At 46.9% G+C, this 210,644-nt stretch overlaps 7 protein-coding genes and 1 long non-coding RNA gene across 9 annotated transcripts; 2 read left to right on the top strand and 6 right to left on the bottom strand.

The window, feature by feature from the left end:
* Nucleotides 1-1,449: 1,449 nt before the first annotated feature.
* Nucleotides 1,450-11,365, bottom strand: LOC137663664 (killer cell lectin-like receptor subfamily G member 1). The gene is made up of 5 exons (XM_068401114.1): nt 11,248-11,365; nt 5,500-5,592; nt 4,593-4,744; nt 2,540-2,643; nt 1,450-1,561 (listed from the first exon to the last, which is right to left on the bottom strand). The coding sequence occupies exons 1-5, from the start codon at nt 11,363-11,365 to the stop codon at nt 1,450-1,452; spliced, it is 579 nt and encodes a 192-aa protein (XP_068257215.1).
* Nucleotides 11,366-18,196: 6,831 nt separating this feature from the next.
* LOC137663665 (uncharacterized) lies at nt 18,197-19,175 on the bottom strand. The gene is made up of 2 exons (XR_011048210.1): nt 19,038-19,175; nt 18,197-18,599 (listed from the first exon to the last, which is right to left on the bottom strand). It is a non-coding gene; the product is annotated as an uncharacterized lncRNA (long non-coding RNA).
* Nucleotides 19,176-19,723: 548 nt separating this feature from the next.
* Nucleotides 19,724-25,576, top strand: M6PR (mannose-6-phosphate receptor, cation dependent). Its single transcript, XM_068401113.1, has 7 exons — nt 19,724-19,804; nt 21,141-21,314; nt 21,520-21,692; nt 21,779-21,888; nt 22,096-22,226; nt 22,768-22,894; nt 23,535-25,576. Exons 2-7 carry the CDS (start codon nt 21,142-21,144, stop codon nt 23,655-23,657), a joined length of 837 nt encoding a protein of 278 aa, XP_068257214.1. The 5' UTR covers nt 19,724-19,804; nt 21,141; the 3' UTR covers nt 23,658-25,576.
* A 141-nt stretch (nt 25,577-25,717) lies between these two features.
* On the bottom strand, nt 25,718-50,457 carry PHC1 (polyhomeotic homolog 1). 2 transcript variants are annotated; one of them, XM_068401111.1, is made up of 15 exons: nt 50,401-50,457; nt 45,531-45,687; nt 44,801-44,911; nt 43,354-43,431; nt 42,417-42,566; nt 41,285-41,440; nt 39,696-40,194; nt 38,615-39,375; nt 36,256-36,403; nt 35,938-36,146; nt 35,226-35,340; nt 34,540-34,648; nt 29,030-29,180; nt 28,194-28,425; nt 25,718-27,861 (listed from the first exon to the last, which is right to left on the bottom strand). In XM_068401111.1, the coding sequence occupies exons 2-15, from the start codon at nt 45,642-45,644 to the stop codon at nt 27,707-27,709; spliced, it is 2,988 nt and encodes a 995-aa protein (XP_068257212.1). In that variant the 5' UTR covers nt 45,645-45,687; nt 50,401-50,457; the 3' UTR covers nt 25,718-27,706. The 2 variants fall into 2 exon arrangements, with proteins under 2 accessions (XP_068257212.1, XP_068257213.1); XM_068401112.1 differs by having other exon boundaries at nt 41,285-41,416.
* Nucleotides 49,859-91,164, bottom strand: LOC137664063 (alpha-2-macroglobulin-like protein 1). Its single transcript, XM_068401788.1, has 38 exons — nt 91,097-91,164; nt 90,280-90,463; nt 88,974-89,018; nt 88,493-88,637; nt 87,776-87,828; nt 87,435-87,455; nt 86,738-86,897; nt 86,028-86,112; nt 85,567-85,681; nt 84,153-84,261; nt 83,205-83,314; nt 82,243-82,407; nt 80,796-81,029; nt 78,768-78,831; nt 78,104-78,249; nt 77,387-77,533; nt 76,023-76,196; nt 74,494-74,593; nt 73,826-73,934; nt 73,506-73,731; nt 73,174-73,300; nt 72,912-73,033; nt 72,684-72,735; nt 72,284-72,367; nt 71,538-71,714; nt 70,205-70,286; nt 69,951-70,107; nt 68,469-68,543; nt 67,539-67,692; nt 65,058-65,242; nt 64,433-64,648; nt 63,043-63,164; nt 62,180-62,270; nt 61,421-61,489; nt 61,065-61,167; nt 59,840-59,881; nt 51,041-51,098; nt 49,859-50,543 (listed from the first exon to the last, which is right to left on the bottom strand). The coding sequence occupies exons 1-38, from the start codon at nt 91,162-91,164 to the stop codon at nt 49,859-49,861; spliced, it is 5,061 nt and encodes a 1,686-aa protein (XP_068257889.1).
* A 1,951-nt stretch (nt 91,165-93,115) lies between these two features.
* On the top strand, nt 93,116-119,698 carry LOC137663659 (alpha-2-macroglobulin-like protein 1). Its single transcript, XM_068401108.1, has 35 exons — nt 93,116-93,186; nt 95,359-95,545; nt 95,884-96,046; nt 96,807-96,859; nt 97,172-97,192; nt 98,472-98,625; nt 99,059-99,143; nt 99,687-99,807; nt 100,631-100,748; nt 101,840-101,949; nt 102,303-102,473; nt 103,798-104,022; nt 104,153-104,216; nt 104,747-104,892; nt 105,048-105,197; nt 106,065-106,262; nt 106,924-107,011; nt 107,644-107,797; nt 109,654-109,882; nt 110,222-110,345; nt 110,526-110,647; nt 111,059-111,110; nt 111,515-111,598; nt 111,967-112,143; nt 112,496-112,577; nt 113,206-113,362; nt 114,370-114,444; nt 114,652-114,823; nt 115,273-115,487; nt 115,794-116,009; nt 116,411-116,526; nt 117,161-117,251; nt 117,540-117,608; nt 118,847-118,949; nt 119,658-119,698. The coding sequence occupies exons 1-35, from the start codon at nt 93,116-93,118 to the stop codon at nt 119,696-119,698; spliced, it is 4,404 nt and encodes a 1,467-aa protein (XP_068257209.1).
* A 2,701-nt stretch (nt 119,699-122,399) lies between these two features.
* LOC137663661 (alpha-2-macroglobulin-like protein 1) lies at nt 122,400-145,771 on the bottom strand. The gene is made up of 35 exons (XM_068401110.1): nt 145,713-145,771; nt 144,756-144,939; nt 143,627-143,789; nt 142,807-142,859; nt 140,724-140,744; nt 140,057-140,216; nt 139,535-139,619; nt 138,051-138,162; nt 137,205-137,319; nt 136,675-136,784; nt 136,009-136,176; nt 135,541-135,771; nt 134,802-134,865; nt 134,280-134,425; nt 133,836-133,985; nt 133,442-133,594; nt 132,373-132,457; nt 131,450-131,564; nt 130,527-130,752; nt 130,271-130,397; nt 129,558-129,679; nt 129,006-129,060; nt 128,301-128,384; nt 127,468-127,644; nt 127,246-127,327; nt 126,293-126,449; nt 125,979-126,053; nt 125,431-125,593; nt 124,804-125,018; nt 124,450-124,665; nt 124,215-124,339; nt 123,812-123,902; nt 122,994-123,062; nt 122,569-122,671; nt 122,400-122,440 (listed from the first exon to the last, which is right to left on the bottom strand). Exons 1-35 carry the CDS (start codon nt 145,769-145,771, stop codon nt 122,400-122,402), a joined length of 4,302 nt encoding a protein of 1,433 aa, XP_068257211.1.
* Nucleotides 145,772-151,911: 6,140 nt separating this feature from the next.
* Nucleotides 151,912-173,695, bottom strand: LOC137664062 (alpha-2-macroglobulin-like protein 1). The gene is made up of 35 exons (XM_068401786.1): nt 173,637-173,695; nt 172,869-173,052; nt 171,670-171,832; nt 171,319-171,371; nt 170,396-170,413; nt 169,727-169,886; nt 169,022-169,106; nt 168,081-168,195; nt 167,649-167,763; nt 167,118-167,227; nt 166,471-166,638; nt 165,908-166,138; nt 165,433-165,496; nt 164,528-164,673; nt 163,567-163,716; nt 163,015-163,131; nt 162,301-162,448; nt 161,726-161,843; nt 160,205-160,430; nt 159,958-160,084; nt 159,548-159,669; nt 159,006-159,060; nt 158,232-158,315; nt 157,648-157,824; nt 157,384-157,465; nt 156,794-156,950; nt 156,526-156,600; nt 155,215-155,377; nt 154,356-154,573; nt 153,958-154,173; nt 153,340-153,464; nt 152,861-152,951; nt 152,368-152,436; nt 152,045-152,147; nt 151,912-151,973 (listed from the first exon to the last, which is right to left on the bottom strand). Exons 1-35 carry the CDS (start codon nt 173,693-173,695, stop codon nt 151,912-151,914), a joined length of 4,356 nt encoding a protein of 1,451 aa, XP_068257887.1.
* Nucleotides 173,696-210,644: the final 36,949 nt, after the last annotated feature.

Raw genomic sequence — 210,644 nt, 5'->3', positions numbered from 1 at the left:
CCTTCATTGGACTCCCCAGTATGTCCATGTCTCTTTTGTACTGAGGAGCCCAGAACTGGACGCAGCACTCCAGGTGTGGCCTCACCAGCACTGAGGAGAGGGGGAGGATCGCCTCCCTCGACCTGCTGGCACTACACTGTCTAATGCAGCCCAGGGTACCATTTGCCTCCTTTGCAATGAGGGCACATTTCTGGCTCATGTTCAACTTGGTGTTCACCAGGACCCTCAGGTCCTTTTCAGCAAAGATTCTTTTCAGCTGGGTGAACCCCAGCATGTGCTGGTACATGGTGGTTGTTTCTCCCAGGTGCAGGACTTTGACCTTCTCCTTGTTGAACTTCATGAGATTCCTGTCAGCCCGTTTCTCCAGCCTGTCTCTCCCAAACAAACACACACCCTCAGAACATCTACCACTAACCTGCTGATAATAATAAATTGGAATATGATATAAATATATTTAGGATAAATAGGATAATTGGGAATTAATAAAAATTTATCTTCCTTTATTGGAACAAAATCTCTGGGTGGAAAGAAGAGTTTTCCAGGTGTGTGGAAATGCAACCTACTGTCCCACCCTTAACGTTCACTGTGGCTTTATGCTGTTCACACTCTTAGCCTGTCTCTGCTGTATTTGAACTTAAAGATCCTTGTAATAGGGATTTGTCCACTGCTTCCTCTGTCTGCAGTATGAAGCTGCAGAGATAGAAAGGGAAACACATTCTTGGTTGATTCAATAATAACACACAATTAACTGTATTCCTTTGACCCCAGAAGTCCAGCCTCTTGACTAGTTTCGTTGAAGCTGGCCTATAAAACATGGTGTGCAGCTGGTTCCTTCCAACAGAGAAAAGCAATGACATGGGTACACACTTTTGTTCCAGCACAGTACTGGATGTTTATTTTCACTGCTGGATTTACAGAAGTTGTAGTCTCATTTCACCTTCTTTTCTCTCACTCATAGCACTGGGATGAAAAAGGAGAGGCTGCCACTGTGAGAACTCCGTTTATATATTAGTGGTAGTGAACAGCAGGCTCCATTTTCCCCAGTCCTGCTGGCACCAGACAATGGAGATGCAGGGAATGGAAATGAAATCTGATGCTCAGGAATGGAGGAAAATGACCAGCTCACCCTCAGAGATCTGAAGACCTAGCATCTGTTGCGACAAAACTTTTGTTTGCCATTATAGAACAAACAAGGCAAAGACTAGGGCAGAGAATGTGTCCCGGGTCTCATCTGGTCACAAATATCAGTAATGCAACACATGTGGACTGGGAATGGATCTACCACTGAGGATAACTCACCCTTATAGGCAACAAGCCTGTCCCTGCAAAGCACCTTTGTGAGGGTGCAGAAAGGGCAGGTCCTTGGTCTTGTGTAAAGCTTTGGTTTGCAGGGCAATGATCCACTTTACCACTGATGAGATGGTTACGAGATGAAAACGCACATGGGATTTATCTAAGAGATTTCTCACAGATCCATGGAGCTGAAAATTCACAGCTGGAGGCCTGAAAGTGATTTTTCATCAGGACAACACAGTGTTGCACAGGGCTGTTAGAGAGGATCCTGCAAGAGACATGGAACAAAAGTAAGACTGAGAGAAAATGCTGAGATTGTCTCCTGGAGGCAAGGAAGAAAAAACATCTGATTTTGAAGGGTGGAGCCTAGAGGAAGTGAAAGAATCCAACCTCCAAAGGGCAGCTGTTAGAAAACAAAACGTACACCAAAAAACCTGTCTACCTGAAGATTACACATCTAGGTAATTTTGCCATTGTGGAACCCAAATCAGAACCAAACATAGACGCAATGCCCTGCAGTGACAGTGATATTCACCAGCATGAGAATGGCAGTGCTGAGAATTTCATGGAAAGATGATCACCTCTAAGGAATTTGTAAGAACAGAAAGCAGGATTTAAGAAGGGAACTAAGTCAAGTGCTTAGAGTACTGACCTACCAACAGTGAGATCTTGGGCAAATTTCCTTGCTGGAGAAGTGTTAGAGACTAACTCATTGTAACTGCTGTAAAAAGGAAAGGGACAGGCAAAGTCACTGGACCAAATCATAATGTTTTCCCTCATGCAGAATGCTGAGCTTTGTCCAAGCAAATATTGAGAAAAATTAAAGTTCTGAGTTGGGTTGGCACCAGCAAAAGAGCAAAGGGCTGGGTCCTCGCACCCAGTGACACCAGCACTTGGCAAAATGGGTGCAAGGTGGCTGAACCCAGTAAAGCCAAGATGGATCGTATGCTTTTCTGACTGAGCAACTGTGTGGGCAGTGCAGGCAAGTAATTCTTGATGTGAGCAGCTGGAAGGAAGTAGAGAGTGAGATACTAACATTAGCCCTGCTTTTCACAGGTACATGCCTTTACAAGGTGCAGGGCAGTAAGAAGTAGACCCTTTTGAGTTCAGTGCCATACAGGTGACAGTAAGAAGGAAATTTGTCCAGGAAGAAAGCTTCTGAGATCTGGTGCAGGAACTCTGGGTGTTGTGGAACAACAGGCAATCTGAATTAGCACTCTTGTTTTTAAAACAGAATTAAACTCACTCGGTGCCATTGAATATAGAGCCATCTTCCCAAATCCAGCCGGAGCCTTTGCTGTTCCTCAGTCCAATCCAGAAACATCCTATTTGAATACTCTTGAACAGGTCCTAGAAATGGTGACAAATTACAAAGTGACTAGTGACAGCCAGCTTAAAAACCGAGGTAAGAATGAGTGAAGAGAACAGAGAGCAAGATACATCCCCTTGCCTGACTGTTCCTTAAGTGGCTGACAATGTTGCTTCTCTGCACCTTCTAACCAGGAAGATCAGCCCTGCAGATCATGCCTGGAATAACAGCTATGTGTACACTCACAAAGAAGTAAGCATGCTTTCAAGGGTCCTGGGCAGATCCTTCAAAGGACATTTCTCAGGACAATATATGTGAACCAACTGCACCCCAGGTTCCTGGAGCCTCCTACACAGAGCTTTATATAGGAACATATGCTATTAGTATTAATATTAACGCTCTACCATACAACTAGCTAGCGAGCTAATACAAAGTATTAACAATTAAAGGTAAAATCAGATCATGGCAGGAAGCGCAGGCACCGACAGATCTGTGTAAAGAGCCCAGGACCAAAGCTCATTAAATTTTATACAAACTTTCCTCCTACGTGTTTTCAATGTTCATTTCCTTTTGCCTAACCTTTAACTCCTGTTTACTGTTAAAAGGTGAAGCCTGCAACAGAAACTCAGCCCTGAAGTAAATTCCATCCCCCCTCCCCAGAAAAAAATAAAAGACAAAGACAAGAGAGAGGAGTTTGTCTTGTCCACATTTGCAATGAAACCCAACAACAGCAACCTTTCAGTGGTATGGCTGGGCCCCATCCTTATCTCCTGCTGCCATAAACAAAGCTTCAGAACAGACATCTTCACACAGAAGCATTAACAAAACTGGCTTGGTAAAATGGTGGGAATAGGAGTAGCTTGAGGAATGCTTGAGTGTTGCTCGTGGTTTGGAGGTGACTGTGCTTCCCTGGCAAAGCGAGGCTGAACAGCCACAGCCTTTGCAGTCTAAGGCATGTATAACTGGATAGCTAGAAAACCTTGCTTATGTGGGGAAGTCTGAGCAGGGATAATGGGTAGCACTCTAGTAGCAGAGACAGTAGTAAGAAAGCAGCAGGACCAGGGAGGCTGTCTTTGTGCAGAGAAATGGGTAATCTGGGGAAGATGAGTATTTCCCAAGGAACCAGGATTTGTCTAAGAAAGTGTGAGTGCCTGGTACGTACTGCCAGTCATAAATCCCCACAGAACATCATACAATGCAACTTCTGTCCAGGGACTGGAAGCTGTGCATGTTCATTGGACCTGAGCTAATACGCCCTGGCTTGTGCAAAACCAGATCAAGCACTTCCACTCTACTTAGGCAGACGTGCCTCACCTCCCTAGTGATCAGCTCTACCCGTTTCTTTAGTGGTCATACATGCCTCTGCCCCCGGTGAGCATCTGCTGGAAAATGAGCAGAGGAACAGATGGTTTCTGATTTCACCAGCACAACTGAGGTTTTTGGGCAGAGAGAGTAAGTAAACTTGAAAACAGACTGAGAAATAAATATCTGCGCGTGAACACAGGGAGTGGCAAGGGTCACTGAGCAGGAGGAGCTGGAGCAGTTGCAGGGAGGAGAGGCATCGCTTTTGCAAAGGAAGTATTTCTGAAGAGTGGGGACGTATTGGTTTGTAGGCAATGAGTACAGAGACTGCACAGTGCCACAGTCTTTTCCTGTAATCATTTATATCAGCCTTGTTGGGGCTAGGAGGGGAGGTGGAAAGGGGCAGTAGAGAAGGCTGTCTCCTAACATCCTTCCTAGGACGATTCTGACTAGCTGTCAGTGACCCTCACCTCTCCTTTCTCTCCTTTGCTTCTTTGCCTGCTGGGAACTCTGAAGGTGCATACTGAAACTGTAAGTGCACTACAGCTATAACTATAGTCACAGTCATAAATCCTTCCTCTCCTTTAAAGTCAAAATATCACTAGAGTGACAGCACTGCTTGGATGTCAGTCACTGAGATTGACCTGCAAGGAAATGGAAGATCCTCAAAGAATAAGAAAACCATTACCATTTCACGGGTGTCGCTGATCACCAGGAGATGAGCTCCCTGTGCCCGGCAGGATTCCTGGCTGGAATTCCAGTCCTTCTCCTCCTTGGAGAAGGAGTAGCAGCTCCCTCTGTAGGCTATCCACTGCTCAGGGCAGCGTGGGTGGGAGTCACCTGTAAAGGAATCAAAATATCAGCTGTTCTCTACTATTAACCAACAGAAAGACACTCGTCAGCAAGGACCTGCTGAAAAGCAACTCTTCTGGATAGTTGCAATGCAGAAAACTTAAGTCAGAATAAGCATCTAAAAGTAAGAACGCATGAACACTGAACTTCAGATCCTCTATGCAATTTCCAAATCTTCGTACAACAGTCACATGCACGCTGATGCTGGTGCAACCGCCTCTGCCCAGGTTTCCTCTGAACTACTCAGATACGTGAGAATCAAAGTTGGCTATCGGAAAGCAGATGACACTCTGGGTGTGCAAAAAGTAAGGGAAAAAATTATGTCATTCTGTGGGTACAGTATGATCATGTCACACATCAGGTGAGCGGATTTTAAGCAGCAAACAGTAGGCTCTCCCACGTGGTCTAGCACCTTCTGCATGCATGCAAAAGTGTTACAGACGTTGCATATTTGTTCTACAGTTTACCACTATAATTACAGCAGATAAGTCTACAAAAACCTTTCAATATGTTTCACTGCTCTTTGCCACAGGATTTGAAATGGGTTGCCTGTGGTCTGCACAAGGAATATATTCTTCAAAATATTCTGGATAGGCAGTGGGGACTTAAGACTGGTAGAAACCTAGAATAGCTTTTAATTTAACCCCGTATAAGGGAGTCCAGTGTCTGAACACCTGTGCTTAGAAGAGTCTCCAGTCCTTTGCTGTTGGTTGCTCACCCTCAGTACTTCTTTGTGCACTTACTCATCTTCCAAATCAAAGCAACTGCTAGGATGACGCTCAGTATCCCAAAGCCTATAGCCAAGACTGGCACAACTGCTGGCCACAGACAGGGAGCTGTAAAAGAGAAAAGAAACCACAGTGAACAGGAGCCACATGGAAACTGACACTGGTTTTAGGCCGTTTGCTTGTGTCCTGGGCATTTCCATAAGGAACTGAGCTACTTAGAGCATCCCTGTCTGTCTATACTCTGCACATTGCTGCCATCACTGTCCCTGCTCAGCCTCCTCGGGCCCTCCCCACGCTCCTGCCCACCGGCCCAGGGCCCCATTTCAGCTGGGCCCAGGTCCGTCAGTTCCTGCCTGAGCTTCCCCAGAGGAGTACCTGTCTCCAGGTCAGCCACAGCTCTGCCCCTGCGGGGCCACAGAGCCGGCTGGTCCAGCCCCTGCGGTGGCTGACCCCAGGAGAGGAAGCACCAGCCCCAAGTCAGCCAGAGCCCTCCAGGCACCATGTGGCACCTCGCACTGGCAGGAGCCTCCCAGAAAGCCTGCTCCTGCCTCAGCATTGAAGCTCAGGGTGCAAACCCAGAGCTGCACTGCCACCACCACCATGTTCCAGCTCAAATGCAAAAAAACCCACCAAGGTCTTTCCTCCAGCTTTTTCAGCAACAGTGACAGGTTTAACCTCAGCATCCTATTCACAGGCTTAGACACACAGTAGCGTTACATCTTCCAGGGACACTCCCAAGTCAGTCCTACGCTCTCATCTGCGTCTCCCGTGGTGGGATGGCAGGATGGAAAGGCCAGCCTTGAAGACCTTGGGATGCCCCTCCACACTTTCACCACCACCATCCGCTGTTCAATTGCTGCCAGCGTCAGAAGGTGGCTCTTTGGGGTGGCCTCCACCATAGCGCAGCACAGCTTCCTTTCAAAGGGTGGGGCAGGACTGCCATGTAGAGATCTGCTCATGTACAGCACAACATATTAACCTCCAGGCTACACCTTGCTTTCCTGTTGTCATCTCCTGGAGCTGAGAGGCACTCACTTTACATAAGCTGTTTGAAATCTCAGCACTAAAATTTCCTCTCTCCTAGGTTGAGGAAAGTATGACACTTACTGCCATGGATGAGCTCCAGGGGGGTTTGGTTTGCTTGTTTTATTAATCTCAGTGTGACAGCTGCATAGACAATAGGACTTTATAAGAAGCACTAAACGTGCAGCTAATGGTTACTGATGTTGAGGAACCCAGGATTTCCCTGTGCTTCTCCCTTAAGCTTATGTACCACATCCTGCTACTGTGGTGCTCCAGAGACTTCTACCCAAATCCAGTGGCAAAGTCCCTGGTGGAGCTCATGAAATCTGAGATGATTCTCTCTCGGTCATGCCACAAGACCCAAAGAAACATATTTGTACTCCCTAAAAAGGCTAGGAGTCTAAGGGCTAAGATGGAGGGAGGGGAAGGCTAGCTTTAACCAAAGACCACAGCAAATACATCGGAAACTTGGTAGAAGGGCTGTGAGCAGGATGTCATAGCAGTAGGATACAAAATACACAGGGAAGACAGAGAGGACTGTTCTCTGCTCAAGTATAATGACAGTCAAATTAGGTTATATAACTAACTGCATCAAAAAGTAACAGTAACAGCATCCCCACAGACCAGGCAAATACTACTAAATGCATAGGGTTGGAATTATATTATGGACTGCCAGACAAGGATGGTGACAGAACTCATGAACCGTCAAAAAAAAACCCAGAGCAACTGTGAGGGAAGCACAGTGATGACAAGTGTCAATTAATCACATTAAATTACGCAAATGCCATGTCAGGGCATGATGCTGAGGCTGAATGCTTAGATACAGCCTTAGAATAGGCACCTTGCGGAGCAGCGAACTGAGAAACACAGAAAGCAAAGCAGCTGGTGGCTGCCCTGCGCCGTGCTGAGGCCACCCGGCCCACCGTGGCTCCATCCAGCAGCTTCTCTGCCGCAGTGAATACAAATGCACTGAGATTCAACAGAGCCAAAAAACAACGACGACAACAAAAAGGCACTGTGGTATAATAATTTCAAAATGGGAAACTACAGGAAAATGAAGAAGTTTGACACAGAGAAATTAAAAGGGATGGCTAAAAGAATAAAATATTTGTAAGCAGTAGGGGAGACTTTTTTTAGGATCTCTCAGTGGAGGCTGAAAACAAATGCACATCATGTATCAAGAATATTGTGGGAAGGACAAAGAAAGCCAGCGCTGAAACAGAAGGGGAAGGGACTTCACTTAAAAACACGAATGCATCATTTAAGCATTGGAAACTTTGTCCAGATACAGAAAGCAGACCAGATCAATAAATCAATAAAAATTAATTTGTTTTTATCTTAGAGTAGTTTGCAGGCTCACCAGTTTTCAGACCAGTTTCTGGTTTATAGCAATGTATTTATAGCAATGTATTTAGATCTGAAGTTTTGGCTAAAAAAAGTTTCTAAGGTAACGAGGGAGAGTAAGCTGTAAGCATCATTCTTCTGGTAGAAAGATCTTTCCTAAGGTAATGGTTTTGTCACGTCTCCTGAAGCTTGCAGGATCTTCTAGCTGCCCCAATTGCAGTTAAAAAAAAAAGCAACATTTATTTATTTTTTTAATCATTATTAAAGAACAAAACCCCATATCTTTTCAGTTACAAAATACAGAAAGACTTTTCAGTTACAACCTACTCCTCAGCTTCACACAAGAGGACAATGGGAGAACTGAAGGACTTGAACTACCCAGCTGTTCTCTCTGCCTGCTTTCTATTCCTCTTGTAAGGTCACCTTTGTATCTCTGGTGACATGGGTTTTGCCATCAGATTAAGCCTCAAGAGAATGGAGTCGGCCGAGGTTAAGGGGTAGGGTGGAGCTTCTTCTCTACAGATTACAAGTGAAAACTAAGTAAAAGGGGATAAATACCTGTCGAAACATAATTCTTTGTTCTTAGACCACATTTCTGAGGATTTGCACTTCTGTTTTCCTTCCTCTCTTGCCTCTCAAACAAGCTATCTCCTGCATCCTCCAGATAACTGTTCTGGATTTTAGGGAAAGCTACGTCCAGGACAAGGCGACTGGGATGACAGTCAGTGAAACAGTTAAGCCTTAAATGTCAGCACCGGGCATCCGAGCTGGTGCCTCCTGGCAATGAATAGAGCAGTTCACCCTCTATTGTTTCAAACCAACAGCAGAAAAAAGGAACTGACTCGACTCAGCATCAAAACAAAACCCCAGGGCACCTCCACAACCAGAGCAGTGGGAGAGTTCACTTCAGTTCCTAAAAATGAAAAAATATGCCATTAGATAATTTTGGGAGGAAAAAAGAGAGCGAAGAGGGCAAGTCATATTGAAGCCTTCAAGGTGAATTTGAGCCTCACTTGAACTGCAGTGATCAACCCAGGGAAGTGGAATAAAAAATCTCATAAATCAGGATTTTTACCCCTTGCAAAAGGAAGTCCCTCTAGTTAACCCTTTCTAAAACAGGTTCAGGGGTTTGTGCTTGATCCTCGGCCCCTGGAGTACATGTGAAGCTCTTGTAGAAGAGGAAGGGAGAGTACCTGGGATGAGTTTGAAACCAAGAGGGAAATCTGAATGGAGCATCGAGAAGTATTTCCAAGTAGTTGTCTGAGGAACTGTGGAAGAGTGTCCCCAAGGGAAAGAATCACACAGAATCACAGAATCACAGAATCAGTCAGGTTGGAAGAGACCTCTGGGATCATCGAGTCCAACCATTGCCAAGAAGAATTGGACCGGTGGACATTTGTCATAAGTATCCAATGTTATAACTTTCTAGTATATCAAACACCCACTTAGGTCTGTCAGTGCTCTGGAGAAATGACTGTCATACGCTGCATTCATCTGCAAGCAATGTGACCCAATATTTTTAGGTTTGGGAGTCCAGATTCAGTTCAAAAACTGAAAGCTGTTAGCATTTTATAAATCAAGTCTTCTAGGACAATCTGAAGAATGTCATTGTGCTGTCCCGTATAGTTCCCCTCAGCTCCTGCCTACATCAGTATGGGAGCAGCATGACTACCTAGCGTCAGGGAGGATTTGAGAAACGAGGATCCTGTCCTTGGCGATGGCACAGACCTGGTTATTGCTGTTACTACGAGCATGCCACACAGGCTAACACTGTCTTAAGTGACTGCTGGACTGACATTTTGGTAGTGTGGCATATCTAAGGCTCTCTGGAAGCCAAACAGAAGACAGACAGGGCAACACTTCATTTTCGAGGAGTCCATGAGACCCAAAACCAGTTGGTTTGACCAAAGGACTGATGTAGACACCTGTGATATACCTGTGATACTGCATCACAGGGATGACTTGGTAGCAAGGGTGTGCATTAGAAAACAGATTAAATACCTGAGAGCACATCTCTCAAAAGTGATGGAGGCGGGGACAGAGTTGAAAATAAAGATCTTCTAAAGAAAGGTACTTAAACTGCACTCCTTAGGGACTCCTTGCATGCAGAAGAGAGACGGGAAATAATCAAATAATATGCACAGAAAGTGTGTTCAAAGATCAGCTTCCTTATTTTAGGCCCTCTGACTTCAGCTCAAAAAGATGAGGTTACATAAAGGAATTTGGAGAGGAGGAATATTAAAAAGAAAACTGCAAACATCTCAAGCGGGCATCGGGTAATTTCCACCTCCAACAGGCTGAGAGTGAACACTAAGGGAATCAAGGGATGTCCCTGTGTTTTCTGATGCAACAGAAAACATCATTTCTGATGAAAACACATGCAAAAGCAAGACTGCCTTCCAAGCAGGTGGAGTGTGATTACCAGATAGGAACTTGGGGTTTCTGGGCTTTGTTTCCATAGCGCAGCAAGTGACCAGGCAGCAGTAACAACCACAGATGTATGGAGTTATTCTGATCAAGGCACAGAAATCTCGCATCCCAGAGCAAGAGCCCCCTTTGCTGTAACAGCTCAGAAAAAAGCTAATGTCAACCATTAGCATTGCACCCCATGCAACACAATTAATCTAAAGCACACAGGCATTTAGAGGAAAAGCAATCATCTCATGGGAAGGAGATGCTTATAAAGATTGATCATCAATGCAAAATCTCACTCTTCTAAGGCAGTATTTCTGAAATAAGCAGCCAGAGAAATTGCTCAGTGTGACATTTGCAAGGCCTGAACGGGGGGAATTGAGCAGAAATAAGGGAAAAGAAAATTTAAGGAAAGCACTAAGAAAATCTTCCTGGTAGTAAAATGCCCTGCAGAACTGTCTCAAGGCAAAAGCTGAAAATTTGCTCACTGGGAGGTATATAAAACTAGAACAGAGAAAACACACGAAAAAATGTATCACAAAAGAATCCTGCAGAGCCCCATGGGAGAGAGAGTGGATGATCTCATATGCCTCCTCTGTCTCTGATCTCTGATTAGCATACGCTTCTGATTTATCTGTACTTGCATCTCGCCTGCCCTTCAAAGAACTATTGCAGACAATGTCTTATTGCTGACAAGCAGACAACTTTAAAACTGCAGACCTCTTTTGGAGAAAAGGATGCTTGGGTTGAAAGCCCAGGAGTAAACACCGAAAGGGGTCTCACGGAGAGAGGGAGGGGAAAAATGCTGGGACTCTGACCCATCGGCTTTTATCACAGTAAAATACTTGTGGTAATTTTAGAACAAAAGCAACAGTACCATGAGCTGGTACGCAAAGTCAGTGGCCAGCTCAGAGTGTTTTTGTTAGAACTTGCTTTTGCTTGAAATAAAATCTTTTGTTGACCTACCTCATCCAGCTTCCTTACCTCTCCTTTCCCGTCCAGCTTTGGCCCTCAGTGGAGGAGTCTGAGAGAATTTGACAGAAGTATAAATTATTTCCTCACTTGCTTCAGCTGCAGAAGTTTCTGATCTGCTTCCCTCCATGCCAAAGCAAAGAGTACGTATGACAAGATGTTTCGATCCGACTGTTGAGCGACAGGGCTCAACGCCTGTGAAACAGGAAACCTGAGGCTACATTCAGAACACAAGAAATGTGAAGTTGCAACCTCTGTCTCTAGCTGCTCAAAATAACCAAATTTATAACAGAATGGAGAGCAGTGGAAGTGCAACAACTTCCATTTCCAAACCTGATGAGGGATGTCTTTAGAACAGCCATTAGTGGAAGACGTGATTAATCACAAAGTTCGTGGGTATTCTAATTGTTGCCAATGCAAGAGGCTGTGATTACACTGACATAGTAATTGTGAGAATGTGTGTCACTCTGAAGAGCTCCCTCTCAGGACAGAAGCAGGTGGATAGCAAAAGCACAAGCTGAAAAAGGTGAATAGTGAGAGTACAAGTAACTTGGTGAGGTGGGCTTTAACCTGAAGTACGTGCAGGGTGGGGTCCAGTGTGGCAATGCTCATGCCGTAGCTTCCAACAGAGCAATAAGCCAGGCCAATCAGAACAGCAAGAAATGTTCCTTAGCTGTCTCCCAAGATAGGAACAAGAAGGCCAACCGCCTCAAGGGTATGTCTAGATATGGTGGATCCTCTTGCACCTCTCCTGGGAAACCTGCGTGCTCAACTACCTCTCTGGAATGCCTGTACACCAACACCTGCAGCATGGGGAATAAGTAGGAAGAACTGGAGTTCTATGTGCAGTTGCAGGGCCATGATCTCATTGCAATTACAGAGACATGGTGGGATAGCTCACATGACTGGAATGCTGTCATGGATGGGTACGTACTTTTTAGGAAGGACAGGCCAGCAAGGTGAGGAGGTGGAGTGGCCCTTTATGTCAGAGAGCAACTGGAATGTATCGAGCTCTGCCTAGGGGTGGATGAAGAATGAGTTGAGAGCTTATGGGTAAGAATTAAGGGGCAGGCTAATACAGGTGACACTGTTGTAGGGGTTTACTGCAGGCCATCTGACCAGGAAGAGGAAGTAGATGAGGCCTTCTACAGGCAGCTGGAAGTAGCCTCATGATCACAGTCCCTGGTTCGCATGGGGGGCTTCAATCACCCTGATACCTGCTGGAAAGACAACACTGCTAGGCACCCACAGTCCAGGAGGTTCCTGCAGAGCGTTGACGATAACATTTTGACACAGGTAGTGGAGAAGCCAACATGGAGAGGTGTGCTGCTGGACCTTGTGCTAACAAATAAAGAAGGTCTGGTTGGGGACGTGAAGGCTGGGGGTAGCCTTGGCTGCAGAGATGGTGGAGCTCGTGGTCCTGCATGGCAGAAGCAGGGCAATAAGTAGGGTTACAACCCTGGACTTCAGGAGAGCAAACTTTGGCCTCTTCAAGAATGTACTTGGGGGTATCCTGTGGGTTAGGGCTCTAGAAGGTAGGGTGGTCCAAGAAAGCTGGTTAATATTCAAGCATCACTTCCTCCAGGCTCAAGATCAGTGCATTCCTATGAGTAAGAAATCAAGCAAAGGGGGCAGGACACCTGCATGGATGAGCAAGGAGCTTCTGGCAAAAATCAAATTGAAGAAGGAAATCTATAGAATGTGGAAAAAGGGACAGGCCACTTGGGAGGAATATAGGAAGGCTGTCAGACTATGCAGGGATGTGACAAGGAAGGCTAAGGACCACTTGGAATCAAATCTGACAAGGGGCATCAAAAAGGCCTTCTTCAAGCACATCAGCAGCAAAAGGAAGACTAGGGAAAATGTGGGCCTGCTGCTGAATGAGAAGTGTGCCCTGGTGACAGAGGATGCAGAGAAGGCGGAGCTACTGAATGCTGCCTTTACTTCAGTCTTTACTACTAAGGCAAGCGCTCAAGAATCCCAGGCCCTGGAGGTACGAGAGAAAGTCTGGAGAATGGAAGACTTTCCCTTGGTTGAGGAGGATCAGGTCAGAGATCATTTAGGCAAACTGGACACCCATAAATCTATGGGTCCTGATGGGATGCACCCACGAGTGCTGAGGGAGCTGGCAGATGTTATTGCCAAGCCACTCTCCATCATCTTTGAAAGGTCATGGAGAACAGGAGAGGTGCCTGAGGACTGGAGGAAAGCTAATGTCACCCCAGTCTTCAAAAAGGGCAAGAAGGAGGACCCAGGAAACTACAGGCTGGTCAGCCTCACCTCCATCCCTGGAAAGGTGGTGGAACAGCTCGTTCTGGATGCCATCTCTAAGCATGCGGAGGAAAAGAAGGTTATCAGGAGTAGTCAACTTGAGGAAATCATGCTTGACCAATCTGATGGCCTTCTATGATGGCATGACTGGCTGGGTAGATGAGGGGAGAGCAGTGGATGTTGTCTACCTTGACTTCAGCAAGGCTTTTGATACTGTCTCCCATAACATCCTCATAGGAAAGCTTAGGAAGTGTGGGTTAGATGAGTGGACAGTGAGGTGGATTGAGAACTGGCTGAATGGCAGAGCTCAGAGGGTTGTGATCAGTGGCACAGAAGCTGGAGGCCTGTAGCTAGTGGTGTTCCCCAGCGGTCAGTACTGGCTCCAGTCTTGTTTAATTTATTCATCAATGAACTGGATGAAGGGACAGAGTGTATACTCAGCAAGTTTGGTGATGACACAATGCTGGGAGGAGTGGCCAATACATCAGAAGGCTGTGCTGCCATTCAGTGAGACCTGGACAGGCTAGAGAGCTGGGTGGAGAGGAACCTAATGAAGTTCAACCAAGGCAAGTGTAGGGTCTTGCACCTAGGGAGGAATAACCCCATGCACCAGTACAGGTTGGGGGTTGACCTGCTGGAAAGCAGCTCTGCAGAGAAGGACCTGGGAGTCCTGGTGGACAACAAGTTCACCATGAGCCAGCAATGTGCCCTTGTGGCCAGGAAGTCCAATGGTATCCTGGGGTGCATTAGGAAGAGTGTGGACAGCAGGCCAAGGGAGGTTATCCTGCCCCTCTACACTGCCCTAGTGAGGCCACATCTGGAGTACTGTGTCCAGTTCTGGGCTCCCCCGTTCAAGAAAGACAAGGAACTACTGGAGAGAGTCCAGCACAGGGCTACAAAGATGATTAGAGGACTGGAGCACCCCTCTTATGAGGAGAGGCTGAGAGAGTTGTGTCTGTTTATCCTGGAGGAGACTGAGGGCGGATCTTATAAATTCTTACAAAAACCTTAAGGGCAGATGTCAAGAGGAGGGGGCCAGACTCTTCTCAGTGGTCCCCAGCGACAGGACAAGGGGCAATGGGCACAAACCGAAACATGGGATGTTCCATCTGAGTATGAGGAAAAACTTTACTTTGATGGTGACAGAGCACTGGAACAGGCTGCCCAGGAACGTTGTGAAGTCTCCTTCTCTGTAGATATTTAAAACCCGCCTTGACACGACCCTGTGCAACATGGTCTAGATGAACCTACTTTAGCAAGGGTTTGGACTAGATGATCTCCAGAGGTCCCATCCAACCCTAACCATTCTGTGATTCTGTGATTCTGTGATTCTGTGATTCTGTGAAAGTGAAAAGTGGGATATGCAATGGCTATGGCAAATTGGCAGCCCGACAGTTGTCAAAAGTGAAGTAGAGGTGGACAGCATGGGTTTGAGAAGGAAGCCGTGTGAGCTTTGGACACTTCTACTGGGAAGTCTTTCTACACCCAACACCCAGTGTGAATGTGCTTGAGACACCAGCAGGCACTAAGAGCTGGCATCCCCCAAGACCCTCTGAGTCAAAATCTCAACAGCATCAGTACAAGAGAGACATGGACATACTGGAGAGAGTCTAGCAAAGGGCCACAAAGATGATGACAGGACTGGAGTATCTCTCCTACGAGGAAAGGCTGAGAGAGCTGGGACTGTTTAGCTTGGAAAAGAGACGTCTTGGGGAGGATGTATATAAATACCTGAAGGAAGGGTACAGGAAGAGCCAGGCTCTTTTCAGTGGTGCCCAGTGACAGGACCAGAGCAATGGGCACAAACTGAAACACAGGAGGTTCCCTCTGAACATGAGGAAACACTTCTTTACTGTGAGGGTGACTGAACGCTGGCACAGGTTGGCCGGAGAAGTTGTGGGGTCTCCCTCCATGGGAATCGTGTGGACACGGTCATGGGCAACTGGCTGTAGGTGGCCCTGCTTGAGCAAGGGCTTGGACCAGATGACCTTGAGAGGTCCCTTCCGACCTCAACCATTCTGTGACTCCATGGTCAGCAATAGCAGGGAAGGATAGTTTTCTTCTGAAGTAGTGAAAATTGACCACTGCTGAGAATGGTGGGGAGTACTGATGCTTCTAGCATCCTGTGAAACCTCTTAGCTGCATGAATGGTTGATTTTTGTTTTGAACCAGATTCTGATCCCTTCCAGTTCATGCTCAGATTGGAGATGTTTGTGGAGACCAGTGACGAGTGGAATTCCTCAGGGGTCGCTATTGGGACTGGTGCTGTTTAACATCTTTGTTGGTGACACGGACAGTGCGATTGAGTGCTCCCTCAGCAAATTTGCCGACAACACCAAGCTGTGCGGTGTGGTCGACACGATGGAGGGAAGGGATGCCATCCAGAGGGACCTTGACAGGCTTGAGAGCTGGGCCTGCGAGAACCGCATGAAGTTCAACAAGGCCAAGTGCAAGGTCCTACATGTGGGTTGGGGCAATCCCAAGCACAAATACAGGCTGGGCAGAGAATGGATTGAGAGCAGCCCTGAGGAGAAGGACCTGGGGTGATGGTTGATGAGAAGCTCAACATGAGCCAGCAACATGCGCTTGCAGCCCAGAAAACCAGCCGTATCCTGGGCTGCATCAAAAGCAGTGTGGCCAGCAGGTTGAGGGAGGTGATTCTGCGCCTCTACTCCACTCTTGTGAGACCCCACCTGGAGTACTGCATCCAGCTCTGGGGCCCCCAACATAAGAAGGACATGGAACTGTTGGAGCGAGTCCAGAGGAGGGCCACGAAGATGATCAGAGGGCTGGAGCACCTCTCCTGAGAGAGTTGGGCTTGTTCAGCCTGGCGAAGAGAAGGTTCCGGGGAGACCTTATAGCAGCCTTCCAATACCTGAAGGGGGCCTGCAGGAAAGCTGGAGAGGGACTTTTTACAAGGGTGTGTAGTGATAGGACGAGGGGTAACGGTTTTAAACTGAAAGAGGGTAGATTTAGATTAAATATTAGGAAGAAATTCTGTACTGTGAGGGTGGTGAGACACTGGAACAGGTTGCCCAGAGAAGTTGTGGATGTCCCTTCCCTGTCAGTGTTTAAGGACAGGTTGGATGAGGCTTTGAGCAACCTGGTCTAGAAGAAGGTGTCCCTGCCTGTGGCAGGGGGGGTGGAACTAGATGATCTTTAAGGTCTGTTCCAACCCAAACCATTCTATGATTCTATCATTCTATGTTTGCCAGGCTCAGGCTGTACATCTTCCTCACTGATACAGTTCATTTACAAGAATTGCCTGGCAAACAAAGGAGTTTGCCATGGTTTTCAGTTCTAGGACAGGAATGATTCCTCCCCATCCTGATGACATGCTGTAAATTTGAGAAGTGATGCCCAGGAGGATGCTTAGCTTGATATAGAGTGTTGTAACCAATTTTTACAATGCACATGTCTAGGAAGGCATGGATTGGATATTTATGCAAATTCCTCCATCACACACTCGCCTCTGAGGATGGCACATTGCACTCACAAGATTCCTTCCAAACCTGTGTAGGGCCTGTAGACAGCAAGCCAGGGAGTCTGTACGTGGAAGGAAGGGGAAAGCAGAAAAGAGCAGAGCAACACAACAGGAAGAAAGTCTCTCCTGAATCCTTTGAACAGATATTAGAGAAGCCTAAAGAGAGCTGTCAAGCCCAGAGAAGGGGAATTTGCTATAGTCATGATAAGAGCTTTGCTGGGAATGTAATCAGTGTGGCTCGAAAGAAACCAACAAGATTCAGACACTGCTTAAGTGCCCAGACCAAGGGGAAAACACCGTGGCCAAAGGCACTGCAGGCTGCCTGCAGCGCCAGTGTGATCACGAAGGTGGTGTTATTTGTGAACAAGTGGAGAAGTGAACGTTGGCAGGGAAGAATTAAGAGCTCTGTTTTGATGTGTTTTACCATTTTCTCTTGAACATCAGTGTTGAGTTCTTAGTTTGGACAGGAAATAGAGAGGAAGCAATTGCACCGTAGGAGGGCATGCAGGCAACACGCTGTTAATAGCTAAGTGTGCATATAAATAAATCTGACCTCTGCAGCTGTCTGTGACACGAATCACAGCAGGACCAAATCGATCATTTTTCCAGAAGCCAACAATGCTCCTTCCCAGTTCCTCACTACTGAAGCAGCATACCACAGGGAAGCCTCCCAAATCCCTCTCAAACAAGTGGCCTCTCTACCATGTTCACAAGTTCACTAAATCCAGCATTTCTTTCTTAACTAAAAGATGCAAAAGTGTCAGAGCTCTGGCAAAGAATATCCACCCCTTCCAATAACAAAGCCCTGGAAAATGGACTCTCTTACCATCACAGTGGGGGCCTGACTTAAGAAATGCTCTTTAAATATGCCAGTGTCAAATCATTTATAGCTTTATTAATTATACTCATGATGCTCAAGTCCACCAACCTTGTGCATGATCAGCTGAACCTGGAATTCCTCTGCAGGGGCAAAACTTGCAGGAAGTGGAGGAGACACCTTTATTCCAAAGAATAACAAAACAGCATGTCAGGCGGGGACGAAATCAGATGGATCAAGGCCACAAAGCAGTTTGACAAACAATGGCCTCCCGTTGATACAATAATCGGAAATCTCCAAACCCCCTTGCTTTCTAACTTTCCTCACCGAAGTGGGAAGCTAGGTGCGGCTGGGTAAGGAGTCCGAAAGAAAACTCTGTAACACTGGAGTGTTATTAAGCAGGCATTCTTTATTGCAGTGCTGGGCAGCACTGGGGATTATCCACCATGAGTGCTCCACCGGTTTTGCAAATTTTCAGAGAATATATACCATAAAGTCATACCTAGTCATAAGATTCCCAAGAACTCATTTGCAGAATCATAAGATTTCTCAGAACTTATTAATATATGTAAATGTCCGTTCCGCATGCGCAGTTGTTTTCTCTGGTGGTCGTCAGGGGTCTTCAGATGAAGGCTTGTAGTCTTCCTCACTGTGTTCGATGACTGACCTGTGCTTCTGCGCAAACTCGGTCCATGGATGACGTAGGTCATGTAGATTATGTCCTTCAAGGCAGCTGTTGCAACTCCCTTATCTTTAGGTTTCTGTGCCTCTGTTTTCCCAAGGCCAAGTTGTCTGAAGTGAAATACAGCCATCCTAATTAGAAACTATCTTTTCAAGGCCCAGTTGCCTGAAGTGAGATATACCCCTCTAAATTAAAATAAAAGGCTCCTCTTTGTTTATTTATATAACTAGGTTAGTTGAATGCCTAAGGTATTTACAGCATCCTCCTTGTTCTTGGGGCCCCCAACCGTTTCACCGTGCTTGTTTAACACGAAGTCACTCTGGAGGTGCACGGCGCGGGGTGGGAAAGGACAGTGCTGGCCTACTGCCTGTGACCGAGGCAGTGAGGGGAAAGGCCAGCAATGGCTTCGTGGTGCTGGGGATACTGGCATGCTCACCTGCCTGCAGGTGACCCGAACCCCCCCCTCCCGAAGGCCTGAGGTGAGAGTTCGGCCTAGGTGGAACAGTTACAAAGCGCTGGGACCGGGTGACTGCCAGCCGGGCACTTACTGGGCGCCGGCCCCGCGCTGAGGCCCAGCACCTCGCCGAGGGCCGGCACCCCGACGAGGGCCAGCCCCATACCGAGGGCCGGCACCCCGACGATGGCCAGACCCCTCCGCCGCCGCACCAACTCCGACCGCCTCACGGCCTCTGGCGCCTGCGGGGTGGGGCGGGGCGCGGGGCGGGGCGCGGGGCGGGGCGCGGGGCGCGGGGCGGGGCGTGCTTCCCCACCATTGGGCGAGCTGCTCCCGCCTCGAGACGGCGCTCCGCGGTGGCTCTCGGATGGGAGGGGTTAGTCGGCGGGCGCCACGGGACTCCTTTCTGCTGCCCTCATCGTTCACTGGAGGAGAAGCGAGGGGAGGTGGGATCTTCACGCCTTTTTTCACCGCCCATTGGAGGGAGAAGAGGAAGAAGGCGGGCTCAGGAGCCGCCCCCGTTATAGGCTGGGGAGGGCTTTAGAAGCCGCCCCTTTCCACCACCGCTCCTCATTCGCTGAGGAATCACTAGTGGGCGTTGCGATCCCGGCGGCTCCCGGGCTCCTATTGGCGAAGAGCGCCAGTTCCGCTACGCTCTTCCTGCTTCCGGTTCACGGGGTGGGCGAGGGGAGCCGTCCGCGCCTGCGGTACCCGGGCCGCCCCGTCACCGCCGGGCGCGCAGCATGGGCTGCCCGTGAGCGGCGGATCGCTCTTCCGTACGGGCGGCCGTGGCTGTGCCCGTGCCCGTGCGCGGCGGGGGGAGGCCGGGCGGCGCGGCGGCCGGGGCCGGTGCGGCAGCAGGTAGGTGCGGCGGGGCGGGCTGCGGCCGGCGGGGCGGGGGCCGCGGGGAGGTGGCGCTCCGGCGGCGGGCGGGCGGGAGGTGGAGAGCGGCGGGGGTGAGGCCGCGCCCTGCCCCGGGCGGGCGGCTCCGTCCCCAGCGCTGGGCAGCGGCAGCAGCCTCCGAGGCTATGTGCCGGAGCGTAACCGGCCAAGGGGAAGATTACCGCGTCGCCCCGCCGCTGTTCACTCCAGCCGGTGTGCAAGTGAAGCGTTTGCCGGTCAGCAGCCCGGAGAAGCCGTGGCGGCTGCTGCGAGCAGGGTTCTGCCTTCTGTTTTTGAGGGACACGGGTCACGAGTTCTTGTGTCACGGGCTTCCTCGTTTGAGCGTGTCTGACCTCGTCACGTTTGCATCTGACCTCCGTGGCGAGCAGAGTGCTGGCTTGGCAGTTGTAAGCTGTCACGATGGGCTCCATCCACACAGGTTGGGGGTAGTTGTGAAGTCCAGGTTGTCCCTCTGGAAGGCTCTGTCTAGCCGCAGCCAGGAGCTCGTTTATTGCAGGTCTGTGGGCTGCCTTCCGCCAGCATCCGGAGCTTTGCTGAAATCTGCGGTGGGAGAAGCAGAGGGGAATCTGTTGCACCACTGTGGGTGGCTGGTGCAATCACTGAATGTTTCGTAGGTGATTTTAGCATGAACCTAAAAGCCAAATCTTCTAGATTTCATTATTATCTTAATTACTGCCTGTTCGGTTGGATCTTACGTAGGACACCTCTGTTTCCTCCTTCCCTTCTTTCCCATGTAAACAGAAGAAAACTGTTCCATGAAGTTGCAGCTTAGCATCATTAAACACTTTCAGTTTCTCAGCTAAAGTAGCACTAGAAAGATAACATAATTGTAATTATTAAGGCGCTTGAACAAACAGAGCCTGACTAATCACAGTGGCTCTTCACACAAGAGCTGCAAAGAGGATTGATTAGAGGCCTGGTAAATCATTTTCTGCTGACTGGCTTCTCAGTGCGATGCAATAAGGAACAATGGCTTATGCCTGAAACTCACTCCAGCGTTCAGCCTGCTGGGCTTTGCTCTGGCTGAATCAATGCTAATTAAAGTGCTCAGCAGCATAACTTTTTGTGGTCCCAAGGCAAAAGAATCCAAAATCAGCCCAGTGAATTCTCTTCGACTATGCAAGAGATTCAGATTTAGTGTCTTTTGAGAACTGGGAGATGTTTCTAGATTTTGACTTCTCCTTTTTGCAGTCAGGACTGAGGAAGTGGCCAATCATTGACTCCATGACCCTGAAGTTAGTCTGCAGGGAGCTGAAACAGTTAATCCTCTGTGTTCTCTGTGGTGTGTGTTCAGGATGTCATCACCTTGCTGTACCTCTGCTGTGCTGGTAGTCTTTATGGCCCTTGCTGTCAGTGTGGGGGCTGAACAGTCGAAAGAGAAGAGCTGCGATGTGCTTGGCAACGAGAGCAGTGAGTCACAAATGGAAAGAGCCCTGCTGGAGAAACTAGAGCCCCTGAGCCAACTGAGGTACAGTACAACACCCTGCAGGCCTCGGGGCTGTGCAGTGCCTACCCTTAGGCCAAGGGGAGGGGAAAATTTGGGGCCACACTGCATAATGGGCTTTTCTGTTAATATGGGCTGTGACTGGCTTCCAGGTCTTGAGTGTCCACTGCTCTGAGCCCTGTTCTTTGTAATCTTATGGGCTGTCTGTTCTGTCCTCTTCCTGCTGCAGGTTTAACGTGACTGTGGAGGAAGGCAAAACAGAAAACTACATCTACCACTTCAGGGTGTGCAGGGAGGTCAACAGCACCTTGCATGATTTTGGTGGCCTGGTGCAAACAAATAGACAGAATGGAAAGACCACAGTGATAGGAAGAATCAATGAAACCCAGGTCTTCAATGGAAGTGAGATTCCACTCAATACTTTTCTTAGTATCTGCCTTTCACCTCCTGATCTGGATTTGCAGCCTATATTGTTTCTCTCTTGGCAGGTGACTGGATCATGCTGATTTATAAAGGAGGTGATTCATATGGCACGCACTGCAGTGGTGAGAAGAGAAGAGCTGTGATAATGATTTCTTGCAAGCGGGGAGTTACAGCGGTGAGTGACATACGAGGGGGAGAGGAGCGGGAGGCTGCCAGACAAACAGTTGTTTATAAGCAGAAGGGCTTTGAAGAGGCAGCAAGGTTTTCTTCTGTCCTTCAGTGTCTGTTGTCTAGCTGTACCAACGCTGATAAAGCTGTCTTCTGGTGAAGTTCAGCATGCCTGGGCATATTTTCACATGACTTAACTTTTCCCAAATTGCAGAGTTCATTCAGCATTATTTCGGAAGAGCGGGAAAAGGAGCAGGAGTGTTTCTACCTCTTTGAGATGGACAGCAGTGTTGCTTGTCCAGCTGAGGATTCCCACCTCAGCGTTGGCTCCATTCTACTGATCACGTGAGTCATGGGAAGAGCTGTTCGTGGCTGGGCCATGATCTCCAGTGTCATTTAGAAATGTAGCAAATGCTGTACTAGACTAGACGATTGTAGTATACCTAGCCACAGCCACCATTAGATGTTACTGTGCCTATGAGCTTTTTGGACTAAAGCTCTTGGTCAAGGCATGATGCTTCAGAGCTGCTCTGTTCCCTGTAGACATCCTCCTTCATAGTTTACAGTCAAGTGCACCAAAACATGGAAGATGTGGCTTCCTAAAACTGTACAACAGCTCTTTGCCAGAGCTGGGAATTCAGACCAGGAGCCTTGACTGATTTTCTGCATTTGTGCTTAGAGGAACTACTTCATGGAATGCTGCTGAAAGATTTATACTAGCAGATCAATATTTTTGGGACCTTTTCTGGTCTGTTCTCTTGTTTATAGCTCTGTTCTTGAGTGGTGCTCAGCTACTGGCTCCAGTACCAACCTGAGGCAGGCAGCTGGCTCAGAAAAGGTTGCCTATAGGATTTCATCAGCACTGATTTTTAATTCTGCGCTCCAGGTTTGCTTCACTGATTGCAGTCTACATCATTGGTGGGTTCCTCTACCAGCGCCTTGTAGTGGGAGCAAAGGGCATGGAGCAGTTTCCTCACTTTGCCTTCTGGCAAGATCTGGGCAATTTGGTGGCGGTGAGTGAAAATCCCTGTATATTCCCAGCCTGGCCCATATGTTAGGACAGGAGAAAACAGCATCTGCCTTGGTTTTGTGGACTATGTCTCTTGGGTAGACCTACCACCAGGGTAGTGTACCTTAAGTCAGAAGAGGAGGATGTCTGTAGGTTTTTGTTTTTTTTTTTTAGTGTGGTGGGGTGGGGTGTTTTTGTGTGTGTGTGAGTACTCTGTTTTTGAATTCTTGCTGAGACTGATTCCCTGCTGATGTCCTGTGATTGCTACATGACAAACTAGAACACATGCTCATTAGTAGTTAATGTTTTCCAGTTAGGAATGTTAAGCTGGGGACTATGAAATGTTCATGTCCGACTCCCTGACACCCTTCCTTGGTCACCGTTGGCAGTGCCATTTGTCCTCCATTCTCATCTCAGCCTCATGTTGCTGCATACTGTTAATCAGTACGCCCAGAGCTTTCAAGACTGAGTAGGATGTTTGTGTGTGTGCTTCTCTTGTCAAGACAGGTTTTGGGGACCTGTCCCAGATAGCACAGGGATAGGCATAATCCCTTAGCAAAAGAGAAATCAGAGAGGCTGCTTTGCTTTGGATGCTGAGTCAATTGTATACAGTCTGATTCTGGTGCAATATCCTGTGCTTGTAGGATGGCTGTGACTTTGTCTGCCGATCCAAGCCTCGAAATGCACCAGCTGCATACCGTGGTGTGGGTGATGACCAGCTGGGTGAGGAGTCAGAAGAACGGGATGACCACTTGCTACCAATGTGACAGGCTTTCAACACTGAGTTCTTTTCTCCCCATCTCCCCCCAGTGCTTGTTTAGCCAGGTGCCTCCCAGCCAGTTCTCTCACTTTTGATTTTCTTTACGCTATTTGCTTTTGCTGTCTCTGGTGTGCCAAGTCCCATGGATGCCTCTGGGTGTGAACAGCACTGGTCCCTGGTGGCATGTCTTATGAATATAATGCTAGTTTAGGTTTTTATGCAGCAGAGCTGGAGGGGGAAAAAGTGCTGAGAATTGAGTAGAAGACAACAAGAAAGCAATATGAGCATTCAGCACTGAGCAGGAATGCGACATGAATCACTAAGAGGAAAAAATGGCCATGGATGGATGCAGAAAGGGGAAGGAAAAGGAGGTAGTGGGTTAAGACAGCTGAGGCTGTAGGAGGGATCTTTGGTGTCTTTTTTTCCCTGGGGTTTACAGGATCTGTAAGACACTGGAATTATTTTTCTTTGAATTAATTTTCAGCTTTTCTAACTTCTGCACTGTTGTGCACTGTTTTGAGCAGCATAACCTGCACAGAGTGCTCTATGCTGGACTCTGGGTGGGTGGAAGAGGTATTAGCACCTCTGCAGTCTTTTCTTTTCCTAATGGCAATATGTTGAAGAGTACACACCAGTTTCCTTCAACAGATGTAAAGGGATGCATGCCATCCTCTCAGACTGGAGAGGGGCAATGCTAAAAAACTGTAGGAGTTAAATATGGTTTCATGACTTTCCAGTTCAGTCAAAATATTGTCTCAATCATTGAGAAGCAAAAGGAAATGACACGCTGCTAAGTAAAGGGAACATTTGCTGAAACAAACTGACATCAAGGCATAATGAGACAGGTAGCTGCCACAAGTTCTGTTACAAGCTTCCCAAGGTGACTGCCCACACAGCTCTGTCACTGTCAGCACTGTGATTTCATGTTCTCCAAAAGTTCCTTGTTTGGCAGAGGGTTTTCCTGTGAAGCTACCAGAATTTATTTTTATAAAAAAGGAATCATAGAAGCCAAGGATAAGAATGCTAACACATTAAAAACCGCATAAGGGACTCTTGCGCTTACAGGTCAGCTTTCATAAATCACTGTCCCGTTAAGCATGGCATAGACCAGTCTTAAGACAGTTGCCCTGTGCAGATGGTACTCACATACTGCTACTGGCTGGGAGTGAGAGACTTTCTGGGGCCCTGGTGAAAAGCAGGTACAGCTGAGTTGTAAGACTTAATGGCAACCTTCAGGAACTTGGCACCTTGATTCCTAATTGCTTTTTATGTGAGGGGCTAGACTAAGCAATCCCATTCTGCCCTATTGTAGACTGGCAGAGAACTGTCCTCAGTCTTGAGGGCAGAGACTGTGAATAAGCAAGCCAGTACTGTTAACAGCAGAGTACAGACAAGGTTCACGTATTTTTAATACTGCCAAAGCAGTCTGAACAGTGACATAGAGGGAAAAGGGGGGGCCCTGCTTTCTTGCTGGGTTTAGAGTGGGCAAACAATTCCTGCTTTCTTTGACTTGTTACAGTCCCAATCTTTCTCATAACATGGGAAAAATAGGAAGTCACTAAGTCTGTTGGTACTGTTTTTCATGGTGGTGTTTAAGGTAATTTTTTTGTACAAAACACAACTTTCAAAAATAAAATGACCAAAAAAACGTGTGAAGTGTTGTGCTGATGTAACAGGAGCTTTCTTGGGTGCCAGAGCATCTTACTCAAAGGTGAAGAGTCCTTAGTGTGTATGGTGCCTTGCGCCTGAACTGCTCTTGCCAGGAATGGATCTCTTCTTCTTAGTACCTGTTTTTTTTCCTGCCACCCTCTATCACTCCAGTTCCCTTAGGGCTTAAGAGGGAGGGACACACACATCTTTCAAAACAAACTTTAAAAGCCCAGGTAGTTATGGATGGAAAGATTTTCCTATGCTCTGTATTTTTCTGCAACAATAAAAATCAAAAGTAACTTTTTGATGAAGGTTGTACTTCTCAAACACTAGGTTAATGTTCAGGTTGGGGAGGGGGGTTAAAAAGCAGACAGACCTACAAAACCTGAACAAGCATTTTTTTATTAAGAACACTGAACATGAAGTGAAGAAGTGAATCCTTCCCATTTGACTGAAATAAAATCCGGTCCTCAGAAGTAGCTAGTAACGTAGGCAGGCTAGCTGCCTGCCTACCCTGCCAAGGGTCAAACTAAGGAGTTTCATCACACCCAGCCTGCTAAGGATAAAACAGTTTAAGAGCAGCCTTCCTCTGCTGGTTGCTGTTAAGAGATTCTAACCTCCCCCTTCCCTGCCCCCAAAATTACATCAGACCAAATAGTGTTATTAGGGGGCAAGCATGGGCAGCTTCCTTTGGGCCTGTTTTCATTCAAGAAGCCCCACAAGGCTTCTCTCACAGGAACAAGGATGTCATTAAAGTGAGTTTCAACAGTACAGTTAAGACTAGAAAGCTGCTGCCACATTTTATCCATGCTCTAAGCACTCTCCCTCCTCTCTTTTTCTAACATGGGTCAATAAAGAGCCCATTCCAAAGATCTCTAATGTTTTCCTACCTATGCTGTTAGGCCTCCTCCCATGCCCCTACAGCTTTCCTGCAAGAGTAGGTGCTGTCCACACATAACAGTCTTACGGATTCAACTATTCCTGTTAAACTTCTGAAAACAGAAAATCTGAGACACATGGTTTATCAAATCATCTTGCTTTCATGTATTTGGCTCTAGGGGGCACTTACCTCTTCATGCTTTGTGTCATTTCTTCAAGTTTTTTGCCTGTTTGTTCGAAGCAGAAGTGCTTCTGGAAGAGAATAACTAACTCTCCCCAGGTTTTCACCTTTGGCAATCTGGTTACAAAACTTCAGAATACCACATTTGGTCCTTAAAAAAAAACCCAATTCTACCCCTTAGAAAGGAGAAGTAGCATTAAAGGATTAGTATTCAGTTGTTGAAGGGTGTGGTTTTGTGGGTTTTTTTTAACTGAGGAAAACAAATATTTGTTTCACAACATCAACAAACAAACAAACAAAAAAATAGGCTGAGGCAAGCAATACAATCCTGCCAGCTTAAACTTTGCCCCGTAAGCTCTCCTGAGGATAATGAAGACAGAGACAAAAATAATACAACCTGGTAAGAGGACACAAAAAAACCCAAACAAACAAACAAAAAAAAAAAAAACCAAAACCCCAGCCCATTTTATGAAGAGCCTTGGCGCTTCTGGAGACTGCTTTGGATCTGTAAATTATGCCCTAGCACAATGGGGAGACAAACCTAGTGCTGCAGTGTTCCCTAATGTAAGACAATTGCCCTCCCCTTCGATTTTCCCATCACCTTGTCATAAGTACTCAGGATAAATCCTCCTGACTGGTTCAGAGAGGAGCATCTGGAGCGAATAGCTGCTGCAACACTTTGTCTTCACTCTGCATGTCTACAGAGGTCAGTAAAGCTAAGGCAGCTCCTATTGCCACAGGCCTTTTAAGTTTGGTATGTGTGCTGGAATGGCTATTAAACCCAGTTCATGAACAGCCTAGGTATGTTTTTTAAGAGTGGAACAGCAGCAGCCACTTTTGCTCAAATGCTTGTTTGTCCACCTCTATCACTTGGAATTTACTACTTCCCCTTCCTAAACGCTCCAAGCACAGCTGCTCCCAATGTCCACGCGGGGCCGGCTCTTCTATGCCTCAAGTTCTGGCACAGTGAGATTCAAAACTAAGACCTAGCAGACCTGCTGTAGCAAAAAGGGGTGAGGGCAGTTCCCGTTCACAAGTCTGCTAAGACAGAAAGAGGTCCCCTTCCCGTCTTTATGTGGTATATAGGAGAGGCATATTCAAAATAAGGAAGAAGGAAAGATGTTTCAAGGCCCCAGGTGGGAGTTTTTCCTCCCCCTTGTAGCACCATTAAAAGACCAAGACATGGGCTTGTGCATGGCAGTTTCAATCTGTTAAATTCCTTCTCATTCTTCTTGAATGCAAGACCACAGGGGACTGTCCCATTCTCCCCAGCCCCAGCAGGATGCTCCAAAGCTGGCAGCTGCTCTGGGGTCAGAGCAAAAGTGAGACCTCTGGCTTCAGAGCTATTAGGTCTCCTTGAGGATATTGATCTTGGCACAGATCTTGAGAGCTGGTCCCAGCTTGATGTTCATGGCACTCATGAGGTGTTCCTCCTTCAGAAGCAACAGGGCCTGGCCATCAATTTCCTGTGACCGAAACTCCTCAGCAATCTCCTGGCAACCTGTGAAACCAAAAAAAACCAGCACTGAAAAAACAGATGTGCCCTGGGCACTCCCCTCGTTCACACTCTTTGGGCCTCTGGCAGGTACAGAAAGCAAGCTAGGAATCTAACCAACCCCCCTCCCCACCCTACTCCACAGGCTGCCTGAGGACAGAGGCTACTTGAGAAGTACAAGTGATCCATCTGTATGACCTACTCCAATTCAGAAACATGTACAAAAGTACAATAAAAGTGCCAGGCACCATTGGCAACACTTTCTTTCCAGAAAGAGAACCAACAAATTTCCCCATGCTACTGGATCACAGGACTGCAGGAGAGGATCTTAACTTCACCTTGCAGTGATGCAATGAACTCGTACACTTCCTCCACACTCCAACGACTGGGATTGCTGGACAGGAAGACTGGGTTGATGCCATGTAGATCTGGGGTAGGTGGGGCCATGCTAGAGTTTGCCAGGTCCCTCTCTCCATGACTGGCCCTTACTGACAGGGGTCCTGGAGATGTAGGGGACAAAGCTTCATCATAGCTGGAGTTATCAGAGCCTCGACTTGAGTCTTCCTGGCCCTACAAGCCCACAGGAAAGAAAAAAAAGGTGCTTTGTAAGAAATTCACAATTACTAGGTGCAAAACAAGACACTGGGAACAGCAGAAGTTGTCCCAACAGTCTGGGAAACTGTCTCAAGCTGTTGGTCTGGGGGCAGCTGACAGGAGAGGTCCCTGATGCCAGAAAGGGGAGACTTTATTCTCGCCTCCCTTCCTCTTCCTTCTCCCCATCCTCCGCCAGTCCATTTATCTTCCTCACATCAGCTCTGAAGCTCATTTGATCCTTCTATAATCTGATTCAAATAATTCATGTGGAAGAATGAAAATCAAATGGGAAAAATGGATTGTTTTCTACCAAGGCTGTCAGCTGATCCCACTCACTGAGACCTCCAAGACACAGGCGGGAGTGAACACAGAGTGAATAGAACAAGTACAAATGTGAATCCACTTTTTGCAGTTGATGAGCAATTAGAACAGCTCACTGTGCCTTGTGTAACAACTGTGTCACTGTGCACTTGGCACATCCTGTGCGACTGCATCCACTGCGAGAAAGTGGTACATCCAGCAGTGACAACTTTTACACTGAGATCTGCCTCGACAGAGGCAAACAAGACCATGTCCTTACCCTGTGGCGCTTGCCCTGGATCTTTGTTCGAGCGATTTCAGAGCTGCTGCGCCGTGGTCCCCGTCGGCGCACACGAGCGTAGTTAGCTTCCTGGAATTCCTTCATCTTCTTTCTCTGCAGCCGAAACTGATGGCTGCAGCTGACATTGTACCTCAAGTAAGTAGAAGCAGAGCAGCAGTTAGGGAACAGCAACTACCTAAACCTACTGCTTCTCCTTGCTCTAGATGGGGATAAAACTCCTCCTTACCATCAAGTTCTGTTCCTCCTCCTTCTAACACTCCCCCTTGGAAGGAACCAGTCCAGACTTCTGACACAAGTAATATTTGGACACCAGAGTCTCGATCTAACATCTGAAGGGTCAATTAAGTCATTCCCCTAAGGGAAAAAAGACCCATAACAAGCACTCTGCTATCAATAGGAGGCAGCAATGACTAGTCGTAACTTCTCCCCATGTTTTTTCCCCAATGCTCTCTTGTGTCTTTGTTTAGTACCAAGGCAACAGACAGCTACCAGTATGCATTCATTTAGTCAGTGAAATGTACATTTGAGTTCCTCCAGTGCATTGATGATAACTTTCTGATGCAAATGGTGGATGAGCCAACTAGGAGAGGAGCACTGCTGACAGCGGCGGCAGCAGCGAAAGCGGCGGCAGCGACTTGAGGTTAGTGCGGGGGCGAGGGCGACATCGGGCTTAACCGGGCGGTTTTTCGTACTCCGGGCCCCCCCTGAGTCCCCCGCGAGCATCAGCCCCAAGCTGCTTCCCCCTGACCCCGGACCCGGACCCGGAGGTTCCCAGCAACGAATCAGGAGAGGAGGGGGCGTAGCCGGAGGCACCGCAGAGGCACCGCGGGCGATTTAAGCGATTTAAATGCTCCACCCCCTGTTATCGGGTGATAAAAAGTCTCCTGGAGGACAGGGACTAGTCCCTGCCCAGAGGGAAGAGGGAGACTCAGCAGTGCCTGTGTGAGTCAGCAGTGACTGGGTGTGTCCCAGGGCAGGAGAGGCTCCTCCAGGGCAGGAGAGGCTGCAGTCGTTTGCAGCTCGTTGGGGAGGGCGCTGACTCCCTCCCAGTGCACAAGGCGAGGAAGGTGCCAAGGAGCTGTGAACCAGGGGTGGCACCAACAGGTATTTCCCAGTTCAGTGAAAGAACAATGGTATCTACCCGGTGGAAGAAGACCAAAATAGATGTGGGAACCCAGGCAGAGCTCCCACGGAAGGAGGCGATGGTGCAGGTTGCAGGCTGCAGGGAATGCTACACCGTCTCTGTGGTGTCAGGGGGCTGTGTGCACTGTGAGCAAGTAGATGATCTGCTCGGCCGAGCAGCACAGCTGCAAAGCCAGGTTGAAAGGCTTCAACCCGAAGTAGAAAGGCTTAGGAGCATTCGGGAGGCTGAAATGGAGATAGACTGGTGGAGCCAGGCTCTACCCTCCCTGCAACAAAAATGGGAGCACCTGCCGGAGAGCTCCCAGGATCGAGGGACCCCTGTACTCTGCCCCTCTCAGGTGGAAAACGATAACCTAGAGGAGAGGAGTGAGTGGAGGCAAAGTCTATGGCCGTGGCAAAAGGCGAGTGCCCTCCTTGCCTACCTTCCCTCCACAGGTGCCTCTGAGCAATAGATATGAAGCCCTAATGGAATACAGCTGGTCCAATGGGGATGTGGTGGAGAGGCAACCTATATCAGAGGTCCCACCACAGTCAGAAAAACCTGACAGGCATATAGCTACCTCCTCCACAAGGAAGAAGAGAAGAGTTTTAGTGGTTGGAGACTCCTTCCTAAAGGGATCTGAGGGCCCAATATGCAGAGCTGACCCCCATCACAGGGAGGTCTGCAGCCTGCCTGGAGCCCGAATCAGGGATATCACCAGGCAACTCCCCAATCTGGTGAAGGCCACAGACTACTACCCCCTGCTGATCTTGCAGACAGGTGGGGAAGAAGCTGCATCCCGTAGTCTGAGGGGGATGAAAAAAGACTACAAGGCCCTAGGACGGTTGGTGAAAGAGTCTGGGGCACAAGTTGTTTTCTCCTCCCTCCTTCCATTTTCAGGTGATGACGTGGGATGGAATAGTAGGATTCTCTCTATTAACGCCTGGCTACGAGACTGGTGCTACAGGCAGGGCTTTGGGTTCTTTGATAATGGCTGGTTTTATAAGACAACAGGTGTGACAGTGATACATGGGAAAGGTTTATGTCCTAGGGGCAAAAGGGTTCTGGGACAGGAATTAGCAGGGCTCATTCGGAGAGCTTTAAACTAGATTCGAAGGGGGATGGGGTAGTAGCTGGGCTTGCACCACTGGGGCAACGCTCTAGTGTTGAGGTAGACCAGGAGGCCTCCCATCCCCCTGGGGTGAAATCAGTGTGCTCAGCTTGCTCCCTGAAATGCCTGTACACCAATGCACGCAGCATGGGGAATAAACAGGAGGAGTTAGAAATCCGTGTTCGGTCGGGGGGCTATGATCTAGTGGCAATTACAGAGACTTGGTGGGACAAATCGCATGACTGGAATGTGGTCATGGATGGCTATGTCTTGTTCAGGAAAGACAGGCCGCTAAGGAGAGGTGGTGGAGTTGCTCTTTATGTGAGTGAGCAGCTAGAATGTATTGAGTTCTGTCCAGGGGCGGATCAGGAGCGAGTTGAGAGTTTGTGGGTGCGAATTAAGGGGCAGGCTGGCAGGGGTGATACTGTTGTGGGTGTCTATTACAGGCCACCGGATCAGGATGAGGAGGGTGATGAGGCCTTCTACAGGCAGCTGAGAGCAGTCTCGCAATTACAGGGCCTGGTTGTTGTGGGGGATTTCAACTACCCTGATATTTGCTGGGAGGCCTACTCAGCCAGCCATCCCCAGTCCAGGAGGTTCCTCCAGTGCATTGATGATAACTTTCTGATGCAAATGGTGGATGAGCCAACTAGGAGAGGAGCGCTGCTGGATCTTATCCTCACTAACAAGGAGGGTCTGGTTGAAGAGGTGAAGGTTGAGGGCAGCCTTGGTTGTAGTGACCATGAGATGGTAGAGTTCAGGATCTCATGTGGCAGGAACAGAATAGCTAGCAGAATCGCAACGCTGGACTTCAGGAGGGCCAACTTTGGCCTTTTCAAGCAATTGCTAGGGGAAATCCCATGGGACAAGGTACTAGAAGGTAAGGGGGCTCAAGATAGTTGGTTAGCATTCAAGGACTGCTTCTTCCGAGCTCAAGATCAGAGCATCCCAACAGGTAGGAAGTCAAGGAAGGGTACCAGGAGACCTGCATGGTTAAACAGGGAACTGCTGGGCAAACTCAAGTGGAAGAAGAGGGTGTACAGATCATGGAAGGAGGGGCTGGCCACTTGGGAGGAATATAAGTCTGTTGTCAGAGGATGTAGGGAGGCAACTAGGAAAGCTAAGGCCTCCTTGGAATTAAACCTTGCAAGAGAGGTCAAGGACAACAGAAAGGGCTTCTTCAAATACATTGCAGGTAAAGCCAACACTAGAGGCAATGTAGGCCCACTGATGAATGAGGTGGGGGTCCTGGAGACAGAGGATGAAAAGAAGGCGGAGTTACTGAATGCCTTCTTTGCCTCTGTCTATACTGCTGGAGGCTGTCCTGAGGAGCACCGGACACCTGAGGCCTCAGAAGAAGTCAAGATAGAGGAGGAATCTGTCTTGGTAGATGAGGGCTGGGTCAGGGACCAATTAAGCAATCTGGACGTCCATAAATCCATGGGCCCTGATGGGATGCACCCACGGGTGCTGAGGGAGCTGGCGGAAGTCATTGCTAGGCCACTCTCCATCATCTTTGCTAAGTCGTGGGCAACGGGAGAGGTGCCTGAGGACTGGAGGAAAGCGAATGTCACTCCAGTCTTCAAAAAGGGCAAGAAGGAGGACCCGGGTAACTATAGACCGGTCAGCCTCACCTCCATCCCCGGAAAGGTGATGGAACAACTTGTCCTTGGTTCTGTCTCTAGGCACATCAAGGATAGGGGGATCATTAGGGGCGCTCAGCATGGCTTCACCAAGGGGAAGTCATGCTCAACCAACTTGATAGCCTTTTATGAGGATGTTACCCGGTGGATAGATGATGGTAAAGCTGTGGATGTGGTCTATCTCGATTTCAGTAAAGCGTTTGACACGGTCTCCCACAGCATCCTCGCAGCTAAACTGGGGAAGTGTGGTCTGGATGATCGGGTAGTGAGGTGGATTGTGAACTGGCTGAAGGAAAGAAGCCAGAGAGTGGTGGTCAATGGGACAGAGTCCAGTTGGAGGTCTGTGTCTAGCGGAGTCCCTCAAGGGTCGGTTCTGGGACCAGTTCTATTCAATATATTCATTAATGACTTGGATGAGGGATTAGAGTGCACTGTCAGCAAGTTCGCTGATGACACAAAACTGGGAGGAGTGGCTGACGCACCGGAAGGCTGCGCAGCCATTCAGAGGGACCTAGACAGGCTGGAGAGTTGGGCGGGGAGAAATTTAATGAAATATAACAAGGGCAAGTGTAGAGTCCTGCATCTGGGCAAGAACAACCCCATGTACCAGTACAAGTTGGGGGCAGACCTGTTGGAGACCAGCGTAGGGGAAAGGGACCTGGGGGTCCTAGTGGACAACAGGATGACCATGAGCCAGCAGTGTGGCCTTGTGGCCAAGAAGGCCAATGGCATCCTGGGGTGTATTAGAAGGGGTGTGGTCAGCAGGTCAAGAGAGGTTCTCCTCCCCCTCTACTCTGCCCTGGTGAGGCCGCATCTGGAGTATTGTGTCCAGTTCTGGGCCCCTCAGTTCAAGAAGGACAGGGAACTGCTAGAGAGAGTCCAGCGCAGAGCCACGAAGATGATTAAGGGAGTGGAACATCTCCCTTATGAGGAGAGGCTGAGGGAGCTGGGTCTCTTTAGCTTAGAGAAGAGGAGACTGAGGGGTGACCTCATTAATGTTTATAAATATGTAAAGGGCAAGTGTCATGAGGATAGAGCCAGGCTCTTCTCAGTGACATCCCTTGACAGGACAAGGGGCAATGGGTGCAAGCTGGAACACAGGAGGTTCCACTTAAATATGAGGAAAAACTTCTTTACGGTGAGGGTGACTGAACACTGGAACAGGCTGCCCAGAGAGGTTGTGGAGTCTCCTTCTCTGGAGACATTCAAAACCCGCCTGGACGCGTTCCTGTGTGATATGGTCTAGGCAATCCTGCCCCGGCAGGGGGATTGGACTAGATGATCTTTCGAGGTCCCTTCCAATCCCTAACATTCTGTGATTCTGTGATTCTGTGAGTGAAGAGAGGTTCTTTGGAGCCCAAGAACTTCCCCCTTCCCATTTCATTTTCTGAGCAAGTCAGAAATCCTCTTTACACTCAACACCACACTCACCTCTCCAGATCCAGAAGCACTGACAAATCATTTAGAGTCCTAAAGGATCTCTGTGGCCAGTTTATCCCATGGAAGGAGGATTAAATGTACTGAAGTGCTGGACACTACTTAGAGAAGGGGCACATGCCCAGTTCCATAGAATGTATAGTCAGAGAAAAGGAAGATTATGTCTTACGATTACCTTTTAGCACAGGTCATGGAACAAAACCTCTTGGAGCCACGGAACTGGGTTGCTGGGGCATACTTCCCACAGTATTCGCACTTCAGCAAGTTTGCCTTCTTATCAAGCTCTAGTGAAATGAAGAGATACACACCAGCTGATGACCTGAACTGAAGCAGATCACACACAATTCTGCCACCCTTCTTCTGAGCAGACAGATTCCAAGCACTATTCTCTACTGAATCTACTAAGCAGTTAACTTGGGGAAGAAGCTGGGGAAAGAGAGGCAGAAGCTCCACTAATTAGGCCCCCAGGATATTGAACAGAGCAGTTTTTTTCCCCTTGTCAGTAGCGTTTCACTGAAATAGCACATCTCTCATATCCTACAAGGCTGTGCGGGAAATTCTCCATCACTGCACTCTCTGCTGTGTCCATACATCCTTCACAGCCTTCAGAGTCATTACAGACAGGCACAGTTCAGATTCTCCTGCTTACTACTGACACAGGGTGTGTCAAATCATATTAACAACAACAACAAAGTATTGTCTTCTTGCACTCTAGAAAAGGAGATCCAAGGTCCACAGCTTGAGTCTCTAAGGAGTTAGCAGGAAGAGATACAAGTCCATAATGTATAAAGTTAGTAATACAGTATCAGAGAGCAGAAACTTTCAGTAACACTAGCTAGGCATCCTGGTGCTGAAACTCACCCATAGAAGCACTGTCCCCTCCCGGAGAATTGCTGGACAAGTTTTCACTCTGGCCAGAAGGTGCCTCTCTCTGCAGCAGTTTCTCAGATTCTTTCAGCAGTTGAGAACAACCCACCTGGACAGGAAGAGAAAGAGTTGGGCCCATCGGTAAAGGATGCTCCATGTCCACTGCCCTCTGCAAGGTATATGCCACTCACACCTTATTACAGCTCAGAAGAATCCCTCTGCCTACTAGGGAACGAGAGATGCTGAACGAAATTATTACTCCTTCCTGACTCACAGGCTTGGTGGTTCATTCAAAGATCACCAAGTACCTTGAATATCCTGCAATTCCATGTAACTGCATTTCCCTGTATTTGCTTTAACTTCACTTGCTGCTTGTTCAAACTGCAGTGCATCTTTCCCTCACTAAAAATCAGAGAGAAGAACCGTCTTACCATTCCTGCATAAATTATTGCTTTGGGGACTACTGGACAAAACAGTTTCCATCACACCTGTTTTACTCCTTCCAACCCATCCTCTTTAATGCCACCACTTAATGCCTTGCTTCATGCATGACACATCCATCCTTTCCCTTACTCTTCACTGTCTGTGAATCAGGCTAAAAACACTGAGTTGGAATATGGGGAAAGAAACTCCCGTCCAAAGATGGAAGCCCACCACCCTCCCAAGAGGGCACCACACCTCCTTCCCCACAGCAGAAAATCCCTACCGGAAAGGGCTCTGCTCCTTCCTGGATGACAAAGCCTTCAATGATGTGTGTGAGGATCTGGGGCTTGACGATGGCTTGTGGGGGTTTGGAGTCTCCCATCTGACGTGACACCATTGCCAGGTTTGGGGTGGGAGCAGAGGTGGGGGTGACTGATGCTCCTTCACTTGAGGTGGTCTTTGGGGTTGCAATGGCAGCAGGATCAGATTTATCTGGGAAGTTAACAGCACAAGAGTCAGTTACCTTTGCTCCATCTACGTCAAATGGAATACAAGATCAGATCATTATTACACACAAGCAGAGCTTTCCTTTGTACCTCACCTCCAAGGCCACTCTTCTCCTCCATGTTTTTGGGGCTGTCTGTCACAGGAGAGGACCTGGCAGGCAGCAATGCAGTGACACTAGGTGACTCCTCCTTCTCCTCCTCTGACTCCGCCTTGCGCTTTACTGCTAAGGTCTGAGACTTACCCTGCGTGAATAAAGAGGAACACGTAAGCAGAGTAGAGGAGCTCCAAAGCAAAGAACAAGACAGATCGAGGGCAAAAGGAAGATGCATCCTGCTCCATCATACTTCGTTTCCAGCCTGATTTCTTCTCCTGGAGATGCCTCTAGCTCCCTCACAGTTCATACCTCTACTTAGAAGCATTTGCCTAGCAGGAAGCAAAACTTCAGAAGACTCACTACCATACCACTGTGACTAGGATCTGGTGTCTCAATTCATGTTGATACATTGAGAAAATACCAAGACACTGTGTGAACCTCAAAGGATTACTCCAGGAAGAAGGAAATGGAATGGCAGTCACCCAGCAGTTTCCAAACAGGCTTTTGGCTAAATCAGATCAGCTTCAATGAAGGAGAGTCAAAAGAGTAGGTGACACATGTTTGTTGAGAGCAGAATTGTCCCACCACTCTAAAAATCAGACAAATCCTGTGATACCTTCCTGAAGAAGCAGCCAGAGTTTAGAAAAAGTCTCAGCAACTGGCTAAGGATTTCTGAGCTGGAAAAGTGCTGTTGTTCCAGGGAGTTAGGCAGGCCCTAGCTGGACAATTCACAGCAGCATGGACAAGGCCTGTGGAACATGAGCCATCTTTATTTTCCTCTGCACGGCCTGTTGCTGGGGGATTCTCTAAGCCCTAGACTCAGTGTCTGGTACCACACACCAAGGGGTCTCTGACCCAGAGGTATCCACACCTAGTGAGGAGCGGGGAGTTCAGTCTTCATGGCCCACTCAGCTTTCGTCTCTCTCCTCAGAGAGACAACAAAGAGGCCAGTTATTGTTTGGATTCGGTTTATGTGGCAGGGGTTTGGTAGCAGGGGGGGCTGCAGGGGTGACTTCTATTAGAAGACACCAGAAGCTTTCCCCATGTCCAACAGAGACAGTTCCCACTGGCTCCAAGACAGACCCACTGCTGGCAAAAGCTGAGCCCATCAGCGACACTGGCAGCACCTCTGTGATAACATTTAAGAAAGGGTGAAAAATACTGCACAACAGCAGACGGGAGAGAGGAGTGAGAGTATGCGAGAGAAACAACCCTGCAGACACCAAGGTCAGTGAAGAAGGAAGGGAAGTTGGCTCCAGGCACCAGAGCAGAGATTCCCCTGCATGGTGAGGCAGGCTGTCCCCCTGCAGCCCATGGTGGTTAACAGTGGAGCAGACATGCATCTGCAGCCCATGGAGGACCCCACGCCGGAGCAGGTGGATGTACCCTGAAGGAAGCTGTGACTCCATGAGGAGCTAGCCCGCACTGGAGCAGGCTCCTGGCAGGACCTGTGGACCCACGGAAAGAGAAGCCCCCACTGGAGCCAGTTTGCCAGCAGGACTTGTGACCCCATGGGGGATCCATGCTGGAGCAGTCTGTTCCTGAAGGACTGCACCCCGTGGAAAGGACCCATGCTGGAGCAGTTCATGAAGAACTGCAGCCTGTGGGAAGGACCTGCGTTGGAGAAGTTTGTGAAGGACTGTATCCCATGGGAGGGACCCCACGCTGCAGCAAGGGAAAAGCATGAGGAGGGAGTGGCAGAGAAAAAACGTCGTGAACTGACCACAACCCCCATTCCCTGTCCTCCTGCACCACTCAGGGGAAAGAGGTAGAAGAGCTGGGAGTGAAGTTGAGCCCAGAAGAAGGGTGGGGGGGGGATATATTTTTTAGATTTGTTTTTATTTCTCATTATCCTACTCTGATTAATTGGCAATAAATTAAATTAATTTCCCTAAACTGAGTTTGTTTTGCCCGTCACAGTAATTGGTGAGTGATCTCCCTGTCCTTATCTCGACCTACAAGCTTTTCATTGTATTTTTCTCCCCCTGTCCTGTTGTGAAGGGGGAGTGATAGAGCAGCTTGGTGGTGACCCAGCAGCCAGCCAAGGTCAACGCACATTGTTAAATGTGATATTTGGTATGTGATGTGGACACTTACCCCATTTGGGGCAGGGTCTGAGTCTCACCTATTTACTTCATGCAAGCCTTTGAATGATAATGCAGAAGAGAAATGCTTGTAGTCAGTAACCCCAAGGGTTGGATTAGAGTTAGTGTTTTTGAGAGGAAAAAGTCTCCACATCCCTTTACCCAAACCCCTTACCCATCTCATCCCACTGACCTGGGCCTGGACTGCGATTGGTGTCCTAGGAATGAATAAAGAGAATCCATATGCTATTCTCCTTCTCAATGGTATCACTTACTGGCAACTGGACAGACTGCATGTAGAATGCTGCTGGCATCTGAGCCACAACTGGAGAGGAGGCTGGGCTCTTCACCATGTGGGCCGTGGCTTGAACTTGTGCCAAATTCATCCCTGTGGTGAGAGGAGGAGCTTCCTGTGAGGATGCTGGAGCTGAAGATGATGATGGGGAAGCAGCATGGGCTTGGGAAACAGGCTGGACCACGGCTGGCATTCCCCGGGATGTCGGCACTGCTGCAGCAATCTGAGCCAAACCCAGTGCTTGGGCTTGGCCTGAGCCCTGCTGCCGAGTACCCACCACCTGTACTGGGATGTGTGGTGGAGGCTGCTGTGTTGCTGACATTTTGGCAGGCCCAAGATGAGGTGGTTTGATGGGGGTGACTAGAGATTTTGACTGAATTGGAACAGGTGACTTGGTGGCTGGCTGGCAAGGACTGTCCTGCTGGAGCTGCACAGGCTGCGCCTGGGACTGCAACATAGGTTGCACCACAAGGGTCTGAGCCTGCTGCTGGTTTTGAGGTGGAGCCTGCTGCTGTGGAGGCTGAGCTTGCTGCTGCTGTTGGGTCAGAGATGGTGCTTGCTGCTGTTGCTGCTGTTGGGCCAGCTGAAGATGGGTGGCCGTGTGGAGGAGCTGGGACTGGCGGTGCTGGAACTGCTGCTGATGATGAATGGCGATCTGCTGCTGGATCACCACCTGCTTCTGCAGGTGGATCTGCTGCTGCTGCTGGATCAGCGAGTGTGGCTGGATCTGCGTATATGTGGCTATACAAACACAGAGTGGGAAACGAGGAAAGCACAAAAGTTAGCAACAGTGCAGCTGGAAACAACAGCAGAAAAAAGGCAGGCAGCCACTGCACTGGTTTGAGCCATTAAGCTCCAAAATGACTGACAGCTTACTGGCAGAGGACATGATGGACTAAATCAACTTCTTTTGCTAATAGAGAGGGAAAACCTCTAGAGACAAGCCTCCGGGAGCCCAGAGGCTAGGAAGCATGTTGGGAAACCTCTCACCACTGGGCTTTCAAATGACACTCTTGCAAAAGCCCAATGGGCTTGAAGAGAAGGTACAGGTCTGCACTTACCTGAGCTGATCAACGTCTGGCTGGGTGCTGGTGTAGCAGTCCTGGTCAGGTTCATGCCCACCGTTTGCTGTCCACCGCTCTCTGTTTCGCCCTTCTTTGTGGCTGCATTCTCTGTCTCCGTCTGGCTTCCCTGGCTGACAGTCACAGCCTGGGCAGCTGCTACTGGTAACGGCTGAACCACCCCTGTGCCTTTCCTTTGGCAACTGCCAGCGGCACCTGCCGAGGAGGTCTGGCTCAATCCCGTTGAGGTCTGGCTCCCACCACTTGCCACCACACACCCAGAGACACCACTGCTGCCTGCTGCCCCCTGGCTCAAGTTGAGGGACTGGCCTGCGCTGCCAGAGGAGGCCTGAGCCACTGCCAAGGTCTGGCCCGTGCTGGTGGCCTGCGGTAAGCCCGAAGCCTGGGAGCTTCCTGGCAGAGCTGCCTTCTGAGCAGAGCCTTGGAGCTGGGCGTTAGCAGCTGAGGTCTGCTGGCTCCTCACTGCCAAGTTCTGCACCTAGAAACACATGTACAAAACAGAATCAGTTTGCTTTACGTATGTTATTTGCTGGAATTTTGGCAGAGTACACATAAGCAACACACTCTACTGGGATGCAGTCTAAGTTGATGCTTCAAGTCTCCTGTGGGAGCTGGCTAACACTGCAGGGCAAAGCTCAGGCGCAGCCCTCCCTAGGAAACACTGAACTCCCTCCTGCCCCTTCTCTGATGGAAGTTAAAGATCTTGTGGCACTTTCTGAACAGCACATGAGGACACCGCCATTCTCCGAGGCATGGGACAGCCTTCGGACCTGCCTGCCATGCCTTTGCATTGGTAGGACCCAGTTTAGCATGGCTCTAAAAGCATTGAGATACTCTTTTCAAGACCAGTCATTCCTTTCCAATTTTTGTGCCGCCTGCCTCCTCTCCCTGTGCAGGGCTTTCCACTCAGCAGGCCCACAGATCTACTTATGGCCTGCAGCCCTTCTGATTTCACCAGTTTCTCTGCATTTTGGTGTTGCCATCCTCTGTATTTACTCCTCCTCCAAATGCAACATTATCTTCAAGTTTGATCATGGCTGGCTTCCGTTCAAAGAAAGTGCTCCAGACAAGAAAAATATGAAGCAACTGGAAATTCCAAGAATGACTGGGATAGGACAAGGAAAATGGGAAGCCATGGCAGCTCCCTGACCTGGAGAATTACTTATAGATGAATGCAGGAGCTATGACCTTGTGGCCTGTTCAGTCTTCGGCATCTTTACAACAACAAACCAACTGGGTGAAGGAATACTACCACTGGCAAACACTCTTATTGCAGAGTGACTGAAAACTGGACATAGAAGTCAGCAATTCTTTTCACACAAGGACAATTGAGAAACTGTGAGGACAGGATTGATCCAGCCTGTGGCTCACCCCAGAAATTTTAAGCAGAAATGAATCCCATCTCTGGAGGCAAAAAAGTAAACATGAAAAAACAGTGGCAAGAGAGAACAGAATCTCCTGCCTGCATAGGGACACAGGTTGGGGCTGATCTGCTGGAGACAAAGACCAGAGTGTGGGGTGACAGAAAGCAGGGGAAGGGGAGGACTCTGGGAGGGAGTGTCACTGACCTGGTCTGTGTCTGCATGGACCCCAGGAGACTGAGTGGGTGGTACCTCCTGCTGGACAGCGGCCACGGCCCCATTGGGCATCAGGATGAGTTGGGAGGCAAGAGGCACATTGCGGCCCAAGGTCCGGTTTACCTGCAACAGGTTCCCCAGCTGTGGCTGTTGAGGGAGGGTCAGGTGATATGGAATGAAAGGAAGAGAGGGGAAGAGAGAAAGAAAGACACCGAACCACAAGCAAACAGATTACAAAGCAACACTGGTCTGCAATGTCACACATTGCAAAACCCCCAACCTTCCCTGCACTGTAACACTGAACATAATCCTCAGGAGCAGGAACATGGGAACAGTTTCCTTATGGAAACAAGCACTCTTCTATCAAACACGGGCCTGGGCTAACTCCCACAGACTGCCCAAGGCTGGCTAAAAGACTGGAGTATCATTGAATTTTCAGATGTATATCTGGGACTGGTTGAGAACCAGTGATAAAAGACATACATCCAAGATCAGGGCTGCTTGAAAAGAAGGGGATTACATTCTGTATCTGAAGTCAACTGAGACACAGAAAATATTTTTCAAGTAGGTAACCAAACCCCAGACTGACTATATAGTCAAGCCTAATGTTTTCTATTTAGCAGCACTTCAAAGCGATTAAAAGGATGACCTATTTGTTCATGTTGATTTATATTTCTAGACTGACTTGACTTCTGACTTACGACCCTGAGCTCAGCAGTGATAGAAGAGAGTAATTTACCATATATCTGTTCTAGCATTGAACCAGAACAGTAGCTTTATTTCTGTGAGCTATATTAAGGCCTAGGACATATATGTCACATTTACACTCTAGTGAGAAGTGCCGTGGGATCTTTTAACATCTATGCAGAGCAGAGATAAACATGGTTCTTAACAATCTCACCTAAGCCACACAATACAAAGCTCATCTACCCTCAAAAGCTGAGCCCAGAGTCAAACTTGTGGTTTCAGGGACAAGAGCTTTCCCATCTGAGTTTAAATATAGTGCATCACCCTTCAAGCTAGAGTTAGTCCAAAGGTGTTGGTAATCCCAAGCAGTAAAACACTGAAGTGGCTAGGAAGTGGGGTTCAGGCTCAGGACACATTTTGCGTACACATCTCTTACCCGGAGATACATCTGGGCCTGTGACTGGTTGAGAGGTGGTGAGGTGGTATTCCCAAGGAGCACAGACTGCGTCAGGGTTGTGGCGCTGGGGGAACTCACACTCTGTGATCGACTGAGCAGCTGAGCAGCTGATGTGGTGGCTAAATTGATCTTAAAACAGAGAAAAGCCCCAAATCATATATGAAGAGATGGAGGCAAAGTAGTTAAGTACAAATTCACTTACTGGGGTAGAGCCAGAACAGACATTTTACAGTATTTTCCTGTATCCCACAGCAGACCAAGAAGAAAAAAGTTCTTGTCTTAGAGGGCTTATCTTAGAGACTATGCAGTCTAAACTAGCCAAAGCCCTGGATGCTAACCTCATTTGTGTGCAGAGCCTGAGTATCACTGTTACCATGCAACTGCAATAAGAGATCCAAAAGAAATAGATCATTTTGTCCAGCCTCTCAAGTAAAGGAAAAAAAACTCACAAAGTAATCTCTACCCTACCAACTCATCTACTCTCTGAACAAATCCCAGTTCCTCAATACTCTCTACAAAACCAGACTTCCTCTCATTCAACAAACTACTGCTCTTCCCAAGGAAAAAAAAAAAAAAGCATTCCCTTTCAAGCTGCTCATGACTCCTTCTCCTTCTTACAACTCCTGATCCTCTCCTAATCCATGACAAAGTATCCCCAAAGCCTCAAAGACAGATCAGTCTCTACCTTTCCAGCTAAGAGGCCTCTCCCACTGAGAAACCTTCTCTTGTCTCCCCAGCCCCCACCAATAATATAGCACCCCAAATCCTCAAAGTTGTCTGCATCTTGTGGATTCCCAGCATTCTTAGAAGCTATGTTTCCCTGGCTGACTGCCTTCCTAAAAGACAAAGAGGAGAAAGAACAAGGCAGGGGTAGGGAGGGAGGCTTTGATATATGTGTGAGGTAGCAGGTACTTACAGAGGCCTGGGTGGTGGTGGTCTGTTGCGGGGTGCTGGTGTTGGGGGAGCTGGCCTGTCTACTGGCTGCAATTGTAGCCTGCAAGAGAGATTGACAAAGAAATGAGTACCTGGAACAAACTTTTCAATATAGCCCAAATATTTGGCTTTGTCAGAACACCTAGTCCCATCATCATCTTCTCCCATTCCTGAGAACAGGAGCACAATCTAACCACTACAGATGTCTGCCGTGGCCTACAAATCAGGTGCAGCAACTCAGCAAGGTACCTCCTCTTCCCCAACCAGTTCAGTCCTACACACTACCCAAGGCAGAGGACAGCTGACCCTTACAGTGCATGACCTCCAGTCCTTCCACCCATGGGTACACACCCTGCTGTTGCTCCAGCTTGTCATGCTACACACTGCAACCCTCATCCTGATGCTGCAATCCACTGTTAACACCCAGATTTTCCCCGCAATATTAGCAATTTGCTGGGCTAAATTTGTTAGGCAGTTTAGTAACAATGCAGTGATAGCACTCCAAGTAACAAATTTCAGATTACAGCACACACGGTTCGTGGAGGAATGTAAATAATTAGATTTTTTTTTTTCCTCCCTCTATGATCCCATGGGAATTCCACTGTACGAGTTTAATAAGTTTTATAACTAAGATTTGTGCGAAGCTAGTGAGAGGATTCTGTTCCCTCTATGCTATAGAACTGCAGGTAGGGATTTTGAGAACAACTGAATCCTGGACTAACAGCCAAGGAGCACAGCTACGGATGGAGATATTGTTACACAGACAGAACTGTATCCATGTCATGCATAATCCATCTTCAACTGATGATAAAGTCTGGCAGGTGAGCAAAGTTGCTAAAGAAAAGAAAAATCACTCAACAATTACGCATCATAAAATATCTCGATTTCTACAAACATACCTCAATGAAAGAAATACCTTCCTGGCTGGACAAGATCTACCCCAGATCCCCTTGCCCCTTGCTAGTAACTGGTAAAAAAACATGGGCTGCTAAGTTTCAAGACACAAAATTCAGAGGATATCGTCTGAAATTTCACACACACAAGACCATGTTTATTCTCAGAGAAGTAACAAACCATGGTTAACTTTATTACGGTTTTTAAACACTACTGCATCACTGCTGATTTAACCACCCATCTTTTATTTAAAGAAGAGGCAGGGGCATAGTCACAGGCCTCTGAAGTGCAAGTTTCCTGATGGGGATGCCAAATTTTATCTTCCCCTTCTCTGTACCTGAAAACCAAATGAATCTTTGCATCAGGCTTCCAGTTTACTAGCTGTTTGTATTAGCTTTAAACAATGTGTTTAGGGACTCATTGTCTCAGCTGTATCAGGACGACCTAGGTGCACAAGCCACAGTATAAAGAGAGAACCTATGGGTCTTTCCCAGAGAACGATCCCATTCCTCTCCTTCCGCCCCTTGGCAACTCACCTGCTGGACAGCAGCCAGGCTGTGAAGCTGGGCACTGTTAAGCTGCTGCTGGAGCATAAACTGATGAAAGTACTGGGCTGCATTGGGCTGTCTCTGGAGTGCCTGCAGGGCCTAGAGAAAGAGGAAAACACAATTGTCAAGAATAGCGTGCCCTTGAAATGTGATTAGAGAGAGCAATGAAGAAATAAATATCAGCCATGAGACCATCCTAGACCCCATGAAAAAAGCAAAGTCACTAGATTAGCACATCAAAATACATAGTACAGCTACAAATCTGGTAACAGACTGAATCACAGGTGTATTCCAGGATAGCAGGAAGCACACTTGCAAGTAATTAAATGCCAGGAATTTGGGGATGTGCATGCTCAAGCAGGCAGACAAGTGTTCCAGTGTAGCATGTATATGGAGGATACATACTATATAGAGGAACTGGGATGATAAACTGAATTACTTGCTCTAGAACAGCAGGCTAAAATCAATCTATTGGATCACAGCATGGATTAAATCTAAGAGGCTGGACACTGGAGGAGTAACCTATAAAACATGAAACACAGTATCAGGCCACAGGAACTAAAGATCAGGCCTAGCACAAGAATTTCTAAATCTGAAAACATGACAGTCCTTCGAGCACGCTCCCACCTTGACACACGACAACTCAGAGGAACACAAAAGGGCTCACCACCACCTTCCACTGATGCACATCCCATGCCAGAATATAACCACATCTCACCTGTACTGCCTGTCGCTCATAGAGAGACATCTGCGATATCTGAGGACGGGTGCTTCCTCCAGAACTGGAGCTCCCACTGGTAGTGCTGGAGTTCTGCTCACTTTCTGTCTCCATGGTGACAGGATCCCAGAAGCTCAGCCTGAGACGGACTCCAGATCTACATCGAGAGAATTGGAGACTAAGTTAGGCTAGAGAAAGAACCAAACTGTATTTCACTGCATTACACAGCTTTTTTACTGGAATATCCCAGTACCAGGCTTCTTGTGCGGCTTTGCTACGTCACAGGGGACCAGGGATGCTGGGGGTCCGAAATCACCCAGAAATTATACTCATGGTTTAAATCTTTTATTACCACAGTCAGAAATGTAATGCACGCATTCTCATATTTTTATTGCCATGCTACAGTTGGAAGCTACAGCAGCCTGAACTCTTAAAAAGGCATCAGAGTGAAGGAGCAGCTGCAGCTCATTCAGACGATCATTTGGTTACAGACCTGATCACCTCTCCTTCAAGGCTAGTGAACTGAGGCAAGCTGCACTGTGCTCTGCGTCTCCCACTGCACTTTGGCAACTTCTGATCCTCTCTTCCTCCAGTTCCACAAGAGGTATAATTATCCCATAACTCTGCTGCCTACCCTAATTGCAGATACACCAACTCAGTCCCTTCTTCTCCCAGTTTAGCCACCAGCCCTCAGCTGTTTCTCTGATCACATGGACTTTTCAGCTACTTGCTGTTCCTGACAGATCATAACTTGAATATTAGACTGGAAGCTGGGACCTGTGGTGGCGAGCTGCTTTCAGGAGGAACAGTCAGAAGCAGAGTGGATGAAGGGTCCACTAGCAACACTTGTGTGGGAAAAGCTGTTGAAGAGGTCATGAGAGATCTTCCAGCAGCAGAAAGATGAATTGTGGTGAACCAGAGGACTGAGAAAGGACTGGAGAAAGCTTTCATCAGCCAAGAGGAAGAGAAGGGAGACTGAAGAGAGTGCTTAGCAGAAGAGTAACACACTGGGATGATCAGGGAGTCTCCTGCAGCAAGAAACATGGGCTATGCAGGGTATAACGGTAGGAGGGGTTAGAGTCAGAAAAGGGAAAGCACAAAAATGATTAGATTTGTTCAACAGAATTCCACTGGAAAAAAGTCTTTTTAGAGGGATATAATTCCATGTAACATTAAAAAAAAAAGCTTCCAATAGTCTCAATATGACTGACAGCCTGTTTCTTTCCAAAACACCACCTTGCTCATCTGCAACCTACCCGAGAGACCTCTAAATGAGACCCCTAGGCTTCCAGGATCCCATAGCACAGGCACAGCCCCTGTATCTAGACCTTTTCAAATCCAGATTTCGAGTTTCACAGCCTTCTCCAAACACAACTTTTTCCAGGTGTGTAAACAAAAAGACCAGCGCAGCAGAAAAGGAGGTGCAACAATAGTCTCTACCAGACAACGTTTTTCACTCTGGAACAGTGTTAAGGGCAGCAGGTGACTTTAAAGTAGGGCAACAGCATTAACACTGCAGAGGAGGGCTGGCTAAATCAGGGAACTGCTGCTCTGAACCTGCTCCTCAAAATCTGGAAAATTCTGTAATTGACAAGCAGATAGCTGCTGCTCAAGTCCTGGCTTCCCCACGCATCTTTACCTCTGCCCTCAAGTCCTGCCCAGGCATCTCCTGCTCATCCAACACTGGCTTCCTGCACTGCTCCAGCAGTGGCCGTGGTAGTTCTGCCCTGCCGTCATCTTTTCCTCAACTGAGACACACAAACCCTTCTAACTGACCACTACTGTCTTCAGGCACAACGCTATTACAGCTAGAAACAGTTGGTCGATACACCTATCTGGGACATAAAAGCTCTGGAGAAGACAATTGCCTTAAAGATTCTCCCCAGGAGACAGCACCACAGAGAGTCCTGCATCTGGGCAAGAACAACCCCATGTACCAGTACAAGTTGGGGACAGACCTGTTGGAGACCAGCGTAGGGGAAAGGGACCTGGGGGTCCTAGTGGACAGCAGGATGACCATGAGCCAGCAGTGTGACCTTGTGGCCAAGAAGGCCAATGGCATCCTGGGGTGTACTAGAAGGGGTGTGGTCAGCAGGTCAAGAGAGGTTCTCCTCCCCCTCTACTCTGCCCTGGTGAGGCCGCATCTGGAATATTGTGTCCAGTTCTGGGCCCCTCAGTTCAAGAAGGACAGGGAACTGCTAGAGAGAGTCCAGCGCAGAGCCACGAAGATGATTAAGGGGGTGGAACATCTCCCTTATGAGGAGAGGCTGAGGGAGCTGGGTCTCTTTAGCTTAGAGAAGAGGAGACTGAGGGGTGACCTCATTAATGTTTATAAATAAGTAAAGGGCAAGTGTCAAGAGGATGGAGCCAGGCTCTTCTCAGTGACATCCCTTGACAGGACAAGGGGCAATGGGTGCAAACTGGAACACAGGAGGTTCCACTTAAATATGAGGAAAAACTTCTTTACGGTGAGGGTGACCGAACACTGGAACAGGCTGCCCAGAGAGGTTGTGGAGTCTCCTTCTCTGGAGACATTCAAAACCCGCCTGGACGCGTTCCTGTGTGATATGGTCCAGGTAATCCTGCTCCGGCAGGGGGATTGGGCTATATGATCTTTCGAGGTCCCTTCCAATCCCTAACATTCTGTCATTCTGTGATTCTGTGAAAAGTAAATGAAGCCTGAAAATAAATTGAGAAGGGAAAGAATACAGACTTTTTGAAAGAAAGAAATGGTGGTAGATAAATGAGGTACTTCAAATGGGGTTAAAATGCAAGTCAGAGTGAAGCTACACACATTACACCAAGTTATCTAGTAGCTCGGCTACCATTATTAGGAGACAATTCCTGTTCTCTCACCCACCCTCAATCTCCCTGTGCCAGTTTCTGCCAGCACTTCCCTTACTTCTGGTGCTCACTAGATCAATTTGTTAACTTTTCAGAAAAACTACCTAAACATCATTTTCTGCCAGATCAGTGAGTTGAATTAGCTCATTTGTGATGGCACAAGTGACAGTGAGAGAGAAAAGAAGGTAACTAAGATTCACTTTAGCTGTAGCACGTACCCGTACCCGCAAGATCTGCACCAGAAGGAGAAACCTGGCTTCTGACTTAGTGCTCTGCTCCACCAATCTGTGTTTCCTCAGTAAAGAGCAGCATTGCTTCTTACGATTTCTAGCATTTTTGAGAGTTCCACATTGATCTAGATCTTAAAATCAAGTCCTAACACAAACAGAATACTACTGAAAGACCTCTGGGATGAGAGGCATCAAAAAAATTTGGTCTCTGTGTAGGTAAAAGGCCTTTTGAAGGCCTGGATAGAGAAGCATACTTCCCTTTGCAGAAGGGCGGTAAGAATTTTAAGTCCCTCATAGCAAGCAGGGTTATCCAGCAACTCTTTCCAAACACAGAAGTGAAAAGGCACAGTATTTCCCCAGGCAAGTTCATCTAAGGATGCAGCTCCATGTTAGTGTAATCCAATCCAAACACAGGCTATTCCCACACAAAATAGGATGGACTTCACCCTCTCTCCTCCTCCAAGCGCATCTTCCAGCACCCTCCTCTTACAAAAATCTAGTTATCGCTGGGCTGTCAGATCACTTGACCCAGCCAGCTGCTCCATAAGATGGATAACCTACCAAAACTAAGTTTTTCAAAAGATTGAGTTAACCAGCTCACCTTGCAAACATAATCAGCAGTGGGGAAAAACCCCCCAGAGTAACAATGTGGCCCTTACTGGAAATTAACCTTTGAACAACAGCTAAATTGGATTAAGCCTAACACAGAACTGCACCCTAAGAGGCAGGGACAGAGGAATAAAAAGCCTGTCAACACCGTGGCAGGGAATGACAGCACAGCAGAAAGGAAGGGACCAAGGGAGAAAACTAGCTCACAGAGCAATACAAGCATGACAACACACGGGCCAGTGCAGAGCCTGACCTGCGCTGCTTATCTCAGCGCACACCAAGAACACCACAGGTGGCCCCATCTACAAGCCCCCGACCTTTCTCAGGTGCAAAAGCAGAAGAGTCAGGCCAAACATCTACTCTAGTCACTGAACACTAGATAGGAGGTAGAAAAGTTTTACTCACTCACACCATCGATTCCCCCTGGCACGTGACTGCTGCCTGCAGAACATTTTCTAACCTTATAACTGGTTTTGTCACTTCATCCTTGAGAAACTAAGTTAGCGAACAAGTAAGATTTGCACAGGTTTTGGGGAGAAAAATTAGCAACCAGGACTGCGGCGCATTCCTCTCTCTGCTGCTGCGGTTCCCTATAAGACAAGTCTCCAAGCGGCACAGGCAGAGGCGTGGAACTGCCGGGACACCTTAACTCCGCGCTGGGATGCTCCGGGAGCAGCAGTAGGCGCGACCTTCGAGCACCGCAGGACCCCCGCACCACCTGCTCCCCGCCCCGCCGTGCCCGCCCCGACACCCGCCTTTCCCCGCCAAGCGCCTCGCCCGGCCAGCGGGGCCGCAGGCACCCGGTAGCGGGGCGGGGGAGGCGGGGGCGGGCGGCGCGGCGGCACCCCCCAGGCCGCCGGCAACTCCGGCAGCGAAGTTAAAGCCGCCGGAGAGAGTGCGGGCGCCCGTATGCGCCCTGCCCGCCCGCCTGCAACACGTATGTACCGTGCACGCAGCTCCGCCGTGGCGGGAGGCGGGGACCCGCCGCACGATGCCCGCCGCCAGGAGCTGAAGAAAGGCGCGTGTTTCACGCCCGGCCACCGGCGGGGGGGAGCGGTAGCTGCCCGGGAGGCGGGAGCGGGCCGGGCAGACAATGGCTGCTCCGCCGCCGCTGTCAACTTCCAGCCCGCCCCGGTCCCGGGGAACTCTCCCCGCCGCGGCCGCCCGCGCCCCGGGCCCGTCCTCACCTGCAGCCGCCGCGGCACTGCCCCGCTCCACGCCCGCAGCGGCAGCGGCGCCGCCCCCCGCCCTGCCCCGCCGGGAGCCCCCGCGCCCGCCCGAGGGTCCCGCGCTGCCGGCGCTACCGGAGCCTCGGGGCCGCCACCGCCGCCTGACACGCCCCCCCGCGCGCGGGCAGCCAGGCCGGGCCCCGGCCGGGCGGGGCGGGGCGGTGCCCGGGGGCCCCGTTGTTGGGGGAGGGCGGGGCCGGGGGCGTTACCTCGCGGCGGCTCCCGTCGGGCCTGGCGCGGCCGCGGCCTGGCAGGGCAGGGCAGGGCAGGGCAGCCCCGGGGGGGCCCGGCGCGGCGGGGCGGGGCCCACACGCGCGCCGGCCGGTTCCGCCCCCTTTTTTCCTTTTTTTTTTCTTTTTTTTTTTTTTTTTTTTTAAATTTTAAATCTCGGCCTCTGGGGCTCCCGCCCGCCGTCACTTCCTCCCTCGAGGCGCTTCCGGGCACGTGACCGCCTTCCCCGGGCGCCGCTTGCCGTTGCCCTGGTGACGGTAGCCGCGGCCTGGCGGGGCCTGGGTTCAGGCCCGGCGGGAACTCCGGGGCCGGGGCCGGGGCCTGGGCCTCGCCCGGAGCCGGGGCTGCCGCGGCCCGCCCCGCTCACCCGCCCGGCCCTGACGCGAAGGGGGGCTTGGTACCTCGGTCGCGGCCTCCTGCCGGGCCTGCAGGGGAAGGGGACCGAGGCATGAGGATGTTGACAGCATCACAGCCTGGCTGCATGGCAGCGCAGCGTGCTCCTCGCCGTGCGGAGCGGGTGCCCTCTGTGCTGGGACGCACTTTGCAATTGGCCCTTCTGGAGGCTGGTTAGCCTTGTTAAACGTTAGTAGTTTTGTGTAGGTTGTAAAATGTTTGTCTGAGTAGCTGGAACAAGCTTTGATGAGCAAACAGGACACAGCGGGCAGTAATAATGGTGCTGGGGAAGTTTTCTGTCCAGGTCACATAGAGCACATATAGAGGTGCACAGTGGAAACCTGCATAAACAGGGTAAAGAAACCCCAGTGCCAGAGCTTGCTGGCAACTTTCAGAAGAGAAGCTGCACTGTGCAGACACTTGGGCCTTGCTTCCCTTGATTATTCTCGAAGGATGTCAGTTCTGTCAGTTGCCTGGCTTAGGGTGAGAGTGGTCGATTAGGGTAAACTTAGTTGTGACAATCGTGTTGCAGTCAGCATGACTGATTCTAAGAACAGGAGAAATGCCCTACGAGGTCAGACCAGTGGCTCATCTTTATGAGAGCTAGTGAGTTTCCTTTAAGGATGACAGCTCATGCACCAAGGATGGGGTGGGGGGAGAAGCAAAAGACAAGCAGAAATTAATCATACTCTATCTACATATACAAGGTGCAGAAGCTCAAGCACTGCTGAGGCTATAAGCATCATAAATTCTCCTACAAATGACATGTTTGAGCTTTGTGTTGCAAGAACATTGCATGTGGCTCAGTAATGAAAGTGCTGGACTACCAGTTCACAGGAGATCCAGTCCCATTGACTTAGAATCAAAGAATAGCACTTGCTGCTACCTGAAAAGCAACAAACACACCTTACAGGAGAGTGTTTGGGTTGTTACCAACACACCTGCTCTGAATGCTGGGGGTTCTTTTTTAATTCAGATGGAAAAGTGTCTGGCTGATTCTCTTAAAAAAAAAAAAAAAAAGAAAAAGCTATAGGAGATATTTAAGGCTATTCAAAATAAAAGTCAGATAGTGATCAAAGGAACAATGACAAGGCAGGGAACCCAGCCAACGTAATCCCTGTGAATCAACCACTCCAAAACCCTCAACAAGTGGATGAACAACTCGGCCATTTGTCCCTGTTGCAAAACCCACTGAGGCCGATTCAAGGGAGGAAACTCACTCTGGCAACTATGCAAATGAATGAGAACTACTGCAATAATGAGGCTTTAGGACTTACTGGGGATGCTTCAGGGGGAGGGATGTTGGAATAGACAAAGAATTTGAGGATGTACAAGGTTATGCTTTTATGTTTGGGGTAAGAATCACAGCAGGGAAATGGAGGGATCAAGGAGGATCAGAGATGAACAAGTGTGGGGAAAATGGAGAGAAGAGAGGGATTAACTGAGCTGGTCCAATGCAATCAGTATATTTGTCTGGACAAGTTTTGCACCTGATCACCACAGTCTGTACTATATTTGTAATAAATTATTTGAATTGTTTCCTGTGTGATTGTGCTCTCTGTTGTCTGCATGTGTGTGTGCTCCAGTAACAAACTTGGGTCTGTCTGGCCAGCAAGTAAGGTGAAAGGTTTGGGGGACCAGAAACCCAAGAGACCTGTGAAGGGGTGTTTCTCTGAGCACTGGTCCTTAGAAACAGGATTAGGCTACTGATGCTGTCTGTGTTTATGTGGGTGTCTTCGAAATACTGTCTCCCATCAGTGTTAACCTTGTCTATGAGCTTTGTGAGCCTGCTGATATTGTAGGCTCCCATAACTCTTGTAGCAGTAGGTTCTTATAGTGTGAAGTACCTTCTTTGTTTGTTTTAAATTGATTACCAACTAGTTTTATCACATGCCCCCAGTCTGCCATGGAAAGATTTGCTAAGAACAGTTTTCCATTCACTTTATCCACCACCTTCATTATTTTTGTAAATCTCAATCCCTCATCTGCTCACCAAATTCTGCTCCTTCTGCTCACCAAATGGTGGAATCACGGCCTTTTTAGTGTCTCATGATAAAGCACTTGTTCCATCCCATAATTGTCACTGAGGCTGATGCTACCATTTGTGAGACTGGCTTATAGGGTCTGGCTGAAAGCCTGTCAAGAGCTATGCCTAAATATGAGCCAGGATTTGTTTCATAGGTAGCATCGCTTGCTCACATTTTAGGTGCAGACCTGCCTAGCTGTGGGCTGCTCAGCAAGAAGGAGTCCGTTTTCATTCCAGTGACATTTTTTTCCATTCCAGTGACATTTTTTTCCATTCCAATGACCTTTTTATCCATTCCAAGCCATTTTAGCAAAGGAATTTTGCTGGAGAAGAGGCATCTTGCAAGGCAAGCCACGGAGCGATGGTGACACTCAGTGGCCCCGCAGGAAAAGTGCACCTTCTGAGTTCACGGTTTTTTTCCAATTTATCAGGAAGACAGTGGTAGCAAATGAACCTCATACACAAGAGAGTAAACAGCACTGCTTAGCATAAGGGTGAGTCTACATACTGTGCCGTACAGATTCGTATTAGTACAAGCATCTAAATGGACATCCAGGCTACATATCTGCATTTGCCTTCTTCCCTTTCCCGCACTCATTTACTCATTTCAGTCAGGAAGTGAGACCATCGCCTTCAGGCACCTCAGAAGGAAAATCCTTTCTCTTGTGGTGGGGAAGACTGGAGTTTTCATACACACTGTCAGGGAACATGTCAGCTTGTAGTGTATTCAGTCCCAGCCACAAAGAGCTAATCCTTAGATCTATACCATGGAAGTGCAAGAGGAGCCAGAAATCTGTTTCAGACTGACCTCAGAGCCTGGGATGTCTTCCTGCTCAGAGAAGAGGTTGATATGACATGTCCCAGAAAACTGGGAATAAGTGGGATAAGTCTACATTGCAGTCACTGTAATGTACTTCTCACAGGCTGCCCAGATCTCTGCTTTTGGTATCCACACCTTCCCACACATAGACACCAGCCCATCCACAGCCTCACCACATCACTGGATCTGCTCAACAATCTCCTGCTAGCCCTGGCCAGTCTGGCCAATCACCATCTGCAGAAGGAAGAAGCTGGACAGGAGACGATCACAGCAGCCCCAGGGTCTAATTGCCATTCTTCCCTGTCTCTCAGCAAAAGCTCACCTGACCGTGCTAGTTTCTAAGTCCTCTTCTGACCTCTCCAGCCCCACATTTCAGACAAGTCTTTATATGCCACCACCTCTCCCATATCCCTGCGCTACACATTATTTACTGCGTGACTGATCCTAGTGTGAATCTGCACTTCCTACCACTACCAGGCTCTCCAAGTTTGCAAGCTGAGAAAATAGAGAGGCTGCAACCACGTCTCCTCATCTTGTTTCCCATCTCTCAAAAAAACAGGTCAATGCATGCCAAACCACCTTTCTGCTCCCTGCAGGGAGTGAGAAGTTGGAACACATAAAGGGAAGGTCAGAATACTTTGTGTGTGTGTGAGGAGCCAGCACCAGGATTCAGCTACCTGCAGTACCCTGAAGGCACCCTTGCCCTCATCACCACCTTTAAGATGTGAACTGCATATGAAAGGAAAACCAGCTCAACAAGTCAAAGCTGATACATATCAGTCTACTTCCAAATGTTACTGGGCCTGACCATCAAGACAGTATCAACTACATTGCTTATCAACTTGAGAGTGTGGGAATAAGCCTACTGTGTGGCAAACTGTACAACACAAGAAGTCACAAGTTTTAGACTTTTCTCATGAAAGAAGCCTCTTTGAATGTCAAAGGTAAGCCATGTTCCAGGGCCCTACCCTTAAATTGAAACAAACCATGATAACAAAAGAAATCCAAGCATACTTTAAAAATTACTTATTCATCTATTGCGTATCTTGGATTTAATTCTGGGTTGATACAAACAACTCGATGCAGCTGTTTGAGCTTGGTAGAAAACTAACGTATAGGATAAGATTAAAAACTAGCAAGCCATCACATGTGGAATAAACCTTAGACTCTGTATATTGTCAAAAGTCCCCAGTAACAAGCCTTACAATTCTGCACTACAGCTCTTCTCTTTGGTATTTCTTTCCTGTTTTGGGGCCAAAAAGTCGGAGAAGTAAGGAAGGCAGATTCACAAACCATTGCTCTGTCTCCAAACTGGAGCATGTTAGTTGAGCATACACTAATACGCATGAGTCAGGAAAGAAGGCATGTGTCCAAGCTTCCAGGAGAGTTTGCAGCTGAGTGACAACAGACGACTCATTTGTCTTGTGTCCTAACTTCTCTCTGGATGAGGGCTCCTTTCAGTTTTCCATATGACCATTGCAGAGGCTCTGTGAAAGCCTAGGAAACTGATCTCTTATGCACCCACTAGAAGCAGTGTAGTCTTTCAGCCTTATTTGCACAGTACTGGCAGATAACCACAAAGGCTCAAATAAGCCATACACATAAACCCTTTATGATTTATCAATGCTTCAGCAGAACCCTACCTGTTCATTGTACAAGCTGTATTCTTCATGTATAGATTTTAAGTATGCTATTTATTTCTTATAATAGCACCCTAACAAGGTCAAAATCCATTTGGGGCCATCTTGTCTGCTCACAGTCCTCCTCCTTTTAAGGGGCCTATGTCCTACTCCTTTTAAAAGCTTTTCTTTGCAGAAAAATTCATTGCTATCTGAGATGCTAGTTACCAGATTGCCTGTTAGCTGCCTCCTGTACTATGCTCTTCAGGACCTTCTGTTTTTGCAGGCTGAAGCTGCAAAACTTTGCAGGAAATTTCTCAGTTGTCTCCAGGCCATCTGGGCAACCAAGACTCACTCAGTGGCTGTGGTTAGGTGATGGGAGGAAGTCCCCTTGGCCATCTGCCAGCTACTCATACCCCACCGTTGCTTACACATAGCAAAAGTTCCTTTCTTGCACTGGAAGATGTTTCCTATGGATGCCACCAAGGACAGGGAGCACCTTTCTACAGTCAGCAGAACTGAGCAAGCGTCAGATTGCCCACCCAGCACAGACTAGCCACTTATTGCATTCCTTAACGTTTGCTCCAAGAGGCGAAGACCTCACTGACTTCTACTGTACCTCCTATCTTAAGGAAGCTTGCCACACAGCAGCTCTTTTTCAATCCTTTGCCAGCTTCCTCCGCCCCCCTCATATGCCGCTGAACAACATCGATCTGATTGGAAACCACAGCCTGGAAACATCTGTTTGTATTCACATTTCAGACAATTTCTTTACTTACCTACCCCATGCAGGTACAAGGTGGCAAGACTTCCTGTCATCAGAAGGAGAAGAATCTTGGTGGACTTGTTTCTATTTAGATCTAATTTCATGGTCATCTGATGATGTAAACTGTAAAATACACCCTTGACACTCCATTTAGAGGCAAGGAGAGCCTGGCTCATGGGCACACTGAGCACACTGGGTTACAGCCTTCAGTTTTTATTTTTAACCTCCTTATCTGAAGCACAACCACACTAGAGGTCCCTTCCTACATCCCCACACAGCCCACCTAACCCAAGTCTCTGACCTTCCCCTCTCCTTCTCTCTCCTCATTTACCCCTCTGCTGCAGGATCCCCACTTCCAAGAGGGAGGCAGAGAGGGAGAGGAGTGGTTAGAGGAGGTTTGTTCCTGGGTTAGGGCTGGTTAGTTTTAGCCAGGTAAGGGGAATTTCCACTGTCAGTTTTTTTTTGTTTGGTTTGGTTTATATGGCACTGTTCAGAGCCCTAAAAGTATTATCAAGGTATGTCCTATTTTTTCTCAGCCTCTGATGCTGCCATCACCCTCTTTCACAGTGTCATGGTTTAAAGCTGGGCCAGCTATTAAATGGAGGGCAGATGCTCTCTGTTAACCCTCCTCCCCCTGTCAGAAGGGGAAGGAAAAGAGAAAAGGGAGAGAGACTTATGGGTTGGAAAGTTAAAACAGTTTTAATGAACTACAATAATGAAAAAGAGTATAATAGTAATGGAAATAATTAAACATATATAAATATATACAAAACCAAGATCGAGCTCCCCCGATGTCAGTCACGTCACCACCTGCACTGCAGGGCAGGCTCTGGGAAAGTCCAGGCTGGGCCCAGCGACGGATGGGAACTAGATTCAGGGATGCACGGATCGGGATCGGGGGCAGCAGGAAAACGGACAGAGTCATATTCCGACTCCGGCCATAGCAGAAGGGAAAGGGGACCCTTGTGATCCCCCCACTTTATACTGAGAATGACGTGTATGGAATGGAATACCTTCGTCGGTCAATTTTGGGTCACCTGTCCTGTCCGCTCCTCCCTGCAGGTGCGACCCCCCTGCGGCTCTTCACTCATAATCAGTGAGGAATTTAGCAGTGACCTTGGTTTCTCTAAGAATAAGTACAGCAAAAGCCTTTCTGCATAACATCCCTACTGGTACCTCAGTGATAACTACAAACTTCGAGCGTTATGAGTCCTAGAAGCAGACACTGTCTGCAAAACAGGCAGGTAGTTTCAGAAAGTGCAGTTACTTAGAAGAAGCTTAGATGGAAGTAAAAATCTCTGAAAGGAAAATTGGTTCTGTTTTAGGCCAAACCAGGACACACAGCCAGGGTACATAATGAGTTTTCATCCTTTTTCAATTCCAAGGCTATTTTCCCAGTAAATCAGGAGTGGTGTGTGCAGAGGCAATTCACCCACACTGTGATTTTCAGGCACCAGCAGTAAAGGTGGTGCGCTAGCCCCCTACAAGGCAGAAGAGGTGAATTTGCAAGTACAGTCAACCATGTACAGGATTGCAATATCTTTTTTTCTGCTGTTTCCAGCTGAGTTCAGGTCCACAGCTGGAGCAACCCTACAGGTGGGATGTGAATTGAAAGGTCTCTGCCTGCCTCTGACACTCCTCCTAGTTATACTGTGTCAGCCTCAAGGGCTCTTCTGCAATTCCTGGTCTCTTTCAGATATGTAGGCCCTTTTTTCATCTTCCAGGCTCATATCTCCTGGGCATCATTTGTTGCTCAATCTGTATCTTGAGGGAAGAGCATCCTTGTCTAGCCTCAGCTCCAGGAGCATGCCCGCAGTGCAGGACCTATGACTCTATTCAGGTACTACCCCAGTCCTGGTGCTACAGGATGGTGACATGCAGCAGTCATTTACACAAGTGTTAGTCTACCCTATATCCATAGTATATGCAAATAATCTTCATCTGCTAGCTTTCTGAGGTTGTCTTAGATAGCTGTGTGGTCCCCTTCTGCAAGACAGCTATACAGAGGAAGCTGTAAGGACATGAATACCCATTTGCCATGTCATCAGGAAGTTGAAACTGCCGTAACCTCAGGAAGATCATGAACAGTTCACTACATGGTAACATCTCTGTTTGTATTAAACTTCTACAGCAGCTTTAGCTTTGCATGTCCTGCATGCACACAGAGTCCATCACTGCCTCATATTGCTATTTATTTTTATTAAAGGTAACTGAATCACTAAAAGGAAATGAATCACTAAAATGTTTGCTTCTGAAAAAGGAAGCACAGTCTGTGAAAAAACAGCCCCACAAACACATCCGTATCTAACCCTTCTTTTGTATGGCTTGGCAGGCTTGCTTTTAAACCAGTAGGCATCAAAAGAAAATCCTGGAGCCCTTGATCTAATAGAACCAGGATCTGAAAGTGAGATCTGCAGGATCATGCCCTTTTTGAGTTTCTAAAATACTCCCACTAAGAAATGGAAACAAACAAGAGGCCAACACAACATGTGAATTTGGAGGGGATGTTATTTTGGTCTCATGGCCTCCTTTCAAAAGGCACTGTTATACTGTCCTTTTCTGTCTAGAAGAACTGGTAAAGTAATTCTCCCTTAGCCTCCCCTTACCTGTTCTTACTCTTCAGTTGTGACAGAAAGATGATTCACGGGGCCATGTAGTGAACCAGATCAGGGTTAAAAATGCCTTTTTTTGTTTGGAGTTTGGTTGCAGACAAACAGCTGCATTAACTCAATTGAAAAGGTAGCCCAGAGATGGTACTCGGGGAGGAGAGGAAGACTTAAGCCACTATGGTGACCAAAAGCAAAGTATGTAACCATGACCTAAGTAATGTTTTTCTCTTTTTCAGGCATTAAAATCTGTGCAGACTTCATCAACTGTCAAAGCACTGGCTTCTTTCCAGGTTCCACATACTTTATTTCACTTGATCTCAAACTACTGTGTATCAAGCCAGGTTTCACAGAGAAACTTAGGGCACAGATCAAAGGAAATAGGGTGCCTCCAACACAGCAGGGAAGAGGAGAGCCAGAGCAATGACGTTTGCCTTATGGAAGCAGAAAACTCAGATTATTGGTTGCAGACCCAGGGCATTTTAGTAGGCACCCTTCTTCGAGACATCTGTGGAAAGAAAGAGCAAGAAAAGGCAAAGTGTCTGATGAATTTTTAGGAAGCTATATAAGGACCAAGAGATCTTAGGGGATGAGTTGCAACATCTTTTTGTCATTGACATAGGCATTTCCAGTTGCATTCAGATTTGGGATGCTGTGAGGACTGCACATGTGAGGAGTGTATAGGAATGGGATAGAAATAGATCCTTTTAACCTTCCGTGGTATGCTCAAGCCTTGGTCTGCATTGAGATTATACCGGGACTAGAAACTGTGCCCACAACTAGTACAGTAGATCCCAATTCAACCTGCAGTCCAAGAAGGTTCTACAGCACATGATGGAATTAAATACAGAGCAGAGGTGGGCTGCTTTGCTTGCTTACCACCAGTCCTCTGCTCTGTTTCAGCTGTTCCCTCCTTCCCTCCCTGTTAACACTAACCTGAACCGCAAGGGAAAACGTATTCTCTTGCTGCATGGTCATCTGTAAAAACAAAAGAGAAAGGGTGGTGAGCTGCAGAACTGCATGGTAGGGTAATGCCAAGCTTCTTTCTCTTTAACACAACCATCCCACTACATTAATTTTTTACTCTTCAGTGAATGCAGGAACAGAAAAACGTCTACAGTGGGTCAGACCAATGGTCTGTCTTCCCAACACATCTCCTGTACGTCTGTGAAAGACTTTCTTATGCATTGTGATAACTTCTAATGCAAGGACATTTAGAGGTAAATAGAGAACCTTTCAGTGATGTGTCCTGATAGCCTTGCTTGTTTACTGATAATTAGTATTTTCATGTCAGGTAACAATTTTAAAATTATATGCACTAAGCACAAAAATTCTTGTTTAAGATGGAATAGCAAATGGAGCATATTAGGTGACAACATTTAGCTCTGTAAAGGCTTGATGAAGAAGTCTCCTCCTCTTCTTGACATGGTGTGGAAGGGGGAACAAGAATGGAATTCAGTATACAACATGTAGGCCTGTGGTGCTGCTTTCTAAATCTCCAGTGGTAGTTTTTTCCATTTTGTTCTCAAATTCTTTTTTTAAAATAATTCTTAATGTTCCATCTGCTGTTTTGGTTCATACTGAGCACGGAATAATCAGAGAGACTCAAAATTACTCCAAGATCTCTCTTCTGTGTGCTGATAGCTCATTTAGAGCTTTAAAGGGTAAGAAATTATTTTCTTATTATCCTCTGAGACATGGCAGCACCCAATGGATGGCAGAATTATTACACTGTACATGAAAAGCATAGAACTAAATTCTGCCTTCTGGTGGATCAGGGTGGCAGTGTAACACTGATTTTAAATAAAAGTCTAAGTATTGTCAAGAGAGCTAAGGAGCTGGAGAAATGGTAAATTGACAGACAAGCTTTCTTTCCACAGAGACGTATCTTGAAGCTAGAGGAAGACAAAAAACACAGTCATTTGGAACACATAAACACCACAACATAATCATAGTGCCAGGCAGCCTCATCTCAAGAACAGAAAAGCAAGTGATTCTGCTACTCAAATGTAGAAGTTTTGTACAGAGGAAACCCAAGCTTGGAGTTGCAGGAGGAAGTGCACTGGAATAAGGGAGATAAGGGAATAAGGGGCATAGACAGAACTGTGTCTGAGTAGGGGCATATAATAGTTACTCTTTACCTATGTCAGTGAAATCTCACCTGGCTTATAGTAGTCATAGACATGCACTGTTGCCGCTTTCAGGTTCTGCACTTCAACATCTTGTTCCACTGAGATGTTAAGCTTCAAAGAAATCTCACCCAGCTGGAGAGAAGGAGAGAAGCGAGCAGAAATGCACTGGCCATGTCAAAGTCACCTATGTACCAACTTTATTCCCTCTGCATCAGACATTTATTTCTCTGTCTTTCCAGGTTCTTCTACCCTCTTCCTCTTTTGCCAAAATTTTAGCCAGCTAGACCAGCTTAGAGATTTGTATTTCTAATCTCTGACAGTCCCAATGCAAAGTATTGCAGTTGCTACTACTTGAATGGGCAGCTCCCTGTGGTCTTCCTCTTACCTCTTCCAAATAGATTGTGACTTTGTCTGGTATTATCTCTGTCTTTTTCACCAGGGGTATCTTCTCCAGCTGTACAGGAAGACAAGAGATGAGCTTGGTTAGTATCAGCTCATTGGGCTTCCATGTGGTCTCACACCAAGTTTGGTATTTGTCAGTGAACCGCTGCTGACTAAAGCACTTAACCCAGTCAAGGGAAAGCCTGCCTTCCCCAGCTATAATGGCATTGAGATTGTTGGGAGCGCAGAAAGCCTTAGAAAAGATTTTTTTCAGATTTGGAACAAGTGTCCTTGAGCTGCGTTCCTACTTTCAGCACTTGTAGCAAATGGAAAGATGGTTAGTAGAAGGCTATGATGGGTCTTCCTGGCCATCTCCTGGAACACTGGCACATGCCATTGAACAACTCTATGGGATTCAACACTGCTTTATGGAGCATCCCTACAAATGGCACTGGCAACAGCGAAGGGTCTCAGCACACCCCAGATGATTCTAACTAGGTGCTTTTCAGCTCCTCTCTAACCTCTTACTGCATATGTGATCCTCACTACTGAACATGAAAAACTGCATAGTAAGTTCTGCAAGTGGAAAGTTGTCTTGTGAAATAGCCCACTATATCTGCACTTGCTTAGTTTAGTCAATTTGTAGCAAGATAAGTAGCTACCATTCTCCAGCAGTTCTTAGATGTTTGGATATTTCTGGCTGAGCTACATCTGCAAAATAGATTTTTGTATCTTCAGGGAAGGCCAGAGGAAAAAGTCTTACCGCTTTCACAGAGCTCTTCACAGGAATGAACCCTGAAAGCATCTCCACCTCCACCAGGGCCATGTTAGTGGTCTCACGATCCCCTACGTAACTGAAAAAAGGCAGGGGAGAAGCACATTAAATGTGGAAGGCATCACAGCATCTCTAGGAGATACTAATGAACACTTCCAAACTCTGGCCTGCTCTACAGTGATATGAAAGCTCAGCAGCATGTCTAACTGATGGGAGAAAAGGACAAAAAATCGCCCCCATCTACTTGCTCAGTATGGAGACAGATTGTGCAGCAAATATGTTGTGGTTAACCTTCATGCTGCTCTCTCCAACAGGTGGGAGTGATCTTTGATGTTACAGGTTGGTATTGTTCTCTTTCAGGGCAGTAGGGCATGGAGAATATGGACCAAGACACTCATCCTAGACAGACGCAGGCAAGTGAAATATGCATAGGGACTGGAGTTCCTGCTGTATGGTTCCAGCAGGAGAATGCACCTCAGGGCTGGTTCAGCCCAGGCTGCCAAGCGTCCCCCAAGGGGGGATCTCTGGCTCTTGGGAACACTGCCATCTCAGCTGCTAGTGCTCTGGGGGCTGCTGAGCTGCTCCATGCTGAGATAGTTGCTGTGGTTCTGCAAGCCACTGCCAGTGCATTCCCATGCTTCTCCAGGCCTTAATTGTGAATTAAGGCCTGAGAATTCACGATCTTGCTTCTCCAGGCCTTAATTCTCAGTTCACGATCTCTTTGGGATCTATGGAGAAGTAGAGAGTCTTCCCCTCCCCTCTGTCTTTGTCTCCACAGACAGGAAGTTTTTAGGGGATTCTGGTCATATTACTTCTTTCCACTGAAGAAAGAGCCTCAAGGGATCTCATACCTGACAGACACATGGATGTCAAACTCTTTCCTGACACCATCACATTCTCTTCGTACTGTTTCCACATCCAGGACAAAGACCTCTTCTGTTTTTGGTGGCGGGGTGTTATAGTACAAAGTGGTCTAATGGGGGAGAAAACATCTCTGTGAAGTGCCCCGGAGCTTCCCTGTATGAGCTACAGGACTACCTGTGCCTCCAGCTTTTAACAAATTGGTAACCAATGGCTAACACAGTTGTCCCCAGCTGTGCTTTCTGTTCAGATATTTGCTGTTTAGCACATAGCATCAGATACATCTGCCAAATGTAACCCTCAGCATGGAGGCTCAACTATCTGCGATCCAAGGCCTCATTCAGTACAACATTGTCTCAGTCTTACTGAAAAAAAATATTGTTAGGGTGTGAGAAAGTGCATTAGCTAAAAACCTGCCCATAAGGAGAAAGAAGTGTAACTATTAACTGTTAACATGATAATAGTTAGTAGTTCTAGGTCTCAAGAGGAAAAATACTGACAAAACAAGTATAAAACCCTTAAGAGAGAAAGAAAGAGCAAAGAATCAGAAGATGACAACTCAGCAAGAGGGATGATCACACTCCTCCAAAGAACAGCATGGGCCAATCTTCCTCCACCTGCCTGGTGACTGACTGCTGGCCAGCAGATACTCATCAGATGTCTTATGCTTCTTGACTATATTCAAGTGTAGCCAAGTAGTATGAGTCCTAGTTACCTCCTACATGCATTAACAATAAATAACGGTTGTGTCGTCTTGTCTATACACTGCTTGCAGATTCTCTGTGAGCATCACAAGAGATGGCTGAACAGAAGTAACCCAGTGAGGGAGGTTTTCACAGGGAGTGACTTGAGTTCTTTGCTGCATGAATGGCTCATAAGCAGACCACTATCAAAACTGCCAGAAAAATAAGATGTATTTTCCTGGTGGACCAGTTGTGTTGGTGTACTGGGATAAGAAGACCTTGGTCCTACATCACTCCTTAGCTCCTCATGTGATAACAACCAAAAGAATATTATGTCAAAAGATATACAGTGCTCAGTTCCTGAAGCAGTGACGTCAGCAACATACGTTCGATATAGAAGCAGGTACTGTTCTGTACCTCATCCCTCCTGACTTCAGATCTACTGATCTCTTAACAATGACATGGCTCTGTAGTATCGGACAGCAAAGCTGAGACATTTCTGAGAAGAAGATACCATAGACAGTTGCAATAAAACTATGTCAGCAGAGTATACTTGAGCTCCTCCAAGCTTGACATGATTCTGCCTAGAAAGCCAAATCCTACTCAGAATTTGAGGCTATAGAACCTGCTTAGAGCCAAACCTCGCTTGAATAGTCAGTGGCAAAACCTGACAGCTCTGTTGCTTATACATACTCACCTGTACATAAACGCAGCCACTGCCAGTTGCCTGCACTGTGTACATCCCCGGGACTGCAAGGAGAGATGCCTGATGCAGGACCAACTTGTTGTTCCTGTGCACATGGAACTCCAATGGAGAAGCCTCCTTGCTTTTCACTGTCACCTTTACATCTCTGATCTCCTGAGGAATCAGGGCTGCATACTGAGCGAGGGCCTGCAGGCTAACAACTGTGTCCTGAAGGTAGAGAGAGAGTCACTTTGCTGTGGAGCCATGCAGTACAAGATCCAGCACACTAAGTCAGGCACTGCAGGGAGAACCACACTCCACATGGTCTTGATTCACACCCTGGCACAAGTGGGGGTCTATGCCAATAAATGAATAGGTAGGGTCTATGCCACAGGCAGCAGGATGACTTCTGTTACCTGGAAAGAGTGGCTTCTGAGCCCTGGGGTTAGCAGTTCCAGGCCCTGGGTAATCCCAATTACACAACACAGAAAAAGAGTTTCCCCATGGCATTCCCCAAGCAGGGCTCATGTATGCCCTGCAAAGGATGGATCTAGAGTGACATGCACATGAGAGATGTGCGCATCACTCCAGGCACAGTATCTCTCTCGTTCCACCATGACTTTCCCTGGCTTGTTACCTGTGTGGAAGCAAATCCGCCAAAGGCATTTCTTTGTCCACTGAGCCAGTGCACAAGCTTGCTCACTGAGGCTTCACTGAATGCCAAGTCTGGTTTGGACACGTGAGCCAGGAGGATATAGGCTACTGTCTCAATCATAGAAGAAGAAGATCCTTCCCTACTGGAATGTGATGTCAGGAACTCTGCTGATGGGGAGAGAAACATGTGGAAGAGAAGAACAGTAGATCCCTGTGAACATCAGCTTCTCCTGCCCTGGTACCTTTCAAGGACTGGCAGTTTCCTGTACACCATCAGAAGTGCATGTGCCTTTCTAAGACACTTCAGAGTGCAGAAGCCAATCCCTCTTGTTGTTTTTGTACTCTGAAGGGCCAGCCATCTATGATAGGCTCCATTTCTTTCTTTGAAAACACAGAGATATACAGCCCCAAATCCTCAACCAGTTCCTCTAGGAAACAGTTCCCCTAGAAACTGATTGAACAGAGGCTTTTTGCTTAAAGTACAGTCCTAGTCTTATTCAGCTCTGTGTATTGTCAAAGCTATGTCCCCAAGCTACCGCATTTTTGCTGTTTCTACATTTACCTAGGACAGTCTAACAGGGCTCCCTGTGCTGAAAAGCTCTAGAACTCATTTCCAGTTAGTTGTATCTATTGTACAAGAATTGATCACTCTCTGAGGGAGAACTGCTGGCAGACTACCCAACTTAGCTTGTTGACATCCTCACTATGCAGTGCATAGTCTAGGACAATTTAAGCTAGAGCTGGGCTCCCACCTATGGTCCAAGCTTACAGGCACTGAATGAATCTGAGTCTGGCTGAATGTTTTGCTGTAGTGATAGTAAGAGGCTAACCAAAATTTAGCTAAGAATTTAGCTTAATTTTGGCAGTGTATACATCTTCTGCAATGGTACAAATGTGAAAAACTGAAATTCTCTTAAATTCAAAGTCAGTTTTCAGAACAAACTTTCACTTTTGAAATAAGAATCACAAAATCACTTGTTTGCATAAAACCAGCATAAAGACTTCAGACTTTAGCCCAGGGACTCTATGGGCGGGTATTACTTCATTATGTTTATCACGATGGAAAGTTTTTGCATGAGGGATTTGTGATTTGTTACTTCCAACATGACATAAGCAGAACAATCTTTTTCATGAAGTGGTAGAAGGTGTCTTTCTTGGAGATGCAGATACAGATGACCTACAGATTAACCTTGATTCTTTAAAAAGCACCAAACTCCTGTTTGAGATCCAACTGTAATCCTGTTAGTGAGGCTAACAGAATCCCAGCCACCGGGCCACAGAATGTGTCTCCAGCCAGCAGAAGATAATCCTTTCGGGCAGAGATTCTCCAGCAGGCAAACTGGCTGCAGCTGATGGCTGCAGTCACGTCCTCAGGCTCAGTAGGCAGAACACAGACACACTTGAACATGTAGAACAACACCTTTCCCTCACTTACAACTCCATTGCTCCTGCCAAGTCATTACTAACTATTATCAGGGGAAGCAAAAGCCAAAGGAAACTATCACTTGACCCATAGGCAGTTGGTAGTGCTCCATGCTCTAGGGCCTTAAGGGGACATTTTCCAAAGTGCTTGGTAAGTTAGAAGGATCAGACTCACTGGAAGTCAGTGAGAATGTGCTCCAGTCACTTGTTCTGTATGTACTTTCTCAGAGGCCACTTTTTAAAAGTATTGCACTCACTGTGTGCAATTCTACTCCTTCCAGTTTGCCCACCAGCCGCCCCGTGAAGCCAGCTGGGCAGCTTGAGTAGCTATGCAGTAAACTGCAGTGGTAGCTGGTCAGGCTGAAATATCCTCTCTCCCTTTATTCTTTGGTGGTATATTTCAGTCTCCAATGTAATTCACCATACTGCTAGATGAACAGATGTGGGGAAGAACTTACTTAAGCCAGATCAGGTAATATTGTTACCAACTACTTAACCTTAGGCTTAGGTGCTTTGAAACCCCCGCCTGGCATCCTCATTCAGGACAGAAACCCAGTTTTTTCCAAGTTAAAGAGACAAAAGGAAAAACTAAGCTCAGAAGCACAGCAATAAAGATGCATCCACCCAAGGGCCCTGAGCTGAGTAGAGCAGCAATGGCGAAGCATTCAAAAGGTTTGAATTCTGCAAGTAAATGCCCTGACCAGCAGCTGAATACACATGGTGAGGCAAATTGTCTCTGCAAGATCTCTTATACTATCTATGAATTGCTGAAGAATGACAGGAGCACCACAACTCAAGTGAGTACTTTGACCACAAAAATTAACCATGGATCACCTCTGCTGCTCTTCATTAGAAATTGTTTCCTGGGTCTGAGAAAACTAGAGACTTTCACAGCTTCAAGAAATTACCATTTTCTGACATAAAAGCCAACTGGAGAATAGTTAAATTTCCCAAACCACTGCAATTAAATCCTACAGATATCAGACCTTAAACACAGTCATCATCTCTAGAACCCGAAATCTTCTAAACAGCAACAACCTACCAGTTTCCTTCTCTAGCATATCCAGGAGCTGCTCTCTCATCTCCACGTCCTTGCTCAGTGTGAAGACGTAAGCCATCAGAGCTTTGACATAAAGGCTTGTCTTATCAAGTGTTACATTTTTGAGGCAATGTAAGGCATTATCCAGCATGGTGTCCTGAGAAAGGAATCCAAACCCAGTGAATTTCCTCTGACAACTTTTTGTTGTGAAAAATCTATTCCCGACCCTCAAGCATCCCAGCTGCATCCTTGGTGTATTTTAGTGCTAGCACCTCTCTCAGGGCTGTGGAACATGAAGTAGAGTGGACAAAGCATCACTCACTGTAGGTTTAAAACAAAGATGTCACTGGACATACAACTGGGTCAGGGGACTGTTAATACACTGGAGAATCCAGCTGCAGGAAGTGTGTGGTAACACGCTGGCTCAGAACTGTCAGACCTGCACGCTGTGGGTCTCGGCTCCCAAGGGGGTATGACGTTGTTTTCAGAACTGTACCACTAAGGCTGGAATATCAGCTCATTGTGGCTAGAACAGTCTACACTTGGCTTGAAGATCACTGCTTGTATTTCAGGTCTGAAGGAGGGGGGGTTGCATACCTGAACAGTGGTCTTTTTTTCTCCTTTAGCTATATTAATCAGTTTAATGAAAAGTATTGCCTCTGCCAGGAAGCCCTGAGCCATTTTCAGAGACAATTGGTTCCCCTGAGATCAGTTGGGAATGGCAGATGCTCTGTTTTGCTGCAAATCAGGCCATTTATATTAAGAACTCCTTACCAAGTTAAAAATTTCCTATTGAGCTTATTGTGTACAAAGGTGGGACATGACAGAACCTTTCACCAACTCAAGCAGGGTACTTCCTGAAACCACAGACCTGGGGAGGAATGAAGGGTGGAGCATGATCCCAAGCCCTACAAGAGTTCAGATGTGACTTACATTCTTCTCCAGATGGAGCTCCACCAGTGCAGCAGTGATATAGGCTGTTAATGAGATTGTATCGTCCACACCACCCTGCGAGTCACACAGACAAACAAACATCAGAAAGGGACAAAACCAATCATCATTGCTTTCCTGTTATTGTATAGTCACTGAAACTGCGTATGGATGGCATATCTGAGAGAGTACAGTAGCATGCCTCTGGGCATTCTTGGAAAGCAATCCAGGCTCACTTACTCAAAACCATGAAAGTCTGGTGTTGAGGGCAGCCTAAGAGCCATATTGTGCATACAACATAGATGTGCCTTCTCATAGAAGGGCATGAAGCAAACTGTTAAGCTATTTATTTTATTAAATATGTTACAACTGGACACTTGAACAAAGTTTTTATGATGCAGGATTTGCATACAAGCAGCAATGCAAGTTTACATACAATTTAGCTGACTGTGAGAAACTACAGGCTAATATGGGTAAACAGGCTCACAGAAGCCTCTTTTCCCATCAGAGGACATTCATTCTTGGGGAAGTTCTGCTTACATCCTCAGACATGAGACAAGACTACGTCTAAAATGAGGGGGTAAATTTGGGCTGAGATGCTGAGAAGCATCATTCACACTGAATAGCAGAAACTTTGTCGTGTAAGGGGGGTGGGGGGACAAAACTTATTCCAAAAAGTCTTGTTCAAATAGAAAGCCCAAGGTTGAGAAATTAGTGAAAGTCAGACAAGGATGAACAGTCTACACATACACTCTGGTTTTATTTTGTACTGCATCCAAATTTTAAGGAAAAAAAGTGTAACCCTTCACTTTCCTAGAATAGCAGCCTGTTTTCTTTCATAAACCCGCCTTGTGTTTAATATGGGTGATTTTGCAATCTGACCAGTCTGGATTATTTTTGCCTTTACAAAGACAATGAACCCAAGTATTGCCATACTGCATGCACACTGTTCGGTACCTGAGCACTAGGGCACGTTCACCAAGAGTTTGGTGCATTTCCAGCTATGCTGCAAGGATCATTTTTGGGATGCCAGGCTCCAGAAGAAATCATACTTTTGGGGTGGTGGAGGGACAACTGTGTCTTCAGATAATCCCATATTAGAGCACATAGTCAGGCCTATCTGGAGAGCATTGTACGTCATAAGGCATGAGAAGAGGGAGAATCCAGCCAGGGTATTCTAGACAACCACTAAAATATAAAAATATTTCTCCCTGTGCCCTTGAAGTGCCTTGGCACAATTAGCCATGATGCCTTTTAGCTAGAGTAAAAACGAAGAAAGCCTAGCAGAGATTAAAACCTCTCTTAGAGGAATGCCTGCTGGTTTAGGCCATGCTTTTTCATTCTGCTCTGGGAAGCTGCCTTGGTTGTGCTAGGCCATGAGGACATTGCTTTGTGCTACTATGCACAGTGGAAGAGCCTGGGGAAGCAACACTGTGCCCCACATTGTTTTCCTTCCGCTCCCACTCCCATGTCTGTCAGCCATACCTTCAAGTCATTGTTGAAGAGCTTCCCCACACTCTGGAAGCAGCCACTGGGCAGCTGGTGCTTCTGCAGCCAGAGCAGAGCATTGTGCACATGATCGTTATTGATGTAAATGTGAGAGCTGGCTTGTCCAAAGGACCTGGCTACAAAGGCTGTCAGCCTGTGGGCAGAGCACAAAGGAATCCCATGTCACAGCCAGGAGCTGAATCAGAAAGGATAATAGGTTTGGGATGACAGTACCAACTCTGGTCACTCACCATGTGTTGCCCTGGTCGTCACCTTTCCCAAAGGCACTGTAGGAGCCATCATCATGTTTGTAGAGCAGCTGACGCTGGTAACCTACGAAGACAAGTGGCGGGACACAACTCAGTGTGAGGGCCTGTACCATGTCAAACTGTACCCTTGCTGTGGGAAGAAGGCTTCACAGCAAGAGACTTCACCAGGTCCTACCATCAGAGACACTGAGGCCAACCTAAGACCCCACAATTCCACATGCATCCCACATCATCAGCGTGACCAGAAGCAGTTGCACAGCATCACTGAAGTGCGCCATGTGGCTGCTCTACATTACTAGAGCTGCTATGTGCAAGTGCTGTGGGTATCTGCCCTGCTGGTTTGCAGAACGGTGATATGATGACCCACCTCATGTCTCCCTGTGCCCCAGGGAACCCTCACAGGCACCTTGCTGTAAATAAAAAGAGCTGTAGGAGTAAGGACAAAGGCTTTTCCTAGAGGGGACCAATATGAAACCCTGTTTGTTTTTCAGCACTTCTGCTAGCCCTGTTGAGACTCAAGAAAGTACTTTTTATGGAATGTCCAGAAAGCAACAAGGCCATGCCTTTAAGCTCTGAGGGCAGAATGCTGTCTGCATCTGTTTGCTCTTCCTCCACACAGCCTCGCTGTTTACCCTTCACCTCGCCCCTCTGCTGCTGCCATTCTCTTGGGCATACCCCCCTCTCCCAGTTATCTGTCATAACTCATGGTACAGGAGAGAAAAGAGGAAGGAGAAGGAGTAAAATCCTATCCATGGGAGGCTGATAAGCTTGCAGCATAGCAGGATAAGGAGACCAACAAGCTGGAATGTGAGGCACATTGCAAAATGAGACACAGACACTGGCATAGTATTAAATTCAGACTATACTGGACAGAGCTGACATGCCCTCACAGTACGTGTCCTAAAACACATGGAAATGCTAAGCTGCCAAACTCCTGTCTATCCCCAAAGTCCACTCTTTATTCCAATTAATAGGAGCTGATGCCCTGTTTCCACAGGGGACTTCGGTCTGCCTTGGACTGATAAGGGAACAAACCACAGGCATCACATAATGATGGAGATCATTAATTACCCACACCCTTCTCAGAAAAGCAGGCCTAGTAGCTCAATAACAGGCAGAGACAAAAGTTCTGCTTCTTCAGAAACATGCTTTCCCTTCCATGAGGCATTTCCCTTATTCTCTGTGATATCTTCCTTTGTCACAGCTCTGGCAGTGCTCCCCCTCCTGCCCTGCATCTCCCCACCAGACCAGTGCCCCATACTCTTGATTTATAGCACCTTCATTTTGCACCAGAAGGAATAAGGACAATGTTTACCTGTTCTCAGGAATTTCAGTGCTTTTTCTTCAATTTCTGGGTCCAGTTGTTTAGTCTTATTCAAGTACTGGAGTATGAAGATGTTTGGTGCAAACTGAACCATGTTCTGTTCACCACAGCCAAAGGGCAGCTCTAGCAGCTGGTCTAGATTTTGAAGTGCTGGGCCCATGATGTCCCCTTAAGTTTGAGGTGGAGGGGCAGGAGAAAGGAAAAGCACATTCAGCAGTATGAAACCAAGGGACTGCTGCCTACTGTAAACTCTACTGGGATCCTGGAAAAGAGCCAGCCCCTCACCGAACAGAGATGATTAAGATTTCTGCTGAACCCTCCTAGATTATGCCAGCACAGAAAGGGAAGACATCATGGTTCTGGGAGGAGAGAGGGAATGCAAAGATGAGGGTATCCGAAGAAAGGTGAAGAGAGCTGTTATTCCTGAGTGGGTATCAAGGAGCAAAAATAATTATAGAGGCAAACTAGGTGGAAATCTGCAGGGATGGTTTTGGTTCACTTAATTGGATGGCAGTGACAGACATCAGAGGAGATACCCCTCCACTTAGGGATCACACAGATCATTCCTTATGGGAGGAATAAATATTGAAACAGATTATTTGATCCTCATTTCTGAGGCCAACATCACACCCCTTACAGTTTATCTCATGAGGAACTGGGTCAATGCATCGTTAAGGCCAAAGCATTGTTCAGACTCTTCCTACTGGGAACCCAAGAGCAGGGGAAGCCTTTCTCACCAATCACAGAAAAAGTGGCTCGGCCAGATCCTTCCAGCACTTCTGCAGGCAGCGTCAGGGAGAACTCTTCAGAGACAGTGTTGTCTGAGGAAGACAGAACCCAGAAATTTGTCCCGTGGAGGAAGTATCACACGCAAGTATAACATCCCAAGGAGACCCAGGTGAGGGTCAGTGTGACACTGAGTCACAGCAGCCAAGACTTGCAAACAAATGCCTCAATACAGGAAACATTGTCGGGTAGAAGACAGATATGGACAAACTATAGTGGTTGTTCTCCCAGGCAGGGATGGTGCCACCAGCGCTTGTTCTCTGGCAAATTCCCCCCACCTCTATTTGTGTTAGCCCTGTCCCTTCCATCCTATTCTCATGATCAATAGCAGTCAGGGATTTTGTCCCATACCTTCAGCACAGAGAAAGGCATTTTGGGTCTTCTCTTGTAGGACACCTCCTGGCTGCAGATGGAGAAAGAGTAGTTCAGATAGGGAAGGCAGGAAAAGAAGTCACCATGCCTCAGCAGACCTGTCTGCTTCCAAGAAGAAGGGTCTAAACTTCCTTTTAGCATCTTGCTAACTGCCTCAGGGGACGACCCACTGTTCCCAGGTGTTCTCCACCCTGAGGTCTGACTAACCTTCACAAGCAGAGGTTTTATCACTGTGTCTCTCTCCCCTTGCAAAGGTGTCACAGCAATCCTGTTATCACAGAGATCCTGTGAATCTTCTGCCACGCTGCTCACAGTGACATTCACTTTGCCTGCAAAAAGTACAGGGGCACATCACTGAGCACTTGCAGCACACAGCTGTATGTACGAGCATCAGGACCAGATATGCAGAGGCAGGCAAATCCCACCCTTCCTCCCACTAGCTGCCACACATCCCTCTGCTCAGCCTCACCCAGCCTGGTGGCTGTCATGTTCCACTTAAAGGTTTTTGCTTCATCAGCACAGAGGCAGCTGGTGAACCGACAGTCTGGACAGGCATCCACCTTTAGTTCTGGGGTCTCTGTGAGAGTGGTGCGCACCTGAGTGTGGTGGGATGTACAAGCACACATCGGCATAGTGTTAGTACCAGGCACTGCACAAAGGAGCAAACACCACGCATCATGAAATGCAAGGCTGTGCTTTGTGGCCCAGACACCAGTATCTGGGGCTCCTGAGAAGCTCATAGCTTGCCTTTGGGCTCAAGTTTTTGTTCTGACAGAGGTGTGTAATTGGAGGAATACTTACCTGGATACAGTCCTTGAGGTAGTTGAAGACAGTGGCTTTTACCCTGAAAGTCTCTCCTTGGATCACAGAGTATGGTAGTGACAGATCTACAAAGAAAGGCTTGAAGACCCTAAGAGTGGTCAGAGGTGAGAGCCCAAAGCCAGTATTGGCAACACAGAAGGCATTGGCATTCCATTCTGTGATGGTGTCAGGTACAGCAACTTGGACAGACGCTTGCCCATCGTCCCTACAGCACAGAGAGAGAGACAAGAACTTGCTCAGAAGCAGTCAGAAGTCTCCAGGGGTCTCTCTGGGGAAGGCAGGTAGAGACTGTTACCAACCCGACAGAGACCAAATCCCAAATCCAGGTCTCCGGGAAAAGTATCCGTGGTTCTGGTTTCCTCGTGTTATCAGACTGAGGTGCAGAATCACTATGGCCAGCAAGATTTTCTGCAGAAAAGCAAGTGATATCTCAGAAAACAGTATATGTAGCTCCAGGTGAAATTAGTTCTTCATTCACAGGCAATCTAACACAAAGCATAAATGCTTTGTGACACAGAACAAGAGTAGACAGGGTTGACTTCTCAGTGAGAATCTGACACAGTGTCTGTATCTTTGAGGAACACAGCTTTAGGGAGACAGAGTTGGATGGAATTTAGCCTGAGGCTCAGTCTAACAGATCCAGCAAGTTTGGTCTGGATCCAAGGGGAGACAGCATGCTCAAATGTAGTTGTACTCTTTTAAATAACCTGTGAAAGAGCTGGTGGAGAGCATGCTACATTTTCTGTGAAGAGCGCAGAACACAGGGACAGCCAATAAAGCACAGAGATTTGAGCTTTTATCTGTGATTTATAAATCAGGTCCATTGAACCGGACACAAGCTTCGTTCTTCTCATACACAAACAAGAAACACAGTAGGATGGAAGTCAGCCATCTCAGTTGCAGGCTGGCCAGAACTGGGAGAAGAGAGCCCCTTCAAGTCAAGGAGATGGACAAGTCTGTTCCTTACCGACAACATTGTCTTTTCCAATCTTTTTCTCAAAGCCTGGTAGGATACAGGACACTGGTTTCTTGATTCTAGTGTTGGTTAATATTTTCATGCGCAATTTCTGGGAAAACAGCGAAGAGAGAAAATCAATGATAAATGAAAGGGAACAAGGAATGCTGAAAATATCTCATGATAGCAGGTATCATAAGGAGGCTGGTGGTAGCTGAAACGTTTAAAACTGCTACTTGTTTATATACATATGCATAGACTTACAGGCTCAGACTCTGGCCAATGCATGAGGAATGGAAACCAGCTTCTGAGGAATACTGGGGCCAATTATTACTTCTCATAAAAGTAAATTTCAACTTCATATGCCTAACCCTAGCAATGAGCCAGAGTCAAACGCCATATATCCCATGAAAAACTCAAGAGAAAAAAATTCCAAGCTTTACATCTCTGCACAATTTTAGATCTGAATGGCTGTTCACACAAAACTGTTATTACACAAGTTAGTATCAGTCCTGGCTTAGAAAACTGATAGGGAACTCGGCCACAACTTAGTATGGATTCTGCTTTTGTCTGAATGAGACTCAGACTCTCAGGACCTGTGCTTCACAAGGTGGAAATATTGGATTGAATACACCCTCATGTACACAAACTGAGAAGACATCACCACACCAAAAGAACGCATTTGATCCTGTGAGCAATCCTTGCTTTGATTTAATGGACTCCAAGTCACTGAAAACTCTTCTACTTCCTTGAAGTGCCAAAACCCTTCATGGAGAGTGTGGGTCTTCACCCTTTCTGTGGAGCCTGTACATGACTGTGGACTTAGTCATATGTCCTATTTTGAGGTGCTTTTCCCTGCATATATTTCTTTAAAGAGCATTCTGTCAGAAGCAGCACTGCTTGGGTTCCAGTTAGCAGATATGTTGTTAATCTTTTTCTGGCTATTGTGCTTGTTAGTCAATTAGCTTATTTTGTCATTTGTCTTGACAGTTATCTATAAAGCCAAATTGTGAAGGACTTCTTTTTATTAAAACTGCTTTGAGGAGAAGCAACAAGAGACTCAATGAAACACAGAGTAAAGGAGTTTGCAAATAAAATAATAACCAAACAACAATTGCTCAAAATATGGTGAGGTGCTCAGGTCTCACTCCCCCTTTGTAGATATGGTAGCCTAAACTAAGTTTATTCAGTTTCACACTGACTTTCTCCAATCGAGTGGTTTGCACTATGCTTACTCATAAGTTTCATTTTTCCCCATAGTACTCAAATGAGTGTGGCTAGACAGATGAACAAGGCACAGATGACTTTTAGCTTGAGCTTTGGGCAACCTGGTCTAGTGGAAATGTGTCCCTGCCCATGGAAAGGGGGTTGGAACTACATGTTCGTCCTTTCCAACCCAAACCATTCTATGATTCTACGACTCGTAGCAATGAAAATCAGGGCAGCTGAAGTTTGCTAAGAGTAAATTCTTGTAGGCATTCAGAATGGCATACTGGCAACCACTGGCTCAGGAAAAGTTTGATACAAGTGTAGAGACTCACCTTAAACAGATTAAAGACATCAGCATCACTTTGGTACCATGGTGCTCCCATCTGAGTCTTTTTGTGGAGACTGGACTGCTGGGGCAGACAAGGGTATGCCTCGAAGTCTTCCAAGTGATAAGGGAACCCTCGTCCTCCGATTGTAAAGCTGTCATCAAAGACCTTCTCATACAGCTGCAGTGGAAAAACAGAGGTCATCATAAGGAACTGGGCAATGAGCATGAGTATGGGTCAAATATTTGGATTGTAGCCCTCTATTATACTTCATAAAGCTTTGCAGTTGAGGAACTTGTCACTGGCTCAGCCTGTACTAAAGGTTATAAAGCCCAAGGAGTGGGTGTAGACAAGTAGCTCTTAGTCTGCAGACTTTCACCTCTGACAGCTCAAGCCTTTTAACTCTAGGGTGCAGGATTAGGACACATGATTCTGTTTGAGCACAAGGCAGTGGTACATCTGACATATATTTAATGATTACTACTTTATATTCCTGTTAGTAGACGACGCAAGTGCTCTACCCTAGAACAGAATTCCTGTAAAATGGAACACCAGATCACACCGTGGGTCCTATCTGCAGGTGCAGCAAGTCCCCCTGGATTTGGTGAAGCTTCTTTGTAACAGGCTGGCCTGCTATAACTTAACTTACAACTTTGCATGAGGCATATACATGTTTGTTATCTCTGATATACATTGTGGAATTATGTTAGGATTTTCAATTCTTGCAGTATTTTTGTTCTAAGTCTTAAATTCATTCCTCCAAAACACACAGGTGCTTTAAGGTAAGTTCCTTCAACCTTCTAGATTCTCAGAACGCACCTGGGTGCCAACAAAATCCTGACCACTTTTCCCCAGCCACTGTCTGCACTGGGTGCTGTCCCCTAGCTACTGTTTTCTAAAGAACTGTTCAGGTGCTCAGCCTAATCTGTCATATGGTTATAATTCAGCAGTGTTTGGGGCAGAGGGATAGAACAATCCTACTGCAGCAAAATTCTGTTTCAAAGGTTTAGCTTCACTGCCTGGTGGAAGATGGAAGAGCAGAGAGATAGCTGGGTGTGAGAAAAGCTGCTAAGCACTCTCCCTGCAAGCAGAAAGCACCGTCATCTCTTTGAAGCTGCTCTCCCTGCCTGCTCCTGCAGTGCCGTGCAGCATCCACCACTCTGCAGGCAGAAGCCCACAGGCCAGGGCTGATGCATGAAGAACATGATCACCACATAACTGCTCAGAAGAGGCTGAGGAGGGGGAATGCCAGGGCAGCCATCTAACACTGCAGCCGTGTCCTGGGACAGACTATGGGCTTCCTCCCACCAACACATGGAGACAAAAGGCAGGCAGACACTAGAGCTCTGGTCACCATAGGCTGCACTCACTTTGTCTGCTGTTAGGGTATTGTTCTTCCTCAGGAGAACACTCTTGTCAACAGCTTGGACAGAGCACAAGGACCCTGAAGCAGCCTTGAGGTCCAGATTGACTTTCGATCCCGGGACTGTCTCCTTGTGTGAGAAGTCCAGTGCCACCTGCAAATGAAGACAGGGGCAGGGGGCTTAACACAGGGGAGTGGCACCTTGTGACTCTTAGATGTCTGGACAGCAGAGGGAAAGACAGAGAATAAGGTAGGGAAGGGGGATGAGATGCTGAGACAGGCCCTCCAGGAAACCCATTGGGAAGGTTACAGGGGCTGCAGTGCACACAGCCCACCCAGAATTCCCCTACCACCACACATCCTCCACCCTCTGATCCAGAGCTACCACAGGGAGCTAAGCAGGCAGGCTTCTCTTCTGTGTTAGGGACAACATGGGGGATAGTGTGTTCCCAAGTCAATCATGGGGAATAGGGGGAGAAAACAGAGTTCAAGGTGGCCTGGTTTACTCCATGGGAAAGGCTTCCCAGTCAGTATTGGGGAAGGTAGGACTAAGAATTCAGAGAAGGAAGAGGTTACCTGTTTTGTTTCCCAGCCAAAAATACTGGGCATCTAGTTTGACATGTATGCAGCTTACACCACTTGGCTGAGGATAAAACAGGACCAGGAACCATGGCAGGCCAGAGCACATCAATGATGCTGTCACACTGCTTGTGTTCCTACTCACCTTGTGTCTAAAGCACTTTTCTACTTGAAACTCTTCCACATCAGCCACCACATCTCCATCCAAGAAGACTGCATACACTAGAAGCTTGATGTCGGGCAGGAAGTCATTGCCAACAGTCAGAGTCAACGAGAAGGAGCCCTGCAGATCTGCACAAGATAGAAGCAAGGAAGAGAGTGAAAGCATTCAATTGAACCAGCTCATTGGGGTAGGACACACAATAAGAATCAAAAGAGAAAATTTAATTATTTCTACCTGCAGATAAGAACATCCCACACAGAGACTGTCACAGATTAACAATAAACCCAAGATACTGGACACTTCTCTGGCTCCAGTTTGGCAAAAATATTCCTCTTCCCTACTGCACCTTAGATAAACAGGCAAGCTACACAAATTTTATATCTTCTCCAAAGGTACAAGCTAACAGCAAAGTCATGAGGTTGGATATTAGATCAATTAGACAAGGCAGCAGCAGGACATTCGCCTAGAAGGACACTAAACTGATATGAAAGGAGATTTTGTTGGTCTAATGAGGTAGACCATCACTAAGAAGTCTGTTCGGTAGCTCCCACCTGTGGATAAAAATAACACCTGCAGGGATTGTCACTGGAGAGCAGTCACAGTTTTCTGGGGTGTGTTATGAGGCACTTTATGCATTTCTACTCACTCTCATGCTGGATAATTGTCACCTGCTTCTCTCCACTGAAAAGGATCTTGCCTTTTGCTATCATCTGAAAAGCAAAGGGAAGAACCATTCAAGGGCCTGAATTCTGACAGCATGAGGAGAGTGGGAAAAGAGCAAGAGAAGAGAAAAGGACATCTGTCAGATGTCACAGAAGCTGCTCTGGCAGGACATGACCTAAAGGTCTCTGCAGCAGAGATGGTGATAGTATAGCTGGAAAGGGACTTGAGAGGTGTTGGTTAGGCAATGAGAAGACATGGCTGCTTGCAAAGCTAGAGGTACATGTGAAGCTAAGAGCAGCTGCTCTTAAGCCTCAGTGAACTCCGATCTTCACATTACTAGGATACAGTACTTTTTGACCATACGAATGAGCCCAGTTCAGTAACCAAGACACTCATAACCTCTCAGCTAGTCTGTAGTCACACTCTTGCTTTGGACCCACTTTCTTGAAAGTGGACTTCACCAAAACATGATTACATGCCTCTAGAGTGCATCAAGGCCCTGTGCAATTTCAAGCCTTTTCCTGTAAATATACAGGCCAGGGGAGGTCAGCTGCCCCAGAGGTTGCCTCTTGGTTCACAGATAGATTGCCCCAGACACAAATGGAAGTCTGGGGCATACCTGCTGGGCAGAAACCAGGCTAGCCCTCCAATGCCACCCATGTGAACATAATAGAAAGTAGTGTGAATGGCAGGCATCTATCACCCAAGCTTAGGCCAGGGCACTCCTAAAAAATCGAAGAAAAGCAGCTGGGGGCTAGGAGCAGGTCCAGGAACTTGAAAACAGGAGGAGGTTTGGCCAGAACAGAACTCACAGAATCACAGAATCAACCAGGTTGGAAGAGACCTCAGGGATCATTGAGTCCAACCGTTGCCCTGACACCACCCTGTCAACTAGACCATGGCACTAAGTGCCATGTCCAGTCTTTTCTTAAACACATCCAGAGATGGTGACTCCACCACCTCCCTGGGCAGCCCATTCCAATGTCTAATAACCCTTTCTGTAAAGAAATTCTTCCTAATGTCCAACCTAAACCTCCCCTGGCGAAGCTTGAGGCTGTGCCCTCTTGTCCTATCACTAGTTGCCCGGGAGAAGAGGCCAACTCCCACTTCACTACAACCTCCCTTCAGGTAGTTGTAGACTGCAATAAGGTCACCTCGGAGCCTCCTCTTCTCCAGGCTAAACAACCCCAGCTCCCTCAGCCATTCCTCGTAGGACAGACCCTCCAGACCCTTCACCAGCTTGGTCGCCCTCCTCTGGACTCGCTCCAACACCTCAACATCTTTCTTGAAGTGTGGGGCCCAGAACTGAACACAGTACTCAAGATGCAGCCTCACCAGTGCCAAGTACAGAGGGACGATCAGTTCCATAGACCAGCCGGCTACACTATTCCTAATAGAGGCCAGGATGCCATTGGCCTTCTTGGCCACCTGGGCACACTGCTGGCTCATGTTTAGCCGGCTGTCGATCAGCACCCCCAGGTCTCTTTCCACCGGGCCGCTTTCTAACCACTCTTCCCCCAGCCTGTAGAGCTGCATGGGGTTGTTGTGGCCGAAGTGTAAGACCCAGCACTTGTTCTTGTTGAACCTCATGCCGTTGGTCTCAGCCCATCTATCTAACCTGTCCAGATCCCTCTGTAGGGCCTTCCTACCCTCCAGCAGATCGACACTCCCACCCAGCTTGGTGTCATCTGCAAATTTCCTGAGGGTGCACTCAATCCCTATGTCTAGATCATCTATAAAGATATTGAACAGCACCGGCCCCAGAACTGAGCCCTGGGGAACACCACTAGTGACCGGCCGCCAGTTGGACTTTGCCTCATTCACCACCGCTCTCTGGGCTCGGCCATCCAGCCAGTTTTTAACCCATTTAAGAGTCCACCCATCACAAACTGACTTATACTGGCCTGGGAGTAGCTTACCCTTTTCTGTGAGTATCTGTGTGCTGTGTGAAAAGGATAAAATGCCAGAGGGCAAGATTATGCTTAGAGACTTATCTGTCTTCTGTGCTCACCAAGTAGTAGAATTCAATGTGGTCTGCTTCAGAGCTGAGTTTGTTCCAGTCAAGGATATAATCCACTTGCACTTCCTGCTCTTGATCACAGGGCATCACATCATCCCTGGCCTTGATCTCAAGGAAGCTGTTGCTCTCAGAGTAGAAAGGTTTCAGCCAGTGGAAGCTATCCTCGACTCCTGGGTGACTTTCAGAAGAATCTTCCTTATCGTCATTTCCAAGGTTGTAGGTACCCTTCAGAGCACGAAAACATGAGTTGGCAATCAGTATCAAGTGATACAAGGGAACTTGTACACCTGCTGAAAACACTAAGTTATTACCTGAGCTGATGTTGGACCACACATCTGTGTAATTAAAATATTCCTCTGTTTAAATGTAATTTTAAAGTCTCTCATGAGACTTTCTCTTACAAAGTTTTAGCAAAAATCTAAGTCTAGTAGATTTGCACACAATCTCATTTTTCCTTCTTTATCCTTCCATGGGGACACACCCCACACCAGACTTTAACCCCAGAACAGCACCCCCGTTTTCAGTTTGTGTTTCTGGTCAAATGCCCTGAAGCATAAAAGGCACCAAAACAGCTTTTTTATGGTGAAGCTCTACTTCTGTGCAGACAATTTAGGGCTCTGTGGACAATAGCTGTGGGCCCAGGAACAAGAACTAGAGCCTGTCCCCGGGCTCCCTAATGACACAAATCTACCTCCTAGATTACAGAACCTCTGATCACCAAATCCTGCCCAATCAAAATTAGGGAACCTCACCTGGGATAGACTGAGGTCTCGAGGAAAAACATCTGGAACAATAGTTCCAGTCTCTGAGAAATTAATGGCAATAAGAGATTGTACCGCTTGGGCATGAATCGCACATCAGCTGCAGGAATGCAGGTAGTGGGAAGATGGGTGTGCTGCCAGGGTGATAACAATGAGCTCCAGGTGTAGGATCAGAAGTTGTGAGGAGAAACAGCCAAGTGCTTCAAGGTCTGGTATTGAAAGGGAGGTCAAGAGCAGCTACCTGCCAAGCTGAGCCTGGACAAGCTATGTGCTGCTGCAGGGCAAGGGCAGCCACTAGAAGTGGAGCTCAACAGAGACGGGTGTCAACTGCCAGTTCTGCCAAGCCACCTCCAACGTGTCCCAGAGTGGAGAAAGGGGAGATTTCCTCTGAGGAAGTATACAAATTAACAGATGTTTTTAGTGGAGTCAAAGGAAGGTGAGCAGGGATACAAATGATTAGGATCATGCTCCAGCTCAGGAAAACAGAGGACCTCAGTTTCCCTGAGGAGATGGCACTGGAGAGTAATTAAAGATGCTTCTACAGATATAGTCAAATGAGAACAGAAGCCAGAGGACTGTGCTCCAAAACCTCAGACTTCTTCCACTTTCTACCCCTTTCCACCCCTTTCCTCAGTCTACCTTCACTTTATCCTCCTCTTTCTGTGGCTGATGCTCACCTTCAGAGAAACCAGCGTGCTGTTCCAGCTGGTGGTATCCAGTGAGAAGTGGACTTCCCCGTTCTCATCTGTGAGGAATGGCAGGTGTGTCTCCTCTTCATTGATGTCAACTGTTAGGTAGACCGTTTCATTTTTGAGGGGAGAGTTCTGACTGTGGCAGAACATCTGCAGAGAAGGGAAGGAAGTTAATACCCATTGTACCACACTCCAAGGCACTGCCAGTGCTTAATATTAATTGTTTCTATCATTGGGCTTCCTCAGCCCTTCTAGCTTTCAGACAGGTTGGAAAGATCCAAATAAAAGTGTGATAAATACATAAAATCAACAATGTGCAGCTGTTCAGGACTAGAAATAAATGACAGTGCAGCCAAACGAGACACCTGTGTTAGGGGAAAAAAAGGTGATTTCCTCAGATCCTGAGCTTTTTCTCAGCAATGATGCAGGATCCTTGATGATCAGAAACAATCTTGCCTCCAGCAACTTAACTCTTGCTTTTCCTTGCCCTCCTTCATGCTGGGGTTACTACTGGCCCAGGTGAAAGTGTTTCTAGCCCAAATGGGACAGCAGTCATAGCATCACTCAGGGGACTTGAGTCAGAAATGACTGCCAGTGAACTGATACACACAGCGTTAGTGATTTCTGCCGAGTTACCATGAGCTTTTGTCTGATGGGTATGTTATTTACCTGCCAATGCCACCCCCATCCCATATGCCTTTTATTGCACAGACTAGTTTCAGGAGCTACTCCTGGAGAAGCCTCCAGAGACTGCAGCTGGCCCCAAAATTCCTGTCCAGTGAATATACTACATTAGGATGGGGAGAAGAAATTGCTTCTACAGGAGGCTTCACTCATAGTTGCTGGGTACCAGCGGGGCAGCACTTTCCTGGAGATTGTTGCTTTCTGCCTACAGATGATTAGACCTATGATGTATTCTCAGCAGAGAAGGAATAAATGGGTGTTACCTTCCCTGTGTATGGTAGTCCACGTTTGTAGAATGAATGGAGGTTGATAAACTCTATAGACTTCATTCTTGTCGCAATAGCAATTTCAACCGCTTCCATAGCCTTTGCTCCTGGGTGGAGAGATGAGAAATCTGTTAAACCCTAGCAGTGCTCTTAGGAAAGCAGAAGACAAGAAGATGCTTCAACATTACCTACAATATCTACAATCTCTAAATTTAGGAGAGAAAATATATTCTTCCAGGATATGATTCCTTCAACCCTTCTGGGCTCTCTGCTTCATGACATGATGCATCGTACCCTATAAGTAGTTATTTTTCTTTATTGAAGATAAAGAGGAACTAGATGAGTGTAGACAGCTACACTGTAGATGCCTAAAAGTGGCCTGAAGGACCACACCCACAGTGTAACAGTTTGAACAATGGTCACCTCCAGTTGCCAGAGCTAGGTGCACATTAACACTGATACTGAAACCTACCTCCTTATAGTCAATATTGTGTCAGACTAAAAGGGAGTAGAATGGCATTCCTCACAGCAGGAATGTGCATAAGCAGCCCTGCCTCAGGCTTAGGAAAAGAGAGGACAAGAGACTATGGGTAGGGACTACCTGTCAGGATGGGGCACTACAATTAGCAAGGACTGCAAGGCCTTGTTGCAGACTTTTCCACAGCTAGCCAGGGCTTTGCAACTAGCTGAGGAACACCTTGGTGTCCAGGCAATCGCTAAAAAATTATTCTTCATCTCACTCCTATTAGTGGAGATGAAGGGTGGGGAGGATTAGGAAATCTGGTAATAACAGATAGAAGAGGTACTAGAATAGAGACCATCATCATGCTAGAAGACTTGGGAACCCTCAAGTTACATTTTCAAAAGGAATTCAGCTGCTGCAGAAAGGCCAAAACTAAAGAAGTTGCCTGCAAGGAAGAGAATGCTTCACATATTTTCCAGTACCTGTTCCATTTTCCACCATTCTTCCTATTGCAACTATGTAGCTTGTAGTTTCGTCTAATTCCAGACTCTCTGTCTTCACTGTAAAAGTAGTGCAGCCATTCTTGTCTGTCTGCAGAAAGAGATATGAACAGAGAGAAAGAGCATGGTGTGGAGGAAGAGGAACTATTCCATAGATGCTGGGCAATCCTAAAGAAGTATTTCCAAATACTTTTGGAACAGATGGAAACTCAAAAACCTAGAACTGCAGAAACCCATCATGGATACCTTATCCAGAGAAGAAAATCAACATGCTTGGATTAAAAAGTCACCAAAAAAGTGGCAGAAAAAAGGCAAATCACATAAGAGTTAATTATGTTACAGACAAACTCAGGAAACTGGATTAATCCCAGATCCTGCAGCTGAAAGAACATGAGTGTCTTCATCTGAGCTAAAGGGAACCTCCTCCCTGAAACTATATGGTCCTGATGAATAAAGCTTGACAGTGTGGCTTTCTAGTCATGACCGTCTCTGTGACATGGCCATGTTAAACAAGGGCATCCAGCCAGTTACAGATTGCAAGAGCTTTGCCAAGCATTAGGGCAGAGACTGGGTGCAGCCAGTCTGCCAGAAAGGGGAGGTGGACAAAGTGCTTCTAGTCATGCCTGTTAAGTTCTCCACAGAACCTTGCAGGGCCTCTTACATGCTTACAGGCCATGTGAGAGGGAGGTGGCATTCAGCTGGTGTTTTGCACAGCTAAGACTGTACAGCATTCCAGCTGGAGATATTTTGCTACTGGGTACATTTTAAAAGATGCAGAGATCCAGCTGGGTTTTTATGTTCTGGCTTGTTGCTGGCTGGTCTGACATTTAGAAATATTTTCTTGTGGCTTTCAGGCTGAAAGATCTGCATCTGAAAGCCATGGGAAAAACCAAGTGTGGAGCTTAACCACAAACGTATAATCAACACAAATGTGCAGAAAGTGTAACCAGCACTGGACATAATCTCAGATGGGACACTAGCAATTTTAAGATGATCCATTAACTGCATGGATACAGCAAGAAACAGGGCATTAAGGCACAGACCATCTGATGCTCTGATAGCCTGTTTATTGGTGGGAGTGGTCACAGGACTGACTAGACCAGTGATCTGATTGCATACAATATGATACAGACCCTTGGGAAAGGCCCTAGGCATCATTACTTGCACAGAGCTTATACCTTCTCCTGAAACACTGAATCAGCTATGGGCAACTAGAGCAGTAATTCAAGCAACAGAATCACAGGAAGAGGAATCAATGGTCTGATTAGGTCTAGCAAGTGGGAAGATACCAGACTAAACAGGTTGGTGCACATCAGGGGTGCATCCAGGCAGGTTAAGGGGACAGACATACATTTCCATCAGGTTATACTTTCCACTCTTCTATTTGTTCACCTACCCTGCTCTTTCGCGCTGTCACCTCAGGAAAACTTGATATATTGCCTTCCAAGAACTGGAATGATGTGACAAAATAAATACTTATTTTCCCTTGAACGGGCTTCCCATAGGTATACCTGTGTCAAAGGGGAGAAACATTCACCTGAAGACTGGCTGCTTCAGCAGAAATATTGATCCAGACCACCCCCCACTCTCATCGGGGGGAAGTGGAGCCAGGGAGAGCTTTGTACCTTGTTTGCTCAGGAACTTCGGCTTGTCCCTTAAGATCAGTTTGCATCCCTTTCCACCCACTATACCCAGCATCCTTAGTGTCCTTCAGCCTCACAGTGAATGACCAGGTGCAAGAACGAGCCACAGGGTAATGCAAGAACATCGTACCAGAAGGCCACTTCTTGGCTATGGGCAATCTGGAGGTCATTGTGGAGTGAAAGGCCAGAGATCACAATGGTATCATGTACTTACTTGCCACAGACCTTCAGCTGAAATTCCTCATCTGCTGTAGTGATAAATGGAGGGTGCTCAATCTCTATTTCAAATTTTTTCAGCACTGCATATAAGAGAGGAAGATAAGGATGGAGGGAAAAAAGCAATACTGAGTACGGACACTGACTGCAAGTTCTGTTATAGCTGCAGTCCAGATGGGGGAAAAGAGAGTAATGTCCCCAGTTATTCATCACCATGCTGCAATAGGGGTTACTCTCTTCAGCCACACCGCCCTCTATTTGCTGCTACAATTGCACATGATACTGATTTCTAGTCCAGCTCAGTCAAGCATAAACATTTTAAATGGCACAGGGTTTTGTCCCTACCTACATCACTGCAACTGAGTGGGACTAAGACATGATGCCGCTTCCTATTATAGCAGCTGACTGGAGTGGATAGTAAACCTAGCTTAGAAGAGGGTGACAATGAGCAGCAGAAAGTGCTCATCACAGGGCCCAGCCACAGCTAGAATGAAGATGTCAGACCACAGCCTCTCTTTTGTACCCTGTGTGGTTCTGTGGCTGCAGAACCTCCAGCCCAGCATGAGATGTACGCAGAGACCCATCTGTCCCTGTCCCCAGCCTGCTGTTCTTCAGGGCAAAAGGTGTGATGAACATGGCTGCATTGCCCTGCTCTCTTCTCCAGCTACCCACACTGCTTTTCCCTCCCCTCTGTTGTCCAAGTCTCACCATATTCATGAACCCTGAAGGTTTTTTGAGCCATGTCTTGTTGCACTGAGATGGTATACTTCCCAAGGGGTGCTTCAGAGGCCAGGGGGAAGGATAGATCCACAATGCCATGTCTTGACTTTACATTCAGCCACTCAGCAATGCGATTATGTTCAGGATCCTATTTGGGAAAGGACATGCAGAGCCACCAAGTCACACTGGGAGCATGGGTGCCTGGCAGGTCCAGCCATACTCAGACACAAGATGGCACTACAAGGGCTTACCTTTGCCCCAGCAGAGAGGATGCCAGATCCAGGAGATACTTCTCCTCCCTCCAGTATCCTTTTACTGAACATTTGAATTGCAAAAGTTGCCAAGAACAGTAAAGCTACTGGGAAGTGGTAACACCATAACACCATGGGAAGGAGAAGCAGTTGTGCTGCATCTACTGAGCGTTTAACATTGTGCTTTGTGCTCTATGCAAACAAGGTATTGGGCACAGGTTGATTATTGCCCTGCCCCTAGCTGAGCTATGTACATCACAGAGGTGCTGGTTTGAATGAAGAACCCAGGCTGACCAGGTAGAAAAGACTTCAGCTGAACCTGAACCATAACTGTGACCTTATGAGGTTACATTTGTGGCACAACTCTGTCCAGGAGTGAAAGGGTGCAGTAGAAGAGACAGACGTCTCCCTTTGGTCAGTTCTTTGTCACTTACCTGCAGCCATATGTGGGAATACTGTAAAAACAAGAGAAACACAAGCTCAGTTTTGTACAGAGCAAAACAGTGTCCATGTGAACCAGTATTAATCACACTGCCTGATGTGGGCCCCTGATCAGAAAGCTCTGCCCCATCCAGATCCCACACGAGGTCTCCTCCCTCTGTGCTAGCTTACACTGTAATCTTTCTCCAAGGGACAGGTGGATGAGCAGTTTCCCTTCAAAGATCATTTGTTCTTATGGTTTAACAGGCATGAAGGGAGATGTTTCTTTCATGAGCCTCTCAATGTGTCTCAAGCTGAGGCTCCTACTTCCAGAAAAGTGCAAGGTGATACTCACCTCATTTTTAATGACCTTAAGGTCCTCGTCGAGGTTCACAATTCGAAATTTCACTGGAGATACAAAGAAAAGGATAGTAAAGCATTCTGACTGCAACATGTCCTTGCACAAATCTGCTTCTCCTTTTCTGTGCTCCAATATTCATGTGTCTCTGTTTACCTCAGAGATATTCAGGTCCTTCCCCAAACAGCTCTCCCCAGCATCTCCCACCCCAGAGGACTTTGTCTGGGAGGTTTATATGCAGCTGTGAGCTGTAGAAACTCACTGCCTTTACCTGGAAAGATTACAATGATGTGTTAAACAGTGGGGTTGGTCTGTCTGCAGTCTGTCCATATTGCAAAGACTGTGGAGTAACTCTCCATATTTCTGCATCTTGGAACTGTCACTCTAGGCTTTACTCCAATATTAACAATGGTCTTCTAAAAACAACAAGAGATTATCCAGTGTCCTGGGGAGTCCTGGCTTTCCTTTTAGGTCTCACTACAGATACTTCACTAAAACATCACCCAGGAGCAGCGGGCTGGGCACTTGGTGCAGCACAGCTCAGAGGGGAAAATCCTGACTCATACTGTTCCTGGAAACATCTGACAACAGAGATCTGCTTTCTTCCATCTCCAATAAGCTTAGCTTGCTGCACTCGGTGAAATCTTACCCCCAGATGTGGCTGCTCCCTTGACCCTTCCCTCCCCATTTCCACAGACCACCTTCTTGCCTTACCTGTTTCTCCAGGTTTGTATAAGCCCTTGTCTGTCTCTACCAGAATTACATTCTTCTGGGGCTCAACCAGAACCTTCTTGTGACCCTCAAAGTGCACATTGTCCCCGCTGTGGATCAGGACATGCAGAAAAACTACATTCTCTGGCTGTCAAGTTAAAAAAAAACAAACTGCCTGAGACTACAAGTAGCTTGAAGGAGAAACAGAGGCACCTGTCCTACCAAAATCTCCAACTTCCCCCTCTTCCCTTCCCCTCCTTTGATTTACCTCTCTCCTTTCCCTAGTCATAGTCTTCTCTGTGCTCCCCAGCTTCCTCATTCTCTTTTCTCTGCCTTTCTCCTTGTTGTGTTTGCCTCTTTCCACATTTCTTTCTCCCCTTTGCTATCTTTCCCACCCTGCACCTCTAACAACATGGCTTAGACACAAGAGAGGCTGAAGCCCTCTAGTTTGTAAAAGCAGAGGCAGTCAAGAGAGGTGTCTTACGTGTGACGTGGAATCATCTCTTTTCCTGGGAATGAATTCTGGCACCTAGGTTGATTGATACAAGGAAATGGAAAACAAATTTGTCAGAGACTTTGCATCTTATCCCAGATGTGCAACATCATCTCACTGTTAAAAAATCCCTGAACTTCAGAGTCCAAATTCCACTGTATGCCTCTGTCTCTAACCCACTTGTCATTATAGGGAGAAGCAGTCACTTCCTGTCTCTTGTTCATGAACCTAAGAGTGAACCAACTGAGATGTCATTGTCCCACTTCACGTAAATGTGAGATTTTTATGACACATAAGGAAAAACATAGGGAAGTGAGATCTGGACTGGACCAAGACAGTAACAGGAGATGAGATGCTGATCAGGCAAAAACAGGATATCGCAGTATCAGAAAGACTGAGTTCACCAGGAGAAAGGTTCTTTTTGCTAACGACAGACTTCCTTGGCTTTCCAGAGCCAGGACGTTCTCTCTCCTAAGGGCTAGTACCAAACACTTAGTTAATCATTGTCTTGTTGATGCAAGAACCAGAAATGACTACAGCCCCTCCCTTGAGTTCTGCTGAATCTGCAGGACAATCAGGGCATAGGCACAGTGACTTTGTGTGGTGTCGAGGAAGACAGGGGCAGTTTGTAGAGTCTGAGCACAAGACACATATCTATGGCTGTCCAGAAATGTAACTGAAGTCGTGCCTCAGCCTCGGTGTGTGTAGTTAAGCTAACTAGAGCAGCAAAATTGCAATGACAGGAACTCAAGCCACCCAAGAAACATCCAGACTGCCTAAGTGAAATTCAGTTCATTGTGGGTTCAGTGCCGTCACCACCCATCACAGCTAAATTAAAGCAAGCTCAATGTCTATGCAGGCTGTAACTACACCTTACAATATAGATACAGCTTTAGAGCAAAATGGTCCTCTTGGAGCTGGAGGGGCAGGCTTCTGAGGAAGCGAGGATAAAAAGAATATATTCCCAATGCACTGACTTGCACTGTGATATACAAGCATTTTTAGGGACTAAACACTGAGTAAACTGAAAGTCAATGTTTTCTAACAGGCATTAAGTAGGATTAAATGGGCTGATACAGATCACAAGAACAGGTTTTTATCTACGCATGAAAGATTTCCTACTTTGCTAGGCTCCAGGACGCTGCTGTATTTTGCCTGGCACTGGTAGGTAAATACACTTAACCTGCTTGCAATCCATGGCAAGCAAAGGACAGTGTACCCAGAGAAGTGCTGGACTCCTGTCTGAAGTGAAGGTGAGAGCATCCACTGACAGATAAGCAGCCACAGCTACACTCACCTGGAAGGTGATGCACTGAAAAGTACCCGGCTTTTCCACATCCTTTTCCACCAGTGTGTGATTCTGGGTTGCCACCTCCAAAGTGACAGCCAGGTGAACGGCCTCAGTCAGGGAGCTGAGATGAATGCAGAGCTTCTCCTCTTGGGAATGGTGAATGACAGCAGGGAACACCACCATATAGTGACTAGAAGAGAGCAGGAGATATTCAAAAACAATTGGGAGGCTGAGATGGATGGGCCAGAATCCATCTCTGCTGCTTTCATGAAGAGGTAGACCAGGGGCCAGAAATGTCTGGAGGCCTGCAGTGAAGGAACCATACTGCAGCTCCCTTTCCACCAGAAAGAAGCAATATGCCCAGTGCGGAACTAGGGAGCTCCTGATATCTGTCTGTCACCACCTTTCCACCAGCCAGGACACAGCTGCCTAGTGTACGATACTCCAACTGCAAGTACACAGAGCAAGGCTGTGAGGAGTGAACCTGAAGACTCAGTGGATGAGGCATAAGGCTTCAGTCCTCACACCAAATTTCACCCCAACCAGCACAGGATGAAGAAGGGCAAAACTTGTGACTTCTGTAGCTTTGTGGTGTGTGCAGTGCAGTGCCTGCACAAGCCAACACCAGGGGCTTCACTTGCAGTGGTGCTCGACACCCAGCACTCCAAGAGGACTCGGTAGGAGCTGCTTCTGCTCAGCGTCCCTGAGAACAAGGCCCCCACCGTTCAGCTCTGTGATGATAAACAGTGCAGCACCTCAGCACCACCCTTCAAGGACAGTCCCTTCCACCAAGCCCCCCAAAATCAAAAGGAGATAATCTCACGGTTCCAGGCTTGCTGCAGCTGCGACTGGGAATAGGGTCAGGGCTAAGAGGAGCACTGGTGCTCCCATTGCTTGGGCTGGGACAGAGAGCTGACAAGATCCACACAGGAGGAGAGAACTGCCTGTACTGATGGGCTGGAGCAATCCTAAATACCCCTCTCAGATGCTCCTAAGTCCAAAGAGTGGGGGAGTTGATATATGGAGATAGTATCTCTTCCAGGCTAATGACATTGGCTAATATTTACTTGCTTCCACCAGCAGCAGAGTGAAGGCCACACAGCACAGTTCTCCACCCACATCTACATTCACATGGTATTCCAGGCCATGGGGTGCCAGACCACTGGGAGGGAGATGTGGGGTGAGCGACCTCTAAGACTCATCTCAGTTGTGGCTGGTCTGGATCCTTGCTGTAGCATTCAATGAGACCCCAAGCTGCACAGCAGCTACTGTCCTCAGCTTGTAAAAAGCATCCTCAGTACTCTGTGTGCATCGTTAGTGATCTTCCCCTCATCCAGTATTTAATCAGAGCTTGGAGTAAAAACCTTTCAATTCACCTCCATTCCCTGCATTCCTACCTCTGTCCACCCATCCATCCCAGCCATGTCTGATCCTCCTGGGTACAGAACCTTCTCCAAGGCTACTCCTGCCATCCACTGCCAACTCTCCTCATAGGTCCACTGTAAGACCTTTCCAAATAAAGCAAGACGTTTTAAGTACCTACATATTTTAGCAAATCTCTACTTCACATCCCCCCAAGCCAGATGTCCGGTCTTCTGCCAGCTTCCTCCAGCCATATGGTAGTTCTACACTGACACCACCACCCATCTCCTCCAGACTCCTTTCAGGCACTGTAACCTTGCATTTCCTTTTCCTGGGTGGCAGCAATGAAGTGAACAGGGCTTGCATGTATTTGCCCTCTAGTCACAACCTCAATTGCAGGTGGATGTCCTCATCCTGCCCTGGCCTCAGCTATGTTTTTGCAGAGCATAACCAAAGGTACACAATACAGAGTGAATTTGCCATCCACCCACTCTTTGCTCCCAGCTGAAGCAATCTTCTGGATTTACTTTGGCACAGTCCCTGTATGTGTGCTTAGCATCCACCCTCTTAGTGCACAGACTGATGTAACAGGAACACACTAGCCTTTAACCTAGCACAGACATTCAGATAATCTGCAGGTTTAAAGCACTGTATGTCACTGATCTGGGAGCATATTTGGTTCTCCGAAATCAACAGGGTTTTGAGTTCAAGCCTAAACTAGTGGGACAAAAAGCAATAAGAGTTCTGTCTGATTTCAGAAACACTCCCCGTGGCTCTGCGTCTCTGAATGGTCATCAAGTTGGCTGCCTCTGAAGTTAAATGGGAACAGATAGACAACAAAAAGATAATAACATGCTAAAGTTCTTCTCTTCTTCCAGGGAGGTGTGAGGACACTGGCAGAGCTGTGTGTAGAGCCCTTGGCTGGGCTGGCTGGAGGCTGCAGGGCAGCAGTAAAATTTCAGTAAGAAGTAAATAATACATTAAAAAGAAGCTCTACAGAAGAACCCTGAAACAAAATCCACTGACATCACAAAGAATGAATTTGCTCCAGGATGTTTCTGATGAAATCCCGTTAAAGACACCTTTATAAAAATTGGGCCCCTGTGCTAAATAGAGTAACTGAGCACTCCTGCTGCCATCAGCTGTGCTGCATAAGAAGGCAGAGCAAGACATCTCCCAGAGAAATATCAACAAGCCTTACAAAGCCTTGAGGCAAGTGTTTTTGGTGTGTAGGCAATAAACACTGTCTCCACCCCTTGCACCCGCCCACATCCCAGCCCCAGCCATGCACAGCATGATTTTCCACCTTCTTGGTTTCAAAGCCAAGAGAGAGACGGGCACCCTGTCAGGGCAGGAGTTACATAGTCCTTCAGCTCTGGATGAGGGGGAGACGGGAGAAGGAAAGGAGCAGAAGCAGGGGCGAAGGGAAAACAGAGGAGAAGCTCACCTTTCCGTGGAGGGATTCGACCTACAATCAGCTATGTGGAGCATCGCCTTCCTGTGGGGCAGCATCCTTCTCCTGCCTAGCATTGCCGGAATGCCTGCAATGGTGTAAGAACTTCAGCTGCTTTGTATACACGCTCTGGTCTGTGGGGAAACCTGGGCGGGCGGTGTGACAGAAACAGGACAGAAGTCCTAAGACCAGGAGTGTTTTTCCAGAGAGGCGTAATTTGTCGAAATCCCAAGGTTTCACTTGGTTCTCATGCGCCCTCTCCCCCACGCTCTCCTTTAGTGCCTTTGACGTAGACCATGTATTAACTGCAAGGACTCGGGCAGAGCGACTCTTGCCAGCTTTCTGCATGCACTTAATTCTGACCTGCCAACTTCTCACGTCTCTTACTGTGCTCCAGAATATATTTCCTTTTGGGATATGCTTTTCTCTCCAGAGTCATAGGTCACCATTTAAATCTTTAGTGGACAAAGCTGGGTGCCTTTATAAACCGTGCACACATGAGCCCAAGGTATCTAATAGGGATGTTCTTTGTAAAGCAGTTTGTTCCTTCTGGCCTGGCTGGCCGTCTGCTCTCTCCATGCCTTTTCTCAGACCTCTGGCAAGGACAATTCCCAGCACTGCTTCTCTTCATACATTTTATCAGGAATGCAACTCCTGTTCCAGTAGGCACTGCTGTGATATACTGGCTTGTGAAGTTGCTCTTGCTTTTTGAAGGCCTTTGCTTTTGCAGCCATGACATAAGTGCAAACAGAAACATGGCTGTGCTTGAACAGTAGATGTTACAGTGGGAAATACGTCACTGGGTCATAGCTGGGTTCCCTTCTTCCGTATGTGGTGTGGCATGCACGAGTCTAGTTTTAAAAATCTTTTCCAGCAGGAGTACAGTCTCTTCCTGTAGGACATGTTCCATAGGCTGACACAGCTCCCGCTCAAATGATGCTTTACTGCTACCTGTTTCCCACTGTTACCTTCAGCATGAAGCTTTGCTTTATGGAAATACTGCTTGCTTCAACAGACTGCCTGCTGTCCCGCCTGTATGCCAATATTTTTTGTAGATTCATGAGAAAGTAATCCAGCCTGTCTCTTAGGATCCTTGAGTCACAACCTCAGAGATACTTTTTCGTAATTCTATAGCTCAGAAGGGCAAGAGATGAATTGGCAAAGAGGTGTAAGAAAATGTTCCAGAGTAAAGGGTCATAAGGAGCAAGGGAGGTATGGGAGGTTCAAGCAGTGAGTCTCTAGTGCTCATCCCATCCTCTGGCCCAGTGGCAGGGGGGAGATGTCATGAGCCGGCTTAAGTAGGAAAACCAAAATGCCTTTGGCATCTGTTATCAGCTCCCCTAATATTAGCAGCAGACAAGCTGCTCAAGACAGCTTGACAGCACTCAAGTGTAACAGCACTCAAGTGTGAAAGCACTCAAGGCTCCTGGCCAGCGGGACTTCAACTCCCCCTTGCCAGGGTGCTGAGCTCCAGCTAAGAACTGCCAGCAGGTCATGTCCCTGTCGCCTGCTGTTCTGATCTTTCCAGGCCCTGCCCTCTTGCCGCTGGCTGAATCTGTCCAGAGGCAGTAAGCAGGAGGAGTCAGTGATAAGAGTTTTCAAACCTGCTTGAATGTTGGCTTTTCTTTGGTCCTTGTTGCTGCAGTGTAGTATAAGATGGAAAAAAAAAGAATATGATCAGCTTCTGGGTGTTATCCATGCTCACAGCTATGAGGGTAGCCACAGAGGTGTGAGATCTCCAATGAGAAAGCAAGGAGGACAGGAGGGCCAGGAAATTAAAAGAAGGTGCTTATGAGCATCTGTGTCCAAGAGATGAAGTCAGGACACTGGGTCCCATACACATGGCATTGGTTCTGAGCTCAAGAATAGCTGATAGGATAGAAAGCAGATAACCAACCAAGCAAGATGATGGTGATGATACACAGTGTAGTTCAATGAAAAGGCTGAAGTCTCAGGAAACCTGCAATATAGCCAAGCTCTGCTGATGATCCCTTGGGTGATCTGAGGAGGTCTCTTCACCTTATTTTGACTTTCAGTTTTGGAAGCAGTGACTTTAACTTTTTAAATGTGCAGGCAGCATGTAGTGCAGACTCAGTGTTAATGGCTGCAGTGCCAGTAGATGAGAACGGTGTGATCTTGTCCCACTGGCATCATGACAGTGGAATGAAGAGACCAGAAGTCTTATTAGGAAGTACCTAAATCCTACAGTCAAAATTTGTTCTCTTAGAAAATCAGTTTCACCTGACTTCTTTTTTTTCCTTTCTAAATAGAAATTATGCTGTGGCAATACCATCTCAGCTCTACTACCCCTTCTCAGAGACAGTGTGCCTCCAGCTTAGCAGAACAGAAGCAGTTGCGATCCATGTGACAGTAACCCTGCAAAGCAGAGCTGGCAATGAGACTCTGATCACTCAGTCCATCTCTCAACTCACCTTCTTTCGTTGCACAAGTTTCCAGGTGAGGAAGATATTTTCAAGGGTTGTCAGTAGGGTAGAGAGCGCATGAGTTCTGCTCTTGCTAGGCAGAAACGCAAAGAATTGTGTATTGCCATGGAGATATCTTAAGCAGGCACTGAATCTTCTGCTTCAGCCTGTATAGGTTTGCTAGTGTCCTTCCTACTGTGTAGCCCTACTGATATTTTACTCTTGTAGAAAACATTCTGAAAAGTACTGTGAGGTCTTTCAGGGCAAGAAGAACTGGAGCAATATAAAAGCTGTATCATAATCATTATTCCAAAAGCCTGGGGATCCATGAATGGGATCAATGCTGAATGATAATTACAACTATGCCTGCAGGTCCCTCCTCCTGTTGGAAACCCTGATGAAATGGCTTTTGTTGGGATCACAGTCCTAGGAGCCAACTCAGAGTATCAGAAGAAACAGAAAGTCCTAATCAAGCATGCAGACAAGAAGACTTTTATCCAGACAGACAAACCTGTGTACAAACCTGGACAGACTGGTATGGACAAAATGCCATGTCTTGTGAGAGAAAGAGCAGTCCTCAGGCCACAAAATAGGGGGTAGCCTCTAGTGCTTGGAGTGGGGCCTGCTCTACAAGGGAGATGGGTCACAAGCTTCATCTTGCTTCTCAGCTTTGAGGGATTTGGGGACGCCTCTCTCCTACGTCAGCACAGCGCATGTTTTCTCCAATACTAACCATACTCAGACAGCATGCCAGTGCGAACAGAGCTTGTTTTGGCTGATGCATGCGAAAAGGTTCAGACACCACCATGTTATATTCATGATTTCTCCAGTCAAAGACACAACAGTCTGTCAGTGCCCTAAACCCCTCTTTCTGCCACAGAGTCCCTCAGACAAGGATCACGGTCCTGCAGGCCCCATCAGTGCCCTAGCACAGCTCAGATCACCACAGGGTACAGCTCTTTGCCCCATGCCTCTCCATCCTCTCCACTGGCATGACCTTCACTGCAGGCAAGACTGCCCCACTGCGCAGGTCCAATGTCCAGAAAAATGCCATTTCTCAACAGTGCAGCCAGCCTTCCCAGAAACCCCACACTGCTTCTCCTACCACTTTATTTCTAGCAGGCTGCCAGCTCGTAGCAGGGCTCTGGGCATAGGCCCAGGAGTGGACAGTGCTAGCTGCTGCCCACACCCTCTCAGTGAAGCGCTTTGGCACGTCATTCTTAGCCATCCATTCTTATTATTATTAACAGACTTGATTTCATTTCAGCCAGTCCTGTTTTTCTTTTGCTCTATAGTCAACTTGCGAATTGTAACCTTGGATCAGAACTTTATTGCCAGCAATGAAACGGTAAGTCAAGAAGGGAGAAACCTTAATAAGTCTGAAAATGCTATGGGTTGTCTCCATGACTTCTGGATCAGTGCTTGACCCAGTTAGATGACCCATCTGTGGACAGCTAGTCTCAGTGTTGCTTTTGGTGCTTACAAACAGCGTAGGGCACCACCTGCAATGCAGGATGCTGCTCATGATGTTGGGTCATGGGCAGTCCCTGGGAATTGCTTAGGGAAGACTCATGGATGGTTGGGGGATAAAAAATGCCAGGGAGTGGATGGTAACTTACCTTAAAGCAACCCACCAGTAACTGTTATTTCCTTCCCACAGCACCGCCTGGTGGAACTGAAGGTAAAACACCTACTTTATTGAAAGTGGTGACCTCTTCTCACCTTGGGGAAGACACAGGTTTGGAGATGATGGTGGGGAGATATGGAAGCAGAAAACCAGTTATCTCAGAATGAATGGGAAGAGTCCTTGACTTCCTGTCCTTCCTTCCTTTAGGATCCACAAAAGTTTGGCAGTGCAGTGTCATGATGCCAATCACACAGGGGTCCCTGCAGTAAGTGATGGGTGCCACTGAAAAGCAGTCAGCTGTCCAGCAAACTTTTCTTGAGTGGTCACAGGACTTTTAGTCCCTCTAGCCTGTGCATTGCAGATATGTGAAAATCATGAAGTTTTTTTAAGGAGACTTTTATATTTAATATACAGAAATTAAAAGTTTGACCAGTTAGTGTTGTGGCTACACAACTAGAGCAACTTCCTAAAGCAGCTTTCTTGATATCGCCCTTAAAATCTGTTAGTTTAGTTTCAATATTACAGATAAAATATGGACTGCAATCACCTGAGCTGAGGAAAGATACCTGAAAGCAGTGGGGAGTTTGTAATAACCCATGCAGAGAGGTCATAGTTCCAACTGGCAGTTGGCAGTAGCTAATGCAAATTTGCATACCATACCCATCAAGCAATCAATACAATCAATACATAAACACATGGTTTTTGAGGCACCTGTGCAAAGCTTTATGCCAGTCTACACAAATGTAGTATTCTGATCCAGCTTCACTCTTTCAAACAACTGTTCTCACTTGCTCCATATGTTTATAAAGCACCCATCAACTCATTGCTAAGTCTTTACTGGCTGGGCAGCATGACCATAGGCAGAGTTCTGCATCTTGCCCTCCCAAGAAGCAGCAGTGGGAGAACTCTGTCCATCATGGACTGACTGTGACAGTCAACAAAGCCTCCAAATGCCCTTGCATCCCAGGTCTTTATATCCTTCTTTCTATACTGGACAGCATGTGCTGTCAGGATCAACCAGGGGCTATGCCAGCTCAGATCACCACAGTGGTCTCTGAGAGCGACCACCTCTATCTTTTAGTGTGACAGGCAGGTAGTAAACCATAGTTTAGCAGCAGTCAGTGAGATGGTGGTGCCACCAGAGAGCCATAACATGATAGATTGCTATACCCTTCGAGCTCGGACTCACCTGAGCACTGTAGCTGTGTCAGAGGCCTGGGCTCTCAGGACATGAGGATATGTGCTCAGACCACGCTGTGACAGCTTGGACATTCTGCAAAAGAGTCTCTTTTGGCACTGGGAAATAACTACCTATCTACTACTGCCTACACAGGACCCCAAAGGGAACCGAATTGCACAGTGGCTGAATGTCACACCTGTAGGAGGCATTGTGGATCTGTCCTTCTCTCTGGCTGCAGAAGCACCAGTTGGAGAGTACACCATCAAACTGCCTGACCGCATGCATACCTTCAGGGTAGAGGAGTATGGTAAGAGTCTCAGGGAGCTGATGGCAGCAGAGAAAGATGTATTCCCTCCAGCCCCACTCTCTCACACAGAGTTGAATGGGCCATGCAGCTGTCAACAGCTGTGCTAGTTGTGCTAGCACTTGAGATGTCCAGCTGCCTGCCAGTGGGTGTAAATCGCTGACTTTCACTCAGGCCCACTGGCTTTCTCCTCTCCCATGTCCTGAGGATGGACTGAGACACTGTCCCACAGCTGTGCTCTGTGGAGGAAAATAAGGCTGTCTACTCCCTCCACGCTCTTCTGGCTGGGCTGCTGTTGCATTGCTATCAGGCCCTATGCTGGTAGTCAGAGAATGAAAGGAGAGGTTTCTTTTCTGTGAACAACCATTTGGGGAGGACTGAAACAAATGATCTCTCTCTGTTCTCACTGAATTATATTTCTCTTGCTTTCACACAGTGCTGCCCAAGTTCAGTGTCTCCATCCAGATGCCTCAGGTGGTCACCATCTTGGAGGAGAATTTCCGTCTCTACGTCTGTGGCATGTGAGCTGACTTATCATGGCAGAAGGTGCATTCTTGCTGGTTTGGAAACCACACAGCTATCAATAACTGAGCTCAAAATGGTCTCTGCCAATCCTCCCCCCATCCCAAAATCTGGTGCTGTGGTATCCTCTGCTAAGGAATTTTCCTGGATTCTCATTTTTCTCAATATTCTTTCTCCCTACTTCTTTCTCTGTGAATTTGAAAGAGTGGCAGTGGATCCCCTCAGTGGGGCATGTGCCCCACAGTACAGTATGTCTGCTGCATTGATTAGTGCCAATGCAGAATGAATAATGACTGAGCTTAAGGTCAGCACAATGTCCTGTAGCACTGCCCGGTGGGACTAGTGTTGGCTTGGAGAGAACTCACACATCACTGCCTTCTGTCTCATTTTAACTTCTTGGCCTCTGCTGGGCTCATGAACCATGAAGATACTGCACGCTGCTGGGTTGTATAGCTGCAAGCCACAGGCTAAAGCTGATTTTATTCACCCTTGAGACAGTGTTTCTGTATGTGAGTGTAAGTCCTCTCTGATATGTTTACCAGGTACACGTATGGGAAACCAGTCCAGGGTAGTGTGAAGGCTGCAGTGTGCCGTAAACATATCCGGTATAATCGGAAGTCTTCCAAAGCCAAGCGCAGTATTTGTAAGGATTACACTGGCGAGGTGAGCACATGGGACATCCACTCCTCTTGCAAAAGAGTGGAACAGAGGCAAAGAGAGGGAAGAATACTAAAGGAAGGAGTGGGACAGGCATCAGCTGTTGAAGGAGCATGCTCTTTGCTCAGGGATGAATGACTGATATGTCCTTAACTCCCCAGTACAGCAATCTTGGCCCCTCTCAGTGGTTTCTCTAACTGCACTTAGATGCGCTCAAAGGAAGAAGCATCTGTAGGCAAGCTAACTACTGCAGATTTGCCTAAAAAACAGGTATTGCAACAGTGCAATGAAAAATACAGGCACTGTCCACATTGATTGACTTCCACTGGATTCTTTTTGGCACTACCTTTTAATCTGGTGTAAACATCTATGTGCTGTTTCCCAGAAACAGCAATTTTGGAGACACAGAAATTACCTCTTGCATCTAAGTAAGCAACTGCAGTTCAGCACAGACTTTACTCATTCATCTTTAGGGTTGAATGAATATATCTATATTTGTTTATATATTTTTAAGTAACTCAGTGCATATCCTAAAGTTAAATCCTGTCCTAGCAGAAGAAATCATGTTGTCAGGGAGAAATGACCACTCATGTTTGCCACTAGCACATGAGTGAGTGTGTAAAGATGAGACACACATGTGAAACAGCATCTCCTATTAGTGACTGCACCACAGAAAAGAAGTACGTTTCATGCCAGTATGGGAGTTGCTCCTTTGACTCAAGTGTCTTAGTCATGTACTTTTAGACTTCTGGGCCTTGGGTTTGATCTGCACTGCAGAAGGGATTAGTGTATTCATGACTGGTTAACAGATACAATTTCACATCCACAGACAAACGAGGATGGATGCTTTGCTGCTGAAGTGAATATTAAGTTCTACCACCAGAAGCGTGGTGACAATTATGATTTCAACCTGGAAGCTTTGGCTTCTCTGAAAGAAAGTGGAACAGGTAGCAAAAATTGATTCTACACTTAGTGGAAAATCTTTTACTTTACACTCATACAACATGCTTGTCCTTGGGTTTTCATCTGTAACGCTCCTTATGGGTCCTTGTGTCTTCCCATCAAACCACTGGAACTTTCTGCACTGCCTCCCATGGGGTCAAGTGTTCAGAGGGTTGTGTCTTCCCTGGGAGCACCATGGCAGCATGGATGTTCTCGTGTACCATGCCACTGAGGTCTGACTCACATAGGATATGTGAGTTCTCTGTTGCAGGATGGGCTTTACCAGTATGCTTTCTCCTCCACAAGCTGTTGTGGCCAGTCCAGCTCTGACAGTCACCTTGGTTTGGCAGAGATGGACAACAGCTGCTTTTTCTCATCTTGTGGTCACAGTAGAAATGTGCACAAGGTGGGCCAGGCCAGGTTCTTTTGTTCTTAAACCATACTTTAGGAAAGTCTGTTGGAAAGAGGGGAGACTCAGAGAAACCAGTGATAACCCAGACCCTGACTGTGTACTGTTAATAAAGAGCTCCTTGTCAGATTTATCTCCACATCCCAGGCAGGGACATGAGGCTACTTGTGCAGAGCTCCTGTTAAATATCCCATCCTGTAAGGTTTCCTCTCTTATAACATTTTACAAACCCTTCCTTACAAGAAAATGTTTTGCAGCTCCTTGCTGAAAGCAGTGACACACATTTACTTAGCAAACAACTGCAGTGATTACAGATGGGCACCACATGAGAAGACAGCAGGCTGTAAACTATTGTGGTGAAGGCAAGGGAAAATGTTGCCTTCTAATGACTCTTCTGTGAGAATAGGAGGAGAATGGAAGTGGACAGTTGTGAGTAGGACCGCCTTAAACAAAGTCAGAAAGAGCATTTGGTAGAGACCTCCTGGTAGATTGCTGCCATTCTAGCTGGTCAGAATGTAGGAGGTGCTATTGCTGAGTGTGTGTGTGTTAATGATGACTCCTGAAGTTACATGGAGAAACTACAATCTCCTATGAGTGATAGTCCATCCCTTTCCTCAGTCCATCCAATCTTGCTGCCTTTGCTCAGAGGCATGATACTCACCTGCATGCACCTCCTGTCTTCCCTAGGGGTGGAGTTCAACACCACTGAAAATTGCAAGGTCACTTTTGATATCACAACTCTCCAGTTCTGGGGGACAAGCTACTACTACCAGCAAGGAGCTCCCTACTATGGAAATGTAAGTGAACAGGGCAGAAACACGCAAAGCCAAGCAGCTGGGCTTAAGGGGATGGCAGGCACAGAAGTACTGAGTAGTCCCCTTGCTCTCAGCCACCCAAAGCTAGTAGCACAGTCTTCTGTCCCAGTCTCTCCTTTGACATGTCTACCAAGAGGTAATCCAAATGTGTGACCACAGGATAGGCACGTGGCTTTGCCAGATGAGAAGGCTGCTGCTTAAATGGGGAGGGGTTGGAGGAGTTAGGGGTCATGCTGAGAGTCCCTTTGCAGACAGGGGAACTGGGACTTCTACTGGGAGGTAGGTTTTCAGTCCTGAGACCTCCAATTCTCTGACTGTTGTCTGTGTCGTTACAGCTGGAACTCAAAAGTGCCGATGGGACACACCTGAAGAACAAGGAGGTAATTCTTACGGTGTCCTATGGTAGCGGGAAGCAGACCAAGACCTACTTCACAGATGACACTGGGATGGCCTCTTTCGCCTTAGAGACGTCAGCATGGGACAACAGCACTAAAGTTCTACTACAGGTTAAGCCCAACAATTACACTGGATTTGGCTAGCACTGAGCAGTGCATCCCTCAGACCTATAGTCTATGTCATTGTCTCGGTATAGCCAGGGGGCATGGAGCAGCAAAATGACAGATCTAGGGAAGAGGAATAGCCCATAGCAGAGCCAGCGTTCTGGCCACTGGTGCCACACACAGAGTCCCTGAGAAGTCAGAAGACATGATGAGAGATGGGGCAGTGGACAGAGGCCCCATGAAGTTGTGACTGAGGTCTACCTACATAGGACCTCTGTCTGAGGTGGAAAGGGCTTTGTGGGGCTGGGCAGAGACAGAGGAGAGGAGGGGCTCCCACATGATATGGAACAGGAAGATAGGAAAGGAGCTAGGGAAGAAGCATCTGAAAATACATACAGAGAAGAAAATATCAGTGACCAGTTTGCATTATGTTTCCTCATAGCATAAGTTAGGAGAAACCTGGGATATAAGAGGCAGAAAACTTAGGAGAGAAAGAAGGAAGGCTAGTAAGGAATCAGTTGCTGCAAGCCAATCTGAAGCAGAGCAGGCAACCAGGATGTAAGGAGCTAAACAGGGATGCCACCTACAGGGAATTGACAGAGAAAAGTTCTGCATCTTCTTTCCCATGAACCAAGGAAGGCTCTTGTCTGGTTCTAGGGGTAGGTTTCTAATACCTGTCCTATCTAAACTTCAAGGTCAAAGCACTTTGAGGCAAGCCCTGTCTCTATCAGAGCGCGTACAGTATCTTAGATGATGGATCTTGACCTTGCTGGAAGTCCACAGGGTGTTAATATCATAGTTGCAGTACAGATAGGTCATAGGTCAAAGATGAGCAAGGCTATTCATCTTCAATTGTCACCTGCCACTCCTACCCTATGGATCAGGGAAAGTGCTAAAAGAAATGCAGTGTGCGAGTGGAACACCGAACAGTGAAATACAGTGTCAGGGCAGCTCCATGCTGATACTTTCTCCACACGTACCAGACAGCAGCAAAGGGTTCAGAGGTTTGATCCTGGTACTAATAAGCCACTTTTCACAGTCTAACAATCTGGCTTCTGCCAGGGTAGCAGCAGCGTTGCAGTTCAGGCTCTAGCTCAATCTCTAGTAGTATACAGCTCCCTGCCTCCTGTTTAGATGCTAGTTATTCCAGAGTGTGTGGGGGCAGGCAGTGCCAAGCTCCACAGAAAGGGGCTGACTGAGCTTGGCTTAGGTGGAAAAAGACACCTTACTCTGGGACAGTTCAGAGCCCACCATCCAGTCAGTCTTGGTTTTAGCATGGAGAGAGTTGTAAGAAGTCTTCAGACACCGAGCCACCTTTTCTGTGCCACAGGCAAAGATCCAGCCGGAGGACTTAAGCGGTCAAAATGTGAGGGTGTCTTATGGCACTGCATCCTTCACACTGAGGGCCTTCTACTCTTCTAGCCGCAGCTCTGTGAGGATCCAACCAGTGCAGGCAATGCTGCCCTGCAAGGATGTGCAGCAGGTCACTGTGCACTATCGCATCCAAGCCACAGAGCTGGGGGACGGGGCTGCCAGAGCAGACTTCTACCACCTGGTGAGTGTAGGACAGCGCCAGAAACAAGATCAACTTTGTGACGGGTCTGTGTTGGCACAGGGCCCTTCACTGGCCCAGAGGCACAGAGCAGAGGCACTATCAAGACTTTGCTCTGTTCATTCTCCTTTAGGTTTTGGCCAGAGGATCCCTTGTGCACCATGGGCAAACAACAGTACTTCTTGATCCACCTTTAGGTAAGAGCATCTAAATACCAGGAACAGATTAAGGACCTAACAGGAAAGCCCTTCCAGCCTACATGGGGAAAGAGAGAAAAGAGATCTGAGACCAACAGGAAACAACAGAGCTGGCACAAAAAATCAAGAGGAAATGGCAAAAAATGCCATCTCTCTTCTGTCTTTTAATTCCCCTAAATTTTTTTTCTGATCAAATGATGAAATTTTCAGAGTTTATCTGCCAAGCAGTAATTATCAGAGACCTCCAAGAAAACTCACAAAATCTTTTTGCTGGACTCAGATGGAAAGTCATTTCTCTTCTAAGTGCACACTGTTGCCAAGATCCTTCATGATGTAAGGTCACTGCTACAAAATGGCATTACCCTACATCCTGGTCTAGCTATGGCCTCCCCAGGAGCAAGGCAGAATAGTTTTTATCCAAGTAACTGTACAGAAGTATTGTAGAGGTTGAGCGTGTTGATGCCATAATCCTTAGAGACAGACTTCCTTGCCTCTTCCTATACTTTTTCTATTTCTCCTTCTTCCTTCAGGCCAGTATAGTGGGACTTTCAATGTTACTCTGCCCATTAACCTCATTTCACCCATGGCTACCCTCTTTGTTTACACTGCCTTCCCTGAGGGACAAGTGGCAGCTGACATATTCAGTCTGACAGTCTCCAAGTGCTTCAGGAACCATGTAAGTAGTGCACAAAACATAAGGGAGCAGGTAGGCTGGAGGGTAGCTAATTAACTGCAAATTGTGAATAGATGTCCAGCAGAATACAATAGCTACAGTCTCCCCTTTCCTTCCTCTGTCAATGTCTTCAGTCCCTCCTTCTTCTACTGTTTCAGGTGAAGCTTCGCTTCTCAGACACAGTGGCTCTCCCAGGATCGGCTGTCCGTCTCCATTTGCAGGCTGCACCAGGCTCCCTATGTAGCATCCGTGCTGTAGATCAGAGCGTCATTCTCCTGAGGCCAGAGGCTGAGCTATCCAGGGATAGTGTGAGTAGCTTCAGTGCTGAGCCTTGTTAATGTTAAAGAGATGCCTTTTGAGTATCTGGCTGCAGGCACTGGTTAGTAAGGCACAGTGGATATACCAGCAAGTACTTGAATGGGGACAGGACATGGCTTAATGAGAAAGAATGAAGGCCAACATCAAACACCAGTCAAAATTTTCAGTCTCTACATAGGGATCTAATAGAATAACCCACTGTCATCCCCAAGTACAGCCCGAAGTCATATCCTTGTTAGAGTCCTTTGCCACAGTGGCAACCAGATGGCAAGAGACTTCGTCTCCTGAACCAATTCATGACAGTGCTCCAAAAAAAAAACTTACATTAAAAAAGATGTGTGATAGGCTCCATGTCTTTGTTCCAGCTCACATGAACCAGACAGTTCTTCCATTCACAGACTGGACTGTAAGTGGTGTCTTGGCAGTGGAAGGGTCCCATTTATCCCCTAGACCTGGGATGCACTGGGTCCGAGGACCCTTGAATTGTCTCTTGACACTTTCTTGGTGGATCCAGGATGTGCCTTCAGTCAGACAAGAAGCTATCTAAGGGCTCTTATAGGGAAGGTCTCTTCACTGTTTGCATTGAGCTCTCGGGTACAATCTATGAGCTAGAAGTGGCCGCAGCTATGCAGCTGTACCCCCAGAGGGGTTTGTGTTCATCTTTGGTGCTATACATCTAAAACTTGTGAAAACTTGTAAAACTTGAGCTCCGTGAAGCTCAAAACCCCTTGGGGCTGGGCTTTTGCAGCAGACAGGATCTGAGCCCTGCCTCTGCAGTCACAGAAAATTTCTGGATAGAAATTAAAAACTTCCCACCACTCACACTGACCTGTACTGTTTTCATTCTCTGTCTACAGGTGTACAATATGTTCAGCTATTCTCAAGAGTACCCCAGCACTCTCATAGACTCTTACAGTGACTACTGTACTATCCACAAGAGTCCAGGAATCATCGGTTCCCCTCAGTCCACCCTTCCACCAGGAACAATGTCACCATTCATGTATGACAGATACTCTTATGCAGTGTCCCAGCCAGATGTTTATGAACTTTTGAAGGTAAATCTGATTTCCAGAAAACCTGAAATATGAGAGCTGAGCCCTTTTGTATCCCAGGTCAGACCTGGGTAGCTTCACAGATTGTCTTTCATGTAAATGCTGGCAACTTCAGCTTCTGAATTTCCCAAGCTTCTGAACTAAGAGATCTCTGACACTCCATGCTCCCAGCAGATCCCTAGAACCCAGCTCCCAATTTATCCCAAACTTGAGGCCCTCAGGCTTTCTAGGAGCTGGAAGGAGAGAGGAGTGTCAGCCTGAGTCAGAGAAAATTGGATGTTGGAAAAGCAAAGCACCTGAGAGAAAAGGAGGGCTGGGAAAAGGAGGGAAAGAATAGTAGAAAGGAATAGCAGGTGAAAGAAGAGAACAAGCCTGTGTTAGTCTGGGAAGCAAACTGTGGCGCCAAAATAATGACTTTGTGTGTGGGCATGGTCACCCCCACAATCCTGACTGGAGACAGCCTCCTTTGGTGTGAGGGGCCAGGACCGGGCTTTGGGAACAGGGTGGTTCTGCATTCTCTCCCTATTTAAGTTTGCAGGTGAGTTTGAGATGCAACAACACAGGGTGGCTGATATGCTGGGAGGTGGGGGCAGAGACAGACCCTCAGACAACACTGCCCTTTCCACTGAAATCTGCCTTCTTTTCTTCCCCTTCTTTCCTCCAGAATTCAGGTCTAACCTTTTTAACCAACCTTAAAATCAAGTCTCCGATTGAGTGCCGCACCCAGACCACTTTCTACTACGACTACATGTGTACTTCTTGATTTATGCTCTTTCTTTGGAAATCATGGGTAACATACAGGCTGCACAAGGGCAGCTGAACATGCGGTGTGCTGAAGAACTGGGGATGGCTTCCAAAGATGAGTGGGAGGTTGCACAGGAGATGTGCGCCAAAGGAAGAGGGGAAGGGTGCTGACATGTTTGTGTGTCCAGTGCACTGGAGGGGTGGACAGCTGGCTGTGTAGGAAGAACCTGCTTTGAAGATTATGCTGTCATTCAGGAAGATCATATGGTCAAAGGGGGAAATGAGGTAGCTGTCTCAGGAGGGAAGACCTGTTTGTAAGACTAGGAAAGGTCTTGCTGGAAGCCAGACAATGAGCCAAGATTGGCACTGGGCAGTATCTAGGTCTTTCTGCAGGGGCTGAGAGAGCAAAAGTGTGAGCTCATAGAGTTCTTTGTGGGGGAGCACACACATACTGGAATCCACTTGGTCTCCTGGGTTGTCTTGTGGAAGACAATAGAGAAGTAGGCTGAGGGCATCTTGGAGAGGACAAGGGGGATTGGAGTGGGAGTGGGAAGGATGGAGAGCTGAGCTTTTCCCAGCTGAACTCTATCCTGATCTCACAGTTGCTGTGCCTTTGAATAAATGCTTGTATCCCCAATAGCTTATGGTGAGCTGGAAATCTCGGGCAACTTGGACCCAGAAACAGATGCTGCTGTTGAACGTGCTGAGTCAGAGCACGTTGAGCTGCGTAGCGAGGCAGAGCCAGTACGTACCTGGTTTCCAGAGACATTCATCTGGACTCTGGTTCCCATCAAGTGAGTAATTATGGGCTGTGGCCCCACATGGATCTAGACCTCCTACCAGACACAGTGGAGACGGAATGAGCAGGAGCAGAGCCAGGGCATTATTGCCTTCTGTGCCCTCAAAGAAAAGAGAGGTGTGAAGAAGTGGATAAAGACAATGGAGGTTTGGTTCTGTTATTGGCTCTACTTGAGATTTTCCAAATGACCTTGGGGAACTTAAAATCACAGACTTCTGTAGGATGGAAGAGGCCTCCAGAGGTCTGTAACTCAACATCCTGCCTAAGGCAGGTCTAGTTAAATCAGGTTGTTGTAGTCAAGTTCTGTGTATCCCCAAGGATGGAGATTCCACAACCTATCTGGGCACATGTTCCAGTGTTTGACCATCCTCTTGGTATTTTTTTTTCTTATCTGGAGTCAGAATTTCCCATGTTCCAACTTGTGTCTGTTACCTTTATCCTATCAATATGCACCTCAGAAAAGACTGGTTCCATTGTCTCTACACCTTCCTATTAGGCAGGTGTAGAAAGCAGAAAGATCTCCCCCTAGCCTTTCCCTCTTAAATTTAAAAACTCCAGTTCTTTCAGCCTCTCCTTGTACGTCACATGTCCCAGCCCCCTGACCATCTTGGTAGTCTTCCACTGGATGCATTCAAGTATGTCAATATCTTTCTTGTACTGTAAGGCAAAAAAGGGACAGTGTATTCCAGATGTGGGCCCACAAGGGAGGAACAGAGGGGAAAAATAATTTTTCTCAACCCAGTGGCTGCAGTCTTAATGTATTCTATAAGCAGATGGCCTTCGTTGCTGTAAGGGCAAGAGACGTCTCATGCTCAACTTGTTATCCACCAGGACCCGCACCTCTTTTCCTGCAAAGTTGCTTACTAGCCAGTCACTGCCTAGCCTGTACTGTTGCATGGTATTATTTCATCCCAGATACAGAATTTTCTATTTATCCATTTTCAAGCCCATTTTTCCAGCCTGTCAAGGTTCCTCTTAATAGCAGCCTTTCCGTACAGCATATCAGGAACCCCTCCCCAACAAGGTATAGTCTGCTAATACATAGCACATTAGTCTGCTAATCTTGCTGAGGATGTCCTCTCTCCTATTATCCAGGTCATTAATAAAGCCATGAAGCAGTATTGGTCCAAGTATTAATCCCTGAGGAATGCCACGAGTAAACAACCAACAGTTGGACTTTGTGTCACCAATAACCATCCTTTGTCCTCAGTGGTCCAGAGAATTTTCTGCTCACCTTATCATCCACTTGTCCAGTCCACACTAATGTGGCTACAAGGATACTGTGGGAGACTGTGTCAAAGGCCTTGCTAAAGTCAAGTTATGCAGAATCCACTGTTCTCCGCTTATTCACACATCTCAGCTTTCTTAATTCTCCCACGTGCCAATGTTCTCCATTCGTAAAATAGGATCTCTGCCTCTCCATCTCATTTGGCTGAATTATGCCCATTTCAGGGCAGGGATGGTCTTCCATTCTGTGTATGCAGATGTGTAAGTGACATTTATAATGATGACTGCTGAGCTGTGGGCGGGAGTTTGGGTGGTAGTGTGTGTGATGGAAGGGTCACACTGTACTCCCTGACACAGCCTGGGTGTATAGCATGGACCCCTAGGAGCCCTGTGTGCCCACACAAAACAAGAATTTAAGGTGCAACACAGTCCAGAACCAAATGTTGGTTTGCATTTGCCTCTCAGTCTTTCCTTGCCCACCTATTTGCTATCCTTCCCATACCTCTGTCCTACTTCCTAGGAATCCCTACACCTTCACACACACTTCCAGTTCATAGTCCTTCTGCATTTGTCTTCCCAAGAGAAATCTTTACAGGGATGGGGACAACTCTGTTTTCTCCTCAGTGATTCAGGGGCTGGTGAGCTAGCTGTCACAGTACCTGACAGCATCACAGACTGGAGGGCCATGACTTTCTGCACCTCAGAGAGCCATGGGTTCGGAATCTCAGAGAACACTAGCCTGCGGAGCTTCAAGCCCTTCTTCGTGGAACCCACCTTGCCCTACTCTGTCTTCCGAGGAGAGTCATTTCCCCTGAAAGTCAAAGTCTTCAGCTACCTGAAGCAGTGCATGGTGGTAAGTGGTTCCCCTCAGGATGGTTGTTGGGCAGGGGGATGTGTGGTAACAGTAATTCACTGACAGAGACCCAGACAAGGGACTGCCTCCTCAGGCACTGGGCAAAAGACACCAAGGAAGTTCTTCACAAAGCTCCATGCAGAGCCATCTCTGTCCAGCTTACCCCTTCCCATAAGCTCAACCCTACAGGACTGTGATGTCCATGGGCTGATATTGTAACAGGGCCATCATCATACTCACCCTGGGCTTCTGGGCTTGACTGACATTTGGATAAAAGAGCTTAAAGGGAAAACACAGCAGCAGCTCTGTAACCCGAACTCCCTTTTGTTTCACATCTAGCTCCAGCTTAGTCTAATGGACTCCAGGGATTTTGAATTTGTGCATGCAAATGTCAGGTTCACTGTTTGTCTGTGTCCTGATTCAGCAAAAACATTTTTCTGGGATGTGAAGGCTACAAAATTAGGTAAGGGGACAAGGGAAGGGCAGGAGTGGGAAGCATTGGCAGAGCTGCTTGAGGAAACCAGAGCTGGGCTGGAAGGGAGAGTGGCCTATTATGCGAAGCATGAGTGAGCAGCCTTGGGCTGAGCAAACTAAAACGTAGGCATGGATGTGCGAACCGGCCTCTTGATATTTTGTTCTCTAGGGAAGGTGAATTTCACTGTCACTGCTGAGGTGATGAAGCAGGAAGATGTTTGCACTGAGCGTACAGCTGTTGTACCAGAGTCTGGAGGGAAGGACACAGTGGTTAAACACCTGCTGGTGAAGGTCAGAATATGCTTCAGGGTCCTGGCAAGGTTGGAACTGGGTCAGGCTCAAAATGACCTGGTGGGTGGCTCTGGGAAGGGAGAGTCAGATGGGAAGGTAGGCATGTTTCTCCAGGAAATTGGTTAAGGAGTGATTCTAAAGGTAGGTTGGGTCAGAGCATGAGCTGAGCACCTCCACTTGATGGTACAGAGATGTCAGAACTGCTTTCTAGTGGGGCAATGGGAACAAAGGCCATGTAGCAGCTTAGAAACCTGCTTCTCAGAGAAATTTCACTGTCAGTATGTGTATCCCTGCTGTCTGTGTTGAGGCCCTTTGCATGGCCCATGAGGATGGAAGAGGTGCTTGCAGGAAGGTGGGGTGCTGCACAGCTGCTATTTTACTTCCAAGCTGACCAGGCTTTTCCCCCACCAGGCAGAGGGGCTGCTGGAGGAAAAGACCCACACCTCACTCCTGTGCCCTAAAGGTAGGTGCAGCTACCCCAGAGACAGGGATTGTCTTACCACTGGGGCTGTACATGCACGCAGAGCAAGGAGACCAAGCAGAAGCAGTATGGTCTGTGAACAACTCTAGGACTATCTGGAGGTGCATGGGGAGGGGAAAGACAGGGATTTTGGAGCTTTTATGGGGAGGCAAAGCCATTCAGCTCTGGCCAGCTCTACAGCCTCCTGGCAGCACCAAGCCACTGCCTAACTACATCACAGTCACTCACCAGTGGGTGGCCTGATGTCTGTGTATCCTCTCTTTTGAATGTTGATTTCACCAGCTGATGAGGTGATCCGGCCTCGTTTACACCATCTCCTGGGGATGTCTGTGCGTCTGCCATCTCCCTCCTGCCTGTTGTTGTTCTGATGTTTTTGTCATTTGCAGGAACTTCAACCTCAGAGACAATCACTTTCACTATGCCAGAGAACAGGGTCCTTGGGTCAGAGAGAGCCCACATCTCTTTCTTAGGTGAGCTTTAGGTGGGTCTTGGAAAGTAAGATTTTTCCCTGCAGGAGTCTTTGCTTTTGTTGCCACCATGTCTGCTCTAGCAAACAGAGTAACAAAAGGGAAGGTGTACAGTGAGGTGTGAGCATCCCATCTCTCTTACACAAGTGACACTGGGCCACATGGATATGTAATTTCACCCAGCCAAGGAAAAGATAGACAAGTACCGTATCACTGTTCCTACAGGGCTCTATAGATATTAAAGTCACCCTACTGTGAGCGGAGGCGAACTGGGAGCAGTCTTAGAAGGTTATCTGGAGAATCAGTGAGACCAGAAATGTTTTACATGCAAGAGTATGTGAAGCTCCCAAAGCTGTGGTTCTGTCCTACAGGTGACATTTTGGGGACAGCACTGGACAACATAGATGAGCTCCTCCAGATGTCCAGTGGCTGTGGTGAGCAGAACATGGTTCATTTTGCCCCAAATGTCTTTATCACACGATACCTTGAAGAAACAGGACAACTGACTCCAGAAATCAAACAGAAGGCAATTGGCTATCTGGAAAGTGGTGAGTGGATTTCTGCTCATGTTGGGTTATTAAGCTGGTGATGTCCACTACAGTAGGTTGTGCGGTGGGGATCTCAACAGAGGCTTGGTGCTGAACAGGATTTGTGCAGTGTCACTTGCCTGACACCATGGGAACTACAGCAGTGTAAATCAGGCTGCTGTCTCAGATGAACAAGGGGTACACGGCACCCCTCTCTTGAATTCCTCGAGACAATGTTGAATTGAAATCCCTTTGTTGAATTCCTCAGAGACAATGCTCTCTATAATGATCAGCAGGATTGGCGGGGCGGGTTGTCACCTTGAGAACACAACAGACACGGAGCATCTTCACTACCCCCAGCCTCTTCCCACAGGATATCAGCGTCAACTCCTGTACAAGCACACAGATGGCTCATACAGCGCCTTTGGGGAAGGAAGTGAGCCAGGGAACACATGGTAAGCAGAGATATCCAGACACAGTTGATGAACAACAGCTTGACTTGGTCAGACTCAAGCTGGCTTGGATTTTGGCCTGGGGAAACTGAGGGAGTATGGTGGTGTGGAGTTTGAACAGAAACTGCTCCTGAGACTTTTTGGAAGAGAACCATGCCAATGAACTGACTTGAGGTACCCCTGTTTGATTGATAGTGCTTGTGCACCCCAACTGAGGCTGATTCTGAAAACTCGTCTGCAAAGATGCCTTCTTCCCAGGTTTTCCAAAGTGCTCTGTGCCCAAAGAGGATTGGGAAAGTGACTGAGTGAGCTCACTAAATATCAGCTGTCCTGGCTTTAAATCGGACCTGTGCACTCTGTTGGAACTGGCAAAGGTCTAGGGGAAGCACTGAACTCTCAGTGAATTTTTTATCTCTCAGGCATCCTCGTGCTGCCAATGGTTCTGAGCTTGACCTTCAAGAGCATCTATCTCATGTGCATTGCTTCCAATTTTCCATCTGCACAGAGACTCTGGCCTGCTGGCATTTATCCAGGGATGAGATAGTGGAAGACATAGAGGCTTCTGTCTCCTACTGGAGATGGGCATCAGTGACTGGTTCAGTTCAATTTTCTTCTCCTTCCTTGGCTCTAGGCTTACTGCCCTTGTCCTCAAGACCTTCAGCCAAGCCCAGGACTTCATCCACATAGATGAGCAGAATATAAAGGATGCTGCCAGTGCCCTGATTAAAAGTCAGACTCCATCTGGCTGCTTCAAGAGTGTGGGGAAGCTCTTCAACAATGGTCTGATGGTATGACATGTCCTGGCTGTTAATTATGTACCTCAGAGCTCCTTCACTTTCTGACCCCATTTGGGTGCCCAGAACAAACGAACCCTACTGCAGGAGGGAGGCTCTGATGTGCCCAAGGTCACCCTTGGGTGACACTCATGGCTGTGTTTTGTCATGGTGGCACTTTTTGAAGTTATGAATGATGGAGATTTGTGTTTGATGATATCTGCATGGGAACTGAACCAGCGCCCTGCCCTAGCCCCATCTTAAAGGCTAACACATGCCTCAAAAAAAAAAAACAAACCAAAAAGGTTTTCAAGCTCTGTGTTACTCCCTTGGTAAACTGGTTTATCTTCTTTTCCCATTATTGAGCCGCCATTTCTACCTTCAGTCTGGGTTCCCCCCTGTACAGAGAGAGTCAGAAATTGAGTTAATGGAGATTGATGGCAGCCACTCATGTGAGACTCACCTTGCCAGGGATGTACCCTATACACTCAGAAACACAACACTTGTGCATGCACAGCCACACACAGCGTACCACCACAGTGGAGGCAGCAGCAGTTCAGTGGACACGACCTCAGATAATCAGTCCTCCAAGTGAAGAGAACAGTACCTTTCACTTCCCCTTGCAAAAGATATATACCTTTTCTTTTGCTCCTCCATACCCTTGCCAATGTCCTGGCCCTCAAGTGAGGTGCCACCTTGCACTGCTTGTGGGAACATCACTTTCCCCTGGCACTGAAATCTGCTACTGAAAATCTTTTGCAGGGGAGGGGAAAGGGGAAAGTGTTCAACAGAGGGAGGGAATCAGCTACCCAGAGGAGCTTGGGGCACCATGACTGAGAAGTGCTCCAGCAAGTAGGACCTGCAAGAGCAGATACTAGCGCTGGCACTTCCTTAGCGGAGGAATAGGACCAGCACTGTTGCATGCGCTGGCTTGCAATTAGCTCACGGAGCAGAAGGCGCTGGAAAACTTCCTCTCCCTTCTCACGACAGCTCTCCTCTTCTCTGTTTTGTGGTGGCTGCAGGGTGCAGTGGAGGAAGGACTGGGGCTGAGCTCTGCAATCGTCACAGCTCTCATACACTCAGGGATGCCACGCTCCGTGAGTATCAGCAGCAGGGACGGGCTGTGTGTGCAGCCTCTAGGCAGGCAGTGCACTGGTGCTCTGCCTTTGTGCACGCATGGGTATGTTACCAGTTTTCTCCCCATGTGTCCTGTCCCTGTTTCCACCCTTCTCCGCACACATCAAGGCTGCATTCCCTCCCCATACACACTGCCCGCAACCGACGTGCTTTCATTTGTATCCTAGGACCCAGTTGTGTGGAGAGCTCTGAGATGTATAAAGGACCTGGTCAATGCTGATACGGGCAGTTCCAACCTCTACAGCCTGGCACTAGCCGCAAATGCCTTTGCAGTAGCAGGTGATAAGGCCCTCAGGCAGAAAACCCTCAAAAGATTGGATAAGGCGGCCATAATATCAGGTACCAAAGACTATGGGTAGGAGAGAGAGGGTCATTGGCAGAACTGTGTGGAGATCCCAGGGCTGAACGACCAAGGGAATCCAGGGCAGTGGTGGGGGGCACTGGCAGAGCTCTGTGGGGAGCCCAAGGCTTGGACAGCTTCTGTTTGCCAAGCTGTCACAAGCTATATCCATACTGTGAGACAGACTTGCCCTATGGATGATCTCACAGTCCTGGTCTCCTAGTCATCCAAATCAAGGGAGCTTCATGGATGTTGTAGAGCTCCTTCCCAGCCTGCAAGCCTAGGTTTTCACTTGGAAAAGCAGGATGTGGGGGGCAAATAGAAGATATGCACCCATATCTTGTCCCAATATACATGCTCACTCAGTACCTAGGTACTGGGGCCAAGTAAGACTCCAAGACCATTAGATACAGCTGCACACTCCCTAAGTTTCCCACTCCACCTCTAGATGACCAAATATTCTGGAGTCAACAGTCCAAACAGGAAGAAGACTCACAATATTGGTATCGGGCTCCATCTGTTGATGTGGAATTGACATCTAGTATCCTCATGGCTCACCTTTCAAAGTCAAGTTTGTCTTCCGATGAAATCAGAAAGGCATCCCAGATTGTGTCTTGGCTCATCAAGCAGCAAAACCCTTATGGAGGCTTTGCTTCAACCCAGGTAATCCCTTTGAGCCATCATCAGCAGAGAACCTGCCGTCAGCTATGGTTTGTGAGAGCAATGGATTCTAGCACAGCTCATAGTAAAAAAGGAAAAAAAAAAAGATAAAAAAGGATTTACAGCTCCTGGGAGTTGGGAAAGGGTGAATATTTGCATTCCTCTGAGCTAATCCCATGCTGAAAGTCCAAGGGGAAAGCTCGACCCTTATTCTGCTGTAGCTGCTGTATGAGGGAGGGAAAGGCTAAGGACTGGGCATGCACAGGAAGCAGGGATCCTATTTTGCCCAGTGTGTGTCTCTTTCCTCAGGACACAGTGGTTGCCCTGGAAGCCCTAGCTCTGTATGCAACCAAGACCTTCAGCAAGGATGGCCCTGATCTTCAAGTTTCTCTCTTCTCTGAGGGTTTCAACCAAAACATCAGAGTAGACAACACCAATCGCCTCCTGCTGCAGACAGTGGAGCTACCAGCCATTCCCCAGGATTATACTGTGCGTGCACAGGGCCATGGGTGCCTCTTCCTGCAGGTAAGCCCAGCCAGGGAGAAAAGGTCTGTCTGGGGAAAAGCCTTGAAAGCCAGAGGACCTCTCACCTTGCTACTTAGTCGCGATTGGAAACAGACTGGTGCAGTGACTTGCAACAGTCTGGGCTTCAAGGCTGGTAGGAGTAGCTGGGATCCAACAGGAAGGGAATAACAATTCCTCAAAGGAAATCTGGATCATCTCCACCCACTCAGATCTGCACCTGTCCTCCAAGAAGTCCGGTGAACACCACCAGGAGCAGTGCACTAGCAGAACCTCCGCTTCCGCCACATAGTTTTCTCTTACATGAGCGCAAGACAGCAAACAGCAGTCAAACACTAGAGAAGGATACTCACCAGCAAAAAAACTGCTATTCTCTGCCAACTAGCTTCTTTCTGTCCTGACAGGCCATTTTGCGGTACCACATCCCTCCACTGAGGAGTGACATCACCTTTGCTGTGTCTGTGCAGACAGAGTGCACCGCACCAAATGCCACCCAGTTCCCTGTCACCATTCATGCTCGGTAGGAGACACTCAGTTGTCCCTTCCTTCCCTGTGCTAAGAGGCTTCTGACACCACACCAGTCTCTGGACAGCCAGGATTCCCCTTCACTCATGAGGTCCAAGTGCAAAGATGTCCCCATTCATTTAACTATGCTCTCTTCAGCTGGGTGAGAGGTACAAGGCCCCAGAGGGATGGCTCAGGCTATAGTCCTATCTCATTATCATGCCAGTCACCACAAGTTCTCCCAAGGTCTATGGGTCTCACCCCCTTCTAGGATTAGGCCTCAAAACACTAGTGACTAAGTCTTTCCTCCTCTGCTCCTGGTTGACTGTTGCACCACTCTCCTCTGTTGTATTCCTGTGCCTGACTTGGAACAGAACTGCCAAGAGAGCAGGCAGAGAATGTGATATTCTCTGCCATGCCTACAGAAGGTAACTCCAGAAACCTTCCAAGGAATTTATTCTCCTTGGCTTAGCACAATTAAAGGAGCTATCAGGGGAAGCACAAAGATTTATTACAGTACAGGAACAGGTACCAGAAACACTGAAAGGAAAAGCAGATTCCTCCACCTGAGTACCAAAGCTGGGCCGGAGTATCTGGAAATCATGGCTCAGAAAGTAACATTAGTGCTGTCCCCTGGTTTCCTGCTGCAGCTACACAGGGAACCGTGTATCCACCAACATGGTCCTGATCCAAGTGGAGCTGCTGTCTGGATACAGCCCTGTGGCAGGTTCACTGGAAGAGGTGAGACCGTGAGTTTGTGTCCAGCTGGGATGGGAATGGTGACGGATGTCCATCATGCAGGATTGTATGCAGAACTGTGATCATTCCTGTGGGCAGAGAAATACGGTTCTTTTCTTCCCAAGAAATCTTTATACCCAAAGTCTCTTCCAGGCAGCACCTTGCCTTCCCCTAACCCAAGGGCTTCCTTGGCCATGTAAACATTTTGCCTGTGCTCTCACAAGGACAAATATCCCTGAATATTTCTGCTTTCTGTTAGAATCTTTCTGACATTTTTTCCCCTATTTTCAGCTAAAGAAAATGCCTTTAGTGAAGAAAGTTGAAAGCGAAGCTGATCGAGTCGTTCTCTACCTCGAGGAAGTGAGTGGAATTTAGGCTAACAACATCATTAAAAGGACTATGGACTGGCAGATAGCTTTTAGCTTACTCTTGTATCTTGTTTCCATTAATATTTTAAGTATCTAGAACTCTTGTTCCTGCATACCAGCCACATTTGCTGACCCAGAGAAGTGTGTTGTGGCAGCCTGCAGTAGTTCAGCTGTAGAGCCTGTATATAGGGCCACTTAACTTGAGTGAAATGAGGCTAACTCTGATGTTAAGCCTACACCTGTTGGCACTGTTCAGAGACTATTGAAAGTCCATATACAGTGTCTGATCGGGGTTGAGGAGTAGTAGTAGGATCCATCTAGTAAATTCAAGCAAGCCTGAATTCTTAGGAAGCCCTTAAGCAGCCTGAATGTAGTAGGGAGCATCCAAGATTGCTCATGGAGTTTGTCAAGATCACTCAAATTTAAACGAGATAGTTGTGTGAGCAGTAGTGCTCACTCCACAGCCTTATTAATCAACTGATTAACAACCACTCCAGCCTTTCTCTAGCTACATGCATACCTAAACAGCAGCAGAAACAAGACCTGGCATGAATTAAACTTCAAAATTTCCAGTTAGCACTTCTAAATCTCTGTGCTGCTTCATCCCCAGCTGTCAATAAGCTGAGCTAAGCTAGCCTCATAGTAAGCGGGTTATAGTCATGTGAATGCATTAGACTTGCAGAGGTGCTGCTTTCATTACACCTACAGCACAGAGCAGAAAGGTAGCATAAAGAAAGATTTCAGCTCAGGCTGACAGGTAGCACAAGGTGGAACCCAATCAACAGCAGGTCATGCGACTACTACCATGCAGCAGATGTTCATCCACACCTTGCATTTATCTGCTTAATGATGAAGGTTGTGTGAGACTGGAGAATGGGACTGTCTATAAGAAAGTAGCCACTGAGGCAAGATGCATGAAGGAGCTCAGAGCAGAGCTGGATGGGAATGTGGGATTCGTTGGGAACATTAGTGCTACATTTAGATACCTAATGCACGTTGATTCTGTGGGTTTGATGTCTCTCATGAGCTGAGCTAAATTTGGTGACCAAAAATGGGAGATGGCCACAGAATGATAGATATACAGTAGAAGATATTTCTAAGATGGACTGGAAAGCAGAACAGATCTGTCACAGCGGTGAGGTCTCCACGGAGCCTGACTGAGAGCAGGTGGAAGGGATTGTCTTATAGGCCTTTGGTTCTGGCTGTAATACTTGCATCTCTTGGTCTTAGCTGACTAGACAGCCTCACGCCTACACTTTGCTGGTGCAGCAGGACATGCAAGTGAAGGATCACAAGCCAGCTAATATCAAGGTCTACGATTACTACATGCCAGGTGAGCTCAGATGCTGTACTGCAGAAACCACCAAAATGTACCACTGAAAGAAATTTTCTGAAGTTGTCAAGTCTAAGACAATACCATCCCTGACATATTTATCAAACTGCCCCTTAGAAGCTCTCTAGTGATGGACTTATCCTCTTGGATTTCAAAATGGTATATATTTCTTTCTCTGGCCTTAGAACTTGCAAGCTTGAAGTTGGCATGTGGATTCACTTACAGTCTAACTCTCCCAACAGAAGGGGAGCAAGGAGCTCAAAGTCATGCTTTTGTACACTCGTTTTGTGGGAAGCAGCAAAGGCAGAGGAACCATAGTGAGGGGTTGGCTTACAAGAGAGAGGGCCCCCTTAGAAGAATGACACTGAAAACAACTTGTTCTCTGTTCTCTGTGGTTCCTAGTGGGAGGAAAAGCTAGAAATATGTCAGGGATTGCTATTGCTTCAGAAAGTGATGAATCCATAACTGTAATGGAGCTGTTTGGGACTTAGGGCTTCAAAAGATCGCAAGCGATCTTGGCGATGACTTGGGTGAATCTGGACTAGCTGCACATAGTCTTTGATAGTGGTTTCATGTGTCACAGTGGAGGGGAGTCATGGCCTGTAAGCTGAGGGAACTCCTCTACTAGAAGCAGAGGCACAATGCTGGGTTGCTTTAGTGAGTTTTTGGCAAGTGTATCTCACCAGCACTTTTTTCCTCATCTTCCAGAAGAAAGTACGGTGGTGAGCTACAGTGCTCCATGCGAGTGAGGTGAGTGCCCAACGCTTCTTTTGTCGTCACAGACATGGTCCCAAAGAGTACGGAGAGGGAGGGAGATACAGGCAAGGGTCCTTGGTCAAGAAACTTCCCAGACTGCAGGTTCAGTGTAGGAAGTGATTAGCAATGCTAAGTAAGGGTGAATTCCTGCATCCCAGTGGTTAAACTGAGGGAAAGGGAGAATGGAAGTGGGAAGTTTGAGGTGCCCAGCTCGTGACAGAGTTGGAGGTATGTTACAGAAAACAAGGGCTGCCTGTCCTGAGTCCTACCACCAGTCCTGGCATTTTGCATCAAATATACTTTCCTCAAGTCAACACAGTTCCTTTTCCTGGCACATTCCCTGCAGTTCCACAGCCCTCTGGCCCTGTGCACACAACATATCATGTTCACCTTTACTGCAGGGCTTGACTTCTTTTCAGTGCCAAGCGTTTCACAGTCTCAGCCTGGCTTCTGAACCATGCTAGAGAATGGGCACCTGCCACTCCTGTTTCCAGGCTGGGCAAAGGCAAAGCTTAACTTGACCAGTGCCTGCTCCTGTTCTAAACCTTGCTTGCAGCTGCATGCTTCCTTGCCCACAGCCCACAAGATGGAGAAAGACACCTGCTTCATGAGTCACCGGTGGGAGGCACACAGCCTTGCCCTTGGAAGCCTGTCACAAGCCGCACATTCTTAGTGGAGATTCTGCTGTGGGCTTTGTAGAGATAGAGACAGAGAGAGCTCTGTCCTTGGTGACTTGGCAGTCCCGTTTGGTCATGAGGTGCAAAAAACCTCCTGAGTTCCCAGTGGTTAGTTTTAATACTTCAGGAACACAACTTTTTTTTCCTTTGTTGTCTTCACAGGAACAGGGACAGACCCATCCTCTGCAGTCTCTGTCCGTCAGCCCTTTGTCACCCTGCCAACAGCCACCACATGGAGATGAGAAGCAAAGAGAAAACACTTGAAATTTCCTGCTGAGCAGTTAGTTTCTGAAAGGCTCAGACTGTGCCTGCCAGCTTATTAAAAGTCAGGAGACTAGAACTGTCTGATCTAGTGATTATTCAGATTTACTATTTTTCTTCCACACCAGGAAAATCGCATTTAAGAGCACCTGGGAAAAATAACTTCTTCACCTCTGTTCTGTGTGTGCATGTACATGTACATGTGCAAAACTCTGCCCCTCCAGTACTGGACCTGCACAGGAGGAGGTAGAGCATGCACCAAGGCAGAGCTGGTACCTGGGGGAGGTGACTGTCACACAAGCTTGAGCTGAAGGCAAGGGAGGGCTGGGTTATGTTCAACAGTTCCTTTGGCCAACAGTTGCACTTAGAGACCTCTATCAAGAGCAACTGGCAAGGCTGTACAGCTGAAGCGGGGGGTGAGGGCCTAGAGTCTCAGTGCGCTGCATTACTGTCTGGAGACTGCTTCAAAGAAGAGCTGATGGCACAGGAGCTTGCAGGAACTGCACAGGAGATAAAGCTGTTACAGCATGTTCAGTTGCATCTTGTACTCCAAAGCTGCCTGCATCCTACTGCAGGAAGTATTAAGAGAAACCATGAGAAGCGTAAGGAGAGAGCAATAGAGGAGCTAGACGGTTTGTACATTGACAATGGCAGAAATGGTATCCTCATGGGCTAAGCCTGTAGTTCATCAACAACTGGCACAATGGCGGCAAGATCAGGGGTCATGCTTACTTTAATTTTTCTTTCCAGGTATGTACCAGATATACGACACCCCCTCCACCCCAACCCAGGTTCTCACAGTGCAGGCACAACTGCTGGACTGTTGTGATTCCTCAGTCCATCCACTTAGGCGCAGGACCACATGGGCTCAACTTTAATGTGGGCTGTGTCCCAGCTGGGGCACTTCCTTCTATTCAGTGCCCAACCTGAAATAATGGGAAAAGGCAGGAGTCATGGTGTGGCAGTTCCTCTCATTTCCTTTATCACAAATTTGGGAGCTCCTCCACCCCTTTCTGAGGAACCATGTGCGATTGTGGAGACAGAAGGTAAGACAAACAAGGAGGGCGTGATCCAGTCCCTCCATGGCGATCATCAGGCTTTGCAAGGTGCCTTGTCTTGGCTAGTAGTGGGGGCGGCTCTCTAGGCAGGTCCCTAGGCAGCACCCTCTCTGTGGGATGGTGTCGGGATACAGCACATACCGTGTCAAGATTCTGTCTTATCCTGCCAGAAAGGACTTCTCCAGACCTGTCCTGGCTTCAGTCTACCACTAACAAGCCATGCTGCTTCTGGCAGCAGGGTATGTCACCTAAGACAAAATATTACATCTTCCCAGCTTCAGCTTGCTCCTTGGGTTCCCCGAATCCCCCTTTCCTACCCTGCAATGAATATAGTGGGTGGTGGAGGGAATGGAGCCATGTCCAGGTCTGAAGGCCCTTGTTAGCACAGGCTGCTATAGCTCTGCATTCTCACTTCACGTGAGGAAGGGCTCCTCACTCTCATTTTGAGAAATGCTGTGCCTGTCTCCACCTTCCACCAGAGCCTTCCAGCTGCCTTCCTGGCTGCAAAAGAACCCCCATCCTAGCTCCACACACCAAGCCACAAGCAACTGCCAGTTCGTCTTTCTAGCTGAATATATGCTCCCCACTGATTACCATCTTCCTTCCCGTCTTTGATTGCTTACATTCCCTCTCTCCCACCCTAGACCCATCATTTCCTGATTCTACTGTTTGTGTCACACAGAGACTTGCTGCCTACCTCAGCTACAGACAGCACTGTAGTCAGCCAAGGCTCTCTCCTCTGCAAAAGGAAATGAGGAAGTTGATTGCACGCACATCCATGCACACAGAGTGCACAATGACTTTTCCCAGCCAGAGAACTAGGAACCCAGCTCCCAACCCCAGCGCAGGGGCGAATCTGCAACCCACCTGGCTGGTAGTAATCATAGACTTTTATGCTGGCTGGTTTCAGGTTCTTCATCTGAATTACTTGTTCCAGTTGCAGAATGAAAGTCTGAGATTCATCGTTGAGCTCATGGAGGTGCAAAGAAATTAGCAAGGAAGGGTAGAAAGAAGTCATTGCATCTTCATCTTCCCTAGCTTGAATGTTTTCCTGCACTAAATCTTTCTAATCCACTAGAGATTCTGAATTTTAGAAATGGAATATGTGAATATGTGTGAGGCATAGCAAATGCTAACCCGTTGACAATGAAATTGGGCAAGCTTCCTCTGCCCACAGTTCTGCCAGTGCCCTTTCCCCATGCCTAACCCAGCCTTGGGCTTCTCACACAGCTCCTTGGCCTCTGGCCTCTGGCTCTCACTGTGCTAAACCAAATGCTTTTTTTTCCACTTACCTTCTCCAGATAAATGTAGACCACATCAGCTTTCGCTTCTATTTTCTTAACGATGGTTTGGCGCTCCAGCTGGGATAGGAAACAATAACACAAGGAAATTTGTGAGCACTTTCCTTAGGGCTTCCTGACCTGAAGGACCCTCTATTGTATTGAAGGGATGGTGTGGAGCTGGACTCCGTGTGGAACTGTGTCTTTCTTACACGTAAGGGTTTTAGTGGTTATGTCTTGGTAGTCCCTTCTGGACATCCCTTGTGAGCATCTCAGGGATGAACTATGCTGTCGCTGCTCAGTTAGAGAAATCTCACACTCTGGGGAGAAAAGGCCATGTGGACAGCACATAGACTGATGTGTTGGTCAGCAAACAGGTGCAGGCACCCGTAACGATTCTTGTTATCTCATCTCACTGACTGCTAGACTGCTCTTAAAGACCTGCCTGGGGGCTGTGCAAATAATTAATCTTTCAGTTTTATGGCTTAATTGGAAAAGAAAATATCTTTTTGCCTAGAACTAGGGTCTGTCTAAGAAATCTTGTTTTAGAATTTCTGGCAAACAAATCCTGGTGTTTAGCACACCCAGCAGAACATTTTGTTCCTGGCCCAAGGCAGAATAGTGTAAGTGGGAGAAGCTGAACCACCTCTTTTCTCCCATAGCTAACCCTTGTGGGCTTTGTATGGAAATGAGAGGTTTTGGTTCAATTACAACAGCAAAAGTCCCCTGCTAATTTAGTTACCTCATGGCCTGAAATGAACAGTTCCCAACAGGAGCAAGCAGGTGGGACCCATTCACCACAGCCACTTTTTTAATTCCAAAGTCCTTACCAACATCCTGGATCTGGGAGACAGAATGAATCCGGACAGCAGGGAGACCTCCACAATCACCATGTTGGATGTGACTCTGCTCCCAATGTAGCTGAAGAAGAAGAAACAGTCGGAAAGTCTGACTCTGTGAGAATAGTGCCCTCCCAGCCCCTCTTCGCTCCAACACCATACCCTGTGTGCAGGACCCTGAGCCAGGTAGTCTGTCCAGGACTGGGGACACAGCAGCCACTGCTCCCTCTTGCAGGAGATAGCCAGCGCCTTCCTTCCCCACCCCTTCCACCTACCAAATTAACCCTCTTTCCTGTCCACCCCAAGTGCCAGGTCCCTCCATTGCAGCCCTGAGGCTTTCCCAGCTGCTGTCCCCAAGCACAGAGGGTCTTGCTGGAGTAGGAAACAAGGTCACCTGGCAAGGATGCGGACGGTGAGGACACGTTCATTGGCCTGGCTACAGTTGGTGAGCTCTGTGTTGACATGCAGAGTGAAGGTTACAGCAGCCCGTGGGGGAGGCTCGTGGTACCTCAGCACCGTCTGCATGGTGAGCCAGGAAGGGAAAAGACAGGCCAGGCATGATCTCATGCAGGGAGAAGAGGGAGAGTCCTCCACCTCTCCTCTCTCCCATGCTTGTCCCACCACCTCACCTGAGCAAAGATGCAGCTGCTGCCATGGACCTGCACCAGGACCTGCCCCGGGACCTCTGCCAGTGCTGCCTGCTGCACCAGCAGCCGCTTCTGGCGGTTGACTTGAAAAGCCTTCCCAAAGCCTCTCTGGGACTTCACCCTCACAAGTGCCTGGCCTGATGTGCTGAATGTCCTTGCTGCGTATTTTGCTAAGGCTTGCAAGGCAACAACTGTGTCCTAGAGAGGGAGATACAGTCACCACTCTGAAAGCATCAGCTCTAGTGAAGCTGACTTGGAGCAGGAAGACATCAAAAGGACTCTCCCTGCCAACCTCGGGTGCAAAAGTATATCAGTCCACAGGGAGCTACTTGTTACCTGGGTGGAGGCAAAGCCCCCGTAGGCATTCTGCTGCCTGGTCAGCCATGCCACAATACCAGCTGCAGTTGTCATGTCACCTGCATGCACCTGTGGCTTAGAGAGGTATGCCAGGAGCACGTAGGCTGTCAACTCTATGTCCACTGACTGAGTATCAGGCCAGAAGTCTGTGGAAGCTGGAGAGCTTGGCTTGGGGCTCCAGTAGATTTGTCCTCCTGCAGAAGGAAAAGGAGCATGCAGGCTATCTGGAGAGGGCATAATTGGGGTTCACAGGAAACAAACACCTGAGTGCTTTCAGGGCTCCTTCAGCTCATTCCCTGTACTCAGGCCAGGATTTCTTTTTTCAGTTTATTCTCCAGGGCTTCATCTGGTCTTAGGTCACAGATTCCTACCTCCTCCCTCAAGAGAATCTTGAAATCCACCAGGCTGAGGTAACTCTTTCCGATAAGTCATCCTCGCAGCTTGTAAAATAACTTATTGTATTTTCAGTCACACAGTGCAGTTACTGAACAAATACAAGGAATACATACAAATACACATGTCGTTTTTAACCCCTGTAGCTGGGCATACATTACTTCGGATCCCAGCAGGTGAATGAGAAGCATTACCCCAACTAGCAGTCAGCACCTGATTTGATGGCCTGTTCCTCCAGTTTGTACAGCAGCTCTTGGGTTGTCTCATAGTTCCCAGCCAGGGCAAAGGCATAGGCCAGCACCGCTTCTGTGTAGATGTTGGTGATGTTGTGAACTGCCTGCTGCAGGCAGCGGAGGGTAGACTGCATCAGCTTGCCCTGTGTTGGGAGAAGAGACACATGCCAAACTCTGACAGGGGCAAAACAGGGAATGGGGGAGCTCATTGCAGGGAGCCAGAACAGCTCATTCCAGGGAGCTCCAGAGAAACCCATTAAATTACACTCTCTCTTGAGAAAACAGGCACTGCAGCCCCAGTGTGCACTGGGAGTCATAGTCACCAATCACTATTGCACCAAGCCGTTTTACAGCACCATCTCTTCTGAGGAATGACTTCATGGTTTGGCCAAAGACTGTCTCCCTCCCAGCAGCTGCCTATCTGTTCCTGGCCTGGAGAATGCCAGCATTATGAGCTGACATATCCCCATAGCGGTGCCCAGGCGTGGGAGCACATAGGAGAGGAGGAGAGAGTGTGAGCGTGCTCACCTTCAGCGGCTGACCCAGCTCCAGCAGTGCTGCAGTGACGTATGCCCCCAGGGAGATTTCATCATCCACGCTGCCCTGTGAAGCGAAAGCACCTTTCACTCTCTAAGTGGTGTCTGGAGGGTGCAGGCAGTGACTCCCCAGAAGGAAAAGCATTCCTTTTGCGTTCCCCACCCTATACCCTGCTATCTTTAATGCTGGTTGCATGGGGTGCAGGAATGACTTTCTAAGGTCCTTTGGGATCCCACAATCTTTTGCTGTCACAACATCTGTCCAGCCATTTTCCAGCTGTGCTGCCCGGCTTGGCCCTCATTTACCTTTAGGGAGGAGTGAAAGAGGCTCCCTTTGGTGGCAAAACAGCCACTGGGGAGCTGGTTTTGCTCAAGCCAGCGTAGGGCATCCTGGACATTCTTGTCGTCTACATAGATGTATTTTCTGGCTTGGCCGAAACTCTTGACTACAAAAGCTGTCAGCCTAGAAAGAGGATGAGTTGTAAGAGAAAGAGAAACACAAAAAAGGCAAAGAGAAAGTCAAAGGCCTCCTCGTGCTTGCCCCTGAAGTTAACACTGACATACTGGGGTGCCAAAAAAGAGTAATTTTCACACAGAAAGGCAAGCTAAAAGTGGAAATGGTCCACAGGACCCAAGTGGCTCCTCTCCCTCAGCCTGCCTCCACAAATGTACTACTCATGTACTACTGCTTTGCCCAGTGGTTTCGCAGGTGAAAAACCTCTTATCCCTTCTACTTTTACCCATTGCACTTCATGTCCCCAAATACCTAGAGACAATCTTGAATTCCCCATTTTCTTCTTCCCTTCCTTTCTTCATCTCTCCCAGCCCAGACACCACAGTGTCAAGCTGGGCCAATGCAGCTCTTTCAAACTCTCATAAGCAACGCCCTCCCTGGGGAGTTGATTTTTTATTGCTCTTCCCTCATCTACCTCCAGCCAGTATGTACCTCCCTTGGCTGCTGGGACACCACCAGCAGTACATGGTGTTGTCTGTGGGGCAACAACAGGGCCATAGAGACAAAAAGGGACCTCCCACCCCCTGGGACCACATCTTTGTTATTCCACTTTCCCAGAAACTCTCCTGCCCTGCCTCACTGCTTTTTCAAGTGGCTCAAGTCCCTCAATTTGTCTCCCTGCCAGTGAGATCCTGGGGTCTTCATCCAAAAGAAGGAACGCACATCCTATCAGCTTTCCCAGGCACATTAGCTGCTCTGACTCAGACAGGAAAAATCAGGAGTGACGGATATTTGCAGTGCTTACCAAGTGTTCCCTTCCCCATCCTGCTGCCCAAAGACACTGTAGGACCCATCTCTGTGCCTATAAAGAAGCTGCATCTGGTACCCTGTGTAGATGGGAACAGTGATTAATACAGCACAGTAACACAGAGGGTCCAACATTGACAGAGTGAGTGCAAGGGCAAGAGTTATTGGTAGGTTGGACACAGGGGAAGGCAGAAGAGCAAGGTGGGTCTGTTGTACTTGCCATTGCGCAGGAATCCTGTTGCCCTCTCCTTGATCTCAGGGGTCAGCTGCCTTGTCTTCTCCAGGTACTGCAGCATATAGACAATGGGGGTAAACAGCACCATGTTCTGCTCCCCACAGCCATGGGGCATCTGCACCAGACGGTCCAGGTTCTGCAGTGCTGTCCCCATGAGATCACCTACGCAAGGGTGTATGAAACAAAGCAAGTGTAAGTATGATTCAAGGTGCTTCTCAGCCAGGAAGTGGATAGTAGTGCTTTATCTGGTATTCAGTTTCCTCCTTTGGGGCTCTGCTGCATAATATCCATGGCTACTTATGTCAGGCCTGGCTTCATACCAGTTCTGGCATGGAGGTAAATGATCCCAGTGCAAAGAAGTGTATTGAATGGTAGGTATGTCTGGTCCCAGTAGCTTCTCCAAAGTGTTCTTTTGCAACTTACTAATGCTGAGAAAGATTTCTTCTCTCCAGGAGCTTCTGTTGTAGCAGTGAAACTTAACAGGGAGAGAGGATGGTTATGAATTTTGCTGATTGCATCTACATAGAACTAGCCAAGGTCCCAAAGTCCCAGTAAAAAAATGGCCTAGAGTCTCTGTTCCAAAGCCCTAGCTAGAAAAATAAGAGTTATTCTCCTCTGCAGATTACTTTTCCCATGAAAGCCTAAGTGCTAATTCAAAAATCTGAAAGCCTGATGTTGGCAAACCTTGCAGAGAGTAGAAACATAGCATCCTCTCTTTTGGGCAGTTTCATGTCAAATGGATCCCCTGACACCATCACCAAGTTAAGCCTTGCTCGTCTGTAACAGCAGTCAGTGAGCCCACAATAGAAATCACTTACCTGAGATGGAAATGGAAGCCATGGCAGATCCCTTTACTACATTGTCAGGGAGGCGAAGGGACACCGGTTCGTCAGCTGTGTTTCCTGATAACAACAGGATAAAGCTGTAGCATGAAAAATCAAGCCAAATGCATCTAACCAGAGGGACAAGACTGGTACAGTTAAATGGGACACTGCCTACATCCTGCTCATACAGACTGCTCCCTACACTGTGTCCCAGTCATCACACCAAGCTCCATTGCATGAAAACTTTTCAGATTAGAAGAGATGTGAGAGCTGCAGTCCAGGCTGAGGGCTCACCAAGCTTCACAACTCAATTCACTACACTTCACAAGCTTCACAAGAATCACAGTTGGTCATCACGTGGCAGGGGGACATCCTGGAGAGACTTGCAATGCTGCAGGGACAGGGTGGGAGGGCTGGAGCAGCTCTCACTGGTGACTATCAAGGCCCAGGAATGCCCAGGGGCTGCAGTGTGGGAAGACTACTACAGAGCAGGATTTTGCAACCTATACTCAGTGTCAAATTCAGTAGGACAGCACATGTGGAAGTAATATTTCTTGTTCTTTCCTGTCTAATAGGAAGTGAAATTTCCTATGTGAAAAATAATTTGAAAACATTCTTTCATCAGACCTCCCACAGTTTAATCCTACTCTCAGGTCTAGTCATTTCAGGCTGCAGGACCCATTCAGGCTGTCCACATACCTCCTCTCGGGCACAGAAGGGAGCTGTAAGTCTTCTCCACTAACACACCTTCTGGCTGCCAGGGCAGGAACATGAACATGGGACAGGAGAAACAAGATTACACAAAAAATTCCAAAACAGCAGTAAAATTTCAAAGCCATTTCAGGTCTGAATTCAGTGGTTAGTCCCCAGTCTGTCAGGGACTCCATCCTCCTCACCTTTGTCAGGTTCTGCACTGAAGCTGCCTGCTTCACTGCTCAAGAGAGCAAGAGCAAGCCTGAGGGATGGGATTAGTGAGCATATACAAAAGCTCATGTACAATGGGTGATGGAGCAGGGAAAGGTACAGGGAGAAACACAGACATCATGTACGAATGCAGCTCAAGAAAGAGTACTGCAAGAAGGTAATAGGCTTGGCTAGGTCCTGAGGGGAACAAAGCAAACTGAGCCACAGCCTTAGTATGCTAATGCTGGCCAAAAAATGAGGAGAGAAAACCACTTAGCCCAGCTCAGCCTCCCCTCCCCCAGTGGCAGGTATACTCAGAAAGCGAAGCGAGCCTGCTCTCATACTGACCCGGACCAGCAAGTTTTTGACCAGCGTATGCCTCCGCCTCATAGCAGCTGGCAAGAGCTTCCTGCCCCCACACCGTGGTGTAGTGTCCAGTACCTCTGTCCTCACTGTGATATTCAGAGTCCCTAGCAAATAAATTGAACAGAGCCTGTTTCTTACACCTGTGGCCAAATGGAGTCAACCTGCTTTAACTGATAGTGGTGTGAGATGCTTCGGGTGGCTGGTCTTCATAGCCTCAGCGGTTTGGCCAGTAAAGGTGAGTCGGCCAGTACTGATGGCTTGTTGAGACATCCTAAGCATGAGGGAACTAGGTAATGCCTCATCGACAGTGACTTCATTGCACTACGTACGACTGTAACAACAGAAGGCCCAGCAGCCCCTTGGACCCCGGTGTCCCCTTCCCATTGTATATGAAGCACAGCACCAGCAATAGAAGGTTCCCCCACCCACATCCATGTAGCCCCTTCCTCCCCAGCTGGTCCCACAGCCCTCTCTGCAAGAGTTCTCCATGCCACCCATTCAGTTCCTTCCCTCTGTGATGAGCCTGTCTAAGAACAAAGAAAGCAAGCAGACACAATGGATCACATGTTTGAACCACTAAGAATAAAATTCGGGATCCAGAGAAGGCAAGGTTCTACCAGCTTCTCTGGACCTCCCACTCCCTCTCACTTCAGTTTTAAGGTTACCCGTCACCGCTCCCATTTTTGCTGTCATACCCAGCTGGACTGCTGTCACATTCCACGTGAAGGTCTTGGACTCCTCTGCACAGAGACACTCCTTGTCCCTGCAGGTCTGGCATGGCTCCACCTGGAAGTCTGAGGATTTAGCCAGGGCCACGTGGATCTGAGGGAATGACAGATGCAGGTGAGTGACTGAGCAACTCAGGAGAGATGGCTTGGCACAACACGCTCTAAAACTGGAGGGCATAGTAGGTCTGTCCCACACAGTGTTACCTGTGGCACAGGCACACACCTGTATGCACTGCTGCAGAGCATTGAAGACAGTAGCTTCCAGTGTGAAGGTCTCTCCTCGGATGACAGAATATGGCAGTGACACATCCACAAAGAAGGGCTGGACCGTTCTGAGGCTTGTGGTTTGGGCAAGGCCAAATCCCCTCCCAGACAAGCAGAACGTGTTGACTTTCCACTCTGCAGCAGCAGCAGGTGCTGTGACCGGGACACTCCTGCTGCCATTGGAGCTGAGAGGATAAAAGTACCTGCATGAAGAAATTCATCCCACTCCACTGCAATGAGGAGGGCTCATGGCCCTGGGTGAGGGAAGCTATGCAGGTCCTCATGCTTGGATCAGCCTCTGCTATATTAACAATGACTCTTTCTCCAGTGGCTCACAGTAAGGCAGCTCTCAGCAATTTGTTCCCTAAAGCCATAAACCCTGCTTAAATGTCATCAGTAATGGCTTTATACTCTTCTCCTGAGCAAGACACTGCCTGAGCATTCCAGCTCTCTACACTCAGTCAACAGCATGATGTCAGTCAACAGTGTGGTGTTATGGAAAGCAGCAGCACCCTATCCTCCTGAGTGCTGATTCATCAGTCTTAATCTAAGCACTGTGGCAACAAGGGCTACAAATTTAGCTGGTGCACCCACCAAGCTGAGTAGTTAGTAGAGTGTACCCCAATGTGCGAAGAGAGGATACTTGGTGGTGTGTTCTTGAAGTGTATTGCTTTTCTCTAAACCTGTGTAGACTTCAGTTCTGCACCTCAAAGTCTACTAGTCCTTCAGTTTGACACACTGCAAATGCAGGGAAGAGCCATAAAATTCACATGCAGACCTCTCTTTACACCTATGGCTGGACTTTTGCACAAATGAAAGTCAGCCAAGACTCAACAACAATGGGATCATCCTTCTGTCCATTTGTAGTCTGGCATCACTTACCCAACAGAGAACAGATTCCAGATCCAAGTTTCAGGGAAATAGTGGTGAAGTCTTCCACGGGTCGAAAATTGGGGTTGTTCCTTAGTGATTCTTTGGTCTTCTGCAGAAGGCCCCCCTGAAAGAAAGAATAAGCAGTCTCACCAGAGTGGGAGAGGTGAACCCTGCCAATGATAGACAGCCTAGCACTGGGGCAAGAGGCAAAGTAAGCAGTAAGAGAGACGTTAGAATAGTCTGGGCAGAGGAAAACACAAGGGAGTAGGCTGATTTGGTAGAAGAGGGAAAACAGGAAGGGAAAAGAGAGTGGTAACAGCAGAACCAGCTTGCACTGGTTGCAAGTTTTCCAAGACTTGGTTAGAGAAAGCCCCTTGCTGACCTGACCCAGAGTTGGTGCTAAAGAGACTAGGGACCTTCAGAGAGCCATTTTAACCAACACTTCTGTAATTCTGTGTATAACAGTACTGTTTGCTTGTCTGCAGAAAACTCACAGCCCTCTGCAAGGAACAGTTTAAATATCAGCAGGCATGTGAGCCAGTTTAGTATGATTATCTAGTGCAAACTGAGACATAGAGGAAGGAAGTGACTGTCCCTGCAGCCACAGTTGGGGACAGAAGCCAGGTCTCAGCACAGCCTGTGGAGTAGTCACTGGGAAACAGATCCTGGCCCACACTTGGGGTTGTCTGTGCCAGGAAAGAGAATGCCATCCTTTAATGTCAGGGAACATCCAAGTAGTGACATTCTTCAGAGCCCTTTTTCTAGGGACTGGGTCATTCCTGCCAAGGCTGGTGGACCAGGCAGCTAGGCTGTGGCAGCAGCACCCATTACTCCTGAGAGAGCCAATATCCACCACCAGCAAACCCCAGAGATCAGAGGGCTCTTCCATCTGGGTGACCTCCTGTGCCAGGTAGGTTGAAAGTGCAGCTCACCCATGGTCGGCTTCCTATCCACCCGATAAAAGCACTGAGATGGCTTCTTGATTACAAGGTTTGAGAAGATTTTCAGCCCCATGTTCTGTTAGGAAAAGAAGGAGGGCGGGGGAGGTAGAAAAGCTTCTGTGAGTGGGGAAGAGTGGCCACTGCTCTTCAAAATGACTCTGAAAACCACTGGGGCCAGGACAGCCCAGTGCCCAAGTGGCCCAGAGCAGCACTGGCCCAAGCAGACACAGTGCTGAGGGAGGCATGGCACGGCCTCCCTGATCCCTTCTTTCTCAGGAGGTCACTAAACCACCATCTCTCTTCTGGAGGACCCTGGGATGTCTTGCTCCTCTCAATGCATTTCCAGTGGCAAGTGTACAGAGGAGAGGCATCAGTGTCCTACCCCTTCCCTTCATGCATGCTGGAGGGAATTGCTGGATGAAATCTGCCCTCTGAAGTCATACAGAGGTGTGATGGCGAGCACACCCCCATTCAGCCCCTGGGGCTGTGACATGGGCCTGTCCACAAGCACAAGAGATGTCTCTATGCTATGAAAGAGCCTCCTAGGATGTGACTCTATTGCTAAATAAAAGAGGACAGGGTCTGATTCCCAGGTCCGAGGCCAAATGACACTGCCTGTCTTGTGTCCATGCTGCTTAAGGCTAGTCCTTTCTAGAGATCTGCCTTAAAGACATCAAGAGATCTGCCTGGGAACAGCCCAAAACAGTGCCAGAGAGCAGGCTAACAACTAAGCCACATCAACAACCTGTAGTCTAATGCTTGGGATCACTCCCTATCTCTCTTTTCTCTAATACTGTAGACAAACAGTACACAGCCCAGGACCTCATTCCCAAGCCCAAAAAGCTGGTCCAGGATCTCTTAATCTTGCTTTCTGCATCTGTGGAGGGCAATACAGGTGTTCATACTCATAATAGGATTGTACATCTCTTGAGAGAGCACAGCTAGGTGAGGACAGACAGCAGAGGCTGTGTGGAGAAGGCAAAGCCATCTCAGATTGCTTGGAGGGAAATATAGATGCTCATAATTTCAACAGCTCTAGGAAAAGTCACGAGGTGATTACCCGGAAGAGGTTAAAGATGTCAGGCTGAAAGGAATGCTGTGGCTTCCCTCGTAGCAGAGATGATGTGTACTGAGGCTGAACACAGTGATCTGAATGCTCTTCTACTTGGGCAGGGTATCCATGTCGGTAGGCAGCAGGGAACAAACCATAGATCTAGGGAAACTCACAGGCAGGTAAGAATTGGGCAAGCAGCAGATACCTCCAGATGCTTCACTCCACCCTCCCCTAGCATACATATCTGTTTGTGCCCATCTCCCTAGGCAGACCCCGCTTTCTCCTCCACACAAAGACCTCCTCTTTCACTAGCCTCCAGCTCCCCTTGCCACAGCCCCTGCCTGCCTCCCCCAGCTCATCCATCACTCCTGTTTTTTTGCCTGGTTGCACAGACACTCACCATTTGGCTTGTCAGCTTGCTCTCTGGTCTCACGAAGAACATGTTTTCATCCACTGCCTGTACCGCACACAGGGAGCCAGGGGCTGCCTGCAGTTGGATCTGCACTGTTGACCCTGGGTAGGCTTCTTTAGCTGGGAATCCCACCTTGACCTTGAGCAACACACCAGGAAAGGAAATATGACAAAGAGAGAAAGAGGGGCGAGGAGGCTGACAGACAGGCAGCACAAACAGAAAGAGGGAGACCAGCTGGAGTCTTCCCTGCTCAGCCACTGCTATGAACAGAAGTCACTGCTGAAGCTTTCCTGGTCCCTTGGCACTGTGCTACAGACATCCCCTTCCTCTCTTCTCCCCAGTTCTCTCTTTGAAGGATCTGAGGGTCTCCTTCCCTCAGGCCTACTGACTCCTGCTTGCCAGCCCTCCCCCAGCCGCAGGAGAGAGTCTCACCTGGTTTTCAAAGCACAAGGCAACATCAAAATGGATGCTGTCAGCTGTTACCCCTCCGTTGGGGAAGATGGCGTACACCACTAAGGAAGGTGATGGGGTGAAGTCAGCGGTGAAGGTCAAAGGGATAGAGAAGGAGCCCTTCAGCACTGAGGAAGGAAAGGCAAAGTGTTTTCATCACAGCCCTACCGAGAACTCCTTCTGCCCTCCTTGTTTCTGCTTTATAATCCCACAATGTCAAACCAATTCCTGCTGCTGCTGTCTGCCCTCTCCCTCCATTCTCTGACACCATGTGCTCCATCTTCACACAGGTCCTCTCAGTCTCTCTTCCCATCATTGTTTCCCTCATTCTGTCTTTTCAGCCTCTTCCAGCTGACACAATTACTTCCTCAGCCTCCCTCTGTCCTGACTGCCCAAGACCTATAGATTCAGGGAATTTGGGAGAAACTCTGGCAACTCTCACTGTCTGACATAGAAACCCACGGGGTGCAACTGTTTCCTGTTGTCCGGCTGCCGCAGACTTACTGTTCAGCTTCCCAACCTGGACACTCTTCTGCCCTCTGACAACAATTCCAGTTTTCCCAGTGACCTGTGAGAGGAGGGACATGGGATGAGCAGACTGCTGTTTGCCACCAGAATGCAGTCACACTCACCCATGTGCATCTTGCTCTCTTAAGCAACCTCAGAAATAAACTGTGGGTCCAATCCAACCCCACACCTTGGCTCCAGCAGATTTGCAGACATCACCGTGTGGAAGGAGAAGCTTTAACATGTGAGATTCTGGTCTGGTCTGTCCAGCTAGGACAATGGATGGGTGGGTTCACTGGAGATATGTGAGAGACAGCTAAGGTATTTTCCCTCTAGTAAGCAGGTCTCCAGACCAAACTAAAAGCCATTTCCACTGAGCAACTGTTTGATAACCAGAGTGAAAAAGTGCTCGCCCATCCAGTTTTAAAGGCAGAAGAGTTTGATAATAGACTCTGCACAAGATACTTCCCGCTGCAGCCTTGCAGACGCTAAGGGGGCGATGGGCTGCAAAGGTAGAAGACTCCTCCCATCCATGGAGGTGACTGGGGCCTTGATACCAGGATCACATTGTGGCCAGGCTGAGCTCTACTGGGTGTAGTGTTCACCCAGTTCTCCAAGAACAAGTTTTTCCTGTCATCCCTCCAGGGATGATCTAAATTGCACCCTCAATGTTTCATTGGGGTCTGGTCCCATCAGTGCAGCCTTTTTCCCCAGGCTCTCTACTACCCTTACTCACATAATACGCAAAACCTATACGGCTGGTGTCTTCTCCCAGATCATCCCGACTGAGTGTGAAGGTCACCTGGACATTCTGCTTCAGCCCACAAGGCAGTGTTTCTGTGAATGGGTGTATGTCCAAGAAGCTCTTGGTTGTGACATGGAAGGGCTGCAGGTGATGGTAAGCGTTTGTGTAACTGAAGTCAGTTTTTCGAGGTGTGTGCGTGAGATCCTCCAGTGTGAACCTTCCCTGAGAGGGGACCAGAGACACACAGAAATCAAGAGTTTCATGCTTCAGTGCTTTGTTAGGATGTCATCAGCTTAGTTTGGGAAAGGCTGTTGCTTGGTGCCTTCCTGCTGGCTCTGCACAAGCAGAGCTGTGTGGGGAGCCCAGGCCTGAGCTGGCAGGGGGGCTGCAGGGCGGGAGTGGGGAGCACTGGCAGAGCTCAAGGATTCTCACTTTCTTGTATGCAGAGGTGAAATTTACCTCCAAAGAGACTGATGAGCTGTTCCAGGCAGTTGTGTCCAGGTTGAACGATGCTATTCCACTGCCATCTGTGATGTATGTTTTGATAAACCGACGCCTCATGAACTTTATCACGAGATAAACTTTTCTGTTTTTCATACCATTTCCATAGTGATCTTGAAGCTTAATCTGTTGACAACAGAATGAGTCAGAAAAGCCAAAGTCAGATATTTCTTCCAGAGTCATACACAAAACCTTCCTCCCTCTGACAAACATAGAGCCTCCTATGTAGGTGGCCTTAACTTTAGTATGGCCTCAAGAAGACAGGACACCTACAAAGCTCCTTCATCTCTAAAGCTAAGCTGAGAGTAATTAAAACCTGTCTGCTCCAAAAGGTGTATGTGGCTAGAGCATAAGGAGCTCATCTCCTAGCCAACAGCTGAGACACCCTTGCATCCCAGCATCCCTGCTGAGACATCACTCATGGCTCCCAGCAGAAGCTGGAGGTGTAACCACATCAGGGAATCTGAAATGCAGCAACTGGAGCTGCAATGTCAAGTAAGGTGACACACTGCAAGGTAAAGTACTTTGTCTGGGGAACAGAAAATGTTTGGGGTCAGCAAAATTTACCAGACACAAATTCCTTGGCAAATGATGGGGAGGGAAGAAGCGAGGGAAAAAAATCACCTTCCCCTTGTAGGGTACTCCAGGGATGTAATATTCATTTGGTGTCTCAAACACTGCCCTTGCAGCTGTCCTGGAGATGAGGATTTGGCTGGAGGTGTTGATCTGCACCCCTGTTGGAATGCAGAGTGCAAGGGAAGCAAGATCAGTACCGGAGATGACTACCGCACCCTAGTTTAATCTCACTTTGTTATTCCCAGGCCCTCTAAGTGGAGTGTCTCAACCTTCCTGCCCGACACCAGCACCCTTCAAGGTTTGGAGGCTGTTCCTGTGGCAGCTCCTTCTTTAGTTAAGATGTCTTCAAGCTCCTCTGTGGCCTTACGGACCATGCTCCCAGCCACACCTCATCTGCCTGCTGTTGGCAGAGTAGCTCTCCATGGGCACAACGAGTTCCTCGGGCAGGACCACTCTCCCTGTCCTGTGATGGTCCCAGCAGCAGGTGGAGGAGAGGGGGAGGTGTGCCCACTCTGACCCTCATACCCCCAGAATGGTCCCTATCGCCCTTGCACCTTCTCTGCTCAACCCCTGGGTACCTGTGCTCATCTCCAGGAGAGAGGCTTCTACATAAAGCTTGCCGTCTTCCTCGCTGGGAGTCAGGTTGAAGACTGACGTTCTTACAGAAGTGGTGAAGCACCCCTTGCTCGTGGTCTGCAATAGGAAATGGTAGATATTATTTGGGGCTGGGGAGAAGGGAAGGAGTCAGAAGTACAAGGTATTAGTCATTCTGTCATAACTGTTGACTGCAACAAGTAATAATGCAGACTCATATACAGATAGATATGGTTCACATTTTAAATTCTGTATTTTTTATTTTATATGCATGAATATGTGTAATTCATATTGCAAAAATATTAAACAAAACACGCATCACAGTTTTATCAAAGTTACAATATTGGCAACTTTCCAGCTTTAGCAGAAAACTAAAGACTGCAGTAATTGTATCACAGAGCAAATATATGAGTATTTTAATAGATCTAGCTAAAAGAACTGCAGAATCAAATGAAAATTCAAAGTAACGAATCATTTCCATTACAACTTACCATAACAAGTCATAATGACAAATCATAAAGCATGAAAAGTTTTCAACCATACGTGTACAAGGGAAGAGCCCAGCTATGAAATATTTTGTTAGGAATAGAAAAAATGGAAAATATAAAAATACACAATATATAAATATATAAAAAGAGAAAATAAAGTATAAAATCCACTGTGGGATTTGGCTATGGAATCTACTATGTCTCTACCACATGTTAGTGTCCTTGTGCAGCTCCAGGATAGGTTCACCTTAACACAGTAATTTTGCACCTGAGAAAGCCCTTGACACTTAGTCCTGTGTGGTGCTCCTTCACTACCCATGTATCTTCCAGGATTTTACGCACCAGACCGCTGTATTCCCTACAGATGTCCTTGCTGGCATTTTGAGGACGCCTCCTTGCCTTCTGGCACAAAGTCACCCGCATGGTCCCTTGCACTGCTTTCCCATAGCTGTACCTGCAGGGAGAACACCAGAGGAGCTGCCTAGCAGAGGCACTGTGTGTTTTGCTGAGCACATAGCTCCACACAGGTGGCCTTCCTGATGAAGGTCTTAATGCAGCTGGTAAGCTGGCAGGTGTGAATGAAAATATAGCACATTGTGTACTTGAGGAGTGCAATAGCACAGTCCTGCATCCAACAGAGGCAGAAACAAAGCACACAAAAGAAAGGACCCACACGCTCCAAAGCTCTCCCACTCCTGGGGGCTTGCTGTCCCGGAATTGCAGGCAGACAGAGAGCTGACTTGAGCTGATGTGTCCACACAGTACAGTGCAGCATCCAGTGGAGATATTAGCTCAGGTGTGAAAGCAAGAGAAACCGGTGTCCCTGCAGACAGCAACAGCAAGTGCATGTTATGACAGGAATAGAGCTACAGAGTGACCTCAGACCTGCCTCCCCATGGGCTTATCTCATGATCTGGACTCTTGTTTCCATCATCAGACCTGCTCTGCTGTTTTTTGCAAGGTATAGCAGAAGCGTGCCCTTGTCAGTGCAGACATTTCCCCTGCCTGCCTTGCTGCCTTTCCCTGCTTTGACTCGTCTCTGGCTTTCCCTTTGGAGCAATGCTCCTGACAGTATCAGTAACAGGAGGACATCTATGACCCATCCTGTACTATTTTCTACTAGAGCTTCATATGGTCTAATTTTAAATGTCCCAATTAGTGAGAAATTATGTCAGAGCAACAGCAAAGAGACACCAAAAATCTCCAGACAACCCAGCCCCAAATACAAATGAGCTCACCACCTTTATCTGTGGGGAGATACACCACAGATAAATCACTACAAAGTGATTTCCAGATCATTCTCCTTCCTCCTTTGTCTTTATACCGTCTGAGGTCATGCCTTCCTTCGCACCCTCGTCTGCTCAGTTTTTGCTAATGACTACATAACTAGAAAAACCCACCTGCTGCTTCTAAGAAGATAATAAGTTCAGCAGCATGTAAGTGAGAAGGAACAGCATCACCTTCTAAAGAAACACCAGTTCCTACTCCTGAGTTCCTACTCAGCAGATCAGTCCCATATCAGATATGTGTTTTTCCCCACATAAGGTCTTTCAAGGCTGGACACACACAGCTTCCAGAGTAGGGTATCACTTGCCTAGGACAAGTCTCCCTATAGCTGGGTGGTCTCTCCCAAGTGTGGCTCATGTACCTCTTCCCCAAGGAAGAACCCACCAGTTTGACTCTTGCACTATTTTGGATTCTTAGAAAAGAATTACTATGTTTGGCCCTTCTTGAGCTACTTCTCCTTGATGGATTCAAGAGATAGGAGACATATGGAAGGAGAGACACTGTTTTGATGAGCTCTTTCCCCAGAACATCCTCCTTACCTGCCACACACACGCAGTGGGAAAGTTTTATCTGAAGCATAAATCTGAGCTGGTCCCTCGAAGAAAACATCAAACTTTTGCAACACTGGAACAAAACCCACAGAGTTACTCCATCAAAGGCAACAGACTACATAGACATGGGATCACAAAAGGGAAGAGTGTGTTCACATAAGGCTGGATTCCCATGAAAGAACATGTTCATGAGGTAAAAGCAAGGACTAATTAAAAACAGGGAAACAAAAGAAAGAAACCCCTTTTTTCCCCCAACATACGAACAGTTTCACAGAGGTCTTTAGTGTATTCTCACTCTGTGCCAGCCTAGTTGTTAGCAGATGCCTTCTCGAAATCTCCAGCACAATCTCCTTGTGTTCATTTCTGATACTGCCCACTCTATAGGTTTGTGTTTAATCCTAGCTCTCAGACAGTAAATCTTAGTTTACAATGTTTGGCTATATATTGTTATACAGACAGAAACAAACAACATTTTCCATCCCATTCTTTGATCTCCATACTCCATCTTACCACGTTCCTCGACCTTAAAGGTACTGGATGCTTTTGGGTTCACCACATTGATGGTGTAAGTCCCCAGAGAGACTTCGGCAGCTAACTGGAAGGAGAGATCTGCAATGCCCTGTTTTGGTCTCAGATCCAGCCACTGGCCAATGCGGTTTTGGTTTGGGTCCTGCAGTCCGAGGGAAGGAAAGAAGAGGCCGTTGTCAGCAACACCTGCTGTTCTCTAACCCGAGCCCACTGGATTCAAAGGTGTTTCAGAGATTTCAGAGGCTTTCACAGGTTTCTGTTGTTTTTTCCCCAGATAGTGCTGAAGTGACCTGAGTGCTGGAGCATCAATAGAGGTGAATCCAACCCACCCAGAGTTACTCTACTCTGTACTGCCATCAAAAAAAAAGGTATGAAAGGTCCTGACATTTAGACTCTCCAGTCTTATGTAAAGATGAACTGTAAGAGTTAGCTAAAGCCTGGCTGGTGTTCCTGAATGTAGAAATGGATGGAAGTTGAACCATTTGGATTGCCAGTGCTTGTTAACAAGAAGCATGTGTGCAGAGTACGCACGTGCGTGTATATACATAGATCCTAAGAAAAGTAACTTGACTCAGTAACACAGCAGCCTAGGTATTACCCACACTGAAATACCTTTCTTCATAACACCTGAGGAGTCTGAAACACCCACCTGGACTTCCACTACGGAGTACTGCAAAGCAAAGAGACAGCAATGTCAGAAACTGGCATGACATAGCAACCCTCATATAAACTTATCTTACCCACCTAGCCCATGTGCTGTGACAACAACGCCAGTCCCAAACATTATAATCCAAGGAACTTGATCCTACCGAAACCAGGAGAATGGCTTTGAAATAGTAAGGAAAACACGTAACATAAAAAAGTCTGTGCTGTTCTTTGGATTTGCTTTTTGATCTCTGAATTTTTAAGCAGCACTTTGATAGATACTCTACAACTGTGAAAGGTAGAATTTACTATTAAAAAAAAAAAGGAGAAAAGTAGACACTCACAAATACCGTAATCCCAAGTTCAAAAATATTAAAAGGCATTAGTTTTGTAGCATCAATTCCAAGAATTAGCAGAACTGCATCACCTGTAGGACCCATATTTTCCTGTAAAATCCCTGGCCTAGGAGGTAAGGCTTAGAGATATGAACTACTGCTGATTGCAGCTGAGGGTAACAGGGAGGGACAAAGAAGGACATACTTCAGCCCTTCTAGGCCTATTAATTCTCTGTTTTTTCTTATATCGCTGCAGCTATCAGTCTGGAGGCAGTAGTGGTGAAGGGCATGTGATTTGGGAGCAGGAGGCATAAAGAAGCAGGAGCAGGGGCTTGTGAGAGTAACTGGTCTGTAACTGAAGGCCACATGTAATTCACATTATTCATCATTCTAAGCTTTCATGCAAGTTATCATAGGCAGCTCTGTTTTCACTGAAACAAAAAAAAATGTGCAGGTTAACTATTTTCATAACTTGAATCTAATGTCAATGCTAAAACAAAACATGCCGGTGAACGGCACCCATGTTATCTCCAACCCATCTAATTTACAAACCATACGTTATAGCTTTAATGCTGCAGTGTACTCAAGCCTCATAATAGCTTTGGTTAAACATGACCTCTTTTGAATTTTCATCACAGCATTATTAACAGTTATAATGCTAATTATACTCACACATAGACATCAAACATTTACAGACAAATATCTTCATGAGCCAATTGTAGGCATGGAAGCAAATGAATTGTTTACTCTAATATCTAACTAATATAAGAGATATGACTTCTTTGTTCAGGGAGGAGAAAGGAGTGTGTGATCCTAGACCTGCACCAACAGGCTGAAAAAGAGGAAATGTAGTCAGCAATAAAGAAGTTGGAAGAATCTCTCCCTTTATTTCAGTCTAGAGGGATTTGATCCAACTCTCTGCTCATGTGTGCCCTTCCGTATTTATCTGTCATGGCATGAATTCCTATTGGCTCTCCTTAAATTGCTTGAGGACAGAGGAGTGTGAAATAGCTATAGCTGCTGGCTGCAGGTGTAATTGCTTACCATAGAAAAATGCTAGTCTTGCAGTTTCCTGGCTAGCACATATGCAAGTCTCTGGCAACTTCTCACTCCCTTGACACAGGGAGAATGAGCTGCTGCCAGCAGCAAGTCGGTATAATCTGGTTGTACTGTTTTCTCTCTTTTCTTTTTTTTTTATAATCAGTTCATGCGTATCCTTCTGCATATCAATTAATGTTTCTTAAAATTTTGCAGATGCGTCACAGCTTGCTTCAGACCCTCCTGCCATCCTTAGGTGCAACACACTCCACAAAGCGCTGAGCTTTCCAGAGCTGTGGGAGGGGAGCTTCGAGTCTGTACACAGCTTGTCTGGTAATTGTGCCCATGGCCAACAGCCCATGGATATCCCAGAAGCCCTGCCTGTTTTTTGGCGGGGAGGGGAGGCAGGTGTGTGCAGCTCCTGGGCTGCCCTGTACTAACTCACCTAGCAGGGAGCACTGGCACACTCCCCAGATACCATCAGCAGCACCAACCCTCCCACCGGCCAGCAGCCATCCTGTGAGAGCAACAGCACAGCCGTCGGCAAACGGGCACTGCTGTTCCAGTTTAGGCTAGTAGAGGGTTGGCGTTGGCCGCCCTGGGTGCTGCAGACATTGGGACTATCTCAGCCTCCACGGCATGGGGCTGGCAGAGGAGGCAGAACTGACCAAGAGAGCCCGGAGACTTCCTCGCCTCCACTTAGATGGGCTTTACCTTGCTGTTAACGGGAGCAAAATCTTCGGTCAATGTCACGATCCGGAATTTCACTGAAGGAAGAAAATGGAGAACAGCACATTATAGAGACAGAGTGTGTTCAGGAACGGACTTGCCCTGCACTTGCCTCACCCTGAAATTACAGTTCCCAACACAGACCTACCGGCAGTCCCACACCTGCCCTGCGGCCCCCCTTAGCCTTTGCCCAGCCCTCCTCTCTGCCTCTTCCACCCAAACGAGTGTCAGCAGCACAGCAGCTAGCCTCATGAATTTAGGGTCTTTCCCACAGGCTGCACCCGGAGCTACCCTTACATTTCTTCGTCTGCAGTGTAAGCAGACCAGTCCCATCTGGCCCTGGCCAAGAAGATCGCGTTCAGGTCTGCTCCCTTTTCCAAGCCAGCTCTGCTCCTAAAGTGTGTGAGACTGACCCTTCCAGTCCCCTCCCACCCCTAAAACGTGGTGCACAGATACATCACTCCAGAAGGCAGCAGATAGCTTCCCCCTCCATTCCCATGGAGGCCACATGGCACAAAGCACTTGGCATGCCACTCACGGGAAATTGGGAATAAAGTTGTAGAATCATAGAATCATAGAATTGTTTTGGTTGGAAAAGCCCTTTAAGATCATCAAGTTCCACCGTTAACCTAGCACTGCCAAGTCCACCACTAAACCATGTCCCTAAGCACCACATCTACACGTCTTTTAAATATCTCCAGGGATGGTGCCTCAACCACTTCCCTGGGCAGCCTGTTCCAGTGCTTGACAAAGTCCAGGTAGGTAAAGGCAAGGGAACTGTTGGGGTGCTCCATGCAGTGCTCACCTGTCTGTCCTGGGATATAGATGGGTTTATCCGTCTGGATGAAGGTGCCTGTTCCAGCCCTGCGGATCAGGACTTGCTTCTCCTCATTTGCATTGAAGTAGGGGCCATTGGAGATGCGCAGGTGGACAGTGCCCACCTCCTGGCTGCCTGCAGGTTGGGGGACCTAGGACACAAAAGAGGAGCCACCAGGTTAGGAGGCAGTAGGAGAGGACAAGATGGCATCAGAGCAGTGCTCTTCTCCTTGCTCTTGCTGCACTGTGAAGTCAGCCTCTTCTCTGTCTTACTCTGAAGGCCAGCACAGGGTGTCCCCTCAGTGGCTGAGGGCTGTGTCTATGGAAGCACAGGGGTCAACGCCTTTGCACTTGGGACAGATCTCACATGAGAGTAAAAAGGAGCCTGTTATGGCACAGAAATTGTGTCTGCCCCTTCACGGGGCCGCTGTTAGACCCTGCATGGAGCGAGATGGAGAAGACTTAAACCAAGGGAAGAAAAGGTCTATGTTGATGAGAAATCTGTTTCCTAGAGTGTGTAGGTCACAGAGGCTGAAATCCACTCTTATTCATCAGTGCAAACCAAGGAAATAAGATTCATGAGTTTGGCAGATCAGAAAGACTGTGCTGAGCTTGTGTGCACACCCTCCCATGTCTTTCCTAGTACTTCAGCCCATTTTCCAGTCCTTAAAGAGAAGCTTGGAGGGAAGCAGACATGATGGGAGGCTGTCTGAGATTAAAGGTCTGGCTCTTCCTGCATCACGATTCATAAACGACACCCTGTGACAGTGCTTCCTTCTCAGAGGAGAGAATGAGATGCACAGTTGCCATTTGGGTGTTTCTAAGCACCTCCATCCTCCTCAGTCCTTTGGTGCCTGGCCAGGCAGCCTTCCTTCAGTTTGCCACCAGGATGGACTGTGAGATACCTGGCAGGAGCAGTATCATACAGACAGACAAGGGCAGGGAACAAAGACACCAGGCTCCCACTAAACACCCTCCCTGATTTTGCATTCACTCCTTTCCATGCCCTCTCTCCTCCTGTCATCCTCATTCTCTATTTTTCTGGTGAGAAGAGTCATGAGCCAAAAGAGCACTCTAGGAGCTGCCAGCTAGAGATCACTGCCAAGAACAATCCCCACCTGAAATTTGGAGCACTCAAAGACCCAGTTGTTCCGGACAACCTTGCGGTAGAGGCTGAGGTTGCCAGATGGATGCACAAGAGTTAAGGCCACACGAATAGGCTTCTCCACACCACGGAGGTCCAAGCACACCCTCTGGGAAGAGGGGTAGGGCAGTGCAGCTGGAACGATGATCAGGTACCTCCTGCAGTGGGGAAACAAGACATTACATCTTGGGAGTAGTTTCATCCACTCTTGGCACTAATACTCTGTGGTCTCAGGAAGTAGGAGGGTTTACCACCTCCCTGGGGGCAGGAGGAGCTGCTCGAGTGAGAGGGACAGATTAACAATGAGAGTGTGAACCTCTCACAGGGGTGATGGAAGGTATATAGTTAATTTAAGATAAATACAAGAGAAATGCTTTCTGGTGACCTCAGGTCACACTGGTGTGTACGTCGTTTTGGAGGATGCTACAGTAGTGCAGAGAAACATATACAGTAGAGACCATCTCTGATTCTGCAAAGGGAACCATTCTTAGGTATTCCCAGTACACATGGAAAACGCCACAGTCCAACCCCTCAACAGAAGAGGATTCGTCCTTCTTGCTTTGAGAAGGCTCCTCAACTACCTTGGCAGCAGACTGGTTCTTACTTAATCATCCCCAGCCCTGCAGCCGTTTTCATTTGCCCTTCACTTGATCCTACACCTTTCCCTTCAGCCTCAGACTGCAATCCCTCACTCTTCTAGTTCCCACCGCCAGTCCTCACCTAGTCCTTGTACTGCAGCGATATCCATGAGAGATGTTCCTACTTTCACGAGGATCCTGTGTTTATAACAAGGTTTGTGGTGTGCTGCACACCACCCCATGTCTATACCTTCCAGGGGATGACTCACAGGGTCCCATGGTCTCTCCCTGCTGTCCTGGCCCCTCCCTCAACATCACAACTATAAATCATCAGATTTTTAAATGGCACTTACGGTTGTCCCATTATCCCCAGGGTGTAGAGCAGGAAGCTCAGGAGGGAGGGAGTCCACATTTTCATGGGAGACTCCCAGAGAGGTGGATTCCTCTGGAGGGCTGGTCAGGAGAGAAGGTAGGGTGCAGCTTCTCTCCTTCCAAGGTCTCCAGGCCACCTGCTGTTGTTGCCGTTTCTCCCAGGAAGCAGACAAGAAGCCCCAAAATTTCCTTCCTTCTGCCTCATTCCTGTGTTTATAGTGCTGCAGGCACAGGGCTGCACCACTCAGGATATTACCCAGCCAATCCAAGTCTTTCTGGACTCCAGCCTCCCTGTTCTCCTACTCCCCTGTGGATGAACCAGCATCATTCAGACAAATTTGCTTTTTATTTTGCTAAGCAACAGCCTGTTTCCTGTTCACTGCACTGACCCTGCTCCCTGTGCCAGTTGCAGCCCAGTCCCATTGTTTTGCCTCCAGCTGGATTGTCCCACGACCTCTTGGCATGTGCACTCAGCTGGAGCTCACGGTGAACTCATCTGGTCATACTGTCCCCAAGCTTTCTGAGTCTGTAGCTCCCGAGGCAGGTCTGTCTTGAACTGGAGACCAGGCTTTGTACAAAATAAGTATATATGCATAGTGTTCTTCTCCTTTGCAGAGTGCTGCCTCACCCAGGAGGAGAGCACAGAGAGCAGGCAGAGATGGAGTCCTCACCTTATCTCTGCCCTACAGCTGTTTCAGTTTGAAGAGGAAATCTAAGAGCTGCAGTTCACTCCAGCTATATCACAGTCCTCTGTGGTCCAGTTCAGGGCCAACTTATGCACTCACCGGTGGACATGAGGGCTGAACATTGGTCAGGCAGGTCAAAAACTGCATGACTTGAGTCCTACAGGGTTTTCTCTAGCTACCAAGAGTCTGTGGCTCTAGCCCTAGGTGATAGGAACACACGCTGTCTAGTTTGGGAGCTTCTTTCCACATGCTAATTTTATACCTGTTGGTCTACTGATTATACTGAACTTTTCCCTTAGTATCTTACCATAACTGAAAAGAAAATCTGGTTCTTGAAACCTCTTATAGAATAAGGAAGTTCTATTTCAGTGTAATGGCCATTTAATATCAAAAGGCACCATTAATTTACCCTCCAGTACCAAACTGAGCTCTTAAATATGTAAGGTCTAGTAATATTTTCCTTTTCTTTAGGAAAGACTTATGCATAAGAAGGAAACTAGGGTTTGGGCCTTTTTTCTACGCCCTCCCCACACACACATAGTAGGCAGATACAAATCCCCTCTCTCCTTTTTTCTCTCCTCCCCCTCCCAGGCTTTGTTCAGCTCAGAGCTTCTGGTGCCAATGGCTGAGAAAAAGGTGTAAGTGCACCTGGATAAACAAGCGAACAGGAACCGGAGCAAGAACGTGAATCACTCTCTGACACTAGGCTGCCTTTCATTTCTTTCCATGGGTCTCAAAAAGTACAGGCAGTGCATGCCGAACAATCCCAGCTGACATTTATTTGTTCACGGTAGACCCACAGCCGTTCCAGGAGACAGACAGATCCCTCATAACAGCACAGGGGCTGACAATGGCAAAGGTATTGAGCGTCCTGGATCCTGCTGACTCCAGCAGCCATTTTGTGAGAGTGGACACATAAACACTTCTGAAGCTCTGGACTTAGAACTGACTGTAAACCTACATCCTGAGCAATCAACCCAACCCAACTCCCAGGCAACAAAGCAGAATGAAATGAATGTTGGAGCAGCAAAGACAAAGGCGCAGGCTTCATGTGCATCATTCATCTGACTCAGCCCCATCTTCATCCCCCTTTACCGACATAGTGGCCAGCTGCTGGTGGCCAGGAGGCACTCGGGAAGCGAGCACCTCTTAGCAGGGCTCTGCAGCCACTGGAACTTGTGGCAGGGCAAATGGTACCTGGCTCTTGTCTTGTGCCGAGATCCTTCCCCAGCCCACAGACCCATTGAGCACTTGGCTCAGAGACAGGCAAGAGGCATACAGGCATACAAGGAGTTGAGGCTGGATTTGTGTCCCTGGAGGCAGGCAGTCCTTGGTGCTCAAGCAGCAGAGCTGATCACAAGCTAGATGGAAGCATACACACCACCAAGACTCCAGGTTGAATTACCACAACCCCTCAGTTTTGTGAAGGATAAACAAATGACTGTGATGTTTGACACCTCCTGCTCTAAGCAGAGAGGTGGAAGGTTAGGTCACAGAGAAATCAGTGTGTTTTGCACAAAATTTTTTTTTTCTCTGTCTTTAAATTCTCCTGGAAGACAGCCACATCCCTCCAAATGTTCTCTAGTAGCCAGACACCACAGGTACTACAGTTTAAGCCTGAGAACGAGCATTTTGAAGGACTCAGAAGAGATGTTAAGAAAGTGGGCACAGAAATTGCAATGGATATTGAGTCCAAAATGTCACTACAGGCAATTTTTACACGGAGTGTGTGTACACATATGCATATGAGTGAGCTGGGTTTTTTTTGTGTGTGAACTCTCAGAATCATAGAATGATTAGTGTTGGAAGGGACCTCTGGAGATCATCTAGTCCAATCCCCTGCTAAAGCAGGTTCACTTAGAGCATGTTGCACAGGGTCACATCCAGGCAGGTTTTGAATATCTCCAGAGAAGGAGACTCCACAGCCTCCCTGGGCAGCCTGTTCCAGTGCTCTGTCACCCTCAAAGTAAAGAAGTTCCTCCTCATATTCAGATGGAACTTCCCGCGTTTCAGTTTGTGCCCGTTGCCCTTTGTCCTGTCGCTGGGCACCGCTGAGAAGAGTCTGGCCCCATCCTCTTGACACCCCCCCTAAGGTATTTGTAAGTGTTGATAAGATCCCCCTTCAGTCTTTTCTTCTCCAGGTTAAAAAAACTCCTCCTGCAATAATGGTCTCATGCATGAGCTACACCTCCTGGGGTCAGTAAGGAGTAAGTAGAACATGTGTGTGTATGAGCGCTACAGCAGTTGCTTTCCCAATAAACCTCTATTCCAGGGACTTTCATCAGACTTGTTGCCTGTGCTTTACAGACGATAAGAACATGGTGGCATTGGTAGGGACAACTGGGGTCCTTCCCTCTCTGCAAGAGCCCAAGCTCTAGCCAGTGGTGCTCTCTAAGTACCAAGACCAGGTGCAGGCCTGACTAGCTCCAGTTCTGCTTTTTGATATCAGCAAGGACAGATATTACCAGAGGTAAAGGCAAGGGGGAGAGGAAACCCCATGCAGCTCTACAGGCTGGGGGAAGAGTGGTTAGAAAGCGGCCCGGTGGAAAGAGACCTGGGGGTGCTGATCGACAGCCGGCTAAACATGAGCCAGCAGTGTGCCCAGGTGGCCAAGAAGGCCAATGGCATCCTGGCCTCTATTAGGAATAGTGTAGCCAGCCGGTCTAGGGAAGTGATCGTCCCTCTCTACTCGGCACTGGTGAGGCTGCACCTTGAGTACTGTGTTCAGTTCTGGGCCCCGCACTTCAAGAAAGATGTTGAGGTGTTGGAGCGAGTCCAGACGAGGGCGACCAAGCTGGTGAAGGGTCTGGAGGGTCTGTCCTACGAGGAACGGCTGAGGGAGCTGGGGTTGTTTAGCCTGGAGAAGAGGAGGCTCCGAGGTGACCTTATTGCAGTCTACAACTACCTGAAGGGAGGTTGTAGTGAAGTGGGAGTTGGCCTCTTCTCCCGGGCAACTAGTGATAGGACGAGAGGGCACAGCCTCAAGCTTCGCCAGGGGAGGTTCAGGTTGGACATCAGGAAGAATTTCTTTACAGAAAGGGTTATTAGACATTGGAATGGGCTGCCCAGGGAGGTGGTGGAGTCACCATCTCTGGATGTGTTTAAGGAAAGACTGGACATGGCACTTAGTGCCATGGTCTAGTTGACAGGGTGGTGTAGGGGCAGCGGTTGGACTCGATGATCCCTGAGGTCTCTTCCAACCTGGTTGATTCTGTGATTCTGTGATTCTGTGTGAAACATTCGCAAAGCAAGCTGCAGTATCTGCAAAGTTGCTTTTAAAAAGTTTCAGAAAGTAGTATCCTGGCAAAAATCCTGTTCTGCAGAGTGGGGGTCTGTATTGCTCATTGACTGCTGAGGAAATTGAATAAAGAGAAGGAAAAACCACCTGTTCAAGCAAAGGTGCAGAAGGAGGGAGAAAGTGACACCTGGAATGAACCAACCTCAGCGCAGCCACTTCTGGCACTGCACAGGGCACTGGTAACACCTAACTGCGGTGCTGAATTTATGCATTCGTTCTGGTCTTGTTAACCTGTATACGAAGCACGGAGCAGGATTTCAGCAACCTGCCTTGCTGGCAGATCTCCTTAGTGTGTTATAGAGAGTGTTTGCTCTTAACCAGAAGAACTTGCAATGTTTGTGTCTTTGCCTCACAGCAGGGACTTGCTGAGACTTCAGGGTTACTCAGGAACTTCGAAGTTGAAATTTAAACATACTTTCCAAATCCCTCCCTTTAAACCACCACAAATCCCAGCCTTGCTGCAGGGTCTGGCCTGGAGAACTTTCAGGGCTATAGCCAAATACAGACCCTCAAACCCCCAACCCCCCCCAGACCTCCACTCTTAAGCCTGACTTTGTGCTTAGCCGTCACATTCTCACAGCCAGCTCTAGCGAGGGTCTGTGGAGACCTACCTGTCTATACAGAGACATAGCACTGCCAAGCTTGAAGATCCCAGATCATGAGCTGTAGTTCCTTAAATCATGAGGTTTTATTTTAAAAAGTAGTGATAAATGTTGAATTTTCACATACGTTTTGGTTGTTGAATTGCCCTTTCATCTCCTTGTCATGTGACAAAGACCCTGTTCACTCTCCAGTAGCTCATTAGGGGGAAGGGTTCAATCCTGGGGCACCATCCCTGCCCAACAACTCATGTTTGAATTGTCCGGTGCAAGATCCAGCTTCACAGGAGGTGCAGAAACTAAAATTACTCCCCTCCCTCTTTCTACGCTAGGAGGACAGAAGCTAATCTGTGAGACACACAGAAGGGTATATCTACTTTACATCCGTGTAAAGTGCAGAGTCAGCCAAGGCCTTATTGCTCAGCTACATCTGTGTGCAGTAGATGATGCTCAGTGGGATCAGTCTCCATACAGGGCTAGGAGTTCTCACCCCATATTGATGGCTGCACGACGCTGCTGGAAGGGAATCCAGCGCTGGAAGAAATGAGGTGCACAGTTCAGCTACACTCTCCCTATAAGAGTTTGCTTCTGCTCTCTCCTCCAAGGTAATCCTCTGTCATGGAGCCCAAACACACATCACAGTACCCTGATCTGCGATTTACATTTTATTTTCATTCTTTTTTACAAGCAAGAAAATCCCTGGGGTTAAAACAATCAGAATTAATCAGACACCCCAAAAATTTACCAGAAAATGGCTGTCAGGATGAGCAGGATGGCTTGGGCTGGGTTTAGTCCCGAAATCCAGCTTGAGATTTGCCCTGGCCCACTTAGATGTGACTTTCCAGGTGACGCACGCCCCATCATACCAGAAGCAATAATGCAGCACCCTGTTGTCCTAGGGCATCTTGCACTAGTGGGATCCCTGTAGGCTGAAACAGTGGACAGTAAGGGAGCAGACCAAATCCTTGGAGAAATGAGAGCAGGAAAAGGGAGTAACCCAGAGAGCAAATAGTATGATCCAAATTATTAACTCTGGGATGCCAACAGCTAGGGAGCCCAGGCTCTCACTAAGGACTCTAAAGGAAAGTGTTTCTTGGGTTTGATCTAGTACCCTTGTTTAATCTCAGCCCCTCCCCAGGAAGAGGCGGGAGTCTCCATACCCAGTGTAAGCTGAAACTAGTACCGTGGATTCTGCTTTGAAGTTCTTCTGGAACAGTCTATAAGCAAACCATCTATAAGCACTGTCACTCAGCTGGCAGGCAGTCCCATGCACTATACCAGCCCAGAGAGCCCTGCAGAGAGTCCCAGAAAATGCACAAAACTAGTCCTCCACAGCATGGCCACATGTTAACCTCTTCATGTCCTGCCTACAGGGCAATCCGGCAAGGACTACATTACAAAGTTCAGAAAACAGTGGGCAGAGATTAAAGTCCCTGGAGGCCTAGGGAATTCCAGATATAGTCCTAGATGAAGGGAACATACTGAATCAGAGATACACAGGGCTCCTCTGGGACAGAGAGAGGCGGACGGGTTGCAGAGGAAACGTCATAAGGCTGCTGGGTCTGTACAGGGGCTGAGGAAGGGACTCACACCTACCTCAGGTGCAGAAGACATTATAATCAGCCAGGGCCTGCTCTTCTGCAACAGGACAGGAGAGACCTAAGTTATCCTTGCACAGAGTCAAGTGCAAACATCCAGAGAGCCCTGGCACCCCATGGTTCCACACTCACCTGGATGGTAGTAGTCATAGACTCTGACATGGCCTGGCTTCAGGTTGGTCACCCCAACCTCCTGCTCCAGATGCAGGACATATGTCTCAGACTTATGGCTCAGCTGGGGAAGAAGAGCAAACGGCAGTTCACATATGAGCTCTTCTTTCTATTCCTCATCTAAATTTGATCCTACTGATAGGCAATAACAACTCTGTGGAGTCAAAGGCAGCACTTCAAGATGAATCTTGAATATCCTGCTCTGCTAGCCCAAGCTCTGGATTCCCCACACAATCCTGCCACTGTCCTCCACTCCTGCAGCTTCTCTAGTAGCGCACACACACCTTGTCCAAGTAGATGGCAACACCTCCTTGTGTTTTCTCAGTTCGTCTCGCAGGGTGCCAATGCTGCAGCTAGGGCAGGAGAGCAGAAGAAGCAATTTAGTTGAGTCTTTTGAAAAGCAAGTGTGAGACATCCCAACAAGGTTTATCTAAGCTTGAGTGGGCAAGTTCTCATTGACTCGCTTCCAAACTTATTTTGGGCTCTTAGCCCTTCAGGCTGATCTCCCTGCAGGGCCACTCAGCTCCTGCAAAATCCAAGGACAAGAACCTAGGCTACTTAGCTGTCAAGGATATGCTGATCTAATTGACGCCATCCTCAAGGCACAAAGAGAAAGCCAACAGTATGTGTTCATGTTTGTTGTGTGGCAGAGGGGAAGGGATGGTAAGATTGCTCAAGAGAGAGACAGGCAACACCTTCCTATGCAACCTCCCCCTCTTCTTGGGCATGGACAGTCCCACTGACACCACATCACCATCCCAGTTCCAGGCTTCTTACAGACATCCCGGATCCTGGAGCCAGGACAAATCCAGACAATAGGGACACCTCCACAATCACCATGTTGGAGGTGTATCTCTTCCCAGTGTACCTGGGGGAGAAGATCGAAAAGAGAGTCTCTCCCAGCTCCCCCTTCCTCCCACCACCACACCCTATGTGCAGGACCCTGAGCTAGGCAGCGCAGCCAGGACCAGGGCCAAGGCAGTCACTGCTCCCTCTCACAGGGGGCAGATGATGGCTGCAGTGCTCTGAGCATGCCCAATCTGAGGTGACTGCTTGCACTCCTCTCCCTAGCAAGAACAAAAGCCCTGAGAAACATTTATCCTTCCCCAGAGACACTTCTATCTTTCCTTCTCCATCTTCCATTTAGACCTTCTGCTGAAACTGCCTGATGCCTTCACTGCAGCCAAGAAGCACCCCTCAGCTCTCCAGCTATGCCCGGCTTTCCTTCCCAAGTGGAGCCCTGTCTTTAGAGTCACCTGACATTGACATAGACAGTAACAGAATGGGCATCATCCTCGGTGCAATTGACTGGCTCGGTTCTCACTCGCAAGGCAAAGGATGTGGAGACCTGTGGGGAGGGCGTGTTGTACCTCAGCACCACCTGCAGGGAGAGACAAAAAAACTGAATAAGATATGGATAATTAGTTCAATATCATCCATCATACCTTTTTTTTCACTGACTACTCTAATCCTACAGATACGGCCCCAGACAGTGACTGGATAAGCCGTACACAGTGAGCACACTCATCCCAATACCCAAAGGTCACTCAGATTGGAAACCTTCCATGATCCTTCCAGCTGGGGCTCCTTCTCACCCTTCCCCTTGAGACTGTGCAAGTCAGGAGCACAGCAGTGGGACCACTATACAACACTTCCATCCTCCAATACCCTAACAGCCATGGAAGCATCACTGTCCTCACATTCAGGCACGTTCTGTCTCTGAGTCTCCTACACACAGGTTTACTGCATTGGCAACAGGCTGGGATTAAAGCCCAGCTAATGCACATCTCCTTGCATAGACCTGCAATGGAGACTTCTGCTTTTGATAAGATGATGAGCAGAGGGTTGCCACAGCAGGGTCTGTGGGAACCTACCCGGGTAAAGACACAACAGCTGCCATGGGCTTGCACCGAGAACTTTCCTGGGACTTCTGTCAATGCTGCCTCCTGCACCAATAGCCGGTTCTGGTAGGAGACTTGGAACTTCCTCCAAAAGCCTCTCTGGGACCTCACCCTCACTTCTGCATCCCCTTTTGTGCTGTATGTCAGCGCTGCATACTCAGCCAAGGCCTGCAAGGCGACTACTGTGTCCTGAAAAGGAAGAAATAATTACATTTGCAGCTCTGAGATCCAAAGATGCTTGAACTTGCTGTCCTGAGGGCCTCCATATACAAGGGCTCCTCTCCTCAAAGCGTTCACACTTGCATAAATTTTGCATAGATTGTGCAGAGGTTCTTTCTCAAAGAACATCCCCTTCCTCGGCCACGAGTTACCTGTGTTGAGGCAAACCCTCCATAGGCATTCTGCTGGCTGGTGAGCCAGGCCACGATGCCAGAAGCTGTGGTGAGATCAGACCCTGTGACATTTGGCTTGGAGAGCAGGGCCAGGAGGACATAGGCTGTCAACTCCACATCCACAGACAATGGCTGTGACCAAGGGCTGGTGCTGAATCTGGGCTTGGACGAGGTCTGACTCCAGTGGATATGCCCACCTGGGAAAGGAAGGGAGTAGATGACACTGAGGGTTGTCAGGAAATAAATCCTGAGGCCTAGGAGGCACAGTGGCTTGTGTCTGCAAAGACCATCAAGTAAATACCTCTTGGCTGGGTCACCACATCACTGGGTGAACTGCAGTCCCACGTATTTTGCAATACCCAACACTCCATATTACACACCAAGGTGATATACAAAAAACAATATGCCAATAATCTGCATACACAGTACCTCCCAGACATCCAACTTCTCCATCGTCCTGTTTACCAGGTGCAGGTTCAGGTTACCTGAAACTAGCTAGCTACCCACTAGTCCGTCCTGAGAGTCAGGGACTAACAAGAAACGGGGCAGCTTGCCATCTCGCTTCCCTCTCTGGCACTTTGCAGTCCTGCATAAGAAAGCCCACCTCTCTGAGATCCTAACCTCCTCTTTAGCTACCAGAAAAGGATGAGAGATTTGAAGGAGAACAGCACCCACACCACAGTATTGCCAGCACATACCTGGAGTTTGTAGACTGGCTGTCTAAGAACTCTAGTGAAGGACTTAAAGGATAAGGTCCTTCCAGGCTGCAAGTAACCAAAGGGTCAGAAAGGTCACGTGTCCCTTCTCTGATGTTCACCTGGCACTGAGGTTCCCATACCTGCTCTGATTGCCTTTTGATCAAGCATATCAAGTAGCTCCTGCGTGCGTTGAGAGTCCTTAGCCAGGGCAAAGGTGTAGGCCAGCAGGGCCTGCGTGTAAGTGCTGGCAGGTTTGGGAAGGGAAGGAGCGATGCAGCCCAGAGCCTTGCGCACCACTGTACTCTACAGAGAAGAGTTACATGCGTGTTGGTCACACACAATCACACGTGAGGCAGGCAAACACTGAGGTACACAAGCAGAAGGATGCATTAGCACATGCCGGCACAGAAAGCACCCCATACATTCCCCCAGGTGTCTCTGCTTCTCAAAGTCTATAGCAATAGCATTTCTCCATCAAGTTGACTATATTTTTTTAACTGCCAGTGCCACAGAGTAATTAGTTATGATCTTTAGCACTTGTAAGAATTCCCTCTTGTTATTACTTAGGTGTGCAATTTCAACTGCCCTACTTCACAACATGTATCTCCCTATAGCACTCCTTTCCAAGACTTCCACTTTCTGGGAAGCTAAAACACATTAAAAGTGTCATTATGGCTATTTACTTGACTGTGGGAGCAGCTACACCAACCTCTCCTCCCTAACAACTCACCACTAGCTCTCAGCTGTGTACAGTACAAAGGGTAGCAAGGGGGTGAGAAGATGGGAGGGGGAAGCAGGAATCATTGAATCATAGAATGTTAGGGGTTGGAAGGGTCCTCTGGAGATCATCGAGTTCAACCCCCCTGCCAGAGCAGGACCAATCTAGGGCAGGTTACACAGGAATGCATCCAAACGGGTCTTGAAAGTCTCCAGAGAAGGAGACTCCACAACCTCTCTGGGGAGCCTGTTCCAGTGCTCTGTCACCCTTACAGTAAAGAAGTTCTTCCTCATATTGAGGTTGAACTTCTGTGCTCTAGCTTGCATCCATTGCCCCTTGTCCTATCGCAGGGCACAAGTGAAAAGAGGTTGCCCCTTTCCTCTTGACACCCAGCCCTCATATATTTATACACATTAATCAGATCCCCTCTCAGTCTTCTCTTCTCCAGACTAAATGGAATGAGCAGCCAAAGCCTGGGAAATGGGCGTAATATCTACCCATGGACTCCAATGGCTCCCTGTAGTCTAACCGCACCTTCTCCTCTGCCAGTGATGTCCTCCTCGAGGGATAGTTGAGGCTTTTTTCCTGAGAAGTTATAAGTTCTTCCTCCCCCACCCTATTACTTTGTCCACAGCCTCTCCAAGACACTTTGTTGCCTGCCTCAGTGACACCCCTAAGCTCTTCAAAATTCAGATCTTAAGGCAAGAGCATGGCAAAGAATCCCAGTATTTACCTCTGGTCTCTCTCCTGCCTCCAAATATGCAGCAGTGATGTAGGCAGCCAAGGGGACTTCCCCATCCACACCTCCCTACAAAAAGCATAAACATCCAAAAAGCTGGGAAAGTTAATACACAAAGACCTGAAGCTTTTCAGTAAAGTTTCCACCTATCCCTGTTTTTTACCACGCAAGAAAGAACAATACAGGATAGTGAACTAAACAATTACCAGTACACTCAGCAAGAACTGCTTTGAGTTGTCCTTCAAGGTGCTCTGGCTCCTACCTTCATGGCTGCATGGAAAAGTTGGCCCACATTTCTGAAGCAACCGTTGGGAAGCTGGTGGAACTCCAGCCAGGTGAGAGCAGCTTGGATGGTCCTGTTGTCCAGGAAAATGTATGGCTTGGCTTGGACAAAGCATTTAACCACAAATGCAGTGAGCCTGGTTGGGGAGAGAACCGAAAAAAAGGCATGAAAGAGGGAAGAGAGAAGCAGAAAGAGATGGAGTGAATGAGACAAGGGGAAGAATGAGTGGAAAGAATTAATCTAAGCAGAAGTTGAGGAAAAAGAAAAAAAAAATGGGAGTTTGAAACTCGTGGGTCTCTCCTCACCTATTGTTCTGCTATTCCTTATTTGCTGGTCCAAGGACAGAGTTTGAAACTCGTGGGTCTCTCCTCACCTATTGTTCTGCTATTCCTTATTTGCTGGTCCAAGGACAGTTCATCCCAAGAACCCCTGGGATGACCTAGCCCACAAGTGTCTGGAACACTTTGGGTCCAATAGGACAGAAACAATTCAATGTTGGAAGCAGAAATCTGCCCAACTCTAGGCTGTCAGACAGCAGGTAGACAGCAGGGAGAGAGCCCAGTGCTTACCAAGTATTACCATACTCATCCTTGGTACCAAATTCACTGTAGGAACCATCAGGGTGTTGATACTGTAGCTGTATCTGGTACCCTGGGAAGCAGGATAGGACATTAGTGCTCAGAATGGTATTTGCAGTGAGATCACTGGGCAGGGAGTGGGGTGGTGTTAATGTTATACATGCTTGAGTGCTCAGGGGGGAAGGGGAGTAGGCAACCATTGGCAGGTTGGACACAGAGGGAGGCAGAGGAGCAAGGTGGGTCTGTTGTACTTGCCACTGCGCAGAAATCCTGTTGCCCTCTCCTTGATCTCAGGGGTCAGCTGCCTCGTCTTCTCCAGGTACTGCAGCATATAGATAATGGGGGCAAACAGCACCATGTTCTGCTCCCCACAGCCATGGGGTATCTGCACCAGGTGGTCCAGGTTCTGCAGTGCCATCCCCATGAGGTCACCTGGAACAGAGCATAGGCACCCTGACCACCTCCTGGGCAAGAGGTTTGGGGATTCACCTTCTTCTACCTGTGACCCGTTTCCAGCAGTGCACCAGGCAAGACAGCCCTAGCACAGCACTGTGGGGGCACCTCTGTCCAGCCAGCTTATCAATTCCACTGTGCCTTCCATATGGGCTGTGTACATTCCCATCCTGGCAGGAGAAGTGCTTAAACAGAACACCCTCTGCCTTCCTGAGCGTTTTGGGTTATCTGGAACCAGGAAACACAGCCACACACATGGGAAGAACAAGGCAGGGGAGCCTCAAAAACCTCAGAAAGGGTGGGTGGGGTTCTGGGTTTGGGCTTTCCTAGGTCTAAACTCAGAGATATGAGATTTGGAAAGGTATTATCATAGCTGAATTCCTTACCAGTGACTGAGACGGTGGCTCTGACTGAACCTTTGACCACATTTAGAGGCAACATCAGGGACACAGACTCCTGTGCTGGATTCCCTGACACCAGCAGGGTAAGGTGTGTGGGGAGGACAAAAAGAAAAAGATTCTCATGAAAACAGCCTTCAAAATCCCCAGAGACTGTTCAAGACTGTTCTGTGCTAACACCCCATTCTCCTGTCACAGATCACCTCAAAAACCCTGTCCCATTCCACCCTCAACTCCCTCCATCAACCTCATTGTGACTGCGCTATCCTAACAGCCTTCCTTCTAAAGACGTTGAGAGGATCTTCTCCTGGAAACCCTCTGTGGTCAAAGCCACGTTCCTGCTTTTCTTTACGTAAGTTACTACATCTCATTTCAGATTTCATTTGCAGGTATGCAAAATGAAATGCACCCCATGCTCTCAAAATCTGCTAAGGGCCCCGTCATACCCCATAAAATTTAAGATGGGAGCAGCAATCCTAAGTCACGTCCTCCAGCCTCTCCGTGTTCAGTAGTCTGGTTTTATTACCACAGGTGAAAAAGGCCTCAAGCTATCACATTAGCATCAGGGATGTTGATGCCAAAAGACTGGACCTCTCCACATCCTTACCCAGGGGAAGCTATAGCTGGCACCACAATTAGAGTATGTTTCTGTAGCTTGGTCATGTTGACAGAGAAAATACTTCAACAAGTGGAAAGACCCAGGAGGTGGTTAGGCAGGAAGGGAAGGATGAGCAGGCTGAAAGAAGAAAACAATCTCTCTACCTTTTTTGGGACACAGGATGGAGCTGTGAGCCTTTTCTACCAACACTCCCTCTGGCTGTTGGAGCACATAAAAGTAGGATTGTAATGAGCACACAGGAGAGAAACACGATTACAAGTGGATTAGAAATAGATATGGACAAAATCCTGGTTCAGGCTGGAGAGTCAGCCGGAGTAACATCATTATCACATAAAAATGTAAATTACTGTCAATAATTTTCGTTTCAGATAAGAAAACAGCATGCATTTTCAGAATATCATAACTTCCGAATGTCTGTGAAACTGATGCTGTAAGATTCAGCAAACAGCTCAGGAGCAAGGACATAAAAGAGTGCACATATTTAAACTTTTCCATTGTATGAAGTAAAGAATACCCCTCTACCTCCCACATCCATCAGCTCTCATGGTTGGGCCCAGCTCAGGCCCTGAGATTCTAATTACACACCTTTAATAGCAAGAAGTAACTCCCAAAATTAACCTGCACAAAATCTGGGAATGGCACAAAGCCCACTTTTAGGTCTAAGTAAGAGAAGAGCTTGTCTGACCCGAACTAGGAGGAGTTTAGTGATCGTGTCTTTCTGTCCTTGGTTTGGGACAAATGGTGTCTCTTCGCCACAGAGCTCTTCAGTGGCCACAGCCTCTGTACTGAGGGTGATGTTCATCAGCCCTGAAAATAACACACATTTAGGTGCATAAAAAATCTGCTGAGGAAGCACTTCCCATTAATACAATAGAAGTCACTCGTTGACAACAAAAAATTGGATCAGAGCCCTATATAATTCTGTACCTTCTAGCACAGACTTATGAGTAATCACGACCCTAGGATGAATGCAAACAAGTACTCTCTTGTTAACAGGGCAAACAACTCCTCACGCCATGTCATCTCTTACAAAACATCTCCACCTTGGTCCCATCCCTTCCCAGTTCCACCACCCCACCTCCCCATTCTTCTCACCCAGTTGCTCAGCTGTGACACTCCACTGAAAGGTCTTAGCTTCATCAGCACATAAGCAGCTGCTGTAGACACAGCCTTTGCATGGCTTCAGCTGGAAGTGTGCGAACTCCTCCAGGGTCACTTGGATCTGAAGGGGCAGCAGGGATGGCAGGTGATATCAAGATAAACATCACATGCCACAGATTTCAGCCATCTCCTACCTATCCCTACCCTGCTTTTCTTGGAGAGCCTGTCAGGGCTCACCTACCTTCATGCATTGCTGCAGGTAGTTGAAAACCGTGGCCTTCAAGATGAACGTCTCACCCTGGATCACAGAAGATGGCAGGGTGAGCTCCACGAGAAAGGGCTTGAAAACAAGCAGACTGGAGATTGGAGCAAGTCCAAAGCCATTACGTCCTGTGCAGAACATCCCTGCTTTCCATTCTGTGATGGTGTTAGGCACACTGACAGTGACATTCTTGCTCCCACTGGGACTGAGAAGTAGACAGCAACAGAAGCATTTAACTGAACCTTGCTGTACACAGCACTAGGTGACCTGCTCTGCACTGTTTTCTCCAGTGCACCCCATCCCCTAACCTCAGTCTAACCCCTAACCTCTGCTGAACTTGTAGCCCTTGTAGGGTTACAAGTAGGTCGTTGTAGAAGCAGGGACCCCTGCTTCAGATGCTTATATCAAGAGAACATTTTTGACAATAGGCTACATGGCTGCAAGATGCCATCAATCACACTCAGTGCTTTTCTCAGACAGTGCTTGCCCTTTGCACACCTAAAAATGCTTTACAGATGTCATCAGTTTTATCCTTCTTGGCCTAGGGATGGAGAAACAGACACCAGAAGAGCAACAAGACTGGCTCAACATCAGTAGAACTTAGCAGAAGAGACAGATCCAGCCATTCACCTTCCTGTGAGACAATGACAGCTTGAAGTCCAACATGAAGACAGGGCAGAGACTTGGCTTGTGCCCACATCACAACTTCTGAGAGCAGCAGACTGTTCTGTAGCTGCTACCACAGCAGACATAAAAACAACCCTAGCTAAAGCTAATGATATTGACTCCAATAACTGGAGACATTCACTTTTGACAGGCATGTACAGGAAGGCAACACATACAACATCAAGACCTTTGGTTGCTCAGATCAGGCTGGTGGATAAATCACATAGGAGATATCTGCTGCTAGGGAGTGAAGAGATGGATATAGCTGGAAGGACAGTGGAGGTGGGAGAGAGCAGATATGGGGGCATCTAGCCTGAGCAGACTCCAGTCTCCAGACACCAGACAAGAAATTCTTAAAGTCAGAGATGGAAAATCTCCAAAAAGCTCCCTAGCAGACCCTGTGTACTCACTGAGCCTTTCTCACAGAACACAACTCCCAGTCCTGTGAAGGACTTCTGTGGACATCAACTTGCCCTGCATCCCTGGATACATTCTGTGAGCACAGTTTGGGAAGTGCTGGCCCACAGGGCTACCACAAGCAGAGTACAGGCAGTAAACCAAGCTGTTTTGCTGCACTGAACCTGCTTTCCTATCTTCCCATGCCAGCCACCTCCCATGGATGGACAATACTTCTGCATGATCATCTAATACTGGAAAATGTATTCGATGCAGACATCAGCTCCGATGAGAAATGGCCTGAGAGGTATGAGCCCCATGACATATGTCCTTAGACATCTTCCTCAGCAGCTTATGATCTAAACCCAGTTGTATCTGCTGACATTCCCAGTCACACCAAGCCACCCAGGCTAGATCCCCACTGCTCAGTTCACTCACCCCACAGAATACAAATCCCATATCCAGGTTTTGAGGAAATGCTTGTGTACTTTCTCTTCAGCTGAAGAAACAGGTGAAAACATAGTGGGCTGATAGGTAGATGTTGTCAGCTGCTCTGCTGGCAATAACAAAGACCCAGTCACCACAGGGGTCCTCAGGCCCTGGTTTAGAGCAGAGGGGCTCCAGCCCAGCTCAGGCTTCAGGTTATCCAGTCAGCTCTTGGGAAGCGTGGCACTGGAACAGAAGGTGCTATCCCAAATTTTAAAATGTCTTGCCTCATTTCAAACAACAGAGGTGCTGTGGGCCTTATTTGCATTTGTAGGCACCAAGGGAAGGGCAACCATTCCCTCACCTCAGAGATAAGATTTGGGATCCAGACAGCTCACTAACATTTCAGAGCCAGAAGCTGTGAGCCCCAGGCAGCCTCACACTAGCACAACAGGTTTAGAGCCAGGGAACACTAACTCCTCCATTTGCAACTACATCAAGTACTATCTCCTAGCTCAAATCCAGGATTGCTTTCACTTGAAAGACTGAGCATCCCATGTAAGAAGAAACAGTTGGCAAATGCTTACTCTTATATGCTTTATGAGGCTGGGCAAATGTCAACATGGGCCTGGAAGTAAACATTGCTGTTTCCTGCAGCATAGTTGTTGATGGAGTGGTTGGACACGCTCTGGGTTTCCTAATACTGGTGTTGGACATAATTTTCAACCCCATTTCCTGTAGGAAAAAAAAAAGAACTGATGCACCAGAAGCTTGTCCTCTCCTCTCTGCTCTCTACCCTGTGCCTTCTTGTTCCCTCACACAGTGGGAATGTGGCGGTTCCCTGGCTTGGCAGAGTATTCCTTTGCTTCATTTTAAGAGGGAATTATTCAGATCCTCAGCAATGGGCAAACAAGGTCTTCTGAGCTAATTCATCTGGCCCGAGTCAGCCAAATTTATTCATTTTCAAACACATGGTCATTTAGGTACTATGCCTTCTCAGCCTACAGAGTGCAATTGCTCATGCTATGGAGATGAAACATACTATGTGAAATCCAATTAAAGTAACCAATCATCCTTGGCATCATAAATCACACAACCAAAGTGCAGTAACCACACAACAATTTCTTCTTGGTCAACAATTTCAAGTCACTTATTCAAATAACAAACGAGTTACAAGGGCCTAATTTGGACCTGTTCCCTGTCCTGTCTGTGACAGCATTCCTAGGATATTGGCAAAGTCAGGGGGCCAGACTTCCATTAATTCATGAATTATCCCAACCCATCAAATCAACCATTTTTACCCTGAATGCTGCAAACACATCAGGCTCATCAGAATTTGGGAACCCGCAAGAATGATCATCTTCAGACACTTGGCGAGGATACCTGGGGTTATAAACAGATGGGAACAGCCCGTAGATCTGGGAAAGCAAGAAAAAGCAAAAAAAAAAAATAGCACAAATAAAACCTGTCATTCCCTTCCTGTCATACATCCAAGGCCTGTTTGAATTGCTCCTGGCTACTGTGCATGAATGCATGCCAGAAAGCCCAGGCTCACTGTCATTCTTCCCCAGCTGTCCTCTGACAGAGCCAGCACAACCTGCTGAACTGAACACGAGACAGAACAACAGAAGCTCATTTACCACCAGTGCACTGAGTGATGTTCAACCTCTTTCTTAATGCATGCCTCCTAATCATTACCCATGCCACACTGAGAGGGCTGCCGATCCTTCTGGGCAGTGCTTTGAGTTCCTTGGGAGATAAGCTCTGCACAGATGCAATGGCCTGTCTGTCTGTCTCCCTCCCTCTTCATGTCAGTACAAGGGAAGGGAAGAAGTTGGAGCAGGCTCACTCACCAAGGAGCTGCTGAGCTCTTTTCCTGGCTTCAGCAAAAGGATACTCTGATCCACAGCCCAGACAGCACACGTGGACCCAGGAGCTGCCAGCAGGTGGAGACCAACCTCTGTATCAGGAAGGGTCTGGGGCGTTGAGAAGCCCAGCTCCACCTGGATGGGAGGAACGAAGGCAATAGGTGAGTGACATTGCTGCTGCTGCTGGCCACCATACCACTTCCTCAGCAGGGGAGGGACCTACATGAAGAGTTTCCAAGGACTTGCCTTGGATGGAAACCCAAGGAATCCCCCAAGGACCCCCAGAAGGTATTTAAAAAAACATCACATTGAGGTTCTAACAGAAAAGATGGCAGAGGGGGAACCATCAGTGTGTGCAGCTCACAGTACTGGAGACATTCCTGTGTCAGAACACAGTGCTCTGTTTACTCAGCAAACCAGCCAGCCATGATCACACACCTCACACAGCTGTCTTTCTGCTCTTTTTGAAGCCCCATATCAAAAATAAGCCTATTCCTTATCTCCAGGCTCTTTGTGGGGTTGGTCTCAGTTTCCTGAAGCACTTCCTATTCTTGCTTGAATCTGGCTGTCCATGGCAGATAAACAGCTGTGGAACAGGGGTTATGCCAGTCCTCAAAAGTTCATCTTTGGAGTGCAAGACACAGCCAAGAAAGCAGATTCCCATGGATGTCACAGTGACCACAAGCGCTCAGCCCTTTTTGGATGGCCAGTAAAATCCACTTCTTCCATCGCCCACTATTCAGCTGCCTTCCCAACACCACATACTAACAAGCCTAAGTGTCTGCTGCAGCAGCAGAGCAGCCTTGAGCTCTCCTGGGAATCACACTAATAACCTGTCCTGGTCTGTGATCCTACTGGGTTGCAGTTGCTGTACAAGTCTATGGAGATAGATAGACACAGCAATTCTCAATGTCTTTTTAGTAATGGCCTCAGACACAAATCCTACCTTATTTCTGAAACACATGGAGACACTGAAGATGGCAGAATCAGCGATGATTTTTCCATTAGGGAAGATAACATAAACAACAAGTCTTGGAGCTGGGGCAGACATCAAGCTGAAGGTAAGGGGGATGGAGAAGAAGCCTTTCAGCACTAGATGGAGGAGAGAGGGAAGAGGAGAAAGCGGATTTGGTAGTGAAAATGGACTCTGATGAGCTTTTGCCATTCTGCGTGTGCCTGTTTAATTCCTTTCCTCAGATCTTTCAGGACCAAGGACATTTCTGGAGACCACTGAAACAATCAGCACATTTCTGAATCTGGTGTTCAAGACCAGCAAAAGACTCTTCCTGGTTCTGCTCATTGCCTCAAGGAGATAAAACAGCTCTTCGGAGTTCAAGCTTAGCTCCACAAAGAGTGAGAGTCTCAGATACTTTTCAAAGCATCCCATCACCAAACATTTCCCATCCTATCACAAAGACCTTTGTCCCAAAGCACCTATAATTTAGGCTGTAAAAAAAAAGAACTGGAGAAGTAGACAACAGTGAGTCAACACCCATCAAAATGATAAGCTGTGGCATCCTGACTACTCAAAGATTATTTTTAGACACAATTACAAATTAAAGCAGGAGAGATTTGATAGAGGGTAAGGCTATAGTTCCATGCCACTTGCAGGGGCAGCAAAAGGAGACTTCTTTGAAAACGACGAAAACAGGGGATGAGCCTATGGGCTAGGAAGTGCTGAGTATTGTTCTCTTGGTACCAAGCAGGAGGGTAAAGGAAACATGAAAGCTGAAAAGGCACACTGTGTGCCAGCTCTAAATTGTGAAGAGGCTTATGTCATATATCCAAATAAGACAGGATGCCACAGACCACCGAGTGCTTGCTAGACGTGAAACAGGGGAGTGCACTTACTTCTCGGCAGCCCAACCCAAACAGTCTTCTGACCTGCATGGACTATCCCTCTTTTCCCTGTGACCTAAGGAAGAACACAGAAAGGGAAGGGAATGCCAGTTACATAGTCTTTGAGACCACTGTGCAGATCAAAGCAAACCTGAAATTGGAGATTAAATGGGGGCAGAGGGAGGGATATGAGCTTTACTCGCTCTCAGGTAGCAGGAAGAGCTCAGGGGATCAAGAGACTTCGGTGAGAATAAGTAAGGCCAATACCTGCTCTGCCCTGCACCTGTGCAGAGCCCAAAAGAAAGGTGCTGCCTTTCTTGTTATTACTGCAGCTCCAGGATCAAAACCAGGATCCAGCCCCATGATGGCTGGATGAGCGACCTGTCCTGGGCTGAGCCAAATCTATCAAATATCAAGCTTGAGTCTGTAGGAGATGCTGATCTTGTGCCTTGAGCCATGACCCACTAGCACTTCCCCAGAAACTCACAAAGTAGGAGAAAATGACGCGCTTCGGCCCGTGTTCCAGGTCCTCCTGGTAAATTCTGAAGTCCACCTGGACAGCCTGCTTTTTACCACAGGGAATAGTTTCCAGCACACGGACAATAGAGAGAAAACTCCTGCTGGTGCTGTAGAATGGATGTATGAAATGAGAGGCTCGCTGGTAACTCAAATCAGCTGTCCCAGGCTCTTTATCCAAATCTTGATGCAGGACACTTGCCTGGTGAGACAAAAAAAAAACAACAAACCCACAGTTAATTTCTCTAGTTAAGCAAGTCAGCTGCAAATCACCCTAGCTGCAGCTTGGTAAGAAGCTCAGATCGGGTCTGAGCAACACCATAGCAAAGGTCTCTTTGTGGAGACTTCACAAGGAAAGCAACTGGGATCCACAGAATAAGCTCTCAGAGGGAGCCAAGATCCAGAACATGCCGAGGTGTTTCAGGTTTGAATTACTGTCCTTCAAGAAGGAAGGGGGGAGATGTCTGTGGGGCAGTAAATAGCTCTGAGATGCATGCATACCCCTGTCAACAAGACAGACCCTTCCTCACTTACCTCCAGGGAGGTCGAGGTGCTGTTCCAAGCAGCTGTGTTCGGGCTAAATGAAGCTGTCCCAGAGTCCCCAGTGATGTACTTGTGCTTAAATTGCTGCTCACCGCAGCTTACTACGAGGAGGACTTTTTTGTGCTTCAGTGCCTTGCCTAGGTAGTTGATGACTTTAATCTAAACATCGTGATGAGCAAGAGAAGTGCAGAAGAGTGTAATCAGCAGACAGAATCCCCTGCTTCTCCAAGTCAGAAGCAACATTTCCAAAGAAAGCAAGGTCACCCTTCCAGTCACCAACAATATTATCAGAACTGCTACTGGTCACCTCCTATTATCACTTGCACTACCACATTCATTCACCCTCATGCTCTCTACCCCTTCAGAGCAGAAGGCCTCCCGGTTGCTGAAATTCCAAGTGTTTGGGTTTGCACCCCACATATGGATCCCCATAGCCGCTACTACTCAAGGCTTATTTGGCAAATGGCAGTCTTAGGCGTTTTTCTCACTTTTGACAATTCAAGAGTTTTGTCTCTGGGAGTCATTCATCCCCTCCCAAGCCCCTGGCTGGAGGTGAGGTCAGACAAGATGCTAGGTAACAGTCGCTGTGAAGGCATTGCTCATGCTCTCCCCTCCAAAGGACTGTAACTAGGGATTACCTTCCCCTTGTACATCTCTCCAGTGTGGTAGTAAGAATTCACATCCTCAAACAAGGCCATCCCACCAGTCCTGGAGATGAGTAATTTGTGGGAAGCATTGACGTGTATCTCTGAATGAAAGCAGCGAGACAGAAACATAAGGGAGGGAAGCAAGGAAGCCAAGCACCCCTCAGCAATTTCCCTGCAGAGTGACCCACTGGTAATACTGATGCACACGTTCATCTGCATACACATTTCATACCAGGGACATGATCTGCCCAGGTCTCTGTGTATCTAGTCTTCCTCCCACTTACTTCTAGCCCTTAGAGAGGTCCCTAAGCTTCACCACCTGAGACCGCAGGCACTCAGAGTGAGCGTGTCATGCCGTCAGGAACTGGTGGCTCTGTCTCTATCTGTGAAGTTAGATGGCAGGCCCCGACAGGCTAAGAAAGCTCAAAGCCCTTGCTAGCCTGAAAGGCTCCAGTGTTCTTGGTAAGGTTAGTGCATCTTCACAGGCCTCTTGCCAGCCACCAGAAATGTTTCCAGAGTTACCTGTGCCATCCTCCACCAGCAAGGCCTCTGCAACTATGCTGTCCTGATAGTACTGAAAATCTCGACTGAAGGAGGACAGACTCACATTTGTGAAGAAGCAACCTGTCTCGTCTGTCTGAAAGTACAGAGAGAGGAAACAAGGTCTGAGCAAGGCACTTACATTAGAAGTTACCCAAATGGCACAGAAACAGCAGCGCAAAATCCCTGCTCTCAGGGAGCTTGCCTTTTGACATAGCAGTCCAGGATGCAGAGCAGGCACATGATGCACACCCAGTCACAGTCACAAGGCACCAGTAGACCACTGGGCCAAGCAGCCAAAACCACGGGGTAACATCACTATTATTTCAGCTAAAGCCTCCAGCAGCCTTGCCTTACCCTGGGGCTGAGCACAAATGTCTCTGAATAGGGCTCAGCTCCTGCTAAGCATCTCACCTGTTTGTTGAATTCCTGACAGAGATCAGGTTTTGAAGCACTGGGCAGGAACGGGGCTATCTTCTGACAAAGGCTCACATGAACCATCCCCTGGACGCCTTTCCCATAGGTGTGTCTGGGGGAGCAGGGAAAGGAAGAGGCAGTCACACACAGTGAGAGAACAGCGGGCTTGCTTTGCAGAGCCCCAGAGACCACTTATTCACAGATATTCACGATATAGCATAAGCATGACAGCCATACAGCAGGCCCAGGAGCCCTGACCCAGTAAGCAGAGTCAGGCTAGGGCACCGCAGTGATTAAGGACTTCTGTGATATAATTAGTGCCAAACTAATCTATTCTGGGAAACCAGAGCATTGTAGGTGCTGACTCAGCATGGAGCTCTGCACTTTACATCAGCATCACCTGCATTAACCCCAGGATATGCTGAAGGCATACATCACCTTATGAGCAGAAGCATGGGTGATTAAGAAAGTGCCTTTCATTAAGAAAGCACCTTTACATGAGGCAGTTAACCCTCACGTTATCCTTGGACTGTACCTGGGGCAATTCCTTTTTGCCTTTCTCTAGTTTTCCGCTAGAGAATAATCTGGAAAAGCTTCCCTTCATTTCCCATAAGTTTGCTCTGCGGGGAGATGAACAATAAACATCTGCCATGTTTTGCCCCACAAATGGCTGCTTGTCAAAGGGTAGATTGTTCCCCCAGGTTTCGTGTGTAGAGACTTGTGAAGTGTTTTTAGAAAATGGGCATGAGAGTACCAGAAGGATAGTTACAGGAATGTTTTGGGTTGCATCACGATGCAAACAGCTGCCGTGGAGGATTCTGGCCTCCTGTAACTGAAGTGTAGTAAATTTCTCCTGAGCTCTTCTTGGTTACCTAGCCATCTTGTGCTCATCAGGCCAGAAATTAACACAGGGCCATCCCTCCAAGCACAATCCTCACCTGCCACATACCCGGAGCGGGAAGGTTTTATCTAGTCCATAAATCTGATTTGGTATCTCAAAGATCACTTCAAATTTTGGCAGCACTGGAAGGAAAAAACAGAGAACCGTAGGAAACTGGCCAGCGACAGCCTTTCCAGGGAATTAACATGAAGATAGACTATGGTGGGATAAGAACCAGGAAACGGAGAAGGAAGGTGGTGAGAGGGGAAAAGGGAAGATTTCCATTGTTTTTTTAACAGATTTGTGTGTAGTCCCTGGTTGATTGCTCCTTCCCAAACTAAAACCCAAACATGTCCACGTCCCTGCACTTCTGACAGCTATTTGCACTGATAGAAGCCTAGCCTCCCAACACAGTTAATGATGAAAGAGATTCAAGGATGCAAGAGAAGCAGGATGGCACTGGACTTCATACTCTCTGGAAAAGCCCATCCTAAATGACATTGTTTTGTCTGACACAGAGATCTGCAGGAATCAGCTGTGTCAAAGATCTGGGGCCATGCACAACATTCCTCCCACACACTGACCCAAGGTCCCAAAGCGGTCTCTCTCTCCTGACCCTCAGCTCAGATTCTTTTCTATGACAGATGTTATTACTTTTCCCATTTGCTCCCAGGATGGTTATCATGGAATAAACACCCAGCTTCCTGGATCAAGAGCGCAAGGTCCTCTCTGCAGCTCAGACATATCCCCCACATGCTCATACCATAGTCCTCAACGGAGAAGCTGCCATACGCTTTCGCACTGGTTACGTTGATGACATATGTCCCCAGCAGAGGCTCATCACTTAGCTGGAAAGACAGATCTGCAATGCCGTCTTGGGGAACCACATTCAGCCACTGCTCTATCTGGTTGTTCTTAGGGTCCTACACCCACAAGAAAGGAAGAAGCATTTGTTCCAGCATCTGACTGATCCACATCCCATCGAAATCACCCTTCAGGATTTCAGTGCTGCAGACTACCAGGTTCTATAGCTAAGGAGTGAGGTTTGGTATAGGATAGTCAAGAAATTTTGAAGACAATATAATGCTCAGATTCTAGTCCCAGCATCTGAGTCTCCTTCTACACTTACCTAAATTCTGATCTCAAGGAAAGATCCTTCACAGTTCTAACTTTTTTCATAAAAAGGTCTAAGTTGATCTGCCTATACTCCTGCAAGTCTTGGACAACTCAGATTTCTACTGAAGTAACTGGGAGTGCAGCCTCAAGTAAGTGAATTAAAAAGAAGCTGTAAGGGGTATGTTAGTTTAAGAAATCTTGAAGTTCTACTATTCCACTCAGAGGTCTGTAAAATCTACCAGGAACTGAATATGAATAGCCCTGTGAAATGGCTGCTGTCAACATTACTGTAACACTAGATTTCAGCATCACTCACCTGGAGAAACAGGGAAACCTGGAGCGGGGGGAAGGCAAAAACATTAGAAGTCAGAAACACATGCCAGCAACACACACAAGGTACTTCAGATGCAGAGCCCTCTCTGAAGGATGTGCAACTAGCGATTTGGAAATTTAGAGCGCTGACAACAATATAAAGTAAAACAAAGGTCACCAAAAAGGAAAAATACCGAGTGGGTCCATTACATTAAGGTTTGGAGAAAGGGAAAGGAAAAGCCAATCTGGAGGCCACCCAGCACTTGCTAATGACTTCCTGGCAGAGTCCTCCATCAGGAAAACTCACTACCCAAACAGACCTAGATCTGGCTCAGCTGCAGTCTTAAGGGGGTTACAGAGATATAGGATCACATAGTTTGGAAGGAACCTCTGGAGGTCATCTAGTCCAACACCCTGCTGAAGCATGTCTTAGAGCAGACTGCTCATTGCCTTCTTCAGCTGAGTTTTGAACATCTCCACAGATGAAAATGCCTTCTCTGGGCACCTGTTTCAATATCTGATCATCGTTGCAAAGAAAAATTTTGTCCTAATGTCTAATCAGAATTTCCCATGTTCCAACTTGTAGAAGCCAGATTAAGAGCACCTTTCCCCACCACATGTCCAGGAAAACCTGACTTGCAAACTATTCACTCTCCACATGACACCATCACATCAGGAATCAGTACGTCAACATGCTTGTGCTTGCAAGACCATTTTACCAAGACAAGCACGAGACATGTACACCTCTGCCATCTTCCTGAGTTACCAGCTTTTCCTTGAGTTTCTATTCTCTGGACACTGATCAAGCCTGGCCCAGGGATGAATGTGGAAAAGTTGGAGCTTTGGAAGATGAGCACGGTAGAAAGGAAGTAGGATTCACACACGGAACAAGGCAGCCTTTTCCACAGCCCCCCAGGGCTGGCTTACCGAATTGTTGAGTGCAATGAATTCCTCATCCAGAGTCACAATGCGAAATTTCACTGAAGGCAAGGAAATCAGGGAATATATTTATCAGAACTCAGTCCTTCCCTACAGTCCCCTGCTCTGTTTCCCCAGCTCCTGTCTCCATTCTACACGTTTGTGATAACATCCATCACAGACATTCCCACATGTAAGATAAGGACAATGACCTACTGCCTCCTGCAACTTCACCACAAGACATTGTCTCAAAGCCTTCTGCTAGGACTGTCCATGAATTTCAGGCAGTTGCAGACTTTCCATATGGTGTTACCAGCAGAAAGCCTAGGGCCCACAGTTGCTTGCATTTGCAGCTCTCACCTGTCTGCCCTGGTTGATAGATGTGTTTGTCTGTGTGGATGAAGGTACCACTGCTGGCCTTGCAGATCAGGACCTTTTTCTTCTCCTCAATACTGACCTCTTCGCCTGTGATGATCATTTTGACAGTGGCAATCTCCTCTGTGCCATCAGCTGGAGGTGCAACCTATACAGACAGAGAGAGGAGAGCATGCAGCCCGCAGGTAATCCTCTGGGGGCCCTGAGCAGGAATTGAGAGTAAAGTGGAAGAACTAACTAGTTCCCCTTCACCTGTTCCAGGATCTCTCTTCTAATATCTGGATCCAGATCACATCCAGATCTCACTCTGTACTACATGACAGCAGGAGGCTCTGCATGTCACAAAATCTGCCTTTTTTCCCACTGGTTAAGGAATTTTGCCTCTCGTGACAAGCAGGTGCATGACACCTCTGAGTCTTCAGACTTGGTCAGGAAGATGGACACATGCCAGAAAGGCAGAAGTTGGTAGCAGAGATTCAAAGGAGAGAGGTCAAGCTGTAGCACAGCCTCACATGCTAGGCCTTCAGAACTACACAGCATATACAAGTAAGAAAGCCAGATTAGAAAAGACAACCAGAGGGTCTTCCTGACTCCAGCAGCTAAAGACTCCATCAGCCTCAGCACCGAATATACTGTATAATAGGAGGGATACTGTTTAGGCATGTCTGCCTTATCCTAGATCTTTGCTAAATTCTCACCAACAATGAATCAGCTCTAAGATGCTGTTTAAAAATAACAAGCACATCCATTTCCATCCAACTGCTCTTCAGTAGCTCCTAAGAGCTGAATTGCTGCCTGACTTCAAGTCCTACAGAAACTGCAGTGTGTCATGAAAACCACCATTTCCCCAAGCTTTAGCTGTGGAGCTGCACAAGTCCTTCGAAGAAGAGCTAAAGCTGCTTCATCTGGTCTGGGATGGAAGAGAAGGGAACAGGTGGGTTCTTCTTATGTATCCAGAAGTGTAGTATATTTTAAAGTGAAGTTACATTTGTTAAAAATTAGATTCAGAAGGGGAATTCAGTGCTGACCAACAGATACTGTGCTGGGCTACACATCCTTAGGCACCATCCACTCTCCTCCCTAGCAGGTTCCCTCCAAGGCAAAGTAGACCCTGCACATGTCATCCCTGGTTAGGGAGTAACACACGGGAATTACAGTTTCTGAAGGGAAAATCAGTGGCTCACCCAGAACTTAGTGCACATGAAAGTCTTCTCCTTCTGGATGGTTTCTTGCACTAAGAGCTCACGCCCTCCAGAGCGCTCCAGGATCAGACTGACTTGAAGATTTGCTTCATAACAGGTGATATGGAGGCAGGCAACTTGGGTAGATGGGTAGCGGAGATCTGCAGGGATCACCACCAGGTAATGTCTGAGGCAGGGGAAAGAAGACATCAGGGGTGGCATCAGGTTGAGGGCTCAGAGATGCAAAATAGCTTCCCTGCAGTGGCCCACCACTGCAGAATTCCTCAGCAATGTGCCATGACTGCAGTAAATATTCAAAAGCAACAGTGAACCCAGCAATGTGATTGCTTCACTGATAATTTGAGAAATAGTTTCTGCTTGATTAGCTTAAGTACAGCCCTATAATCTTTTTCAAACTCTTTACTTCAGTCATCTCCTGAACTCCCCAAAACCATCCCTTGCAATCTTCAGAAGAAGCGGCCTCATAACTTTGCAGTCTAGACACCAGTGATTTGAGCTGGTATGGCAACTGGAGAAGCAAACATCCCTGGGCCTAAGGTCTGACTTGGAAGCCCCCCAAAAAGGTGGCTTGTATTTTAACTCACAGGAGTCAATCATCTAATACACAGGAGGCAAGGTACATGACTCAGCTACCCTTTGGGGTGATGTGATACAGCAGGAAGCATGAGAGCTGACAGCATGGAATGTGGTCCATCTACCTAGAATGATGCCTTCATGAAAGAGACCAAACAGAAGTTCAGCATCACTCACAGTTGGTGAAAAGCAGCTGCCATGTGGAACAGAAGGCTCAGGAGGATGGCTGTCCTCATCTTGGGGGCTCTTGCTGCCCAGTCTCCAATGGCCCTCTTCCTCTGAAATCACTGAGGCTGTTTTTAGGGGGGCAATTTCTTTCTAGCACAGCCTAAATTAAGAGGTGGGATGGGGGGAGGAGCCAGCCTCTCCCCACCTCTTCCTCTCTCCTGAGATTATACGCAGGCAGCAGTAGGGATGGGTGTACTGTGCCAAGTGCCCCTTAGCCAATAGCAGCCACTTTGGCTGCCATCCACCAGTTCAGAACATTGCCTCCTGCAAGGCTGCCATGGAGACATCTGACCAAATGGACTTTTCATGGAAAAAAAAAAAACAGTGAGAACTTTGCTGATCGGTGACCCAGGCCAGGTCCTGATCACTTGTCACTTGCGTCCTTTTGTTTCAGCTGGAGATGGATTGCTGCTGTGCAGCCAGCAGCAAGAGCTCAACCCAATACGCAGCAGGCAGTGTTGTTATTTGGGACAGAGGCTCAGTAGCTCTGGATCAGATTATGGGCATGTGGATCTCCTTAGGCTGTTTGGCTTGAGAATGGAAGCAAATCCTTGCATGTGTGTAAGGAAGCACTGTAGCAACACTGCCACCAGCCAGCAACCACTAATGAGCTAATGACTTTGCCTTTTCCTTCCCTGCATACAATGAGAGAAATGGAAATATGTACTGGCCAACAGAGGTCTCAACCAGCTCCTTGCAACACCCATTAGCAATGGCACCATCTGCAAGGAGGGGGCCTCAGGAACTGGTTCCTGTTCCTCATACTTCATGTCTGGGTCTGGAAGGTCTAGGGTACAGGGATACAGCCTTTTGGTTCTGTTTTTGAACTTGAGGGTCGGGTTAAAACTCACAAATTAAACATGTGGGACATTTTCTAGCACTGATGACAACCTGTACAGAAGGGTAGACAATTGTGCTGTTTAACCAGCCAATTGTCTCGAGAAAAGGCATCCAGAAAAGCACGGTCACCATGTAAACTGCCTCTTGTGAGCAGTACACAGTGCATTAACTCACAAACTACATCTGAGACTTGTGTGAGACAGCACTAGTTAGCCCAGGCTGAAATGCACCAGGGACTGTCCTAACAATGCAGACAGCTACGGTTCTGTGCCTGGAAATACTTCCCAGCGCTGTTTAATAGTACTGATGCAGCCTAAGCTTTCCATACATGCGTCCCAGCATGGTGTTACTTAAGCAGGCAGTTGGGATCTCTTTGTCTGGCAAAACCAGGTTCCAGGATGCCTTGAAATTTCCAGCTAACTTGGGATCCCTGCTCCCAAGGCTCTCCATACTCTTTTTCCAGATGGGGCTGGGAAGACTGATCTCCACTTTATCTCTATAACTGGGCCACTCTAGAACAAGCATGCATCATGGGGGCTATACATTATGCACAGGAGCTGTTAGTGCCAGCATTGCCTTTGTCTCAAGTGAGTATTTCACTGCTCAACTGATTGAGATAACAAGCCAGAGACCAGATACCCCAACTGATTTCAGAAATCATCTTTGAGTTGGTCTAAATCAGTTAGGCTCCTAGGCAAGGAAGACTAGACACTTCTTATTTTGATGGATGCCTTTTCCCCATTCTTGTCTCTTTGTGAAGGAAGGCCATGTTACTGAGAAAGGCAGGCAAACTTACAAATTTTTATCTAAAACCTGAGATTTTCCTACAGAAATCACCAGCCAGATCTGTCATAAATCAATAAACCATAACCAGAGAGGTCCAGCTGCTGGCAGACTTCTGACAGGAGCTGCACCCACCAGGGCCAGCACTGGAGAGATCTCTCTGACCCTGTCCCACCATGCTCCTCCTACCATGTTTGCCCAGGTGCATTCTCTGTTCCTTGCTTGGCTTTAGCAAACCTGGCTCTTGGTCATGGGAACGTACATTTGAAGGCTCTGCATTGAAGGCAGCAACTGGTAGCTGCACAGGTGCCACAGACTCGAACAAAGTCTCTCTAATAGAGAAAGCACAGCAAGGCTGTGCTCAGTTTCCAGTTCTGCAGTTTCTTCCTCTAAATGGACTCAGAGAAGGCGTCTTTGATAGAAGTGCTGAGCCAAGAGACCCATGGGGAGTAAGGGATCTACCCCTCCTGAAAACACACTGTTCAGCTGGAGCAAAGGACACAGTACATACTGACAATGCAAAACCATATAGATACCTGTTCCCCACAGATAACTTGAATCAAAAATGAAAAGGAAGAAGAGGAAACTTAGTAAAGGTCACACCTATGATCATGGAAGTCATCTTCCATGGTTCAGAATGAGGACCAGGAGCAATGGCACCTTGGAAAACACTCCAATGTTTTAATATCTTTGAAGAAAACAAAAAGGCATTAATATCAATGTTCTGTATGAGAAGAGTACTGGGGAAGCACTGACGTCTGCAGAATACTTTGACAAGAGACTGTGCAGAGATAAGGAAGTCATCAGTTTCTTTAAAGAATCACATCTGTTAGAGAGCCTGTAGTGCAGAATAATTCATTAAAGCAACTGAATCATTCTTCATTCTCCTTTAGACACTCATGACCAGCTTCATACAGCCCTAGGGCCTCCTCCGTTGTTGCCTTCTTTCCTTTCCAATCACAAACTTCATGCTCCTCATCACTGGCATTTCCAGCTCACCTCTTAAACACACATACAGACACTCTATAACTACTGTGTAGCATCTTCAAAGACTATCGGATTTGGTATCCTTGTGTTCTGATAGTGAAGTATACTTTTGCATTAAGGATATTTCACAGTCCATGCAGGGTTCATAAAAATCTGTGAGGCCATAATACTTCTGCAATCTGACCAGCATCCATAACATAATGGAATCCCTCGCATAATGCCAAGGTAGACTGCTGCACCCACTTTCTGCTGCCTTGACAGCACAATTTGTCCACTGCACCAAAGCCAAGCAAGGAATTGAGAACACACCTGGACAAATGTAGCAGAAGGAGTAGGAACTGACTGGGTCAGAAAGCTTGAAGGCAACATAGTGTAAACTGTTCTATGTCTTTCTCAATGCTTGGCTCCTACACTAAGATCATTCAAAGAACTGCAAATTTTCCGAAATTTTTTGCCCAGAAATTGAGTGCAGGCCTTTAGGTTGTAGGTTTTAAATTTGTTTATTGGCATTGAGCTTTGGAGAATTACAGAACTATGTCCACAGGAGTTTGGAAACCTTCAAAAGAAGGCTCTCAAACCATGGGCATGTCATGGAACTCTCTCCAAAGAACAGGTGTGAACCTTGAAACCTGCAGCTTTGCATACTTTTCACAAAAGGGCACAAATAACTAGTGCAGCTTATTTCTAGCTAACACTCCAAAAATCCACTCAACCCATCGAAAGAGCCTATTATCTTCTGAACCTTCTTGGCTCAATACCAAAGCTCTGATTCTTACTTCATCTCTCCTACTCACCTTACTGAATTGAGAAAGTCTCACCAGCACTCCAGGCATAGTGACTTCTTTGAATCACAACATCCTGACTTGTAAATGCAAATCTAGCCATTAAGCAGATAAGCACTCATGGAAGTTGAAAACTGTTTACAAGTTGGTAAACTGGCTCAACCAAAACCACAAAGACTTCCAGATCTGAATGCTGTGGGTTAGGAATCCTCTCTAGTGTTTACAAAGAATCAAAACCCAAACCAGAACCTAGCGGTAAAGTTTGGGGTCCTAGATAAAGCAAGTTCCACCAGAATAATTGTGGTGAAGCTTCAACTACATGTAATATATTTGTGGACCCATTTGTCAGGCATTATGTGAGATTCTTAATTTTGGCAAAGCCACTTACTTTCTCTATTAAGTGGCAACTTTGATTACACCCAAGGAGCTCCTTCTTGGTGGAAGGACCAAACAAAACTCATTTTGTATCGAAATAGTTCTGGTAAACTGACCTGAGACATTGCAGTAGCTTGGAAGAGCTGATCTTTGTGGAATACCTTGAACACTGCCAGACATGGGCAGGAGGCTACACTCAAAGTCAGGATATTTCCTAAAAATCTTGTGGCTGTACCTTTTCCATTTAACATAGGACCAAGCATACAACTGGAGATGAACCATGAAGCAAGTGATAGAGACCTACCCAGAATTACTGAGCACAGGCTCAGAAGCTTAAAATTAAAAGGCATGTGGAAGAAGCAACAATGTAAAACAGATATTCAGTGTTAGACACAATTCTGCTCCATCTGCACCAGCTATTTTGATGACACACATACACATATGTCCGGTACACAGATGTGCCATCCTTCTGGAAGCTGCATGGGAAGGGAAGATTTCTTCCTTTTGAGGAAAGGTATCAGAGATTCTTCTTCTTCCTCTGGCAATCTCATCAGTCCCTTCTCTTGCTTCCCTCCCTTTCCTCTGCTGTCTTCTTTGGGTAGCCTTCCTTTGCTGAGCTGTAAAGGACAGGACACAGGAAGCAGCTGGCCAGTTCACAGATGAGCAGAACCATAGTCCCTGAGTACTTGGAGGGAAAGGACCTGCCACACAGGGTAGTTCCCTTCCTGGACACTGGTGTGCTCAGTCAAGGGGATAGTCTCTATTTAACAAAGTTCTTTTCTGCTCTCTGAGCTTATTCTTCTCCCAACCCACAGTTCTGCTGTGATTCTATCTCCTCGTTTTACTGCACATAGAGAAGGTGAAAATATTTGCTCCCTATAGACATCAGCTATTTCATCCAGCACCGAGACCCAAGCAGAGATAACAGTTTGAAGGAAGGTGTAATAGCTGTCGAGGGGCCTATCTGCTAAATACCAGAAAGACTTCAGGAACACTAAAGGTAGTTCTAAAATTTCTGTCTCTCTATCCACTCTGAGGATGTGTTACACCACACAGTGTTATGGGGCTGAGCTAGGTAGAGTACTCACCTAGCTGTTTAAATAGCTGTGGGACACACTACAGCAATTATGCGTATTTGTATTCCATAGCAAACAACGAGATGATGGAGAGCCACATGACAGCAAAGACACAAGGGTTATGGAAGGGTTAGAAACCACAGGAGTACATGAGAATGGTCACATAGGAATTAGAGCTTCTCCCCCCAAAAAAGGTGGCAGGATCAATAGCCCAACTGAAGTGCATCTACACCAATGCACACAGTATGGGCAACAAACAGGAAGAGCTGGAAGCCATTGTGCAGCATGAAAACTATGATATCGTTGCCATCACAGAAACATAGTGGGATGTCTCGCACGACTGGAGTGCTGCAATGTATGGCTATAAACTCTTCAGAAGGGATAGCAAGGAAGGACAGGTGGTGGGGTAGCCTTGTATGTTAGGGAGTGTTTTGGTTGTCAAGAACTTGATGATAGTGAAAATAGGGTTCAACGATTATGAGTAAGAATCAGGTGGAAGGCCAACAAGGCAGATATCATGGTGGGAGTCTGCTATAGACCATCCAACCAGGATGAAAAGGCAGACGAAATATTCTATCAGCAGCTGGGAGAAGTCTCACGATCAGTAGCCCTTGTTCTCATGGGGGACTTCAACTTACCAGATGTCTGCTGGAAATGCAATACAGCAGAGGGGAAACAATCTCGGAGGTTCCTGGAGTGTGTGGAAGATAACTTCCTGACACAGATGGTGAGTGAGCTAGCTAGGGAAGGTGCCCCGCTGGCCCTCTTGTTTGCGAACAGAGAAAGACTTGTGGGTGATGTGATGGTTGGAGGCAGCCTTGGGCATAGAGATCACAAAATGGTAGTTTTCAATTCTTGCAGAAGTAAGGAAGGGGGTCAGCAGAACTGCTACCTTGGACTTCTGGAGGGCAGACTTCGGCCTGTTTAGGAGCCTGGTTGACAGAGTCCCTTGGGAGGCAGTCCTGAAGGTCAAAGGAGTCCAGGAAGGCTGGACATTCTTCAACAAGAAAATCTTCAAGGCGCAGGAGCAGGCTGTCCCCATGTGGCAAAAGACAAGCCAGCAGGGAAGAAGACCAGCCTGGCTGAACAGAGAGCTTTGACTGGAACTCAGGAAAAAAAGAAGAGTTTACAACCTTTGGAAGAAGGGGCAGGAGATTCAGGAGGACTACAAAGATGTCGTGAGGCTGTACAGGGAGACAATTAGAAGGGCCAAAGCCCAGCTAGAACTTAATCTGCCCACTGTAGTAAAAGACAATAAAAAATGTTTCTATAAATCCATTAGCAACAAGAGGAGGGCTAAGGAGAATCTCCATCCTTTATTGGATGCAGGGGGAAACAAAGGGACAAAGGATGAGGAAAAGGCTGAGGTTCTTAATGCCTTCTTTGTCTCTGTCTTTAGTAGTAACATGAGTTGCCCTCCAGCTACCCAGCCCCCTGAGCTGGAAGACAGGGATGGGGAGCAGAACGAAGCCCCTACAATCCAAGGGGAAATGGTTAGCAACCTGCTACACCACTTAGACACACACAAGTCTATGGGGCCAGATGGGATCCACCCAAGGGTACTGAGGGAGCTGGCAGAAGTGCTCACCAAGCCACTTTCCATCACTTATCAGCAGGCCTGGCTAACCGGAGAGGTCCCAGAGGTCTCTTTAATATCTTTATCAATGATCTGGAGGAGGGGATTGAGTGCACCCTCAGTAATTTCGCAGACAACACCAAGTTGGGCAGGAGCGTTTATCTGCTTGAAGTTAGTAAGGCTCTGCAAGGGATCTGGACAGGCTGGCTCAATGGGCCGAGGCCAGCTGTATGAGGTTCAACAAGGCCAAGTGTCAGGTCCTGCACTTGGGTCACAACAACCCCAGGCTTGGGGAAGAGTGGCTGGAAAACTGCCCGGTGGAAAAGGACCTGGGGGTGTTGAATGATAGCCAGCTGAATATGAGCCAACAGTGTGCCCAGGTGGCCAAGAAGGCCAACAGCATCCTGGCTTGTATCAGAAATAGTGTGGCCAGCAAGACTAGGGAAGCAATTGTCCCCCTGTACTCAGCACTGGTGAGGCCGCACCTCAGATACTGTGTTCAGTTTTGGGCCCCTCACTACAAGAAAGACACTGAGGTGCTGGAAAGAGTCCAAAGACGAAGCTGGTGAAGGGTCTAGAGCACAAGTCTTATGAGGAACGGCTGAGGGAACTGGGGTTGTTCACCCTGGGGAAAAGGAGGGTCAGGAGAGACTTCATCACTCTTTACAACTACCTGAAGGGAGGTTGCAGTGAGGTGGATGTCGGTCTCTCCTCCCAAGTAACAAGAAATAGGAGGAGAGGAAATGGCCTCAAGTCATGCCAGGGGAGGTTTAGATTGGATATTAGGAAAAATTTCTTCACTGAAAGGGTTGTCAAGCATTGGAAAAGGCTGCCCAGGGAAGCGGTAGAGTCGCCGTACTTGGAGGTATTTAAAAGATGTGTAGATGTGGTGCTTAGGGACATGGTTTAGTGGTGGGCTTGGCAGTGCTAGGTTAATGGTTGGACCTGATGCTCTTAAAGGTCTTTTCCAACCAAAACAATTGTATGATTCTACGATTTACACCATAACATACATTGTTCTGGCTATGTGTGCAGAAAGCTGGGCAATGTCTGGATCTCATGCTGTGGTTCTACCAGCCAGGAATCCAGAGGGTAACATGTCAGTACTGCAGCCAAGCAGGGGATCTCCCACTTCTTGTGCTTGCAGGCACTCTGGCCAGAAGCTGCTTAGACCCTACTGTTTCCAGACCACTTTTCTTCTCCTTCTAGAAGAGTCAGGATGAAATAAAGTCCTGAAGAGTTCATCATCAGCCTTATGCTGATCTTCCCCTTGCTGTGAAACCATGGCTCACAGAGTTCCCATCCACAGCACGAGTGTGCCAGGGAGGTTTAAATTGGATATTAGGAAACATTTCTTCACCAAAAGGGTTGTCAAGCATTGGAACAGGCTGCCCAGGGAAGTGGTTGAGTCGCCATCCCTGGAGGTATTTAAAAGAGGTGTAGATGTGGTGCTTAGGGACATGCTTTAGTGTTGGACTTGGCAGTGTTAGGTTTATGGTTGGACTTGATGATCTTAAGGGTCTTTTCCAACCTAAATTATAATATGATTCTACAGGTCTTTCTTCTAAAGCATTCCTGAACTTGCTTCTGAGAAGAAGACAATATAGTCACTTCTCATACCCTGCTTGTCACATGGAACAGCAGGATTAGAGTGTTTAGAGAAATACCCATCAAGAGGTATCCCACATCACTATTTATTATTCCCTCTCTTAGTATGCAAACATAAACAAACACAGCCCCTTGCCAAAATTTACACCTGCCACAGAGAGAGACTAGGGAGCAAGGGCAGGCCTCCTGGCTGCACGTCCGTGGCTGTGGGGAAGAGCTGCCCCACATTTGCACAGCAGCCACTGTCCTGCTGCTTCCCAGCCATCTGCTTCACAGCCATTTGGATGATCTTGTCACCTATGAAGATGTACTGCCCAGCTTTCAGGAAGTATTTGGTCACAGAGGCTGTTAGCTTAGGAGAGAGAGTCTGAGAAAGGAGAACAGGCTACCAACAGTCAGGTCCACATAAGCAGTGACAGAGAGTTTAGGAAGACTTGTTCCTTACTGTACTGAGGAGAAAAGGGCATTTGTTTACCAGAAGTTGCCTTTCACATGACCCTCTCAAAATCCAGCGGAGGATCCGTTGCTATGTTTGAACAGAAGCTCCCTCTGGTAGCCTGGGTGGGAGAGAAATAAGAGTGAACATTTTTCCAGAAGCAGCAACTACTTTCCCTCTGCCATAATCACATTGTACTCCTGAAGAAGGAACCACCCGATAATGGAACAAAGTCGCTCAGCATTGGGGGTAAAGAAATAGTGTAACAGATCTGATGAACCTGTCTGCAAGAATCCCACAGTTCTAATCTTCAGCTCTTCTGTCAGCTGTCCTGTCTTCTAGAGGTGCTGCAGCACACAGAATCACAGAATCACAGAATCACAGAATCACAGAATGTTAGGGATTGGAAGGGACCTCGAAAGATCATCTAGTCCAATCCCCCTGCCGGGGCAGGATTGCCTAGACCATATCACACAGGAACGCGTCCAGGCGGGTTTTGAATGTCTCCAGAGAAGGAGACTCCACAACCTCTCTGGGCAGCCTGTTCCAGTGTTCGGTCACCCTCACCGTAAAGAAGTTTTTCCTCATATTTATGTGGAACCTCCTGTGTTCCAGCTTGCACCCATTGCCCCTTGTCCTGTCAAGGGATGTCACTGAGAAGAGCCTGCTCCATCCTCTTGACACTTGCCCTTTACATATTTATAAACATTAATGAGGTCACCCCTCAGTCTCCTCTTATCCAAGCTAAAGAGACCCAGCTCCCTCAGCCTCTCCTCATAAGGGAGATGTCCACTCCCTTAATCATCTTCATGGCTCTGCGCTGGACTCTCTCTAGCAGTTCCCTGTCCTTCTTGAACTGAGGGGCCCAGAACTGGACACAATACTCCAGATGCGGCCTCACCAGGGCAGAGTAGAGGGGGAGGAGAACCTCTCTTGACCTGCTGACCACACCCCTTCTAATACACCCCAGGATGCCATTGGCCTTCTTGGCCACAAGGGCACACTGCTGGCTCATGGTCATCCTGTTGTCCACTACGACCCCCAGGTCCCTTTCCCCTACGCTGGTCTCCAACAGCTCTGCCCCCAACTTGTACTGGTACATGGGGTTGTTCTTGCCCAGATGCAGGACTCTACACTTGCCCTTGTTATATTTCATTAAATTTCTCCCCGCCCAACTCTCCAGCCTGTCCAGGTCTCTCTGAACGGCTGCGCAGCCTTCTGGCGCGTCAGCCACTCCTCCCAGTTTTGTGTCATCAGCGAACTTGCTGACAGTGCACTCTAATCCCTCATCCAAGTCATTAATGAATATATTGAATAGAACTGGTCCCAGAACCGACCCTTGCGGGACTCCGCTAGACACAGACCTCCAACTGGACTCTGTCCCATTGACCACCACTCTCTGGCTTCTTTCCTTCAGCCAGTTCACAATCCACCTCACTACCCGATCATCCAGACCACACTTCCCCAGTTTAGCTGCGAGGATGCTGTGGGAGACTGTGTCAAACGCTGTACTGAAATCGAGATAGACCACATCCACAGCTTTACCATCATCTATCCACCGGGTAACATCCTCATAAAAGGCTATCAAGTTGGTTGAGCATGACTTCCCCTTGGTGAAGCCATGCTGAGTGCCCCTAATGATCCCCCTATCCTTGATGTGCCTAGAGACAGCACCAGATGTCACTACGGAGTGGTAAGGATACACCTGTAGAAAAACACAGGCTTGTCTCAAACATGTCTTTGGAACTGCAGAGGTTATGAATAAACAAGTCACAGAAGTTGCACTGCCAGGGACTTCCCTCCCCAGAACTTTTTCAGAGCATACAGAAAACTGCACTAGGTCCATTTAGAATAAGAGACTCTTGAGATTCTCCTAAAAATAAAATGGGACCTACAAGATACATCAAAGGGAATATTGCCTTCAAATGCTAACAGAAGACAGGAGCTCAGCTCCAGAGAAGCCTCACTGTTATTCCAGGCAGCTGTACCCAGAGTGAACACAGCCATGCCAGTGCTACGGGTGATGAGAGTTCATTTGGACTGTGTGCTCTCAGTCCCCTTTAGTAAGGTTGTCATTTGATCCTTCAGTGTCTTTTTGTCTCAGTCTGTGTATCTAATCTGCAGAAAAAAAGTCTAAGAAAACCACGCACAAGTTCAACAGAGAAAACCTACTCTTAAGATGAGCCTGAGGGGAGACAACTACCCTCAGAGCTGAGCAGTTTGTCTGTCTTGCCTACTTAGAAACTGGGACAAAGCTCCAAACAGGCAGAAAGCCTCTCCATTGAGATGAACGTGACTTGAAAAGTCTAGTGCATTCTCTCATGTCCTTGTCCCTTTGTAGGACATGAGAACTCTGGATGACCCTCCAGTAGATTACCACTTCATGATTCAAAAAAATTCCTACTTTCCAGCAGACAGCTTGCCAGCCTGGATAGGTCAGCCACTGCCCACTGCAGACGCACAAAAAAGCTCTACTTCGTCCTGTAGTTTGGAGTAGGAATAATGGAAAACAAAGGTGTCTCATAGTTACTCACCTTCAGCATCACCAGTGAATACTAGAAGAAAAAACAAAACAAACAGACTTCTCATTAGCCTCTTTAAACTTTTTTTTGTAACACAGTGGTGGCATAAGGGCTCAGGACCGGTTACTGTAGCAATTAAACCCTCATAGTCATGAGGATTCAGCTCACCATTCACAAACCTCAGGAGGATTAAAAACATTCAGTTAAGGACTATTTCTCCCAAATTTGCTGCCACTGTTGTTTACATTCCATCAGCCTACAGAAGATACCCGACATCCACATCTGGAAGGTCAGCTCAAACTGCTTTCTTTCATTTTGTTGACAGGGACTCCACAGATTTTTGTGCAGATCTCAAACTATTTTCTAAGGACTGACTTGGTTCCCTGGAGTGGTTATTTGGGCCGAAAGGAAGAAGCTGGGCTGGAGTGCAGTAGCGTAAGGTCAGGGGCTGGCAGTCCTTTGAAGTGATCCAGCTCCAGGTCAGAACAGGTCTGAGCTGGGCTATCTCCAGGAGTAGGTCTACAGAAAGGATCTGAGGCTTTACCTGGGTTTGATTATGAATTCCTGCTGCTGTTCAGGAATGCTGGATTTGTAGTTCCTAAAGAATAAAATCCCGCTCAAGGGCAGGATCAAAAGCAGAGAGCTGCATGCCTATGTAAGCCCAATCTAAGTCTCCTGTTTACATTTCCTCATACTACCCTCCCCGCCTTTTCTCCTTTACATTCCTCACCTCATCATTCGAAGGGATGAAAATGCTGTTCAGAGTGACAACTCGAGACTGTACTGCAATGGAAAAAAGCAAACGAAATGCTTATAAGCATCACCTTCAGGCACAGAGTCAGCCCACTCCACCCCTACCCAGACCGTACTCCAAAAATAGAGGCGTCCTTTCAGGGCATTCCCGTAGGCATCATGCTTAAGTTCTCAGAAGATCTGAGGGCATAACAGGGCCCTGAGGATATAGACTGAGAAGAAATACACAAAAAGAATATAAGCCTAAGAGAAATGCTGACAGAGGAAGGAAGGTGCATATAGTCCCTAGACGTGAACTTACAAACAGTCTGAAAGAGATGAGAGACTGGATTTGTTTGCAGGAAGCAGTTGAAGTGTCCTTTGCTTCACATTATCTTTCAAAGCATGGTAATGATTTAACAACTAGTAACAGTTTTGTCTTACAAAATGCCACAAAAGACATAGGGCCTTGCAAAAAGATGTTCATCAAATATTTATTTCAATAAGTGTATTTTTCCACCTTCATGGGAAAGAATGTGGGTGTGTCATTTTCCAATAATTAAAATTAAGCCAAGTCTTCAGTGTAGTTGAAGTGTTTATTACTAGAGAAGCTATTCTGAACAGGCCAGGTATTACTGAAGCACCAGTCAGCGTAAAAAATATAGCAAAAAAACCCACCAAAAAATCCCCCCCCCCAGTGATATACCAACTACAAATAGAAAAGCATAGGTTTCTGGATTTGATGAAACAAGGAAGATGTCTTTCAGGCAAAGATTATTTGAACAGCTTGGATACAACTAATAAGTATAAGATGATGGTCTTCTGATAGATGACAGACAGTTGCCAGGTGAGTTTCCACCATTTCTAAACCAGACAAGAGTGCACCATGGTATTTGGAACCCAGGGCAACAAATGTGGTGAGCTTGCTCTTGACCAGTCCTTGCTGGACTTCATGTGGACATACCCGGGATGATGTTTCCTGAAGGCCACTTAAGACCGGTGCTTATAAACCTAACAAGTCTGCATCAGTGTAACTGTAGAGTAGGTTGGTACAATTGTTTTATAAACAAGTCTGAAGCAACAGTAGAAGTGTGAACTGTAAATCAAATATGATTTCTTTACTAAAATCCAGGGCCAAGGTAATGATTATACCTGCTGGGCAACCCACATCAAAGACCATGTTTATCATAGCAGGGACATACACGCATCTGCACACTGCAAGGAACATGCCCTCAACTCTCCCCGCAGCTTACCTGTATGCATATTCAGGCTTACCATGTTGTCCCAGCATGTAAATAGGCTTGTTTGTACAAAAGTACTGTTCACAATGTTCTAGATTGACCTCAGTTACTGTGTCACTGCCCACAGAGAGGCAGATTGTCACAACTTCCTTGATGCCTTTTGCATGTGGACAGACTTGGGGAGTACAGGAAAATACCCAGTGTAACTCCTGAGAAATTCTTGTAGGAGAATTGGGCATAGCACTTGAACACACATGTAATCAGACTACTGGCTAGTTTACAAAGGAAAGAAGGGGCTTACTGCTTTGCTTACTGCTCAAGAAGCTGCTCCACACTTGACATGGAAAAGATTGATGTTCTTATAACTTATGGATCTTATGCAAATTTATATTGGTACCTATAGTACAAGGAGACGGGAAGCATTAAGCAGCAGACAACAGCAGAGCCCAGGCCTGTACCCCACATTGGAATGGGTTGAATAATATTTATTAACAAAATGAGAAGCCCAGTTTGGACTTTGGCAAGTCAGAGCAACTAGAAGTAAGTGGATCTGACTATTTTCTGGATAGAATGAGGAAAGAATTCCCAGTCCCCAGATCCTTCCTTTAATGTCAAAACAATGAAACACTTGACTTCACAGATTCTTCCTGCTTGAAACCAGGTGGTCCAAGGGGGAAGGGGAAAATATGAACATAAACATAGGGAATTCTTAAGCATAAGTAATGGACACAAGAAATAAGCTGCTGCCTTTCACCCTGTCAGCAAATGCCAGAGTCCCTGACACTTCAGGGTGTGTTACTGATTGGGAGATCAGAGGATGAACAAGCACGAGATATGAGATCACCCTCTTTCACCAGTGACTGGCACAGCACAGAGCTGCGTTCTGAACTTCTGCCAAGCACCGCTGTTACCCAGCCTTGTTTTGATGGATGCTTTACAATCATACTTCATTTCTGTTCACACATGTAGGATTAGATACTTACTTTCTGCTACTGTAATCCACGACTTCTCACTGTCTAGAATTTGCATTAACAAATTCTTTTTGGGACAGAAGAAAGGGTCCGTGGGTATATAGTTGAGCCTATGCACAGAGGGAGTTTTGGCTACCACCTCAGAAAAAGGTCCTAAACAGGTGCCTCACTACCCCTAATATGAATTATGATGAACAAGTCCATTAATAATAATAATATATCAGCAATATTGCTGTTAATATAACTCTTAATAATATATTAATCCTTAACAGGAACAACCATGTAATAGACTGATCATCAAATCAGACGCAGTGCAGGAGTATGTACATACACGCTGCCATTACCAAAACAAGCATCCCATAGCTCCAAGTCACAGTCTTCTAGAATGGACATCAGATCCCATAATTCTGCTCATTATAATGCTGATGACAAGGCTTTACAGAGGACTGCAAGCAGGCTTCTGATACTGCTTGTAATTGCTCTGCAGAACTGCTGCTCTTTCAAAAGGCGATATGGCAGCGCACTAGTATGCATGTTTGTGGAGTCTCTTTCATATAGGAATTCAGAGTCAGCACTAAAGGACCTCTACACTCACCTGCAGAGAGCCTGGCACAAGGACTCTTCTACTGGCAGCCCATTTGGTCAAGGAACACACACTGCTCTGCAGCATTTAAAGAACCTCCCCATGCAGCAAAGCCCTGATTGTAACACCCTGGTACCTAAAGCCGGTGTTTGCCTTCACTGCTGAAGTAGCTCCAGTCTCAACTTTGAGATCCCCACTGGGAAGCTGAAGCACTGGAAGTCTTCTGATGGCCACTGAGCAGCATGCAGTTCTTGCCCTCAGTCTCCACCCTGGGGGTAAGCAGCGGGGCTCCTCCACAGTGGCAGAAAGCCCATGTGGGCCTTCTCTGTAGTTTGGTCACACTGGCAGCATCACTCCACAGATCCTGGAAAGATAAGTGAAAATTGGGAAGAGAGGTTTAACAGCATTATTGCTTTAAAAAGAGAAGCACCTGTGTTTAAAAAGGAGAAGGAAATTCAAAGTGACCTGAGTTCTTCACTAAGTGGTGGCCTGGCACCAACGTAACTGCAGTAGTCTGTCAGGGCCTTGAAGACACCCACAGCTCTGCTTGTCCCTGGCGAGGTGCCCCGGGGCTCCCCCCACCTGCCCATGGCCCAGGACCCCATGTCAGCCCCCCAGGTCCATCAGCCTCTGCCCCAGTGATGCCGCAGCAGGACCAGTCTCCAGCTCCCACAGCCCTGCCCTGCCTGGCGTTGGGCTCTATTGACGCCATCCCACAGGCTTCTCGCCCAAACCTTGGACCTGCCTCATCATTTCTCGGGTGCCAAAGGGACCTAGTGAGGTTTGCAGACTCCAGCATTAGTATTGGGGAACACAGAGGAAGTGGCCCAGGAAACTGCATAGACTGAAGCAACAAATGCTTGGGGACGTGTCCTACAGAGGTACGCCCAGTACACGGTAAGGGGAACAGGCACTTCAAGTACTCCACCTCTCAAAGAGAAGGGGCCCTGCTGTTACCTCTGAAATTCAACCAGAAGAGGCCCTTAACTGCTCCCTATGACATAGGGGTTGTTTCTCTGTCATCCAGTAATAATGCTGTGAAAATAAGTCTCCACAGAGGTACCAGGTCTGTGTCATCTTTCTGCCTGTGCCACCATCCTTCATCACCACTGTGCCTCTGAGCAGTGAGGACTGGAAAGCGACAGAGGCACTGGGGAGCCAGGTGAGAGGGCAAGAAGCATCCCCAAAGGGCATCTGTCTACAGGCCCTATGGCCCTTGGCCTTCTGTGACACTATGACAATAACTAGCTATCCCTTGAAGGGAAAAAAGTGTCAAGTGGAATAACAGGAGAAGGCTTTCACTGTCTCTCCTCTATTTCTACCATATAAAGAACAGGAAAGAGGGTGAAATTGGAAGGAAAATTTGTGGCCAGTCAACTAGTTTCATCAAAAGGTTCTCAGAGAACAACACTGCTACTGGCTTTCCAAAACCCCTGCTACACCCTCTCCAAAAGACATACTAAATCGCAAAAATGTCCACCCTCTCCCTCTCTTAATCCCTTTGGTTCCACTATCCATGGGAAAAAACTCACAACTGGTCTTTCTGGTTCCCTTATCACATTATAACTACCTCCTATACCTACTAGGCACCTGTCCCATCTCCAACCTCCTCACTGAAGGACAATGCATGATCACTCAAACCAATCTGCTAGCCTCTTCCCTGCCTCTTTCACATGGTATTCCCTATACCTTTGCTACTCTTGTGCCATCAGACACTTCACCCAACATCAATCCAAAGCTGTAAAGTAGTTAAGGCAGGAAAAATTCCTGAATCTTACCATGTAGGTGTTCGCAGCAGACCAAGCTCTGTCTAAAACTCACCAGTCCAAACTCTGTCAAAGAGCTTCCGTGCTGTCACTGCTATTCCCAGTGAGCCTGCTGTAGCAGAGAGAATAACAGCTATCAGGTTTGCTAGCTCATTTATGCAAGATTTAACAGAGAGCTCAAAGGCACTGCATGCCTCACCTAGGAAATATAGCCCTATGGTTACAAGACACACCCAGAATGCCCTGGGATCTTTCCCAGATACCTTGATTTGAGGGAAATCAGATTGTCACTGGGAAATCAATTTGACCTAAACTTACAGCTGCTACTTTTCAAGCATGTCAGTTTGATCCTGGTGAAGTTAGGGAACAGTTTCCATTTTTGTTAGTAACTGGTATGTCCTGGACCGTACAGAAATCTTTTCAGATGCTAATCACTTCAACAAAGACAGCAAGATAATAGAGGAGGAAAAGAGTAAGCAGTATCTAGTTCAGCAGCTGGATGAAACTCTTTTAGCCAGATGAAAGCAGTTGCTGGAATGAGGCAGTTCAAAGGGGAGACTGCAAAACAATTTGCAGCAAGTTGAGAGAGAACAATAGCAACAATTCTCCACTTCTCTGAGTGACCTTTTTCTGAAGATTATCTACAGATTTAAATTTTGAAGGATCTACTGCTTGCTGAGATTAAGAGAGTAAAAGTCAAATGCTGTTTTATTGATGCATGCAGGTTAATTCCCATGCTGCTGCTTCATCTGTGTGGCGGTAGGTGTTACAGTAGCCTGGAAGCTCCAGGACTCCAATTGAAGTTGTTTGTGTCCCTTGCTTTGCATGATGAATGTACCTTTATGTCTATACCTATACTTCCTTTGATTTTTTTTTAAAGTCTTTTCGCAAGTTTCCACAGCACTGTAATCGTAAACTGCCACTTCTGCAGTTTTCCAGTCACAAACATTTGGAAACCTAGATGTTGGAGTTAGTATCAGTAAGCTCCTCTTTCAACACACTTTACCCACAGCTAATGAACCAAGGAACATAATTTTCAGAAATAAATTCTATTTCTATGTATTGATCAGCCCATACCAGCTTGTTCTGCTTTTTCCTGCCCTTACATATAGCGAGGGTGATTCTGGGAAGTATCCCAAGCACCACTGGAAGAGTTCAAGAAAGCTCTGAGCCCCACTGCTTCAAGACTGACAGACACCTGGAAGTCCCCACTGGCTGTTGTATGGGCACACTCACTTGAAGGAAGTAACACATGATCATGTCAATACCCTCATTTTGAAAGAATTATTTCCCCTCCCTGGGTGTTTGAAAACACATGCTGCTCTGCCATCATCTGTTTGCCCTTTTTCTTGTAGACAAGCCCATAAGGAAAAATGCCTGAGCTCACTGCCAACCTTACTCCTCTGGGCAATAACTGACCATTTTCCTGCACAGGCTGCCAAAAACATGGTTGCCCTGCTATGTTATGTCTCCATATAAGCTGCAGATTTCACTAAAGGGCACAGAGCCATCGCACACATAAAATGGACTCAACGCAGCCTCTGGCTTCTGGCCCTGACACACACTCAGGAGTTAAGCAGGTGCAGTTCATAACGTGCACGGTACTGCTGCTCTTTTAGCACATTTCTAAAGGACAGTAGTAATTCTTGTGAGGGTCCAGCATTCAGCTTAGCATGTTCCACACCCTCCCTCCTCCCACCCCTTTCTATAGCATGCCCAGAAGTTTCTCCTTCCTCTCCTCTTTTGATCTAGAAATCCAAGGTTTCCTTTGCTGAAAGGATGTTTAGCTTCCCTATGGAGAAAAGTTTAGCTAAAACCATAGTTCCACAGATATCAGTATCAGCTTGGGGCACTGCCAGATCACTTGTAATTATGCATGCGATCCAGATAAAGGGGGAGCACACAGTTGCAATTCTACTGAACATACCTGTGTGTTTCCCTGACCTGTGGGACTGCAGGTGATACCTGATCAGGCACGAAGCCTGCTAATTTCCTCTATCAAAAAGAAAAGCACTTTGAACCTGCAAGATACATGCGTATGTGTTTCACTCTGTGCCACATGGCCACAAAGTTTATAATCTAATTATCCAGTACACAGGATCTACTGTCATGAGGAATCAAGCCGGTACCCAAGTGGAGCTTGGAAACTGCACTTCTAAACCAGCATCCCAAAATGGAAGAATCCCTTTTCCACGCTGAAGACAAGTGAATTTCAGCCTCTCCCTGCTGGCCCTTAGAGGTCTGTGCATTCTGCTGACATTCTGACCATTACTAAAGGTCACTAAAACACAGCCCTGCTGTTAGTGCATGCGTACTTTTGCAATATAAAATTCTGCATTCTTACTGAAAAACCTGCAGGAAGACAAAAACTTTTTTTTAAAAAAAAAGCTTGCAAACAGCTATATGAGACCTTCTCTTCACTTGTCAACTACTCCCACCTGATCCTCTCAGCCAAACACAAACTGACGCTCTGAAAAGGTGGTGGTCCCTCTTCACTGGCAGACTGTTCCATACTACTCACCCAGTGTGCCTCCAGACATCCTTGTCTCTGCTGTAAAGCACCTGGAATGTCTGTCCAGCTTAAATGATCTCCTTTGTTTCATTAGACATTGGAACGGGCTGCCCAGGGAGGTGGTGGAGTCACCATCTCTGGATGTGTTTAAGAAAAGACTGGACATGGCACTTAGTGCCATGGTTTAGTTGACATGGTGGTGGTCAGGGCAACAGTTGGACTCGATGATCCCTGAGGTCTCTTCCAACCTGATTGATTCTGTGATTCTGTGAACTCGCGTACATGGATGTGGCATTCATATAACTAGGATGTTAGAGCTGCTATGAAGCCACATTCCACACTGTAATTTAATTTAACAATGCAAACTGCTCTGGCAGATCGGCTTGAGGATTCCCAGTTTGAGCTGGGGCAGGACATTGAGGAACACAGATAAAAGGAAGTCAGAAAGGCCAGAAAGGGGAAGATAAAGATTATGCCTATTTACAATACACTTGGCTTTTATTTGCCTTGACGTGATTTTACCTTCATAAAAAGAGCATGAATTTCAAGAAACGGAAACAGAATCACAACCAAGAAACTATATGAAAGTTGTTAAGAGCAATGCAGCAGAAAAATGTGAAGCTGGACCAGTAAAGCAGGTAAAGCTAAGGGATGGTGGCAAATTCAGGCTGAATACCAAGAAATCCTATTTAACAATAAGACTTCTTAGCAATTCTATTAAGTGCAATAAGGGAATAAGACATTAAGAAACTGCCACTTCATTCTTTGAGAAGTAGACCCTAGCCTGAAGTTTTTTAAAGACATTTGAGTCAATTTAATCAATCACACACACTTACAGGGGTGAAAACAAAGTGTGTTCCGCTCAAAAGCAATTCCCCTTTTTCATGACAGAGGTCCCCAAGCCCACATACCTAGAGCAATTAAATGGGATGTTTCATTTACAGTGTAACCTATATACTCTGCTCGTCGCACACCTTTTTCCCTGATTCATCCTTCATCCTCATTTTTTCATTCTCTAATCTGTTTTAACCTTAGCCTTCTCTGTATTTCCTCCCTTCTCTGCCCCCACTCCAGATCTCCTTAGCAGAATGCAAGCAGAATGGTGCAAGATCAATTTCAAACCCCTGAGTCCACACATGTTCCTGGTTTGCCACACTGTCACCAAAGATCCATGCAAAAACATGTACAGGGTAAAGCTACACCACTAAAAAGCAATACTGAGGTTTCAAGCAGGTCATGATCACTGTTGCCTTTGCCACATGGCACATATGCTTGCCTCTCCTTAGAGTTGCACTGAGATGGACAAAATTATCAACACAGATGATGTTACATCTAATTAGGTGAATGGATATTCCTAATGGGTAAGTCTGGCTTTCAGAACATCACTCTGATTAAGCAGAATTTACTGTCTCCAGAGGATGCCCGAGTTAGAGCCTGAGCTGTTCTTAATCTTCCAGAGCAGCCAGAGGGAAGCATTTTCCCATGCATGGCCTAGAGAAATATTGCAATTAACTCTAGAGATATGCAAGGATCGGTTCATAAATGCACCTTCTAGGGTAGTAGTCCTCTTCCCCTAACATCCCTGCACACATCCTCACAGTGCTGTAAATTGCCAGACTAACATCATACATTGTCCCTGCAACATGCTTCCCATGTTAACAGGTCGGCTGGGCAAGTCTCAGCTTCAGTTACAGACTTCAAAAGCCAAGTCTTCCCAAACAGGTGGTGACCTGAAGATGATTACCTTCCCAACTTCTGGCTTATAGGAAGCTGTAAGGAAAGACAAGACACAGCATGCTGTTTGACATCATTTGAGTATCAACACCCTCAAGCCAGTAGACAAACCTGACAGGTGAAAGGTGGAATAAAGTTTCTGACAAACTGGGAATCCAAGAACTTCCCCAGAGGACTTACCTCATTTTTAAAAGCAAGAGTTCCAGAACTACGGCAAATAAACTCTGGGAACTTGGTACTAATTTCCCAGAGCTTTCCCAGTATGTGCAGGCATATGTGGCCCAGTGACAGACCTCTTGTCTTGAATGTTCAGTCCCCAGCATCTCCAGGTGGTCTTTGCTCTTAAACTCTGTTCACACCCACTGAAATGGCCACAGAAGAGAGTGGAAAATGTTTGACACCTAAAAACTGGCTACTTGTGTTTAACACCTAGTCTCCACAAACCAAGACATCCAAAAAGGGGAGGAAAAAAGACACACAGACCCTTCTGAGAGCATTCATATACGCATACCTGGTATCAGCTATAGGTAAAAGACATAAAAGTATCATTACTGTCATATTTGTAACTGGCATCATTGTCATCCCTTGTGACGTCTAAAAGCTGAATATTCCTAAGGACAGGTCATTTTTTGAGTAGTTTTCCTTAATTCAGAGAATCTAAGTTCATTGCTTTTCATTCCAGGCTTTGCTTGAAACTATTGATAATTTTACAGTTCATTTTTGTTAGGACTTAGTAACTACAAAGGCATACTCAGATACTGCAGACAACAGATTTGGAAGACAGACAAATCTGAAAGCAAAGCACTTTTCTGCCTCAAAGCAAAATGAGATCAGCTGCAGACAAATAATGGGTTGAGACCCTGAATCAATTAACAAGAACAAAAGATGTTTTTGCAGACAGGGAACAACATCAGATAATAAAAAGTAAGGGAGCATTTTACTACAGAAGTCTTTATTGGGCTTTTATAATCCTCTTTCTCCTTGTCTGTAGCCTAAGCAAATTGCCTGGCACTCGGGACTTCTGCCCAGAGCTGGCTCCACTCAAATTCTCAAATGTGAATAACCAGGAACCACTGGACTGTTTGCTCCCTAAGAAACATCTGCTTTCTGGAGTGAAGGAATGTGACTAATATAGTTGTGCCCTACAGACAAACATGCCCTCTTTACACAAGGGCTGAGCAGTTATTGTTTCAGAAGGGATTACTTAGAGAGATCCAATAATTGTGGCTGCAATTTTTGCTTCTGAGCAAACCTGGGGTTCAGTCTGTATGTGTAATAATCATAGGGTGTGTTTGCACACATGCAGACCACACAAAACCTGCTCCTTAGATAGGATACTGCAGGCCAGAACTGACTTCCGAATCGAGGTAACTAAGCAAAACTGGAGTATGTCTTATTAAAACCAGTTCTCCTCACTATAACAAGCTGGTTTCAGTTGCAGTTAGCAGTCCTGGGTGACATTTTCCAGGGCATGCATCTTCCTTGCACCAAATTTTTTGAAAGCTTCTGCCAAAAGGTGTGTGCTTTCACAAGGATGAAGGGAACTGTAACGTTGAATTTTAACATCAAAATTTTCTGGTGATCCTTCCTTATAACTCACTCACATTGGAACTGCAGCTTGGAAGCAAGCACAGGCTCAACCAGAACGTGCTAGAGCTTAACAGCTTGCTGAAGCCTCTCTGCTAGTGCTGACTAACCCACTATGTGTACCATCCCCATACAGCATCACAACAAATTCCTTTTCAGTGCTCTAAAAGTGAGGATAGATGTAGCTTCAACAGCAAGAAGCAAATCCTTGTGCTAGGGAAGGTTCAGAGCCTTGTCTGCTCTGAATGCTCGCTTACTTCCCTACCTTACCATGCAGATAGTACAGGAAAGGCAAACGTCACACTCGCTGCAGAAGCATCAAAAGCACCACCCTGAGGCACACAAAGGGGATTACTGGAAGACAGCCTGCAAACAGGGATTGAGAATGGCCAGACTAGGCCACAGACCTGGGTAAGAACCAGAATCAGTGGGACTGAAATTAAAGGGAAAGCACAGAAAGAAATTATTGGGATACATCCTGAAGACAAGAAAGGGAAAACTATTCAAAGGTGGAGAACAAGGTCGGGTATGGGAGAGCGCTCAGCATGGAAACCAGTGGGAACAGGAAAATGATCACTCTAAGAGGAATTGCCTGAATGTTCAGCTACTACTTTTTGAGCATCTGCAGATGCACAAGAGTCCCACACACAGTAGCTTGGAAACATTTCTGCAGCCGTCTGCATCAAGGGTAACATATGTACCCAACACACTCCTGTGTTCCACTCCCAAGCGATAAGGAATAGAATAACCTCTTCTGTCTTCACTAACGACACTGATCATGTCAGACAACAGTATGAATTTACAAAAATATTATTAGTTTGAGGGTTACTGAAGTATTAATAATTACGCTACACGAACCAAAACAAGAGACTTTGAAAATTGTCATTTCGCCTCTTCAGTCTAACTCCTCCCTTCCCTCCCCACTCCTCTTCCACCCACCAAAAAAGGTAGCATCACACTCAGAAAAAATGGCAAGTCATTCTAGTTCAATGTTCTGCTCAAAGCAGAGCCAACTTCATATCCAGATTGGGTCACTCCAGGCCCTGCCCAGCCAAAGTTGGACAGTGTTCAGGCAAGGAAATTCCACAGTCTCTTCATACACCTGTTGCAGTGCTGTATCACTGTCACGGTGAACAATTTCTTCCCATGTCCAGGTCAAGTTTTCCTAATTGTAGCTTTAGGCTATAACCGCTTGGACCCTAAAACACTGTCTTTACATAATCTAGAAGAAAAACCTCTAGATAATACTTGACACTTGAAGAACACAATTAACCACATCAACTCTACTTCTGTTGATAGTTCCACTCTAATGATTCTTTTTTAATATTTCAAGGAAATATTTTTATTCCACTCTTAAAAGTATTTCTAGTGCCTCTGTGTGTTTTCCCTTAGCACTTCAAGTTTGTATTTATGTACTGTAAATAAAGATATTGTTTACAACAGAAGTTTATTTCACTCATTAGCACTGTTGCTGTTTCTTTCTGAATTTTATTTTTATTAATACACTATATTTGGTAACTGAAGACAGTTTAAATGTTTCTTGGGATTACAAGAAAGCAGTAGCTTTGGAAGCTTGGTTTTTGAGAAAAAAAAAAGTCAGCAGTATTAACTACATGCCAGCAGAGGGAAACACAGCCTCAAGGAAACTAACTCACCCTCTTGGAGATATTTTTTACCCATCACATCCGCTGAAACTGACTGATTTACCCAGGGATAAATTAGACCCATTGAGATGTGGTAGGATGTGTTGTCTTCTATCTTGTATTTACTATGTACGCTGACAGAAACAAATAACAAGTGATCTCTGCTGAGTTGTATCTGTTAATATACGACTTGGACAGCTTAGGTTTGATTTTTTTCAAGGTTACAAGTGTTTCCTATTCTCCATGAAGCTAATGGGTCCAAAGTGCACTTAACAAAATATGATCCAAATCCAGCACAGTTAGAAGCGACTTCTGGATGTTGGAATTCACATCTTTCACCTTGGAAGATGTCAGTCAAACACTAGCCACCGCGGCAGTAGGTGCTTGCAACAAAACCACTTCTGGAAAAAAAAACAGAATGAACAAGCATGACTGGCAAGTTCTAAGAACATTTCTCACACACCAGTTCAATGCGTCTTTGTCCTGAACACTGATGACCCACACCTTTTCTATGCAAAAGGGAAGTGCAGTATTAGGCTAGGTTTTATCAGAAGTTCAACAACAGGAGAGCATTGCTGCCTTAAGGAAGTGTGTTCAAACAGCATGTATCGAAACACTGGGAGAGCTTCCAAAACTAATGGGGAAGGTAGGAATTGTAGAAAAAGCTTCCAAGAGTGGGACTGCCTAGGAGCATCAATTTCACCTCTCTGAAAGCCCATCACCGCTCTGGGCTCACATCTGCTTCCAAATCCCTCCAAAACAGCCTGCTTCTCATACTCACTGTTCTAGCTCTTAAGGGTTACATTTGTTAAAGGACACTTACGAAAACATGTAATTAAAAGATGCTGAACTCCTCCAGGCAACCAAAGCAAACATACACCCTATGACCTGCTTACCAACTCTATACAAACAAAACAACGCACCACAGCGTGCTCCACTCCAAGGGACACTGAATGCAGTGATATTAAACACCAGTCATTTGGGCTAAGGGAAAGAGATGGAAATTTAATTAGAAGTTGATGGCTACAACAAGTAATTTTGCAAGATTTGGCTGCCTTAAGAACACATTCTTTTTTTCCCTCCCCCATGTTCAAAGTCAGCTACAGCCTCATCCTAGAAGTTTTGAGCACCTTATTTTTTCTCTGAAGTCAGGAGGCACTGACGAAATTAAGCACTTCAAATCATTTTCCACAGAGCATCACAAATGCGTTCCCCTGACTCCTACTGTACTCCTGCCCCCACCATGCGAAAGAGCTTGGTGCCACTGCACGCAGAGACCTGATGAGACTTCGTGAGTTTTGGTCATCAGAAGTGGGTCTGCACGGTGTCCTTAATGTTAAATTTCTGTGACTGCATCCTCACTTTTGTCACTTGCACCTTCAGCTGCATGCAGCTCACTGGGAGCTCCCTACGTGACAAAGAAAACTGTGGCAACTCAGGCTGGGAAGGTGGTTCACCACTACCCTTCCTGTCAGTATGCAGACTAGGAAATACATTAGCTGCTCAAAAACAGAAGTCCATAGTTTCTACCTGCAAATGCACTATGACTCTGGCAGTAATACCATATACAACAGTGAAAAACAGGATTCATGCAAAGTATAGAAGTCAGCCAATTTACAGAATCCTGGTAGTTTTTAATCTCTCTCAATCCAATGGATCAAATGGGGTGTTGGAGCGAGTCCAGAGGAGGGCGACCAAGCTGGTGAAGGGTCTGACCTACGAGGAACGGCTGAGGGAGCTGGGGTTGTTTAGCCTGGAGAAGAGGAGGCTCCGAGGTGACCTTATTGCAGTCTACAACTACCTGAAGGGAGGTTGTAGTGAAGTGGGAGTCGGCCTCTTCTCCCGGGCAACGAGCGATAGGACAAGAGGACACAGCCTCAAGCTTCGCCAGGGGAGGTTCAGGTTGGACATTAGGAAGAATTTCTTTTCAGAAAGGATTATTAGACATTGGAATGGGCTGCCCAGGGAGGTGGTGGAGTCACCATCTCTGGATGTGTTTAAGAAAAGACTGGACATGGCACTTAGTGCCATGGTCTAGTTGACATGGTGGTGTCAGGGCAACGGATGGACTCGATGATCCCTGAGGTCTCTTCCAACCTGGTTAATTCTGTGATTCTGTGATCCTAAAGCAGAATGGGTAGCTGTCACTGCATCGCAGATGTGTTACAACTACTATTATTGACATGCTATTTCCCTGTATCCTTCCGCCTTGTCATCTACTTTGACTGTATGCCTTCCAGAGTAGGCTCATCTTTTTGTACAGTCTAGAATAACATGCATTCAACACTACTTTCATCTCAGTAAGTAACTAAACTTCCAAGGAAACACAGCTAACTCAGCTGGTGTAAAACCAGCAGGAGTTCCATACCAGCTATGATGCAAAACAGTCTTGCACAAAAGAATGTTAACCACAACCCATTAAAATTGAGAAGAAAAATACAATTCAGTGTTCCCCCCACAACCTTTTAGGCAAGGTGACACACACAGATTTTTGAAATTAATGGCCAGTCTTAAAAGAAGTGCCATAAGATCTTAGGTCAGTTGCAACAAAAGGAACCTGCAACACTTAAGAACTGTTGACCTTTGAAATTAAAGCAAAAAAGCCACCTACCAAATCACCCTGCAAAACAGTATCTCAGTAGAGCAATGGAGGACAGTTTAGAGAAGAAAGTACCTTTAGGGTCCCCTCTTATCCTTCTGCTACTATTTCATCACTATGCCAAGCAGTCAGCTGCATCTAACCAGAGCCATACTCCATTAACATCTCCAAGCAAACTGACTTTATGTGACAGCTGACAAAATCAGAACCAGGGGTGTTGTAACAGAAAGTTACACACATCCACCTAACACAATCTGGAAACTCAGATACTGAAAATACTCTTTCTTTCCTTCCTTCTACTGGGCCTCTTCTCCCATTTCAGGGTTTTCTTGTTCCAGAGTGAAGTCTCATAACTGGGCTGCACTTTTTCATTTCCATTCCCTGTTGACAAATTCAGCTGTTTACAACATACGTGAGCTATTACTAAGATCAGGCTAAGACAAAAGATCATCAATCCAAGCCATGAAAGGATTCAGGCTGCAGAGAATGCTTTCAATGGTTTTGTGGAGGAGTTCTTCCCCCGGAGTCTTACCTTGCAAATAGGACCACAGAAGCTGTGTGGTGTGATGTTATGGGGAAGACTAAGGAGATATTCTTCCTTAGTCTATAACACAGCACTGGCCACAAGGCTGGAAAGAAAGGACTAGAAAACCGTGGAGGTTGCTCCTTTATTTCTCCAAAAGCCCCAGCTCTACACACTGCCTCTCTCCCACCAGATACGACCACTGGTCCATTAATGACCTACCACAGCTGGAAGCGATTCTGCCCTTTCCTTCCCTGCATCCTCCTCTCTCAATTTCACATTACAGAGACTAGCACTGTCACCACCAGGCAGCTGAACATGGATGGATATCAGGAATGCTAGAAAGGAACACCCCATTATTTTCTCTTGGAAGCTCACCACTATATTCTTATGTATCTCTTCATCCTGGATCTTAAAGGCTGTAGGGAAGAAGCAGCCAGTAACACTACTGACAGCTCTGACAGCTGCTGTATGCTCTCTCTAGGAAGGAAAAGATAGGCAGAACTAGGAGGACGACTTTTTCCTTTCATTAGAGATCTTCAGAAGCACTGTCACAAAAAATATTAAAAAGTTTTAACGAAAAAGCTGAAGAAAAATATGAAGCAGTTGCTTCCATCTCTGACAGACAGTCCTCCTACTGTGTTTCACTTGATTTTGGAGCCCAGTATTACACATCTTCCTTCCATAAACTGGGACAGTAGATCCACAGCAGATCAGGGCAAACATGCAGGAGACCTGATTCAGGGCTTGCCTGAATCTCAGAACCAGGCATCTGCAAAGCAAGAAAGAGCACAGCAGCACTGACACAGTAATCACTGACCTCACCAACTGGCAGGGAGAAGTGCTGTTTATCCCAACCACTAAAGCATGCCAATGTCTAAGATAAACTGCATAAGCCAAAAAACAGTCTAGGGCTTAGCTTATTAGCTTGGGCTTTGCTTACTAGCCTGTGCACCAACAGCTAAATTATGGTGGGGGGGGAAAGAAGTACGGAGCAGCAGCCTCTCTCCCATGGATTCCACCCTTGAGGCTTTTTGAGGCAACTTCATCATTACATTGCATGCTCTCCCTTCCCAACAACATTACCACCTCAGCAGAGGAAGCCCTCCAAAGTAGCATGTCTGGAAAAACACTGAAGTGATGACAGCATGGGATGAGAGAGTCCCAGAGAAGATGATGCGATGTCTAGTTTCAACGTGACACACAGATTTTGCAGACCATCTAGAGGTAAACATGCAGTGATAAACCAAGTTGTTCGGACAGAGGAAGAGTGAGTTGGAGAAGCAATGAAGGTAATAAGGCAAAAAATAAGCAAAGTGACCCAGAAAAATAAAAAAGACAATGGTCAAAACACAGCTGTGTGCTTCTATCATGCACAACTGAGAATGCAGGCCAGCCAAGTTACAGAGGTTTTCCAGATCTTATACTGAACAAAATTACAACCTCTCCCCCAGTTTGGCCTCAATACAAATACACTCCACCCCAAGGTCTCATTATACTAAGGAAACCAGAGTTTTACAAGTATTTCTGTAGCCAGCACAAAAGCACAATTCTAATTAAAACAAAATGCAGGATAAGTGCAAAAGGAACTGTTTATACCAAGTTTCCCTAACCATCACAGCACAGGTCAGTATTATCACTACAGACCTATTATTACTCTGTTTTCACTGTACTCTACAAACAATAATATCACAATATTGTATTATGAATATCCAATTACTATTTAATTGTTGATACCCAGTATTCGTATTCAAAGGAACAAAAGTAAAAACATGTTACTAACACGTTCTTGACCATAGCTCTTCAATTGGAGCTTTTAAGTGAGGTACATGAAGAGACAGATTGCAAGGAGACCAATCGCTCTCATCAAAGATAGCTAAATGAGTGCAAGAGCCAGGGCCCTACTGATGTTTTCAGTATTGCAATTTTCTGATTCTCACTTGAGGCATTACAGTGAAACTAGACATCTCTATTTTCATTAACTTCTTTTAATTTCTCTTTAACTTCTAATGCATTTTGGGCTGTAAAATACCAAAAGAAAATGTATAATAACAAAACCTTTCTCCCCCTAAAAAAGGAAAACACACTTTTAAGGTAATTCACACAAACATCAATGAACAGTTACCTATAATAGCCACAGAGTAAGAAATACTCTTAAGCTACTCTATGTGTGCCTGGGACAAGGAGAAGTATAAGTAGGGCCAGCGGTTACGAGTATAAACAACAGCAGATTTTTCCTATGACAAGCAGGCAGGAGCACTTCGAAGAAAAAAAAAAGAAAAAGAAAAAAAAATCATTCTGGACTACAAAGGCAGAAGGAGCAAATCTGCGAACTTGAGGCTGTAGAACAGGGAGAACATTGCTGAACATCTGCAAAGAAAAGAGAACTGAAATACAGATAGGGGCCTGGAACTATCTTAGCAAGATGGGATATATGAAACTAAGAAGGAATTTAGAAGGTTCTCAGCTGTTCTACTTCTACAACATTAAATATTAAGGAAAATTATAGAAAAGTATTTATGGAAGCATTAGTGGATGCATCAGCATACTCCTAAGTACCAAACCACATGAGACAAAATGGCCACAAGTCTGCAGAGGCAGCCACTTTACCTGCTGACAGAGGTATTAGAGTGCTACCAGAGGTATGGTTTGACACACAGATTTGCAAAACAGCCAATCACAAACTGCAGCTATTTGAGGAAAGGCACAGCTGCAGAGTACCAGTCACACGCCTAGTTTCCACTGACAGGTAAATACTATAACAAGTATACAGAAAACAGGAATGAAAATACCCATACTACCACATGGAAACTTCTTCAGTAGCAGCCCCCACTCTGACAGCTTTCAGAAAACAAGTTCCTGTACTGTTTGTTATAATATTAGGGAATGGAGAACCTATTATCCTAGAAGACATGCCTCAGTGCGAGGAATTCCATTTCAAATCTGAGCCATCAGAATCGTTTACAGCATTAGAGGTGACGTCTAAACTCAGCCTTGCACAATAGCACTGAATCTCTCTTCTCTGTCTGGAATACCTCTCTAGAAACACCTGAACGTTAAAATGTTTGCCTTTCTCATTGCAACAATACATTGGTGTTCAGTCATCGTGTAGATGACAGTCATGTAAGTGCTTATATAAGTAAAGCAATTGCTAAACTCTTGGCCTAAAGAGCATCTTGACACCAATTGCTTCATTCATCTTCTAACCTTAAGGGCAGTTTCTACATGAAGTGTTATTAGATTAATTTTACCCAAACTGTGCTAGCTTTCAACCTGGTGTGATGCAATCTAACTTAAAAATACATTCAAGATTTCAAGTCTAAGGGGATACTACCCTTTTACTTCTTATGCTCCCTCTTGCAATTACCAATTAGGCAAAGGTTTTACATTTGGCTCCATTCTCCACTTCAATTTCACCAATTCTTTGTTTTAAAATTTAATTTGGTCAAGCTTTATAATGCATTATCACCTCTGGAAGATATAGCCAGAATTTCAAGCACAAAAGGAAAAGATTACAAGAAAATTGAACATTCTACCTTTTCAAGAACAGAGGGGTTTGCTGATAATGTACCAACTCAGTAACTTGCTTCTCTTTTTCGCTTCACTTTTATAATACAAATTTCAGGGAGGCACATTATAGAAATAGCATCAGTATATGTCTCTTTACAGTGTTTCACTAAAAACAAACCAAAAGAGACATCTGCAAGATCTATAATCTATGGTTTTAAAGATTAGCTATCTTCAGAAACAATACATAGTAAGAATTTACATGACCATGCCTATAACAAGCCCTGCCACTGTGGCCTCAAAATCCAAAGGCACATTATCAGAGTTTAAAGAATCTCTGATAGGTTAACAGAGTTTCAGTTCTGTGTCTCTCTAGCAGTCACCAGAGCCATCAGTATAGAATGATCAGTACAGTGTGATCTTCCTTTTAGAACTCAAGAGACTTGTATTCTCAGTGACTTAGGTGAACTCATAACATGACTGAGAGCCAAAGGCCTGATACTGAGGTTTCCAAGGCATTTGGGAAAATTATTCATGTCAATAGAAAGCATTTTAGAACTCTTAGGAATGAAATTAGAGGAGAAAAAAAAATGCCTAATATGATGAAGAATATCCAACAGGTTCTACTTTTCTGGCTTAGCTGTATCAAAGCTGCAAGATCAAATTATTTCTGAAGTTAACCAGCACTTCAAGAAAGGGGAGAAGATACCAAGGTAAAAGGTGCAGAAGATACCAAAAAGAACCTCACACTCTCATCAATTAGAATTCACAACTCTTTTATTCAGTTCTTCATGCTAGTAGCACAGTGTTCATTATGACTGTTAATCCCAAGTGTGGACATCACTCCATTCCACATTGCTGCTGGTCCATCCTTTCTTCCCTTCACTGTGAAGGGGGCATTATCAAGAGAGAAGTGTCCCCGCAAGAGGGAAGAGAAGACCTCCTGCTGGTGCAGAAAAACCTAGAGAAACAAACCATTGAAGAAGTTAGTTTTTTCCTCCAAAATATTCATACCAGAAATTCAAGCAGACATCATAAAAAATATCTCTGTAACTGGCAGCTATCTGCCTTCCTTGATAGCTTCATTAGAGATGCACCAAGGACTGAGCCATGGGTACCAAACTCCCCTTCTGACCTTGGAAAAGGCCTTTCCAGGTCAAGGAGAGAGATGCAGTGAAGGCTGTGTTCTAAAGGCAAAATCTAGTTCCTGTTACCTTTCCTGTGGGTAGAGGAGTTCAATCTCTGCAACTGTTGATCCAGCATCTTTCACAAGCATTACATTCCTGTGGAAATATTTCATGTGGAGGAAAAATTGTATAAAAGTTCAGCCAAGTCAAACTGCAGCCTCTTTATGCCTAGTTCTCTCACTCATAAAGCTTCAGTATTTGCCATCCGGTAAACAAACATTTCCATTCAGGCATGGACAAGCATTCCTACATCACATTACATCTGTGGTACTCCTCCCGCATACTGCTGTAAAGACGGGTGGGCAGAGTAACTGTAACATTTGTGGTTTCTGTTGGCCTTGTATCTGTTAAGAGGGATGGGAAAATAAACGCACAAGCATACCAAGTTTCCTCCTGAAACTGCGAAGTACTGTACAAGTTTCAGGCTTAATACACAATACAACTGATCAGACAGAATCCAGAGGATAATAAACACTAGCAGACAGTACTTTGCACAGTAGTAGCGAGGAAGAGAAACTGCACACACACCCTTGGGCAAACCACACTTCTTGTGAACACCAGATATGAAATATTTGCAGTTGCACAGTCAATGTGAGATTCCCATTCTTCATCATGGTGTAACTGAAACAGTCACCTTGACTCCTGGCCTCCCACTACATTGGTAAGACAGAGTTGAAAGGATAGCTATGTATATAGCTGCTGCTTAGTCTTTTCTCTCTGCTTCACAGCACCTTCCTGTTTAGTCCACGTAACACTGTACAGTTGTCACCTCTACAGCCCTTTTCTCCCCAAAATCTAAGTATTTCACAAGACAGATAAACTAAGCATCAAGGAAGCTCAACAGCATCACTGCTTCCACCATAAACAGGAAATCTGCATAGAAAAAATATGTGACTGGGCAAAGAGCTAGCAACAACTGGGTTACTGGCTAATATAATATGGATTTTGACTCCCTCTCTAACAACAAATGCTGTTTTGTACAACGGGGATCGTCCCAATAAATTCTGGAAGTTAACACATATCCCTGAAAATTGATGAATGTGATAAATTAGTTTTTTTCTGATTACAGTACTTTATTGAAAAAAAATTGCAATGACCTCTAATAAAACTCCGTTTCTTTTCCGTTCCTGTATCAAAATACCTCAGTTATATTGTAATTGTCTAAGACAAAAATTCAGTCCTGATTTGGAAAACTGTATATATCACATTACATTAAACCACAGATTAACATAATACAGTACCTATACTAGGAAAAACACAAAGCATTATATGATAAGGGAAATTGAAAAATTCACTGGTGATCAAAAGCAACTGCACTTTCTAGTGGCAGCTACACAGGATACTATTTGACAAAGACTTCTGCTACTACTGCGTGTATCGCAATAAAAATACACAGAACAGCAAAATCTATGTTAGACTCTAACTCTCTGTCCTCATCTGGTCAAAGCCCAGACGAGCACAGCTGACCATTCTCGGTTAGAGCATTCCACACCTATTCCTCCCATTCGACTGACCTCAGCCCTACACACCAGAGACATTTCAGCAGCCAATACTTTTTTAGTAAGATAATGTACAGAAGCACATCAGAGTTCTGAAAGCAAAAAAAAAAAATGGCAACAGAAGATATAATTCAATGTATTCAACACTTTTGAAGTCCCTTCTCACATGTTTGTCTCCTCTTACTAAAAAGCCTTCTCCCCAGCAACATCAATGACTACTCAACTGACACCAGACTTTGAATATAACTAGTCATGTAGTTCCTATGCATTTTGACTGCTTTCCCTTAACCATTCCACTTCCTATAGAAACGGACAACAAAATGACATATTTAACTCCCCGAACACATTTCCTTCCTTCCAAACAGAAAAAAAAAAAAATCTGTTACACTAAGACAGAGTACTATATGCAGTTACATATAGCAAACTGCCTCCAAATAAAAAGCAGACTTAGCAGACACACAGAAATTCACATAAATCTTTTATGAGCCCTTCCCCCACAAACACTTGGCAGAGTTTAATATGCTGACATACTGCTATACAGACTCTCTATATTCTAGTAACACTTGTACTCTTTCTGAACGGAACAATGCAGAAATACCTTGAAAATGCCTTGCCTAAGTACAATGTAAATGTTAACTTTTCTATCAGCCTAATCCATAATCCGCTTCTCAGTCAGCACGAGGAACGTGTCCTTTCCTCCTTTCACATACATACCAACCCTTGCCTGCCCATGGAAGTCTATGATAAGAATGGAAAATACTCTGCCTTCTTCAAATCTCTACCACATCAAAGTTGCCCAGAGAACAGGATGCTTTGGTATGTCACATATAGTAGAAAAAAAATACCCTTTTGTTTTGGTAGCCACATGTGAAAACGTGGAGGATCTGGGAGTGTACTCTAAATTCCTGCTTAACACCCAAAAAAAATCTTTCCTGAACAGTTGACTCTAAGTCACCTAGAATAGTGCCTTTACTCATTGAAAAGGCTTACGTACATTTCTATGCCTCTATCCCTTACTATGCTGCGAAGGAAAAGTTACAAGTACATCTGGGCAAACAAGTCCATGTTCAAGGCCAGACGACCACCATTCTTCCCAAGTATTACTGTCTAAACTCAGTGCAGTAACATTTTTAATCCACATGACCATTCATTCTAGTAGGCAAGTGCTACAAGCTGGTTTCCATATCAACAGCTCTATATTGACTTTCAGCTCTCGTCCTTGATATCCAGTCTGCAAAGGCTAGCATATAGTAGTTACAGAAAGTCTGGTGAGGTAACAAAAAGCTGGGAATGCTCAAGAACAGCAAAAGCTGTTTCATTGCCTCATGTCCCTCTCTGCTGACACATTGACATATGTCTCAGACTCCTTTGCCTCTACTAACAGAATTCACTTTCTCTCTTTCACATCTCCAGTCTCACTGGATTTAAAAAACTTTCTGCGTGAGCTTTGTCTCGCATACAGACTTTGCTCATCGTTACATTTAACAAAAGTCTTTTCAAATCTCCATCCAAAATATTTTTCACTTTGCACATTTGATCTCCTTTTACTTTGCAGTAACTCGGTTCTGGGATTTCCAGCCTGTGGTCCATGTAATACTTTTAAAGGTGGTACAAAAAGCGAGGCTGAGAAAAGCACACCAGTTGTCCATAATCCAGATGTGCACTGGAGACTATTTAGTTGCCTGAATATCAAAAACTCCGATCCAGCTTAGTTCCCATACATAAGAGTTGTTCCTGATTTTAGTGTGACTACCCGAGATAATGACAGGAAACAGAATTTGGGATTTACCAACTAATACTTAGCTGCAAGTGAACTAGAAAGATTTATGAAAGTACAAAAGCTACTGCTGTGTTCTGCATATTGGTATATATTCTGACCACAATTTTTTTTCCCAATCCACTTGGATGCATTTCTCCCCATTTTCAACTGACCCAAAGTCAAACTTCCCCTATGCTAGACCACTCATCAGTGCTTCCATATTCTGTTGTTCTCTCCTCTTTTACTTTCTTTTCAAAAAGAGAAGTCATCCTACTAGAGGTCAGTATTTTAATCTCTGGTAGAAGACTTACTTAAAATGGAAGTATTGTTATGATAGAACATACTAATGACTTGTGCAACTATAATTCTTTGATGATGTCTAGATCAGTGGTCTCCAAACCAGATGTCTAGATCAGTGGTCTCCAAACCAGAGTGCACATTCCCCAGAGGGTTACACAAGACAATCCATAAGGCTGGATGAAGAAAATATTTTTTGCACTACTAATAAATAAATGAAATAAATGTTTAAAATAGTGTTCATCTCCTCTTTATCTCATCCTTTTTTAATTTCTGGTTTTGTGTATGTTTCATAATGTACATAGTAGTACATGTATATAACTTATAAATATATATTGGGGTGCATGCTCAAAATGTTTTTTACTGATAGGGATGTGCAACCAAAAAGTTTTAGAGATTACTGGTCTACACAAGCACAGAGGTGGTTGAAACTACTAGCTGTTACCCATTAAGTCAGAGACATTATATACTTTGCACTTCCCACTTTCTCCCACTTTCATAACGAATTTTAACTGTTGGTGCTTTGAACATTTTTTCTATCTTGAGATATATGAAGTCTCCATAAAGAACACTGTCCTTTACTATCATGCTGTTTCTAAGGTATCTATCATTTAATCTATATGGTGCTCTACAAATACCATTACACAGTAATTAATATCTACATAAGATTCACAGAAGAGAATAATGGATCTGGTTTTTGGCTTTTCCTGGTTTAGAGCTTTTCCTTAATATTTACAAGCTTGGGACTGATAGTATTTGGGTGCCCGAGAACATTCTGCACTTTTACTTTGTTCCTGTATCATTATCTTACCTCCACCTTATATAAAAATCTTTTAAGAAAAATTCGTTTCTACGCCGCGTTAAGCGTTACGTAAAGTCACTTGAGCATCTCAATTAATAAGAAGTCCTTAAATTGTTTTCATTATATTGTAATGGGCTAATGACTGGTATGAACCTAAGAAGCCATTTATCTTCTACACTTACCCGTTTGGATTTACTGATAAGACTAGTTTAACTAACCAAAAAAGGGCCAGGATCTAGAAACAGAGGGGAAAGTCTCAAAGAGGCTTTCTATATATAAGAAGCTTTATACCAGAATTTTGAAAAATTCACCTAGATTCATTTGAATAAGTGTGCACCATTGCGCCCTACTGGACAAAATTAGAGCGATTTAAGGATATGATCTAGACTTAATGACAAAGTTCCTTATAGGTGAATCCCTGCTGTTGTCCCTAAATCTCAACTAACCATCACATATCACACGAAAATTCTGAGTTCTTTAAGTGTCATTACAGCATGAAGCTGTTTGCTTATTATATGCATTTGTAAACTATGCTCCTTGCACAAAAAGAATGCATGTTGACAATCTATGAGAGAAGTTCTTCACACTCAACGGCGTACCAGGCTTTAGATTCAAAGGAACCAACATTTGATGTGAAATGTTAAATATATGTATACGTTCATGTAATTTCGATTATCATCAAGTAGCATTGTGATAAAATACTCAAGAACATTTCAAGAAGAGACCTATATGTACGAGAAGTACATAAAAGAATCATCCCAAAAGTAGCATTAAATAGCACATGGGCAAAAAAGGAAATAGCATAAAAAGTAGATAGGCTCTCAGTCCATGAAGTTGACTCCTGGCTGACAGTACAGATGCTTTTTACCTTCATAAAATAAAATTTCATACGTGAAGACCACAGAATCTTCCTCATTTATTCCTTGGTTTTTAAACCAGGTTAAAACAAACTTGTCACCAATGGCATAACTATAACTGATCTTCCTGTGGGGCAGAGAAATGGGTAGACTAGATAAATTTCTTCCAGCCT

This window comes from Nyctibius grandis, chromosome 5 (assembly GCF_013368605.1).
Source record: "Nyctibius grandis isolate bNycGra1 chromosome 5, bNycGra1.pri, whole genome shotgun sequence".
Taxonomy (NCBI): Eukaryota; Metazoa; Chordata; class Aves; order Nyctibiiformes; family Nyctibiidae; genus Nyctibius; species Nyctibius grandis.
Note: the sequence above shows the minus strand (reverse complement) of the source record. Positions and strands in the feature narration are given on the sequence as shown.

Coding starts and splice junctions, on each gene's coding strand:
- LOC137663664 (XM_068401114.1), bottom strand. CDS start 11,365: ATGGAGGGAAGCAGATCAGAAACTTCTGCAGCTGAAGCAAGTGAGGAA. Junction 5,593..11,247: donor AGCTGGACGGGAAAGGAGAG/GTAAGGAAGCTG, acceptor TCTCTTTTACAG/CTCCCTGTCTGTGGCCAGCA. Junction 2,644..4,592: donor TCAGCGACACCCGTGAAATG/GTAATGGTTTTC, acceptor CACCATTTCTAG/GACCTGTTCAAGAGTATTCA.
- M6PR (XM_068401113.1), top strand. CDS start 21,142: ATGTCATCACCTTGCTGTACCTCTGCTGTGCTGGTAGTCTTTATGGCC. Junction 21,889..22,095: donor GCAAGCGGGGAGTTACAGCG/GTGAGTGACATA, acceptor CCCAAATTGCAG/AGTTCATTCAGCATTATTTC. Junction 22,895..23,534: donor ATCTGGGCAATTTGGTGGCG/GTGAGTGAAAAT, acceptor CTGTGCTTGTAG/GATGGCTGTGACTTTGTCTG.
- PHC1 (XM_068401111.1), bottom strand. CDS start 45,644: ATGGAGACAGAAAGTGAGCAGAACTCCAGCACTACCAGTGGGAGCTCC. Junction 36,404..38,614: donor TGCAGTCTGTCCAGTTGCCA/GTAAGTGATACC, acceptor TTATTCACGCAG/GGTAAGTCTCAGACCTTAGC. Junction 28,426..29,029: donor TCCAGGGCAAGCGCCACAGG/GTAAGGACATGG, acceptor GTGGGCTTGTAG/GGCCAGGAAGACTCAAGTCG.
- LOC137664063 (XM_068401788.1), bottom strand. CDS start 91,164: ATGGGAGCACCAGTGCTCCTCTTAGCCCTGACCCTATTCCCAGTCGCA. Junction 86,898..87,434: donor ATTCCCACATATGGCTGCAG/GTAAGTGACAAA, acceptor TTTCCCAAATAG/GATCCTGAACATAATCGCAT. Junction 73,034..73,173: donor CATGACAGCCACCAGGCTGG/GTGAGGCTGAGC, acceptor TACTTTTTGCAG/GCAAAGTGAATGTCACTGTG.
- LOC137663659 (XM_068401108.1), top strand. CDS start 93,116: ATGTGGAGCATCGCCTTCCTGTGGGGCAGCATCCTTCTCCTGCCTAGC. Junction 114,445..114,651: donor ACTCAGGGATGCCACGCTCC/GTGAGTATCAGC, acceptor TTTGTATCCTAG/GACCCAGTTGTGTGGAGAGC. Junction 117,609..118,846: donor TCGTTCTCTACCTCGAGGAA/GTGAGTGGAATT, acceptor TCTTGGTCTTAG/CTGACTAGACAGCCTCACGC.
- LOC137663661 (XM_068401110.1), bottom strand. CDS start 145,771: ATGTGGACTCCCTCCCTCCTGAGCTTCCTGCTCTACACCCTGGGGATA. Junction 125,019..125,430: donor GGAACAGGCCATCAAATCAG/GTGCTGACTGCT, acceptor TTCCTTCTGCAG/GAGGACAAATCTACTGGAGC. Junction 123,903..124,214: donor ACCGTCCGCATCCTTGCCAG/GTGACCTTGTTT, acceptor CTTCTTCTTCAG/CTACATTGGGAGCAGAGTCA.
- LOC137664062 (XM_068401786.1), bottom strand. CDS start 173,695: ATGAGGACAGCCATCCTCCTGAGCCTTCTGTTCCACATGGCAGCTGCT. Junction 171,372..171,669: donor CTATCAACCAGGGCAGACAG/GTGAGAGCTGCA, acceptor CCTTGCCTTCAG/TGAAATTTCGCATTGTGACT. Junction 167,228..167,648: donor GCTGGTGGAGGATGGCACAG/GTAACTCTGGAA, acceptor GCTTTCATTCAG/AGATACACGTCAATGCTTCC.